At 43.7% G+C, this 288358-nt stretch overlaps 4 protein-coding genes and 2 long non-coding RNA genes across 43 annotated transcripts; 4 read left to right on the top strand and 2 right to left on the bottom strand.

Moving 5' to 3' along the window:
• Positions 1-66149: 66149 nt before the first annotated feature.
• Positions 66150-90581, bottom strand: LOC130682687 (uncharacterized). The gene is made up of 5 exons (XR_008995977.1): positions 90097-90581; positions 87992-88685; positions 70159-70466; positions 67199-68028; positions 66150-66784 (listed from the first exon to the last, which is right to left on the bottom strand). It is a non-coding gene; the product is annotated as an uncharacterized LOC130682687 (long non-coding RNA).
• VIPR1 (vasoactive intestinal peptide receptor 1) lies at positions 67994-122649 on the top strand. 14 transcript variants are annotated; one of them, XM_057497493.1, is made up of 13 exons: positions 67994-68013; positions 101261-101369; positions 106143-106250; positions 111880-111986; positions 113364-113467; positions 113872-114010; positions 116293-116446; positions 116933-116993; positions 117192-117258; positions 117620-117711; positions 120152-120281; positions 120521-120562; positions 121232-122649. In XM_057497493.1, exons 2-13 carry the CDS (start codon positions 101309-101311, stop codon positions 121421-121423), a joined length of 1257 nt encoding a protein of 418 aa, XP_057353476.1. In that variant the 5' UTR covers positions 67994-68013; positions 101261-101308; the 3' UTR covers positions 121424-122649. The 14 variants fall into 14 exon arrangements, with proteins under 14 accessions (XP_057353476.1, XP_036753066.2, XP_036753056.2 ...); XM_036897171.2 differs by lacking the exon at positions 67994-68013 and adding an exon at positions 90011-90140; XM_036897161.2 differs by lacking the exon at positions 67994-68013 and adding an exon at positions 90115-90230.
• Positions 122650-135632: 12983 nt separating this feature from the next.
• On the bottom strand, positions 135633-208051 carry SEC22C (SEC22 homolog C, vesicle trafficking protein). 7 transcript variants are annotated; one of them, XM_057497510.1, is made up of 7 exons: positions 207921-208046; positions 169995-170203; positions 150705-150868; positions 148617-148796; positions 146420-146580; positions 145102-145167; positions 135633-137667 (listed from the first exon to the last, which is right to left on the bottom strand). In XM_057497510.1, the coding sequence occupies exons 2-7, from the start codon at positions 170174-170176 to the stop codon at positions 137467-137469; spliced, it is 954 nt and encodes a 317-aa protein (XP_057353493.1). In that variant the 5' UTR covers positions 170177-170203; positions 207921-208046; the 3' UTR covers positions 135633-137466. The 7 variants fall into 7 exon arrangements, with proteins under 7 accessions (XP_057353493.1, XP_057353500.1, XP_057353512.1 ...); XM_057497517.1 differs by lacking the exon at positions 207921-208046 and adding an exon at positions 207613-207697 and having other exon boundaries at positions 146420-146538; XM_057497529.1 differs by lacking the exon at positions 207921-208046 and adding an exon at positions 207613-207697 and having other exon boundaries at positions 135633-137040; positions 146420-146538.
• SS18L2 (SS18 like 2) lies at positions 207892-216421 on the top strand. 5 transcript variants are annotated; one of them, XM_057497535.1, is made up of 4 exons: positions 207892-208031; positions 213162-213685; positions 213946-214022; positions 216239-216421. In XM_057497535.1, the coding sequence occupies exons 2-4, from the start codon at positions 213230-213232 to the stop codon at positions 216411-216413; spliced, it is 708 nt and encodes a 235-aa protein (XP_057353518.1). In that variant the 5' UTR covers positions 207892-208031; positions 213162-213229; the 3' UTR covers positions 216414-216421. The 5 variants fall into 5 exon arrangements, 3 of the variants coding, with proteins under 3 accessions (XP_057353518.1, XP_057353529.1, XP_057353521.1); XM_057497546.1 differs by having other exon boundaries at positions 216225-216421; XR_008995974.1 differs by lacking the exon at positions 207892-208031 and adding an exon at positions 215858-216077 and having other exon boundaries at positions 213422-213685.
• An 8376-nt stretch (positions 216422-224797) lies between these two features.
• On the top strand, positions 224798-232821 carry LOC130682683 (uncharacterized). 2 transcript variants are annotated; one of them, XR_008995976.1, is made up of 3 exons: positions 225328-225759; positions 230741-232457; positions 232787-232821. It is a non-coding gene; the product is annotated as an uncharacterized LOC130682683 (long non-coding RNA). The 2 variants fall into 2 exon arrangements; XR_008995975.1 differs by lacking the exon at positions 232787-232821 and having other exon boundaries at positions 224798-225759; positions 230741-231959.
• Positions 232822-232920: 99 nt separating this feature from the next.
• On the top strand, positions 232921-283291 carry NKTR (natural killer cell triggering receptor). Of its 14 annotated transcripts, XM_057497444.1 has the most exons (18): positions 233003-233220; positions 233375-233455; positions 242803-242877; positions 243619-243726; positions 244583-244627; positions 246357-246444; positions 254985-255014; positions 255532-255677; positions 256631-256853; positions 257295-257450; positions 267396-267483; positions 267981-268126; positions 269361-271408; positions 271496-272264; positions 274599-274694; positions 275425-275481; positions 275991-276095; positions 283131-283291. In XM_057497444.1, exons 2-18 carry the CDS (start codon positions 233398-233400, stop codon positions 283216-283218), a joined length of 4326 nt encoding a protein of 1441 aa, XP_057353427.1. In that variant the 5' UTR covers positions 233003-233220; positions 233375-233397; the 3' UTR covers positions 283219-283291. The 14 variants fall into 14 exon arrangements, with proteins under 14 accessions (XP_057353445.1, XP_057353449.1, XP_057353443.1 ...); XM_057497435.1 differs by having other exon boundaries at positions 233004-233237; positions 269361-272264; XM_036897189.2 differs by having other exon boundaries at positions 233005-233220; positions 269361-272264.
• The last annotated feature ends 5067 nt before the right edge of the window (positions 283292-288358 follow it).

Raw genomic sequence — 288358 nt, 5'->3', positions numbered from 1 at the left:
TAGTGGAGGTCCAAGCCACAGGAATCAGACAACACAAAGAAATAAAAGGCATCCAGATTGGCAAGGAAGGAGTTAAACTGTTCCTGTTTACAGATGACATGATATTGTACATTAAAAAACCCTAAAGAATCCACTCCAAAACTGCTAGATCTAATATCTGAATTCAGCAAAGTTGCAGGATACAAAATTAATACACAGCAATCTGCTGCATTCCTATACACTAACAATGAACTAGCAGAAAGAGATATCAGGAAAATAATTCCATTCACAATTTCATCAAAAAGAATAAAATATGTAGGAATAAATCTAACCAAGGAAGTGAAAGATCTATACTCTGAAAACTACAAGACACTCATGAGAGAAATTAAAGAAGATACCAATAAATGAAAACACATGTCATGCTCATGCATAGGAAGAATTAATATTGTCAAAATGGCCATCCTGCCTAAAACAATCTATAGATTCAATGCAATCCCTATCAAAATACCAATAGCATTCTTCAACAAACTAGAGCAAATAGTTCTAAAATTCATATAGAACCACAAAAGACCTCACATAGCAAAAGCAATCCTGAGAAGGAAGAGTCAAACTGGGGGGGTTTATGCTCCCCAACTTCAAGCTCTAATACGAAGCCACAGTAATCAAGACAATTTGGTACTGGCACAACAACAGACCCAGAGAGCAATGGAACAGACTGGAGAGCCCTGATGTAAACACAACCATTTATGGTCAATTAATATATGATAAAGGAGCCTCTTTCTCATACATACAATGGGAAAATGACAGCCTCTTCAATGACTGGTGTTGGTAAAACTGGACAGCTACATGCAAGAGAATGAAACTGGATTTTTGTTTAACCCCATACACAAAAGTAAACTCGAAATGGATCAAAGACCTGAATGTAAGTCATGAAACCATAAAACTCTTAGAAGATAACATAGGCAAAAATCTACTGAATATAAGCATGAGCAACTTCTTCCTGAACCCATCTCCTCGAGCAAGGGAAACAAAAGCAAAAATGAACTCATGGGACTACACATCAAACTAAAAAGTTTCTGTCCTACAAAGGACACCATCAACAGAATGAAAAGGCATCCCACAGTATTGGAGAACATATTTGTAAATGGCATATCCGACAAGGGGTTAACATCCAAAATATATAAAGAACTCACATGCCTCAACACCCAAAAAGCAAATAACCTGATCAAAAAATGGGCAGAGGATATGAAGAGACAATTCTCCAAAAAGAAATTCAGATGGCCAACAGACACAAGAAAAGATGCTCCACATCACTAATTATCAGGAAAATGCAAATTAAACCACAATGAAATATCACCTCACACCAGTAAGGATGGCCAGCATCGAAAAGACTAAGAACAACAAATCCTGGCAAGGATGTGTCGAAAGGGGAATTCTCCTACACTGCTGGTGGGAATGTAAGCTAGTTCAAGCTTTATGGAAAGCAATATGGAGGTCCCTCAAAAAACTAAAAATTGAAATACCATTTGACCTGGGAATCCCACTCCTTGGAATTTACCCAAAGAATACAACTTCTCAGGTTCAAAAAGACATATGCACCCCTGTGTTTATCACAGCACTATTTACAATAGCCAAGATAAGGAAGCAATCTAAGTGTCCATCAATAGATGAATGGATAAAGTAGATGTGGTACATATACACAATGGAATACTATTCGTCCATAAGAAAGAAACAAATCCTACCATCTGCAACAACATGGATGGAGCTGGAGGGTATTATGCTCAGTGAAATAAGCCAGGCGGAGAAAGACAAGTGCCAAATGATTTCCCTCATTTGTGGAGTATGACAATGAAGCAAAACTGAAGGAACAAAATAGCAGCAGACTCACAGACTCCAAGAAGGAACTAATGGTTACCAAAGTGGAGGGGTGAGGGAGGGTGGGTGGGGAGGGAGGGAGAAGGGGATAGAGGGGTGTTATGTTTAGGACACATGGTGTGGGGGATCACGGGGAAAACTGTGTAGCACAAAGAAGGCACATAGTGAATCTGTGGTAACTTGCTGCACTGATGGACAGTGACTGCATTGGGGTATGGATGGGGACTTGATAATATGAGTAAATGTAGTAACCACATTGTTTTTTCATGTGAAACTTTCGTAAGAGTGTATATCAATAATACCTTGATAAAAAAAAAAAAAAAAAGAACGCTGTGGAAGAGACGCAGGGCCAGTGCGGAACCCAGGCCTCAAGAGCCTTACAGCTTCTGCTCACTGCAAACCCTGCCACACCTACAAACACCTGGCTTCGTCTTCTGACAGATGTAGGGCACCAGACACCCCTGATGTCCCAGTGGACAGCCAGTTAACTGCCAGGTCACCCTAGACAGGCCACTCCCAGCTGACTGTAGATACTTGAAAAATCAACCAAGTCCTGTAAAGTCCTGGACAGCAGAACTGTCCAGCTGACCCGTAGACCAGTAAGCAATAATAAATGATTCTTGTTTTAAGCCACTAAACTTGTGGTAGGGGTGGAGAGACTACACAGTAACAGATAACTGATACATCCCCTCAACTCTGTGCTTTTGCCCTAGTTCAAGTCTCTAGGCAGCTATCTCTCTGGGCCATCTGCTCTGGCTGCCTGTTGTCAAGCCATCCTATTGACAGTTTGGGCCAAACTGGCTGGTCAAACTGATACTGTAATCACACAGTCTCCAGAAAAGCTGTAACTCCCAAAGAGAAGAGAATTTCTTCCAGAACACCCTTGTGTTTTATACATTTACAAAGCATTGCGTGTCCACAATCTCTTTGGGTCCTTGAAACAGAGGAACCAGAGAAAAACATACAGATGCCTTAGAGTCCTCTTTGACAGACAAGGAAACTTGACCCAAGCAGAGGTCCCAGGGCCTGGAGCCTCCCAGTCCCAGGCCCTGCACCTCGCTGTTGTGGAATCCAGCTCATCTGTTACGGGTCCCATCACCTTTGTATTCCCCTTGCTCCCACTGCACACACACACTCCTCATGGACTGGGGCCTAGGCTCCAGGTCATCAGGTATCTGTGCCAACACTGTCCACAGCAGGGATGATTTCGGGGCAGGCATCTTCCTGAGGCTCACATCAAGCCACATAGGCAACTGTCTTTATTTATACTCCTTCTCTGGGGAGGGACACAAAGAAGACAGGGATGAGGCTCCAAGATGATGAGTCCAGCTCCCAAGTGGGAGGTGAGGCAGGTCCAGCCAGTCAGTGACAGACATGTCAGTGAGGGTCAGCCTGTTGGCTGGAACCATCACAGAGAGAGCTATCTCTTTCTGGCATGGCTAACTATACAGGTTTGTGAGCCTGGAGGTGTGGCCACTTCTTTTCCATCGTGGAGAAAGGGACTGCCTGTGAATGAAGCCAATAGAAAGGAAAGCAGAGTGAGATGGAGGAAAGGAAAAACAGCAAAACTGTCAAGAAAACTGGACAGAGCATCATGTCATCAACCTGGTAGCATAACGTTGAACCTTTGGATCCAGCAAACAAAAGCAAGAAAACTCTCGGACTTGCCAGTTATGTGAGACAATAATTTCCTACTGTGTGTTTAAGCCATCTTGAATGGTTTTCTGTCACTTACAACCAAAAACTCCTGGCTGATACAGTTTTCTTCCCTCACTAGCCTCTATTAATTACAAAATGGGAAATGTGCTTTATGTGGAGAAATCTGGAGCACACCTATCTAACCAAGGTGTCAGGCTTGTGGTGTACAGGAGTGGAACAGCCTGCCGTCGTGTGCCCTTGATGCCATCCAGGGGAAGCCACCCAAAGTCACCTTGGAGGGAGGATTCTCACCAGAAATATTTAACCTGAATAATCATGAAGAAACTCAAGAACATGATGTTCTGAAGACTAATGGTCCTGAAATTTCCAAAGGATTCAGGGTCACAAAGAACAGAGAGAAGTGGGGAATTGCCCTTCATTGGGAAAGACTGAGGGGTCATAAGGGCCAAAAGCAGTTTATAAACCATTGAGTGGCTTCTGGATTGAAAAAAAAATTGTATAAATGACATTCGTGGGACCACTGAGGCCATTTGACCATAGACTGTGTGTTGGATGGTGTGACTGAAATATGGTTGATTTTCTTAGTTGATAATGATACTAAGGTCAGGAAGGCAACTGCACTTGTTCGTGGGAGACTCGAACTGAACTATTAGGAATAAAATGTCATGTTGTCTACAGTCAACTTCCAGGCAGTTTGGCAAAAGAAAGAGGTTTTATATTTTGAGAGAGACATGGAGCGGAAGCAGCAGGAAGTTCATAGCAAGAAAAACTGGTGAGGGGCATAGAGGTTTTCACTAAAACACCCTTTCAACTTGAAAAATAGGCTAATCCCTAAGAGGCTAAAAAAAGAACTGGGGATCTAAAGTAAGACAGTCCTGGCTCTATGACTTTTTAGCTGCATGGCTTTGAACACATTATTTTCTTTTGCTTCAATTCTTCACTTGTAAAACAGGAATAAGAACAAAATGTACCTCACAGGCTTGTTGAGAGAATTGAATGAGTAAATATATGTAAAATGCCCAACACAGTGCCTGGCACAGAGTAGAGGCTCAATAAATAATCCTTTCAACATTAAAATAAGGAGGAGGAGAAAAAAGGAGATGAGGAGAAATCACTTCCTTGCCATCCTCCAGCTAGTGGTCGTCCAGCACAGCAATCCACAGGACACAGTTTGATCAGGAAGGAACAAAAGGGCAGGAGTATGCCGCCAGGAAGGGCAGGCAGAATTTCCCCTAGGCATGACCATCCGGGTTTGGGGAAAGATTTTGTCTTATCGTTCTCTGGATAAGTTGACTAAAACCCTAAGTTGTAAAGGCAAAGCATTTAATAAGGCCTTAAGGAATGCTGCTTGATGACCACATGGATGCCCCAACTCCAAGCATCCCTGGGAAATAGCAGAAGGCACACTAGTGTTGACTGTGTGGCTGCTCATCTTCCACTCTCCAGGTCTGGTGGCCCAGGGAAGGCACCACTCATTAAACAAGTCATTAGACTTGGCCCCAAGTCTAGAGCAAGCAGCTGGGTCCCTCCTCCCGCAAGCAGCAAGCGGAGAACACGTGATATGCCTGAGGGCCACCTTTAGATCCCAAACACAGAGATGTGTGGGTAAGTGGCACCCTGCTAGGGACTCCAGGACAGATCTGTTTTTTTAAAGGATTGTTTGTCAACTGTAACACAACAGTGAGAATGCTTTGGCTGATTAAGTCCCAGTTCCTTTTCAGGAACTAGGAGCCCAGAATTGTGGCCTGGCTCAGCCACTTCTAACTCAGGGATGGAGAGCCAGCCCTGACCCCGGAATTTCAGTTGCTTTCACGGGGCTAAGGCCCCTCAGTTTGCCCTTGCTCCTAGCTGGACTTCTCCTGAGCTCTCCCCAACAGATGGGTCTCCATCTGCTCTGTAGATATCACCAGATAACAATCTATAATTACATTTGTAGCTGTGTCAATATCTGCATCTATATTTGTACAGTGTCTGCAAAAAAATGCCTGGAGACAAGAAAAAATGCTGGCAAGTCAAGCTTGCAGATACTTGGAAGCATCTGATATAGAAGCTCCTTTTGAAATTATCCAGATACCTGTTTCACAATTGTTTTTTGCCATGGGACCACCGATGAAAGGCAACCTCATGAAGAAATCCTCACTTCTCACTCACCTCCCTTCCTTCGCAGGTATGGAGGCCTGAGGGAGGTGCACCCAGCTCATCACATTATTCATGCCTGAGCAGGACAGAAACTAAACCAGCCTCAGAGCTCAGGGCTTCAGAGTCCTGCATCCAAAACCATCACTCCCCATAAGAACCCCAATAGTGTTGTGCCATTCGACAGAGAGCCTGAACTGCAAAGAAGGTGCTCCTGGCCTACGGGTGGCATATGACCTAGTTCTGGCCATAGGATATATGGGGATATGTGCTGCGGAGAGGGGGCTCTGGGCAAGAGAGAGGCAAGGAAGGACAGAGCGCCTCTTCTAGTCCACCCTCTTCCTCTCTGAATTCAGCTGCCCAAGACATGATGTTTACATGTCTTGGGCATTTAAATGTCGCTGCTGACATTTTTTGATGTGAGGGGACTCAGCAATGGCACTGACACCAAATCCGAGCTTGACGTCACTGATCCCTGAGTCGCTGTCAGCAACTGCCCACCTCCAGACTTCTTCCTATGCAAGAAAAATTAAACTCTATTGCATGAGCCCCCTTTAGTCACGCACTGTGCTTGCTTCTAGAAGTCTCTAGCTCTTCAAGGGATTTGTGTAGATCTGCCACACATTTATTTTCAAATCTAAGAAATTTTAGCTGTGGTGTTGCTTGCCTAGTTTAAAAATATTCAACTTCATCTAAAATGGCATCAGAAAGAAAACAACCCCAATTTTGTGTACCCACTGAATGCTTGTCTGAGGCAAAGCGGGTTAGCAGCCTTGAGAAAGGGGGAGGGAAATGGAGGTGTGTTCTTTTATGAACACTTTTCTGGTTACCTGTGTCAGGACAAAGACTCCCCACAACACCCCAAAATAGAAAGAGAAAGAGGTCAGGCTGTGCCCAGAGACGTGCTGAGCCGGGAGTCATCAGGAAGCTCACCCAGCAGGTCCAGGTGCGTGGGAGGCAGGGACACCACCCGGGACCCTCCCTGGGGCCTGCAGGCCCACATCACAAAGGGATGCTAAAAACCAGCAGGCACCACCTCACACCGGAGGATGGCTGCAGGTCACAGAGCCGCAGAATTGTGCAAGGCAAGGACATACCTCCAGACCTGTGTGGTTGTCCCCATGTGCCTGGGATGGAGAGGTGTCCAGGGATGTGGGACTGTCAATGTTAAAACCGGGGGAGTCCTGGGTGAGGAGCCCCAAGGAAGTACTTACCTGAGTATGTGAGATGCGCATGAGATGAAGCTCCCACCTCCTCAACCCACCCAGCCCACCACGGTGGAAGTAGGCAGCAGAGCCAGCCTGGCCTACGGTTTGGAGGATTCAGCTGAGCTGTCTTTGTCACTCCAGAAGATCTGAGTGAACAGAAGGCAGTGAATGAATGAATGAACGAATGAATGAATGAATGACTCTGACAGGGTAACTACTTGTATTTATATAACAGTTATGTTTCCAACATGATTATTTTCCACTGACTAACATTAATTCCATCAGTTGACCACTCACTGTGAATCCACTAGCTCCCACTTCCAGGTCCCAGGGGCAAATGAAACCCATTTGAGGCCGTGAATCACATCACATGCACACACATTTCACACTTGTACCTTTCTACATTGAAGGAACATGCTTTCCACTGAAGAGCTGATGTGACACAGAAAAGATGGGTTTTAATCCATAAGCCTGTGCCCAGTGCCAAAGAAGAGGGGCCCACAGGAAGCGCTGTGGGGATACGGTGTTGAAATGGCCTTAACCCTTCCTGTGGCCCAGGCTTTGGTGTCATCTCCTGTGTGCCCCTGGTAGCCCTGAGAGGTAGGCACTCTTATCACCCCCATTTTACAGAGAGGGACCCACATGCTTGCAGAATCCAGGTAACCTGCCCAAGGTCACACCAATAGTAAGTGGCGGACCCATGTCTGGCTGACCCTGGAGGCCATCCTCTTAAACCCACTCTGCTCCACAGACAGAGGGCCTGGCTGGGTCCTGACACTGCTGCTTAAAAACTACCCTAGTACAAGACACGTCACTCTTCAAACTTCAGTTTCTCTGCAGAATGAGGATAGAAGTAGTGCTGGCCACATCAGGCTGTGCAGAAGGTTCTCATTCACAACAAGCTCTCATGAAGGACAAGGACAAGGAGAGGACCTCCCAGGAGTGCAGGACAGAGGTGGTGTGAGCAGGCCAGGCTGGCAGTGGGGAGTGGCTAGCAAGTGGAGGCTGAAGGATGAGTGGGTCAGCCCAGCAGTTCCCAACCCTGGCTGCATGTCAGAATCACCTGAGGAGTCACACCCCAAACCAGGTAAATCTGAACATCTGAGAACAGGACCCAGGCATGAATATTTCTGCAACTCCCCAGGTATCTCCAATGTACAGTCAGTCAAGGTTAAAAGCCGCTGGCCAAGCCTTTGCTTTTAGAGGTATGACCTTGGAGGAGCATTGGCATCACTGGGAGCTTGTTAGAAATGCAGACTCTAGGGCCCCTCCACAGGGGAATCTGCATTTGAACAAGATCCCTGGATGGTTTGCATGCATGTTAAAGCCTAAGCAGCCCTGGGCTAGCCTGCGGGTCATACAGAAAATAAGCAAAATGCCAGGCAGGCTTCGAACCTGATTAAAATCCAAAGTGCAAGTTGAAGGGGGAAATGAGGAGTGGTTATTTACAATTGCTCACAGATAACCTCATCTCCTGGCAAACTCAAAGGGTAAGGGCAGTAGGTCTCTGTGTGTTTAAACGTCAATGAATCTGCAACTGTGGACACTCAGGAAGTCGGGGATTTTGACATCCGCCCAATGTTTGCTCATCCACCGGTGTATCAGCCAGAGGACTAACATTATCTGGTGTCAACAATGCACAAGCTGGGCTCTAGCCTGGGATTAGCAGAAAAAGAACCGTTTGCGTGAGGCCTTGGAGTCATTACAGGGAATGATTCCCAAAGGACCTTTCCTCACCCAGAATGAGCAGCTCTCCAACCCTGGGCAATCGGGCTGCTGAGGCAGGCTCTGAGGACAGCAGGTGGCTGCGGGATCCCTAGCAGGGCCGTGAAGAGACTGGGGCGACCTCTGCTGTAGCCCAAGACATGCAGCTTTCTTGGGAGGGAAAAGGGGGGTCTATAACATCTAGAACCTGAAGAAATGATATAAACTAAATTCTGGCTCACCATCATTTGGTAAAAGGCAGCTGAAAAACAGTTTCCGCAAGTTATATCAATAGCATTCAAGAAGACACTACAGATATGAAATCTCAATTTTTAAAAAAGCAGTTCAGTCTGCTTCCATATCCACCTTTACCTCAGAATAACCAACTCTTGGGGTTGGCCTTTGCTAATCTATTCAAAGCTGTGGACTCTCTCCTTGAAAAATAGACATGAACACAAACTTGTACCTAATAACTTTAGATAATCCACAAGTCTCTAAATCACTTCCTTGGACCCATCCTAGAGTTGCCTTGAGAAGCCTGAAGTGGAGTTCTGCTGGTTCTGCCTTCCATCATTTATTCACACTTCTGACAATGCCATATCTATTTCTTCGGGCTCTACCCACTTTCAGCCCCTGTGTTCAAGGTTGGAATATGTGGCCTGGGGCTGAGCCAAGCAGTGTGTCTCACTCTCTCAGCTATAGTGATTGGTTCAGGGACAGACACAAGGACCCATTCAGAACCAATAAGACTCAATGAGAAATTAAAGAAGGCCCTTTCCTCTTTCCTACCAATGTCAAACGGGCCTTGGAGTCATTACAGGGTGAAGCCATGGCAGCGAGCAGCTGGCAGTTGCCATCTTGGGCACACAGAAGAGAGTGTTCAGGGGAATGGACTCAGCACAAAGTAAGCAGAGCCCAGACATGAAGAGAGAAACCAGGTCCTGAACACAGCATTTGAACCCTGAAGTCCTGTCAAATCTATCCCTGGACCATTTAGTGAGTAAACCCTGTAAACCAGTTTAAACCAGTTTGAGCCACATACAACAGAAAGCACTGTGATGGATAATCTTCATTAATTCATTGGCTATTTTGATGGTTCTTCATGCTGCTGTTAATTAAACAAATAGCATCAACTATACAAACGTTCTTTATGACCTAATGTTGACCTTCAGTTTTAGTAAATCTCCTCATTCCTATAGCTAATCTTCAGCTTCTCCCCGACTCCTGTATAAATAAACTGCTTCTGATATGAGGTTCCTTCACTGACATGTACAAATGATGTTTATCAGGTACTGCAACATTGCAAATCGTGATATCATAGCATATCATATTGCAGTAAGTGAATTAGATAAATCTGATCAAAGCAACCTAGCCTGGATTCAACTTTTGGGAAATTACCTAACAACACAAGTGTTGTGTAATCAATTCAATACTACAATTGTGATTAAATACAATTTTAAATAAGATTATTCTTAGATCTCAAGGATACACATATCATTTTTTCAGACTACAGATTGTTGATTTCTTGGCAAGCCAGAGTGAAAGGAGGCTTTGACCAGCCAGACCCCAGGTTTAGGTGAATTCTTTCCAGCCCTATGAAGAGGGTTGCACCATGCAGTAAAGAGTTCAGTCTCTGTATCCAGGCAGACTTGAGATAAAATCCTGGCTCCTCCACTTACTAACCTGTGCCACTTCTGAGTCTCCAGTTCCCCATCTATAAAAATGGGTGTACTAATATCTCTCCTGCAAAGCTTCTAAGAGAATTTGAGGGTTCCACCCTCCCCCTGCAGAAGTCAGGCTTAATTCTTTGTCACTCACAAAGGTAATTCCCTAAGTACTAGAGCACCTACTTATTGTTTGGAGAATTAATCAAAGGAAAGAATCAAGTATACATCATACTTCTCCTGTACACACCGTAACTCAGGGGAAGCAAACAATTGAGAGGGAATTTCCCTTTATAGAATAATTTTATCTAATAAATGAAGAAGGGTTGATAGAATGAGAACATCACCGGTGTGCAACTTCTGATGAACCAATGGATTTGGGTGTTGAGGGCCCATGACTGCTCACATCTGAAGGACAGAGAGCGCCATACAGTGTGTGTCCCCTGAAAGGAAAGAGGCCACCTGTGAAGTGGCCTTGCCAAAAACTTCGAACCAAGATCAGACTTCCACCAAACCACCAACTTTAAAAAAATACAGGGAACAGAGGAGCTTATTATATGTCACCATGGAGAAGCAATCAACAAAATGTAGGCCATGAGCAATTCTACATGTGAATAACCTAGTTTCTTCAACATCTAAATTGCAAGAAACAAAAGAGAGATTGAAGTGGAACCTACTAATTAAAAGATATACATCAACCAGTTGGCATGCATGAACCTTATTTTGATCTTGATTGAAATGAACCATCTCAAAAATAAAAAATAAATTGAGACAATCTGAGAAATCTGAATGCTGACTGTAGATAATAAATTCATATTTATTATTTAATTTAAGATTAATTAATTAGGATTTACTTGATTAGATTCAAGATGCAGCAATGGCACTGTGCTAATGTTTTTAAACTGAAACTTTTCCCTTTTTTCAATGAACACTGAAATGTTTATGGGTAAAAAAATCTAAATTTCTGAGATCTGCTCCAAAACAGCCTGGGAGCAGGGTCTGGGATATGGATATTGGCCGTTTTGAACATAGTCAACATGCGGTATATGTGGGTTCATAATATTTTTCCAGTTTTGTATATATTTGAAATACTCTATAAGTAAAGTTGAAAAAATCTCCCAAGCTTTGGTGAGTAATGTAGATTTTATTGTGGATTAGGAACAGGATGGAGAGTTGGACTGTGGCAGCAAAGTCTACTGAAATGTTCATACTATATAACCCTCCCTCACTTGAGTCTTCTTCCCCTCCTTTGCCATGTCTGTGCCCCCTCTGCCCCCTCCCTTTGAAACCCCAGGTACTCCACCCCTGTTTTTGGCTTCTCCACCCAACTCATCAAAGCCAGAGCCTTCCCTGCAACCCAGTGACAGCCCCCTAAGTTTCCTCCCAGCTGCTCTCGGGGCACCATTCATTCTGCCACCATATCAAAGGGCTGGCCCGCAGCGGATGTTCAGTGAGTGGTGGCTGTTCTTCCTGTGGCCTGGGCCAGCCGCTGCAGAATCATCTGGGAGCTTTCTGAAAATGAAGGTCCCCCTCCACAGGCTCTCCCTCTGATCCTACCCTCCACCAACTCCAGTCCTCTTCCCCCATCTGGAAACACACACACACACACACACACACACAAGCACACCAACTGCTGGACTCAGAGGGGTGCAGTGCTGAACGCCCCACTGCTCTGGAAAGCGAGAGGGCAGGGCACTGCACCTGCTATCTTGCCTTATATGTCAAGGATCAGTACAGACAATAAAGGGTGTTTCTCTTTACCAAACATTTTTAATCCACTTAAAATTAAGAACAGACTCTACCTCTGACTCTGTAGCAAGACAGCTCTCCAAAATCGCCCAATATTTAATTTAAAGCATTTAATGGACAGTTTTCAGAGAATTCATTGATGTTTAGCTTTTCCTCACCTGTAAAATGGTGAAAATAATAGTAACTACTTCTTAGACTTCCGTCACTCCCCCTTCCTCAGTCTGTCTTTATTCCCACCTCTGCCTTTCTCCGTAGCATTCACCACTATCAGCAGAGTGTGTGGTTTTCTTACACTGGTTATGATCTCCGCCAAAGCCCCCACTAGAATGTGGTCTCCAGCAGGGCAATGAAGTCTCTGTGTTGCTCACTGTGGCATCCACAACACTTGGTACAGTGCCTGATACTTGGTAGAAATTCATAATTCCTGAGCCATCGAGTGCCTCTCAGCTTGGTTTGCTGTTGGAATGAAATGAGTTAACAGGATGCTCAGAAAAGTGCTTGGCACAGGAGACACATTCCATAAAGATTTGCTGTTATTAATATTATTTTGACCAATTCACTTTCAGAAACTGGTCCGATTTCCAGGGACTTGACTTGCAGCCCCCCTCACACACTTTTCCCTGAAATGAACACCCCCTGGTCCCTAGTGAAGGTCTGAACAGTTCTCCATGGATGGAGATGTGTCCTAACTCCATAGCCAACCGGGCACTTTGTCCCCCGAAACCCACTCACGCCATATTGGGGTCGAAGCCTCACTTCCTAGGCCCCCTAGGTTTCCCATCAAGATACTCCTAAGGCCCTTTGGGTCCCTATATGGACCTCCCCTGCTGAGTAAGTTGCCTTTCCCCATCCGTTCCCATCATCTGATTCCTTTATTCCCTTCTTGAGCCCCTTCACTCCTCCATTCTGTTCTATCAGTCCTCCTTACAGAAATATTTGGTTCCATGACCCCATCCCCCCAGCTCTGAGCCCAAAACCACACACACCGACTCCAGAATGGAGTGCTCTGGCTTCTTCTCAGTCTTCAGACTCAGGCCAGGGGCAGGGTTCACCCCGCTTCTCCTGTCTTCCTGTGAAAACAACAGCAACCTATGCCCCCACCAGAGGGCTTCCACACTTCTGCTTGGCACTCCCCAACCCCAGGAGATGCTGTGATTGTTCTTAAGCTTCTGGGCCCCAGACTGTGGTTCGGCCCTCTTTGTGGCCCCCAGTAGGAGCTCATGGACTGCACTTGCTTGCTGAACTGACGGGATGCGCTTAATGTCTTATCCCAAGCCCACATTGTGCTGTGCACTTTGGACTGCTGCACTGGCGCAGTGATCTCTCCTCTCTGAGCTCCAAGCTTGGGCAACAAAGGCTTTGCTGTTTTGCTAATGAAGGGATCCTGGAGAAGTGAGACATGCTCATGAGCTTCTCTTCACAAATACATGGTGGCCTCACAGAGAACACAAGGGCACAATGCTGCTGAGCATTTTGGAGAAGTGTTATTGCCTCAGATTCAGTGGCCCTTACAGATCAATAACAGGAACCTGGGGAAGGTAAAAAGGACTGCTGCGTGAAGAGAGAAGCCACCACAGAGCCCCAAGGTGAGACCAGGAGTGAGAGAGGCTTGTGGAAGAAGACAGACATCAAAGCTAGTGGAGAGGGGAGTGGGGACAGAAATCACAGTAACTTTGTTTTCTCAAAAAATTGATGTAGCAATTAAAACAAGTAGGGATGGTTTGAAATAACATCTTTGACAGCCAGAACTATGGTAGAAATACAGTGTGGAAAAAAGAGATGAAATTCTCTGAGACCCAAAAGATGAAATAAAACATATTTGATCCAAAAGATATTTTGCAATCATTTTGCTGCGTTTGGCAAGATGTGGGTGGTTTTCAGGCTGTGCAGCCATCTGAACTACCCCTGGGCTGAGCAGAGCCTGCTGTCATGCAGAGCAAGCAGGACAGGTCTTCTGATAGATTCCCGCTATCCCCCTGGACGCTGTCAGCAAGATCTGCAGAGGGGGCTGTTCCCATCCCCGCCCCTTCTCAGAACACTCTGCCCCCCCCACAACCACCCTGTTGGGAAACGGGCCTGTGGCTTACCCAGTTCTTTCACTCAGAAGCCTCGGATCTTGCCATGTTTATAACTCTCATCTGTATTGAATCATAGGCTGACAGAGTGGGAGGTTGGGGCCAGGTGGGGGCTGGAGCGTCCTTTGAAATTCCTCTTCAGCAGAGACACAAATCCTCTGGAGAATCTTGACCAAGAGCAAATTCTGGATGGTAAGTCTGAAGTGGGAGCTGAAGAGTTCATCCTTTCTCAAGCTGGTGCTGTTTGCTCCCAGCCACGCTTCCGGAACAAGACTTTGGATTTGACTGTCCAATTCAGCAGCCACTATTCAAATCAAAGACAATTCAAATTTCACTTTCTCAGCTGCACATCAAGTGTCCAATAACCACCATATTGCACAGAGCAGAACAGAACATTCTCATCATCACAGAAACCTCTGCAGAGCAGCATGATAACAACCTTCTCAGGAAGAAATTCTTTCTCTGCCTGGCTGGTCAGAGGTCCCAGAGTTTTTGCCCCACAGATTTGGGAGTTTTCAGTTCCACAGTATGTCACTAGCTGAGAACAGCTGGTCTGACCTCCATGCCCCACGCACTTTCTGTCCTGGCTACACACAGCCAGTGTTCTCCCTTTTGAAGAGGTAAAGGGGTCCAAGACACAGCATATAATTTAATTCTGAATAGCCACTAGCATAAGGGAAGCCTCTCACTTGTCAGTGACAGCATGGCAAAGGGCACATTTACTGCCCAAGGTTATCCAAGGCTTCACACTTGCCCTATTTGATTCACAGCTCTTGAAAAATCAAGACATGAGAAGTTCTTGTCTTAAGCCCTCTTTCTGAAAGACACATGGAAGTCTATCAGTCTTATCATACCAGAGTAATACTTTGTATGGCCTTTGTTCCTGAAATCATGGAATTCACTTCTCTGCTCCCACGCCATGCTGGGCTTGAGGGACTCTATCTAAAGCCCCTCCTTTATGTTCACACCACACAGCCATCTCTTCTAAGGGTCTTACTATTGCCCCAATTAAACCCCAAAAGTGGTATCAATCTGTTCTCAGATCCTACAAACCTATTAAGGGGTTCCTGTATCCTTCCTCCCCACAGCTGCTTGCCCTGGGGAGGGGATCAGGGCATAGAGCCCTTCTGCGGCAGGTTACACCTAGCTAAAAATTCTTTTACATTCTTCCCTTGAAGGGTAAGATTTATGTCCCCCTCTCTTAAGTGTGGGGCTGCAGCCTGACTGCTTTCAACTATATATTAGTAAAGTAGCACTGTGACTTTTTGATCTATTGCTGGGATCAGGCCTTAAGAATCTGGCAGTTTCCCACCTCTTGAAACACTCTTTCTGGAAGCCACTACCCTGAGTCCTCCACTAGAGAGGCCACAAGGAGACACACTAGTTGAACCCAGCCTGTCAGCCACAGCACCATGAGGGCAAAGTCTTCTAGGACCCTCCAGCCAGCCATCCACCAGCTGAATACTGCAGAGTGACCCAGTTAATACTGCATGGAACACAAGAGTGACCTAGCTGAGCCCTGCGTGAATTCCTAGTCCACAAAATTGAGATGCAGTAAAATGGTTGTTTTAAGCTTCTCTGCCCTTACTCAGCAACATCACTGACTCCTTTCTTCCCCTCCATCTCTCTTCATATCCTATTCAGTGAATCTTTTCTGTTTGAAGGGCAATGCTATACAGAGCAGGGAACTAGAAGCTTTACATCTACTCACTATGAGGTCCTTCAAATCCCTCGGGCCTAAGTTCCACCCTCTCTGTGCCAAAGATCTGGCTTTTGAACCTGAAAGACAGGAGTCATCTTACCTACTTTCTTCTACGACTTCCCTTCCCTGAGATAATAAGCAGTGATGAAGGGCCTTGCTGGCCACGCTGGCAGGGAATGGGAGATAATGAAAGGAAATAGAGAGAAAACATCAGCGAACATCTAAATATTATGCTACCACACACAGTACTCCATTGATTTTAGAGATCAAGGTCCTAACCATTTCTATTGCAGGCAAATTGTAATGATGAGATCGGCACAGCATGTAGGGCTGGTGGCAGGGCTAGAACGTCAGACCCAAGAATTCTGGCTTCTAGTCCAATGGTCATTTGAACAAGCCTTCCAAAAATGTGACTATCCGGGCATACTTATTTGAAGTTAAATTATTCATCTTAAAAATATAACTCATTTTGCAGATGACATGATATTGTATACAAAAAGCCCTAAAGAATCCACTACAAAACTACTAGATCTAATATTTGAATTCAGCAAAGTTGCAGGATACAAAATTAATACACAGAAATCTGCAGCATTCCTATACACTAATAATGAACTAGTAGAAAGAGAAATCAGGAAAACAATTCCATGCACAATTGCATCAAAAAGAACAAAATACCTAGGAATAAACCTAACCAAGGAAGTGAAAGACCTATACCCTGAAAACTACAAGACACTCATGAGAGAAATTAAAAAAGATACCAATAAATGGAAACACATCCCATGCTCATGGATAGGAAGAATTAATATTGTCAAAATGACCATCCTGCCTAAAGCAATCTACAGATTCAATGCAATTCCTATCAATATACCAACAGCATTCTTCAATGAACTAGAGCAAATAGGTCTAAAATTCATATAGAACCACAAATGACCCTGAATAGCCCAAGCAATCCTGAGAAGGAAGAAAAAAGTGGGGAGAATTATGCTCCCTGACTTCAAGCTCTACTACAAAGCCACTGTAATCAAAACAATTTGGTACTGGCGCAAGAACAGACACATAGACCAATGGAACAGACTAGAGAGCCCAGATATAAACTCAAGCATATATGGTAAATTAATACACAATAAAGAAGCCATGGACATACAACAGGGAAATGACAGTCTCTTCAACAGCTGGTGTTGGCAAAACTGGACAGCTACATGTATGACAATGAAACTGGATTATTTTCTAACCACATACACAAAGGTAAACTCAAAATGGATCACAGACCTGAATGTAAGTCATGAAACCAAACAACTCTATGAAAAAAACATGGGCAAAAATCTCTTGGACATAAACATGAGCAACTTCTTCATGAACATATCTCCCCAGGCAAGGGAAACAAAAGCAAAAATGAACAACTGGGACTATATCAAGCTAAAAAACTTCTGTACAGCAAAGGACACCATCAGTAGAACAAAAAGACATCCTACAGTATGGGAGAATATATTCATAACTGACATATCTGATAAAGAGTTGACATCCAAATTATATGAAGAGCTCATGCACCTCAACAAACAAAAAGCAAATAAGACAATTAAAAAATGGGCAGAGGAGCTGAACACACACTTCTCCAAAGAAGAAATTCAGATGGCCAACAGACACATGAAAAGATGCTCCACATCGCTAATCATCAGAGAAATGCAAATTAAACCCACAATGAGATATCACCTCACACCACTTAGGATGGCCACGATGCAAAAGACAAACAACAACAAATGCTGGTGAGGATGTGGAGAAAGGGGAACCCTCCTACACTGTTGGTGGGAATGTAAACTCGTTCAACCATTGTGGAAAGTAGTATGGAGGTTTCTCAAAAAACTAAAAATAGAAATACCATTTGATCCAGGAATTCCACTCCTAGGAATTTACCCTAAGAATACAGCAGCCCAGTTTGAAAAAGACATATGCACCCCTATGTTTATCGCAGCACTATTTACAATAGCCAAGAAATGGAAGCAACCTAAGTGTCCATTAGTAGATGAATGGATAAAGAAGATGTGGTACATATACACAATGGACTATTATTCACCCATAAGAAGAAAACAAATCCTACCATTTGCAACAACATGGATGGAGCTGGAGGGTATTATGCTTAGTGAAATAAGCCAGGTGGAGAAAGACAAGTATCAACTGATTTCACTCATCTGTGGAGTATAAGAACAAAGCAAAAACTGAAGGAACAAAATAGCAGCAGACTCACAAAAACCAAGAATGGACTAAGAGTTACCAAAGGGAAAGGTATTTGAGAGGATGAGTGGGAAGGGAGGGATAAGGGAGAAAAAGGGGCATTACGATTAGTACACATAATGTGGGGGGGACACAAGGAAGGCAGTATAACACAGAGAAGACAAGTAGTGACTCTATAGCATCTTACATGCTGATAGACAGTGACTGTAATGGGGTATGTGGTGGGGACTTGATAATAGGGGGAGTCAAGTAACCATAATGTTGTTCATGTAATTGTACCTTAATGATAGCAAAATTTAAAAAATACATGCATATATATACATATATATATATGTAGATATATTATTCATTCTCATACATTGCTGCATTAAACTGGTGTAATGACTCTGGACTGCCACTCCGCAACTAGGCACATACCTAAGAGACATGAGTTCATGTCCAAAATAATTGTACAAAAATGTCCATAGTAAAATAATTGTACAAAAATGTCCATAGTAAATTTATTCATGATAACCAAAAACTGGAAACAACCCAAAATCCATCAATGTGAGAATGGATAACCAGACTATAGAACAGTCACACAATGGAATATGACACAGCAATAAAAAAGAACAAACCACTGTGTATGCAATAAGATAAGTGAACCTCACAAACATTGTGTTGAGCCAAAGAAACAAGACACAAAAGAGCACATAGTCTATGATTGTATTTATATGAAGTTCAAGGACTGGCAAAAGTAATCTATGGTGATAGAAATCAGAATAGCAATTACCTGCGGACTCAGAGGATTGGATGGAAAGGGGCAGGAGGGGACATTCTCATGTGACAGAAATGTTCTGTGTCTTGGTGTGTGCATATGTAAGAATTCATAAAGCTTAAGATTTTAAACTTGTACTATGTATACTTATATATCTATTAAAAAAACAAACTCATGAATGTATGCATACATACATATATATGCACATACCATATACATACCATATATACACACATATATACTATATCTGTGTGCATTTTATATGTATATAATATATATGTATGTCTGTATGTATTCTGTAAGTATATATCACATACACATTACCATTTCCAAATCGAATTCAGGAAATTATTCTTTTGGCTACTTTCCTTTTACCTCCTAGCACAGTTCTGATTTTTGTTTTCCTCAAGATCAAAATCGTTTTCTTCTCTTTAAATTTTAACTTTATTAATGTGATTCTATTAAGGGCAAAAGAGCATTTTAAGCTTTTAATATTTTCTAAATAGCTGACTTAACAGGGGTCATATAGTTCCACTCTCAAAAAATGCAGAGGGGGACGGAAGATTGCGGCATGAGTAGAGCAGCGGAAATCTCCTCCCAAAAGAACATATATCTATGAAAATATAACAAAGACAACCCTTCCTACAATAAAGACCAGAGGACACAGGACAATATCCAGACCACATCCGCACCTGAGAGAACCCAGCAACTCGAGAAGGGGGTAAGATACAAGCCCCTCCCCCCAGCGCCCAGCGGGAGAAGAAGACGCAGAGCGGGAGGGAGACGGAGCCCAGGAATGCCGAACACCCAACCCCAGCCATCCGGGCCAGAGTGCAGACACAGTATGTGCCCAGGGGGCCCTGGATGCTAGGGAAACAGGGCAGCAAAAACAGTGAGCGGGCACTGGAGGCCGGGTGCCGGAGGACATAAGAAAAGAGTGCAACCATTTTTTTTTTTTTTTGCTTTTTTCCTGTTTTGTTTTGGCGAGCGCCTTTTGGAAGTCTTAAAGGGATAGGGACCCCAATACTAGGAAAACAGGGCAGCAAGAACAGTGAGCGGGCACTGGTAGCCTGGTGCAGGAGAACACCAGAAAAGTGAGCGCCCATTTTTTTTTTTCTGTTTTGTTTTGGCAAGCGCTTTTTGGTAGTCTTAAAGGGATAGGAACCCCAGTACTAGGGAAACAGGGCAGCAAGACCGGTGAGTACAGGCCTGAGGCTGGCGCCGGAGAAAAAAGAAAAACGAGCGATCACCTTTTTTTTTTAATTAAAAAAAATTTTCTTTTTTTTTTTTTTTTTGGTGGCCGTTGTTTTGTTTTGGCGGGTGCTTTTTGGAAGTCTTAAAGGGACAGGGCAGGACACTTAATCCAGAGGTAGGGAATCCGGGGATCTCTGGGCACCCTAACCCCTGGGCTGCAGGGAGCAGGGAGGCCCCTTACAGAGATAAATAGCCTCCCAGCCGCTCCTGCTCCAACGCGACTCCACCACTTTGGAGTAGCTGCCGGAGCCAGGCCACGCCCACAGCAACAGCAGAGATTAACTCCATAGCAGCCGGGCAGGAAGCAGAAACCCTGTCTGCGCGCAGCTGCGCAGCACAAGCCACTAGAGTTCTCTGTTATCCCAGGAGAGGAGGGCCACAAACCAACAAGAAGGGAAGTTCTTCCAGTCGTCACTCATCCCAGCTCTGCAAACTATTCCTATCACCATGAAAAGGCAAAGCTACAGGCAGACAAAGATCACAGAGACAACACCAGAGAAGGAGACAGACCTAACCAGTCTTAATGAAAAAGAATTCAAAATAAGAATCATAAACATGCTGAAAGAGATGCAGAGAAATATGCAAGAGAAATAGGATGAAGTCCAGAGGGAGATCACAGATGCCAGAAAGGAGATCGCAGAAATGAAATAAAATCTGGAAGGGTTTATAAGTAGAATGGATAGGATGCAAGAGGCCATTGATGGAACTGAAATCAGAGAACAGGAACGCATAGAAGCTGACATAGAGAGAGATAAAAGGATCTCCAGGAGTGAAACAATATTAAGAGAACTGTGTGACCAATCCAAAAGGAACAATATCCGTATTATAGGCGTCCCAGAAGAAGAAGAGAGAGGAAAAGAGATGGAAAGTATCTTAGAAGAAATAATTGCTGAAAACTTCCCCAAACTGGGGGAGGAAATAATCGAACAGACCACGGAAATACACACAACCCCCAACAGAAAGGATCCAAGGAGGACAACACCAAGACACATAATAATTAAAATGGCAAAGATCAAGGACAAGGAAAGAGTTTTAAAGGCAGCTAGAGAGAAAAAGGTCACCTATAAAGGGAAACCCAACAGGCTAACATCAGATTTGTCAACAGAAACCCTACAGGCCAGAAGAGAATGGCATGATATATTTAATACAATGAAACAAAAGGTCCTTGAACCAAGGATACTGTATCTAGCACGAATATCATTCAAATATGATGGTGGGATTAAACAATTCCAAGATAAACAAAAGCTGAGGGAATTTGCTTCCCACAAACCACCTCTACAGAACATCTTACAGGGACTGCTCTAGATGGGAGCACTCCTAGAAAGAGCACAGCACAAAACACCCAACCTATGAAGAATCGAGGAGGAGGAACAAGAAGGGAGAGAAGAAAAGAATCTCCAGACAGTGTATATAACAGTTCAATAAGCGAGCTAAGTTAGGCAGTAAGGTACAAAAGAGGCTAACCTTGAACCTTTGGTAACCACGAATTTAAAGCCTGCAATGGCAATAAGTACATATCTTTCAATAGTCACCCTCAATGTTAATGGGTTGAATGCACAAATCAAAAGACACAGAGAAACAGAATGGATAAAAAAGCAAGACCCATCTATATGCTGCTTACAAGAAACTCACTTCAAACCCAAAGACATGTACAGACTAAAAGTCAAGGTATGGAAAAACATATTTCAAGCAAACAACAGTGAGAAGAAACCAGGGGTTGCAGTACTAATATCAGACAAAATAGATTTCAAAACAAAGAAAATAACAAGAGATAAAGAAGGACACTACATAATGATAAAGGGCTCAGTCCAACAGAGGATATAACCATTCTAAATATATATGCACCCAACACAGGAGCACCAGCATATGTGAAACAAATACTAACAGAACTAAAGGGGGAAATAGACTGCAATGTATTCATTCTAGGAGACATCAACACACCACTCACATCAAAGGATAGATCCACCGGGCAGAAAATAAGTAAGGACACGGAAGCACTGAACAACACAGTAGAGCAGATGGACCTAATAGACATCTACAGAACTCTACATCCAAAAGCAACAGGATATACATTCTTCTCAAGTGCACATGGAACATTCTCCAGAATAGACCACATACTAGGCCACAAAAAGAGCCTCAGAAAATTCCAAAAGTTTGAAATCATACCAACCACTTTTCAGACCACAAAGGCATAAAACTAGAAATAAACTGTACAAAGAAAGCAAAGAGGCTCACAAACACATGGAGGCTAAACAACACGCTCCTAAATAATCAATGGATCAATGACCAAATCAAAATGGAGATCCAGCAATATATGGAAACAAATGACAACAACAACACTAAGCCACAACTTCTGTGGGACACAGCAAAAGCAGTCTTAAGAGGAAAGTATATAGAAATCCAAGCATATTTAAAAAAGGAAGAGCAATCCCAAATGAATGGTCTAATGTCACAATTATCGAAATTGGAAAAAGAAGAACAGATGAGGCCTAAGGTCAGCAGAAGGAGGGACATAATAAAGATCAGAGAAGAAATAAATAAAATTGAGAACAATAAAACAATAGCAAAAATCAATGAAGCCAAGAGCTGGTGCTTCGAGAAAATAAACAAAATAGATAAGCCTCTAGCCAGACCTATTAAGAAGAAAAGAGAGTCAACACAAATCAACAGTATCAGAAACGAGAAAGGAAAAATCATGACAGACCCCACAGAAATACAAAGAATTATTAGAGAATACTATGAAAACCTATATGCTAACAAGCTGGGAAACCTAGGAGAAATGGACAACTTCCTAGAAAAATACAACCTTCCAAGACTGACCCAGAAAGAAACAGAAAATCTAAACAGACCAATTACCAGCAACAAAATTGAAGTGGTAATCAAAAAACTACCAAAGAACAAAACCCCCGGGCCAGATGGATTTACCTCGAATTTTATCAGACATACAGGGAAGACATAATACCCATTCTCCTTAAAGTTTTCCAAAAAATAGAGGAGGAGGGGATACTCCCAAACTCATTCTATGAAGCTAACATCACCCTAATACCAAAACCAGGCAAAGACCCCACCAAAAAAGAAAACTACAGACAATTATCCCTGATGAACGTAGATGCAAAAATACTCAACAAAATATTAGCAAACCAAATTCAAAAACACATCAAAAGGATCATACACCATGACCAAGTGGGATTCATCCCAGGGATGCAAGGATGGTACAACATTCGAAAGTCCATCAACATCATCCACCACATCAACAAAAAGAAAGACAAAAACCACATGATCATCTCCATAGATGCTGAAAAAGCATTTGACAAAGTTCAACATCCATTCATGATAAAAACTCTCAGCAAAATGGGAATAGAGGGCAAGTACCTCAACATAATAAAGGCCATCTATGATAAAACCACAGATAACAGTATACTGAACAGCGAGAAGGTGAAAGCATTTCCTCTGAGATTGGGAACTAGACAGGGATGCCCACTCTCTCCACTGTTATTTAACATAGTACTGGAGGTCCTAGCCATGGCAATCAGACAAAACAAAGAAAGACAAGGAATCCAGATTGGTAAAGAAGAAGTTAAACTGTCACTATTTGCCGATGACGTGATACTGTACATAAAAAACCCTAAAGACTCCACCCCAAAACTACTAGAACTGATATCGGAATACAGCAAAGTTGCAGGATACAAAATCAACACACAGAAATCTGTGGCTTTCCTATATACTAACAATGAACCAACAGAAAGAGAAATCAGGAAAACAACTCCATTCACAATTGCATCAAAAAAAATAAAATACCTAGGAATAAACCTAACCAAAGAAGTGAAAGACTTATACTCTGAAAACTACAAGTCACTCTTAAGAGAAATTAAAGGGGACACTAACAGATGGAAACTCATCCCATGCTCGTGGCTAGGAAGAATTAATATCGTCAACATGGCCATCCTGCCCAAAGCAATATACAGATTTGATGCAATCCCTATGAAACTACCAGCAACATTCTTCAATGAGCTGGAACAAATAATTCAAAAATTCATATGGAAACACCAAAGACCCCGAATAGCCAAAACAATCCTGAGAAAGAAGAATAAAGTAGGGGGGATCTCACTCCCCAACTTCAAGCTCTACTATAAAGCCATAGTAATCAAGAAAATTTGGTACTGGCACAAGAACAGAGCCACAGACCAGTGGAACAGATGAGAGACTCCAGACATTAACCCAAACATATATGGTCAATTAATATTTGATAAAGGAGCCATGGATATACAATGGGGAAATGATGGTCTCTTCAACAGATGGTGCTGGCAAAACTGGACAGCTACATGTAGGAGAATGAAACTGGACCATTGTCGAACCCCATACACAAAAGTAAATTCAAAATGGATCAAAGACCTGAATGTAAGTCATGAAACCATAAAACTCTTAGAAAAAAACATAGGCAAAAACCTCTTAGACATAAACATGAGTGACCTCTTCTTGAACATATCTCCCCCGGCAAGGAAAACAACAGCAGAAATGAGTAAGTGGGACTATATTAAGCTGAAAAGCTTCTGTACAGCAAAAGACACCATCAATAGAACAAGAAGGATCCCTACAGTATGGGAGAAGGTATTTGAAAATGACACATCTGATAAAGGCTTGACGTCCAGAATATATAAAGAGCTCACATGCCTCAACAAACAAAAAACAAATAACCCAATTAAAAAACGGGCAGAGAAACTGAACAGACAGTTCTCCAAAAAAGAAATACAAATTGGCAACAGACACATGAAAAGATGCTCCACATCGCTAATTATCAGAGAAATGCAAATTAAAACTACAATGAGGTATCACCTCACACCAGTAAGGATGGCTGCCATCCAAAAGACAAACAACAACAAATGTTGGCGAGGCTGTGGAGAAAGGGGAACCCTCCTACACTGCTGGTGGGAATGTAAGTTAGTTCAACCATTGTGGAAAGCAGTATGGAGGTACATCAAAATGCTCAAAACAGACTTACCATTTGACCCAGGAATTCCACTCCTAGGAATTTACCCTAAGAATGCAGCAATCAAGTTTGAGAAAGACAGATGCACCCCTATGTTTATTGCAGCACTATTTACAATAGCCAAGAATTGGAAGCAACCTAAATGTCCATCAATAGATGAATGGATAAAGAAGATGTGGTACATATACACAATGGAATACTACTCAGCTATAAGAAAAGGGCAAATCCAATCATTTGCAGCAACATGGATGGAGCTGGAGGGTATTATGCTCAGTGAAACAAGCCAAGCGGAGAAAGAGAAATACCAAATGATTTCACTTATCTGTGGAATATAAGAACAAAGGAAAAACTGAAGGAACAAAACAGCAGCAGAATCACAGAACTCAAGAATGGACTAACAGGTACCAAAGGGAAAGGGACTGGGGAGGATGGGTGGGTAGGGAGGGATAAGGGGGGGAGAAGTAGGGGGGTATTAAGATTAACATGCATGGGGGGGTAGGAGAAAAGGGAGGGCTGTACAACACAGAGAAGGCAAGTAGTGATTCTACAACATTTTGCTATGCTGATGGACAGTGACTGTAAAGGGGTTTATAGGGGAGACCTGGTATAGGGGAGAGCCTAGTAAACATAATATTCGTCAGGTAAGTGTAGATTAGTGATAGCAAAAAAAAAAAAAAGGGCAGTTCCTGTGTGGTAACCTCCAACGAGTTCTACACAAGGGTATAAAGGGCATATAAAAGTGTAGGCAAAGGGTCTGTTTGTGTTTATACAGAGGATCAAAGCCTAATTGGGCTACCCCGAAAATGAACTAAGATACGATATGAAAAAGAACTTCCAACATCTGCACCCTCTGGAAGACTCATGCCAGAAGATGATCATCAAAAAACCCCAACAAAGATCCACGCACTGCTACAGCTGTAGATGCACTCATCCCACCAGTTCCTGGACTTGCCATGGGAATGAGGAAGGAGATATCTAAGCTGGCCTGTGCATACAGTAAAACAACAAATTTGACTGGATCTATACTGTTGGAACTCAACCAAGAATTTGGAGAAGTGCAAATTGTAGCGCTCCAAAATCTTACAACTACAGACTATTTACTGTTAAAAGAACATATGGCATGTGAACAGTGCCCAGGAATGGGTTGTTTTAATTTGTCTGATTTTTCTCAAACTATTCAAATTCAGTTAGATAATAACCATCATATCATTGATAAGTTTTCACAAATGCCTAGGGTGCCTAACTGGTTTTCTTGGTTTCACTGGAGATGGCTGGTAATTACAGATATGCTTTGGTTATGTAACTATACTCCTATTATGTTAATGTGTGTGCGCAATTTAAGTAGTAGCTTAAAATCTATACATGCTGAAGTTACTCTACAAGAAGATATGTCAAAGAAATAATCAATCCTCCCATGTTTTCTCCCGCCTGCTACTTCTATAGCTTTTCTTCTTCCTTCCTAATTACAACGAAATCTTAAATAGAATTCGTGCCTCATATCAAATTTACCGAGTATCATAACTCCTCCAAGTGGTAAAGATACCTCAAGACAAATGCTGGGCATAGAAGCCACAGGGCATAAATATGCAAAGAAATAAAAAGCTAACCATTTCAAACAATAAGGCTTCTCTCTCACTTACCAACTTAACATTTCCCTGTATGGCCCCAGAAGATGACTGGTTAGCCAGAGACGGGTAAGATTCCTCAAGGGAGGAACAACCTAAGACAGGCACAGTCGCAGGGGGGTCATCAGGTGAGAAATTGGGGATCAACAGAGGTGAGGCTTAGAACCTCACCCCCCCTGTTCTGAGAGAAATCTTCTGCATACGTGGATGTTTTATTGCCCTTGTCTAGCTTGGATTAACACATAGTCTACAGGCACACACCTGATCATCTACATTTGCTCTCTTACAACACTAAACTATGTTTTCTACCTTTATGTTGTATCTACCTACCACTTCAGCATCTTATTAAAAATAATAAAGAGAGAAATGTGGTATCCACATATAAATCAAGTATAAAAATCAAATGTGTATTCATATTTGAACTGTTTATAGTTCACAATGCATGAGCAAAACCAAAAGTTTCTGTGATGACTGCCCTTGTACTGTTCACCATGTAACTTATTCACTATGTAAGAATTTGTTCTCCATGTAAGAACTTGTTCGTTATGCTTCAGAAGACTGGAGACTGACGAAAATTAGGCTTGGGGTGGATTAATGATTGTGCATTGAGCATTGACTCCCCTATACAGAATTTTATTGTTGTTAACAACCATTTGATCAATAAATATGAGAGATGCCCTAACAACAACAACCAAGAAAAAGTACACACTTCCAATTGTAAAATAAATAAGTAACCGGGATGTAATGTATAGCATAAGGAATATAGTCAAAATATTGTAACAACTTGGTATGGTGATAGCTGGTACTTAGAATTATCATGTATATAAATGTTGAATCACTGTGTTGTACACCTGAAACTAATGTAATGTAATACTGTGTGTCAACTACCCTTCAATAAAAAATAATTATCTAAAAAAAAAAAAAAAAGAATGGACTAACAGGTACCAAAGGGAAAGGGACTGGGGAGGATGGGTGGGTAGGGAGGGATAAGGGGAGGGAGAAGTAGGGGGATATTAAGATTAGCATGCATGGGGGTGTGGGAGAAAAGGGAGGGCTGTACAACACAGAGAAGGCAAGTAGTGATTCTACAACATTTTGCTATGCTGATGGACAGTGACTGTAAAGGGGTTTATAGGGGGGACCTGGTATAGGGGAGAGCCTAGTAAACATAATATTCATCATGTAAGTGTAGATTAGTGATACCAAAAAAATAAAAGGGCAGTTCCTGTGTGGTAAACTCCAATGAGTTCTACACAAGGGTATAAAGGGCATATAAAAGTGTAGGCAAAGGGTCTGTTTGTGTTTATACAGAGGATCAAAGCCTAATTTGGCTACCCCGAAAATGAACTAAGAAACGATATGAAAGAGAACTTCCAACATCAGCACTCTCGGGAAGACTCATGCCAGAAGATGATCATCAAAAAACCCCAACAAAGATCCACGCACTGCTACAGCTGTAGATGCACTCATCCCACCAGCTCCTGGACTTGCCATGGGAATGAAGGAGATATCTAAGCTGGCCTGTGCATACAGTAAAACAACAAATTTGACTGGATCTATACTGTTGGAACTCAACCAAGAATTAGGAGAAGTGCAAATTGTAGTGCTCCAAACTCTTATAACTACAGACTATTTACTGTTAAAAGAACATATGGCATGTGAACAGTCCCCAGGAATGGGTTGTTTTAATTTGTCTGATTTCTCTCAGACTGTTCAAGTTCAGTTGGACAATATCCACCATATCATAGATAAGTTTTCACAAATGCCTAAGGTGCCTTAATGGTTTTCTTGGTTTCACTGGAGATGGCTGGTAATTACAGGTATGCTTTGGTTATGTAACTATACTCCTATTATGTTAATGTGTGTGCGCAATTTAAGTAGTAGCTTAAAACCTATATATGCTGAAGTTACTCTACAAGAAGATATGTCAAAGAAATAATCAATCTTCCCATGTTTTCTCCCGCCTGCTACTTCTATAGCTTTTCTTCTTCCTTCCTAATTACAACCCTTAAATAGAATTCGTGCCTCATATCAAATTTACCGAGTATCATAACTCCTCCAAGTGGTAAAGATACCTCAAGACAAATGCTGGGCATAGAAGCCACAGGGCATAAATATGCAAAGAAGTAAAAAGCTAACCTTTTCAAACAATAAGGCTTCTCTCTCACTTACCAACTCTACATTTCCCTGTATGGCCCCGGAAGATGACTGGTTAGCCAGAGACGGGTAAGATTCCTCAAGGGAGGAACAACCTAAGACAGGCACAGTCGCAGGGGGGTCATCAGGTTAGAAATTGGGGATCAACAGAGGTGAGGCTTAGAACCTCACCCCCCCTGTTCTGAGAGAAATCTTCTGCATACGTGGATGTTTTATTGCCCTGGTCTAGCTTGGATTAACACATAGTCTACAGGCACACACCTGATCATCTACATGTGCTCTCTTACAACACTAAACTATGTTTTCTACCTTTATCTTGTATCTACCTACCACTTCAGCATTTTATTTAAAATAATAATAATAAAGAGAGAGATGTGGTATCCACATATAAATCAAGTATAAAAACCAAATGAGTATTCATCTTTGAACTGACTGTTTATAGTTCATAATGCATGAGCAAAACCAAAAGTTTCTGTGATGACTGCTCTTGTACTGTTCACTATGTAACTTATTCATTATGTAAGAATTTGTTCTCCATGTAAGAACTTGTTTGTTATGGCTCAGAAGATTGGAGACTGATGAAAATTAGGCTTGGGGTGGATTAATGATTGTGCATTGAGCATTGACTCCCCTATACAGAATTTTATTGTCGTTAACAACCATTTGATCAATAAATATGAGAGATGTCTCACAAAAAAAAAAAAAAAAAGAAGGACAGACTTCCAATGGTAAAATAAATAAGTAACCGGGATGTAATGTATAGCATAAGCAATATAGTCAAGATATTGTAACAGCTTGGTAGGGTGATAGCTGGATCCTAGAATTATGTATATAAATGTTTTATCACTGTGTTGTACACTTGAAACTAATGTAATGTAATACTGTGCGTCAACTACCTTTCAATAAAAAATAATTATCTTAAAAAAAAAAAAAATAGAAAAGAAATCCAGAGAACAAGCCCATCTGCCTAGACACATCCTGCATAGCTCTCCTTCTGAGACCTTACTGCTTCCCCAGGATCGACCAGAAGTAGGAAAGATCTTTTTGCTCTCAGACTTCCATGCTGGTTCAAACCTACAGGGCTTCACATATGTCCCTATGCTTGGAAAACGCCTCCATCTTTCTTTATCTGTCTAATTTCTACACATCCTTCAAAACCCAGACATCCTTGGTATCCTCCCCTTATCCTTCATCTACTATTCATGGCCACTTTTTCAGCATTCTTCCCACAGAACCCTAATTATCTGTTTACACCTCTGTAAATTCCTCCAGCTCATGTCCAGGAACATATCTGCATGGGCTTTGCATTGCCTTCCCAGCACAGTTTCTAGCAAACATCAGGGACACAATTTGTTAGATGACTCCAAAATGCATGAAAAAATCCCTAAGTTCACAGCTGCATCAGAGGGTTTTCACAAATAAAAAATCTCCAACACTGCAAAAATCAATCCAGAAATTGAGGAAATGAAATGTTCACAAAAATAAAGATGCTGTGAATGCAACTGTATAAATGGGAAGCCTCTTCTTTCTAAGGAGACTAATTGCCCCCAGTGGGCTGACAGCAAATAATGAGTAATGAAGGATGCCAGAATTATTTATAAAGCTTTGGCTCCAGTAGCTTTGATAAATTTATCGTGAAATGCTCCACAGAACCTCAACTCCAGTGGAAGCTTATTGCTTCTGTGATCACAACTTGAGATGTGTTTAAGTTTCTGCCTCAGGCTGGGTGTCAGAAACACAAAAAACGTCTTTTTGTGTATGTGTGGGTAAGAAAAGTCATCAAAGATTTGGAAAACTAGAGAGCTGACTGTTTGGAAACATATCTTATCAGGGACTTTAAATCTTTGAAACATCTACTACAAATCTCCACTCAGTTTTCCTCCCCACAACTCCTGTGTATAAAGACAAGACACACATGGAGAATTGCTTTTGTGAATTTAAATACAGGCTTCCAACCTAGAAATTAGCTAGACATTAGGGATTCCTGGGCATAAACTCATAAAATCTCTGAGTGGAAACCTGAGCTCCACCCAAGATGCATTATCCCAGAGATCTCTCTGATCCATCTGCCCTCCCCCACCTTGCTACCACCCCCTGCCTTCCAGGGCTTTCCTTAAATGTATGAAGTGTCTTTAGTCAGTAAGTTGAGGGAAGAGGGTGAAGGAAGCCAGGTGGAGGTCATGGTCATCTGAGCAGCTCTGACCCCTCTCCGGGCAGCTCTGGGCAGACCTAAGTGTCAACAGACCTGAAAGTAACATCTCTCCATAAATTCATGGAAAACAGCATCTTGCTAATTTGTGATTCTCTTCTACTCTTAAAAATATGGAACTTGGCTCTATGAATCATGAAGCTTCCAGTATACAGGCAAGAGGGAAAAAGGAAAGGAAATCTGAGCAGTTTTATGCTCTGGATGCCTGTTTGGTAGAATGTTAGCCCAGGACTCCACCGGCCTCTATTTCAGAGGATGCTTCACTGTGCTGACCATCAGGCTGCCAGGAAATCTGAGACCCAGTCTCTCCATTCTCAGACTTTACCAAGGAAGTGAGGACCCTCTGCTAGATCAAGAGTATAGAAAGAGATAGGAATTGAGGAGGAAGCCTTGCTAAAACACTGTGCTGGACCCTCAGGGGTTGGGTGGAGTTTCTGGTCTGGAGACAGTGGGCTTCCATGGGAACATCCAGGGACTTCTTTTGGGTTCTCTGCAGCTACAGGAGCAACATGGCCCAGAGTCATACTCCCACCCAGGAAACCAAGGACGTGCACGTGTCTCCTGTGGACGAGACATGGGCCATGCTAAGTCCTGCTCAAGGACAAACCCCCCCCCAAGGAGAGAGCAATGGGAAGTGGCACCCTGACGGTGGCACTCCAGGCCAACTTCTACTATCCTGCCTCCATCCGCTTAACCATGGGGTTGGGGGGTCTCAACGTGGCTTGCAAGTCGGGGGAGACAAGTGGGGCAAAAGCAGAAGGTGCCTCCCTCCTGCCTCAAGGGAGACAGCTGCCAACTACAGACCTTAGCATGGAAAGAAGTCTTACCTTTGAGGGATGTATTAATCATGGCTTTTTACTTTGTACGTTTAGTGCTTTGGCATTTTCGGGCTTTGCTGGCCCTGGAGGAACTGCACCTCCCAGGGTTAGTTAATTCTTACAGATGTCTGATCGTATGCAAATCAACCAATCCTGAGCCCCTATGTCAACCACCTTCTATAGCGGTCTCTCATACGGCCACTACGCAGCAGACCTGATCACCCCAGGACTGGGTACCAGGCCACCAGGCACAGTCCCGGAGCCCGCTGAAATGATTCAGACTAGCTTGACCCAAACCTGCTTGTGCAGCCTCAAGGAAACTGCACTAATGGCTTTTGCCCACATTTCCCTCCCTCCCTTTTCCTGACCCCTGTGCTTCCCTGTGTGGCTCCCCGTGGCCTGGTGTGTCCCCTTCCCTTGGGATCCATGAGTATAAAAAAATATCTTTCAAATGGTAGTCATGTCCCCCACTATCTGTTGACCTCACCATATCTGAATAATAATAAAACCTATATTTTAAAACCAGTGGAGAGAAAAGCACTGATTAATACCCTCAACTGGATTGTGTTCTCACTATTAACTAAATATGACCATAAGACTGTCTATTGTTTAACACTGAGTAGGAAACAAATTATTCACATTTCTGCTCAAAGGCTGGGGAAAGTTACTCCCCAAAAAGTGTTGAAAGGATCATCTGAGACAAAAAAATAAGGTTGCACTTTGATTATATGAGCTGCACTTCATTTATTCAATATACCAGCTTCAACTGTATCTTAAATCATTATTATTATTCACAGCCTGGCATGTTAGTGCACACTAAAGGAGAAAGCAGTACAGATGAGACCTCTCCACAGGCTTCGGAGTAAGGGACTTTGCAAACCATAATCACCCATGTGACATTCTTGTTATTCTGTGCTCACTTGAATGTGCACATGTGGTAGAAAATGAAAGTGAGTCTTGGGTATGAGGAAAGGGGTCAGGCCTGTTCAACCTGAATACTCTGAGAAAAATAAAAGCAGTCAGATCCAAGAGCAGACATTGATTTGTCACTGGAAATGTGGAAAAGGACTCCAGAGAGATGGAAATCTGACAGAGGCATCCTGGTGAGGGGCAGCGAGAGCTTGGGTTATGGGAACTGTTTGAAATAACGTGAGAAATGTAAAACCAGGCAACCTTACAAGGTGCCAATCAGAGGTCAGAAATGTGGAGCAATGTTTACAACAACCATGCAGAGGAAACCAAACTGAACGAGGCCCCAGGGTGGACTTGCAAACAACCTGTTCCAAAAGTACTGACCTCCTGACAAGAACACCAGGAGATGGGAATTTACATGGGCTCCTCAGTCCCCACCGCTGGAAACATAAGGCCAGAAGCAGAACAGACTGTGTGTGACAAGACAGAGCTCCTGGGGTCCCTTCAGTGTTTCTCAAACTTTAGGAGCATGAGAATCAGGTGGGTAGCTTTTTGCTGTGCTGATTCCAAGGTTCCACTCCAAGAGATACTGATCCAGCAGGTCTGGGATGAGGTCCAGGAACCAGCATTTATTAAGCACCTACATGCCCCAAATACACTTTAAGAAACACTCCTTCAGCTAGTATGATAGACTGGTACCCACACATTGACTGTCCCTGAGAAGCTTCTGATTTTACTCCACACCAACCCTAATGCCTGAGCAGCACTGCCTCACAGCCCCCTCCCCATCACTACACACACACCCCACAAAGAAAAGTCCTTTGTGAGCAGTAAAGATTTACTTAAGATATCATGGAAGTTTTCAAAGGGAGGTTACACTGTAGGACATGTAGCATTTCACAGCAAACTTCCTTTGGAGATCTCACCCCAAACTCTGCCTCTCTTCTTGAGCACCAGCCATGCTCTGTCTCTCTTCTGATCTTTCTCCAAAGCTATAAATTTCTCCTGGTCTCCTCTCTACCTCAGATGATGCAAGTCTTTGCCAAATTTAATTCTGCCCCCACTCAACTAACTTTGAAAGCTCATATTTGGCAAACAAAATGACCTCCAGCCACTAGGATCCACACCCTACCCTTTTGAAGACAGGTTATAAGTAATAGTCCTTTTGTAGTAACCACAGCAAGGACAGGGTCCCTCTGTGATGAGGCGTCAACAAGAAAGGAGGCAGGAAGAACTGGCAGCCAGCCATGCCAGGAGATGCAAAGATCTGGAAATTATATGGGTATGAGAAGGCCAGTGGGCCATCCGGAAAGTGCAAATCAAAACCACAATGAGATACCACTTCAGACCCACTGGGATGACTAGAATCAAAAAGTCAGATACTAACAACTGTTGACAAAAGCGTGGAGAAAATAAAACTCTCATATACTGCTACTGGTAAGAATGTAAAATGGTACAACTTTGGAAATTTGCCTGGCTGTTCTTCCAAAAGCTAAACAGAGTTATTACATGACCCAGCAATTCCACACCTAAGTATATACCCAAGAGAAAGAAAACACGCATTCATATGAAATCTTGTGTGTGAATATTCACAGCAGCATCACTCACAGGGAAAAGTGAAAGAAAGTCTGATGTCCATCGGCTGATGAGTGGATGAACAAGATGCGGGCAGATCCACACACAGCAGATGGCATTCAGTGTGATATCATTCAGCAATATAAGGGAATGAGTCGTTGATAGATGCTACCTTAAAAACCTTAAAAACAGTGCACCAAGTGAACAAAGCCAGTCACAAAAGACCTCATATGATTCCATATATGTGAAATGTCCAGATAGGCAAATGTTTGAGTGATTGCCTAGGTTGCCTAGGGTTCAGAGAACCCGGGGGAAATGAGGACTGACTGCTAAAGGATTCAGGAGTGCAGAGAATGTCTTAAAACCAATTACGGTGGTGGGTACATAACTCTGTGACTATGAAAAAACTATCGGGGAGAGGAGATCGGAAGATGGCGGCATGAGTAGAGCAGCGGAAATCTCCTCCCAAAACCACATATATCTATGAAAATATAACAAAGACAACTCTTCCTAGAATAAAGACCAGAGGACACAGGACAATATCAAGACCACATCCGCACCTGAGAGAACCCAGCACCTCACGAAGGGGGTAAGATACAAGCCCCAGCCCAGTGGGAGCCGAGCGCCCATCCCCCCAACTCCAGGAGGGAGAAGAATAGGCAGAGCGGGAGGGAGACGGAGCCAGGACTGCCAAACACCCAGACCCAGCCATCCGGGCCAGAGTGCAGACACAGTGCATGCGCAGGGGACCCTGGATACTAAGGAAACAGGGCAGCAAGAACAGTGAGCGGGCACCGGAGGCCGGGCGCCGGAGGACATAAGAAAAGCTAACAACCAATTTTTTTTTGCTGTTTTGTTTTGGCAAGTGCTTTTTGGAAGTCTTAAAGGGATAGGGACCCAAATACTAGGGAAACAGGGCAGCAAGAACAGTGAGCGGGCACCGGAGGCCTGGCGCCGGATGACACCACAAAAGCGAGTGACCATTTTTTTTTTTTTTTTTTTGCTCTTTTGTTTTGGCGAGCGCTTTTTGGAAATCTTAAAGGGATAGGGACCCCAATACTAGGGAAACAGGGCAGCAAGACCGGTGAGCAGATGCCTGAGGCCGGCACCGGAGAATAAAGAAAAACGAGCAGCCACCTTTTTTTTTTTTTTAATAAAAAAATTTTTTTTTTGTGGTTGATGTTTTGTTTTGGCGAGTGCTTTTTGGAAGTCTTAAAGGGGCAGGGCGGGACACTTAATCCAGAGGTAGGGAATCTGGGGATCTCTGGGCACCCTAACCCCTGGGCTGCAGGGAGCAGGGAGGCCCCTTATGGAGATAAATAGCCTCCCAGCAGCTCCTGCTCCAACGCGACTCCACCACTTTGGAGCAGCTGCCCGAGCCAGGCCACGCCCACAGCAACAGCAGAGATTAACTCCATAGCAGCTGGGCAGGAAGCAGAAAACCTGTCTGTGCGCAGCTGCCCAGCACAAGCCACTAGAGGTCGCTGTTCTCCCAGGAGAGGAGGGCCACAAACCAACAAGAAAGGAAGTCCTTCCAGCCGTCACTCGTCCCAGTTCTGCAGACTATTCCTATCACCATGAAAAGGCAAAGCTACAAGCAGACAAAGATCACAGAGACAACACCAGAGAAGGAGACAGACCTAACCAGTCTTCCTGAAAAAGAATTCAAAATAAGAATCATAAACATGCTGAAAGAGATGCAGAGAGATACACAAAGAAATGGGATGAAGTCCAGAGGGAGATCACAGATGCCAGAAAGGAGATCGCAGAAATGAAACAAACTCTGGAAGGTTTTATAAGCAGAATGGATAGGATGCAAGAGGCCATTGATGGAATTGAAATCAGAGAACAGGAACGCATAGAAGCTGACATAGAGAGAGATAAAAGGATCTCCAGGAGTGAAACAATATTAAGAGAACTGTGTGACCAATCCAAAAGGAACAATATCCGTATTATAGGCGTCCCAGAAGAAGAAGAGAGAGGAAAAGAGATGGAAAGTATCTTAGAAGAAATAATTGCTGAAAACTTCCCCAAACTGGGGGAGGAAATAATCGAACAGGCCATGGAAATACACAGAACCCCCAACAGAAAGGATCCAAGGAGGACAACACCAAGACACATAATAATTAAAATGGCAAAGATCAAGGACAAGGAAAGAGTTTTAAAGGCAGCTAGAGAGAAAAAGGTCACCTATAAAGAGAAACCCATCAGGCTAACAACAGACCTCTCAACAGAAACCCTACAGGCCAGAAGAGAATGGCATGATACATTTAATAAAATGAAACAGAAGGGCCATGAACCAAGGATACTGTATCTAGCACGACTATCATTCAAATATGATGGTGGGATTAAACAATTCCAAGATAAACAAAAGCTGAGGGAATTTGCTTCCCACAAACCACCTCTACAGAACATCTTACAGGGACTGCTCTAGATGGGAGCACTCCTAGAAAGAGTACAGCACAAACACCCAACATATGAAGAATCGAGGAGGAGGAACAAGAAGGGAGAGAAGAAAAGAATCTCCAGACAGTGTATATAACAGTTCAATAAGCGAGCTAAGTTAGGCAGTAAGGTACAAAAGAGGCTAACCTTGAACCTTTGGTAACCACGAATTTAAAGCCTGCAATGGCAATAAGTACATATCTTTCAATAGTCACCCTCAATGTTAATGGGTTGAATGCACAAATCAAAAGACACAGAGAAACAGAATGGATAAAAAAGCAAGACCCATCTATATGCTGCTTACAAGAAACTCACTTCAAACCCAAAGACATGTACAGACTAAAAGTCAAGGTATGGAAAAACATATTTCAAGCAAACAACAGCGAGAAGAAAGCAGGGGTTGCAGTACTAATATCAGACAAAATAGATTTCAAAACAAAGAAAATAACAAGAGATAAAGAAGGACACTACATAATGATAAAGGGCTCAGTCCAACAGAGGATATAACCATTCTAAATATATATGCACTCAACACAGGAGCACCAGCATATGTGAAACAAATACTAACAGAACTAAAGGGGGAAATAGACTGCAATGTATTCATTCTAGGAGACATCAACACACCACTCACATCAAAGGATAGATCCACCGGGCAGAAAATAAGTAAGGACACGGAAGCACTGAACAACACAGTAGAGCAGATGGACCTAATAGACATTTATAGAAATCTACATCCAAAAGCAACAGGATATACATTCTTCTCAAGTGCACATGGAACATTCTCCAGAATAGACCACATACTAGGCCACAAAAAGAGCCTCAGAAAATTCCAAAAGTTTGAAATCATACCAACCAACTTTTCAGACCACAAAGGCATAAAACTAGAAATAAACTGTACAAAGAAAGCAAAGAGGCTCACAAACACATGGAGGCTTAACAACACGCTCCTAAATAATCAATGGATCAATGACCAAATCAAAATGGAGATCCAGCAATATATGGAAACAAATGACAACAACAACACTAAGCCACAACTTCTGTGGGACACAGCAAAAGCAGTCTTAAGAGGAAAGTATATAGCAATCCAAGCATATTTTAAAAAGGAAGAACAATCCCAAATGAATGGTTTAATGTCACAATTATCAAAATTGGAAAAAGAAGAACAGATGAGGCCTAAGGTCAGCAGAAGGAGGGACATAATAAAGATCAGAGAAGAAATAAATAAAATTGAGAACAATAAAACAATAGCAACAATCAATGAAACCAAGAGCTGGTTCTTCGAGAAAATAAACAAAATAGATAAACCTCTAGCCAGACTTATTAAGAAGAAAAGAGAGTCAACACAAATCAACAGTATCAGAAACGAGAAAGGAAAAATCACAACAGGCCCCACAGAAATACAAAGAATTATTAGAGAATACTATGAAAACCTATATGCTAACAAGCTGGGAAACCTAGGAGAAATGGACAACTTCCTAGAAAAATACAACCTTCCAAGACTGACCCAGAAAGAAACAGAAAATCTAAACAGACCAATTACCAGCAACAAAATTGAAGCGGTAATCAAAAAACTACCAAAGAACAAAACCCCCGGGCCAGATGGATTTACCTCGAATTTTATCAGACATACAGGGAAGACATAATACCCATTCTCCTTAAAGTTTTCCAAAAAATAGAGGAGGAGGGGATACTCCCAAACTCATTCTATGAAGCTAACATCACCCTAATACCAAAACCAGGCAAAGACCCCACCAAAAAAGAAAACTAAAGACCAATATCCCTGATGAACATAGATGCAAAAATACTCAACAAAATATTAGCAAACCGAATTCAAAAACACATCAAAAGGATCATACACCATGACCAAGTGGGATTCATCCCAGGGATGCAAGGATGGTACAACATTCGAATCATGATAAAAACTCTCAGCAAAATGGGAATAGAGGGCAAGTACCTCAACATAATAAAGGCCATCTATGATAAAACCACAGCCAACATTATATTGAACAGTGAGAAGTTGAAAGCATTTCCTCTGAGATCGGGAACTAAACAGGGATGCCCACTCTCTCCACTGTTATTTAACATAGTACTGGAGGTCCTAGCCACGGCAATCAGACAAAACAAAAAAATACAAGGAATCCAGATTGGTAAAGAAGAAGTTAAACTGTCACTATTTGCAGATGACATAACACTGTACATAAAAAACCCTAAAGACTCCACCCCAAAACTACTAGAACTGATATCGGAATACAGCAAAGTTGCAGGATACAAAATCAACACACAGAAATCTGTGGCTTTCCTATATACTAACAATGAACCAACAGAAAGAGAAATCAAGAAAACAACTCCATTCACAATTGCATCAAAAAAAAAAATACCTAGGAATAAAACTAAGCAAAGAAGTGAAAGACTTATACTCTGAAAACTACAAGTCACTCTTAAGAGAAATTAAAGGGGACACTAACAGATGGAAACTCATCCCATGCTCGTGGCTAGGAAGAATTAATATCGTCAACATGGCCATCCTGCCCAAAGCAATATATAGATTTGATGTAATGCCTATGAAACTACAAGCAACATTCTTCAATGAACTGGAACAAATAATTCCAAAATTCATATGGAAACACCAAAGACCCCGAATAGCCAAAGCAATCCTGAGAAAGAAGAATAAAGTAGGGGGGATCTCAGTCCCCAACTTCAAGCTCTACTATAAAGCTATAGTAATCAAGACAATTTGGTACTGGCACAAGAACAGAGCCACAGACCAATGGAACAGACTAGAGAATCCAGACATTAACCAAGACATATATGGCCAATTAATATTTGATAAAGGAGCCATGGACATACAATGGCGAAATGACAGTCTCTTCAACAGATGGTGCTGGCAAAACTGGACAGCTACATGTAGGAGAATGAAACTGGACCATTGTCTAACCCCATATACAAAAGTAAACTCAAAATGGATCAAAGACCTGAATGTAAGTCATGAAACCATTAAACTCTTGGAAGAAAACATAGGCAAAAACCTCTTAGACATAAACATGAGTGACCTCTTCTTGAACATATCTCCCCGGGCAAGGAAAACAACAGCAAAAATGAGTAAGTGGGACTATATTAAGCTGAAAAGCTTCTGTACAGCAAAAGACACCATCAATAGAACAAAAAGGATCCCTACAGTATGGGAGAATATATTTGAAAATGACACATCTGATAAAGGCTTGACGTCCAGAATATATAAAGAGCTCACACACATCAACAAACAAAAAACAAATAACCCAATTAAAAAATGGGCAGAGGAACTGAGCAGACAGTTCTCCAAAAAAGAAATACAGATGGCCAACAGACACATGAAAAGATGCTCCACATCGCTAATTATCAGAGAAATGCAAATTAAAACTACAATGAGGTATCACCTCACACCAGTAAGGATGGCTGCCATCCAAAAGACAAACAACAACAAATGTTGGTGAGGCTGTAGAGAAAGGGGAACCCTCCTACACTGCTGGTGGGAATGTAAGTAAGTTCAACCATTGTGGAAAGCAGTATGGAGGTACATCAAAATGCTCAAAACAGACTTACCATTTGATCCAGGAATTGCACTCCTAGGAATTTACCCTAAGAATGCAGCAATCAAGTTTGAGAAAGATCAGTGCACCCCTATGCTTATCGCAGCACTATTTACAATAGCCAAGAATTGGAAGCAACCTAAATGTCCATCGATAGATGAATGGATAAAGAAGATGTGGTACATATACACAATGGAATACTACTCAGCCATAAGAAAAGGACAAATCCTACCATTTGTAGCAACATGGATGGAGCTGGAGGGTATTATGCTCAGTGAAACAAGCCAAGTGGAGAAAGAGAAATACCAAATGATTTCACTTATCTGTGGAATATAAGAACAAAGGAAAAACTGAAGGAACAAAACAGCAGCAGAATCACAGAACTCAAGAATGGACTAACAGGTACCAAAGGGAAAGGGACTGGGAAGGATGGGTGGGCAGGGAGGGATAAGCGGGGGGAGAAGTACGGGGGTATTAAGATTAGCATGCATGGGGGGGTGGGAGAAAAGGGAGGGCTGTACAACACAGAGAAGGCAAGTAGTGATTCTACAACATTTTGCTATGCTGATGGACAGTGACTGTAAAGGGGTTTATAGGGGGGACCTGGTATAGGGGAGAGCCTAGTAAACATAATATTCGTCATGTAAGTGTAGATTAGTGATACCAAAAAAAAAAAAAAGGGCAGTTCCTGTGTGGTAATGTCCAATGAGTTCTACACAAGGGTACAAAGGGCATATAAAAGTGTAGGCAAAGGGTCTGTTTGTGTTTATACAGAGGATCAAAGCCTAATTGGGCTACCCCGAAAATGAACTAAGATACAATATGAAAAAGAACTTCCAACATCAGCACTCTCTGGAAGACTCATGCCAGAAGATGATCATCAAAAAACCCCAACAAAGATCCACACACTGCTACAGCTGTAGATGCACTCATCCCACCAGTTCCTGGACTTGCCATGGGAATGAGGAAGGAGATATCTAAGCTGGCCTGTGCATACAGTAAAACAACAAATTTGACTGGATCTATACTGTTGGAACTCAACCAAGAATTAGGAGAAGTGCAAATTGTAGCGCTCCAAAATCTTACAACTACAGACTATTTACTGTTAAAAGAACATAAGGGATGTGAACATTCCCCAGGAATGGGTTGTTTTAATTTGTCTGATTTCTCTCAGACTGTTCAAGTTCAGTTGGACAATATCCACCATATCATAGATAAGTTTTCACAAATGCCTAAGGTGCCTAACTGGTTTTCTTGGTTTCACTGGAGATGGCTGGTAATTACAGGTATGCTTTGGTTATGTAACCATACTCCTATTATGTTAATGTATGTGTGCAATTTAAGTAGTAGCTTAAAACCTATATATGCTGAAGTTACTCTACAAGAAGATATGTCAAAGAAATAATCAATCTTCCCATGTTTTCTTCCGCCTGCTACTTCTATAGCTTTTCTTCTTCCTTCCTAATTACAACCCTTAAATAGAATTCGTGCCTCATATCAAATTTACCGAGTATCATAATTCTTTCAAGTGGTAAAGATTCCTCAAGACAAATGCTGGGCATAGAAGCTACAGGTCATAAATATGCAAAGACATGAAAAGCTAACCTTTTCAAACAATAAGGCTTCTCTCTCACTTACCAACTTTACATTTCCCTGTATGGCCCCAGAAGATGACTGGTTAGCCAGAGACGGGTAAGATTCCTCAAGGGAGGAACAACCTAAGACAGGCACAGTCGCAGGGGGGTCATCAGGTGAGAAATTGGGGATCAACAGAGATGAGGCTTAGAACCTCACCCCCCCTGTTCTGAGAGAAATCTTCTTCTACATACGTGGATGTTTTATTGCCCTTGTCTAGCTTGGATTAACACATAGTCTATAGGCACACACCTGATCATCTACATTTGCTCTCTTACAACACTAAACTATGTTTTGTACCTTTATCTTGTATCTACCTACCACTTCAGCATTTTTTTAAAAATAATAATAAAGAGAGAAATGTGGTATCCACATATAAATCAAGTATAAAAATCAAATGAGTATTCATATTTGAACTGACTGTTTATAGTTCCTAATGCATGAGCAAAACTGAAAGTTTCTGTGATGACTGCCCTTGTACTGTTCACTATGTAACTTATTCATTATGTAAGAATTTGTTCTCCATGTAAGAACTTGTTTGTTATGGCTCAGAAGATTAGAGACTGATGAAAATTAGGCTTGGGGTGGATTAATGATTGTGCATTGAGCATTGACCCCCCTATACAGAATTTTACTGTTGTTACCAACCATTTGATCAATAAATATGAGAGATGCCCTCACAAACAAACAAACAAACAAAAAAGTACACACTTCCAATTGTAAAATAAATAAGTATCCGGGATGTAATGTATAGCATAAGGAATATAGTCAAAATATTGTAACAGCTTGGTATGGTGATAGCTGGTACCTAGAATTATCATGTATATAAATGTTGAATCACTGTGTTGTACACCTGAAACTAATGTAATGTAATACTGTGTGTCAACTACCCTTCAATAAAAAATAATTATCTACAAAAAAAAAAAAAACTATCGATTATGTATTTTAAATAATACGTTCCTAACACATTGTGAATAATGCATGGCATATGAATTAAATCTCATAAAAATAAAAGTATTATTATTTAAAAATAGAGAAAAAGAGGGAGAAAGAAGGCCAGCAGGGCACTTCAGTCTTGGGGCCCCAAGCAGTCCTGGGTTGAGCACCCGCTCCACCATTCAACCAGCGTATGGCTGTGGGTAAATTACTTAACCTCTTGAAGCCTCCATTTCCTTATCTATAAAATAAGGACATAAATCCATACCATATGGGCTTATTTTGAGGACTGAATAAGATCATATGTATGAGCTGCTTAATACACTATTAGAACACAGCAGGTGGGTGCTTATGGTAGTATCAATGACAGCTATGAATGCCATAACTTGCATGGCCTTGGAGATCAGTGTGTTCATTCATTCCATCAGTGAATACACAACGGAGGCTACTCTGCGTCTGACACAGTTCAAGGCACTGGGGATACAGCAGTGAACAGGTTAGAAAGAATCCTGCTTCTCTGGGGCTCACATTCCAGTAGGGGGAGAAATAATAACAGACAAACAGATGTGGCAAATATCAGAGAGGGACAGATGGGCCTCTAGGCCTTCTGAGAGCAGCTCACTTTCAGGTTTTGCATGTTGGCCTTTAAATGAGGTTGTATTTGAACGTACAATCTTCATGTGGGCACAACTTTCTGCCCACTTTATTCCCAAGACTTCTGAGCTCCACCTTGGCATGAATATAGCATTTCAGGCATCAACATTCTTAACAAATTTGATCCTGACATGACTTAAAACAGACCCTTTTCACAAGCCTTGTGAAATTGAATTTCCCAACACTTTCAGTGAAAGCTATGCTTCTTAGCAAACACAGTTCCAACTAGTCATCAAGATTTATGCTGCTAATAGGGCCTCATGTCTTTCTGATTCAGTTTGGATCTTTCAAAAATGCCTTGATTATATTTGGCTCTTCTGAAAATGTCAGTGGCTTTGATTCGGGAAGTGTGAATTCGCAGCAAATTTGCCAAGTGTAGGATGCTTCTCTTTGTCACACATTCACTTTCTTCAGTGACTAAGGCTTATGTCTTACACAAATGGGTACATTTTTAGCCTGGTGGATGAGGAAAAACACTTGCCAGAATTAAATTTCCATTTCCCTTTGTCTTGCAGGTTCTCTGTGCGGTGAAGGTGACATCATGCCCCGTCTCCTGGACGTGCCTGCAGAGGCCCAGCTGCACACCACAAGCTTGCTCAGTAGTCATGCTCAGTCAGCACACAGGGCCATCCCAGCAGCACCTGCCAGAAGGTGTGCTTGGCTGCAGTAAAGCACTTCGCAGCTTTCACAAGTCTCTGCAGCCTCCTCTGCCTTCTCATCTCCATCCTGAGCTCAGGGCAGAAGATGTGTTGGGATTCTCTCATGCGATGCATTTGGTACCGGCTCACAAGACAGATGCGATGACAGTGCCCTCTGGGAATCAGCACAGAGAGCCAACTGCTGTATTTTCTGACAGATGACGGGGAGAAGGATGTGAATGGATCGGATACACCTGTCCTTTAATAGCCTGACAACTGTAACAATGACCACCCCAGGGGCCACAGAAACAAAGAACAGGGTTGGGACAGAAATAATGATGAGACTGTGGGAAGATTTCAGTAAGACGTTCCGTGTTTCTGGGGAGTACTAAGAAATATTATCTGCATTTCCTCAGGTGTCCTGCTTCTTTCCCAGCCCTAACAGCTAAGACATCCCACAGGGACAGGATAGAGAGAACAAGGAAGAACTGAGGGGAACAGAGGGTCTAGGACAGCCTCATGAGCATTGTCACCCCTCGGCCAGTGGTGGCAGAAGGAAAATGCTTGCTCTGCATCCAAGAGAGGCCCCGAGCTAGCCTCTGGGTAAGGTTTCAAAAGTCAAGTGAGGAGGTCACAGCTGCCACCTGCAGAGAGCATTCTCCTCAGATAGCACCAGTATGGATCCATGGTGTCAGCCAGACCAGATTTCTCACACACACACACGCACACACACACATTGTGTGCCTCTGTGCAAAAATAATAAAAGCCCATGCTTATGGAGCACTTGCTATATACTAGGGGCTATTTACATAATTTTATTCTTAATACTTTTTAAATGCATTATACTTTCCTTTGTCAGCTCCTCTAATCCTTGCAACCATCCACAAGGTAGATATTTTTATCTCCATTTTCCTGGTGTGGGAACAAAGAAGTTAGGTGAGCATCCCAGTCACCTAGATGACAAATAGCAGAGCTCAGGTGTGAGGCCAGCTGTTTGGGTCCAGAACCTGCACTCTTAACCTGCATCCTCTACATCCCGTATCACTGGGGGGGTGGGGTGGGGGGGGTAAGAGGTGTAACAAGTTACAGAAATTCTCAATTAGCAGTAGCTAAAACACACAGAATTTTATTTATTTATTAATTTTTAAGTACGACAGCTCCCAGAGCTCCACCCACACTTCCCTTTGCTCTCACTAAATGGCTTCCAAATATGTGACCCAACAGGGCTGCTGGGGCCTCAGTCATTATTACATCTGTGCTCCAAACAGGAGGAAAGAGGAAGGCAGGGGTGAGAAGGGGGGGCTCCCTTCCTTCCCAATTCTTCCAGTAAGTCACTTATACTACCTCCTGGTTATGTGGCCTCATCATGCTGCAAGAGAAGCTGGAGCAGTAATCTCTCAGCTGGTTGGCAACATGCCCAGCCCCAATTCATGTAAAGTAAGAGAAACCTCACTGACATGGCAGTGGGAGGCCAGCAGGGCGAGCTCCTGGGCCCCACGGCTCCTTGTCAATTGCAGACCCAGCCAGAAGAGAGGGACTTTGCAAGGCAATACTGCTTTAGCTACTACCTACCACCCAGCAGGAGGAAGGAAAGTTTCCTCCTCCCCCAGCAACAGCCCAGCCAATGAGAAACTGCCACTACTCAGCCAACGAGAAGCCACTTTACTTGAAGCCCAGCTTCCTCCACTAGACTTCTTGTTTTAAGAGCCCCTCCCAAATCCATCCATTCCTCTGTTAAAAGAGCATACTTTCCTTTTGTTCTCTGGACTTGCCTGTGGTTTTGTGGTAGCTTGCATATTCTGAATTGCCATTCTCTCCTATTACCAAATAAACCCATTTTTGCTCATAAAATAACTGAGACTTTTATTTTTAAGGTTAACATCAGGAATAAAAGGAGAAAGTGACTAGTAAGAAGCAATAGCAGTCTCTGCTATACTATCTCTGATATTTTAAAGTCCCTGGAACTATAGACCTCTGGTAGATTTCCCTGATGCCCAGGTCCCTCCGTGCAGCTCCATCATAGACAGAGCCCCGGTAGGTCAGCGCCACTTCTCAAGACACTTGTGAAGAGTCCATACGGCTGGAGCTTAGGGATAGAAAGGCTCCCGGGTGCTCTCTCCCCACCCCACCCCCATCTTTGCCTCCACTTTGAAGCAACCACTGCTCTGATTCTTATCACCATAGTTTAGTTTTGCATTTTATAGAACTTCATATGACCAGACTCATAGAGCACGAATCTTCTGTGTCTAGGTCATTTCACGTAGCATTATGTCCGTGAGATTCGCCCTTGTCATGTGTACCAGTAGTTCATTTCTTTAGATGCTCTGTGAGTACATCACGGTTTGTTTATCCATTCACCTGATGAGGGACATTGATCTCTCACCAGTTTTGAGCTATTATAAATAAGGCTCTTATGAGTATTTTTGCACAAGGCTTTTTGTAGACATTGCTTTTCACTGCTCTTGGTTAAATAGGTTAAATACCTTGGAGTAGAACTATAAGTAGACCTCAGTAGAAAACAGATAGACTTTTAACTTTTTATGTAAATGCCAAACAATCTGCCCAAGTAGTCGCAGCATTCAGCACTCTCCAGGCAGCAGGTGCATGTTCCAGCTGTTCCACCAGGTGACTTCTAGGAGAAGCCCCAGCGGGGGCACACTGTCCTCACCTGGACCCTGGGGGCCTGGCAAGATTACCATGAGGCTCTGCCTGAGAAGCTGTGACCAGGATCTTCTGCAGAATAACCGCAGGGAGGCTTGGGCTGAAGAATTCAGAGCAGGGGCCCCCTGCAGCAGGCCCTGTGATGTGAGGGCAGCAAGGGTGAAGATATTCCCAGGACTGTAGAGATGATGACCCCTGCACAGAAGATGCTCAGGAGTCTTCTGCCATCCTTCGTGTCAGCACTGGCCTGCCGGGAATGCGTGGATATACCAGGATATATGAAGGAATGAGTTTTTGACACTCAGGATGGGCCCCAAAGGGGAATAATGGCCCCAAAAGAGCCAGCAATGTCTCCCTCAAAAACACCCACATACTCAAGAAGCCAGGAGGCAGGGACCCCTCTGATCTGAAGTAGAAGGAATTTGCAGGGATAATGGGAGACCTTAATGTGGAAAACACCCCCAACAGAGTCTGAGGTCCACAGGTCATGAACTCTGGATGGTTGGGTGACCTGGTTAAGAAGCACCTGTGGCTCTTTGCATTCCTTCTGATTATACTGTCTTCCCAACACTTGGTCTGTGGCACAGCCTGAGGCTAGTGACTAACCTGGTAGTATACTGTAAAACACCCTTGTGTTAGCCTAGCAGTTAAGCCAGAGGGGCTCTGAGCCAGCCCTTTATTTTTAAGGTTAACATCAGAAATAAAAGGAGAAAGTGAATAGTAAGAAGCTGGGAATCAAATCCCAGCTGTGCTGTGTGATACCGGACAAGTTACTGAACCTCTCTGTGCCTCAGTTTCCTCAGCTATAGAATGAGGATGACAATAGCGTGTGCTTCACAGGCTTTCCTGAGGAGCAAATAGTTGACTTAAGTAAAGGTCTTAGAGCAGGCCTGAAACTTAACACGCCCTTAATAAATTGTGATTTTGGGAGATAGGGGCTTTTCTTAAAAGCTGTTGCAGTGACAGAATTAGTTCTGATTCTGAGGGAGGAAACAGACACAGATCTAGCCCCTCCCCCAAGGCCTGGAGCCACAAAGGGACAGGACGGTAATTACCATTTTATCCGGGGACTCCAAAGGCGGGGCTGCATTCCTTGCCCCCTAGCCCACCCCTTTCATTCACATCACTCAATCCGCCTGGGCGGAGCGGCATCCTGAGGTCTGAGGAACATGGTGTCACTGCCACCTGGTGGTGATGCAGCCACATGGCCCGTGGCTGGGGCGCCCACTAAAGACACCTGGACAGCAGCGAAGATGTCCTCAGAACGGAGGCCACCCTGGGGCAGCCTGGGCAAGACCAGGCAAGCTTCCCAAAGCCTCTCTGGAAACCTTGCTCCCAGAGGGATGGGATCAGAGGGATGGGACTCTCATGATTAGAACCTCCTGAAGTACTTTGAGATAAATATTTGCCAAGATTTCTAAGTGTCATTAACACATCAGTGTGTTCGTTGTGCAAGAGACAGAAGGGTCAAGGAGATGGGACACCGAACAGGTAAGTTTTGATGGTGAAGATGCAATTCAGTAGTTGGACTTGATGCATGGCCCTCCCCCCAGAGGTCAGACTTGGGTGGGGATGCTGAAGTGAGAACCCCTTTATAATTCTGTCCCCATTTGGCCTTTCTTTGCCAACTCCCCCGCTTGAGGGGAAGAAGGAGGTGAAAACCATTAATGAGGAGCACAAGGCCCTGTGTGCCCTGGACATGGTGGCACATGCAGCCTCGTGCCCCCTGCCGCACCTCACACCCCCAGGCAGCCCCATGTTTCTGGTGGATCGTCATCCCCTGGGCTGCTCCCTGCAAACCCACTTTCTAGGGAATACCCTTCATTCCTGTAGGGGAGAAAAAATCTTTTTCCTTCTACTCTTTGAGGTTCTTGGCTGGGCTCTGTAACAAATGACAGATTAACAAGAGAAAAAAACAAACACAAGTTTATCAACATGTTTGTCATGCATATACCACATGGGAGCACCTAGAGATGAGTAGAGTCATCCACCCTTATCTGAGGGGGACACACTCCTGACACTCAGTGGATGCCTGAATCAGCAGGTAGCACTAGACCCTATATATACTACATTTTTTCCTATACATACATACCTATGGGAGAGTTTAATTTATAAATTAGTTTTACTTTGTAAATGAATTTATAAATTATAAACCTAATTAAAATCATCATTTAACTTAATCTAGTTTGGAAGTTAGATTAGTTATTATTGTAACTAATATACAGTTAATAATAACTATATATAATAACAATAATAACATGGAACAATGTAACAATAAGCTGTAATAAGCTATGTGTATGTGGTCTCTCTCTTTCTCTCAGAATATCTCACTGTACCACACTTGCCCTTCTTGTGATGATGCAAGCTGATGAAGTGCCTATGTGACGAGGTGAATCGAGGCGAATGACACAGATATTGTGATGTGGCATTCGGCTGCTACTGACCTCATGATTTTTTCGAAGAAAGATCATCTGCTTCCAGACTGCAGTTGACCCTGGGCGACTGAAACTGCAGAAAGTGGAACCAAGAGTAGGAGGGACTGCTGTGATCCCACTGGGTTTCTACACCATGATTGGCAAAAGGCAAAGGAATGTGGAGCCTTTGGGTAGGGGAGGGAAGTTATAGGAAGGTGACCAGAAATAGGGTAAAAAAGGGTTGTTTTGCAAGGTTTGTTATGCAGATTTCAGTCGTACCTTGGTACAGGAGAGAGAGACTTCTCTACAAATAGAAATTTCCTTTATAGTAATGCAAATTTCCAGTGCGAAGGAAAACTTGTGCCCTGTTACTAGAGCTTGTCCTGAGTCTGCTAGTTCTCAATGGTCTTTAGCTCCAAATAATCCATGCACAAAAGAGGCACATTTTGGGGTGGTGTCCTGGTACCTCTCAGCCCCTCACTTGGCATCCCCTGGTGTGTGTGTCTCCATCATATCCAGAGCTCCTTAAACACTGCATGCACTTTTTGGTTTACAATTACAGAAGTACTCTGAGTTTACACAGGAAAGCTACTTGGCCAATAGAACTGAAAAATTTTGTGCTTCAGTGGAAAATTATATTATTTAGAGCATACTGGTTCAAGTTAACTCATGCTGATTTTATGGGAGCTAATTTGCAAATCTGTCCATTGTAGATAATTGCTAGCAATGTAAAATCATTCTTGCCTAGACACATGTTCAGGGAAGGGATGGCCTTCCCCTCTATGGCAAAATCAGTTTTGCATCCATTTGTACATCCATTTCAGTATCCCTAATCTATCTATATATAGTCTGTGTATCTATAAACGTATCTGTTCCTTGAATTCTCCTTTGATCTAGCTGTGAAATTTTTACCTGTTTTCTCATTAATGAGCTAAATAAAATCTTTAGCATGTGTTATTTTTGTATCTGCATGAGAGTCATGATTTTACCAGTTTTTAAAAATTATCCTTTAACAGAACATCAGGGTTTGGAATTTCAATCCTCATACTCCAGCTGCTGTGAACGGGATGCTATGTGATGGATCTCACTTTGTCTCTTTTACAGTGGAGATGTCATCAGTTTTGTTCAGTACTATATTCCTTGGTCCTGAGAACAGTCCCTGGCATATAGCAAGTGCTCAAAAATGATTTATAACTAAATCAATGAATCTTCTAAACATGTAAAAGGCAAAGCTGCTATTGTCATCCCCATTTTAAAGATGAGTCTGCTGAGGTGGGCAGCTGGTAGATGATAGAGTGAGAATTTGAATGGTTTAGGTCCTCACACAAAACTGAGTCCAAAAATTCCATTAAATTTGCTTTTATAGAAGTATGGAAATTGTTCCAAGAGGAACTCCCAACAGACTTCTTGTTTTTCACGCAAACTTTGTCACATGTTCTTTTGTGGGCCAGCCACCAATGCAATGAGAGAGCAGACCATCAGGCCATGCCTGGGGCCAAGGATGGGGTCGGATGCATGGGGAAAGGCACCACCAAGACTGTCCACTTCAGGAAGTTTTGCAGTTGCCTCTGCCAGACCCCACTAAGCAGAATCCTTTTTGTGTTTTTTTTTTTGCCCTTGCTGAAGTAATTTCTTATTTTGTCATAATTTTTTATAAACATACCATTTTACATTGAAGAAATGCATCCATTTTAAATATGTAATTCGTTAAGTTTTATCCCATGTATATGCCCATGTAACCACCATCCCAATTGAGACATGAAGCACTTACATCACTCAGACAGTGCTTCTATGCCACTGGCAGGTCAGTCCCCTCACTCCTACCAAGAGACAGTCACTGTTCAGAGTCGTATCTCTAGAGACTGGGTTTGCCTGTTCTAGAGTGTCATAGAAATGAAATCATATAGTATGTATTTTTTAATGTCTGGCTTCTTTCATTTAATATAGTATTTGGGGGAATTCATCCTTTTTTTTAGTTCATCCATAGTTTATTCTTTTTTATCACTGGATAGAGTCCCATTCAAACAATGGGAATATATACCACAAATTGTTTATCCATTTTCTTCTTATGAATGTTTGGATTGTTTCCAGTTTGGCAAAGATCAGACTAAGAATAGAGCTCTCCCTAGCCCTCTTCACAGGGAGAATGACAGTGAGCGTGATGGGGCCCAGCATGGGGGAAGAAAGAAGGAGATATGGAGAGTCTGAAAACCGGACCTTCAGATGAACTGTATTTATGGTTACAGAGACAGAACTGACAGGGATCAGACAACAAATCTACTCAGTGTTTGAAGTGCCAAAGAAATGATCCTAGACTGAAAGAATTCTGTGACTCCTCAAGATTTACACTGACCCCACGTCCCTTCCACTTTCCTTGGTTTAGCAAGAAGTGGGCTAAGAAATCTATGCAGTCCCCAAGGAGAATACATTCCCAGGCCCCATCTCCCATCCAAGTACTAACCAGGCCCTACCCTGCTTAGCTTCCAAGATCAGACGAGATCGCGTGCGTTCAGGGTGGTATGGCCATAGACTCCAGGCCCTATCTCAGAAGAGCCAAAGATAATGGAGAAGAAAGACCCTCTTACTGAGCAGAACCATGGCATAATCAAGAATTCCTCAGCCACACAGTGGGGCCCTCACAAGATCTACCCAGTGGAGTCTCAGAATTGCTTTTGAGGCCCATTTGGAGATCATGGAAGAGCCTGGGCTGGAGATACAAATCTGGGAGTCCTAATCATACAGAGGAAGTATTCGAAGCTGTAAATGTGTAGATTAACAAGAGTGAGTGTAGATAGAGAAGGGAAGTGATCCAAGTACTGAGACCAGGAATACAACAATGTTTAGAAGTCAGTAAGATGGGAGGGAACTAACAAAGGAGCCTGAGAAAGATGATCCAAAGAAGTACATGGAAACCGAAAGATCACAGAAGCTTAAAAGCCAAATGAATAAAATGTGCCAAACAGTAATTTAGAGACATTTAGTTTGTGCACAGCTGAAAATGTATTCATATACCAGACAGCACAACCATCTATACATGGTGTGCTATAATGAGTTATAAAAAATACATACTTGGTCATTCTTATGACCAAATATATATTTTCCAGCTATATTTGGTCTTCATCCCCAGTTCCTGAAAACACTGCAGTCTTAAACGTGAAACAGGTGTTTTGTCATGTTAATGAGGACTGTGGACCGCACCCCACCCCTTCCCCCACCCAAGTGCAGGGACTGGAGGCTTATTCAGCCAATGGCCAATAGTTTAGTCAATCATGACCATGCAATGAAGCTCTCACAAACCCCTGAGAAGAGCCATCTCTCTGCTCAGCTCCGTTGGACCCTGCTTCTTGGTTGGAGAGAGCTTCTGTGCCTGGGGAACCAGACGCCCCCACGGGCCCCCGAGCCCGGCCCTAGCTCCACAAGGACAGAAGCCCCTGTATTTAGGTCCTTGCCCTGTGTCTCTCTTCATCTGGCTGCTAACTTGTATCCTGTATGGTATCTTTTATTACACTGGTAAACATAAGTGTTTTCCTGAGTTCTGGGAGTCGCTCTAGCAAATTAAATGAACCCAAGGGGGAGGTCGTGGGAACCTCCAATCTGTAGCTGGTAGATCAGAAGCACAGGGAGCTGCCTGGGGCCTGCGACCGGCATCTGGAGTGGGGGGATGGAGGGCGGTCTTGTAGGACGGAGCCTTTAGCCTGGGAATCTGGTGCTGTCTCCAGGCACACACCATCAGAGCTGAGTTGAGTTCTCAGACACCCTGTTGGTGTTGGAGAATTGCATGGTGCAAGTACGTCTGGGAAGATTCCCCCCCCCCACCCCCCACATACTTACAGACACTGGAATCAGGTCCGGGTACCAGAATGGGATTACACAACTATTACTGCTGTGTGTAACATTTGTACTGTTATCCATATATGTAGGGAAGAAATACACCATTGCATTTAGTGGCAGAGATATAACAGATGGTCATTCTAAACAAAGGCAAACCTCACTTAGAGCCTGTGGCATGGAGATGGGAATGCCATCCTTGGGTAGGCTGGTTGCTATAAATGCTCAGGGAGGGCAGCATGCCTTGAAGAAGTGGCAGTTAGGGAAGGAAGCTCTGTTCTTTGCAGGGCATCTGAGAAGCCCTGAGAGCTCCACTGAGCTGTGGGGAGGCACAGCCCCTCCACCGTGGCAGCCAGTGTCCTGCTAGTGTGACCACCACAGGTAACAACTGTTTCCCACACCCCTCATTATGGCTTCTCGTTCTCCCGTTATGTCAACTTGAATGCACTGAGTAGCTGAAAAGGCCTATAGAGCCATGCTTTATTTATTTTTTTGCTATCATTAATGAACAAATACATGAGCAACATTATGCTTACTAGACTCCCCCTATTATGAACTCCCCCCAACATACCCCATTACAGTCACTGTCCATCAGCATAGTTAGTAAGATGCTGTAGAATCACTTGTCTTCTCTGTGTTGCACAGCACTCCCGTGACCCCCCACATTATACATGTTAATCATAATGCCCCCTTTCTTTTTCCCCACCCTTATCCCTCCCTTCCCACCCATCCTCCCCAGTCCCTTTCCCTTTGGTAACTGTTAGTCCATTCTTGGGTTCTGTGAGTCTGCTGCTGTTTTGTTCCTTCAGCTTTTTTCTTTGTTCTTATACTCCACAGATGAGTGAAATCATTTGGTACTTGTCTTTCTCCACCTGGCTTACTTCACTGAGCATAATACCCTCTAGCTCCATCCATGTTGTTGCAAATGGAAGGATTTATTTTCTTCTTATGGCCGAATAATATTCCATTGTGCATATGTACCACATCCTCTTTATCCATTCATCTACTGATGGACATTTAGGTTGCCTCCATTTCTTGGCTATTGTAAATAGTGCTGAGATAAACATAGGGGAGCATATGTCTTTTTCAAACTGGGCTGCTGTATTCTTAGGGTAAATTCCTAGAAGTGGAATTCCTGGGTCAAATGGTATTTCTATTTTGAGCTTTTTGAGGAACCTCCATATTGTTTTCCACAATGGTTGAACAAATTTACATTCCCACCAGCAGTGTAGGAGGGTTCCCCTTTCTCCACAACCTCGCCAACATTTGTTGTTGTTTGTCTTTTGGATGGTGGCCATCCTTACTGGTGTGAGGTGATATCTCATTGTGGTTTTGATTTGCATTTCTCTGATGACTAGTGATATGGAGCATCATTCCATGTGTCTGTTGGCCATCTGAATTTCTTCTTTAGAGAACTGTCTATTCAGTTCCTCTGCCCATTTTTAATTCGATTATTTGCTTTTTGTTTGTTGAGGTTTGTGAGCTCTTTATATATTTTGGTTGTCAACCCTTTATCGGATCTGCCATTTATGAATATATTCTCCCATAGTGTAGGATACCTTTTTGTTCTATTGATGGTGTCCTTTGCTGTACAGAAGCTTTTCGGCTTGATATAGTCCCACTTGTTCATTTTTGCTTTTGTTTCCCTTGCCTGGGAAGATATGTTCATGAAGAAGTCACTCATGTTTATGCCCAATAGACTTTTGCCTATGTTTTTTTCTAAGAGTTTTATGGTTTCATGACTTACATTCAGGTCTTTGATACATTTTGAATCTACTTTTATGTATGGGGTTAGACAATGGTCCAGTTTCATTCTCTTACATGTAGCTGTCCAGTTTTGCCAGCACCAACTGTTGAAGAGACTGTCATTTCCCCATTGTATGTCCATGGCTCCTTTATCGTATATTAATTGGCCATATATAGTTGGGTTAATGTCTGGAGTCTCTATTCTGTTCCACTGGTCTGTGCCTCTGTTCTTGTGCCAGTACAAAACTGTCTTGATTACTATGGCTTTGTAGCAGAGCTTGAAGTTGGGGAGTGAGATTCCGCCCCCCCCCCGCCACTTTATCTTCCTTCTCAGGATTGCTTCAGCTATTCAGGTTCTTTGGTGTTTCCATACCAATTTTTTATCTATTTGTTCCAGTTTATTGAAGAATGCTCTTGGTAATTTGATAGGGATTGCATCAAATCTGTATATTGCTTTGGGCAGGATGGCCATTTTGATGATATTAATTCTTCCTAGCCAAGAACATGGGATGAGTTTCCATTTGTTAGTGTCCTCTTTAATTTCTCTTAAGGGTGTCTTACAGTTTTCAGGGTATAGATCTTTCACTTCCTTGATTAGGTTTATTCCTAGGTATTTTATTCTTTTTGATGCTATTATGAATGGAATTGTTGTCCTGATTTGTCTTTCTATTAGTTCATTGTTAGTGTATAGGAATGCCACAGATTTCTGTGTATTAATTTTGTATCCTGCAACTTTGCTGAATTCCGATATTAGTTCTAGTAGTTTTGGAGTGGAGTCTTTAGGGTATTTTATGTACAATATCATGTCATCTGCAAATAGTGACTGTTTAACTTCTTCTTTACCAATCTGGATTCCTTGTATTTCTTTGATTTGTCTGATTGCCATGGCTAGGACCTCCAGAACTAAGTTGAATAAAACTGAAGATAGTGGGCATCCCTGTCTTGCTCCGGATCTTAGGGGAAAAGCTTTCAGCTTCTCACTGTTAAGTATAATCTTGGCTGTGGGTTTGTCATACACGACCTTTTTATGTTGAGGTACTTGCCCTCTATACCCATTTTGTTGAGAGTTTTTATCATGAATGGATGTTGAATTTTGTCGAATACTTTTTCAGCATTTATGGAGATGATCGTGTGGTTTTCGTCCTTCTTTTTGTTGATGCGGTGGATGATGTTGATGGATTTTCAAATATTCTACCATCCTTGCATCCCTGAGATGAATCCCACTTGGTCGTGATATATGATCCTTTTGATGTAGTTTTTAATTCGGTTTGCTAATATTTTGTTGAGTATTTTTGCATCTATGTTCATCAGGGATATTGGTCTGTAATTTTCTTTTTTGGTGGGGTCTTTGCCTGGTTTTGGTATTAAGGTGATGTTGACTTCGTAGAATGAGTTTGGGAGTATTCCCTCCTCTTCTATTTTTTGGAAAACTTTAAGGAGAATGGGTATTATGTCTTCTCTGTATGTCTGATAAAATTCCGAGGTAAATCCATCTGGCCCAGGGGTTTTGTTCTTGGGTAGTTTTTTGATTACTGATTCAATTTCGTTGCTGATAATTGGTTTGTTTAGATTTTCTGTTTCTTCCTTGGTCAGTCTTGAAAGGTTGCATTTTTCTAGGAAGTTTTACATTTCCTCTAGGTTTCCCAGCTTGTTAGCATATAGGTTTTCATAGTATTCTCTAATAATTCTTTGTATTTCTGTGGGGCCCATCGTGATTTTTCCTTTCTCGTTTCTGATTCTGTTGATGTGTGTTGATTCTCTTTTTCTCTTAATAGGTCTGGCTAGAGGCTTATCTATTTTGTTTATTTTCTCAAAGAACCAACTCTTGGTTTCATTTATTTTTTTCTATTGTTTTATTCTTCTCAATTTTATTTATTTCTTCTCTGATCTTTATTATGTCCTTCCTTCTGCTGACTTTTGGCATCATTTATTCTTCTTTTTCCAATTTTGATAAATGGGACTTTAGACTATTCATTTGGGATTGTTCTTCCTTCTTTAAATAGGCCTGGATTGCTATATACTTTCCTCTTAAGACTGCTTTCACTGGGTCCCACAGAAGTTGGTGCTTTGTGTTTTTGTTGTTATTTGTTTCCATATATTCCTTGCTCTCTATTTTAATTTGGTCATTAATCCATTGATTACTTAGGAGCATGTTGTTAAGCCTCCATGTGTTTATGAGCCTTTTTGCTTTCTTTGTACATTTTATTTCTAGTTTTATACCTTTGTGGTCTCAAAATTTGGTTGGTAGGATTTCAATCTTTTGGAATTTACTGAGGCTCTTTTTGTGGGCTAGTATATGATCTATTCTGGAGAATGTTCCATGTGCACTTGAGAGCAATATATATCCTGTTGCTTTTGGGTGTAGAGTTCTGTAGATTTCTATTAGGTCCATCTGTTCTAGTGTGTTGTTCAGTGTCTCTGTGTCCTTACTTATTTTCTGTCTGGTGGATCTATCCTGTGGAGTGAGTGGTGTGTTGAAATCTCCTAAATTGAATGCATTGCATTCTATTTCCTCCTTTAATTCTGTTAGTATTTGTTTCACATATGCTGATGCTCCTGTATTGGGTGCATATATATTTATAATGGTTATATCCTCTTGTTGGACTGACCCCTTTATCATTATGTAATGTCCTTCTTTACCTTGTTATTTTCTTTGTTTTGAAGTCTATTTTGTCTGATACTAGTGCTGCAACACTTGCTTTTTTCTCCCTGTTGTTTGCATGAAATATCTTTTTCCATCCCTTGACTTTTAGCCTATGCATGTCTTTGAGTTTGAGGTGAGTCTCTTGTAAGCAGCATATAGATGGGTCTTGCTTTTTTTATCCATTATATTACTCTGTGTCTTTTGATTGTGCATTCAGTCCATTTACATTTAGGGTGATTATTGAAAGGTATGTACATTGCCATTGCAGGCTTTAGATTCAGGGTTACCAAAGGTTCAAGGTTAGATTCTTTACTACCTTACTGTCTAACTTAACTCACTTATTGAGCTATTATAAACACTGTCTGATGATTCTTTATTTCTCTCCCTTCTTAGTCCTCCTCCTCCATTCTTTATATATTGGGTGTTTTACTCTGTGCTCTTTTGTGTTTCCTTAGACTGCTTTTGGGGGTAGTTGATTTTATTTTTTGCCTTTAGTTAGTATTTGGTTGGTCTGCTTTCTTTGCTGTGATTTTATTTTCTCTGGTGACTTCTGTTTAGCCTTAGGAGTGCTCCCATCTAGAGCATTCCCTCTAAAATACCCTGTAGAGATGGTCTGTGGGAGGCAAATTCCCTCAACTTTTGCTTCTCTGGGAATTGTTTAATCCCTCCTTCATATTTAAATGATAATCGTGCTGGATACAGTATTCTTGGTTCGAGGCCCTTCTGTTTCCTTGCATTAAATATATCATGCCATTCTCTTCTGGCCTGTAAGGTTTCTGTTGAGAAGTCTGATGATAGCCTGATGGGTTTTCCTTTGTAGGTGACCTTTTTCCGCTCTCTAGCTGCCTTTAAAACTCTGTCCTTGTCCTTGATCTTTGCCATTTTAATTATTACGTGACTTGGTGGTGTCCTCCTTGGGTCCCTTCTGTTGGGAGTTCTGTGTGCTTCCGTAGTCTGAGAGACTATTTCCTCCCCCAGTTTGGGGAAGTTTTCAGCAATTATTTCTTCAAACACACTTTCTATCACTTTTGCTCTCTCTTCTTCTTCTAATACCCCTATAATGCGGATATTGTTCTGTTTGGTTTGGTCACACAGTTCTCTTAATATTGTCTCATTTCTGGAGATTCTTTTATCTCTCTCTGCGTCAGCTTCTCTGTGTTCCTGTTCTCTGGTTTCTATTCCATTAATGGCCTCTTGCATCTCATCCATTCTGTTTTTAAGTCCTTCCAGAGATTGTTTTATCTCTGTAGTCTCTGTCCCTACTTTGTCTGTTAGCTCTTGCATTTTTCTCTGCAGCCCCATCAGCATGGTTATGACCTTTATTTTTAATTCTTTCTTCAGGGAGATTGGTTAGGTCTATCTCCCCAGGCTCCTTCTCAGGGGTTGTCTCTGTTAGTCTGGTCTGGATCAAATTCTTCTGCCTTTTCATGGTGATAGAGGTAGTTGTGCGGAGTTGGCGCATGTGTCAGTTGGGAGAACATCCCTCCTTACTAGTTTGTGGCCTTCCTCTCCTGTGAGAATGGCGACCCCTAGCGGTTTGTGCTGGGCAGCTACACCCAGATGGGGTCTCTGATTCTTGCCCGGGCTGCTGTGGAGGAAACTCTGTGTGGCTGCCATGGGCGTGGCTGGCCTCAGGCTGCTGCTCCACACTGGCAGGGCCGCGCCAGAGGGGGAATGGACAGGAGGCTGTTTATCACTGTGTGGGGCCTCAGAGCTGTGCTGCCACTCAGGGGTTTAGGGTGCCTGGAATTCCCTGGGATTCCCAGCTGCTGGGCTGAGTGACACTCCCATCCAGCTGTGAGGCTCCTGTCCCTTTAAGACTTTCAAAGGGCACTCGCTTTTCTTTGTCCCTGGGGGCTGGCTGTGGGGGCCCACTCACAGATTTTACTGTCCCATTCACCTAGTATCCAGCACACCACACACTGTGTGTCTGCGCTCCCAGTGCAGATGACTAGTGCTGGGTATTTGGCAGTCCTGGCCTCCCTCTCCCTCCCCACTCTGACGCCTCTCCTCCCACCAAGGAGCTGGGGTCAGGGGAATGCTCGGGTCCCGCCGGGCCATGGCTTTTATCTTACCCCCTTTGTGAGACCCTGGGTTCTCACAGGTGTAGATGTAGCCTGGCTGTTGTCCTGAATCTTCTGGTCTCTCTTTTAGGAATAGTTGTATTTGTTGTATTTTCAAAGATATATATGGTTTTGGGAGGAGATTTCTGCTGCTCTACTCATGCCACCATCTTGACTCCTCCCTTGGGGAGTCTTACTTTTAAAACACAAGTCAAAAGCAGTTACTGACACCAGTCAGCCAGTTACTCTACCTGCCTCATGGGAGCTTCTATAGATCTTCATACCCAACAGTGGTACCACAGCCAAGGACAAATTCCAGGCCTCCAGGCTCTCAACTGGAAAATGGATAGCCATCTGGGCCTGTCAGGATCTCATCCAGGAGACAGCCTTCAATGCCTGCACCTGAGTGTTTCAGACTCTCACTCTCTACGTGCGATCCTCACCAGCCTTCCTCTAGCACACAGGCACAACCTACAGGACCAAGATGATTCCACTTCTGTGATTTGAAAAACAAAGACATCTAATTGTATCTAACAAGTAAATGTCCAAGAGATCTGAAAACAGTCGTCTGCTCTGAAAATGAGACTAGGTCTCAGCATTAACTCACTAGTAAGTTAAGCAGCTTCTCAAAGGAAAGTCAGGAAGACACCAAAGATATCAAAGGTGCATTTGCTGTGGTATTTCTTGATAGGGGGCTATTTGCCATCTCCGGATGTTTGCTTTGCACAAGATTCTATTTGCACAAATTCTATTTGTTAGTGATTTGAGCTCTTACTGCTGCATAGACAAGCAAATAACACAGAAATAAAGGATAAGCCTGGCCCAAAGAAGGGTTTGGCCCTTTGCCTCTGTCTCCTAAAAGGTGACCTCTGAGCCTTTGAAATGGCCTGTCTGATAAGAGAGAAAGTGTCTTGTTTACCTAGAGGCAGATCGTTTGTGCTAACAATGTGACTTGTGGTGGGAGCCTTGGGCTCCATGCCCTCCGCTAGACCTCTGGAGGGGCTGGAGACTGAGGTCATCAACCCACAAAATCAGCCATACCTTTGTGACCAACCCCTGATAGAAACTCTGGACACCAAGGCTCAGGTGAGCCTCCCTGGTTAGCAGTACTTAGTCCATCTTATCATACATTGCTGCTGGGAGAAATAAGCACTGTCCACATGACTCCAATTGGGAGAGCTTCATGCCTGGTTTCTCTGGTACTTTGCCCTATGTGCCTTTTCCCATGGCTTATTTTAGTCTGTGTTCTTTCACTGTAACAAACCATAACCATGACTATAACAGCTTTGCTGAGTTCTGCAGGTCCCTATAGGGAATTATTGAACCTGAGCATGGTCTTGGAGAGCGCTAAACTGCAACAGACAAAAAGATAAATAGTCTATGACATGCAAGTATATGAGTGACTTCTTAACACCATGGTTGAAACCACTTAACAATCTGATTAAATCAAAGTTTTGTGACCCAGTGATAGAAAAACGCCCTCAATACAGAAGATATCATAATTCTCAGGACTAAGGGTCAAAAAATACAACAAATCATTTTGTTGCCACTACCAAAGGGAACAGAATGGCCTTGTGCAATAAAAGAATCAGAGTAGAACTAAACATGACCAAGAGCCATATTCCATGTTCGAGAGCCAAAGAGTTCAATTACCAGACTCAGCAGAGAAGCTGAAGAAGGGTAAGCCAGGCTTGAGGGGCTAAACGGGTATATGTTCAGGTTCATAATTTGCTCAGCTCTGAGAGAGAGTAGTATCTTAGTGTTATCTCCAAAACTGTCAAAGCATAATTCATAGATGGTTAGTTGGGGCACGGCTAAATATTTACTTGTAATCAAAGGAGATCAATTGTGTATACAAAGGCAAGGAAAGGGTTTATAAAAGCAAATATTATAGTCTTTGGAATACAGAGTCTTGTTTTTTGTCCTTGGATTGGCTAAGTGAATACAATTGAGCTGAAAAGGCAATTTGCTCTTTAAGAGATCTCAGAGAGACAGTTTTAGGTTTTTGCAGATTTTCTCTTTGGGATATTAGCTGTGGAATGTACTTGGACCTGACCTTATACCTCATCCTGAGTCATGGGCTTGATCCTTGGGGACTGAATTTGTCCAGACCTTAGACATGATCTTGGTACTGGACTTGGTGGTGGACATAGACCTTGGATCTAGACTTTGGACCAGGACCTAGGTATAGTTCTAAACCTTGGAATGGAAATGTGAACCTTGGCCCCAGTCTTCAGATGTGGACTTGGACCTTTGTGCTTAGAACTGGGCCTGGGAACAAGATTTGGTAAGAGCCTTGGACCTGGTCCCTGGACATCCGTCTAGACCCAGATCTTAGTCTTGGGATGGACTCTGAAACTTGGATCTCTACCTCGGTTGTAGGCTATGAATTTCACACCTGGACTTCAGATTGAAACTTTGAACCTGAAAAATCTTGAGTCCAGGAATAAAATTCAGACTTTGACCTGGAAATTAGACTATGATCTTGGACCTGGATCTAGACCAAACCTGACCTGATTTATGCTTATATATAGACCTGGGATCTGGATTTGGACCAGATTTGGGACCTGGATCTCAGATCTAAACATGGAGCCATACTTGAACCTTGAAATGAAATTATGAAACCATGACAAGACCTTGCCCCTGGATTTTGAATCGCAGACCCAGCCCTTAGACATAGGCCTTGGACCTGTATTTCCTAAACTATGGACCTTTGACCTAGAAATTGACTATGACATCAGACCTGGACTTTGAACGTAGTCATAGATATGACTTTAGGACTAGATCTAAGATCTCTAACACCATGAAACTTGACCTGGACCAGGTTCAGGATGCTGGTCCAAGACCAAGGTCTAGGTGAGGAGTAGGTCTCTGGTTTAAGTACAAAGGTTAGGTCCCAGTCTCATTACTAATCCAAAGTCAGAATCCATTACAGAGGCCCAAAGTCTAGATCTGACATCATGTCTATTCACAGTCCCTGTCAAAGTTTAGAGGTCCTAGCCAAAGTTCCACTGTCTAAGTCCTGGTTCACATCTAAGATACAAGTCCTACGACCAACACCAAGGTACATAGTTTATATCTGAGGATCAGGCCCACATTTGAGGCCTAGGTCTGAGGAATAGGCCCAGATCTGAGGTCCAGGGACAAAGTCAGAATTCTATTACCAAAGTCCAGGAGCAAGGTCCAAAGTCTAGGTCCAAGGTTGATGTTCAAGTCAGAAGTCCTTGTCCAACATCCATATCCCTAGTCATGTCTAGGCTCAGGTCTGAGGTCCAGCTACAAGTTTAGATGTGAAAGTCCAAGGTCCAGTTCAAAGCCCATGCTCAGGTCCAAGGAAGAGGACCAAAGTCCATATCAAGTGCAGATCAAGGTCCAGATCAGAAATTTTGGTCTAAGGTTTACTTCCTGGATTAAAAATATTGATCCAAGGTCCAAGTCCATGAAAAAGGAAAGGTCTAAATCCATGTCCATGGTCTGTAATAATCAGGATTATGCCAAAGGTACAGGTAGAGTTCTAAGGTCCAGGTTCAATATTCAGATACCAAAACCTGTGTAGAATCATCTTAATTTGGACTTGTTTGCACAATACTGGTTGGGTTTGTTTTACTCCACCCTAATTTACAATAGGAACTTTTAAGAACACTGTGTGTCTTGGATCTAGTTTTCACAAATACTGCACTGATTTGTCTTGTTTGCTCTAACTCAAAATAAGAGGTTCCTTTTTAGAATAATATGTGATTCTGAGTTGTTTTCACATATACTGCTAAAATGTATCAGTGTAGTTGAAAGGAATGTGTGTTTTTCAGGTTTTGCTTGGGTAATGCTGATGTTCCTTCACAGATTATTTTACCAAGCAACAAGAAGTTGCTTTGGAGAAGGGTGTCTGGGACTGAGATTGTTTGCACTAATACTGCCTTATTTCAAAACAACTATGTAGTTTTCCAGTTTCATCAAGATGGAGGTGTCCCATTCCACTTGGTCCTCCCTCTCACAACTAAAACTCCCTGGCCATATTACAGTAAACAGGCATAAGAAGATTCTGAAAGGTGAGGAAAATGCAGAATGCCTAGAAACCTCTGGATTTGAGTGACACCACGATGAGTCCCCTGGGTTTACCCCTTGCCTCCCACATACCATGGACAGGGTATTGCAGAAGCTCCCAATCTAGAACTAGGAACAGGCATAGAGTTAAAAGCTCTAAGAAAAGCCTTTTCTCTCTAACCAAAGGACCACCAAAGGGTGGTCTAACAACAGAAAACTATCAATCCTTGCCCTCCTCTAATCAGATACCAAGGGGAAAACCACACCCTGCCCCTGTCAGTTTGAGCAGAGCCACATGGGGTGGGTGGGGGAAACTGATCTTCCACCCACTCCCTCATTCCAGGGCTTAAGAGGCACACTCTTGATTTTTCTGCCAGAAGTGTTGATGAGTCTGGCAGAGGCAGACAGTGCTCTGATTTCAACAAAAATTGGTGTCAGCCAAGTCTAGCAGTGAGCTGAGCCTCCACCCTTACCTGGCATCAGTGAAACCCAACAGGGTACTGAAAGTTGCGTCCAGCAGCAATGGGACTGAGTGAAGCAATGCAAAGCAGGACTTGTTAGCACTCAGCATCACCTTCCCAAAGCCATCAGGAACCAGGAGAGGGCTGAGATCCCACACCCACCCTGTGGCAATGAAGTGGTGTGAGGCAGCTCACTTCTCCCCCTTCCTCTGTAGCAGTAGGCCCACTGGGGAGCTGGATTTAAACCCCTCACTCAGAGGCAAAAGGCAGTGTGAGTTGGTGCCCCACTTTTTCTGGAAAGGTGTCAGTGGGGATTAAGGCGTACTGAACTTCTGCCCCATCTATCTGCAACAAGGCAGTGCCCACTTTTTCCAGGGTGATATTGCCCAGGCCCACAGGCAGAAGATAACACTCACCCAGGCTGTGTGCTACACATAAACAGAGGGGCTGCCTGCTAACAAAAAGATTAAGCAGAATCCAGAGCCTCATGATAAAATATCCAAAACATCCAGGATACAGCTGGAAATCAATCATCATCTAAGAACCACGAAAATCACAGCCTGAATGAGGAAACACAATACACAGATGCCCACTTGGAGACAGATCAGATATTAGAGTTATCTGACAAGGATTTTAAAGTAGCCACCATAAAAAAGGTTTCACATAGAATTGTGCATTCCTTTGAAATAAAAGGAAAAGAAATAATTTCAACAAAGAAATCAAAGTTAATAAAAGTAAAGAGAATTATACAACTGAAAAATATAATAACTGGAAAATATTTGCTAAAGGGACTCAAGAGTGGAGTGGGCATGAAAGTAAATAGAATCAGTGAAATTGAGAACAGTTCAGTAGAATTTATCCAATCTTAGCAGCAGAGGGAATAAATTGAGGGTGGAAAGCTTCCTATGGGACAATATCAAAAGACATGACATCATACTACTAGAGTCCCAGGAGAGGAGGAAGAGGCAGGGACAGAAAAAGTACTTGAATAAATAATAGCTGAAAACTTCCCAAATTTAGTAAAAGACATGAACCAACAGATTCAACACGCTCCAACTCAGATAAATCCAAATCAACCTACAGACACAGCATGATGAAACTGCTAAAAGCTAAAGACAAACAAAAGAATCTTAAAACTAGCCAGAGAAACATTCATTACTTATGAAGGAACACCAGTTCAGATTACAGCAGGTTTCTCATTTGAACTGCACATACAAGGAGGAAGTGGCAAAATATTCTTCAAGTGCCGACAGGAGATTATACCTAGAGGAAGCATTAACTATACAAAGCAATATCCTCAAAACCACTATGAATAAATCAAATGGAAGCCCCCCAAAATGTTCAAATAACCAAAGAAAAGCTAAGAAAAGAAAAATAAGGAATGAGAAATAGAAAAAAACATGTAATAAAATAGTAAATCACCAACTGATGTAGATACACCAATAAAAAGGGAGAGGTAAGGTAAAAAGTGGGTACAATAATATACTATCCACAAGAAACTCATTTTAAACACAAAGACATAGGTAGATTGAAAGTATAAGAGTGGAGAAAGACATGCAATGCAAACATTGATCTAAAAACAAAATCGGAAGTGGCTACATTAAGATCAGATAAGGTAGACTTCAAGTCAAAGAAAATTACTCAATTTAAAGAGTGATATTACATAATGATGAAAGGATCAGTCATAGTGATCTTACATGGACACATACCAAATAACAGGGCCTCTTCTCACCTCTTTCCCTTAAATGCCCTCATGCCACAGGTGAGGACACTAAGGTCCAGAAGGGGCAGAGGCTGAGCCAATGGCATTTCCAAGATAACCACAGACTCAGGACTCAACCTACCTTTCCAGTTACAGGTGAGTCCTGCACTGGGGTAGGAGGCAGGAACCTCAGCTGAGGATACACCTGCCCTGGCTTTCGACTGGCTTCTCACACCAGCTTGGAGAAGTGCTGCTGTGGCCACCAGGACTTCAGTCCACACAGCAGCAGGCTGCACCCCAGGGAGGGCTATGGGGTATGGCTGTGGTTCCCTGCAGCCAGCAGTGTGCCTCTCTGTGCCCAGGGGGGAAGAGCTCACAGAAGCTGGAAGCCCTTCTTTTTAAGGCTCTCAACTCCCCTACTCCAGGATAAATCCACCCTCTCCATACTGGCCAGACCCTCCTAGGGCTGGGAAGTTCCTTTGTCAGCCCCCTACAGCCTGCCAATGCAGCCATAAATCACTCCAAGACATATGAGTGGTGGCAATTTCATAATTATTTTTTTAATTCACACTTAATAGTTTTCTGACTCAAACTCAACTGCTAAGATGGGTGAGAAGTTTCGTATCGGTCAGAGTTGGGCCAGAGTCCCTTGAAGCCGAGCCTGAGATGGGATCCGCTGAGGGAGGGACTCAGGAGAAGACAACCAGTGGCCACAAGAGGGGCCAGAAGGATGGTCACACAGGTGGACAGGTCAGCCGGAGGGAGCTCAGCCTGACCCCATGGCAGCTCTGGAGGAGGAATTCTACCACAGTCCGCCCCGCTTCGCAGCAAGGATGCCTTAATGCCAGCGTCTTTTGGCCTTTGGCCCTGAACAGCCCCAGGGGTGGGAGATGTAACCCCATGAGTGATGTGGCCCCCATTGGTGGAAGGCAATTCTCCAGAGAAGGAGGAAGCTGAGAACCCTCAGGACCGCATTTACAGCAGCTGAGGCGGGTATCCCGCCTGGGCACGGGGTCTGGTGGGTGTCCTCCGCTGCAGTTGATTTCCGGAGCCCACGCCCCTGGGACCTCCAGGTCCTGTGGATGAAGAAGAAGTGTGAGCCTGCAGGTGATCACTCCTGACCTTCACATACACCCACTGGCCGTGCCCCCTACAGCCAAATCTCTGCCTCAACCTCTCCTTCCCAGACCCCAGGACATCAACGCTTCCCTGGGGCCTGGCTGCCAACCTCACCTGCGCCCTCAAAGCAAAGTCTCTGCCCTCCTGTTCCTGGACAATCCAGGTTCATCCAGTTTCCTCTGAGAGCTCTGGCTGGAGGTCTGAAAGGCAGCCCAGCCCAACCCGGCAGCCTCCCCCTCTGGAACACAAAGAGGCCGCTGACTCCGCCCCAGCAGTGAGAAGCGCAGACCTTAAAACTAGGCTGCTGGGAGTGCGGGTTTGACTCTCATCCCTTCCGGATGAGTCTTTGGCAGCAAAGCACAACACCTCACCTTGTGGCACACCTAAATGGCTCTGCTGCTGCCAGCCAGTTCCCTCTGGCTCCCAGGAAAGACAGTTATGCAACTTCAGGCTTTGTGTGGGTGGAAAGTGGGTGGTGCTGGCCAGCACACCCACCGAGAGGGAATGTGTGCCCTTTGTCTGGGGCAGATGCTCTGGGCCTCAGCCAACAGCCAGGAGAGGACGCGAGCTGGTGACACTCCCACCTGTCGCCACACTGCGACACAGCACCAGGGCAGGAGACGGACTGTTTCAGGGGCTGAGGGGCCTAGCCACCTCGTAGCAAGGGCTCGGCCATCCTCCAGGGCAGCGAGGCTCTGTGACAGCTCCCATTACTCAGAACTTCAACAGCCAGCAGGGAGAGCCTGCCAGTGGGAGTCAGGGGCTTGTGGGTATGCCTGGGCCCCTGGGCCTCCAGAGAGGCCACAGAGTGGGAGGAGAGCCCACGTTCCAGCCCAGCCCCGCCCTGTACTGTGACCGGGGACCTGTGCTGTCCTCTCTGAGCTTCAGCCTCCCTGGACGTGGGCAGCCCTTGGGGCTGTCCTTCCAGACTGCCTCTTGGCTTAAACAAGTCTGCCATCTGTCGGCTCCCCAAGCATCCCCCACAGCTCTGTCCCCTGCCTCCACAGAATGGGAGCTGAGGGGCTAAGCCTGCCCGAAACCCCCTGGTGGCTTCCTGGGGCCTGAAAGCCCCTGGCCATCCCCCAAGTGTGGATACCTTGCAACTTCCAGAAAGTAACTGCTCTTCAGTCCTGGGGCTGCCTGGATCTCTCAGCTATAGCTCCGCTTCCTGAGACGGTACCGAAAGGTGAGGTACCTGAGTCTAAGGACAGTGACATCACTTCGTAGAAGTGAGGGTAGGGGCTGTGGGAACACTCAGCCCTAGTTCTCTGGGTGGCCTTCCCCAGGACCCTTCCCCTCTCCTGGCCTCAATGTCCTTATCAATATCATGAGCACACAAATGATCACACCGAGCCCAGAGCCTGGCCCAAACTCCCCTCAACTCCCATTCAGCTCTGCTCTCTGCCCACATTCTACTTATTCTCATGCCACAAGGGAAACTGAAACAGCTGCCCCCTGCTCTTGGGGAATTCCTGGAATGCCATCTTAAGGGGTGATGATAGAGCCCAGACCCAGGCCTCACCTATGAAGGCCTGGCCCAGCTGTAAGCAGTCACTTCTTTTTCTGAGCCAAAAGGGAGAGAGGGATTGAGTAGCCCTTGGATACCTTGGAATTCCCCTAGATAAACAGAGAGGCTTGGCTGAGTATGAAAAATAAATCCGAATACCAGCTGTTTCCTCCAGGCCCCAATGCAGCTAGCAGCCAAGTTATTTCATAGACAGAACTCAGAGTCTCAATAGCTTTGGACTCACAACTGCTTCTGAAAAGATTATGCTAGTTTCTATAAACAAATCGATCCTTTGTCATGGATTGACTCCAAAAAAAAACCAAAAAAGCTCAGCCCTTTTCTAGCATGTCCTCAGAGCTCTATTCTCAAGCCTGGTCTGAGACCAAGCCCCAACCCTGACCCAGACTCAGCCCTGACCTTGTAAAGGCCAGGACCCCCAAAGAAGTCTGAACCATCAAGACAGAAGTGTTTACACAATAATGTGTGATTGTAACATTGCCCTTGACAATGGAACAAGTGTCATATTAAACATGTGAGCTGAGAATTCCAGGCAGTGAGGGAGAGCTTCTTGGAAGGGAAACCTCAGTGCACTGGACTTAGCCATTTTGGTGAACCCAGAAGCCAGCCCAGAGGCTGGCTTGGAATAGGGCTCAGGAAACAATGGGAGGGAGCCGACGTCAAGGTGGGCCTTGAATCACGAAAAGAGAGTCTATCAGACAGAAGAGCAGGACAAGCAACGATAGAGAGTGGACAGGTGGCCTCTGAGATTCCTGCCCCCTGCTCATGACACCTATGTGGTCCCCTCCCCTTTAGTGTGGGCCAGACCTGTGACTTGCTTCTAGCCAGTAGACTACAGAAAAGAGGGTGGATGTCTGTGATGAGACTGTGGTGCCCATCTTGCCATTGTCTCTCTCCCTGGCTCTGAGGGAGCAAGCAGCCATGTTGGGGACCCCCCACAGGAAGAACCCAGGCAGCCCCTAGGAGCTGAGGACAGCCTCTCACTAGAAGCCTACGACGGCCCCCAGCAGCAAACAGGACAACAAGGCCCTTAATCCTATAGTGACAAGGAACTTAACTCCCTCAACAACTACGTGAGCTTGGAAGGAAGTCCTTCCCCAGCTGAGCCTCAGATAAGATCACAGCCTTGCCTGACACGTCGATGGCAGCTTCATGAGACCCTAAAGTAGAGGACCCAGCAGAGCCATGCTCAGACTCCCAACTCACAGAAACTGAGATAATGAATGCTCATTGTTTTAAGCTGTCAAGTTGGTGGTCATTTCATTCATGTGGTCATATAAATAGATAACTAATAGAGAGCTATACTGGGAAGTTTTGACAGAACTTTGGGTCATTGGGATGGTTGAGGACAGCTGTCAGGTGACTAATTACCAGATGGCAGTGGGAGTGGGGGGAGGGTTGTGCAAAGCACTAGATAACGGCTGCCTTTTCAGAGCTTGTACTGCGTGCCCAGCACCATGCTCAGTGCTTTACTGTAGGCAGGTTCTGCCTCCTGCCAGGGTGTGGTAAGGCTGAGGGAGGCTGAACCTCCAGTCAGAGCCCCCAGCCAGTCCCTCGGCATGCTCTCCCACCTCCTCCAAGAGCTCTGAAAAGTGCATTTGAGGTGTTACTGCCTGCACACAGGACAGGCAGGCATAGCCAGAGCTACCAGGGCACAGAACAACCCCACCATCACCAGCCCATCCTTTGAGGTTCAGGTTTACCCTCCACCCCACTGAGCTGTTCCTGCAGCCTACAGAAACACACACACACACACACACACACACACACACACACATCAATTTTTTAATCTGGCGACTTACAAACCTCTAAGACATCTGGGCCACCAAACCTCAGAGCAGGTGACCCCAATCCAGCTAAAGAGAGCAGTGGCTTCCAGCCAGAGTGCCTGACAGCTGGCACTCCTGCATCAGGCTGAAGTTTCACATTTCCTTCCACTGTGAAAGCAGGCAAGAAAACGCAGTGAGTGGTATCAGCAGGAGTTCTGACTTTGTCACCAACAGAAATCCCAGATATTTTCATCTTCCACTCCCATTGGTGGAGCCTCAAAATGTCATTTATTCTCATCACTGCTTTAAAGCCACCATAGATTTTCAGCCTGCCACTAGATCTTTCTATGTGAGACATAAATTAAGAAATATATGTATCACTATGAGATTAATTTGTTTTTAATATTCTAATAGCTGTATTTCAATTGATTACTTTGTAGATAAACAGAGAGGCTTTGCTGAGTATGAAAAATAAACCCTAATATCAGCTGTTATCTCCAGGCCCCAATGCAGTTAGCAACCAAGTTATTTCATAGACATTATGTTTTGCTTTAGACACTTAAAGACATCATCCTAACCAGAGTCCACAGCCTTCACCAGAAGGTCCATGGCAGCCAAAAGGTTGAAACCACTGCCATGGAGAGAGCCCCCCACAGGAGAGGGAAAAGGTGACCTCCAGTCAGGGGGATCCTCATTCAACCTTTGCAGAGGTGGCCCAGGAAGTCCTCGTAACGAGCATTCTGGGGCAGGAGCTGGGCACCAGGCTAGCAAATGTCTTTATTCTATTTCTTCTTCTTTCTACTTATGTTGTTAAACTTGTATTTATGGCCTCAACTTCTGAACACTGCCATTGCAGCTAGCATGGAGCTTGGTAGAAGGGGGCTCCTGGCAGGACGGAGTGGGAGGTGAGGGCCTGAGCAACATGGTCTGCAAGCCCCTAGATTGGGGTGCTAGGCCAGCCAGTACCCCACAGGGCAGCCCTCAGTTTCCCAGTTGGGGGTCTGGAAGTAATAGCACCCCCATTCCTGGGGTTCCTAGAGATGGCCCATGTTGGCTGTACTCAGGGCTGATGAGTCAGGCCAAGAAGTGAGCCCCAGGACAGGAGCTAGAGGGACCCCACATCGCCTGCCCTCAGGAGCCAGTGGCTCATGGAAGCCTTCAAACATTGCAGCCCAGATTCCTGTCCTCAGGCACTTTGGGTAGAAGGCAGGCAAAACTGGCATTCTGTGTCAGAGATTCTGGGGTGGTTTACCAATCTGTTTTTTGCTGTGTTCTTTCTATAGTGTAGCACATGCTTTGGGGGATTCTGTCCTCTGATTCCAGCCACAGCCATGGCACACAGTGCTGTGCAGGCTCTCAGTGTCCTACTGCAAGAGCACATGGGTCTCTCCCTTTGCCAGTCTCAGGGTTATCTCTGAAGCCATGGAGCCAGGGACAGGCAGGGGGTGGGCAGCACAACCAGGAAGTGCAAAATAGTTTATTTCCCAGGTTGGTACCCATAGATAAATGCCCCCAGCTTCCTGGTCCCAACATGGACCTCTCTGGGAGTCTTCTGAGGTCCTGGCTGAGTTGATCTCCCAGCGCCTAAAGCAGAGATGATAGCACACTCCCGGTCCACATCCTCCAGCCCCCACACCTGGTGGTGTGACCTCTTTATACTATCTGGATAACGTCTCCAACTATCTTCACCTAAGTTCCTACCTGTGATATTGTGATTTATAACAAAAAATATATCTTTGGGTTTTATTCCCAGTCTCTGGTACGGAGCTCCTAAAGCCCTTGTAGTTTCTCAAGTGATAAGAGCACTAGGAGCATCTCTTATTCTAATGAGGCAACTCTGATGGACACCTGCATGGCTTCTGGATGGAGACCAGTCACCAGAAAGCCCAACTGATGATCAGAAGCTTGGAATTTTTAACCCTACCCCCCATTCTCTAGAGAAGGGAGAAGGGCTGAAAATGGTGTTAATAATTGATCATACCTACAAGATGAAGCCACTATAAAAATCCCAAAAATGTAGGGTTCATATGACTTTCAGGTTGGTGAACACAACCACATACCGAGGTGACACATCCCAACTCCACAGGGGCAGATGCTCCTGTACTGGGGACCCTCCCAGTCCTTGCCCTAGCAACTAATCAAACCCAAGAAGAGGCTCATGGGACTCTGACTTACAGCTGATCAGTCAGAAGCACCAGTGACAACTTGGATGTGGTGATTGGCATCTGAAGTGGGTGGGAGCAGTTTGGTGGGACTGAGCCCTTACCATGTGGGATCTGACACCTCCAGGTAGACAGTGTCAGGATTGAATTAAATTGACTTAAATTGTAAGACCCCCAGCTAGTTTTGCAAAATGGTTTGATGGGATTTGGTGACCAAAAGTGTGATGAGTGATATGTTCTGTGTAAGCAGTAAAAGACTCTCACAGGAGGTGGAGAACTGGGTTTTTCCCTACTCAGGAGGGAAAGACTAGCTTTTGCTATTCACTGTTCCAGGTCCTTGCTTGCACAGAGACCCAAACTAAGACATGTAGTGGTAGAACTTTTTTATCTGGGCACATGATTGCTCCTGGTAAAGACTACATTTCCCAGTTGCATATTTTAGTTGTGTGTGGCCATGTGACTAGGTTTTGACAAGTGAGATATAAAAAGAGATGACTGTGCAACCTCCAGGTCATTCGGTTACTAGGAAGGAGTGCCTCCCGGAAAGCAGAGGTGGTGGTGAGCCAATGTGGGCCATGTGGACAAGGATCTTCACCCTCCTGTATTCATGTCACTATGTAGCCTCCTCTCACACTGACTCAGGAGTGGCCTGTATGACCAATAGAATATAGCAAAAGTGACAGTGTGACTTCTAAGCCTAGTCATGGGAGACATTGTAGTTTCGTTTTGATCTTTTGGATTCCTCTCTGGGGAAAGCCAGCCACCGTGCCAAGGTGGACCTTTGCACTCTGCTCTCCTTGAATGACCTGGGGATTGGGGAGAATGGAGAGGGGGTTACAGTATTAGAACTCTTTCTGTTTCATGTAACTTAAGAAGGGATTTATATCTCAGAAACTGAAAAGTCCATGGGTAGACTCATGTTAGGTACAGCTGGATCCAGGGACTCAAAAAATGCCATTAGAACTCTATCTATCACCATCTCCTGGATCTGCTTTCCTGTGTACTGGCTCAAATCTCAGGAAGGTAAATATGACCACAGCAGCAACAGGCTTATATTTCCCTGGCATAATAGCAGAAAAGCCTGTTTCTTTCCCATTGTTCTGGCAAGAGTTCCAAGGACAATGCTCATTGGCTCAACTTGAGGCATGTGACCATAAGCATGGCTCTTATTGGCCAGGCCTGGGCATGTGACCATCAACATGGCCCTCATTGGCCAGGCCTGGGGCAAGTACCTAGTCGGGAGCCAGAGTGGAGGATGAATCCCACCCAGCCACAGAACTAGGGAGGCCTAGCCTGCAACCCCAACTCACACTTTAACTTAAGGTTTCTTGTTTCCCCAACCACCCTGGGGGCTCCCAGGGCAGGGGCTGGGCTTCCTTCTTGCTTCATCCCTCCTGCCAGCTCCTGCTTTAAGGCCGAAGACAGACGTCTACATACCCCAAGGGAGGTAAATAATCTCATTTTGGAAGCCACCAGGAGGCAAGAGAGTCAACAGCCAATCCAGGTGGCTTCCCAGAGCCCCAGCAGGGGTCAGGGCTCACTTGGCTGCAGCACAGTTGCTGAAGCTGTCCAGTCCCCTGCCTCCATCTTTCTGGGCCCTGTGCATCCCAGCAAGAAGAGGCCTAGAGGCAGGAACAGCTGGCAAGTAACTTGGGCCTGGGCAGGATCCAGGATAGGGAGGAAGTGAGAGAGGCTTGCATAGCTGAGGCTATTTTTACCCAGACCTGTGCAAACAGAGGCGTGGTCTGGTCCAGCCAGTTCTTTGCCTCCTCTGGTGCCTGGCCTCAAAGTCTTTTCCCAGGTTGGCAGCACCCACTGGGTTGGGAGCCAGAGGAGAGGGGTGGGTAGAGGAGCAGATGTGAGAACTGCCCCCAGGTGCCCAGAGACTCCCAGCCTTGATGGCCTGGCCCTCTAAGGACTGTGGACTCAGAGCCTAGGGGCTTTTTGCCAGGAGCCAGCCACATACTCTCAGTCCCCATGGCAGCCAGTGTGGACTGGGGCTGGAATCAGGGCCAGAGGTCAGCCTGGGGTCGCAAGTCAGGTTGGTCTAGGCCTGTGACCAGTTAGCTATCATCCTGGGGTCATGGGTCACTCTGGGCTGAGGCCCATGATCAGGATCAAAGGTTAGTCTGGAAGACCCATGATAAGGGCAAGGGGTAAGTTGGGGTCAGGGATTAGTCTAAGGTCATGGGTAAATCCTGGGGAGGCCTGGGATCGTGGTTAGGGATCAGCCTGCAGTCAAGGATCCAGTTTAACCTAGAGTCAGGGATAGGTCTAAGCACGGAAGTCCCCCTGCAGGAGCTCCATTTCTCTTGCTTATCCAGCCTTCACTGATACCCTCTCTGGGCCTATCATCCCAGTGGAGGTCCCCAAAAGTCTTCTCAGAGCAGGTGACTGGCACAGATTCAAGGCCTGAGGTATAACAAAGTCCACCCTGATCACTGTGAGGAAGAAGGCATTCCTGGCAGAAAGAAGAGCCCAGGCAAAGGACGGAGGCACAAAAGAGCATGGTGCTCTGCAAGGCCAAGGCCAGCTTGGGTGAGGCAGGGACAGCCTCCAAGGCCAGGCTAAGGAGAGAGAGAAGGGCCCCCCCCTCTCGAAGCCCACAGTGAGGAGCACTGGAAACCGGGGCACAGGGAGGGCAGCATCAGCTATGGGTTTTAAGAAGCATCATTCATTCATTTGTTCATTCCATAAATATGAATAGAGGACTTGACCATGTGGCAAGTACCACTAGGGACCGGAGACATGTTGGGAACAAAACACCTGAAAATCCCTACCCTCATGGGTCTTCTATTCTAGCAGGGGAAAATGAATAATAAATGTGAAAAGTAAATCACAAGTAATTATATGACATGGTACCTTAGAAGGTATTAAGTGCAATGGGGGAGCAGGGGCTTGAGACTGCAGACAGGGTGAGGGGGCTCAGGGGTTGGAGGGGAGGGACCAGTTTGCAGTATGAAGCAGGGGAGTCAGCATGAGGAGAGTGGTCAGGAGCCATGGGGATACCTGGGGGAAAAGCAGCCCAAGCAGAGAGAACAGCCAGAGCAAAGACCTAAAATCAAGAGTGGTCTAGGGATGAGTTCTTGGAGCAGCAGGGAGGCTGGTGTGACTGGAGGGCAGAGTGGGCAGAAGATGACAGGAGAGGTCAAGGGGAGGTGATGGGGACTCACTCAGGGCCTGCAGGCACTTTGAACTAAGAAGTAATGGAATCTTACTTGTGTTTTAAAATGTGCTTTAAAATAATCAGTCTCAGATTGGTTAAATAACACCACAGGAATGCAAACTCCAACTGTGTGAAACTAGTGGACACGATCAACCCAGTTTTCTTAAAAGAGGACTTGCAAGGAAAACAGGCATAGACAGAGAAGTGGGGGGTCTCTCTATTGAATTATAAGGTGTGACCCTAATTTCAACAAACAACTGGTTAAAAAAAAAGCATTTATAAAGCTATTTACAATAGCATTTAATGCTATTAAGGAATTTGGGAAGTTTTTAGGTGTAAAATGCTATTGTGTGATAATGGCTCTGGGATCTTTTTTTTTTTTTGAGTCCTTATCCTTTAGAGATACATAATGAGATATTTGCAAATAAAATAATAAATCTGTAATTTGTTTCAAAAGGAGCACAGTTGGAATGGGGACACAGAAGAAAAGCAGTGAATGGAGATATACATGAGGGTTCATTATATTCTTTTATCAACTTTGTAAATTTTGAAGCTTTCCTTAATAAATTAAACATATAATAATAATACTCAACTTGGCTGAGATTGGAGTTGGAGGCCAGGAAGAAGCCCTTTGCTTTCTATGTCTGATTCATTGCTCCAGTTTGATTCCTCTGGTCACTGGACCGCAGCCTCCTGGGCCTTCTCTCTCCATGCTGAGGGCTATCCTCTCCATGTTCCCTCCAGAGGAGGAGAAAGGGTGTTACAGGGGCTACACTCCCTCTTCAGAGTATGTTGCTTCAGCCTAGGGCAGTTCCGGCCCAGCTTGGGAGGAGTGGGCATGCACCTGGCTTGGCAATGAGAGCATGAATGGTCCTTGCTCTTTTTCTCTCTGGAAACGATTCCTCTCTTGGGCAGGTGACCTCTCCCCCACAGAGGAAGATTGAAGTCAAGGAGAAGCAGAAGTGGCCCCAAGACATTTCCTATCCAGGCCTTTGTTTTCAAGGGTCAAGCCTGGGTCTTGACACTGAAGGGGGAAAAGGGGTGGCACTTCCTTGGGATTCCCTGAGTCTGCTTTTTTAAGCAGCACTAGACTCCCTGCCTGCAAGCATCTGCTCTCCACCTCACGAAGCAGACTACAAGGGAGCTGGGTCCAGGACATGAAGCCCCCAGTCCTACCAAGATCTCAGGTCCCAAATGCTCAGCACCATGAAGGTTGAGCTAATGGGGTCTTGGCACCAACCAATAAGGCCCAATGACCAAGGGGAAGATAGAAGGAACGGGTATCTTAATACTGTTCATGACAAACCACCCAGGAGCCGAAGGAAGACTGAAGTTGTATTCTTCTGTCAGCCTAGTGTAATAAGCGTGTACATCCAATATTAATTTTCATTCTAGAAAACAAGGGAAAGCCATATTTTTTGGACCTGAGAGTTTCTGAACTGAGATTCCCACCCAAGTGAAAGGGAAGACTGGGAGGGGAACAGAGAGCTTCTGGCTCTGGTGAGGCCTGAGTCTGACCCCGCCAGACCAAGGATCGCAGAGCAAGGTCCCTCCCTGCCCAGTGGCAAGAGCATCAACCCACTTCGCAGCATATGGGCTGCCATCAGGGTCTGGCCAACTCTCATGAGGGCCTCAGAGCCCTGACACAGCCTGTGTGCCCATGGAGGACAGACACACACTCCCAGAGAGATAAGAGGGTGGAGACAGGGTCCTCTAGTGCAGTCTCATCTCCCAAATAGCAGGCAAAACCTGACTGCAGACACACCTCCTGGGATCAAGTGCTCTCACCTCATAGGCAATGACTTGACTGGCAGTGGCACATCCAGGCACATCAGCTGACATGTGACTGCCCCAACCTTTCTTCACCACAGCAGCAGCTATGGTTTGTCTCCCTTGTCACAAATTTTTGCTTCTATGTTTATGTATGAACATTAATTGATCATAAAACACTGAATTAAATTATGTATTAAATTAATTCATGATTACTTATTTATTAAGATCCATTAAACTATAAAATGGAATTCTAGGAACCCACTTAGGATGGTGGCATGAGTAGGGAAGTGGAACTCTCCTCCCAAAACCATATATACTTTCAAAATACAGCAAATACAACTATTACTAAAAGAGAGACCAGAAGATACAGTACAACAGCCAGGCTACATATACATCTGTGAAAATTCAGCATCTCACGAAAAGGGTAAGATACAAAGCAGTGACCCAGCAGGAACTGAGCACTCTCCCCACCCCAGAGTGGGGAGAGAGTGGAAGCACAGGACTGCTAAATAACCAGCCCTAGTAATTTGCACTGGGAGCACATACACACATTGCATGGAGTAAGGGAAATTAGAGAAACAGAAAAGTAAAATCCAAGACTAAGACTGTGAACAGGTTCCCACAGCAGGCTCCCCTGGGAAAAAAGAAAAGCGGACAACTTTAAAAGTCTTAAAGGGACAAGGGTTTAACAGGTGGACAAAATCGTCCTGGCACACTCAGCCCAGGAGGCTGGGAATCTTAAGGAACTTCAGGCACCCTAACACCCTGGGTGGCAATGCAGCTCCGAAGCCCCGCAAGGCAATAAGCAGCCTGCCATTCACATCCCTGCCCCCATGCCGGCACTGCAAGGAAACCGGCTGACATGTCATTGCTGCAGACCAGCCAGGGAGCAGTCCCCCGACCCCAACAGCAACCACACAGAGTTTTCTCCCAGCGCGCAGTTAAGCAGGCCAAACCCATAGGCTGCCCCCGGCACACAGCTACCTGGCACAGGCAGAGGAAGACAACACAAAGTCCAGAAGGCATGAAGAGGTGCTGTTCTCCCAGGAGAACACATGCCACTCAACTGCAATCCCTGACAGTGCCCTAGGCTATCCCAAAGGCTGTCCCACCCACGGAAGCTCAGGGGATTAACCCAGAGACTGCTCCTGGTGTGCAGTTAACTGGCACAGGCAGTGGAGAAGGGCAAGGTGACCAACAAGCAGGAAGGAACTTTATTCTCCCAGCTGACACACATGACACTCCCGGGTGATCATTTCTATTGCCATGAAAAGGCAGAAGAAACTGGTCCGGTCCAAAATCAATCAAACAACACCAGAGAGACGGCCTGCTGAGATCATTTTAACCAATCTTCATGAAAAAGAATTCAAAATAAAAGTCATAACCATGCTGATGGAGCTGCAGAGAAATATGCAAGAGCTAAGGGATGAAGTCTAGAGGGAGATAACAGAAATGAAACAATCAATAGAAGAATTTAAGAGAAGACTGGATGAGGTGCAAGAGACTGCTCATGGAATAGAAATCAGAGAACAGGAATACAGAGAAGCTGAGGCAGAGAGAGATAAAAGGATCTCTAGGAATGAAAGAATATTAAGAGAACTGTGTGACCAATCCAAATGGAACAATACTTGCATGATAGGGGTACCATAAAAAGAAGAGGGAGAAAAAGGGATAGAAAGTGTCTTTGAAGACATAATTGCTGAAAACTTTCTGAAGCTGGGGAAGGAAATAGTTTCTCAGACCATGGAAGCCCACAGATCTTCCAGGAAGATAACACCAAGACATATAACAATTAAAATGGCAAAGATCGAAGACAAGGACATGTACTAAAGGCAGCCAGAGAGAGAAAAAAGATCAACTACAAAGGAAAACCCATCAGGTTCTCATCAGACTTCTCAACAGAAACCTTACAGGCCAGAAGAGAATGGCATGATATATTTAATGCAATGACACAGAAGGGCTTTGAACAAAGAATACTGTCTCCAGTAAGATTATCATTTAAATTTGAAGGAGGGATAAAACAATTTCCTGATAAGCAAAAGCTGAGGGAATGTGCCTTCCATAAGCCACCTTTACAGGGTATGCCAAAGGGACTGCTCTAGATGGAAACACTCCTAAGGCTAAATAGATGTCACCAGAGAAAATAAAATCACAGAAAGAAAGCAGACCAGCCAAATACTAACTAAAGGCAAAAAATAAAATCATCTATCCACAAAAGCAGTCAAGGGAAACACAAAAGAGGACATAATAAAACACCTAACATATAAAGAGTGGAGGAGAAAGAATAAGTGAGAGAAATAAAGAATCATCAGACTGTGTTTATAATACTGGAATAAGTGAGTTAACTTTAGATGGTTAGATAATAAAGATGCTACCCTTGAACCTTTGGTAATGATGAATACAAAGCCTGCAATGGCAGTAAGTACATATCTTTCAATAATCACCCTAAATATAAATGGAATGAATGCACCAATCAAAAGACACAGAGTAATAGAATGGATTAAAAAAAGCACGACCCATCTATAGGCTGCTTACAAGAGACTCACCACAAACCCAAAGACATACACAGGCTAAAAGTGAAGGGATGGAAAAAGATATTTCATGCAACTAATAGAGAGAAAAAAGCAGGTGTTGCAGTACTTGTATCAGACAAAATAGACTTCAAAACAAAGAAAGTAACAGGAGATAAAGAAGGACATTACATAATGATAAAGGGGTCAGTCCAACAAGAGGATATAACCATTATAAATATATATGCACCCAACAGAGGAGCACCTACATATGTGAAACAAATACTAACAGAATTAAAGGAGGAAATAGAATGCAATGAATTCAATTTAGGAGACTTCAACACACCACTCACTCCAAAGGACAGATCAACCAGACAGAAAATAAGTAAGGACACAGAGGCACTGAACAACACACTAGAACAGATGGACCTAACAGACATCTACAGAACTCTACAACCAAAAGCAGCAGGATACACATTCTTCTCAAGTGTGCATGGACTACTTTCTAGAATACACCACATACTAGGCCACAAAAACAGCCTAAGTAAATTCCAAAAGATTGAAATTCTACCAACCAACTTCTCAGATTACAAAGGTATAAAACCATAAATAAATTGTACAAAGAAAACAAAAAGACTCACAAACACATGGAGGTTTACCAGCATGCTCCTAAATAATCAATGGACCAATGACCAAATTAAAACAGAGATCAAGCAATATATGGAGACAAATGAAAACAACAGCACAAAGTCCCAACTTCTGTGGGACACAGAGAAGGCAGTTCTAAGAGGAAAGTATATAGCAATCCAGGCCTAATTAAAGAAGGAAGAACAATACCAAATGAATAGTCTAAAGCCACAATTATTGAAACTGGTAAAAGAAGAACAAATGAGGCCTAAAGTCAGCAAAAGGAGGGACATAATAAAGGTCAGAGAAGAAATAAAATTGAGAAGAACAAAACAATAGATAGAATCAATGAAACCAAGAGCTGGTTCTTTGAGAAAATAAACAAAATAGATAACCCCCTAGCCAGACTTATAAAGAGAAAAAGATAATCTATATACATAAGCACAATCAGAAATGAGAAAGGAAAAATCACGACGGACCCTACAGAAACATGAAGAATTCTGAGAGAATACTATGAAAATCTATATTCTAACAAGCTGAATAACATAGAAGAAATGGACAACTTTCTAGCAAAATACAACCTTCCAAGACTGACCAAGTAAGAAACAGAAATTCTAAACATACCAATTACCAGCAATGAAATTGAAGCAATAATCAAAAAACTACCCAAGAACAAAACTCCCAGTCCTGGTGGATTCACTGCTGAATTTTATCAGACATACAGAGAAGACATAATACTCATTCTCCTTAAAGTTTTCCAAAACATAGAAGAGGAGAGACTACTTCCACACTCATTCTATGAGGCCAGCATCACTCTAATACCAAAACCAGGCACAGAAACCACAATAAAAGAAAATTACAGACCAATATCTCTGATGAACATACACACAAAAATACTCAACAAAATATTAGCAAACCAAATTCAAAAATACATTAAAAAGATCATCCATCATGATCAAGTGGGACTCATCTCAGGGATATAAGGATGGTACAACATTCGAAATCCATCAACATCATCCACCACATCAACAAAAAGAAGGACAAAAACCACATGATCATCTCCAGAGATGCTGAAAAGCATTCGACAAAATTCAACATCCATTCATGACAAAAACTCTCAACAAAATGGGAATAGAGGGCAAGTACCTCAACATAATAAAGGCCATATATGACAGACCCACAGCCAACACCATACTTAACAGTGAGAAGCTGCAATCTTTTCCCCTAAGATTGGGAACAAGACAGGGATGCCCACTCTCCCCACTGTTATTCAACATAGTACTGGAGGTCCTAGCCATGGCAATCAGACAACAGAAAGAAACACAAGGCATCCAGATTGGTAAGGAAGGAGTCAAAGTGTCACTATTTGCAGATGATATGATATTGTACATTAAAAAACCCTAAAGAACCCACTCTAAAACTACTAAATCTAATATATGAATTCAGCAAAGTTGCAGGATTCAAAATTAATACACAGAAATCTGTGGCATTCCTATACACTAATGATGAACTAGCAGAAAGAGAAATCATGAAAACAATTCCATTCACAATTGCATCAAAAAGAATAAAATACCTAGGAGTAAACCTAACCAAGGAAGTGAAAGACCTATACCCTAAAAACTACAAGACACTCTTAAGAGAAATTAAAGAGGACACTATTAAATGGAAATTCATCCCATGCTCTTGGGTAGGAAGAATTAATATTGTCAAAATGGCCATCCTGCCTAAAGCAATCTACAGATTCAATGCAATCCCTATCAAAATACCAACAGCATTCTTCAATGAACTGGTATAGTTCTAAAATTCATATGGAACCACAAAAGACCCCAAATAGCCAAAGCAATCCTGAGAAGGAAGAATAAATCAGGGGGAATTATGCTCCCTAACTTCAAGCTCTACTACAAAGCCACAGTAATCAAGGCAATTTGGTACTGGCACAAGAACAGACCCATAGACCAGTGGAATAGAATAGAGTCCAGATATTAACCCAAACATATATGGTCAATTAATATATGATAAAGGAGCCAGCGATATAGAATGGGAAAATGATAGCCTCTTCAGCAGCTGGTGTTGGTAAAACTGGACAGCTACATGGAAGAGAACGAAACTGGATCATTGTCTAACCCCATACACAAAAGTAAACTTGAAATGGATAAAAGACCTGAATGTAAGACATGATACCATACAACTCTTAGAAAAAAACATAGGCAAAAATCTCTTGGACATAAACATGAGGAACTTCTTCATGAACATATGGCCCCAGGCAAGGGAAACAAAAGCAAAAATGAACAAGTGGGACTATATCAAGCTGAAAAGCTTCTGTACAGCAAAGGACACCATCAGTAGAACAAAAAGACATCCTACAGTATGGGAGAATATATTCATAAATGACATATCTGATAAAGGCTTGACATCCAAAATATATAAAGAGCTTATGCACCTCAACAAACAAAAAGCAAATAAGCCAATTAAAAACTGGGCAGAGGAGCTGAACACACACTTCTCCAAAGAAGAAATTCAGATGGTCAACAGGCACATGAAAAGGTGCTCCACATCGCTAATCATCAGAGAAATGCAAATTAAAACCACAGTGAGATTTCACCTCACACCAGTTAGGATGGTCATTATCCAAAAGACAAACAACAACAAATGTTGGCAAGGATGTGGAGAAAGGGGAACCCTCCTACACAGCTGGTGGGAATATAAATTAGTTCAACCATTGTGGAAAGCAGTATGGAGGTTCCTCAAAAAACTCAAAACAGAAATACCGTTTGACCCAGGAATTCCACTCCTAGGAATTTACCCTAAGAATGCAGCACTCCAGTTTGAAAAAGACATAAGCACCCCTATGTTTATCGCAGCACTATTTACAATAGCCAAGAAATGGAAGCAACCTAAGTGTCCATCAGTAGGTAAAAGGATAAAGAAGATGTGGTACATATACACAATGGAATATTATTCAGCCATAAGAAGAAAACAAATCCTACCATTTGCAACAACATGGATGGAGCTAGAGGGTATTATGCTCAGTGAAATAAGCCAGGCAGAGAAAGACAAGTATCAAATGATTTCACTCATCTGTGGAGTATAAGAACAAAGAAAAAACTATAGGAACAGAACAGCAGCAGACTCACAGAACCCAAGAATGCACCAACAGTTACCAAAGGGAAAGGGACTGGGGAGGATGGGTGGGAAGGGGGAGACAAGGGGGGAAAAGGGGCATTGCAATTAGCACACATAATATAGGGGGCAGGGGGCACGGGGAAGGCAGTACAACCCAGAGAAGACAAGTAGTGATTCTATAGCATCTTACTACGATGATGGACAATGACTGTAATGGGGTAGTGGTGGGGACTTGATGATGGGGGGAGTCTAGTAACCGTAATGTCGCTCATGTAACTGTAGATTAGTGATACCAAAGAAATAAAAAATTTTTTAAAAAGAACAAAGAAAAAACTGAAGGAACAAAACAGCAGCAGACTCACAGAAACCAAGAATGGACTAACAGTTACCAAAGGGAAAGGGACTGGGGAGGATGGATGGGAAGGGAGGGATAAGGGGCAAAAAGGGGCATTATGATTAGCAGACATAATGTAGGGGGGGACATGGGGAGAGCTGTACAACACAGAGAAGACAAGTAGTGATTGTATAGCATCTTACTACACTGATGGACAGTGACTGTAATGGGGTATGTGGTGGGGACTTGATAATAGGGGGAGTGTAGTAATCATAATGTTGCTCATGTTATTGTACATTAATGATACCAAAAAAAATGGAATTACAGTTTACTTGTGCTATCCTTATCTTGTTTTAATATTAGCATTGTTTTAATGTTAGCATTAATATCATAGAATATCTCAGAAACATTCTATCTTCTTTGCTGCTCTTGAGTAGTTTGATTACGTAGGAATCATCTGTTCTTTAAAGATTATAGAATTCTCCCAAAAACTTGGCCTGGTATCTGTTTTAAGGGGTAAATACAGTAATTTATATTTCTCTAGAAAATCATTCATTTCACCTAGATCTTAAATTTATTGGCGTAAATATAGTGTTTTCTTATATTCTTAATAGTCTCTATTTCTTGAACTATGTCCCTTATATGTTTCACTTTTATTCTTGATCAGGCTTGCTAAATCTTTGTCTATTTACTGCTCAAGGGGGAAGTTTATTTTATTCATTAATTCAGTATTTTATTTCTGTTTCATTACTTTCTGTTCTTATCTATCCTAATTCATTCCTTCTTTCTTTAGATGTATTTTGCTGTTTCTTTTCTAGTATAACTGTAAATTTATTTCACTGACTTTCTTGTTCAAAATATATATAATTAAGACTACAAATTTTCATCTAATTACTATAATGTCCATATCTCTCAGGTTTAATATTTATTGTTATTCATTTCTAAGTAATTTATAATTTCAGTTGTTATGTTTTTAATACAAGAGTCACTTAAAAGGGTAATTTTTAGTGGTTTTTTAAATTAATCATGTATATATATATATATATATGAAATATTTCCAAACACATAGGAGAAAAGAATTTAAAAAATCAAAGCCAACATATCTATCACTTAGTTTAATTAGAGCTTAACATGCCATATTTGCTGTAGACATTTTTTAAAGAAATAGAAATATTCAGTGCAACTGAGGACCCCCTGTGTATCCCTCCAGTGGTTGGCAGAATTCTGAAATGGCACCAAAGAGTCCTGCTTCCTGTTGAGCATGCGCTGTATAGCCCCTCGCCTTGAGTATGAGGAGGCCTGACCTAACCAAGTGAGCTCTTTTTAAGGAGGGTCTGTAGTTCAGAGACACAAGAAGTCAGAGAAGTTTGAGGCTGCAGCAGACATTCTTTTGCTGGCCTGACAGTAAAAGCAGACATCTGTGCTGTGAACTGCCTGTGGAGAGGGTCATGTGGTTAGGACTTAAGTACAGCTTCTAGGAACTGAAAATGACACCCTCTGCCAGCCACCAGCGAAAAAAAAGGCAAGGGGTTGGGCAGCCTCAGTCCTAAGCTGCCAACAATTTGAATGAACTTAAAAGAGACCACAGCCCCAGCCAACAGTCTGATTTCAGCAGAGGACCCAGCTATCCCATATCTGGACTGCTGAGCTACAGAAAAGGTGAGATAATAAATAGGTGTTGTTTTAAACCACTGAGTTTGTGGTAATTTGTCACACAGCAGCAGAAAGTAAATATACTCCCATTAATCAATTCCCCTCCTTCTGTCTACAGAGGTAAAACGTGACTGGGATATTTATCCCTCCTGGACATTTTTAGAAATTTGCTACACATTTCTGCAACCATAAAAACTATATGGTATTGTTGGGACTTTAAACTCATTATATAAGTTAACACTGTACCACATATATCATTCTGCAGTTGGTTTTGGTTGTTCTATACTATGTTTAAGATATATATCCCTGTGGGGAGATGTGTTTCTATTTCATTTATTTTGATGACTGAATAGAATTTCTATTCAGAGAGATGGATGTTCAAGTCTTCCACTGTGACTGCAGATTTGACAATTCCTACTTTTTAAAATATATCTTGAAGCTATATCATTAGATGCATATATATTTGGGATTATTACATGTTATTGATAGAGTGAGTATTCTAATAGTATGAACAATTTCTCTTAAATTTTCCATCTTAAATTCCCCTTCAATCACACTGGCTATGTTGATTAACATTTGCAGTTATTCTTGATATCTGATTGTATGTTTCTATTTAACAAGTATTCTTATCTCTAATGCCTCCATACATAGAATTTTTTATTGACTAGATGGCATTTTCTTTGTTTTACTTTTCCTTTTTCTAGCTCTTTAGGAGTTACTTCCATTTTTTTTTCAATTGATACCCTTAAATTTTTAACACACACATGAATCTCTCACAGCATTGATTATGTTACGTAGACCCCATGTCTGTTTTGTCCTACCCTCATTATCTTCATTTTCCAGAATCTCTGCCCAACTTAGCTACACACTGACTCCCAGGAACACAGGGCTGGGAGGGGGCACAGTGAACACTGGACCTTAGATCTCCCAGGTGGGGAGCCCACTACCCCAGGAATGAGCCCTGAGAGACGGCCTGGTGCTGTGGTCCCGGGCACCGTCTCTGAGACTCACTCCCTCTCTGCCCCAGGTCACCCAGAACCTTGAATCGGGACTCCTTCTCTCCAGGGTCTCCCGGGGTCCCTGCCCCATAACTCCATGCCAGTGACTCCAAGGTACACAAGTCACACTACTGAGCCCTGGGACTGAACTGAGCCCTGGGATTTTGAAGAAAAGAGTTCCTTCTCAAGTCATCCCTCTCTGTGCCCAGACTAGGTGCTCCCCAGGGGTAGGACCCAACTCCTCTTCCTCTGTCTCCTGGAGCAGTAGCTGTGCCACTCTCTTCATTGTCCATTCCTCAGTTTACCTCTATGGCTAGAGGGGACACGCATCCCTTGGAGAGCCCCTTAGGAAAGAACTTGCTGAACAATAGATCAGCTAGGAGGACAGCAGTGAGCGGACAGCCTCCAGCGGCAGCGCGTTCAGGACCCAGCACAGTCCTGGAGCTGTGGCCCTGCTCCTCCCAGGCAGCCCCCAGCTGCTGACCGAGCACAGCAGGGCCGCTAGGGCACCTGAGCCTCTTGGCTCTGGGGCTCACTGTCAGGTTGGCAGAGGTTCTGTCTGAGCTGCCGGATCCTGCTCTCTCTCTGCCCCTCATCTCTCACAGGGTCCCCCTGCCATCCAGTACACGTCCTCAATCCTAACTCCATCTTAGCATCTGTTCACTGCAGGACCTGAACTGGCACACCTCAAGTGCGCCCCATTCCCCCTTCCCCTCCTCCCCGCCCGAGCCCCAGAGCCCTGGCTTCCAGGACCAAGGGACGCGCAGGCCATTTCAGAACTGGTCCCTGGGCTTCATTTCCCCATCTGTCAGGCCAGGACAATTCTCCCTTTGTCACCTGCATGCCCATGGACTCTTATTTTCTTCCCAGGTATAGCTGTAACATGACCACAAGATCCCTCCAGTGCCCCACTCAAGCAGGGCTAGGTTCCCCTTGAGGGGCAGTCCATGTCTAAGTCCTGTGGCATCCCCACTCATCACAGGGCCAGGCCAGTGTAGGCAGTGACACATGAGGGATCAAGACATGCTATTTGCTGCATGCTGTTATGGAAAGGATGGAGGGAACATTGCTTTTTTAAATACCTGCCTGGGCCTCTCCTGCCCTCCACCAAACCACAGCTTGGAGTTAAGATGCATCTTCTTACAGGAAGAAGTAGCCCCAAAGAAGGGACAGCCTGGGGAGGTGGTGACCATTTCATACCCCCAGAGCTGCCAGCCCTACTAGGATAAAGACCTGAGCTGTAGGACCATTAACTCAGAAACCCAAAGAGGGCCAAGCTGGGCTGCATTCACACAGCAATGCGGATGGCTCTGGATGAGGAATCGTGGAAGAGTGACTCCCTGGCCAGGTTCCTGCCTGGCCCCCACCATGCTGGCCAAGACCACACTGTGGTCCCCAGGCACTCCTCCCACTGCACCAGAGAACCTCACCACCATTGGGCTCCTGAGCTAGGAGCCCTGAAGCAGTGCGTGCACGACTCAAGGAGGTGGCTGATGGCCCGGGGGAGGCACGGGTGGCACCTACCGCAGGGATGAGGCAGACAGCCAGGATGCCAGGCAGGCTCCACATGAGTAATGGCAGAGTCTTTCCTTCCGTGCCTCTTGTCACGGGGGCTGGCAAGTGCTTCTGCCTCTCTCTCTTCTGCACTCCTGTAATTCCTGACATCCGGAAGGGTGGGGGGACTCAGGTCAGACACTGGGGACAGGGCCCAGGGATCCAAGAGGGGAGACGTCAGAGCAGAGTACACCGGGGAGGAATGCATGGAGGAGGACACGGGGAAACAGGGAGCAGGGGGTAGCTGTGGCCCCCTCTTCAAGCCTGCACTGGTGAGACCAAGGCCAACTCCAGAGGGGCTCTGGTTTCTGGCAGGATGGGAAATGGGAAAGAGAGATCCAGGTCGCTGCTTTCTACCCCCTCAGGCAGCCTGCCCCCGCCCCCCACTTCCGGCTTCTGATAGCCCTCCTCCCCCACAAAGCCTGCCCTGGTCAGCAGACAGGCGAAACGATGGCTTCCTCATCAGATCCCAGAACACTCCCAGGACACGAACACGGAGCTGGACAGGCAGGAATAATTAGTCCAAACAAGGTCACAGCCGTGGTTGAATTTTTAGGTGTTTTTGTGTTTGTTATTTTCTTTTTTCTGCTCCTCCTTCAACTTCTGAATTTGTTTTGTGCCTCTTGGTAGGCAAGGGTGGAAATTGTCTCCTAGGGGAACAATTCTGAAAGAACAAAGAAGTAATTTTCTTGCAAAGAATCTGCAGGAAAACTAGTTTCCCTTAAGACACCTGCTTCCTTCCGGGAGCCTTGGGACTGCAAGAGCATCTGGAGGCCCTAGCGTCACTCTCACTGCCTCCAGCCTGCCCATGCGGCCCTCAGCTAAGAAGGCGGTTTCTCGAGGACTAGCCTCCAGAGCAAGGGAAAGGCAGCTCATTCCCCAGGTAGGAGCCTTAAGATTCCCTCTCCTCCTCCTCCCCTCCCATGAGCCACCTGCTGGGCCGGACCCCAGTGTCACATGGGGTCTGGCTCCCTCCTCTTCCCCACTTCTCACCTCCCTGCCTCAATGTACTGTCAAGTACCCAAGATCCCAGTTCTCTGAGAGAGCAGCACAACTGACTAGGTGGGGTGTGTGTGCAGTGTGGGCAAGAGTTTATGAAAGCTAAAGCCCATGGATTTGCCATTCACATCTAGGACGCCTATGGCACTGTGCCAGCAGAGATGATTCCCCAGAATGAGAACAGCGTTCCACTGCTGGAGAACCGAGGCCTGAAAAGGGCTACTGTCAGGATCACAGGGAAGGCAAGGACCTCTGGCTCCTGAGCCTGAACTGGTGCCCAGAATGGGGACAGCTGAGGAGAAGGCTGGTGTTTCTTCAAACACTTGCACCACCAAGGGAGTGAGTCTAAACCCCAGAATGGACAGTGCAGAGGCATCTCCACAGTTCCCCTGTCTGGGGGAGGGTCTGTGTCCAGCCTCAGTGACTATGTCTGGAAGGAGGTGGAAATTGTGGACAATACAACAGCCCTCCAGGCCCTCTTCCTAAAGAGGTGCCGCTGTCTTATCCACCTTTGTGCCCAGCACAGAGCCTGGCACACGCAAACTGTTAATAAATGTGCGAGGAAAGAAGAAGCCAGAGAAGGAAGGGACTAATAAAGAAAAGGAGAGAGGGAAAGAAGAGGAGGGAGGCACGGGACAAAAGAGACGATCCAGAAGGGAAGAAAGGGGAGAGGGGAGAGGGAGTATAAAGCAAATTCTTGCACTCCCAAATAAGCCGAAATGGAGGACAGGTTAGGCGCTCAGCACTTGCTGGCTTTTTCCTGACTCCCCATAACATCATCCCACCCCGGAAGTTCAGCGGCCCAAGTTTCCCTGTAGGCCCTGCAGGGACAGAGGCTCAGTGGGTCCGCAGGAACCCTGACGCACCTGCTGGTCCGCCAGCGCCTGGAGTTGGACCTGCTTCAAGCAGGCGCGCAGCCTGCTAGGCGCCCGGGGAGGCGCCCGCCCTCTCCGCCTCTACGAAATACCACCTCCCCCTCCTCCCATCACACTCACCCACTACCCATCTATCCGCCCCGTCACCTCCAGCCTCGACTGCACCGTCTCGAGCCCTCGGAGAGCGGCCAAAGCAGCCACCTGCCCTTGGTCCACAGGAAGACGCACTCCCGAGAGACACGCAGGTGAACCCGTGGTTCATTCATCAACGGAGCCCTGAGGAGGTAGACGGCTGGCCCGATGTCACCCCGCGGCCGACCCGCTGAGCCTTGGAAGTGAGACCCCAGAGGCAGGCGGCCAGGATCGGGCCTTTCTCTGGACCTGGTTCCCAGGCTGTGAAGTAGGGAAGGCAGGAGGAGGAGGTTTCTGGATCGTTTTAATTCGGCGGCGCAGTCTGTGTCCGCGGGCAGTGAACAGACCTTCCATCCCTCCCCGCGTGGGGTCGCTGGAACTTCGACCCAGCCTCCCTCGGGAGATGCCTAGGCCGAGATGTCTGAGGGCGGGATGGTTCATCCTCTGAAGCACAGCCCCACCCGAGCCTGGCCGCGCAGGGCCCGGGAGCCCAGCCTGTGCCGAGGGGGCCTTCCAGGTCTCCTGGGTTAAGGGGAGGCACCGACGGACCCAGAGTCAGGACTCACGTTTCCTCTCGCCTTCTGGCGCTAGGGTTGAATTGGGGCGATTGAAAATGGGTCAAAGCACCCACCCCAATTCCGTGTCGCTTGCAGCCCAGGACCCTACGCAGACCGCAGGCCACAGCTTGGGGCATAAGACGCGCCATGTCCTGTCTCGGACCCGCTCGCCCGCCCCAGCCCTCCAAGGGAAATAGGAGGCTGGCAGGAAGACCTTCTGGAGGACGTGGCTCTGAAGGTGGACTAGAAGAGCGCCCTGGGTGGGGCTGAGGGGGCTTGAGTGAGTGGGAGACCGCTGCCAGGCGCTTGGAAACGGCGTGAGCCACGCACGAAAGGGTGGGGCGTCTTGGGATCTCGAGACTCCGGGGATGCGGTCCGAGAGGGTAAGGCAGGTCAGTGCCTGGCACCCGAGGACTGAAGTGTAGGATTGTCTGAATGGGCTGAATGGGCTCAAGGCCTCCCCTTCTCGCAGGGGCGCCCCCAGCCCCGCCCCACACCTGCGCGGCGGCCCCGCCTCTGCGACCTATTGGCTAAACACGCCGCCCGTCAGACGAGCCCCTGGGGCCCGCCCCCAGCCCCGAGCGGCGCCACTTAGTGCTGGGGCCACCGCGGCAGCGCCACTCCGCCAGGCTGCTCGCGGGGTACCGCGCGCTGCGCAGCCCGCCCGCGCATGGCCGGCGCGGGGCCTCCTGCCGCGGGCTCGGGGCGCACCATGCGCCTGCCCCGCCCGCCGCCGGCCAGCTGGCTCTGCGCGCTGGCCGGCGCCCTCGCCTGCTCCCTCGGCCCCGCGGTGAGTGTCCAGCAGCCGGGTGCAGGGGGGCGGCGGGGACCCGGGCGTCTGTGCGCGCGCCTGGGTAAGGGGAGTGAGGGGCACGGGGCGCCCCCTTTCACCTCGCCGCTCCGCCTCGAACCGGATCTAGACCCGACGGGGGACGGGGGGTCTCTGTCGCGCCTAGTCCCTCCCAGAGCAGCCCGGAGCCGGCTCCGCGGGGCAGTCTGTGACGCCCGTGGAGGGGCGGCGGGAGTGGCCGGGCTGCAAACTTGCCTTACCTGTAGTAGGCGCAAGGTCAGAGGCTGTGTTCTATGGAAATGGAAGGATGGTGGACAGCGGGTGGGAGGGAAGCTGTGAGGGTCGTTGTATGCCGTGCCCATCTAGAGGTGTCTGTGGGCGCTGCGTGTTAGTGTAGGAGTAACATGTTGGCAACAGACCCAGTGCTGAGCACCCCGCGATCTGCGAAGGGCCTTTGGGGATCAGGTGTCTGACAGGCAGCCCCTTAATGTACCCTTCCACTGAGCAGAGCTGAAAGGTATGGAGCCCAAGGTGGAAGGTGGTCAGCACGAGGGGTTTGGGGGTGCTGTTTATCAAAAAGGACCAGACGTGTATGGGGAAAGCTGAACCGAGAGCAGCCAAGAAGCAGTGGCCTCCCTCTTCTCACTTCTGCCGCCTCCCCACATGGGTATGTGTATGCCTCTGACACATATGTGCCAATGTGCCCCATGTGTGGGTGTGTCTGTGGCTGGCTCACCTAAGCTGCAAGACAGACCCTGGCTGAAGCAGGAGATGCATGGATCATCTTCCTCTGAGATCAGGGAAGACCTCAAGACTCACTGAATTTACCCAAGCCCATTTTACAGATGGGCAAGGGGAAGCCCAAAGACCAGAGCCACATCTGTCCCCGACCGGACCTGTGGTTGATTTTTTTCTCTAACCCTGTTCCAGAACTTGAGGAATCAGGGGTTGCTGCTTGGGCCTAAAACTCAAGTGGCTTCAGGTAATGTCAGGTTCGAGATAACGTCTTGTATACTCTAGGCACACCCTAAATGGGGAGTTCATGGCCTTTCCTGGGAGCAGACCGTATGACATTTGTAGGAGCCTCCCGTCCCCCCACTTCTGAGCACTCCAAGCCTCACCAAGCTCTGGCCCTAAAGCCACGGCTCTGGCGCCTCTCACAGCCCCTCCGTGTCATGGAGCTGCCAGGCCTCACCATTCACCTTCTAGCTCCCCCATCCCTGGTCTCTGACCACTCACATTCTTCTTGGATGAGCCAGGGATCTTGGGACCACCACCGGCTCCCCACTGCCTGTCCCAGGAGACTTAGCCTAGGGGCAGACTGGTTTCAACAGGGCCTCCTCTCATGTGAGGGCACATCTGACCCCTGCCTCCTGCAACAGTCCAAGCCTGGCTCCTCCAAAGCCTACCCTTCCTGACTTTCCACATCTTATTTAATACCTAACTCCATCTCCTCCTCCAGACAGTCTTCCCTGGTTGCTCCAGCCCACTCAGCTCCCCACCTCTGATCCCGCCCTTCAGCCCCACTCACCTCCCAGCCTGGGCTTTTCTGACCATCCCACGGGATCAAGGGCTGAGGCCTCTCGCCCACCCATGTCCCCTACACAGTGCAGGGCTGGGCCCACAGCGGGAGAAGGGTCTCATCCAGGACTGGGTGAGGGCAAGCTCTCTACTTCTCTCTCCTCTGCACCAGTCACCACTTGCTCCCACACTGAATGGCCAACAGGCAATCCTGCTCCGACCGGCCTCCAGGGTAAGGGGGCTGACCTTATCAGAGTCATAAAATGTCAGCAGCAAAGTTCAGTTTGAAGGCCCAGGGCCTTATCACTCCTATTTATTGTGTCCTGGCCTCAGCCTGGGAAGGGGAAATCTCAGAACAGGGAAGTGAAAAAAAAAAAAATAGAAAGAAAACCTCCAGTGTCTCAGAAAAGGAAGTCTGCCCCAAGGCTACCCATCAGCCTTCCACTGCACCTACCCAGCTCCCAGCAGCAGGCACAGGGGCTACTCCCTTGAAGCAAAATGGCTCAGGGCAGTGTCCAGCCCAGGGGCAGGTCAGAGAGGAGCAGATCCAGGCCCTGCCTTGGGAAGATTCTCTGGATGGTGGGAGAAGCAGAGCCAGTGACCCCAAAGGAAGAGCAGTGGTGGGTGTGGGGTGCAGTATCCCACAACTGGGCCAAGGGTCGCTAAGAGTAGTCCAGGGAGGCTCCCTGGAGGAGGCAGCATGATGTCCTGAGAGGTTTGGCCAAATGGGCCAACCTTCCACTCAAGACCATAAAACAGTTTCTGTTGGCAGGACCAATGGGCCTGAACACTGAAGGAGGAGGAAGTTCCCAGCTTCCTCCAGAGGTTGGGATAGCCCAGGATTTGGGGGAGACTTGGCCTCTCTAACTCCTCTCTGAGGTGGGTTTCTGGCAACCTGATCCTGAAGACCTCACCTTGCCATATGCATCCTTCCCTGGCCATCTGCTTCTGAACTCTTCAGCACATTATTCTGCCCCTTCCAGGGAGCCTTCCCTGACTGCTTCTCTCAGAAACACTTGCTGAGTAAGTGGTATTGTCAGCTCAGGCTGGGTTGCCATTGAAGCTGTCCACCATATGAGGAGGCCCATCACCTTCCACCCAGCCCTCCCTGAGAGGACCCATCACCTACCTGGGCCTTACCTCTCAACTGCCAGGCCACCTCATGAGGATACCCTACCCCCATGCCCAGGATTCCTGCCTGAACTGGGAACCCCTGCACAGGTGGGGGCAAGGGAGGGCTGAATAGGGGTCCACAGAGCTCTTGAGCTGGGGATCATGAATGGCCTGTCACCCAGTTTGCAAGCCTGCCACTTACCTCTGCCCCTCACTGTGGCTCCTCTGGCCACAGATGCAGGAGTGGCGCCAGGGGACTAGACAAAGCCCTGTCCCTTTCTCCCTGCCCCTTCTGCTCAGCTTCCCAGACTCCATCCTCCCCTGTTTGACTTCCCAACACAAAGCAGTTCTCACTGCACACAGGAAAATGTACAGTATGTGAAAACTGTCTCACATACCTTAGATGTATTTCAGAAGAAAAAGAAACAGTTTAATCTCTGCACCACATTATGAGGTTTTTCTTTAACTTTTATTGTGAAAAACTTAAAATATATTTTTTAAAAAGTCAAGAGAATAGTATAACAAACATGGAAATACCCATTCCTTGGAATGGTGCCATCAAAATGTCAGTAAAGGGATTTCCAGCACTCATCCGTTCCCAGTTTCTGGGTTTGACAATTACTGACCTTTAACAATATTTGCACAATTTGCTTCTTTTGGCTGAAATATTTTTAAGTGAGTTATAGACATCATGACATTTATCACAAATCACTTTAAGATGCATCTCTAAAACCAAAGGACATTTTCCCATATAACTGATACCATCACCACACCTAACAAAATTAACAGGGATTCCTTAATATCTAATACCCAAATATCTCTAAGCAGCGTTTCATCAAGCATAAGAAGAGTGGTATTATCAGCAGTTTGGGTCTAATTGCAAGGAGCTTTCCAACCTGTGTCGTGATGGGACTGTGCAGTGAGCTGGCAGGGTAGGCAGGGGGAAGGGCAGGGGTCCTTCAGCAGCGTGGGTGGCATCAGCCGGGCTTCTCTGGATGGGGCCCTGGCTCTCTATGCGCCCCCCTCCACCCCCGTGATGCTCATGATGTAAAGTTTCCTATCTCTCAGGAAGTGCCTCTTGCTGTCATAAAAAGTTTCTGCACAATGGGTCATTAGGAGGGAAGTGTTCACCAGCCCACCCTATGTCTCGAGGACTTGCAGCCTCTTGGCAACCTGTGCTGGCGCCCAGCCCTCTGCGTATGGCCCCAAAACCAACATCACCCACAGACACCGTGTTCATAAATGAAGTCCTCTTTCCCTGGAGGTGCCCAAGGTGACTCTCAAGGCACAAAGGATTTAAACCTGAGTCCTGCTTCCCCTCCTTCACTGGCCATCCCACAATGATCCTCTGCAAAGAAACAGTGAAAGGCTTCATGCCCCTAAGTTAACCTTCGAAGAAGAGCCCTTATATGGGACCAGGCTTAACCCAGGTTGAACAGTTTTGCTTGTAATTCTAATGATGAGAGCCCTTGTCCAGGGACAACCCTGAGTTGTGGAAAGTCCTTTCCTGCCCCGAGCCTCACCTGCCCCCTCCTGTCTTCCTCTTCCTTATCCCTCCCCACACACCAGTTCTCACCCCATCCTCCCACCACCCAGAGTCCAACCTTTCCTAGGAGGAAGTGTGGTCGGCAAAATTGGGATTTGCAGAGAGGGGAGACTTGGGACTGTTGGCAAAAGGATGTAAAAATACAGGGAGACGAAGAGAAATGAGACTGCAGTGGGGGCTGAGGGGAATGCTGGACTGGAGACCTCTCCCAGGGCGGGCACAGCTGCCACTTGTCAGTGCACAGGACATTCAGACTGCCTGGGGCTGTACAGGGCATCTGGCAGGGCTGGGGACTGGGTGCAGGTGGTAAGGCTACCTGGCATGAGGGGCTGGGCTGGGGCTTTGGCATAACGGTGTCCCTTACATGTGACCCTAGACACAACCCTGGAAGTAGATGGTGCTCTTATTGTCCCCATTTTACAGATAAGTTGGGGTAACTGGCCCAAGGTCACCCAGCCAGGAAGTGGCAGACCGACTGATTCCAGAATCTGTGGACTTAACCAGGCTCTGCCAGCTCACTGGGAAGATCTGCTTCTTCCAGAGTGGCTACGGCATGCCACATGCTGCCCTGCGACTTCAGAGAAATTTTTTAATTAGTGAAGTGCACAGGTCTGAAGTGACAGCTCAGGGAATTGTCACACATGTATATACCCGTGTAGCCACTAACCAGATCAAGCTATGACACATCCCCAGCAGGCTTCTTTGTGCCCCTTCCTATAAGATGAGGCCGCATTTCAGCCTCTTTTAGTGCCCTCTGCAAAGCTAGGAGCATGTTTCTCCTTTTTCTGGTGACTTCTGGGGTCCACAACTTACCTTTCCTTACCAGCCACCACCCCGACACCACCACCCTTTTCTCCTCTCATTCCTTCTCACCTCACCCTCTGCCTCCTCCTCTACTACAAGATCTCCAGCTCCTCACCAGTTCAAACATAAAAGCCAGAGTGAGGAGGCAGCCTCGGAAGTGGGCTGTAGGCCTGTGGGCCTTTGGTCACCCCGCCTTCCCCTGGGTCCTCAGTTTCCCCATGACTCTTTATTGCCTTGATTTTCAGTGGGGGTGTGGGAGCTTAAATAAATGATGGGCTACGAGATGGTGATGGAGGAATGGTAAACAGGACACTCCTACAGCTCCCTGGTCTGCACTCCCCATTCCCTGGCCTCCCCCAACCATCCCTGGCAGGATAGGAGAGCCCTTCTTGGACCTTCCTCAGAAGCATGAACCATCCGTGGTGGTTCCTAGTGCAGGCAGGAAGTTCTTTCCCCAGGCGCCCCTAATCCAGCCTCCTGCATTCTAAGCCCCTCTCAGAGACCAGCTGCTCCTCAGAGGGACTCACACGCCCTCGAATGCTGCTTCTGTCCCCCACAGATTCTCCTGCCATAGTTCTCTGGTCCCGAATGAGGCTGAGACTTCTGACTTGAGGCCAGTAGCTGAGATTCCAAGCTTCCCGTGAGGGGACTGGGTACACCTGAGCTAGGCCCTCCTTGTCTTCCAGAGCCCCCAGCATCTACTGGCTATGACTCTGACTCTGAGCATCTTCACCCTCCCCACGGTGAGGATAGAAAGGGGGCCCTAATTAGTAAGTGGGATTAACAGACTTGGTTAATCCCTGCCCCTAAACAGAGACTCAGGATTCAACTTCCAACTCCAGTCACCTACCCCATCCAGCCAACACTATGGCAAGGGACACAGAGGACCAGGATTGAAGAGATACTACAAACCCTTGCTTTTACCTGGGTCCCTCCTTCTGGGCTCAGGAACTCCTGTCACAGAGAAGTGTTGGGGGCCCAGTCTGGCCAGAAACTCTCACCTCAACCCAAAGTGAGGCCAGGTGACTTCCAGCTCACTTGGGGCTCAGCCCTGAACAGGGATTGGTGAGGGCTTGGGAGAAAGCCCTGCTTTCTCCTCTCCACATGGGGCATCAGGAGACAAGTTGGGCGATACAAGCAGTGGTGGGATTAGGAAGAGCTTGAATGCCTGTTTTGGAGTGTGAGTTTTGACTCTTAGGCCGTAGGGACCATCAGAGATTTGATGCAGGAGAATGAAGCTGGGGATTCTCTTTAACAAAGATCCCTCAGGTTGCAGGTGGTGGTGCTAAAAGCTACTGCACCAGTCCAGGCATGAACTAAGGCCTGGTCCCCACCTCCATCGCCCAGCGCGTCTCCTGATGGCTCGAGGGCCCCTTGCTGCAATCACACCAGGCTTCTTGGGACCTGAATGTATTAGGCATTTTCATGCCTCCGTGCTTCTGCATACACTGCTCTTACTTTCTGGAATGCTCTTACTCCACTTCTAATTGTCAAACTCTTGCACATCCTCAAAGGCCCACCTCTACAACCCATTTTCTATGAAGCCCACACCCCAACTATATCCTAGCCTTCCCTGGGATCAGTAGGCTTGGCTGTATCCAACTGGGAATTTTCCAACTTTGTCTGTCTGGAATCCAGAAGGGTAATGAGGATGTTTAGAATAGGGAAATAAGTGGAAGAGGAAGTCCAAAGTCTGCCTAAATCCCTTAGTGATAACAGCTACAGGGAGCTGCCCTGGCCCTGTCCCCAGAAAGGGCAATGGTAGATTAGATGGCCCAAGGCAAGACTGGAGAAGGATGCTGTCCAGACTAGTGGCCAGAGACCTAGGTCCCCTCTGGGAGTGTGCATGTGCAAGATGACTTCAGGTCTCTCTCTGGGACTCTGTTACTTTTACCCTTCTCTGGGTGGGACCCAGCACTCAACTAAATTGTGTCAAAGAGCCCATTTCCAAAGTACCCCCCACTTTACTCAGAGACACCCAAGTCTCCCAGGTTACCCCAGGAACTCCTGCCCCTCCTCTGCAAACTGCCTCTGGAAAGGCTCTATGCCTGTGCTGCTGGGGGAGCAGAGTTGGCTGGTTAACCCAACACCCTCCACCCTCAGAGAGCAGCTCACAGAAGCTGCCAGGAACACTACGCTACCCTTAGTAGGAAAAGAAATATCTCTTGGCAAACAGCATGGCCACAGCCCTGGCTTAAGAGGGCCTAGCAAGTGAGGGCATCCCTTGTCCTGTCCTCAGAGGACAAGTCTGGACTCTTTTGTTACAGGGACAGAAAACTCAGCTGGCTCAAGCCATAAAGAAAGGTATTGACTTCTGCTGCTGGAAGCAGGGCTGGTTTCAGGTATGGCTGCATTCAGGAGCTCAGACAATGTCAGAAGGACTCAGTTTTTCTCCATCTCTTTATTCTGCTGTTAGCTCTGTGGCCATCATCATTGTGTTCCACTTGGCAACAAGGTGGGAGCAGTAGTTCCAGCCCCTGCATCCAATCTAGTGGGAAAGAACAAATCCACTTGCCTAATTACTTAATGCAAAGTCCAAGGAATGAGCTTCCTGGATCTGAGTAGCCTCACTTGGGCCATGTACTGGGCACTATGGCCAAGAATGCTCTGACTGGCTCAAGTGTGGTCAGATGTTGAGCCCCTAAGTAGAGGGCTCATCAGAACCTGTGAACTAGGAGTGGGGAAGGAGGTGGTTCCCCAGATAGAAGTGAGGATGTGGCAGCAAGGGGAGCATAAAGGATGGTAGAGGGCTACAACAACAGATGTTTACTACCATCCATCCTGCTTTCCCATCATGGGCTGAGGGGAAGTAAGAATGAGCAGGAGAAGCAGGCAAGGCTGGAAAGGGGCCAGAAGGCACAGCCAAAGGACAACGGGGCTGGAAAAGTGCCTTGGGGAGAAGCACACTCCATGCAAGCAAGATACAGCAGTGGTGGGACCCAAGCAGTGGTGGCCGTCCCCGGGCTCCTCTCCCAGAGGCCACCTCTGGGACCCTTCTGGCCACCCACCCCTCTTCATGCCTGATCAGGATGAGCCAGGCACAGATCCCTTAAAACAGAGCATCTTGAGTGTTTCAGCTGAAAAAACTTTTTGGGCAAGCGGGGAAGCATGTGATCCCAGAGAGACCACAGCACATTTCCTCTATGTCTCATCCCTTTTCTTTTATTATATGAATCATTGTATTCTGCTCCATTATAGATCCATATTACTTGCACTATGCCAAGTTTTAAGAGACTTACCAGCTAGTGTATTTACTCCAGTTGGCTGGTAAGGCTAATAGTCCGATATAGAACCCAGGGTTACGGCGTGCCTTCCAGGCCCCCGGCACATGGGAAGCGAGGTCTGGGTGCTGGGGATTCTAAAGGGCATCCTGGACAAGGAAGACTTCCTTGGACCTGGGCTGGGTCGGCCATGGTGCTTGGCTGCATATGGGAACGTTAGACAACAAGGACCTCTGTGGCACTGAGGCCCCGCCAAAGCCTTCAGCAAGGCTGAGAGAGCTGTTGAGAGCAGAGGGCCTCAGCTGGGTGGCCTCCTGGGCACTGGGTTGCCAACTTCAGCTTCCACCCCTCTTCCTCTGCGGCAATGGATCGCTTGCTAGCACCTGGAATGCTTAGCCCTCAGTGGGATTGATGTACTTAGAGCTGTGGTCAAAGTCACATCCTCAGTGTCTACAGGCCAGATGGGACTTCCTTAAAGGAAAGAAGTGAGGAAACCACCTCCACAGGGACTCGCTCTACAGCCCTGCTGCAAGAAGCCTTTCCGCCAGCAGCGGAGGTGGTGGGGGCCTGTTGGGCCTACAGGGAAACTGAGGCCCTGGGAGGTGAGGACCTTGTCCCAGAGCATGAGGGACAAGCTGAAAGGAACGCCCAGAATCCCTGTTTCTGGAGGAGACTTGCTGGACCACCCCACAGTTCTGTTGGGGACTGTGACATTCTCTCCCCCTGGACAGAGATAAGGACACTGATGTGGGGTTGCCAGGGGCAGCAGCCACTTCCCTAAAGCTAAAGAGACAGAAAGAAGCTGTCACCAGCTCTGTGGTTCATCCATGGAAGCTACATTTTACACAGATCCCTCAGATTGCAGGTGATGGTACTGAAATCTCCCTACCCCAAATCTCCCTGGCACATAGGTCCGGCCCCAGCCCTGATTCCAGGCCAGGGTGCAGGGGAAGAGAGGGAAGAGGAGAAGCCTGGTCTTTCCCATCCCTTGTTCTCACTTCCCAGAGGCAGAGCAGGCCTGGTGGGATCACCGCCATCATAGAGGGGCCTTTCTTACTTCCTGAAACCTCCCTGCCCTCATTAGATCTGATAGAACTTGAATTATTCAGAAACTAAGAAGGAGGCAGGGCAAACAGGTCTGGTCTGGGCAAGGAGCGCTTGTGACCCCCCGGAAGGCTTGGTGACGAAGGGGACTGAGAACGAGGAGATGCTGGATGATGCAGCCAGACTCCTAGTTGCATCACAGGCCTGGCCCCAGGAACCAGAAGCCAGAGTTCAACTCTTCGTGCGGCCCCTGCGGGACCAAAGGCTCCCAGCCCAAGTTGGGGGGTGGTAGAGTCCAGTGGGCTGTTCTGGGCTCTGAGGAGAGGCCCTCTAACTTTTGTCCGTAGTCATGCCAAGCACAAGGAGAAAAAACTTGTTACAGCCGCGGCACTATAGGAGCCACTGGGAAGCCACGACCGGGTCTTTAAGCAGACCTAGCTTTGGGCATAACGGAAAAGAGTTTGGGGTCAGGTCCAGGTCAGGGTCAGTCTTCAGTCTGGGATCAAATTCAGTCAGAGACTGGGATTGGGGTTCCTTCTGGAACTTGGATCAGTCCAGGGATGGGGCCTCATTTGGCCCTTGCCCCTGGTGTCTGGGGATGAGGCTGACAGGTCCCCTCTCTATCTCTGTCCCCCAGGACGGCTGGGCAGTCCCGCTGCAGTGGGAAGAGTGTGACTACCTGCAGATGATTGAGGTGCAGCACAAGCAGTGTGTGGAGGAGGCCCAGCTGGAGAACAAGACGGCAGGTGAGGTCCGAAGGGGAAGAGGCACTGCAGACCCGAGGAACCCCGCTTCTCCCGCCATGAGCCCAGATCAGGTTGTCCCACGTCCATTCCATGCACGTCAGGTGGGGGTGGCACCGAGTTGCTGCAGGGTGTGAGCACAGGATGCAGGAAGAACTCAGGGAGCCAGACAGAAGAAGGTATAACCAATGAGTGGCTGTTCCCATCACCCCACCTAGGCCTGGGGAGCTCGTGGCTGTGAGCTGAGGAGAACATACTAAACTGGGGTTCTGGAAAGTATGTGAAGCCACCTCTGCCTTTGTGGATTCCCATCTTCTCCAGGTTAAGTAGAGATGATGTCCACAGTTGCCAGCAACCTAGGGTGGGAGGCCCGGGTGCTGTCATGGTGGGGCACCCCTGGCCCAGCCCAGAGAATGGCTGGGTAGTTCACTGCCGCCACGGAGGGAGCACTCCTGGGTCAGGCTTCTCAGCCCCTGGCTTCAGAGCTGAGATGGAGGGAACTAGCCCCAGAACAGCACACTTCAGGATCAGGCAAATGTACTGGGTTTAACATCCCGGAGGGAGAGAGGAGGACATTTTGTGACAGTATGTGGCCACCACAGGGACCACACAGAAGCCCGAAGCCATCTTGGCAGTCTAGAGCGATGGGGCACCGGGCCAGTCTGCACACATGTAGCACACTCACCACCAGGGGGAACGGAAGCCCAGCTCCTTCCCCACCCCCACCCCAGGCTCTGCCAGCCAGCAGAACCCCCAGAGGAGACACCACCCACATGGGCCACTAGTTACACACACTGATCTCCTATTCCAGCCCACCCTCTGCAGGCCAGATGCACCCACAGCCCCGTATCCTGCTGGCTCAACAAGCTGTGGTCAGACTCAGAAGCTGAGCACATGGGGGCCCGGCTCAGAACGCCTGGGAGAGCTGCAGCCTGGCAGTGTGAAGGGTGGTGCCGGGGTGCCTTCAGGCTAAGGCCGCCCAGCTGCCCAGCTCCAACAGGGCCATCAGAGCAGATGGCAGCATCCTCTACCCACTCCACCCCAGCCTCGTGGCCCGCACTTGGCTCAGCAGCCCAGGTGGAGGAATGGGAGTAATTAGAGAGGGCTTCCTTTGAAAGGTGCCCCCTGGGCCAGGCTCTGAGCAGTTGGCAGGATCTGTAGAAGCAGGGAGGCTGGGAAGGCAGGAGGCACTGAGGCTTGCTGCCTATGGGGAGTTGGGGGCATGTGGGGCTCCACGCTCACTGGGAGAGAGCGCGGCTGGAGCAGTTAGGTGGGTGGATCTGCTCTGGGCCTCCCTGCCAGGTTCCCTCCCTGAGGGTTAACTGACAGTTACGCAACAGCCTTGCTCAGGACCAGGAAGCATCTTTGTGTCTCCCTGGCTCTCCAGGCCCCGCCACCTCTCCAAGGTTGTTGGTTAAGTAACTCCTTCCTCCTCTTTGGCCTGGTGTCCTGGCTCTCTGCCTCCTGCAACCTAAGTGAATGTGTGGCCTTCACCTCCCCCAACTCCCACAGGAGGGGTGGCCCCATCTCCTGGGGTCCTTGGGCTGGAACCTGGACTGAGGGGTGGCCGACCTGCCCACTGCCTCTGTCCCACCCCACCCCACCAGGGCTGGGAGGGCAGACAGGCCTTGGCAGTCCCCCAGCGGTGGGACCTGGGATCACGGGCAGCCCAGAGAGACCAGATCCCAGACTCCAGGCCCCACTACAGCACCTCCCAGGTCCTGAGGGCAAGCCATCCTCATGATCCTAATGAGGTCATTGCTGGCACAGGGTGCCTGCTAGGTGCCAACAACCTGTCACCAGGCAGTCAGCCTGGCATACAGAAGAGGGTAGGTATGGTTCTGTGGGCAGTGAATTTGCCAGTGAGCTGTGTGAGGTTCTGCACATGTTTGTGCACATCTAGGTGTGTGTTCCTGGCCCATGTCTCTCTGGGGCCATCTGTGCCTCTGGGGTGTGGAGCTCTCTGTGTCTATCTCTGAGTATCTGTGTGTGTCAGGGGCATGTGTCTGCATAAGTTAGGACACGCCTGATTGTGTCTGCCTGAGGTGCTGTGTCGCTGTGTGTTGTTTGTGTATGTGTGTACCTGTGAATGTGAATATCTAGGGCATATCCAGTCATGTCTGCACACGTGTGTCTGGAGCAATATGCATCTCTCTGTGCCTGTGTTTACTTGCATCTGGTCTTTCTGCATCCAGATAAGTGTACATGTATGTATATTTGCATGTGTGTGTGTCTCTGTGCATACACATTTACAAAATGACACAGCAGAGACCCCCACCCTGCCTTGCTGTCCCCCACCCCAGCCTTCAGGTTGGGCTTTCTTTCCTATTGAGGAGGCAGTCCCAGCCTGGGCCCTTGTCTGTGGGGTTGCCAACATTTGTGGTGAGACCTGGGTGGCCTCCCTGGGGCAGGTGCACAGAAGATACTCCCAGCACCCAGCCCAAGACAAGAGGTCCCCAAGGTGCCAGGATTTTCTTAGCAGTCACCCCCTTCTCAGCTTCCCGACCCTGCTGCCTCCTGCAGGAAGCATCCCTGACCACATCCCCCTGCTGGCCTCTCTTCCCTGGCTGCCTTGCCCTGCCCACTGGCATGTGCCCAGCATGGTTCACAGCCCAGCTCTGGTGGTGCCAAGATTCCTTGAGGCCAAGAGTGGCCTCCCCAAGGGCAGGGCCTGTCTCCTCTGTGCACCCCTAGTGAAGCTAAGCTCAGGGTGGGGGATCCAGCTCTGAATCCACTCCCTGACCTGTGCTGCAACTGGGAATCCAGAGAGCTCGAAATCTGGCAAGAACCCAGGCACCACAGCCGGCCTACAACACAGGGCATGCCCAGCATTGTCAGAGAGGGCTAAGCAAAGTCCAGCAGAGCCAAATTCCCAGAGAAATGGCTCCAAGCCCCTCAGAACAGGAAGATTGCAAGAGCTTTGCTGGAGAGGAAGCATGTGAACAGGCTGCACCACTCACCAGCTGCATGACCTTGGGCTAGTCCCCTAATTATTCTGTGCCTCAGCTACTTGTCTGTAAAATGGGAGGGTTAAAAAAAGTCACTCATTTACAGAGGGCACAACAGTGCCTCCTACATGCCAAGGCTACAAAGTGTTTGTTGACATTATTAACAGGGTCTTGAACCACAAGTAGGATTTGAGCGCCCTGAAAGCCCCTTACGTGGTCTCCGGAGAGGAGGGCACAGGAGTGGAAGGGGCACTAGGAGCCAAGTGAGGCCACAGAAGCCTCTAGACAGTGTGGGCAGAAGGCACTGTGGCTCCAGAGGCCCGGGAGCTGTGCTCTTCAGCCAGGCCCTGCAGATTCAGGGGTTCTCAGCCTTCTGCTGCAGGTGCCATGTGGCTGCAGCACCCCCTAAGGTTGCCCTCATCCTGCCAGCCCACCCGGGCACTCAGAGACCTGAGGCTCCTCCCCAAGCAGGGATGCCCTTCCACCTCCTCTTCCCAGGCCCCCATCCTGGGAACTCATGAACCTTCGGACCTGGGCCAGGCTAGGCTGGCTTGGCCCGGCTGTCATCGACTTTGACCCAGGGGTTGGGTTTCCTGGGAAAACTTGTGGGACTGTCTGACTGGCAGGGTTGCAAATAGACAATTAAACCTCCATCAGGGAAGGGGATGCAGAGGAGCCCTAGTCTCTCAGGGGTACCCAGACCCTGCATGGAAAAAACCATGGCATTTGTGTCTGCCTATCACAGCAGATGCCAAGACACCCCGCTGTGCACCTTCACAGCCAGGCCCTCAGAGCTAATTCGTACATGGCAGAGAACACAGCTGCGATTCCAGCTTTTCTCTAAACCCACTTCCTGACCACCACCCCCATCACAATTCACAGTGCATCTGAGTTTTAGAAAGACTCCTCAAGAACTAGATGAACCTCATTATACCCATCTCCCCATCATACCCAACACCTCCTTTTATTACAAATACTTTCTAATGCTTCCTTTACTGTAGTAAAATGAAATTCAGGACACATGCGTTCATTTTTTACAAATGATGTTCTCATTGTGACATAAAAGGAAAGTAATTTATAATAAAATACTATGAACATATTTAAAAGGGATCACAGTAAAAGATAAGACGCAGTCTGAAGGTTGTACCTATAAATATAAATCACAGGACTGTGGGAGCTATAAACGTAGACCGACCATGTGGTGATTGCGTCACTGATTGAGGTTCATGGGTAGCATCACTGTAGGTAATGTGATTTTCCAAAACATTGAACAATTCTTAGTGAAGTTCAAAACAAAACAAAGCAGTTTTCTCTCCCTTTACTCAGTAGTTGCATTCCTGAGAAATTCTGTGTATGTTAAACCCATGCACTAAGCACTCATGTTCACTGTGAAAACAGAGCGAGCATCTAGGCTCTGGTCACTACAAAAGGCTTTGGCCGGCACAAGCGCCCAGTGGCTCATCTGAAAGCCTTGCAGAACCCCGCGCAAAGCATCTTCATGCAGGACGTCTGCTTGGCATCCTGTGCCTGCCCATCAGGTGCAGGTTGAGGCCCCCAGTCTCTGCAACAGACACCCCACCAGCACTGTGAGGGGGTGCTCCGTCCCTTGCTGAGGACCATGGAGGGGAGTCACGCCTCCTTCTCCCCACCCCCTGTTGGGACAGGCTGTGTATTGCCTGGATGGATCAATGCCTGTCCTCTCAGACTGGAGGCTCCTCAAGGTGGAAGCTTGGAGAAGGGAAAGAGTGGGTGCCTGTGGGCTCAACCCCCAGGCTGGAAATGCCTGATGGCCATGCCGACCCAGGTATCCTCTGCCTTCACACCCTAGGCTGCAGCAAGATGTGGGACAACCTCACCTGCTGGCCAGCCACCCTTCCAGGCCAGGTGGTCGTCTTGAGCTGCCCCCTCATTTTCAAGCTCTTCTCTCCCATTCAAGGTAAGAACCTCAGGCTGAAGGGAGGGGGCTGGAGTTGCATGAGTGGAACTGGCTGGAGTGTGGACTTCAGGAAGTGAGAAGGCAAGGGAAGGTGGTCAAAGAGGCTAGAGCAATCAGGGGGGCTTCCTGGAAGAGGATGGGCTGGCATTAGGTCTGATGGATTCATGGGATTTGATTAGCTCCTCACATAAAGATAAGCATGTGGGAAGGGCTCACTAAATATTTACTCAGCAATTGATAACTGATTGACTGACAGACTCATGATTAAATTATGGCTTCCATGTTCCCGTTGCCTTGGGCTGGCCATAATACAGTATTTCACTGCCCACAGCCAATCACATTTTGGGCTCTGTGAGAGCATTGCACAGCTTTTTGTCTACACATCCTGTCAGGTTCTCCCTAAGGGAACGTTCACATAAAAGGCAGAAAACAAAAGAAGGAGCCTTTCTAGGAACTGGGCTTTCTTGCTATTGAGCAATTAAAGAGGCTTGCAGCCTGTATTCAGTCCTTTCACTCAGTGAATGTTTATTAAACACCTAGTATGACAGAGAATGGGCTGGACAAACGTGGTGTGGGGGAGCATTAAAACAGCTCTGCCATCTGCCTGCAGTGGGCTAATGCTCTAGATGGAGAGACACTTAGCAAGAAAATGAGCACACATCTCATAAATGGTAAGAAGGGCTGGGAGGGAGTAGAAAGGGGTGGGGTGCACCATAAGGCAGGTGTCCATGGACAGGCTCTCTGAGGGGGGTGCTCCAGCTGTGTCCGGAGACATTGCGGGTGTAAGAGCCGACACGCCAAGATCGCGGGTCACTGAGAGGGGCAACAGCTGTGGGATGAGCTTCAGGGAGACTGTGGAGGCCAGGGTGGCTGGAGCAAAGAGAGCCCAGCGGAGGGAGGAGAGGGAGAGATGGGTGGGCAGAGGTCAGACCATGCAGGCCTGGGACTGGACCGTGACTTGGGCTTCCTTCTGAGTTCCCTGAGAAGCCCCTGGGGGCTTTAAGCAGGAGACTGACCGTCCATTTCAGGTTTTTAACTGATAACCCTGGTTTCTGTGAGAAGAAAAGATTCTAGGAGTGAGAATGGGGAGACCCAGTCCCAAGGCAGGTGAGCAATGGTGGTCTGGACTGGGTAGAGGATGCAGCAGGGGGAAGAGGTGCCTATGGGGAGCACTGGGGCTGTGTGAGGGCGAGGGAGGTCTGGGTTTGATGAGCCGGAGGAGGAAAGAGCTGGCCTGCGGTGGGAGGACCAAGGGAGGGGCAGGTGGGACAGGGAGGACTGGTGAGGGGTAGGTCTGGAGTGGGAAGGACCAAAGAGGAGCAGGACCTAAATAATAATTTGGAAGAGACTCTTGGGCATCTCTTCCTCCAGCTGGCCTCCCCTCTCTGGACCCCAGTTGCCCTGCTATTAAAGTGGGAACAGGAGGTGGACCAAACGGACTCTTCAGGGCAGGCCGGTCCTGTCATCCGGTCACCAGTGCTGCAGCCTCAGCAGTGCGGGAGGAAGGCTGATGCCCTCCCTGAGGAGTGTGAGAGCGGTCACGGGCATGGGTGTCCCAGGCTGGCTCCCACCTTGCCCGGCCCTCCTCCAGGGGTGCCCAGCGCCCGGGCAGGTCGGCAATGAGCTCTGACAGCATTCGTGATATATCCCATCAGCAGAGCCTGGCGACCAGCCTTCTCTCAGATCCCTGGAAACACGTGCGACCCGCAATCCGTCCTGACGGCTCTTCCTTCTGTCCCTTTTGGAATTGTCAAGGCAGCTCCTTCCTTTGAGAACCTGGACTCCAGCCCACCATCTGGCTAATCCTGAGGCTGCCAGCATCAGTGGGGCCCACATGGTGCCTTCGTGTAGATTAGAAAAGGCAGCCCTTGTTCAGGCAGAAACAACCCATCACCAGAACCCATGTAGTACCAAGCTGAACATGCAGTAGATTTTAGCGCCCCTCACCCATCAGCCAGGAGCCCTTGTGCAGTGAACAACCTGCACAGCTCTATTTGGCAGCCTTAGCCTCAGAAACTAATAGAGAAATAGGAGACTGGGTTAGGGGCTGAAAAGGGAAAGAGGGTGTGTTTTCCTGGGCACCTAGATGAAGAAAGTGTGAGCAGTTGACCTTAAATTGCAAAGAGGGAAGTTTGCAAGAAAGGAAAGTGTGGGGAAGGGATGATGCCAACCCTTGTCCCCTTGGGACAGAGGGCTGGGGAAGGAGTATCCTTCTTGGAAAGGTTGGAAGGGACCTGGTTTTACAGGAAAAGCTGAAGAAACCACATGGAAGATAAAGATTGCATAGAGTTAGAATGAAGTCATCCTCCTAGGCTGGGTCAGGAACCTCAGGGAGGGGATCGGCCAGCAAGGGATTGCTCATTGTGGCACCAAAATGTCCATGGGGGCCTAGTGCTTTAATTTGTGGTCTGCATGTCCTTCATCTGTGATGGCTTTACCTTTAAGTATACGAAGAGGCTTTTTTTTTTTAAGTTAAAAGTAGGATAGCTATTTTGGTTGACAAAACTCAACACAGGCTATGTTAACTACGTGTGGGGGGGTCTATGGACCACCTCCTCCCCTTGACCCACCACCTGCATCATGAAGCCATAGATAAGAAGGTCTTGATGCCAACCAATACCATTCACTCTGGCCAGCTGGGCTGGGGTACCAGGATTTCATCAGAGGAGGGCCATGACAGGTCTAGGTTTTGGAATAATCCCTCCAGCTACCTCGGTAGAAGCGGGTTGGAGGGGGCAGGGAAGCAGGGAGGGCCGTCAGGAGTACCCCACCTAATTCAGGGGTGATGAGAGGGTGTAGTGGTGGATGGAGGCTGGGACGGGACTGATGGCTGATGAGGATGTGGGGAGTGGGGAGTGGGGAGAAGATGCTTTCCCAGTTTCTATCTCTAGTCCCTGAGGGGTGCTTCTCACGTGGAGAACTGGGGAGTGGGGGGCGGGGGCGGCCATGACTTTTTGAGACTATGAGCAGGAGACTAGGAGACTGTGGGGTGTCCCTTGCAGCGCAGTCCCTTGCCTCCACCTCCACAGTCCCCTTCACATGCACAAGGTCTGCCAGTTCCCAGCCCAGATGGGGAGACTGTCGGCTGCTCTTTGGGGTCCCTTTGAGAGCGCCTCAGGAGCAGTTCCCTCTGGTGCCTGGACCACTGTCCCAAGGCTCTTCAGAGAGGCTGCCAGCCCTGAAGATGACCCACTATCCCCTCACTTCCCCCATCAAGCAGGGCAGCCAGGGCTCCAGAGCACAAGGCGCCCCCTCAACCACCACTCAAGGCCCGGGGAAATGCAGAGTCAGGCCAACCTAGGCCTGCATCCCCAGCCCTCTGCCTCCATTCTCTGTGGCCGCTGGTGAGTCACCCGATGTCTCTCAGCCTTGGCATTCCCATTTTTCAGGGGACTAATGATAACTCCTGATCACTAGCCTTAACACATTAATGCTGGCTCCCTGCCACCCCCATAGAAGGCCCGTGAGCTGCTTTGTAGATGCTAATGGGTCACCCGGGCTCCCTAGCTTCATTCATGATGGTACCCATGCCAGCTATGTCATGGGCCTGACCTTGTTGGGCGCTGGTCCTGGCAGTGGGGAGCCCGAAGCCTGAGACATTAGTGTTCCCCTTTCCTCCTTGTCCCAGCCTGACGGGGGCAGTCCCCCCAGGAATCAGATCCTGGGAAGGGGCATGGCCTCAGGCCACCGTGAGCTCCTTGGGTCTGGGGCTGAGGTGGGCCTGCAGCTCAGCTGGGGCCTGGTTGAAGCCTCTGGGCCAGCCCACCCCTGCTGCAGTGGGGAAGGCTGAGGGGACGAGGAGGAACGGCGTGAAAGCTTTTCCCTTGTCCTGGGAGTCTCTTGCAGCAGAGGCCTGTGCAGAAAAGAACTGCTAATACTTAGGCAGGACACCAGCCCAGCCCAACATCCCCTTCTTGGCAGAGTCCTTCCTGCCTCCCTGGAACCTCACAGTGGAAAGGCCTAGACCCAGCGTGGCTGCTCCTTTCTGGCTGACCCTCCTGGCCCCTGGCTGTCAGTTCCTCAGCCATAAAGCAGGGTGATAAAAACCTCTTTCAATTGGTGGCCGGGAGAATTTACAGAAACCGTGAACAGAGGGTCCCCTGTTATATTCCGTGGCAAAGATTAAAAATATCAAAAGCATGTGCCCAGGGACCCTCCCTGACCTCACAGGACAGCTTGACCCCTCCTATGGCTCTGCACCTGGACACCCGAACAAGTCCTCAGGTCACCTCCGTGTAGGTGATGGCCAACGTCACCCAGGAAGACTCTGGAGACCACACCTGCTCCCTGTCCTCTCTGTGTGGCCTCGGGCAGGTGACCAACCTCTTGGCCCTCACTTCTCACGTATGGAATGGGACTCCCTTCCTCACTGGAGGGTTGAGGGATTCACTAAGATACTGTCGGGCGTGCTCTGTATAGCACTGGCTCGTGGGAAGTTCTCAGCACCCATTCTTGTGATGAGGCAGAGGATGGTGCCGGTGCCAGTGGGAAATGGGCAAGAGTGAGAGGGTGTCAGGACCCACCTTCCTTCTCAGCAGTTTCTCACCTCCTCACCTCATCTTTCCCTACCTTTCTCTGCCTCCCCTCCTTCTTCCTCCATCCTTTACCTTCTGTGCCACCTCCCCTCCCTCCTTCTCCCCTCCCCCTCTTTCCCTCGCCTTCCCCCCCATCCCCTGTCTCCCTCCCTCCCACCCCTGCTGACCTGGCCGCCAGCTTTCTCCTGGGAGGAGTCCTGGGGGAAGGAGCAGGGCTCTCCACCAGCTCGCCTGGGAAGGGGACACCTCCCCAGGCTGGAGAATGGGGAGCCTCGTGGTACCCCTCACCTCACATGCCCCTCATCCCTGCCCCTGTGCTGTGACCTTGGGCCTCCAAGGACCATGGAGAGTGCAGCTGCCCTGGAGCCCCAGCCTCAGCACGGTTCTGCCCAGGATCCCGCAACACTGGGCTGCCTGACGCCTCTCGCACAGCCCTTGGTCTGGGCAGATCCCCTTGCCAGGAGCTCCCTGCTTCTCCATTTATGAGGATTCCAGATCTGTGCCCTTATCAGGTGTCCTTCATGCCCCACCCACTTCCTGCCTCACCTTTGTCCCTCTCCAGCCCCACATCTGAGGCCAGCAGGTGGGAGGAGCCCAGGCCCAGGCCCAGGCAGCCTGACAGAGGAGCACAGGGTGGGCCTGGGCCCCTTGCCCCAGCCTGAGGACTGCCATCTGCCCTGCAGGGCAAGGAAGCCATCCGCCTCACCAGCCCCTATGGCCCTGCAGCAAGGCTCAGCATTCAGCACATGGCAAGGGTCAGGGTCATTCTGTGCGCAGGGTCCAAGGCTGTCTGTGACAGGGCAGAGTTCATACGGTACCTGGGGGCAGGGTCATGACAAGGGCAGGCCTGAGCCCAGGCATATCTGCTCTGATTCTCACCTGTGTCAGAGGGTCCCCTGGCAGCCCTGGAGGGGCTTCTCTCTGCCCCAGGTTTCCCCATGGCGCTCTGGGAATCTAGGTGAGGGCAGCTAGAGCCTGACACAGCAGGACTTGGTGGGAGTACAGCTGAGAGCAACAGCCAGGTGCGTGCCTGTGCCACAGACCCACCCTGCTCGGCTCAACCTTTCTCCTCTCTACCCTTGCCCTCCCACCAGGCCTCAACGTGAGCCGCAGCTGCACGGATGAGGGCTGGACACACCTGGAGCCTGGCCCGTACCCCACTGCCTGTGGCTTGGATGACACAGGCCTCGGTTTGTATGAGGTGGGCCTCAGTACCCCTGCCCAGCCCCTCGGAGTGCCGGTCCTGTAGGCTCCTCCCGCTCTCCCCCAGCAAGGGCAAGGTTGCTGACTGTGTGGCAGCCAGAGCTTCCAGGCCTTCACTCCCCAAGCCTCCTCCCTCTCCAGGCCCGCATTTCCAGGTGCTCATCCAGACTCCCCCTGGCAGGGCACAGGGAGGGGCTCACACGGGGAGGACACACAGTAGCAAAAGCTGATGCAGCACCGCAGCTGGGCCACCCACTTCCTTGTAGGAGCCTTGCTCCAGCCTGGGGGCGGGCAGAGCAGACAGGTGTCATCCTTCCTGTCTACTGCAGAGGGGAGGCCGAGGGCAGACCCCGGAAGGAACCAGCCTCAGATATCCACCAGCCAGTCAGGCCCAGGGACAGGAACAGGCCCACTGTCCTCAGTCCCGGGGATGGGGTCTGCCCTGGAGCAGGTGAAGCCTGGGTGGTCACTACAAGGGTGTGGGAGTCATCAGCTAGAGGCCCCTCATCCTGTGGGTGTGTGAACACAGGTGTGTGTGTCTGTCTGTGATGACATCTGTCCCACTGCCAGACACGCTTCTCAGATAGGGCCTCCTCTCCTCCCAGGAAGCAGCAATCCCCTCAGAGGCCTTCACAGCCCACAGGATCCTCAGGCAGCATCTAATTCCCCTAAACCCTGCTAACCCTTGTCTATCCCCTGGCAGGATGGGGAAGGGGAGGAGGGGCTTGCCCAGGGACCGCGGTCTGCTTGGGTGTCCAGAGGGAGGGGGCCAGGAGGACCAGGAGGGGGCCAGGACGGGACCAGCAAGAAGCCCTTGGGCTCCAGCTTTGCCCTGCCTCCCCAGAAAGGCCAGTTTGCCCTCATCCTGCCCACCCCTGACTCCAAGATCCCCCAACAGGAAATTACCCCATAATGTCTTCTTTAGCATTCTCCATTCCCTGTGTGGCTGTCTGGCCACGTGGCAAGAGGGCCTCACGTGAGGATCTCAGGGGCAAGCAGTGTCAGTCCCCAAGGTGCCCAACCGAGAACCAGCACAAGAAGGGGTGCTGGACACACGACTGAAGAGTAAATGAGCGGACAGATGGGCCGCGTGAGGTCTTCCCTCTGCCCCTCACCAACATTTCCCTCATGAGAGAGCAGAGAGAGGGGGCTGAAGGCAGTCTCTGCCTCCACCCTGGGAAGCAGTCCTGTCCAGTCTCTGGGATTGGGGCATAGAGAGGCGGCTAGGGCTCAGGGGCCTGAAGCGGGCAGCTCAGCTGCTCTGGGGGGCCCTGGGCCTCAGCCTCCTCCTCCGCCAGAGGCACAGCTGGGAGGCCGGGTGTGCAGGGCATCCCGCCCAGCGCCCAAGCCAGGTTGCCCCACCTCCCTCTGGCAGCAGCAGACAGCCTTCTACAGCTCCGTGAAGACCGGCTACACCATTGGCCACAGCCTGTCCCTCGCCGCCCTTCTGGTCGCCATGGTCATCTTGAGCCTGTTCAGGTGAGGTCCAGCCCCAGCCACAGGCGGCGCAGCCAGCCTAGCCTGCCAGGCTCGCTCTGCTCCCACACACATGCACTGTTGCCCCCACCAGGCAGCACACAGTCCCTGCTCCAGGCCCGCTGCCACGCCAGCCTCCTCTGGGGACAGACGGCTGTTCAGTCCCCGTCACTGCCAAGTCCCCCACAGGGTGGCCCCGCACCTGGGGTAGAGCACAGAGTGGGACCTGAGCTAAGAATGAGACACCCAGAGGCCAAGCTGCACACGGGGTGGGGCGCCTGGGGGCAGGGCGCCCCCAGCAGGCCACGTGCTCCTCCTGCCCTAGCCTTGCTCTGAGCCATGGATGGTGCTGGTTGGGGTGGGGGTCTGAGACCCCTTCACCTCCCAGACCTGCTCGCCTCATGCAGGAAGCTCCACTGCACGAGGAACTACATCCACATGCACCTCTTCATATCCTTCATCTTGAGGGGGACGGCTGTCTTCATCAAAGACATGGCCCTCTTCCGCAGCGACAGCGGGGAGTCGGACTCCTGCTCCACCAGCTCGGTGAGACCCTCCCCAGGGGTCCGCACCTGACTCTCCCCTTCTCCTTCTCCTCCCCTCTCTTCTCCTTCCCCCTTTCCTCCCCTCTCCCCTCTCTCTCCACGGGTGGCCATACCGCCCCCAACCCCACTCAGCAGCTCCTCGAAGCCCACTCCTCCTCCAGCAACAGGACAGAACCCAGCTATCTGGGAGACCCACTCTGCTAAGGAAAAATGCCTCTCCTTGCTGGGAAATGGGGCACTTCATGCCAGAGCCCACAGCCCCCGTCCCTCCTCTATCACTAACTTCCCGTGCCATCTAGGGAACTCCCTGACTCAGCTTCCCATCCGTACGGAGTTCCCAGCTTCCTTCCAGCTCTACCCTCCAGCTCTGCCCACCAGGCAGCCTCCCCACCCCTCCCCCTTGCCGTCTGGAGTCTGTCCAAACACACACAGTCCTTCTCTGCCACTGCCCCCTCCCATCAGGCCAGGTTGGGACCTTCCTCCGAAAGGGAAGTTAAGGGAGCTCCTAAAGAATTCGTGGCCAGTCACTAAGGGGTCCATCTCCAAGTGACTCTGAGCTCAGGGCCTCCTCCCTGAGTGTCCCCAAGCCAGGACAGAGGCCCACAGCAGCCCTGGCTCCCACCCATGCCCCACGCTCAGTGACTCATTGCATCACGAGTGACTTCAGAGGCAGTGCATTATTTCAGAGGTCAGCAGTACGTTCTCCCCAAAGAATGAACCTACAGTGGTGCAGTCCCAGGCAAGGGGAAGGGAAAACTCAGGGGAGCTACCCTGGCCATTACCAGAGCTCCTCAGAGGATCCCGCCAGTCGGGGCCCACTCAGACACCAGACACGGGCAATGTGACAGTCTGGGGAGCAGTGTGAAGCCTTCGGGGACTTGCTAAGGATAATTGTTAAGACTGGCTTTGCCATTCATTAGCAGCTCTCTGAAGGTTTTGTAAGGCAAGGAAAAGATAATTGGACTGTTAAAAAGCTGAGTAATTCTTGTTGTCAGGCAAGTTGGGGGTGGGGGGAGCAGGAGAAACAGGCTCACCTGCAGCAGGAAGGACTGAAGTGCAACCTGAGGAAGGACCTCCCAGCCATAGGGTGAGGGGTAGGCTGCTTTCTGAGGATGTCTCAAAGCCAAGGACCCAGGAATGAAGGGTGGGAACCCATGTTCTGGGTACAGGGAGGCATGGAGGCTAGAGGGTTTCCTGGAGGAGGATGGCTTCAAGCTCCGGTTCACAAGGGTCTGGGCTTGATCTAAAATGGGAGACCATTTTGGGGAGAGAACAGAGGGCCCAGAAGACCTTCTGTGGCTGCCCCACTTAGGGTCCCCCAACTCCTCCATTGTTCTCACCTGCCTGGAGAACCCACTCTTCCATTAGCCCCTCTGACCTCCAGGAGGAATGACCATTGTTCCCCCCTTTTTCCTCATTTCTATTCCCCTACCCCTTCCCATTCTCAGTCCCCATGTCTCCTCAACACTTCCACCTGAGCCCCCTCCACAAGCCGCAGCCCACATCCCCACACATTCAGGGGACTCTTGCAAACTCAAGCAAGAATTTCCCTTCAGACCGCTGCCAGCTGCCTTCAATCCTAATTGGAATGAGATGGTTGAGTAAGTGGGGGAGGGAGTTAAATGGATAGGTAAGTAGATGGATGGCTGAATATATAGGTGCATGGATGGCTGTGTAGGTAGAAAGATAGATGAGCAAAGTAAGAAAAATTAGGCAGGTAGTGGGTAGACGGGTGGGTTAGTAGATAGGTGGATGCGTGCATGAGCAGAATGATGGATGGGTGGATGAATGGATGCATGGTTAGGAGTATGGGTTGGTAGTGGTTACCTTGTACAGGGATAGGCAGATGAAGGAAGAGAGTACGTGGGTGGATTGACAGATGTGACAATGAATAAATGATCAGTGGATGCACAGATAGTAGATGGGTAGATGGGTGAGTTGGTCGTGTATGTCTAGCGGGTGGGTGGGTACATGAATGGATAGGTGGGTAGGTGGATGGTTGGACGGGTATGTAGGTGGATAGATATACAGAAGGAAAATGAATAGATGATAAATTGATGGGTGGATAATTAAAACCACAAGCTTATCCCAAAATATCAGATGCTTTGAAATCCAGGCTACTGGGAAAACCAATGGGTCCATTTTTTAGGGTAGAACACAAAAACGACAAAGATTGAGTTGGCTGCACTGCATCTCTGTTTGTTGCCCCAGACAGAGGTGTGGGAGGGCAGGGCCCCCTGCTAGCCCCAGTAAGTCCCCTCTTTGCTCCCCGCTCCCCTGCAGGTGGGCTGTAAGGCAGCTGTGGTCTTACTCCAGTACTGTGTCATGGCCAACTTCTTCTGGCTGCTGGTGGAAGGCCTCTACCTGCACACACTGCTTGTCGTCTCCTTTTTCTCAGAGCGGAAGTACTTCTGGGGGTACATACTCATCGGCTGGGGTATGGTACCAGGGAGGGCCAGGGGGGCACAGAGGGGGTAATGCCTGGGGAGCTCACTAGGGGGGGCCAGCCAACCCTGCCTGCACTCAGTCTCCCTGGGCTCAAGGCCAAGGGTTGATGGAAGTCCCCCAAATGTGTGACCCCAGGGCAGGTACCCTCAGGCTGCAGCTGCACCTGGGGCTCTTCTGTGGGACAGACAGGTTCTGCGAACATGCCCTTGAAACACAAAGGGGCTAGTCTGTAAAGTGCTTCTGTCAGACTTAGAAAAAGATTCTTCCTTTTGGTGGACACAGCCCCACAGGCATAGAGTTCTCCGCTCTGTGGAGCATGTGTGCACAGTGAACAACCTAGACAACCATAGGGGCAGCCTTGGAAACCCAGCCTTTTCTCTCTCCCTCTCTCTGGTTTTCTCCTAAACTCTCTCGCCCACTGTCCCTGCCTCCTGTGCCCTCTCCTCTCTCTCTCTTCCCCCTTGGGCCCTGACAGGAGTGCCTGGGACATTCACCATGGTGTGGACCATCATCAGGATCTATTTCGAGGATAATGGGTGAGTTGTCACCCCAGCCCACCCCCTGGCTGTCATCCCTGGGGGCAGATCCCCTGGGGAGGATGAGGGGGACCTGGGAGCAACAGACTCTGGGCCCATAGTCTCTAGGGGCTCAGGGGCAGAGTGGGGGCAGCCAAGGGGCGGCCAGACCTGCCGCTGAGGACAGCCTCTCCCACTTTCCCCCACTGCCCTGCCCAGATGCTGGGACACCATCAGCTCCCCACTGTGGTGGATCATAAAGGCGCCCATCCTCACCTCCATCTTGGTAAGGCCTCCCCCCACTTGGAGGTGGGGGGGAACCGAGGCCCACACTGGGTGGTCGCCTCACCCCAGGTCGCAGAGGAAGTTGGGTCCAGGTCAGAGCCGAGACTGGGTCTCCTGGAGCCGGCGCAGGCTCCTCCCACTCCTTCCCCCTCAGGCCTTCCTTGGGGATACTGAGGGGGCGCAGGGCCCGTCCGCAGGGATGTGAGGCGGGGTTCCCGGGTGACCAGCCCAAAACACTCAGAGCTAGGGGAGTGGTAAACCGGAGGGGCAGCAGGGCCCTGCGGCAGAAGACAGGCCACGGGCAGGTGGCTGGGTGCCCACTCTCCCCTCTCTGCCCACGGACTTTGGCCCCCACCCACCAGGTGAACTTCATTCTGTTTATTCGCATTATTCGAATCCTGGTTCAGAAACTTCGGTCCCCAGATGTTGGCAAGAGTGACAGCAGCCCTTACTCGTGAGTGTGAGCCCGGTGCTCTGGTGCCCTGGAGCCCCCGCCCCCGGTCCCGAAACCCTCTCCTGTGTCCTTGAAGTCCCCCCGCTCTGAACCTCCAGAGTCATCAGAAAGCCCCCGTGCTCTTGCCCACTCCTACCCTCATGGCCTGGCTCTGCCCACATGTGCCCCTGCCCCGGCACGCTCACCAGGCTTATGCCTGCAGTCATTTACCTAGCAGGCGATCTGACCCAGGTATGTATCTGGCGCTGGAGATGACAGAAGGTAACCTGGGTGTTGTTCACACCATGTGCCTAGTTCCTGGCATGTGCGTGGCACAGAAAAGGGGCATAGAAAATGCACAGTAGATGAATGCCCTGGGGGACCCACCAGCCTAAGAGTGAGACAGCTATATTCAGGACCCAGTCCTCCCCAGTAATAATAATAACATCTGCAATTTGCATGCCAGGCATGTGCTGAGGCACCATCTCATTCATCCACACAGTCCCCTATAAATTGTCTCCATTTTACACAGGTGAGGAAACTGGCCCACTGTCCCTCCTCTCCAAGGGAGAGGAGCATCGCCCAGCAGCATGTCCACAGGACAGTGGTCACGCTCCTTGCTTGGAAGGGTGTGAAGGCTGTTGCGGGTGCTTGGGAGGACTGGAGAAGCAGGCAGGTTTTCATGAGAACAAGGCTTGAAGCAGAACTAAAGAACCACAAGAAGAGTGCTAGGGGAACCTAGGAGAGGTCTGCACCCCCACGATGGGAACAGGAGGCAGACAGACCACTGTCAGTGCTACATGGGCGAGACAAGCCAGGGGCCTTCCAGGCCTGGGACCCTAGGGTGTTACCTTGGCCTGACTTCTCTTTGGGGAGTCTGTGCCGTGGTTCTTAGATTCTTGGCTAGAATGTCATGAGCTGCTGAATTTAGGATGATTTAGGATTCTATTCTGGAATCCTGCAATTCTCTCTGAGACTAAGACTCACATTCTGGGGTGACAGCATTCTCTCCCACTCCGTGTACAGGCGGAGCTTTCCTTCCTGCTTGAGAAGCGGAGGCCCTGGGGGGCCCGCGCTCCACCAAAGCATGGCCCATCAGACCTGTACACCCTCATCCTCTATGTGGCCTGCAGGGCCTAGTTTTCCCCAATGTATAACCACTGAGAAGGGCTTGACTCTGAGGCAAAGAGAGCTGGCCACCACCATGTCCATGTGGGTGAAGTGGAAACCCAACAGCTGTCAGCAGGCAGAATGGGAAGAGGAATAGGAGATGGAGCTCCCGCAGCCATGGGGGGCTGTCAGCTCCCACTTTCCACCTCCCCACAAGCCTTCAATTTAAAGAAAGCCTCCATCTGTCAGCCCTGGGTGTGTGGGACACATGTGCAGCCAAGGAGGGGTAGGCAGTGCCCAGCATCTTGGCATGGCCAGTAACCAGGTCTAGGAAGGAGCAGGGGGCCATGCCAGCTTCTCTGCCCTGTTTGCTGTGGCACCTCAGCACAAGGTCCAGGGCTAGGCTTCCCTGGACTATCTGCCAAGGCAGGACAGACAAAGGCAGAGGCACAGTCCCACCCCCTGCCCTTCCAACCTCTTCCAGCCAGGCAACCATGGGCTCACACTGCCTGGACCAGCTATGACCAGGTGGGCGGGAGCCCTGAGCCAGGCTGCCCCCTGCTCTGTAGGAGACAGGCAAGCCATGTAGAGTGAACGTGGACCCCACTGAGCACACAAAGCTGGGGAAGGAGGGGCTGGTCCTGCAGAGCAGGCTGGAGTGTGTATATTGGTATGGTGAGGTGGGGAGAAGGATGCAATCCCAGAAAAGGTGGCAACTCCTGGAGAAGTGGACACAGCTAAGAAGCCAGAGGGCTGTATTAGTTGACCCTGGGTCATCTCTGGTGACCAGGCACAACTTGAACACACACCATCCTCCCAAGTGATCTTGGGCCTCTGTGGTCAGGACCTCATTACAAAGACTTCCTCTCTAGATGTCTTCATGCCCAGTGGAAAATGAGTCTCTCATTGATAAGCTGTACTTTACAGCACCCAAAGTACTTCTGAGTTTACAGTGGGCCCTGTTTCTGTAATTTGATCATTCATCTCACTGTACAAAATGGGGAGACGGAGACCAGGAGAGGGGGAACCGGGATCTACTGTTTCCTGTGACCGTCTCCCCATCAGCCTGAAGCATCACTGTCACGCATCTGCCTCAGGGCTCAGCACTGGCCCTCCTTAACCCTCAGAAGGGAGTGAATAGAGGGTCTCCCCCCCACCTTCCTTCCCTCCAGGCTAGGAGGGCCAGAGGGAACGGGGCACAGGCACTGCCGACGTCGGAGAGGGACAGATGTGGACGTGATGTTCATGGGAGCCCACATCCTGGTTGTTGTCTCCATCTTCTGCGCCCATGCTGGGCCTCGCGTCCATGCGTGTGGACACACACACCCACTGCTCGTCCCTCCATCCCCAGGCGGCTGGCCAAGTCCACCCTTCTGCTGATCCCTTTGTTTGGAGTTCACTACATCATGTTCGCCTTTTTCCCAAGCAACTTTAAGGCTGAAGTGAAAATAGTCTTTGAGCTGGTTGTGGGGTCCTTCCAGGTATGAACTGTTGACTGAAGGCTGCATTCTTCTCTGGGCTTTAAGGGAATTCAACCTGGGGCCCCGGCCCCTTGACACTGGATTCCAGTCTTTTCATTGTATTAAGCATTGATTAAGGACCTACTGTGTGCTTAGCCTTTTGCTTACCCAGGGGAATACTGGGGCCAGGGCCAGGGGTGGAGCAGGGCTGGGCTCCTGAGGTCTGCCCCCCTCACCTCTCCTGTCACCTCCCTCCCCAGGGTTTTGTGGTGGCCATCCTCTACTGCTTCCTCAATGGTGAGGTGAGTCCCCCCCAGACCTTGGGGGCCAGGGGCCAGAGCCTGGATAGACCCAGGGTCCAGAAGCACTGATGAGATATGAGGGGCAGAGCAAAACCCGTTAGAGCCTCAGTGTTCCTCAGGATAGTATGTTGGTGGTGGCACCCAGGACCTTGTTAGAAAATGCTGATTTCAGGCCCACCCCAGACCTGCTGATTTAGAATCTACATTTTTAAGAAAACCTCCCAGGGGATCCATGTGCACATCAGTTTGAGAAGCGCCTATGTTAAATGGTTGGGTGCGGAGTGGAGATGGATGCGGGCAGCGGCAGAAGGCTGTCACTCTGGGGCCCTGGCTCCGGGCTATGAAATCCACCTTGTCGAGTTCCCGTGAGGAGAGCAGGGATCAGAAGAATGGAGGTAGAGCCGACCCCAGGCGGCGTGCCCCTCCCGCCCAAACGGCCTCCTCAGAGCCTCCTGCTCCCGCCTCCTCCCCCACCCCCCCCACCTGGGTCTTAATTTTACTTTGGTCCCTAAGCGGTCCCAACTGTGCACCACCCAAGGCGGCAGGTCTCTCACTTCAGACTGCCCCAGAGGATATGAGTCGCTGGCTCAGCACCACAGATGGAGGGCAGCCTCAGCAGCAGCAGAGGAAGCCCCGCGGGGCACGCCTGACCACCCTTCCTTCTCCCAGGTGCAGGCGGAGCTGCGGCGGAAGTGGCGGCGCTGGCACCTGCAGGGCGGCCTGGACTCGGATCCCAAATACCAGCACCCGTCAGGAGGCAGCAACGGGGCCACCTGCAGCACACAGGTCTCCATGCTGACCCGCGTCAGCCCGGGCGCACGCCGCTCCTCCAGCTTCCAAGCCGAAGTCTCCCTGGTCTGACCACCGGGGACCCAGGGCGGCTGCGCCCGCCCGCACCCCAACCCCTACCCCGGCGGCACCGGGGACAGAGGCCTGCTCGGACGAGGCCGGCCCCAGCCCTGGGCTCGGAGGCTGCCCCGGCCCCCAGGTATCACGGGCACGGGCTTCTTTGGAGAACTGTGCCCTTGCGCCTGCATGGAGCGAGGAGGGGCATAGATCCGGAAACCATCTGCAACCTGGGGCGCTGGGGGCTCCCACCCAGCAGACGTGGGATGGAGCTCAGTCATCAAACCCCTCCTCAAAAGCTCCCTCCGCCAGTAAAGGCGAGAAATCCGCATCTTTTCACCTAACTCCGCCAGATAGCTCTCAAGTTTAGAGGAAGGCAACCGCTCATCCCCAAACAGTCTGAGGGGAAACGTGGTGTGATCCAAGGCGATCAAGCTCTTGTCCCTAGAGGTCACCCCGCCGCCACCTCGACAGTGCCTGAAGTTCCGCCCTTGCCGTCAAGTTCCTCTGGGTTAAGCGTTGCCACTGAGGTGCCGCTCTGAATATGCAATCCCGCCCACCCCTCTTGGCTGCCAGCCCCTTGAGGTGGATGAGTTTCTCTGTCTCAGGCAGATCGTCTGTGATGAGGGGCTTTAGTTTGGGGAGCTCAACTGTCTTCCCAGTCCCCGCTGAAACGAAGTGTCCCAGGGTGGCTGCAACAACTCAAGGGGACTGTCACCAGCCCTACACACCCCTACGGGCTGTGGGAGCTACCCGCCGCCGCCCTCCCACCTGCGTGCCAACCACCAGAGCCAGGCTCAGTGAGGCGCCTCAGGGGCATCTTGATGCTCACACTGACCCAGCAAATGCTCCTATCCACAGATCAGGAAACCGAGCTCACAGAGAGCAGGTGCCTCACCTTGTCATGCAGACAGGATTTGAACTCAGATCTGCCTGATGGGACAGTGAAATCACTGACTCCTAACTGCTGCCTTTTATATATAACAAACTGGTCCTCATGGCTATTTGTATCACCGCTATTATTACCACCATCCCTATAACCCCATTCCACCCGACCCTCCCTGCAGTGTGGCTGAGGAGTCCTCCAGCCGTGTATCATCCGGACAAGAGCCTGGTGGTCACAGCATCTTGTGGGTGCCCTGCACCCCTGTGGCCACATGGCTTCCTGCCCATGCCCCAGCCAGCAGATCCACTCAGGACTGCACACAGGCTTGTGCGACAATAAATGGAGGTTGAATCGGCTTATTCTCCCTGGTGGTGGTGGTTCCCATCTGGCCTAAAATGGGGACCTCCTTCCAGCTTGCAGCCATCTCCCCCCATTCAGAGAAGTGGGGGTCGAAATCATCACTGAAACCAGACACCACCGCCCCTCTGGCTTGGATGGGAGCCCTGCATTTCCATGTGAGGAGTGCACAGCTCTGAGGGCCTTTTCCTTGTATCTCACTGAGTGGTATCCTCTCTCTTCTGAGTGTGAGGAACATATACCTGGTCCTCTTTGTGTCCCCCAACCCTAGACTCAGCCAAGAGGAGACAGTTTTATTGAGAATCAAAATGAAGCAGCAGATAGAGCTGCCAGTGGTCCCGGGAACAGTTAAGGAGGAGCATTTCACAGGCTTCGGCCATTCCTGCAGACAAGGAGCACAGGGGGTATGACTGAGCGTGTTCCCATGGCTCGGAGTCCCACCAAGAGGAGGGGGGAGCAGACAGAACAAACATCATCAGAGCCGGTGACTGAGCAGAGACAATACAACTAAGAGAAAAGTTCAGACACAGGGGCAGTAGGGTAAGGTAGATGACGTCAGCCAGCAAGTGATGTACCCCAAGCTTTGCCTGAGCTGACCTCCTTGGCTTCCGCTTCTTGAAAACTTGCAAGGAGTTTGTCTTACTGCAGGAGCAGTAAAGGGATGCCAAGCTGGTAAAAAGGAGGTCAGAATGGGCTGGCAAAGGCTCAGATCTGCCTATAAGTCTCCTTCAAACTCAACACCATCCCAGGACCCAACACCAAGTGACAACCCCAACCCCGCATACTGCAGAGTCTGGGGTGATCAAGCCAGGACAAAATTGACTGTGATCTAGGGCAGGGGTAACCCCTGGCCAATACCTTTGGCCAGTGGGCCAGCATAACCAAGAGTGGCACTGTCTCATCCACATTCACACCCCATGCCCTCCCACAGCACGGCACGGTAGGCTGTGGTGGGAGGAGGCCATGCCCCTAGCTTTGACCTGAGGCACTCTCCAGCCTGCAGAGAGAGCATTCTCAGTGCTGTACCTCCTGTGGCTCTGCCCAGGCCAGTGGTGGGGACCAATGAAGGGCCGGGGCTGGAGAGCTGGTCTGGGCACCTGGAGTGCCTGGGGCTTCTCCGTTCCTCCCTGAGAGTCTCACATCCCTTCTACCCCAAGGCCTGATGAGAGATGGGCACAGGCAACATGGCCATGCTCCTCTCGCCTGGCTGGGCAGGTCACTCGTCACCTCCCGTTTCCTGCCTCCCCTTCTCTACTCAATGCCTCCCTGAACTGGTTCCAGTGGCTTTGTCCACAGGTAGAGTTTAGAAGACCCAGCCCTCATCTTTTAGTCCTGATTCTACTCAGACTTTCTTGAAGATCATGAGCGGGTCCCTGTCTCTCTCTGGGCCTGTTTTCCACCTGCACAGTGGCCGGAGGAGGGATGCTGGATGACTTAGCCTAGCTCCTGGTGTGAGTGGCTGGTGAGGAGTAGCTGTGAAGAGCCCTCTGCCGCCCTCTCTGTCCTCTGTGCCTGGGGCAAGGCAGCCCCCAGAGACGCAGTCCCAAGCCGTCTGGGGACTGAGGAACACCCGCGACGGAGGCTGTGCCAAGAACAGGCTTAGGGAATTGAAGGATGAGCTCGGTCTGGTGGAGAGGGAGAGGGAGAGGAGCAGCAGAATGGGGGGAGGGGGGACGACTGAGCCTAGAAGCAAGGTGTTTGCAAAGGAAAAGGCAGCACCCTACCTTCTAGAGCAGGGACCCCAGACCAAGCTGGACCTGGCCCATCCTCCACAGTGCCTGAAATGCCGCCATTCGTGAGTCAGGACCTCAGGGTGAAGGGAGAGCCCTGGGGAGACGAAGAGGGTTATTAGCAAGGAGGGTGGGAAGTCAAAGAAACAGAGAGAGGCTCAAGTCATGGATACCAAAAGGGAGCACAGGGAGCCGTACCCTGAGAGCTGGCAGCGGCTGGAAAGCCCAGTGCTGGGCACTCAGCAATGGGGAGAAGCCAGAATACTGGCTCAAGCCAGCAAGGGCCGTGGGCAGACATCCCAGTCTGCCAGTGGAGTGGGGGTGACCACAGTGTAATTTCTCCTGTAACCCCCCTTCCCTCCAGCTCCTTGGTCTCTCTTTTACCTTGCGTGACACAGATCAGGCCAGACCAGCTCATCTCTACCGCCATCTAGTGGGTACCTCCAGGACTTTGCCAAGATTGACCTTGGTGCCAAACCCTGGGCACAGGCCCCTTCCCCAGAGGCCAGGCGATACAGAGAGCAGGCGTCCCTCAGTTTCCGTTCAGAGTGAGATACAAGGGGGAGGGGCTGGTCAGGCCACAGGACTGACGACCCCAAGGACATGCTGGGACTAAGGAGACCAAGGACCTGGCCCTCAGACGACCTGACCTCTGTGACACACAGCAATCCTGCCTCAAACCCACCTGAGACCCCAGACAGAGCTGGGCCTCTGGCTGACCAGTGCTGGCCATTGCCCAAGCCCTGACTCCAGTCCCTGAAGGAAAATCCCCATTAACTCAGGTGGGCACCCCCTGGAAAGACAAGAGCGAGGAGCCTGCCCCATCCTAATGCAGAGGGCCACCACTGAGGCAGAGGCAGAGGGCACCATGCAGTTCCTACCACTCCAGGGCACGGGCTGCCCAAGAAAGGAGGATACAGCGAGCAGCTTCCCAGGTGAAGAGACATCAGGGTGGTCTCTGAAGACCAGGTAGAGGTCTCAGCGTCCCAAGGCAGCACAGCGGGTACCGGGGACAGCTGAATCCATACAAGCAGGTGCCAGGAGCCCTTTGCAGCAGGAACCCAGGGAAGGCTTCTCAAATGAAACCAAAGGCAAGAGGACAGGCTTGGAGCAAGTGCCCCTGGCTGCTGAGAAGGGCCCCAGGGGCAGACCAAGGGAAAACTGCCAGTCCACCATCCAGGTGAGGGAGAAGTAGGGGGTGGGTGGGGAGATGACGACTCAGTTTGGGACATGCTAAATGTAATGTCTGTGGGGCATCTGAGGAAAGCCCCAGGGCTACTGAAATCAGGGTCTGAATTGACAAGGTCCAGGCAGGGAGTGGGGAGACCTGGGCAGCCCCCACAGGGGAGCCCCCAGGAACCTCCAGCTGGTGTGCTAGGCTGGGTGTGATGAGGAGTGAGTGTCAGCCCTTCCATTCCCACCACTTGCCCAGGGCCTGTTTTAACGAGCAGTGACCCTGCCTTCCCCAACCTCCCCCCATGTGGGAACAGGAACTGCTCTTATCTCTCCAGGGGGAGGGGGCTGGAGCCACAGCTGGCAGTCATTAAACACCCCAATCAGGCCGGGATGGTCAAGATATTAATAGCTAGGAGTCAGTGACCCTGGAGACACAGCCTCCCAGGAAGAGGGACAATAACCTCCGCACGTCATGGGGATGAAGACAGGTCAGGAGGCCATCCTGGCAATGCCCCAGCCTTCACACAAGACAGACCGGGTAATCAAAGTCCAGAGAAGGGAAGGAACTTGCTTGGATCACCAGCAAGTCATCAGTGGAGCTTGGTCTTGAACAAACCCCGCTCTAAGAATCCCAGAGCCCTGCCCCATCACTCTCACTGTCAGAGGTGAGAGCCACTGGGCATGCCATATGGGGAGATAGCTACCGGGCAACACCTAATCTTTAGTCTTGATATTTCTTTGTTGTGTAATTTTTGCATTAGTTTTTATTTTTTAATATTACATTAAAATATTATTTATCCTGATTACTGAGGTTTTTGCCACCTTGAATTTTGCACTCAAGGCAAGTGCCCACTTTGCCTCACCCTAGTCCCAGGCCAACTCCCAGAGGTACCAGCATCCCAGAGTCCCAGCATGTCTTCATGGAAAAAATTTTGAAGAGCTCTGAGCCATCCTTTGTGTGGTTCATGGGGGAAGGGTCCTGCCAGGGTGATGCCTGCTAGAAGTAGGCAGCTCCCAGGTTAATTCAGTGACTCAACAATGTCATTGCAGACACAGGTGTTTTCTGTCTGTTCACTCTGTCATCCTGAGTATGTTGACTTTCATCCACAGACTTATCACCTCATGACTGCAAGATGGCTGCTGCTACCCCAAGTATCATGTTCTCACAGAACCCCATCCACTGGCAGGAAGATGAATGTTTCCTGTGTGTTTCCTTTTATCATGGAAGAGAAGCCATGCCAAAACCCACCTTCTGCACACTCTCCTGAGGCTACTCGGACAGAATTAGGTCACACACCCAAACTCTAACTGCACCTTAAAGAAGGGAAGTTATGTGATAAGGAAGAAGGGGGGATGGCTGTTGAGTAGGCAACCAACAAGTCTTACTCACAGTCACTTTTTGGATGTCTTTGGGTAAATGCATAGTGTTAAAGATTCCTTCCACCTATACTACATGTGGAGGTATTTTGTGCAGAAGAGATTTAATGTAGGAAATTTAATGTAAAAAGGCTTGGAGGAATGGAAGTTAGGGCATGCTTCTACTCTTCATGATCATACCACCCCAGCTGCCAGCCTGCAGGAAATTTTTGCCAACATCCTAATTGCACATCCATTAGGCTGGTGACAAGAAAGTGGAAGGAAGTGTCCGGCTGCTGCAGCAACTCATGTCTGTCAGATCCCACCGAGCCAGCACCTCGGGGCAGGAAGAATGGCCTCGCCTCCCTTCTGCCTTCCAACTCTCCCAAAGCGCTTCCCTCTGGCAGAGCTGAAGTTGCACCCAGATCCCTAGCAGCAAGAGGGGCTGAGAAGGGTAGCCCCCAAAACACAGGGGACTATGGGAGGGGCCAGACAGGCATGCCAGGTGCCAACAGATCATTTCTAGCACAGAGCAGTGGTCTTGCAGCCTGAGTCTCCAGAAAGTAGGGCCTGGGACAAGAGCCGGTGACCAGGAAGCAGGAGTGCGAACAGAGGAGTCTAAAACAGGGCAATGAGCAGAGCCCAGATTAAGGCTGCTCACTGAGCTGGTCGCTGTTGTGGCAGCAGGAGCTCATTTCTCCTGGGACCCTCTGAGGAGCCCACAGAACACGCCTCAGACCCAGCCTCCTGAGGGACAGGCCAGCATTGACTGGGGCTCCCACCATCTATTGCTCAGGGGCTGCCCATGCTGAGGCCCTCATACCTCTCGGCTTGGCACGTGTGAGTGTCCCACACCACAGCTCGGAGGCACTCTGGGGCAGAAGGGGACAGCTCTGGGGGACAGATGAGGTGCTGACTGGCCGGTACTCCTGGAGGAGCTTGCAGAGGCAGGCCAATCAGACACAAGGCTGAGAGACTGATTCTGGCAGCACAGAGAAAGAACCCCACAGAGGTCCTGGTGCTGCTCCCCGTGACCAGGGCTCTCATGGACGCTTGCTGTGGCGGGAGCCCTGAGCCTGCCCTGGCCAGCCCAGCCCCACACTGGATCACTCGGGCCCCTCACACCCCTCCAGTCTCAGCCATGGCTCTGTCCTGCCTTGGGGGTGAGCTGCCCTCACTCACCATTGGCTATGGCAGTGCCATGACAGGCCCAGCAGTTCCAGCTCAGCAACCAACCTCTGCCCTGTGGCTTGCCTGGCAGGGCCACCTAAAGCAGGCTGGGACCCATACCCTCTTCATGTTCAGGTTTCAGTTGTTCTCCCATCAAGATTCCCTTGCAGAGGATGACCAGGACACGTGTCTGAGGGCCCTTCCCCTCCCCCGTCTCACCACCCACTCGCTGAGAGTGGGCTCTTCTCCCCCGCTCCCGCCTTCCTTCTAAGACAGCATCCACCTGCCCCAGGCCTTCCCTGGGTCATCACGGTGGAGTGGCTTCAAGGAATAGTTTCAGGGCTTAGGGGGTGAGAATGATGTTGGCTTAATATTTTTAGAATAGGAATGCCATTATATTCAAAGAGCAAACAGTCAGTGAACACTTCCTATGTGCACACGTGAATGCCCTGAGAACACAGCAAGGGCCCTGCCCCCCTGGCTGATGCTCTAATGGAGGAGTCGGGCAGTAAATGAGGAAAACGAGAGAAGAGAGAAGGCGAAACGCAGAGCTAGAGTAATGGTCAGAGGAGGTCTCCCCAAGGAGCGGCACTGGGGCAAGAGCAGGTCATTCCCTTTCCTGGTCATCACGACTGAAACCATACTTATCACAGCTGGGGCCCAGAGACCTCGAAGTCCAAGTCAAAACATGCAGTCCCCTGCCTCTGCAGCAGCAGCCCAGACAGGATGTGAGGGGAACATACAGGGGCTTGGGGCCTTGGCGCCATGAAAATCTCCCCAAGGTGGGGGCTCTAGGGCTTACCCTTGCCCAGCGAGTGGGAGATGCCCCCAGATGCGGGAGGCCCATTTCTTGGGCCCTCTGTTGCAGAAGTGACCCAGCACACATATTCCCTCTGGGCGTGTGGACCAAAAGGTTTCCTTCCCACCCCTTTCAGTGTCCTCAGTGCCAAGTGACAGAGAACAGGCAGCTCTTGAAAAGACTAATATTTACTCTTCAAATGGGAGCTGGCACAGGCTGTTTCCTGTGACTGGAGTCTGGCTTGCCCCGTGGGATGGACACAACAGGAGGCACTCCAGAAGACAGGCACATGTCCCCTTGGACACCAGCATCCAGGCCGAGACCATGTCTTCGAGATGGAGACAGCATGCCCCAAGGTCCCATCCCACACACTCTCCGAGTGCACACCGTCACTGTGGGATGCTGTCCGCCCGGGCCCTATTGGACAGCCCTATGAGAAAGTTCATCTTCATGCTGGCCCTGTGTTCCTTGCTCTGGCCCTTGCTCTCATCCCTGGGGCCTCAGGAAATTGGTCCGGAACAACCCCTTAGAGTAGCGGTGGTCCTGGTCTCCTTCAGATGCCCCAGCCCCAGCCCCGCCAGCTTCTCTTCCCCAGGCTCGCACTGTCGGCTCTGTGACCAGAACAAGCTATGTCAGGGGTGGAAGGCCTTGCTGTGGGGGCACCTCTGTCTCCTGCAGCTGTGTCCTTGTCCCCATGAGAGGCCTGCAGCTGAGTGCCTCATGTGGGAGTCTCCGCCAGGAAACTGCTAGCCAGACACACTGGGTCTGGGAAGGAAGGTCCCCAGCGGCCAGAGCCGGCTGTCATCTCTGAGTCTCCACCCTCGTGGGTTCCCAAGGCCCTTCTGACTATTACAGGCACTGGCCTCGGCTTTGGTCTCCCCGCCTTGTGCCCACTGGACAAGCCCTGGAGGCTTAAACACACTCTGGCAGCATGTGGGGCTTTGCAAGGAGCCCCCCAGAGGCGGCCTCCTCAGCTTCCTCAAGTCCAGTCAGGGCTGCAAGATCTCCAAGGGCCTTGCAGGTCCCCAGATTCTCCCAGGGCTCTGACCTAACTTATGACTCTGGCAAGCCCTCTTTTTTCTTTTTTTAATTCCTTATTATAGATCCCTAACACCCATGCTCCTGGCCCCTTGGAGGTAACCATTCAGATTTAATTAACATGGATCTCTTAAAATACATTCTTAAAAAATATTTTATCATTTTGTGTGCATATATTTCTAATCATATAACTGTTATTTTTCACTCAGTTCTACATTTTGAAAATCCATTCATGCTATGCTACATTTAAATCTGGTACTTCTGCCGGCTGTATGGTGCTCGGTGATGAGCCTGCACACTTTATCTGTCCATGATAGACACACAGATTGCTTTATGCCAACACAAATAATACTTCAGTAAAATTTATCTTCATACATGTCCCATTAAGGATCTGTGTAAGGATGTCCCAGGGACATATAACCAGGAGTGACATGTCTACATCATGAGATGTATGGACACTAAATTTGGATAGGTAGCTATATTAATTTGCTAGGGCTGCCATAATGAAGTACCAGTATCTGAGTAGACTGAAGAACAGAAGTTTATTTTCTTGCTGATTTCTGAAGGCAAGAAGCCAGAGGGCAAGATGTCAGCAGGGTTGGTGTCTTGAAGCCTCTCTCCTTGGCTTGAAGATGGCCGCCTTCTCACTGTGCTTTGCCATGGTCTGCTCTCTGTGTCTGTACTTACTGGACACCAGTCATACTGGATTTGGGCCCACCCATATGACCTCATTTTACCTTAATTACCTCCTTAATGGCCTTATCTCCAAAGACAGCCACATTCTGAGGTCCTGGGGTTAGGACTCCACTATATGAATTTGAGGAGAATACAATTCAGCCCTAAACAGTAGCATTGCTCTTCATACTGGCTGTACACCAAGCCCATTATATCCCCACACTCCCTCCAACACTCAGTGCCATGCAGCTTTCTAAGTTTTGCCAAATAGGCATAAGGTGATACCTTACTATTGTTTTAATATGCATTTCTTTGGATTTCTAGTGATTTTTACCATTTTCATTCACTTGCTAGCTTTTTTAGTTTTCTGCAAATTGCTCATTTTTCTGTTGGGATTGCTGTCTTTCTTGCTGATTTACAGTAATTGCTTATATATTAATTCCTTATTCATTACAGACATTGTAAATATCTTCTTCCATTCTTTTAAATTTACCCCTGAAATTCTTATTTGTGTGTAATCAAATTCATTAGTCAGTTTGCCTTTGGGGTTGTCTGTGCCTGTGACATTTTTGTTTAAGAAGCACTTTTCCAACCCAGGTAACAGATACTCTCCTTCATATTCTCCAGTGAACTTTACAGTTTTTGCCTTGCACACCTGGGCCAGTGGTGCCTGCAAGCTGACTCAGCAGGCAGGGAGCACCTCCCTGCCAGGGGAACCCAGATAGGCCCCTTCTCTCTGAGCCTCACACATCCCCACCCCACACACAGTTTGGCAGCTTCCAGGCAGCCCTTCTGCTACCTGCCCCCCACATATGGGTAGAGCCTGAGAAAAAGGAAGGCAATTCATCAGCCTGAAGGGAACCCAGCTCCCCACCCCCTAGCACAGAAAGGGCACCCTTCATGCACCAAGATCCCCTTTTATTCCTTGTGGGTGCTGCCAATAGCAGAAAGCACCTTGCACCCAGCCCAGGGGACAGAGCTCCAGGCAAAGCTGTCACTGGCTCCCTAGGACAGACCTCAACTTCCCCACCTGAGCAAGGTGGTTGAACGAGACGGTATCTAAAGGCTTTGCTGACTCCCAAATCCCAGAACCCAGTAACTCAGATGTCTGTTTTGGACGTCTCTACCCTCCTCCAAAAGATGTGCATTCAGGACAGATGGTGGAGAGAAGCTTGGAGTATGCATTCCCCAATGTGTTTACAGCATGGTCAGGAGAGGTTAGTGCAGTTCTTTCCTTTCTGGGAATTTTATCAGCTGCTACAGAAATGTTCTCTGCAAAAGGGCACACTCCCCGGGGCTGGGAACCCGACGGTGTGGCTGGCAGCCGCGCCCCCTGGTGGCCATTTTGTGCTGGGGCTCATCCTAGGGAATGAAAGCTCCCTCACTCTCAAGAGCACAGACAGGAGCCCAGAGCCAGGAAAGTGCCTGCCCAGGGCACATGGCCAGGCGGGGGCAGAGCCGGCATAGGAGGCAGGCCTCCCAGTCCCCAAGGCAGTGCCATGACTGTGATTTTGGTTTTTTCAAGGTCTTCCCTGGATCCGTGATTGCATTCCATAGTCTGGGGATTAGTGTTGAAGACTATTTTGAGCCCTTGCACCTGTCTAGACTTCACTGAGCAAGAGGACCTGAAGTCCACTTCTCTCGACACTTCCCTCTCATTATGCCAGGACCATGGCACACTGCCTAGGAAAATGGACCCACAATTCACAATTTTCCACACAAACACACAGATTAATAAGCACCTTAGGTTTATTCTCCTCCCACTTCTGAAGCCACCTTATTTAATTTATATATACATTGTATATAAAGAGCTAAACAACATTCTTTACATACATAACACAAGTTTAGGCTTTACTACTGTGAGAAAGTTTGTTAAAACATACCTATCATTTACTCAAAATAGATCTTTGTTACTACATGAAAACAGTTAAGAAGCTTGTGTCACGGCAAGCATTCAAAATGAGCATGTGAAGTAAATGGTTTGGCCCTGGCTAAATTAGCCTCAATCTTTTATGCTCTTAGTATAAAAGTCCATTAAACAAAACAGAATCCTGGGGGGTCAAGTCATATGAATAATTCATTAAGTACTTCTGAAGCAACCCTGGAATCATATATAAGTTGAAGTACATATTTATCAAGCCCAGGTTAGAGGAACAAAATGGATTTGATAATTTTACACTAACTAAGAGACTGTGGGCAGTAGCTCTGCCGTCAGTACACACAGACAGATGTTTCCATATCCGGCCATTCCCAGATTTCACTGGCAAGCCCGTTCCACAGGTTCCCTGCCAATGATGTTTCCCCAGCAACAGAAGTCTGACATCACTGCTCCAGATGTGAGAATCAGAGCTCTTCTCATTTGGGTCAGGGATAAACCTGAGGTTTGGTGGAACCAGAACTGGCTTCCCTGGCCCTGGAGGACTCAACAGCAGTGGTATCAAGGGCTCTGTGCCTGGATAGGCAGAAGCCAGGTCCAAGAGGAGGAAGAGAGGCTGCTACCTTTCTGGAGTGAAGGAATGAGGCCATGTACCTTGCAGCATCACAAAAGGCCCTTTTTGTAACAGCCAGAAGACATGGCTGCACCCTGCTGCCTGAAGCATGCAGAACGTCTGTATCAGGTAAACTCAAAACCTTTCTCTTTCTGCACAAGAACCAGGGATTCACCCAGTGTTCTCCTCCACTAGGCTTTTGTCCTCATGACCACATGCCAGGAGAGCAAGTTGACCTTATCCTATTTCCCAGATGAGGACATTGGGCCACTGGGCCATGACTCGCCCACTGTGGTCAGGACCCAATGGAAGGGCCAAGCTGATCTCCAGGCCTCCCGGCCAGCTGACCAAAGTATTCCTTCCCCCTCGTCTGCTCTCTTTTCCTCCACCATTATGAACAGCCACAGTCCACATGTGGAGTGTTCCTGAACCTGGGCAGGATTCTGTGTAGAAACATTTGGAATGTGAGCAATGCAGAGCAGGGGTGCACATGTGGTCACCATAACCACTCCCATCCTTGCAGCTCCTCACCTGTGCTGCACTGTGCAAGCAGCAGGTTCTCTGAGGGCCACCTGTCTGCATTTTACAATGAGTGACCAATCCTTTCAAGGAACAGCAAATGGCAGCCCTGGATGAAGGTACAGCAGGTGGCCCTGAAATGCCAAGGGGCGGCTGCTGTCTTACAGCAGATAGAGAGTCCCCAGCTCTGCTCCCCAACTATCCCCCACTTCCTGGGCTCCAAACAGCAGGCCTTGCTGGCTGTCACCTTTGGCTGTGAGCAGTGCTGACCACTGAAGTGCTACTCTCCTCTGAGACCCAACTCCTAGGTGTGTGCAGAGCTCATAGGGTGCGCAGGACAAGGGGTGGGGCCTCAGCGCCATCTGCTCCTTGAAGATCCTGTACCCACCCCAGCGATTACAGTTAAAGGTGGCCTTCCTGTCCCTCCAGAAACTCCAGTTTCAGCGGTGTCCCCAGGGATGGAGGGTGTGGGACATAGGTGGAAAGAGGCAGGAAAGACCTGGAGAATGGGGCACCTAGAAGATGAACAGGGAGCTCAAGGTGAGGCTGGTAGAAATGATGAGTAAGTGTTTTCATTTCAGCCTTCCTTTTAACACCCTTTTTCCCACCCCTTAAGTAACTTTAAAATGTTGGGCCTTGATTCAGAGTGCCTATCAACAGAGTTCAGGGATCACAAGGGCACAAGACTGCAAAACCAACCCGGGAGCCCGGGAGCACATTCCCTCTCCTGCAGGCAGCAGAGCCTCCAGTGTCCCAAACAGGCCCTGACTTATCTCCCCCCAGGAAACAGAAACCAGGAATGGTCCCTGTCACAGGCCAGCCCAGAGAAAAGAAAACCAGAGTGCACAGGCTCCTTCACTAGTGTCCTTGGGGAAAGGGAACCCCTGCCCAGGAGCCCTGGAGTCACATCCCTGCCCTGATAGAGATGAGATCACACACCCTGCTAGTCAAGACCATGCAGCATCTGATACCAAAAGGCACTTTGAAGGTTTTGTTTCCAACACTATTTCATCTACTTCCAGACCTAGCCTTGTGAAGCCAGGTGGGAAGGCAGCATTTAACCACTGGGAAGACAAAGGTCACTGAGCAGCAGGGAGTCCGTGGTGGAATAAGAACGACCCTTGTGATGCAGAGCCAGATCCTGGCATCACAGGTGACACAGGGGCCCACAGAACTCCAGGCCTGAACCAAGGCCACACTGAGCCCAGGAATTCCTTCAGATGAAATCTCCATGACTTCTTTCCTGTCATTCGTGTCTTCCTTTGTGCAGTGAGGAGGTTTCTTCAGGCTGGATTTCAGTCAGTGTCCAGTGGTCATTATTTTGTAGCTTGTCCAGTGCATCCTTTTCCTTTTGCTTGTAAATCTCAGACCCATGAAGACGTTAACTAAGACCACATTCAACCAAGTATGGCTAACACCTCCACCAATGCAAGAAGCATTCACAGGAGGACTCCTCTTCAAGGACTGTTCTTTCCTATTTGCTGAGTGTGGATCACAGGCTCAGACCCAGAGCGTCTGGGGTACAGGGCACACAGCAACACAAAGAGCACATGGGCTCAAAAAGAAACAATTCACTTGTAAGCTCTTCTTACCAACTTTTAAAGCTTGCATGTGTGTGCACTTCTAATATAAAAGGATGTGTCTCCCCTCCTTGGCTTTCCATTCTATTTTACTACCTTCAGAATTATCTCCTAGAAAGACTGAAAATTCACCTCCTAGATATGCAGAAAATCATGAGGATGCAAAATCCACAGAGAGAAAGCTCTGAAGTTTATATGTGAGGATGTGGACAATCTAACTTTCATATCCATATTTTATGTTTGATTAAAAATAGAAAATTCTATGATAAGAAAATAAAATTACTGTGGCAACATTTTCTCAACAGCTCCCAGTCACAAAAACTTGTTTTTCTTGAAGTGATATCAAGGTAGCTCAACAAAAATACACCACCAGTAACAACCAAGTACAACTGAATTCCCTGAAATAAGTTCTTGCTTTCCCCACAATACTCAATAACTTCTTGCAATGGTTCTCAACTTTTAAAAACTAGTAAAATAGGATTTTTTAATTTATCAAGACATCATAATTCAACCGAAAGTATTCCATGCAATTGTGGTTGAGCTGCTCAGACTTCAGACTTCTACCAAGAACAGTGCAGGGGGCACACTCCTGAAATGGCCTCCTGAATGGTCCTGGATGGCCCAGGATGAAATTTTTGGAGACCTAAGGGAGCTTACTGAGATTCACATTTTGGAAAACTATGATCAATCGATATTTTGACAATAAGAGAAAGAAAAGTAACTTTTTAGAACATAGGGTTAATCATATCTTTATAAAGCTTTAAAGAAAGGTAAAACCTACTTAATTCTTGTTCACAAAAAATTAGGCCCTTGGACTAACTGAGGTAATAGAGAAAGGTGTAGAGGAGTAATTAGTTCGGGAAGTCTTCCGAAGCAGGTCCACAGGGTCAAATACTCATCAGCATTAGAATGACAGGCACTCAGCTGCATGTACAAGGCTAATGACAAAAGCCACTCCCACCTGCATCTGTAAAGTGACATTGCGTGAATTTGTGTGATACGCTTACGCCAGTTTGTGGCCCACTGCAAGGAATCCTGAAATTCTCATTTCTACTCATGCTTATAAGCTTTTGATCCAGTAGCACTGGTTACTCAATTAATTTAAATATTCATATAAACCCTGCAAATAAATACAAAACATTTCTGTACCCACACAGCCCCACCACCATAAAAAGCTTTTTATAAATTAAATAAACTCAACTTTTTAAACTACTTTCTCAGCTTAAGTCTGCCCTTTTCCTAAATGAAGATATGCTCAATTTATATCTAAAATACATTTAAACATTCTAAAGGTATTGTATCAGACCTAAGTTATCAAAAAACGTAAACAAAATTTACCTAGCTTATATTTATGAACCATATTTTTAAGTTTTTAATTCACCCTGTCCTGACCCTCTGAAAAAAAAAAAAAACTACCTGAGTCACATTTGGACTGAAAGTTGATACAGGTTTTTAAAGTGATTCCTCTAGATAACTGCCAATTACTAAAACTAGTGTTACTGAATCTAGTGGTTTATTGAATCATCCAATATAAAAGACCAAAATAATTCCATTCTGATCTTCAAATAATGCTACTTCTGAATGAGCCCCCAGTTTCTGCTGTCATAAGTAAATGTGAACTGGAGATTCTGCAGTAATGTTCAGCACAATACGAGGACCAGGTATTAAGCGGCCTCATGCCTTCAACTGCACCTGGTAAACATCCTCAATTCTTGGTATCAGTCCAGTGTGGTCAAAAGAACTTCAAGGATGGAAACTTGAGGTAAAGTCGGCCTTTGTTGGAATTGGCGAGAATTGCTGAGTCAGAGGTAGTCCTGTTCCCTCTGTCCGGATTCTTTCTCACTAGCTGAGATTCAACTGTGTGAAATATGAGCGGGAATATGAAATCAAGATCCAAATTTAGAGGAAAAGGACATGATCAAGAGTCTGCCCAGCTGGATGGACCAGTGGTTGACCAGAAGACCAATGGTGAGCTGCCTCAACAAGAGGAGCCACCCGCTGAGAGCCAGGCTATTACACCTGATCAGGGCAAAGAAGATGATGAAGCACCTGTGGTTCAAGGCGAAGGGCAACCATGGGGTTAAACAGAGTCGAGCTGAAACCATGCAGACTGTTCTTATGCTGGATATTTAACTGTTAAAATTCTCTCAATAAAGTTTTACATCATTCTTCAAAAAAAAAAGAAAGAAAAAATAAACTTGAGGTAAAGTTGACAATAAAAAGGGAAACACAGACAGCCTTCAGAGGAAAACCAAAGGATCCACTCATCATGCGACGCCATCCTCACACTCCACAACCAGACTGCTTCTCCTGACGCTGCCTTGTCAGTATCTGATATGAAGACAGAAAAGCCACTCCTGTGTGGAAGAGGATTTGCCAGAGGTTCCTCAGCCCATGCAGGTACACGTTGCCCAGGCAAATAAAGAGGAGCATCAGCACCACCTTCAGAGTCCTGGCTGGACTGTAGAACAGGTACAAGTAACACTGAAATGACACCAGAAGAGGAAGGGCAATCAGAGATAGTAACATGGCCCCAGGGTCAGATCCCAGATTTACTTCTTGCATCAGCCACAGTGTCATTTCATGCACATTAGCACATCAAATTGGATTCATTTATCCAGCCTGGACTCGCTGGGCACATTGCTGTTAATCACTGGAAGAAAGTGCAGATTTAGAAGACAGAAGGTGAAACAGATGTCATGGAGAAATTAGAACACTGTACTATTGCAAGTAGTTTAAGGGATTCAAGAGGGCGGCATGGGAAGTGAGACAGAGAACTCCTCCCAAAACCACAAATAGTACGAAAATATACTTAATTAATACAACTAACCCAAAAACAGCAACAGGAAAGAAGGCTGAACCAGACTGCATACAGACCTCACAAACAGAGCAGACCTCATGAACAGAGCAGACCTCACAAAACAGGGTAACATACCAGAGCCTTGATCCAGCGGGACCCAAGCCCTTCTCCCACCCCAGCTCACTGGCGGGAGGAAGAGAAACGGAGCAGGGGAAGGGGTGGAGGCCTGGGACTGCTGAACACCAAGACCTTGGCCCACTGGCTCTGACACTGGAGACAGGCACCACAGACGGGAATCAGGAAACAGCTCTTTCCTCCCCCCAGGCACCAGCGCTGCTCCCCAACAACCCCAACCTCACTCTGGGGGCTGAGCAGCTCCAGAGACTGGAGCTTCTGGACACTAGAGGGCAACACATAAAAATATGAAACATCAAAAGAACCTGGTTCAGACAAAAATTCCACAAACCCTAGAAAAAGGACCAAAGAAACTGAACTCACCAATCTTTCTGCAAAAGAGCTCAAAATAAAAATCGTAAAAATGCTTACGGAGGTACAGAAAAATATTCAAGAACTCAGGAACAAATTTAAGACGGAGACTCAATCATTAAGAAATTCCATACCTGAAATGAAACGTATAACGGAGGGATTTAAAAGCAGATTAGATGTAGTAGAAGTGATAGTAAATGGAATAGAAATTACAGAAGAGGAATACAAAGAAGCTGAGGCACAGAGAGAAAAAAGAATCTCTAAGAATGAAAGAATATTGAGAGAACTGTGTGACCAATCCAAGTGGAACAATATTCGCATTATAGGGGTACCAGAAGAAGAGAGAGAGAAAGGGATAGAAAGTGTCTTTGAGGAGGTAATTGCTGAAAATTTCCCTAAACTGGGGAAGGAGATAGTCTGTCAGGCCATGGACACTGACAGATCTCCCAACACAAAGGACCCAAGGAAGACAACACCAAGACATATAGTAATTAAAACAGCAAAGATCAAGGATAAGGACAGACTTCTAAAAGCAGCCAGAGAGAGAAATAAGATCACATACAAAGGAAAGCCAATCAGGCTAACATCAGACTTCTCAGCAGAAACCTTATAGGCCAGAAGGGAGTGGCATGATGTATTTAATGCAATAAAGCAGAAGGGCCTGGAACCAAGATTACTTTATGTGGCAAGATTATCATTTAAATTTGAAAGAGGGATTAAACAATGTTCAGATAAGCAAAACCTGAGAGAATTTACCTCCCACAAACCATCTCTACAGTCTATTTTGGAGGCACTGCTATAGATGGAAGTGTTCCTAAGGTTTAATAGCTGTCACCAGAGGTATTAAAACCACAGTAAAGAAAGTAGAACAGCTAAGTACTAAGCAAATGCAAAATTAAATTAACTATCTCCAAAGTCAACCAACGGATAGACAGACAGTACATAATATGATATCTAATATATAAAGAATGGAGGAGGAAGAAAAAGGAGGAGAAAAAGAAAAGAACCTTTAGATTGCATTTGTAATAGCATATTAAGTGAGTTAAGTTAGACTCTTAGATAGTAAGGAAGTTAACCTTGAACCTTTGGTAACCACTAATTTAAAGCATGCAATGGCAATAAGTACATACCTATCAATAATCACCCTAAATGTAAATGGACTGAATGCACCAATCAAAAGACATAGAGTCACAGAATGGATAAAAAAAACAAGACCCATCTATATGCTGCCTACAAAAGACTCTTTAAACCCAAAGACATACACAGACTAAAAGTGAAGGGATGGATAAAGATATTACATGCAACTAAGAGAGAGAAAAAAGCAGGAATTGCAGTACTTGTATCAGAAAAAATAGACTTCAAAACAAAGAAAGTCACAAGAGACAAAGAACAACATTACATAATGATAAAGGGGTCAATCCAACAAGATATAACCGTTATAAATATCTATGCTCCCAACAGAGGAGCACCTACATATGTGAAACAAATACTAACTGAATTAAAAGGGGAAATAGAATGCAATGCATTCATTCTAGGACACTTCAACACTCCACTCATGCTGAAGGGCAGATCAACCAGACAGAAAATAAGTAAGGACACAGAGGCACTGAACAACATATTAGGACAGATGGACCTAACAGACATCTATAGAACTCTACACCCAAAAGCAGCAGAATACACATTCTTCTCAAGTGCACATGGAACATTTTCAAGAAGAGATCACATACTAGGCCACAAAAAGAGCCTCAGTAAATTCTAAAAGATTGAAATTGTACCAACCAGTTTCTCAGACCACAAAAGGTATGAAACTAGAAATAAATTACTCAAAGAAAATGAAAAATCCCACAAACAAATGGAGGCTTCACAACATGCTCCTAAATAACCAATAGATCAATGACTAAATAAAAACAGTGATCAAACAGTATATGGAGACAAATGAAAACAATAATTCAACACCACAAAAATCTGTAGGATGCAGCCAAGGCTGTGCTAAGAGGAAAGTATATTGCAATACAGGCCTATCTCAGGAAAGAAGAACAATCCCATATAAGCAGTCTAAACTCACAATTAATGAAACTAGAAAAAGAAGAACAAATGAGGCCCAAAGTCAGTAGAAGAAGGGACATAATAAAGATTAGAGCAGAATTAAATAAAATCGAGAAGAATAAAACAACAGAAAGAATCAATGAAAGCAACAGCTGGTTCTTTGAGAAAATAAACAAAATAGATAAACCCCTAGCCAGACTTATCAAGAAAAAAAGAAGGTCTACTCACATAAACAGAATCACAAATGGGAAAGGAAATATCACTATGGACACCACAGAAATACAGAGAATTATGAGAGAATACTATGAAAAATGATATGCCAACAAACTGGATAACCTAGAAGAAATGGACAACTTTCTAGAAAATACAACCTTCCAAGGCTGACCAAGGAAGAAACAGAAAATCTGAACAGACCAATCACCAGCAATGAAATTCAACTGGTAATCAAAAAACTACCTAAGAACAAAACTCCTGGACCCGATGGCTTCACCACTGAATTTTATCAAACATTTAGTGAAGGCCTAACATCCATCCTCCTTAAAGTTTTTCAAAGAGTAGAAGAAGAGGGAATATGTCCAAACTCATTCTATGAGGCCAGCATCATTCTAATACCAAAACCAGGCAAAGACACCACAAAAAAAAGAAAATTACAGACCAATATCCCTCATGAACATACATGCAAAAATACTCAACAAAATATTAGCAAACCCAATTCAAAAATAAATCAGAAAGATCATCCATCATGATCAATTAGGATTTATTACAGGGATGCATGGGTGGTACAACATTCGAAAATCCATCAATATCATCCAAAACATCAACAAAAAGAAGGACAAAAACCACATGATCATCTCCATAGATGCTGAAAAAGCATTTGACAAAATTCAACATCCATTCATGATAAAAACTCCCAACAAAATGAGAATAGAAGACAAGTACCTCAACATAATAAAGGCCAGATATGACAAACCCACAGCCAACATCACACTTAACAGCAAGAAGCTGAAAGACTTTCCTTTAAGATCGGGAACAAGACAAGGATGCCCACTTTCCCCACTTCTATTCAATATAGTACTGGAGGTCCAAGCCACGGCAATCAGACAAGACAAAGAAATAAAAGGCATCCAGATTGGCAAGGAAGAAGTCAAACTGTTCCTCTTTGTTGATGACATGATATTGTATATAAAAAACCCTAAAGAATCCACTCCACAACTACTAGATCTAATATCTGAATTCAGCAAAGTTGCAGGATACAAAATTAATACACAGAAAACTGTAGCATTCCTATACACTAACAATGAACTAGCAGAGAGAGAAATCAGGAAAACTATTCCATTCACAATTGCAGCAAAAAGAATAAAATACCTAGGAATAAACCTAACCAAGGAAGTGAAAGACTTATACTCTGAAAACCACAAGACACTCATGAGAGAAATTAAAGAAGATACCAATAAATGGAAACACATCCCGTGCTCATGAACAGGAAGAATTAATATTGTCAAAATAGCCATCCTGCCTAAAGCAATCTACAGATTCAATGCAATCCCTATGAAAATACCAGCAGCATTCTTCAACAAACTGGAACAAATAGTTCTAAAATTCATATGGAACCACAAAAGACCCCAAATAGCCAAAGCAATCCTGAGAAGGAAGAATAAAGTAAGGGGGATCTCGCTTCCCAACTTTAAGCTGTACTACAAAGCCACAGTAATCAAGACAATTTGGAAGTGGCACAAGAACAGACCCACAGACCATTGAAACAGCATAGAGAGTCCAGATATTAACCCAAACATATATGGTCAATTAATATGTGATAAAGGAACCATGGATATACAATAGGGAAATGACAGCCTCTTCAACAGCTGGTGTTGGCAAAACTGGACAGCTACATGCAAGAGAATGAAACTGGATCATTGTCTAACCTCATACACAAAAATAAATTTGAAATAGATCAAAGACCTGATTGTCAGTCATGAAACCCTAAAACTCTTAGAAAAAAACACAGGCAGAAATCTCTTGGACATAAACATGAGCAACTTCTTCATGAACGTATCTCCCCAGGCAATGGAAACAAAAGGAAAAATGAACAAGTGGGACTATATCAAGCTGAAAATCTTCTGTACAGCAAAGGACACCATCAACAGAACAAGAAGACATCCTACAGTATGGGAGAATATATTTATAAATGACATATCTGATAAAGGGTTGACATCCAAAATATATAAAGAGCTCACGCACCTCAGTAAACAAAAAGCAAATAAGCCAATTAAAAAATGGGCAGAGGATCTGAACAGACACTTCTGCAAAGAAGAAATTCAGATGGCCAACAGGCACATGAAAAGATGCTCCATATCACTAATCATCAGAGAAATGTAAATTAAAACCACAATGAGATTATCACCTCACACCAGTTAGGATGGCCAACATCCAAAAGACAAACAACAAATGTTGGCGATGATGTGGAGAAAGTGGAACCGTCCTACATTGCTGGTAGGAATGTAAAATAGTTAAACCATTGTGAAAAGTACTATGGAAGTTTCTCAAAAAACTAAAAATAGAAATACCATTTGATCCAGGAATTCCACTCCTAGGAATTTACCCTAAGAATGCAGCAACCCAGTTTGAAAAAGACATATGCACCCCTATGTTTATCACAGCATTATTTACAATAGCCAAGAAATGGAAGCAATCTAAGTGTCCATCAGTAGATGAATGGATAAAGAAGATGTGGTACATATACACAATGGAATATTATTCAGCCATAAGAAGAAAACAAATCCTACCATTTGCAACAACATGGATGGACCTAAGGGGTATTATGCTCAGTGAAATAAGAAAGTGGAGAAAGACAAGTATCAAATGATTCCACTCATCTGTGGAGTATAAGAACAAAGAAAAAACTGAAGGAACGAAGCAGCAGCAGACTCACAGAACCCAAGAATGGACCAAGAGTTACCAAAGGGAAAGGGACTGGGGAGAATGGGTGGGAAGGGAGGAATGAGGGGGATAAAGGGGCATTATGATTAGCACACATAATGTAGTGGGGGACACGGGGAAGGCAGTATAGCTCAGAGAAGACAAGTAGTGACTCTGTAGCATCTTACTAAGCTGATAGACAGTGACTGTAATGGAGGATGTGGTGGCAACTTGATGATGGGGGGAGTCTAGCAACCACAGTGTTGTTCATATAATTGTCTATAAATGATAGCAAAATAAAAAAATTAAAATAAAAAAGAAATATGGACAGAAATGCCCAGGCTGTAGGCTGGAGAGAGAGAAGGGATGCTGGTAACGGGCCAAAAGCCAGGCCAGGATGCCCCAACAAGACTGGCCCACTTCTAAATAAATTTTTTCTCCAGAGAAGTCATAACAGGTGAGAAGCTGTGCTTGTACCAGTGCAGCTCTTTGTGAGCTGTCGCCACCTAAGGGACCACTGTTCTCTAGGCATCTTCCTTATCATGTCTTCAAAGCATCTCCGAGACAGGGAAACATCTCACAGCAGGGAGAGAGACTGCTATTTTGTGTAGGGGTATCACACAGCAAAGAGGCAATTCTTTGTTCTGCAAAGGTGTGAACAGCTTTTTGGTTCAATGTTTTAAAAAAAAAGCACATTCTCAAAACACAGGACAATCTGACAAAGACTCAAGCTACAGTAGAAAAGAGAGAGCTCCCCAGTGAAAGAACTTTCCAGGCAAGAGTGCAGTGGAGGGGCCTGGGTGGCACAGTAAGGTCCCCACAGCCCTAAAATGCAGCCTCTAGGAAACTCCCACTGGCAACGCCCAAGGTTTTGGAGACTGGTTTTATAGAAAATGAGTGCATACCATCTTCAGTTGAAAATGTCTTTTTGCACACTCATGTAATCCTTAAGAACAGACCATTCTAGGATGTATGTGGAAGAGAGGAAGAGCCCTGAGAACAGAAAGTTTAACTAAAAAAAAGCTTAAACATGCAGAGAAAGACTAAAATCTTATGGAAGAGATTGAGTCAAGTTTTTACTAGAATTAACTCTGCCTACAGGGGATTCAAAAGCTCCTTTTTACTCTACCCCTTAGGTACACAAGCTTATTGAAAATAACTAATCAAAACCCTCTAGTTAATGTTACAATTTTTGTTTCATATTTGACATATTTGAGTCAGATGGTAGTACTATTAAAAACAATTTCTTAACCTAGTCCTCTGTTTAAATAAGCACATACACATAGATGCTCCTTCTGCAGAAGGACATTTCTGTATCTGGACTGCCCTAACAATAAGCACGAGGCACCTCATCAGGCCCACCCAGTCCCCACAGCAGTCTTGTCTCTCCCTTCTTGGGAGTCAAATCCCAGATTTGCTCTGTTCTGCTGCTATCAAGGCCCTGTGGCTGAGGGAAAGTGGCTTTCTCTCTCTCTCCCAAAGAGCTATCTCTATACAATGAGAAGATTGGGCAGGACGGGCCTGGGGTCCTTCTACCAAAGGGCTGGTATTGTCTATGACCTGAACCAAGGCCTTGGTGGAACAAAAACATTATCTAGAAATTTCTGGTTCCAACAGAACAAAAGGCTATAGGTTTAACCCACTCAACAAAATAACAATGCTTCACCCACCTGGAAAATGCAGGCTACAAAAGGAATAAGAAAAGCCAGAATATTTCCAATTTCCTCATGGGCAACCTAAAAAAAATATGAGGAACACAAGAAAAGGGGTATTCAGATGAGACGACACACTGTGACATGAAGTACCTTACTCCACATTCAGTCTGGTATGGCTGATGACACAAAACCCTGGCTCGGTAAGACTCAATTCCTGTGTATACACCACAACAGGGGTCAGCATGCCACTGTTTCAATGGCCTGGACACACCATGCACCCTACTGGTAGTATAGAGAACAGAGTGCATCTGTGTTGAGCCCTCAACCTGGAATGTTCCCCATAACCCACCACCTCTCAAAACCCTACTCAGCTGTCAATACTAAGCTTTTCCTAATTCTGCTCAGTCCCAGACACTGCCACTTTCTTGGTGATTATTACCATACTCTGCTTCATACCCACAAGGTAGCGTCTACATCTTAGCCATCTTGTTGGCCAGGCACCTGTTCTAGTGCGCAAGACACTTGGTAAGTATCTGGGTATGGGTATTCATAAGCAGTAATTGTGGGAAACACTCTGCACATGGGCCAAAGACACAGCGGGTTGGCAACAGGCAGGCACCACTCTTACAGCCCAGGCCTGCCACCATTCTCCAAACAGCTCAGCCCACGTCAGCCCCCTGAGATTCAACATGAGCTGTGCTTCAGACTTTGGCCATCACATTCATGGGGATGAGCAGTAAGACTATCTTTTAAGACAAATATCTATCTGTTTATGTTTATAATGGTTCTGTACTTAAAAGTGGTTGAAATACTTCAACATCAAAAAACAATACTTAAAAAGCACTGCAATAGACAGTTGATTTGAGATGAGCAGACTGGCAAATCAACTTCATAGTGACACAGTTCTTTGACAAAGAAACCAGGGAAGGTGGTATCTGTACAACAGAAATCAGACTATGAGACAACTTTTCCCAGAGGAAAAAAAGCCTGAAACCTTAAAGTCTGAGAATCAAACTTTTACCCTGAGTGTACCATCTAGACCCTGGGGTGACTTGTGGGTCCCAAGGACCACAGAGTGGTCTGATGCCCTTTAGCAAGTTGCCCATTTCTCACTAATATTCAGCATGCCCCTTTGGCTTCTTAGGACAACAGATACAAAGAGAGAGTTTCACATTTGTTCAATTTACTACAAAGAATATAACTTAAAATAATTTTTTATTTGAATTTCTAGTATTATAAAGCCTTTGTGCATAACAGCCTTGCAAATAAAGTGTACCCCCATCAGTTTCTTACACCATTTGTCCTTCAATTTAAACTATACAGAAAAGGTTACCTGTAAAGAATGTTCTGCAAGGTGAATTCCACGGATGAGATTCAGAGCAGCACACATGATGTTGAGAATAAGGGAGAGGATACCCAGGGCTGTCACTGGTTCCATTCGGAAACTAGGAGCTTCACAATTAAAAAAAAATAAGTGTCTAGTAAAAATAATTTCTATGTGAAAGAAAAATAAAGAAATTAACTAGACCTCCACTAATGACCTCCATAACACTCATTATGTTACACACAGAATTACAAACAGATTACTTTAAAAAGCAGCTGCACTTAGAAAGAAAAAAGAAAGGCAAGAAATGAAGGAATGGATCGGGGGATGTGAGGTGAATTTCTTCAGAAAGAGGCCCTTCTCTGAGCAAGCACAGGTTTTCAAGTGCCTGTTTTCCTTTCTACTTAAAGCAGTGGTTCTCAGCCAGGGCTGATTTGGCCCCTTAGCACACATTTGGCAACATCAGAGACATTGCGGGTGTCACAGCTGCAGACAGGCATTACTGGCATCCAGTGGGTAGAGGCCATGAATACTTTTAAACTTCCTACAAGGCACAAGACAGCCTCCACCACAAAGAATTACCCAATTCAAAATGTCAACAGGGCTTAGGTTGAGAAATCCTGATTAAAAGCAATTTATGGCTTTATTTGTAAATAGATTGTCAAATTCTGAAAGCATTTCTATTATCCACCTTAATTCTCAGCTTGTAAAATGTTCCACTCTTTCTGACAAGGACAACATTCAGTCTCATGTGTGCTTCTAGAACAATTCACAGCAAATGCAATTTTTTTTAAATTGTAAAATAATTGGGAAGAGGAGGGAAACACTGATTAAGCTACAAGCTGTTTCTGGAACTCTAATTAGAACAGATGATCATTCCCTCTTTAAAGAGAACTGCTGGAATTGACTCTGGTTCACACAGTTACGTGGTGTCCCACCCATTCTCTTTCTATGCTCTTTTTAAATCATCCTTTCTTGTCCTCACATTTCCCATGTACACATACACACCCACATACATGCACACATGCAAATATCTAAAGCCACAATCCAACTGATGACTATTGTTAGTGTGTTAGAATTTCCACTGAGCAAATCAAAGTTCCTGTTAGAACAGAACATGCTTGCTACCTGGAAAGATTCTAGTCTCAGGACAATAAGGTGAGTCAAACCATAGTAAAATGTCCTAGAAAGATAGGCAAGCTGACACTTTCTGGATTTGCTCCTCTTGTCTACATGTCTAAAGCAAAATATATTTAACAAAGTTACCCGTCTTCAAATAGTAAAAAGGAGAAACTTGGGGTTCAATTACCCTGTCTTCCTTCTACAAAAGTTAAGTTCACTCCCAATATAAATTACAACAACTTATTGATTGGCATCACAGCCAATCTAGGAATTCATTGGTTGAAACAGATTATATCAAAAGACAAAGTTAAGCTAAAAACATGAACATTTTTAATACACCACCTGTAAAATTCAAGCAATGATTTTAGTATAAAAACAGTCAAAACAGAATAATTAGACTGTTACAGTACAGACAGCTCTGTCAGAAAAGTATCCAGCTCTTATACCATTACAGAATTCTTAGAATGTAAATATTCACTTCAATAAAAAAGTAATTGTATGTAATTGTAAACAAGGAATGCAAAAACATCATGCTCCATTATGTCCTAGGCACTGAGTAGTTGATGGTGTTAATGCCAGACTAAGGCATGGAATGCCGAGGCACTGTGGTCGCAGGGATAGAGGAATGTCCTCAGATCTCCAAAGAACCAGACAGTGAGAACACTACAAGTGCTGGCTTCGCCCCTGCCCACTCTCACCCTATCACCCCCAAGCCAGGAAAGCAGGGCTTTCTCAGTGGAGACTTAACAATGTTTCACTAAGTGATGAGGTAAAAATTCATTGTCAAAGAAAAATATATATAGAGAGAGAGAGAAAATGTATAAATATGTTCAGTTCAACAAATGACTTCCAGCAAAAGCGAATTTCATCAGAAGAGTTGTCTTACTTCAGATCAACTCATAATAGTCAAATTTTACAACAGCCACCTGGAAACATGATCAGTTCATATTTTTCCCCACATATTTTATACACCATGTCCCCCCAACCAAAAAACACTTACCTAGTTAAAGAAAAAAAAATCTCCATTAGAAACACATAATATCACCTTATCTTCACCAACATCAGAGAACAGCAGGCCACTTACCGGGTTCCAAGTGCATCTGTGTGTGACCGTTCATCATTCCATTTGCCACATCTGCGTCTTGCAGAGTGAGAACCACTGGAGGCTGGAACTCAAGCTCTTCCTGAATTTTTTCTAAACTGCTCTCTATCTGAGTGGAACTTACATAGTTAAAATGCCACTTCACTTTCTGAATGACGCTGTCTGCAAAGAGAGAACCCAAGTCATCCATTTTTATGAGAATGGATGTTCTACACTATGTACAAAGTGAAGTTTCCTAAGAAAGGTAGGCAATAAGTCAGATTCTGAAGAGTATCAAGCTATACCTAAAGGTCAAGTGATCACTACATATCATGACTAGTCTCATCAATCTCTTCAGAGCAGAATACTTAAAATGTGATTGTCCACAGAGAAAGCAATGTCTTCCAGAACCTCAGTGATGAGGGAGTCAGGAGATTGGGGCTTGGTCTTAGCCATTAATGATAGTACAATACTGGGGAATTCACAGAGTATTTCTAGGCTTCAAAATTGGGGACTGTTACTCTTGAACTGATTATCACAAAAAAGTCATGTGAATAAAAACTACAGGTGAATGTGAATATATTGTGCAAACCAGGATTACATATTTAAAAGGTATTGTCTTTATTTTACTTATGTTAGTATTAATCCATTGCCAAGTTTTAATAAGCATTTGAAGTGAAGTTTCATACATACTGGCAAAGCAAAATTATGTCTAATTCTAACATCTAATATCTAATATCATGCAACTTGCATTCAATAATGGGCAAACATGATGCTGGGGAAGGGTCTCCTGTCAGATCAAGCACACTGCTTTAGAAGGCAAGCACATGCAATGGCGAGGGGAGAGAAGAACACAGGTCTACCAGCTGCAAATCAACAGACAGCCCAGGGATGCCGCAGCTGTGACCTATTTGGGAACAGCATGCCCTCTTCACAGGAAGAAGTAGGGCTGAGAGCAGCAGCCTGACTAGGGCCCCACAGGGAGACTTGGGCCAGAACTCTCCACCTATGTCACAGGTCTCCCAGGCTGGGACCTGCATCCCAGGGAGCTCCCCAGCACCTTCGGGTGACAATGAAAGAGGGTGCTGGCCCCATCCCTGATAAGCCAGCCAGTAGAGCACATGGTGAAATGTGAGGGCTATGGCAGCGGATGCCAGGAAACATAAGTGGCAACCCTTCCAGGTACCTGGCCCTGCACCTGATGCTTGGTACCAAACGCTGCCAGCCCCTCGTTCAAGAGCATCAGAGACAGCAGCCGTTTACACAGACACCACAGAATGTCCAATTCCCATTCTGCCAAAAGCTCAAAATGACCTGATTCACAGCTGAGAGCATATACTATAATTATGCTGTGTTCCAAAGCCCCTGAGCCCCTACAAGGCCTTTCAGGCAGTGCCTGGAAAGGAGGGATCCTCTTCCAGAGCAGGGCTTCTCAAAGTCTGAATGAAGGAGCACTTTTTCCTTACTTCCAAACTGCCACGGACAAATACTTTGATAAAATACAATAAAAAATATTGCAGGAATGTCAAATCACCACAACAATTTCTAATTCTTCTTCCTTTCTGTACTGACGTCATGAGGGAAGAACAAGTCTACATACCACCCTTGGAGCACTCCTGCTCTAGAGCAGCAGTTGGCACGATTTGCCTCAAGAGCCAGGTAGTAAACATCTTGGGCTTTTAGCCCCATGTCCTCTGTCAACTACTCAGCTCTCCAGTGACGGGCAAACGCAGCCACAGACAGCACTGGAAGGATGAGCATGGCTGCTCCACTTCACTCTCAACAACAGGCAGCTGGCCCTTGGGCAGGTTTTCTGGCCCCTGCTGTAGGGCACTGTGGTGAATGACCTGTACAGGCCCCACCCTTCCTCCCCCCTGCTCCCAGGCTCCAGAGAGATGAAAAGCTAGTGCTAAGCCTGGCAGCTTTCCAGGCCATGTCAATGGCTGTGAAATCTCACAGCAAAAGGCTGCCCTCCAGTGATATGTTACAGCACTTCCAGTGGTCTGCCTGGGTCAAACCCAAATCTGAACTGTAAATTCTACACATTCAATGCCATAAGGAGAACAATCAGTAAGGAAGAGGATTACAAACCAAACTCGAGAAAGGCATAGGGCCTGGAGGCTAGGCCAATGCAGGTGGTGTCATAGGATGCTGTGAATTCCCACCACAAGGTCTCCAGGAAGCAGAAGGCCATGGCTGCTGGACACTGGTGGGAGCAGATGGTCATGCAAGCCACATCCCCTGAAGAAGAAAAGCTGAAACCGAAAGGGCGACATCTACATTACCAGGGAACTGATCTTTATATTCCCACCCACACCCAGACACAACCGCGCTTTGATGCCGGACTTGCTTTTGGCCTTGAACAGTCTATAGCTGTTTGTTGCATATATTGTCTCTTCAGCTACACCCACCCAGGATTGTGCCTTTCCTGTACTTTCTCTAAAATGTAGGGCAGTATTTGCCACTGACAATGTGTGTTCATTCTTGTTCACTCATGCATGATGGATGAATTCTCCACTGGTGGGAAGCAGCCTTAGACTTCTCTTATCCGTTAAGGAAAATGCTTCTCTTCGTTATCAACTCTGATAGATCTCCTAATGTTAAATCAAACTGGCACCCTGAAATAAAACCTTCTTGGTTGTGGGTTTCTACATATTATATACATACAACTGCTAGATTTAGGTAGCTAATGTTGTATTTAGGACTTTTGTGTCTATGCATTTAGTAAGATTGGCCTATAATGTCCCTTTCTTGCACTACCTTCGTCTGGCTGTGGCACTAAGGTTCTTCTGCTCTCATAAAACAGTGCAGGGGTTTCCATCCTCTGCTCCTTTAAGGACTGTCTCACTGTTGCTTCGAGGCCTGGGGACTCCAGTTCTCCTATCTGTGGCATCTGCTCACTCCCACTCATGGAATATCTCCTCTAGCGCTTTGTCAATTTTTGCTGTGCACGCATCACTGTGGAGCTCATTTCCGTAAGAATTCCTCAAGCCTGAGTCGTCACACACTTCTTCCAGAGTGGTTCTGGCTTCGCTTTGGTCAGTCGCTCTGGAGTGTCACCACTCTGGAGCCAGTACTGCTATCCACACCATGGCCCTGGAATTTCTAGGCCATGGGAAATATAAATACAATCCTAAATGAAGCACAGGAGCAGGGTTTCAACTGAGGGGAGATTTTATTTTTCCTTCCCATCCAAAACCAAGCAGAGATGAGTTACACCTATACTGGTGAACAGACTATTTTTTACCTATTGTCATTCCACTAGGGCTGCAACCTGAGAAGAACAGGTTCCTCTACATGTGTTCAGACATCTCGTCCTACATAAGCCCAAGGCCTTCCTTCACAGGTCCTGAACTCCAGTACCAAGCTTACAAAGACTATCCATGAGCCTCAGCATCAGTTCACACACCTCCTTGATACTCTGTTCCCTCTTTATTCCTAGCACCTTGGCATTTCTTTCTCTCCAGCTCAGCTACACATTAAAAATAATTTATATATATTTGCCCACATTTCTGGGTGTTTCTGGCAGGACGGGTTTTAGGTTATATTGATCTACCAACTTTTTTGTAATTGGAAGTCTCTATATAAAGAGACTTTTTACAATTAAAAAAAAAAGATGACATCCTCCTTATATAAGGACTTTTCCTGAAAGGCCTAAGTCTCTCTAGGATGGAGGTCTATCTATTTGAAAGAGAACCCCTATATATTTGCTGAATTGTGTCCCCTAAAAGATATTTTGAAGTCCTACCTCCCAGTGAATGTGACCTTATTTGGAATAGTCTTTGCAGCTATAATCCAGATAAAATGAGGTCATAATAGATTAGGGTGGCTTTCAATGACTGGTGTGAAACTTAGTCATAGAGACAGAGGGAAGAGGGCCACGTAGCCAAGGAGGCAGACACTGGTGTAGCAGTGCTTCTACAAGCAACTGCTGAGGACTGTGGGCAACCACAGGGACGTAGCAGGAAGGCAAGGGGAGGACACTTCCTTAACGCCTCAGAGAGAGCACGGCACTGCCAGCACCTTGCTTTCAGACCTCTGGCATCCAGAACAGTGAGAAAATAAATTTCTGTTGTTTTAAGGTAGTTTGTGGTGATTTGTTATGGTAAATTACATAGGAAAATAACTGAACTCCTTAACTATTAAATAACCTTTGATACTGCTCATTTGTAAAGAAAAAAAGCCTTAGTTTCCTCTGTGAAAAGAGTGAATTCAAAATACAAATAATTAGAACATTTTATATTCCACTTTTCAAAAAACTACTTAAGTATCCAGAAATTCATTTGAAGTCATAAGACCTTTTTTTTCCTTAAAAGAGAAAAGGTTTCCTAATTGAAGTTGCAATATGAGTCATAAGAAATACACATTTGCCCATTCAGTTGACCAAATATATGTTCCCCAGGTACATTTGGTCTCCATTCACAGTTCGGGAAACACTGCAAAGCCTGAAAGGGGAAAAGGGTCTCTTGTCATGTTAGCGAGACTTTGGCCCCACCCAAGCGTGAAGGCTGCAGGCTGAGGTGGCCAGTGGCCAATGACTTAGTCAGCCAGGACTATGCACTGAAGCCCTCACAAGAACCTAGGAGAGCAAATCTGTCTTTTGCATCCTGCTGTTCTGCAGGAGAGAGCTTCCATGGGCCACTGAGCCAGGCCCCAGGCTCCACAAGGATAGAAGCTCCTTTATCTGGGACATTGTCCTATATATTTCTCTTTTTTTTATTTTCTCTCTTTAGTAAATTATTATTTTTTCATTTTGGTATTATTAATCTACAATACATGAGCAACATTACGGATACTAGACTCCTCCCATCATCAAGGTCCCCGGACATACCCCATTACAGTCACTGTCCATCAGCCTAGCAAGATCCTACAGAGTCACTACTTGTCTTCTCTGTGTCATACTCCCTTCCCTGTGCTCCCCCCTACATTATATATGCTAATCGTACTGCCCCTTTTTCCCCCTTATCCCTCCCTTCCCACCCACCACCCCCAGTCCCCTTCCCTTTGGTAACTGTTAGTCCATTCTTCGGTTCTATGAGTCTCCTGCTGTTTTGTTTCTTCAGTTTTTGCTTTGTTCTTATGCTCCACAGATGAGTGAAATCATTTGGTAATTGTCTTTTTCCGCCTGGCTTATTTCACTGAGCATAATACCCTCTAGCTCTATCCATGTTGTTGCAAATGGTAGGATTTGTTTTCTACTTATAGGTGAGTAATATTCCATTGTGTATATGTGCCACATCTTCTTTATCCATTCATCTACTGATGGACACAAGCTGCTTCCATTTCTTGGCTATTGTAAATAGTGCTGTGATAAACATAGGGGTGCATATGTCTTTTTCAAACTGGGCAGATGAATTCTTAGGGTAAATTCCCAGAAGTGGAATTTCTGGGTCAAATGGTATTTCTATTTTTAGTTTTTTGAGGAACCTCCATACTGCTTTCCACAATGGTTGAACTAATTTACATTCCCACCAGCAGTGTAGGAGGGTTCCCCTTTCTCCATATCATCGTCAATATTTGTTGTGCTTGTCTTTTGGATGGTGGCCATCCTTACAGGTGTGAGGTGATATCTCATTTTGGTTTTAATTTGCATTTCTCTGATGATTAGCGATGTGGAGCATCTTTTCATGTGCCTGTTGGCCATGTGTTCTTCTTTGGAGAAGTAGCTCTTCAGATCCTCTGCCCATTTTTTAATTGGATTACTTGCTTTTTGTTTGTTGAGGTGCGTGAGATCTTTACATATTTTGGATGTCAACCCTTTATCGGATATGTCATTTATGAATATATTCTCCCATACTGTAGGATGCCTTCTTGTTCTATTGATGTGGTCCTTTGCTGTACAGAAGATTTTCAGCTTGATATAGTCCCACTTGTTCATTTTTCCTTTTGTTTCCCTTGCCTGGGGACATATGTTCAAGTAGAAGTTGCTCATGTTTATGTCCAAGAGATTTCTGCCTATGTTTTTTTCTAAGAGTTTTAGGGTTTCATGACTGACAATCAGGTCTTTGATCTATTTCAAATTTACTTTTGTGTATGGGGTTAGACAATGATCCAGTTTCATTCTCTTGCATGTAGCTGTCCAGTTTTGCCAACACCAGCTGTTGAAGAGGCTGTCATTTCCCTATTGTATATCCATGGTTCCTTTATCACATATTAATTGACCATATATGTTTGGGTTAATATCTGGACTCTCTATGCTGTTTCAATGGTCTGTGGGTCTGTTCTTGTGCCACTTCCAAATTGTCTTGATTACTGTGGCTTTGTAGTACAGCTTAAAGTTGGGAAGCAAGATCCCCCTTACTTTATTCTTCCTTCTCAGGATTGCTTTGGCTATTTGGGGTCTTTTGTGGTTCAATATGAATTTTAGAACTATTTGTTCCAGTTTGTTGAAGAATGCTGCTGGTATTTTCATAGGGATTGCATTGAATCTCTAGATTGCTTTAGGCAGGATGGCCATTGTGACAATATTAATTCTCCCTAGCCAAGAGCTTGGGATGAATTTCCATTTGTTAGTGTCCCCTTTAATTTCTCTTAAGAGTGTCTTGTAGTTTTTAGGGTATAGGTCTTTCACTTTCTTAGTTAGGTTTATTCCTAGGTATTTTATTCTTTTTGCTGCAATTGTGAATGGAATTGTTTTCCTGATTCCTCTTTCTGCTAGTTCATCATTAGTGTATAGGAATGCAATAGATTTCTATGTATTAATTTTGTACCCTGCAACTTTGCTGAATTCAGATATTAGTTCTAGTAGTTTTGGAGTGGAGTCTTTAAGGTTTTTTATGTACAATATCATATCATCTGAAAATAGTGACAGTTTGACTTCCTCTTTACCAATCTGGATGCCTTTTATTTCTTTGTGTTGTCTGATTGCCGAGGCTAGGACATCCAGTCTATATTGGGTAACAGTGGGGAGAGTAGGCATCCCTACCTTATTACCGATCTTAGGTGAAAAGCTTTCACCTTCTTGCTGTTAAGTATGATGTTGACTGTGGGTTTGTAATATATGGCCTTTATTATGTTGAGGTACCTGCCCTCTTTACCCATTTTCTTGAGAGTTTTTATCATGAATGTATGTTGAATCTTGTCAAATGCTTTTTTGGCGTCTATGGAGATGATCATGTGTTTTTTGTCCCTCTTTTTGTTGATGTGGTGGATGATGAATTCTCAAATGTTGTACCACCCTTGCATCCCTGAGATGAATCCTACTTGATCATGGTGTATGATCCTCTTGATGTATTTGTGAATTCGGTTTGCTAATATTTTGTTGAGTATTTTTGCATCTATGTTCATCAGGGATATTGGTCTGTAATTTCCTTTTTTTTATAGTGTCTTTGCCTGGTTTTAGTATTAGAGTGATTCTGGCCTTGTAGAATTAGTTTGGAAGTATCCCCTCCTCTTCTACTTTTTGAAAAACATTAAGGAGGATGGGTATTCAGTCTTCTCTAAATGTTTGATAAAATTCAGCAGTGAAGCTATTTGGTCGAGGAGTTTTGTTCTTAGTTACTTTTTTGACTACCAATTTAGTTTAGTGCTGGTAATTGATGTGTTCAGATTTTCTATTTCTTTCTGTGTGGGCCTTCAAAAGGTTGTATTTCTCCAGAAAGTTGTCCATTTCTTCTATGTTATCCAGCTTGTTAGCATATAGATTTTCATAGTATTCTCTCATAATTCCTTGTATTTCTGTAGGGTCCACCGTGATTTTTCCTTTTTCATTTCTGATTCTGTTTATGTGTGTAGACAGTCTTTTTCTCTTTATAAGTCTGGCTAGGGGTTTATCTATTTTGTTTATTTTCGCAAAGAACCAGCTCTTGGTTTCATTGATTCTTTCTATTGTTTTATTCTTCTCAATTTTATTTATTTCTTCTCTGACCTTTATTATGTCCCTCCTTTTGGTGACTTTGGGCCTCATTTGTTCTTCTTTTTCCAGTTTTAATAATTGTGGCTTTAGACTATTCATTTGGGATTGTTCTTCCTTCTTTAATTAGGCCTGGATAGCTATATACTTTCCTCTTGGAGCTGCCTTCACTGCATCCCACAGAAGTTGGGGCATTGTGCTGTTGTTGTCATTTGTCTCCATACATTGCTTGGTCTCTGTTTTAATTTGGTCATTGATCCATTGGTTATTTAGGAGCATGTTGTTAAGCCTCCATGTGTTTGTGAGCCTTTTTGTTTTCTTTGTACAATTTATTTCTAGTTTTATACCTTTGCGATCTGAGAAGTTGGTTGGTACAATTTCAATGTTTTTGAATTTACTGAGGCTCTTTTTGTGGCCTAGTATGTGATCTATTCTAGAAAATGTTCTGTATGCACTTTAGAAGAATGTGTATCCTGCTGCTTTTGGGTGTAGAGTTCTGTAGATGTCCGTTAGGTACATCTGTTCTAGTGTGTTGTTCAGTGCCTCTGTATCCTTACTTATTTTCTGTCCAGTTGATCTGTCCTTTGGAGTGAGTGGTGTGTTGAAGCCTCCTAAAATGAATGCATTGCATTCTTCTCCTCCTTTCATTCTCTTAGTACTTGTTTCACATATGTTGGTGTTCCCATGTTGGGTGCACAGATATTTATAGTGGTTATATCCTCTTGTTGGACTGACCCCTTTATCATTATGTAATGTCCTTCTTAACTCCTGTTACTTTCTTTGTTTTGAAGTCTATTTTGTCTGATACAAGTACTGCAACGCCTGCTTTTTTCTCCCTATTGTTTGCATGAAATATCTTTTTCCATCCCTTCACTTTTAGTCTGTGTATGTCTTTGGGTTTGAGGTGAGTCTCTTGTAAGCAGCATATAGATGGGTCTTGCTTTTTTTTTTTTTTTTTTTTTTTTTAAACAGTTTTGAAAGACAATGTTTTTTTATTGATACTTCCACTGTAGGCCTATTTCTTTTATTCATTCATTCATTTTGTTATCGTTAATCTACAATTACATGAAGAACATTATGTTTACTAGACTTCCCCCCCTTCACCAAGTCCCCCCCACAAACCCCATTACAGTCACTGTCCATCAGCGTAGTAAGATGCTGTAGGCTCACTACTTGTCTTCTCTGTGTTGCACAGCCCTCCCTATGCACCCCCACACATTATACATGCCACTGTAGGCCTATTTCTAGATTGGAAAATAGATTACTTATATTCTTTTTTTTTTTTTTTTTTTTTAATAATTATTTTTTATTGAAGGGTAGTTGACACACACTATTACATTACATGAGTTTCAAGTGGTACAACACAGTGGTAGAACATTTATATACATAATTCTAGGTTCCAGCTATCACCCTACCAGGCTGTTACAATATCTTGACTATATTCCTTATGCTTTACCTTACATCCCGGTTACTAATTTATTTTACCATTGGAAGTCTGTCCTTTTTTTTTTTTTTGTGAGGGCATCTCTCATATTTATTGATCAAATGGTTGTTAACGACAATAAAATTCTGTATAGGGGAGTCAATGCTCAATGCACAATCATTATTCCACCCCAAGCCTAATTTTTGTCAGTCTCCAATCTTCTGAGGCATAACAAACAAGTTTTTACATGTAGAACAAATTCTTACATAATGAATAAGTTACATAGTGAACAGTACAAGGGCAGTCATCACAGAAACTTTCGGTTTTGCTCATGCATTATGAACTATAAACAGTCAGTTCAAATATGAATACTCATTTGGTTTTTATACTTGATTTATATGTGGATACCACATTTCTCTCTTTATTATTATTATTTTTAATAAAATGCTGAAGTGGTAGGTAGATACAAGATAAAGGTAGAAAACATAGTTTAGTGTTGTAAGAGAGCACATGTAGATGATCAGGTGTGTGCCTGTAGACTATGTGTTAATCCAAGCTAGACAAGGGCAATAAAACATCCACGTATGCAGAAGATTTCTCTCAGAACGGGGGGGTGAGGTTCTAAGCCTCACCTCTGTTGATCCCCAATTTCTCACCTGATGGCCCCCCTGCGACTGTGCCTGTCTTAGGTTGTTCCTCCCTTGAGGAATCTTACCCGTCTCTGGCTAACCAGTCATCTTCCGGGGCCATACAGGGAAATGTGAAGTTGGTAAGTGAGAGAGAAGCCTTATTGTTTGAAAAAGTTAACTTTTTACTTCTTTGCATATTTATGCCCTGTGGCGTCTATGCCCAGCATTTGTCTTGAGGTATCTTTACCACTTGGAAGAATTATGATACTCGGTAAATTTGATATGAGGCACGAATTCTATTTAAGGGTTGTAATTAGGAAGGAAGAAGAAAAGCTATAGAAGTAGCAGGCGGAAGAAAACATGGGAAGATTGATTATTTCTTTGATATATCTTCTTGTAGAGTAACTTCAGCATGTATAGGTTTTAAGCTACTCCTTAAATTGCACACACACATTAACATTATAAGAGTATAGTTACATAACCAAAGCATATCTGTAATTACCAGCCATCTGCAGTGAAACCAAGAAAACCAGTTAGGCACCTTAGGCATTTGTGAAAACTTATCTATGATATGGTGGATATTGTCCAAATGAACTTGAACAGTCTGAGAGAAATCAGACAAATTAAAACAACCCATTCCTGGGGACTGTTCACATGCCATATGTTCTTTTAACAATAAATAGTTTGTAGTTGTAAGACTTTGGAGCGCTACAATTTGCACTTCTCCAAATTCTTGGTTGAGTTCCAACAGTATAGATCCAGTCCAATTTTGTTGTTTTACTGTATGCACAGGCCAGCTTAGATATCTCCTTCCTCATTCCCATGGCAGGTCCAGGAACTGGTGGGATGAGTGCATCTACAGCTGTAGCAGTGCGTGGATCTTTGTTGGGGTTTTTTGATGATCATCTTCTGGCATGAGTCTTCCAGAGGGTGCAGATGTTGGAAGTTCTTTTTCATATCGTATCTTAGTTCATTTTCGGGGTAGCCCAATTAGGCTTTGAACCTCTGTATAAACACAAACAGACCCTTTGCCTACACTTTTATATGCCCTTTATACCCTTGTGTAGAACTCGTTGGAGGTTACCACACAGGAACTGCCCTTTTTTTTTTTTTTTTTTTTTTTTTTTTTTTGCTATCACTAATCTACACTTACATGAGGAATATTATGTTTACTAGGCTCTCCCCTATACCAGGTCTCCCCTATAAACCCCTTTACAGTCACTGTCCATCAGCATAGCAAAATGTTGTAGAATCACTACTTGCCTTCTCTGTGTTGTACAGCCCTCCCTTTTCTCCTACCCCCCCATGCATGTTAATCTTAATACCCCCCTACTTCTCCCCCCCTTATCCCTCCCTACCCACCCATCCTCCCCAGTCCCTTTCCCTTTGGTACCTGTTAGTCCATTCTTGAGTTCTGTGATTCTGCTGCTGTTTTGTTCCTTCAGTTTTTCCTTTGTTCTTATATTCCACAGATAAGTGAAATCATTTGGTATTTCTCTTTCTCCGCTTGGCTTGTTTCACTGAGCATAATACCCTCCAGCTCCATCCATGTTGCTGCAAATGATTGGATTTGCCCTTTTCTTATAGCTGAGTAGTATTCCATTGTGTATATGTACCACATCTTCTTTATCCATTCATCTATTGATGGACATTTAGGTTGCTTCCAATTCTTGGCTATTGTAAATAGTGCTGCAATAAACATAGGGGTGCATCTGTCTTTCTCAAACTTGATTGCTGCATTCTTAGGGTAAATTCCTAGGAGTGCAATTCCTGGGTCAAATGGTAAGTCTGTTTTGAGCATTTTGATGTACCTCCATACTGCTTTCCACAATGGTTGAACTAACTTACATTCCCACCAGCAGTGTAGGAGGGTTCCCCTTTCTCCACAGCCTCGCCAACATTTGTTGTTGTTTGTCTTTTGGATGGCAGCCATCCTCACTGGTGTGAGGTGATACCTCATTGTAGTTTTAATTTGCATTTCTCTGATAATTAGCGATGTGGAGCATCTTTTCATGTGTCTGTTGGCCATCTGTATTTCTTTTTTGGAGAACTGTCTGTTCAGTTCCTCTGCCCATTTTTTAATTGGGTTATTTGTTTTTTGTTTGTTGAGGCGTGAGAGCTCCTTATATATTCTGGACGTTAAGCCTTTATCGGATGTGTCATTTTCAAATATATTCTCCCATACTGTAGGGATCCTTCTTGTTCTATTGATGGTGTCTTTTGCTGTACAGAAGCTTTTCAGCTTAATATAGTCCCACTTACTCATTTTTGCTGTTGTTTTCCTTGCCCGGGGAGATATGTTCAAGAAGAGGTCACTCATGTTTATGTCTAAGAGGTTTTTGCCTATGTTTTCTTCCAAGAGTTTAATGGTTTCATGGCTTACATTCAGGTCTTTGATCCATTTTGAGTTTACTTTTGTATATGGGGTTAGACAATGGTCCAGTTTCATTCTCCTACATGTAGCTGTCCAGTTTTGCCAGCACCATGTGTTGAAGAGACTGTCATTTCGCCATTGTATGTCCATGGCTCCTTTATCAAATATTAATTGACCATATATGTCTGGGTTAATGTCTGGATTCTCTAGTCTGTTCCATTGGTCTGTGGCTCTGCTCTTGTGCCAGTACCAAATTGTCTTGATTACTATGGCTTTATAGTAGAGCTTGAAGTTGGGGAGTGAGATCCCCCCTACTTTATTCTTCTTTCTCAGGATTGCTTTGGCTATTCGGGGTCTTTGGTGTTTCCATATGAATTTTTGAATTATTTGTTCCAGTTCATTGAAGAATGTTGCTGGTAGTTTCATAGGGATTGCATCAAATCTGTATATTGCTTTGGGCAGGATGGCCATTTTAACGATATTAATTCTTCCTAGCCACGAGCATGGGATGAGTTTCCATCTGTTAGTGTCCCCTTTAATTTCTCTTAAGAGTGACTTGTAGTTTTCAGAGTATAAGTCTTTCACTTCTTTGGTTAGGTTTATTCCTAGGTATTTTATTTTTTTTGATGCAATTGTGAATGGAGTTGTTTTCCTGATTTCTCTCTCTGTTGGTTCATTGTTAGTATATAGGAAAGCCACAGATTTCTGTGTGTTGATTTTGTATCCTGCAACTTTGCTGTATTCCGATATCAGTTCTAGTAGTTTTGGGGTGGAGTCTTTAGGGTTTTTTATGTACAGTATCATGTCATCTGCAAATAGTGACAGTTTAACTTCTTCTTTACCAATCTGGATTCCTTGTATTTCTTTATTTTGTCTGATTGCCGTGGCTAGGACCTCCAGTACTATGTTAAATAACAGTGGAGAGAGTGGGCATCCCTGTCTAGTTCCCGATCTCAGAGGAAATGCTTTCAGCTTCTCGCTGTTCAATATAATGTTGGCTGTGGGTTTATCATAGATGGCCTTTATTATGTTGAGGTACTTGCCCTCTATTCCCATTTTGCTGAGAGTTTTTAACATGAATGGATGTTGAACTTTGTCAAATGCTTTTTCAGCATCTATGGAGATGATCATGTGGTTTTTGTCTTTCTTTTTGTTGATGTGGTGGATGATGTTGATGGACTTTCGAATGTTGTACCATCCTTGCATCCCTGGAATGAATCCCACTTGGTCATGGTGTATGATCCTTTTGATGTATTTTTGAATTTGGTTTGCTAATATTTTGTTGAGTATTTTTGCATCTACGTTCATCAGGGATATTGGTCTGTAGTTTTCTTTTTTGGTGGGGTCTTTGCCTGGTTTTGGTATTAGGGTGATGTTAGCTTCATAGAATGAGTTTGGGAGTATCCCCTCCTCCTCTATTTCTTGGAAAACTTTAAGGAGAATGGGTATTATGTCTTCCCTGTATGTCTGATAAAATTCCGAGGTAAATCCATCTGGCCTGGGGGTTTTGTTCTTTGGTAGTTTTTTGATTACCTCTTCAATTTCGTTGCTGGTAATTGGTCTGTTTAGATTTTCTGTTTCTTCCTGGGTCAATCTTGGAAGGTTATATTTTTCTAGGAAGTTGTCCATTTCTCCTAGGTTTCCCAGCTTGTTAGCATATAGGTTTTCATAGTATTCTCCAATAATTCTTTGCATTTCCGTGGGGTCCGTCGTGATTTTTCCTTTCTCGTTTCTGATACTGTTGATTTGTGTTGACTCTCTTTTCTTCTTAATAAGTCTGGCTAGAGGCTTATCTATTTTGTTTATTTTCTCGAAGAACCAGCTCTTGGTTTCATTGATTTTTGCTATTGTTTTATTCTTCTCAATTTTATTTATTTCTTCTCTGATCTTTATTATGTCCCTCCTTCTGCTGACCTTAGGCCTCATCTGTTCTTCTTTTTCCAATTTCGATAATTGTGACATTAGACCATTCATTTGGGATTGCTCTTCCTTTTTTAAATATGCTTGGATTGCTATATACTTTCCTCTTAAGACTGCTTTTGCTGCGTCCCACAAAAGTTGGGGCTTAGTGTTGTTGTTGTCACTTGTTTCCATATATTGCTGGATCTCCATTTTGATTTGGTCATTGATCCATTGATTATTTAGGAGCGTGTTGTTAAGCCTCCATGTGTTCGTGAGCCTCTTTGCTTTCTTTGTACAGTTTATTTCTAGTTTTATGCCTTTGTGGTCTGAAAAGTTGGTTGGTAGGATTTCAATCTTTTGGAATTTTCTGAGGCTCTTTTTGTGGCCTAGTATGTGGTCTATTCTGGAGAATGTTCCATGTGCACTTGAGAAGAATGTATATCCCGCTGCTTTTGGATGTAGAGTTCTATAGATGTCTATTAGGTCCATCTGCTCTACTGTGTTGTTCAGTGCTTCCGTGTCCTTACTTATTTTCTGCCCAGTGGATCTATCCTTTGGGGTGAGTGGTGTGTTGAAGTCTCCTAGAATGAATGCATTGCAGTCTATATCCCCCTTTAGTTCTGTTAGTATTTGTTTCACATATGCTGGTGCTCCTGTGTTGGGTGCATATATATTTAGAATGGTTATATCCTCTTGTTTGACTGAGCCCTTTATCATTATGTAGTGTCCTTCTTTATCTCTTGTTACTTTCTTTGTTTTGAAGTCTATTTTGTCTGATATTAGTACTGCAACCCCTGCTTTCTTCTCACTGTTGTTTGCTTGAAATATGTTTTTCCATCCCTTGACTTTTAGTCTGTACATGTCTTTGGGTTTGAGGTGAGTTTCTTGTAAGCAGCATATAGATGGGTCTTGCTTTTTTATCCATTCTGTTACTCTGTGTCTTTTGATTGGTGCATTCAACCCATTAACATTTAGGGTGACTATTGAAAGATATGTACTTATTGCCATTGCAGGCTTTAAATTCGTGGTTACCAAAGGTTCAAGGTTAGCCTCTTTAGTATCTTACTGCCTAACTTAGCTCGCTTATTGAGCTGTTATATACACTGTCTGGAGATTCTTTTCTTCTCTCCCTTCTTGTTCCTCCTCCTCGATTCTTCATATGTTGGGTGTTTTGTGCTGTGCTCTTTCTAGGAGTGCTCCCATCTAGAGCAGTCCCTGTAAGATGTTCTGTAGAGGTGGTTTGTGGAAAGCAAATTCCCTCAGCTTTTGTTTGTCTGGGAATTGTTTAATCCCACCGTCATATTTGAATGATAGTCGTGCTGGATACAGTATCCTTGGTTCAAGGCCCTTCTGTTTCATTGTATTAAATATATCATGCCATTCTCTTCTGGCCTGTAGGGTTTCTGTTGAGAAATCTGACGTTAGCCTGATGGGTTTCCCTTTATAGGTGACCTTTTTCTCTCTAGCTGCCTTTAACACTCTTTCCTTGTCCTTGATCTTTGCCATTTTAATTATTATGTGTCTTGGTGTTGCCCTTCTTGGATCCTTTCTGTTGGGGGTTCTGTGTATTTCCGTGGTCTGTTTGATTACTTCCTCCCCCAGTGTGGGGAAGTTTTCAGCAATTATTTCTTCTAAGATACTTTCCATCTCTTTTCCTCTCTCTTCTTCTTCTGGGACCCCTATAATACGGATATTGCTCCTTTTAGATTCGTCACACAGTTCTCTTAATATTGTTTCATTCCTGGAGATCCTTTTGTCTCTCTCTATGTCAGCTTCTATGCGTTCCTGTTCTCTGATTTCAATTCCATCAATGGCCTCTTGCATTCTATCCATTCTGCTTATAAACCCTTCCAGAGTTTGTTTCATTTCTGCGATCTCCTTTCTGGCATCTGTGATCTCTTTCCGGACTTCATCCCATTTTTCTTGCGTATTTCTCTGCATCTCTGTCAGCATGTTTATGATTCTTATTTTGAATTCTTTGTCAGGAAGACTGGTTAGGTCTGTCTCCTTCTCTGGTGTTGTCTCTGTGATCTTTGTCTGCCTGTAGCTTTGCCTTTTCATGGTGATAGGAATAGTCTGCAGAACTGGGACGAGTGACGGCTGGAAGGACTTCCTTTCTTGTTGGTTTGTGGCCCTCCTCTCCTGGGAGAACAGCGGCCTCTAGTGGCTTGTGCTGCGCAGCTGCGCGCAGACAGGGTTTCTGCTTCCTGCCCGGCTGCTATGGAGTTAATCTCCGCTGTTGCTGTGGGCGTGGCCTGGCTCGGGCAGCTACTCCAAAATGGTGGAGTCGCGTTGGAGCAGGAGCTGCTGGGAGGCTATTTATCTCCGTAAGGGGCCTCCCTGCTCCCTGCAGCCCAGGGGTTAGGGTGCCCAGAGATCCCGGATTCCCTACCTCTGGATTAAGTGGCCCGCCCTGCCCCTTTAAGACTTCCAAAAAGCACCCGCCAAAACAAAACAACGACCACAAAAAAAACAAGAAAAAAAATTTTTTTAATTAAAAAAAAAAAAATTTTTTTAATTAAAAAAAAAAGGGTGGTCGTTCGTTTTTCTTTATTCTCCGGTGCCAGCCTCAGGCCTCTGCTCACCGGTCTTTCTGCCCTGTTTCCCTAATATTGGGGTCCCTGTCCCTTTAAGACTTCCAAAAAGCGCTCGCCAAAACAAAGCAGCAAAAAAGCAAAAAAAAAAAATGGTCGCGCGCTTTTCTTATGTCCTCTGTCGCCCAGCCTCCAGTGCCTGCTCACTGTTCTTGCTGCCCTGTTTTCCCAGTATCGAGGGCCCTGCACTCTGGCCCGGATGGCTGGGGCTGGGTGTTCGGCAGCCCTGGGCTCCGTCTCCCTCCCGCTCTGCCTGCTCTTCTCCCGCCGGGAGCTGGGGGGAGGGGCGCTCGGCTCCCGCGGGGTCGGGGCTTGTATCTTACCCCCTTCGCGAGGCGCTGGGTTCTCTCAGGTGCGGATGTGGTCTGGATATTGTCCTGTGTCCTCTGGTCTTTATTCTAGGAAGGGTTGTCTTTGTTATATTTTCATAGATATATGTGGTTTGGGGAGGAGATTTCCGCTGCTCTACTCACGCCGCCATCTTCCGCCCCCGGGTCTTGCTTTTTTATCCATTCTATTACTCTGTGTCTTTTGATTGTGCATTCAGTCCATTTACATTTATGGTGATTATTGATAGATATGTACTTATTGCCATTGCAGGCTTTGGATTCGTGGTTACCAAATATTCAAAGGTAGCTTCTTTACTATCTAACCATCTAACTTAACTCTCTTATTATGCTATTATAGACACAGTCTGATGATTCTTTATTTCTCTCCCTTCTTATTCTTCCTCCTCCACTCTTTATATGTTAGGTGTTTTATTTTGTACTCTTTTATGTTTCCTTTGACTGCTTTTGTGGATACTTGGTTTTATTTTTTGCCTTTAGTTAGTATTTGGTTGGTCTGCTTTCTTTGCTGTCATTTTATTTTCTCTGGTGACATCTATTTAGCCTTACAAGTGCTTCCTTCTAGAACAGTCACTTAAAATTATCCTGTAGAGGTGGTTTGTGGGAGACAAATTCCCACAACTTTTGCTTGTTTGGAAATTGTTTAATCCCTCCTTCAAATTTAAGTGATATCCATGCTGCATACAGTATTCTTGGTTCAAGGCCTTTCTGTTTCATTGCATTAAATACATCATGTCCTTCTCTTCTGGCCTGTAGGGTTTCTGTCAAGAAGTCTGATGATAGCCTGATGGGTTTTCCTTTGTAGGTGATCTTTTTTTCTATGTCTGGCTGCCTTTAATACTCTGTCCTTGTCTTTGATCTTTGCCATTTTAATTATTATTGTCTTGGTGTTATCCTCCTTGAGTCCCTTGTGTTGGGAGATAATGTGGGCTTCCATAGTTTGAGAGACTACTTCCTTTCCCAGCTTCGGGAAGTGTTCAACAATTATTTCTTCAAAGACACTTTCTATCCCTTTTTCTCTCTTCTTCTTCTTCTTATGGTAGCCCTGTAATGCGAGCATTGTTCCGTTTGGATTGGTCACACGGTTCTCTTAATATTCTTTCATTCCTGGAGATCCTTTTCTCTCTATGCCTCAGCTTCTCTGTATTCCTGTTCTCTGATTTCTATTCCATTAACAGTCTCTTGCACCTCATCCAGTCTTCTCTTAAGACCTTCTATTGATGGTTTCATTTCTGTTATCTTTTTCTGGACTTCATCCCTTAGCTCTTGCATATTTCTCTGCAGGTCCATCAGCATGGTTATGACTTCTGTTTTAAATTATTTTTCAGGAAGACTGGTATGTCTGTATCACCGGGCCCTCTCTCTGGGGTTGTCTGAGTGATTTTTGATTGGACCAGATTCTTCTGCCTTTTCATTGTGATAGAAGTCATCGCACGCAGGTGGTGTGTGTGTCAGCTGGGAGAACAAAGTCCCTTCCTGCTTGCTGGTTGCCTTGCCCTTCTCTGCTGCCTATGTCAGTTCCCTGCACACCAGGAGCAGTCTTAGGGATAATCTCCTGAGCTGCCATGTGCAGGGTGGCCCTTGGGATAGCCTAAGGCACTGCGTGGGGTCCCACACACGCCGGGTGTGTTCTCCTGTGAGAAGGGCGCCCTTCGTGCCTTCTGGACCTTGTTCCTGCTTCTGCTGCCTGTGCCAGTTACCTGCACACCGGAAGTAGTCTCTAGAATAATCTCCTCAGTTGCTGTGGGTAGGGCAGCCCCCAGGATAGCCTAGGGCACTGCAGGGAATGGCAGATGCACCGGGTATGTTCTCCTGTGAGAACAGCACTCCTTCATGCCTTCTGGACATTGCTCTGGCTTCCTCTGCCTGTCCCAGTTAGCTGCATGCTGGGAGGAGACTGTGTGGTTGCTGTGGGCCAGGCTGTTCTCTGGCTGCTCTGCAGCTGTGGTGGGTCAGCTGGTTTGCTTGCAGCAACGGCCAGGGGGGAATGAATGGCAGGCTGCTTATCGCCATGAGGGGCCTTGGGGCTGCATTACCCCCCAGGGGGTTAGGTCGCCTGAAGTTCCTTAAGATTCCCAGCCTGCTGGGCTGAGTATGCCAGAATGATTTTGTCCAGCTGTTAAGCCTGTGTCCCTTTAAGACTTTTAAAAAGCACCCACTTTTCTTCTGTCCCAGGGAACCCAGCTGTGGGGACCCACTTGCAGTCTTCATCTTGGATGTTACTTTGCAAGTATACCATGCAATGTGTGTCTGTGCTTCCAGTGCAGATTACTAGGGTTGGTTATTTAGCAGTTCTGTGCTTCCACTCCCTCCCAACTCTGATTCTTTTCCTCCCACCAGTGATCTGGTGTGGGGGGAGTGCTCAGGTCCTGCTGGGTCATGGCTTTGTATCTTACCACCCTTTTCATGAGATTCTGAGTTCTTGCAGATGTAGATGTAGCCTGGCTGTTGTACTGTATCTTCTGGTCTCTCTTTTCAGAATAGTTGTATTTGTTGTATTTTTAAAAATATGTATGGTTTTGGGAGGGGATTTCCACCACCCTACTCACACTGCCTTCTTGAGCTCTCTGGTCGTATGTATTCCTTTATCCAGCTGTTAACTTGTATCCTTTATTAAACTGGTAAATGTTAAGTGTTTTCCCCAGTAATATGAGCTACTCTTGCAAATTAATTGAACTTAACAGGGAGGTCACTGGAACAGAACCTCCAATATGTAGTGGTTAGATCAGCACAGGTTAACTGCCTAGGGCTTGCAATTGGCATCTGGATTGGGGGGTGGCAGGCAGTCTTATAGAATGGACCCCTTAACTTGGGGAATCTGGTGCTGCCTCCAAGGGCAGATGGTATCAGAATTGAGTTGAGTTCCTGGACGCCCTGCTGATGTCGAGAATTGCTTGGTGTCATACGTGGGAAGACCCCCTCTTATACATACATACACACACACACAAACATGCATGTGCACACAAATTGCACTGGGTCTGAGAACCCAAAAGAAGTTTTTGAGGGAACTCAGAAGTACAGCACAAAGGTCCCAGGGAGCATTAGCTAGGCACAGCATAATGAAGAAGGGACCATTAAGAATGGTGGTTTCAGGCACCCACAAAAAAGAGTCCCAAACATGGGAAGATGCAGCTCAGTTTTTGCTCCCCCACTGCATGCGCCTGCCATCTGGCACCTCCCTTGGGCCCCATTCCTTCTCACCTGACACCACCACAAGCCTAGTTTCATGCATGTACTTTTCTCTTTTTGTGATTCTGAGATTGAAATCCCCTAAAAGAACCCCACCTTACCAAGTCAACTAAAAACTTACTATTCAAGGGGCAAAAAAGGGTCTTAGTAAGTGAAAGCCTAAATACTAGAAAACATTGATATAAAATGTGTACCAAGCCATTTTGATATTTCAAAACGTGCCTTGCTCCAGATCCCCACGTAGAATGGCTTCTGCTCTAAGCTACATACAGTAAGATATTATGTAACACGGGGAGCAGACCTTGGTGCCTGGTTGCCTACATTCAAATCTGGCCCTACCCATTACTAACAGGATAACCTTAGGTAGCCGCTTCACCTTACTTTTTTCTCCTGTAAAACAGCTATAATACAATTACCTACTTCATAAGCTACATGAAGCACTTGGAATAGTGCCTGGCTTATACAAAACACTCAATATTTTTAGCTTTTATTACTATGATTATTGTAACGATCTGATTTCTACTTCCATTGCAGCCATTTCCCCACTGCATTCAGTCAGCTATTTCTCATTCCCTCATTAAACTTTAAGCTCCTTGAGAAGAGGAACCTACCTGTGCTCATTTTTCACTTCCCTGCTCTTAAAAAAGTAAATTTAGTTTAAAATTTAAAACAGAAGTGAAAAAACTAAGAACTGTAAGTCATGTCTTTTTTCTTATTTTCTTGGCTTTTTCACTCTCATTCTTTTCCTTCCCTAACATTTTAACTTATTATCTCCTCCCTGTCACCGTTTCTCCACCCCTGCATCTAATACAGAAAATACTGCCACAGCACAGGCATGGGAGCTGGCTGAACCTGGGCCCCCCGATGCTCACAGGCCCCCCCCACTAACAGCAGAGTAGGAGCTCTGACAGCAGTACTTATGGACCCCTGGAGTCTAGCGTCAATACGCACCATCTCAGACTGCTTCTCATGTCAGACCTGCTTTCAACACACCATAATGTCATCTCAACACAGGGTTAAAAGTAACCCACAGTTTGCTGAGGTTCTGGAAAAGTGAACCTGCTTGCTTACTGTATCCTGAAGTCCTGTCCTTCTGTGGAACCTCGACCTGGATACTGGGCCAGTTGCAAGGCTAAAGTCTTGAGCCGTCTCTTGCATTCCAGAAAATCCTGGGTGTGGTAAAAGTCAGTGGAGGCTGAGAGGGGCAGTCCATCCCTCACCCTTATCACACAGGCAAAAAGGATCATGGACATGGTCCGCAAAAGAAGTCATGAGGACACCTAAGGAAAGCAAGGTCACCTTGTTACTGAGGCCCAGTGATGGCACCAGAGCCCGTCTGCCCTCCGGACGTCCACTCTGGTTATCTCACCCTCACCCCCAATATAAGTGCAAATGTCACTTTTATTATTTCCCTCCTCCTCCCAATTTTCCTCCCTTCTTTATCTTGTCTCTTTTCACTTGTAATCCTGCCTTTCCTTCTCTCTAATGAATCTCTCCTTTCCTAGAATTTAACTGGGATGAAGGAGAAGAGAGAAACAAGAAAGTGGGGCAAGAAGGGCTCAGGAGCAGTAGCAATGACAGTGAGGAGCAGGACACAGGTAGTAAGATGGCCCCAGGGGACAGGAAGCACCTGGCACTGGAAGCAGCAGGGATGGGGAATACTTAGCCATGGAGGCAGGTGACGAGCAGTGTGGTTGCCATCTCCTCACCTGCAGGACAGGGATTCTGAACCTCTAACTTAAAGCTGGAGGCAAGGAGAGCAGAAGGAAAGATTGGAACTGAGAGAATATAGTATGTTCTCTGGAATTTCTGCAAATGTTTGCTACAAGGACAGTCTTCAAAATGATGACTGAGTTCCTACAGATGACTAGAGGAAGTCATTTAGCAAATCATATTACAGTAAGGTACTAAATATTTGGCTATGATATGTGAGCACCATTAGGAAACAAAAGGGAATAGATTCTGATGCCTTCATCAAATTGCAACACGGTGCTGTTCAGGGTAGAAACAGCTCTGGACCAGTTCTGCTGGCAGAGACTGGCTGGGTTTTAGCCGCATTCTGCTGTCTCTGGCAGCTTGTACAGGTCATAACCCACACACACCTGCATGTGGCAGCCCTGCAAGCAGGCTCTAGTGAGGTGGCTGCTACAGCTCTTAGGGGCTTTCCATGTGCCCACACCACTCACAGGTCCTCTACCTGCTAGGATCTCAATAAGCAAGTACAGTGGTGGGCTTTTCTTCCGAAGAACTCTAGAAATGTAACCATGTTTGTGTCTCAATTCCTGTGAGCAGCAGGAACAGGGAGCCCCAGGATGCACACTCCTCTCTTTACCTCTGTGCCTCTGTGTATTCTTTGCCTATGTCAGCCACTCCTCTGATCTCCCCATATCCAAATCCACATCAAGAACTGCCTTAATCCACCCTTTCCATGAAACCTCCCCAGACTTGCCCAGCTGGAACTATTTCTACCTCCTCTAAATTTGCAGAGAATCTACCTCTGTTTTTTATTTTACTGACTTACCATTTTCACTACCTGTAAGTTATAAGAATAAAGACCATTATCTGGAATGGATAAGTAAATAATTAATTTTACACATAAAGAAACTGCAGTGGCGGGGGCTGGTGGCGCCAGGAGCAGTAAATGAGCTGCACTGCAAAGAAGATCTCATACACACATACATATACACACACCCTGGGTCTCCAGGTGGCAACTGTGGCCGCATCCCCGGCAGCTGCTCCAGGCAAAGTGACAGGAAAAGACGGTTTCTCTATGATACAGAATCCTGAAATGTAATATATCTTAAAAAGAAGTAGTACCTGCTAGATGGAATAAAATGATGTAGGTTGATAAGAAGTAGAGATTTTATTCAATTCTACCCTCTCTCTTCAATCTCACTTTCCAACCTAGAAGTACCCATCAATAGCAATTTGGTGTGTCTCCTGATAACAATTCTGCTTTCAGACCAGTGAGAACACTGTGAACCACTTTTGCTGTCTTCTGGAGCAATTGCCAGTTTTGCTCTAATAAAAACAAAACAATAGGGGAGACAAGAAAAGATGGCGGCATGAGAAATGAGGCTGAAACCTCCTCCCAAAACCACATATAATACGAAAATACAGCAAATGCAACTAATCCAAAAAGAGAGATTGGAAAGAAGGCTGCAACAGATGGACTACACCTGGGGAAAAGAGAAGACACCCACAGAAAATGATGAAGTAGAAAAGCTGCAAACTGGCAGGACCCAAGCCCACCTCCCACCCCAGCTCACCAGCAGGAGGAAGAGAAATGGAGCAAGGAGGGAGTAGAAGCCCAGGACTGCTAAACACCCACCCCTGGAAATCTGCTCCGGGAGCATGAACCCACATTACATGGTGCTCTGGAGATAAGTGGAGTTGGAAAGCAAAGACAGGCAGAATACTCAGAAAGACTGAGATTCCAGCAGTTTGTGGAAAATAGGTACCCACAACTGGCCACTCCGGGACAAAAGAAAGGTGGGCACTTTTAAAGACTTCCTGATAGTGAGAGGGGTGCTAAAGGAGCAAGTCTTACACAGAGCTTGAAGATCAAAAGAAAGGACAGGTGGGCAAAATCGTCCCTGCCCACTCAGCCCAGCAAGTTGGGAACGTTCAGGAGCTTCAGGTGCTCCATCCCACTGGCTGGAAAAGCAGTCCTGAGGCCCCCTACTGCAATATGCAGCCTGCCACCAGTTCATCCTGGCCAGCATCAGTTCATAAACCTGCTGCCTCCACCATCGTGCCAGGCCAGCCAGAGGGTGGATCCACCTACATTAGCTACACAGGCATAACGCAGAGGCTCCTCCCTATGCACATGGCCTACTGGCCCGGGCACTGGAGTCAGGCACTGCATCCGGGAACCAGGAAAGAGCTCTTTCCACCCAGCAGGCACTGGCACCACTTGCCTGCGACCCCTACCATTGCTCCAGGTGCTGGGAAACTCCAGAGAATAGAATTTCTGTGCACTAGAGGGCATCATCTACAAAAACCTATTATTCCATAGTAATCATTAGAAATATGAAAAGGCAAAAGTATCTTGTAAAAACCAAATCCCTCAAACACCAGAAAGTGAAACTGAAATCACCTACCTATCTTCTTGATAAAGATCTCAAAATAAAAATCATAAACATGCTCACAGAGCTACAGAAAATTATTCAAGAGCTCAGGGAGGGCTTAAAGAAAGAAATAGAAACTTTGAAAAATACAGTACCAGAAGTGAAACATACAACGAAGGAATTTAAAAGCAGAATAGATGACATAGAGGAGATGGTAAATGAAATAGAAATTAGAGAACAAGAATACAAAGAAGCTGAGGCACAGAGAGAAAAAGGATCTCTAGGAATTAAAAAATAGTAAGACAACTAACTGTGTGAACAATCCAAATGGAACAATATTCATATTATAGGGTTCCAGAAGAAGAAGAGAGAAAAAGGGATAGAAAGTCCCTTTGAGGAATTAATTGCTGAAAAGTTACACAATCTGCAGAAGGAAATCATCTCTCAGGCCATGGAAGTGGACAGTTCTCCCAACACAAGGGACCCTAGGAAGACAACACCAAGACATGTAATAATTAAAATGGCAAAAATCAAGGATGAGACAGAGTATTACAAGCAGCCAAAGAGAGAAAAAAGATCACCTAGAAAGGAAAACCCATCATGCTATTGTCAGACTTCTCAGCAGAAACCTTACAGGCCAGAAGGGAGTGGCATGATATATTTAATGCAATGAAACAGAAGGGCCACAAACTAAGAATACTATACGTGGAAAGATTATCATTACATTTGAAGGAAGGATTAATCAATTTTCAGATAAGCAAAAGTTGAGGGAATTTACCTCCCCCAAACTGTCTCTACACTGTATTTTAAAGAAACTGCTATAGATGGAAATGCTCCTAAGGCTAAATAGCTGTCACCAGAGAAACTAAAACCAAAGCAAAGTAAGTAAACCAAAGCAAAGTAAGTAAACCAATTAATTACTAAGAAAATGCAAAAGTAAATCAAATACCTACAAAGTCAGTCAAGCGATACATAAAGAGTATAGAATATGATACCTAATATATGAATAGTGGAGGAGGAAGAAAAAAGAAAAAAAACCCTTTAGATTGTGTTTGAAATAGCATAATAAGTGAGTTAAGTTAGAATGTCAGATAGTAAAAAAGCTACCATTAAACCTTAGATGGAAAGCACACATCTAAAGTCTGCAACAGCAAAAAGTAAATATCTATTGATAATTACCCTAAATGTAAATGTACTGCATGTACCAATCAAAAGACACAGGGTTATAGAATGGATAAAAAAACAAGACCCATCTATATGCTGCCTACAAGAGACTCACTTCAAACCCAAAGACATACACAGACTGAAAGTAAAGGGATGGAAAAAGATATTTCATGCAAATAATAGGGAGAAGAAAGCAGGAGTTGCAAAACTTGTATCAGACAAAACAGACTTCAAAACAAAGAAAGTAACAAGAAACAAAGAAGGACATTATAAAATGATACAAGGATCAGTCCAACAAGAAGATATAACCATTATAAATATCTATGCATCCAACACAGGAGCACCCAAATATGTGAAACAAGCACTAACAGAATTAAAGGGGGTAATAGAATCAATACACTCATTTTAGGAGACTTTAACACACCACTCACTCCAAAGGAAGATCAACCAGACAGAAAATAAGTAAGGACACAGAGGCACTGAACAACACATTCGAATGGATGGAACTAACAGACATCTACAGAACACTCTACCCAAAAGCAGCAGGATACACATTCTTCTCAAGGACACATGGAACATTTTCCAGAATATATCACATACAAGGCCACAAAAAGAGCCTCAGTAAATTCAGAAGGATTGAAATTGCACCACTCAGCTTCTCAGACCACAAAGGTATGAAACTAGAAATAAATTATGCAAAGAAAACAAAAAAGCCCACAAACACATGGAGGCTTAAAAATATGTTCCTAAATAATCAATGGATCAGTGACTAAACTAAAATGGAAATCAAGCAATACATGGAGACAAATGAAAACAAAAATACAACAGTCCAATATTTGTGGGATGCCACTCTAAGAGGGAAGTACATAGCAATACATGCCTACCTCAAGAAACAAAAACAATCCCAAATAAACAGCCTAAACTCACAATTAAAGAATGTAGAAAAAGAACAAATGAAATCTGAAGTCAGTAAGGAGGGACATACTAAAGATCAGAGCAAAAATAAACAAAATAGAGAAAAGCAAAGGCAATAGAAAAAAATGAAACTAAGAGTGGGTTCTTTTACAAAATAAATAAAACAGATAAACCCCTAGGCAGAGGACATATCAAGAAAAAAGAGAGAGTTCACAAATAAACAAAATCAGAAACAAAGAAGGAATAGTCACAACAGATAGCACAGAAATACAAAGAATTATTAGAGAATACTATGAAAAATTATATGTCAACAAACTGGATAATTTAGAAGAATGGACAAATTCCTAGAAAGGTACAACCTTCCAAGACTGACCCAGGAAGAAACAGAAAATCTGAACAGACTAATCACCACCAATGAAATTGAACTGGTAATCAAAAAACTATCAAAAAACAAAATGCCAGGACCAGATGGCTTCATAACTGAATTCTACCAAACATTTAAAGAGCTAATGCCCATCCTTCTTAAAGTATTCCTAAAAGTGAAAGAAGAGGGAATACTTCCAAATCCACTCTAATACCAAAACCAGACAAAGATATCACAAAAAGGAAATTAAAGACTAGTACCCCAGATGAACATAGATGCAAAAATCCTCAACAAAATATTAGCAAACCAAGTTCAAAAATACACCAAAAGGATGATCCCTCACGACCAAGAGGGATTTATTCCAGGGATGCAAGGATGATATGATATTTGTAAATCAACAAATATCATACATCATATTAACAAAAGGATAAAAACCATATGATCATCTCAACAGAAGCTGAAAATGCATTTGACAAAATTCAACATCCATTCATGATAAAAACCCTTTAACAAAACAGGTATAGAAGGTATGTACCTCAACATAATAAAGGTCATATATGACAAACCCACAGCTAACATCATACTTAATGGTGAAAAGCTGAAAGCTTTTCCTCTAAAATCAGGAACAAGGATGTGCACTCTCACCACTTTTATTCAACACAGTACTGGCAGTCCTAGCAACAGCAATCAGACAACACAAAGAGATATAAGGCATCCAAATTCATAAGGGAGAGGTTATACTATCATTATTTGCAGATGACATGATATTTATTATACATAAAATCCCTAAAGAATCACCAAAAAACTACTAGAACTAATAACTGAATTCAGAAAGTTGTAGGACACAAAATTAGTACACAGAAACCTGTTGCATTCCTATATACTAACAATGAACTAGCAGAAAGAAAAAGCAGGAAAACAATTCCATTTACAATTGCATCAAAAAGAATAAAATACCTAGGAATAAACCTAACCAAGGAAGTGAAAGACCTATACCCTGATAAGTAAGACACTCATAAGAGAAATTAAAAACACAAATAAGTGGAAATATATCCTGTGCTGACAGATAGGAAGGACTAATATTGTCAAAATGACCATCCAGCCCCAAGCAATTTACAGATTTAATGCAACCCCTATCAAAATACCAACATTCTTCAATGAACTAGAACAAATAGTTCTAACATTTGGAATATGGAACCACAAGAGACCCTGAATAGCCAAAGCAATCCTGAGAAAGAAGAACAAAGACAGGGGGACTATGCTCCCTGACTTCAAGCTATACTACAAAGCTACAGTAATCAAAACATATGGTACTAGCACAAGAACAGACCCATAGATCAATGGATAGAATAGGGATTCCAGATATAAACCCAATGCATATATGGGTAATTATTATATGATAAAGGAGTCATGAATATATAATGGGGAAAAGATAGCCTCTTCAGTAACTGGTGTTTGCAAAACTGGACAGTTACACATAAGAGAATGAAACTAGATTACTATCTAACTCCACACACAAAAGTAAATTCAAACTGTATCAAAGACCTGAAAATAAGACATGAAACCATAAAACTCTTAGCAGAAAACATAGGCAAAAATCTCTTGAACATAAATATAAGCAATTTTTTCCTGGACATAGCTCCTCAGGAAAGGAAACAAAAGCAAAAATTAACGTGGGACTACATCAAATCATAAAGCTTCTGTACAGCAAAGGACACCATCAGCAGAACATAAAGGCATCCTACAGTATAGGAAAATAAACGATTTATCCAATAAGGGGTTAACACTCAAAATATATAAAGAGTTCATATGCCTCAACACCAGAAAAACACACAAATAACCCAATTAAAATATGGGCAGAGGACCTGACAGATACTTCTCCAAGGAAGAAATACAAATGGTCAACAGGCACATGAAAAGATGTTCCACATCACTAATCATCACAGAATTGTAAATCAAAATCCCAAAGATATCACCTCACACCAGTCAAACAGTCACTATCCAAAAGACAAGAAATAACAAGTGCTGGCGAGAATATGGAGAAAGGGAAACACTCCTACACTGTTGGTGGGAATGTCAATTGGTGCAGCCACTGTGGAAAACAGTATGGAGATGCCTCAAAAAACTAAAAATAGAATTATGATTCAACCCAGTAATTTCCACTTCTAGAAATATACCAAAAGAAAACAAAATCCCTGATCCAAAAACATATATACACCTCTGTGTTAATTGCTGCATTATTTACAATAGCCAAGATATGGACACAACTTATGTGTCCGTTGATAGATTAATGGATAAAGAAGAAGTGGTACATATGCACAATGGAATATTATTCAGCCATAAAAAGAAAAGAAATTCTGCCATTTGCAACAACATGGATGGATCTAGAGGGTATTATGCTCAAGTGAAATAAGTCAGGTGGAGAAAAACAAATACCATACAATTTCACTTATTTGTGGAATATAAATAATAAAAACAGAATGAACAAGACAGCAACAGACTCATAGATACTGAGAAGGGACTGTTGTTTACCATTAGGAAGGGGTTGCAGTGGGTGAGTGGGAAGGGTAAGTGGGTTAAAGGGGCACAAAATTTCTTAATCATAATGTAGGTCAGTCATGGGGATAGCAGTATGGCACAGAGAATATAGCCAATGATTCTGTAATACCTTCTTATGTAGACAGTAGCTGTACTAGTGGGGGTGAGGATTTAATAATATGGGTAACTGCTTAACCACTGTGTTATATAATTGAAACTAATATAAGATTGAATCACTAAAAACATAATAACAATGAAGAGATAATCAACTGTTGTAATACCAACAGAACAGAGATGATAGAATATCTAATAGCCCTTAAAATAGCCATCATATAAAAGCTTCACTTAGTAATTATAAACACTTAGAAAAATTGAAAAAGTCTCAGCAAAGAAATAGAAGATATGAAAAATCAAATAGAAGTCTTACAATTTAAGAAATACAATAAACAATAAGTAAAGTAAAAAAATTGATGAGCTCAACAGCAAAATGAAGGGGACAGAATGATGAATCAGCAAACATAAAGAGAGAACATAGAAATTACAAATTTGAACAACCTGACAGAAACCAGACCGAAAAATATTGAATAGAGCCTCAGGGACTATGGGACTGTAACTAGTCCTGGAGGAGAGGAGAAGGACAGAAGGACAGACCTGGAGGGAAGGACTGAAAAAGTAGATAAAGAAATAATTTCTGAATATGTCCCAAATTTGGTAAAAAACATAAGCCAACAGTTTCAAAACACAATAAATCCCAGAAATGATACATCCAGAATTGCAACACCTGCTTTCTTCTCTCTGTTGTTTGCATGAAATATCTTTTTCCATCCCTTGACTTTAAGTCTGTGCATGTCTTTGGGTTTGAGATGAGTCTCTTGTAAGCAGCATATGGATGGATCTTGCTTTTTTATCCATTCTATTACTCTGTGTCTTTTGATTGGTGCATTCAGTCCATTTACATTTAGGGTGATTATTGAAAGGTATGAATTTATTGCCATTGCAGGCTTTAAGTTTGTGGTTACCAAAGGTTCAGGGTTAGCTTCTTTACTATCTTACTGTCTAACTTAACTCGCTTGTTGAGCTATTATAAACACGGTCTGATGATTCTTTATTTCTCTCCCTTCTTATTCCTCCTCCTCCCTTCTTCATATGTTGGGTGCTCTTTTTAGGAGTGCTCCCATCTAGAGCACTCCCTGTAGAATGCCCTGAAGAGGTGGTTTGTGGGAGGCAAATTCCCTCAACTTTTGCTTGTCTGGGAATTGTTTAATCCCTCCTTCATATTTAAATGATATTCGTGCTGGATACAGTAGTCTTGGTTCAAGGTCCTTCTGTTTCATTGCATTAAGTATATCATGCCATTCTCTTCTGGCCTGTAGGGTTTCTGTTGAGAAGTCTGATGATAGCCTGATGGGTTTTCCTTTGTAGGTAACCTTTTCTTTCTCTCTGGCTGCCTTTAATACTTTGTCCTTGTCTTTGATCTTTGCCATTTTAATTATTATGTGTCTTGGTGTTGCCCTCCTTGGATCCCTTGTCATGGGAGTTCTGTGTACCTCTGTGGTCTGAGAGGCCATTTCTTCCCCTAGTTTGGGGAAGTTTTTGGCAATTATTTCTTCAAAGACACTTTCTATCCCTTTTTCTGTCTCTTCTCCTTCTGGTATTCCTATAATGCGTATATTATTCCTTTTTGATTGGTCACTCAGCTCTCTTAAAATTCTTTCATTCCTGGAGATCCTTTTATCTCTCTCTGCATCAGCTTCTCTGCGTTCCTGTTCTCTGTTTTCTAGTCCATTAATGGTCTCTTGCATCTCGTCCATTCTGTTTTGAAGTCCTTCCAGAGCTTGTTTTATTTCTGTATTCTCCTTCCTTAGTTCTTGCATATTTCTCTGCAAGTCCATCAGCATGGTTATGACTTTTGTTTTGAATTCTTTTTCAGGAAGACTGGCTAAATCTATCTCCCCAGATTCCTTCTCAGGGGAAGATGTAGCAGATGCCGAAGCTGTCTGGGTTAGTCTTGTCTGGATCATATTTTTTTGCCTTTTCATGTTGACAGGTGCTATTGACTGTCAGCTGGGAGGGCCAAAATTTTCACTTGCTACTGGCCTTTCTTTACTGGGAAAACTGCGACCCCTAGTGGCTTGTGTTGGGTAATTGCATGTAGACTGGGTCTTTGTGTCTTGCCTGGCCGGAATGGAGGAATTTCCCTTTCTGTGGCCGTTTTGCCTTAGGCTGCTTCTCTGCTTTCGCAGCGCCCGGAGGGGTAATGGACAGGGGTGCTATTTGGCTGTTTACCTCCGTGAGGGGTCTCAGAGCTGTTGCTCAGGGGGTTAGTGCGCCCGGTTTTCCCTGTAATTTCCAGCTGCTGGACTGTGACCTGTGTTGTTTCCGTCTAGCTGTTAAGTCCCTGTCCCTTTAAGACTTTCAAAAAGCCCCCGCTTTTCTTTGTCACAGGGGCATCAGCTTCAGCACCCGCTCAGAGGTCTTGCTGCCCTGTTTCCCTAGTATCCAGGGCCCCCCGCGCACGCACTGTGTCTGTGCTCTGGTGCGGGTGGCTGGGGCTGGGTGTTCAGCAGTCCTGGGCTCCGTCTCCCTCCCGCTCTGCCTATTCTTCTCCCGCCGGGAGCTGGGGGGAGGGGCGCTCAGGTCCCACCGGGCCAGGGCTTGTATCTTACCCCTTTCACCAGGCGCTGGGTTCTCGCTGGTTTAGTTGTAGTCTGGCTGTTGTCCTGTGTCTTCTGGTCTCTCTTGTAGGATTAGTTGCATTTGTTGTATTTTCAAAAATATATATGTTTTTGGGAGGAGATTCCCACTGTCCTACTCATGCCGCCATGTTGGCTCCGCCCCTGATACATCCAAAGAAATACATGCCAACACCCATAATAGTCAAACTTAAGAAACATAAAGACAGAAAAAATACTGAAAGCAGCAAGTAACAATACCTTAACTATATTGAGAAAATAATTCAAATGACAGCAAATTTTTCATAGAAACTCTGGAGGCCAAAAAGAAGCACATTTTTCAAGTGCTAAAAGAAAAGAGTTGCCAACCCAGGATAATGTATTTTCAGCAAAAATATACTTCAAGAGTGGAGGGAAAATTAAACCATACTCAGATGAAAGAATTTGTTGGTGGCACACCTACTCTAAGAGAATGGCTACATGAAGTTCTACAAACAAGTACGAAATGATAAAAGAAGAAATATTGGACAGACTATCAGGAAGAGAAACAACAAAGTAAAAACAGTGAGAAAATCAATGAAACAAAGTGTTACTCCTTTGAAAAGATCAATAAAATTGACAAACTTTTACCAAAACTGACAAAGAAAAAATGAGATGAGACATATTACCAGTATCAAGAATCAAACAAGTAACAGTACTAGAGATATTACAGACATAAAAACAATGAGAGTACAACTCTACACACATAAATCTGACAATGTAGATGAAATAGATCAATTCCTCAAAAAAGCACACAAACTATTAAAATTTACCCAATATGAAATAGGTAATTTAAACAATCCTATAATTAAATTTCCTATTAAGAATTTTTCATTTATAATTTTAAAACTTCTAAAAATGAAATCTCCACACCCAGATGGCTTCATTAGAGAATTCTACCCAACGTTTATAAAAGAGCATCAATGCTGCATTCTCTTCCAAAAAACATAAGAGAAGGGAACAATTCCAAATTCACTTTATGAAGCTATTATCACCCTGATATCAAAGCCAGACAAAGATGGGAGAAAAAGAGAAAACTATAGACCAATAATCCTCATGAACTTACATGCAAAAATCCTTAACAAAATATTACCAACTAGAATTCAATAATATGATAAGCAGAATTATACACCACAACCAAGTGGGATTTATTCCAGGATGCAAGTCTGGCTTAATATTCTAAAATCAATCAACAGATTTTTGTGTGTCGTATTAACAGGCTGAAAAATAAAACTCACACAATGATATCAATTAATACAGAAAGGGCATTTGACAATATTCAACATCCATTCATAATAAAATTCTTAGAAAAACAAGAATAGAAGGGAACTTTTCAACTTGATAAAGAGCATCTACAAAAAGCCTATAGCTAATGTCATACTTAATGGTGAAAGACTGAGGATTTTCCCTCTAAAATCAGGAACAAGGATGTGTGCTCTCACCACTACTATAACATGAGGTACTGGAAGTTCTTCTCGATGCAATAATGCGAGAAACAGATAATAAAAGGTATATGTATAGGAAAGGAAGAAACAAAACTACTATTTTCAGGATGGTAACTGTCTACATAGAAAATCCTAAGAAGCCTACAAAAATCCTCTCAGAACTAGCAAGTTCAAAAGGTTGCAAAAGATTCAAGATGGCGGCATGAGAGGTAAGACGGAGAACTCCTCCCAAAACCACAAATAGGATGAAAATATAGTTAATACAACAAACCCTAAAACAGTAACAAGAAGGCAGAACCAGACTGCATACAGACCTCACAAACAGAGCAGACCTCACAAAACAGGGTAACGTATGAAAGCCTTAATCCAGCAGGACCCAAGCCCTTGCCCCACCCCAGCTCACCAGTGGGAGGAAGAGAAACGGGATGGGGGAGGGGGTGGAAGCCTGGGACTGCTGAACACCCAGCCCTGGAGGTCTGCTTTGTAAGCAGAAACCTACACTGTGTGGTGCTCTGGAGGATGGGGAGCTCGGACAGGAGGAGTGCTTGAGAGACTGACATTCTGGCCGTTTGTGGAGGATGGGATCCACATCAGTTGTTCTGTGTCAGAGGAAAGGCAGGCAGTCTGAGAGGCTTCCTGACAGCGAGAGGGCTGCTGAAGGGGCGGGTTTGCATGGAGCTTGCTGTGCGGGAGAAGGTAGAGCTGGAGACAAGGTTGTCTGGGCACACTCTGCCCATTGGGTTCGGAACCCTGAGGGGAGATTCAGGCGTTCCATCCCCGTGGCTGCCCACTCACCTCAGAGGCTCTCCACTGTGACATGCAGCCTGTCCAGCCTTACCCCTGGCCTGATGGCACTGGTTAACAAACCGCCATCACTGTGCTGGCATCAGGGCAGCCGGAGGGAGGCCCCACATACAACAGCTAGAGATGCACAGCACAGAGGCTTACACCTGTGTGCTCAGCCCACTGGCTCTGACACTGGAGACAGGCACCACAGCCGGGAATCAGGAAACAGCTCTTTCCTCCCCCCAGGCACCAGCTCTGCTCCCCTACAACCTCCAACATCACTCTAGGGGATGAGCAGCTTCAGAGACTGGAGCTTCTGGGCACTAGTGGGCACCACACAGAAATATGAAACATCAAAAGAACATGGTTCAGACCAAAATCTCCCAAACTCCAGAAAAAGGGCCAAATGAAGCTGAACTCACCAATCTTCCTGAGAGTTCAAAATAAAAATTATTAACATGCTAATGGAGGTAAAGAAAAATATTCAAGAACTCAGAAATGAATTTAAGATGGAGATTCAATCACTAAGAAATTCCATATATGAAAGAAAACATATAATGGCGGGATTTAAAAGCAGATTAGATGCAGTAGAAGATACGGTAAATGGAACAGAAATTAGAGAAGAGGAATACAAAGAAGCTGAGGCACAGAGAGAAAAGAGAATCTCTAAGAATGAAAGAATACTGAGAGAACTGTGTGACCAATCCAAGTGGAACAATATTCGCATTACAGGGGTACCAGAAGAAGAAGAAGAGAGAGAAAGGGATAGAAAGTGTCATTGAGAAGCTAATTTTGAAAACTTCCCCAATCCGGGGAAGGAGATAGTCTCTCAAGCCATGGAAGTACACAGATCTCCCAACACAAGGAACCCAAGGAAGATAACACCAAGACATATAATAATTAAAATGGCAAAGATCAAGGATAAAGACAGACTTTTAAAAGCAGCTAGAGAGAGAAAAAAGATCACATACAAAGGATAACCCATCAGGCTATCATTAGACTTCTCAACAGAAACCTAACAGGCCAGAAGGGAGTGGCATGATGTATTTAATGCATTGAAGCAGAAGGGCCTTAAATGAAGAATACTCTACTTGGCAAGGTTATCATTTAAATTTGAAGGAGGGATTAAACAATTTCCAGATAAGCAAAAGCTGAGAAAATTTACCTCCCACAAACCATCTCTACAGTACATTTTGGAGGGACTCCTATGGATGGAAGTATTCCTAAGGCTAAATAGATGTCACCCAAGGGATAGACAAAGAGTACAGAATATGATTTATAGCATTCAAAGAAGGAGGAGGAAGAAAAAGGAGGAAAAAAGAAAAGAACCTTAAGGTTGTGTTTGTAATGGCATATGAAATGAGGTAATGAGACTGTTAGATAGTGAGGGAATTACCCTTGAACTTCTGGTAACCACAAATCTAAAGCCTGCAATGGCAATAGGTACATACCTATTAATAATCATCTAAATGTAAAAGGTCCAAATGCACCAATCAAAAGACAAAAAGTCACTGAATGGATAAAAAAACAAGACTCATCTATATGTTACCCACAAGAGACTCACTTCAAACCCAAAGACATACACATACTAAAGTGAAGGGATGGAAAAAGATATTTCATGCAACTAATAGGGAGAAAAAAGAAGGAGTTGCAGTACTTGTATCAGACAAAATAGACTTCAAAACAAAGAAAGTAAAAAGAGAAAAAGGACATTACATAAAGATAAAAGGGTCAGGCCAACAAGAGGATATAACTATTATAAATATCTATGCACCTAACACAGGATCACCTACATATGTGAAACAAAAACTAACAGAATTAAAGAGGGAAATAGAATGCAATGCATTCGTGTTAGGAGACTTCAACACTCCACTCACACCAAAGGACAGAACAACCAGACAGAAAATAAGTAAAGAGACAGAGGCACTGAACAACACATTAGAACAGATGTACTTAACAGACATCTACAAAACACTTCATCCAAAAGCAACAGGATACACATTCGTCTCAAGTGGACATGGAATGTTTTCAAGAATATATCATATACTAGGCCACAAAAAAAAAACCTCAGTAAATTAAAAAAGATTTAAATTATACCAATGAGCTTCTCAGATCACAAAGGAATGAAACTAGAAATAATTTACAAAAATAAAACGAAAAAGCCCACAAACACACAGAGGCTTAATAACATGCACCTAATTAATTAATGGATCAATGACCAAATAAAAACAGACATCAAGCAATATATAAAGACAAATGACAACAATAATTCAGCAACACAAAATCTGTGGGACACAGCCAAGGCTGTGCTAACAGGGAAATATATTGCAATACAAGCCTACCTCAGGAAAGAACAATCCCAAATAAACTGTGTAAACTTACAATTAAAGAAATGAGAAAAGGAAGAACAAATGAGGCTCAAAGTCAGTAGAAAAAGGAACATAATACAGGTTAAAGTAGAAATAAATAAAATTGAGAAGAAGAAAACAATAGAAAGAATCAATGGAAACAGGAGCTGATTCTTTGAGAAAATAAACAAAATAGATAAACCCTTAGCAGACTTATCAAGAAAAAAAGAGAGTCTACACACATAAACAATCAGAACTGAAAAAGGAATAATCAATAAGGACACCACATAAATACAAAGAATTATGAGAGAATACTATGAAAAATTATATGCTAACAAACTGGATAACCTAGAAGAAATGGACAACTTTCTAGAAAAATAAAACCTGCCAAGGTGACACAGGAAGAAACAGAAAATCTGAATAGACCAATTACCAGTGAAGAAATTGAATTGGTAATCAAAATGTACCTAAGAAAAAAATACCTGTACAGACGGCTTGACCGCTGAATTTTATCAAACATTTAGGGAAGACCTAATACCCATACCCCTTAAAGTTTTCCAAAAACTACAAGAGAAGGGAATACTCCCAAACTCATTCTACAAGGCCAGCATCACTCTAATACCAAAGCCAGGCAGAAACACCACAATAAAAGAAAATTACAGACCAATATCCCTAATGAACATACATGAAAAAATACTCAACAAAATATTAGCAAACCGAATTCAAAAATACATCAAAAAGATCATCCATCATGATCAAGTAGGATTTATTCCAGGGATGCAAGGATGGTACAACATTTGAAAATCCATCAATAACGGGAGGGGCGGAAGATGGTGGCGTGAGTAGAGCAGCGGAAATCTCCTCCCAAAACCACATATATCTATGAAAATATAACAAAGACAACCCTTCCTAGAATAAAGACCAGAGGACACAGGACAATATCCAGACCACATCCGCACCTGAGAGAACCCAGCGCCTCGCGAAGGGGGGTAAGATACAAGCCGCGGCCCGGCGGGAGCCGAGCGCCCCTCACCCCAGCTCCCGGCGGGAGAAGAGCAGGCAGAGCGGGAGGGAGACGGAGCACAGGACTGCCAAACACCCAGCCCCCGCCATCTGGGCCAGAGTGCAGGGCCCTGGGTACTAGGAAAACAGGGCAGCAAGAACAGTGAGCGGGCACCGGAGGCCAGGCGCTGGAGGACACCAGAAAAGCAAGCGACCATTTTTTTTTCTTTTTTTGCTGTTTTGTTTCGGCGAGCGCTTTTTGGAAGTCTTAAAGGGATAGGGCCCCCAAAACTAGGGAAACAGGTCAGCAAGAACAGTGAGCGGGCACCGGTGGCCAGGCACCGGAGGACACCAGAAAAGTGAGCAACCATTTTATTTTTCTTTTTTGCTGTTTCGGTTTGGCGAGCGCTTTTTGGAAGTCTTAAAGGGATAGGGACCCCAAAACTAGGGAAACAGGGCAGCAAGAACGGTGAGCAGATGCCTGAGGCTGGCGCCGAAGAATAAAGAAAAACGAGCGGCCACCTTTTTTTTTTTTTTTTAATTTAAAAAAATTTATTCATTTATTTATTTTCTTTTTTTGTGGTCGTTGTTTTGTTTTGGCGGGTGCTTTTTGGAAGTCTTAAAGGGACAGGGCGGGACACTTAATCCAGAGGTAGGGAATCCGGGGATCTCTGGGCACCCTAACCCCTGGGCTGCAGGGAGCAGGGAGGCCCCTTACGGAGATAAATAGCCTCCAGGCCGCTCCCCCTCCAACGCAACTCCACCACTTTGGAGCAGAGGTCCGAACCAGGCCACGCCCACAGCAACAGCGGAGATAAACTCCATAGCGGACAGGAAGCACAAACCCTGTCTGTGCGCAGCTACCCAGCACAAGCCACTAGAGGTCGCTGTTCTCCCAGGAGAGGAGGGCCACAAACCAACAAGAAGGGAAGTTCTTCCAGCCGTCACTCGTCCCAGCTCTGCAAACTATTCCTATCACCATGAAAAGGCAAAGCTACAGGCAGACAAAGATCACAGAGACAACACCAGAGAAGGAGACAGACCTAACCAGTCTTCCTGACAAAGAATTCGAAATAAGAATCATAAACATGCTGACAGAGATGCAGAGAAATACGCAAGAGAAATGGGATGAAGTCCGGAAAGAGATCACAGATGCCAGAAAGGAGATCGCAGAAATGAAACAAACTCTGGAAGGGTTTATAAGCAGAATGGATAGGATGCAAGAGGCCACTGATGGAATTGAAACCAGAGAACAGGAACGCTATGAAGCTGACATAGAGAGAGAAAAAAGGATCTCCAGGCATGAAACAATGTTAAGAGAACTGTGTGACCAATCCAAAAGGAACAATATCCGTATTAAAGGGGTTTAAGAAGAAGAAGAGAGAGGAAAAGAGATGGAAAGTATCTTAGAAGAAATAATTGCTGAAAACTTCCCCAAACTGGGGGAGGAAATAATCGAAAAGACCACGGAAATACACAGAAAGGATCCAAGAAGGACAACACCAAGACACATAATAATTAAAATGGCAAAGATCAAGGGCAAAGAAAGAGTTTTAAAGGCAGCTAGAGATAAAAAGGTCACCTATAAAGGAAAACCCATCAGGCTAACATCAGACTTCTCGACAGAAACCCTACAGGCCAGAAGAGAATGGCATGATATATTTAATACAATGAAACAGAAGGGCCTTGAACCAAGAATACTGTATCGAGCACGACTATCATTCAAATATGACGGTGGGATTAAACAATTCCCAGACAAACAAAAGCTGAGGGAATTTGCTTCCCACAAACCACCTCTACAGAACATCTTACAGGGACTGCTCTAGATGGGAGCACTCCTAGAAAGAGCACAGCACAAAACACCCAACATATAAAGAATCGAGGAGGAGGAATAAGAAGGGAGAGAAGAAAAGAATCTCCAGACAGTGTATATAACAGCTCAATAAGCGAGCTAAGTTAGGCAGTAAGATACTAAAGAGGCTAACCTTGAACCTTTGGCAACCACGAATTTAAAGCCTGCAATGGCAATAAGTACATATCTTTCAATAGTCACCCTAAATGTTAATGGGCTGAATGCACCAATCAAAAGACACAGAGTAATAGAATGGATAAAAAAGCAAGACCCATCTATATGCTGCTTACAAGAAACTCACCTCAAACCCAAAGACATGTACAGACTAAAAGTCAAGGGATGGAAAAACATATTTCAGGCAAACAACAGCGAGAAGAAAGCAGGGGTTGCAGTACTAATATCAGACAAAATAGACTTCAAAACAAAGAAAGTAACAAGAGATAAAGAAGGACACTACTTAATGATAAAGGGCTCAGTCCAACAAGAGGATATAACCATTCTAAATATATATGCACCCAACACAGGAGCACCAGCATATGTGAAACAAATACTAACAGAACTAAAGGGGGATATAGACTGCAATGCATTCATTCTAGGAGACTTCAACACACCACTCACCCCAAAGGATAGATCCACTGGGCAGAAAATAAGTAAGGACACGGAAGCACTGAACAACACAGTAGAGCAGATGGACCAAACAGACATCTATAGAACTCTACATCCAAAAGCAACAGGATATACATTCTTCTCAAGTGGACATGGAACATTCTCCAGAATAGACCACATACAAGGCCACAAAAAGAGCCTCAGAAAATTCCAAAAGATTGAAATCCTACCAACCAACTTTTCAGACCACAAAGGCATAAAACTAGAAATAAACCGTACAAAGAAAGCAAAGAGGCTCACAAACACATGGAGGCTTAACAACACGCTCCTAAATAATCAGTGGATCAATGACCAAATCAAAATGGAGATCCAGCAATATATGGAAACAAATGACAACAACAACACTAAGCCCCAACTTCTATGGGACACAGCAAAAGCAGTCTTAAGAGGAAAGTATATAGCAATCCAAGCATATTTAAAAAAGGAAGAACAATCCCAAATGAATGGTCTTATGTCACAATTATCGAAATTGGAAAAAGAAGAACAAATGAGTCCTAAGGTCAGCAGAAGGAGGGACATAATAAAGATCAGAGAAGAAATAAATAAAATTGAGACGAATAAAACAATAGCAAAAATCAACGAAACCAAGAGCTGGTTATGCGAGAAAATAAACAAAATAGATAAGCCTCTAGCCAGACTTCTTAAGAAGAAAAGAGAGTCAACACAAATCAACAGTATCAGAAATGAGAAAGGAAAAATCATGACGGACCCCACAGAAATACAAAGAATTATTAGAGAATACTATGAAAACCTATATGCTAACGAGCTGGGAAACCTAGGAGAAATGGACAACTTCCTAGTAAAATACAACCTTCCAAGACTGACCCAGAAAGAAACAGAAAATCTAAACAGACCAATTACCAGCAACGAAATTGAAGCGGTAATCAAAAAACTACCAAAGAACAAAACCCCCGGGCCAGATGGATTTACCTCGGAATTTTATCAGACATACAGGGAAGACATAATACCCATTCTCCTTAAAGTTTTCCAAAAAATAGAGGAGGAGGGGATACTCGCAAACTCATTCTATGAAGCTAACATCACCCTAATACCAAAACCAGGCAAAGACACCACCAAAAAAGAAAACTACAGACCAATATCCCTGATGAACGTAGATGCAAAAATACTCAACAAAATATTAGCAAACCAAATTCAAAAATACATCAAAAGGATCATACACCATGACCAAGTGGGATTCATCCCAGGAATGCAAGGATGGTACAACATTCGAAAGTCCATCAACATCATCCACCACATCAACAAAAAGAAAGACAAAAACCACATGATCATCTCCACAGATGCTGAAAAAGCATTTGACAAAGTTCAACATCCATTCATGATAAAAACTCTCAGCAAAATGGGAATAGAGGGCAATTACCTCAACATAATAAAGGCCATCTATGATAAACCCACAGCCAACATTATATTGAACAGCGAGAAGCTGAAAGCATTTCCTCTGAGATCGGGAACTAGACAGGGATGCCCACTCTCTCCACTGTTATTTAACATAGTACTGGAGGTCCTAGCCACAGCAATCAGAAAAAACAAAGAAATACAAGGAATCCAGATTGGTAAAGAAGAAGTTAAACTGTCACTATTTGCAGAGGACGTGATACTGTACATAAAAAAACCCTAAAGACTCCACCCCAAAACTACTAGAACTGATATTGGAATACAGCAAAGTTGCAGGATACAAAATCAATGCACAGAAATCTGTGGCTTTCCTGTATACTAACAATGAACCAACAGAAAGAGAAATCAGGAAAACAACTCCATTCACAATTGCATCAAAAAAAATAAGATACCTAGGAATAAACCTAACCAAGGAAGTGAAAGACTTATACTCTGAAAACTACAAGTCACTCTTAAGAGAAATTAAAGGGGACACTAACAGATGGAAACTCATCCCATGCTCGTGGCTAGGAAGAATTAATATCGTCAAAATGGCCATCCTGCCCAAAGCAATATACAGATTTGATGCAATCCCTATGAAACTACCAGCAACATTCTTCAATGAACTGGAACAAATAATTCAAAAATTCATATGGAAACACCAAAGACCCCGAATAGCCAAAGCAATCCTGAGAAAGAAGAATAAAGTAGGGGGGATCTCAGTCCCCAACTTCAAGCTCTACTATAAAGCCATAGTAATCAAGACAATTTGGTACTGGCACAAGAGCAGAGCCACAGACCAATGGAACAGACTAGAGAATCCAGACATTAACCCAGACATATATGGTCAATTAATATACAATAAAGGAGCCATGGACATACAATGGCGAAATGACAGTCTCTTCAACACATGGTGCTGGCAAAACTGGACAGCTACATGTAGGAGAATGAAACTGGACCATTGTCTAACCCCATATACAAAAGTAAACTCAAAATGGATCAAAGACCTGAAGGTAAGTCATGAAACCATTAAACTCTTGGAAGAAAACAAAGGCAAAAACCTCTTAGACATAAACATGAGTGACCTCTTCTTGAACATATCTCCCCAGGCAAGGAAAACAACAGCAAAAATGAATAAGTGGGACTATATTAAGCTGAAAAGCTTCTGTACAGCAAAATACACCATCAATAGAACAAAAAGGAACCCTACAGTGTGGGAGAATATATTTGAAAATGACACATCTGATAAAGGCTTGACGTCCAGAATATATAAAGAGCTCACATGCCTCAACAAACAAAAAACAAATAACCCAATTAAAAAATGGGCAGAGGAACTGAACAGACAGTTCTCCAAAAAAGAAATACAGATGGCCAACAGACACATGAAAAGATGCTCCACATCGCTAATTATCAGAGAAATGCAAATTAAAACTACAGTGAGGTATCACCTCACACCAGTAAGGATGGCTGCCATCCAAAAGACAAACAACAACAAATGTTGGCGAGGCTGTGGAGAAAGGGGAACCCTCCTACACTGCTGGTGGGAATGTAAGTTAGTTCAACCATTGTGGAAAGCAGTGTGGAGGTACATCAAAATGCTCAAAACAGACTTACCATTTGACCCAGGAATTGCACTCCTAGGAATTTACCCTAAGAATGCAGCAATCAAGTATGAGAAAGATCAGTGCACCCCTATGTTTATCGCAGCACTATTTACAATAGCCAAGAATTGGAAGCAACCTAAATGTCCATCGATAGATGAATGGATAAAGAAGATGTGGTACATATACACAATGGAATACTACTCAGCCATAAGAAAAGGGCAAATCCAACCATTTGCAGCAACATGGATGGAGCTGGAGGGTATTATGCTCAGTGAAACAAGCCAAGCGGAGAAAGAGAAATACCAAATGATTTCACTTATTTGTGGAATATAAGAACAAAGGAAAAACTGAGGGAACAAAACAGCAGCAGAATCACAGAACTCAAGAATGGACTAACAGGTACCAAAGGGAAAGGGACTGGGGAGGATGGGTGGCTGGGAAGGATAAGAGGGGTAAAGAAAAAGGGGGGTATTAAGATCATCATGCATAGGGGGAGGTGGGAGAAAGGGGAGGGCTGTACAACACAGAGAGGACAAGTAGTGATTCTAAAACATTTTGCTATGCTGATGGACAGTGACTGTAAAGGGGTTTATAGGGGGGACCTGGTATAGGGGAGAGCCTAGTAAACATAATATTCGTCATGTAAGTGTTGATTAGTGATACCAAAAAAAAAAAATGGGCAGTTCCTGTGTGGTAACCTCCAATGAGTTCTACACAAGAGTATGAAGGGCATATAAAAGGGTAGGCAAAGGGTCTGTTTGTGTTTATACAGAGGATCAAAGCCTAATTGGGATACCCCGAAAATGAACTAAGATACGATATGAAAAAGAACTTCCAACATCAGCACTCTCAGGAAGACTCATACCAGAAGATGATCATCAAAAAACCCCAATAAAGATCCACGCACTGCTACAGCTGTAGATGCACTCATCCCACCAGTTCCTGGACTTGCCATGGGAATGAGGAAGGAGATATCTAAGCTGGCCTGTGCATACAGTAAAACAACAAATTTGACTGGATCTATACTGTTGGAACTCAATCAAGAATTAGGAGAAGTGAAATTATAGCACTCCAAAATCTTACAACTACAGACTATTTACTGTTAAAAGAACATAAGGGATGTGAACATTCCCCAGGAATGGGTTGTTTTAATTTGTCTGATTTCTCTCAGACTGTTCAAGTTCAGTTGGACAATATCCACCATATCATAGATAAGTTTTCACAAATGCCTAAGGTGCCTAACTGGTTTTCTTGGTTTCACTGGAGATGGCTGGTAATTACAGGTATGCTTTGGTTATGTAACTATACTCCTATTATGTTAATCTGTGTGCGCAATTTAAGTAGTAGCTTAAAACCTGTACATGCTGAAGTTACTCTACAAGAAGATATGTCAAAGAAATAATCAATCTTCCCATGTTTTCTTCTGCCTGCTACTTCTATAGCTTTTCTTCTTCCTTCCTAATTACAACCCTTAAATAGAATTCGTGCCTCATATCAAATTTACCGAGTATCATAATTCTTCCAAGTGGTAAAGATACCTCAAGACAAATGCTGGGCATAGAAGTTACAGGGCATAAATATGCAAAGAAATAAAAAGCTAACCATTTCAAACAGTAAGGCTTCTCTCTCATTTACCAACTTTACATTTCCCTGTATGGCCCCGGAAGATGACTGGTTAGCCAGAGACGGGTAAGATTCCTCAAGGGAGGAACAACCTAAGACAGGCACAGTTGCAGGGGGGCCATCAGGTGAGAAATTGGGGATCAACAGAGGTGAGGCTTAGAACCTCACCCCCCCTGTTCTGAGAGAAATCTTCTGCATATGTGGATGTTTTATTGCCCTTGTCCTGCTTGGATTAACACATAGTCTACAGGCACACACCTGATCATCTACATTTGCTCTCTTACAACACTAAACTATGTTTTCTACCTTTATCTTGTATCTACCTACCACTTCAGCATTTTATTAAAAATAATAATAATAAAGAGAGAAATGTGGTATCCACATATAAATCAAGTATAAAAACCAAATCAGTATTCATATTTGAACTGACTGTTTATAGTTCATAATGTATGAGCAAAACCGAAAGTTTCTGTGATGACTGCCCTTGTACTGTTCACTATGTAACTTATTCATTATGTAAGAATTTGTTCTACATGTAAAAACTTGTTTGTTATGCCTCAGAAGATTGGAGACTGACAAAAATTAGGCTTGGGGTGGAATAATGATTGTGCATTGAGCATTGACTCCCCTATACAGAATTTTATTGTCGTTAACAACCATTTGATCAATAAATATGAGAGATGCCCTCACAAAAAAAAAAAAAAAAAAAAAAAAGGACAGACTTCCAATGGTAAAATAAATTAGTAACCGGGATGTAATGTATAGCATAAGGAATATAGTCAAGATATTGTAACAGCCTGGTAGGGTGATAGCTGGAACCTAGAATTATGTATATAAATGTTCTACCACTGTGTTGTACACTTGAAACTCATGTAATGTAATAGTGTGTGTCAACTACCCTTCAATAAAAAATAATTATTAAAAAAAAAAAAAAAAATCAAATGAGTATTCATATTTGAACTGACTGTTTATAATTCATAATGCATGAGCAAAACCGAAGGTTTCTGTGATGACTTCCCTTGTACTGTTCACCATGTAAGAACTTATTCACTATGTAAGAATTTGTTCTCCATGTAAGAACTTGTTTGTTATGCCTTAGAAGATTGGAGACTGACGAAAATTAGGCTTGGGGTGGATTAATGATTGTGCATTGAGCATTGACTCCCCTATACAGAATTTTATTGTTGTTAACAACCATTTGATCAATAAATATGAGTGATGCCCTCACAAAAAAAAAAAAAGAAAAAAAAACCAACAATATCATCCACCACATCAATAAAAAGATAGACAAAAACCACGATTATCTCCATAGATGCTGAAAAAGCATTCGACAAAATTCAACTTCCATTCATGATAAAAAATCTCAACAAAATGGATACAGAGGGAAAGTACCTCAACATAGTAAAGGCCATATATGACAAACCCACAGCCAACATTACACTGAACACTGAGAAGCTAAAGGCTTTTTCTTTAAGATCGGGAACAAGGCAAGGATGCCCACTCTCCCCACTTTTATTCAACAGTTCTGGAGGGCCTAGCCACAGCAATCAGACTACACATAGAAATAAACGGCATCCAGATTGGTAAGGAAGAAGTTAAACTGTCCCTGTTTGTAGATGACATGATATTGTACAAAAAAAGAACCCTAAAGAATTCACTCCAAAACTACTAGATCTAGTACCTGAATTCGGCAAAGTTGCAGGATACAAAATTAATACACAGAAATCTGTTGCATTCTTATACACTAACGATAAACTAGTAGAAAGAGAAATCAGGAAATTTCTATTCCACTCACAGTTGCATCAAAAAGAATAAAATACCTAGGAATAAACCTAACCAAGGAAGTGTAAGACCTATACCCTAAAAACTACAAGACACTCATAAGAGAAATAAAGGAAGATACCAATAAATGGAAACACAACTCGTGCTCATGGATAGGAAGAATTAATATTATCAAAATGGCCATCCTGCCTAAAGCAATCTCCAGATTCAATGCAATCCCTATCAAAATACCAGGAGCAATCTTCAACAAACTAGAGCAAATAGTTCTAAAATTCATATGGAAGCACAAAAGGCCCCAAATAGCCAAACCAATCCTGAGAAGGAAATATAGCTGGGGGGATTGCATTTCCTGACTTCAAGCTCTACTACAAAACCAAAGTAATCAAGACAATTTGGTATTGGCACAAGAACAAACCTATAGACCAATGGAACAGACTAGAGAGCCCAGATATGAACCCAACCATATATGGTCAATTAGTATACAATAAAGGAGCCATTGATATACAATGGGGAAATGACAGCCTCTTCAACAGCTGTTGCTGGCAAAACTGGACAGCTACATGAAAGAGAATGAAACTGGATTATTGTCTAACCCCATACACAAAAGTAAACTCAAAATGGATCAAGGACCTGAATGTAAGCCATGAAACCATAGAACTCTTAGAAGACAACATAGGCAAAAATCTTCTGAATATAAACATGAGCAACTTTTTCCTGAACACATCCCTTTGGGCATTGGAAACAAAAGCAAAAATGAACACATGGGACTACATGATGCTGAAAAGATTCTGTACAGCAAAAGACACCATCAGCAGAACAAAAAGGCATCCTAAAGTATGGGAGACTATATTTGTAAATGATGTATCTGACAAGAGGGTTAACATCCAAAATATATAAACAACTCACATGCCTCAAAACCCAAAAAGCAAATAACCATATTAAAAAATGGGCAGAGGATATGAACAGACACTTCTCCAAAGAAGAAATTCAGATAGCCAACAGACACATGAAAGAATCCTCCACAGCACTAATTATCAGGGAAATGCAAATTAAAACCACAATGAGATATCACTTCATACCAGTTAGGATGGCTAACATAGAAAGGACTAGGAACAACAAATGCTGGCGAGGATGCGGAGAAAGGGGAACCCTCCTACACAGCTGGTGGGAATGTAAACACATTCAACCATTGTGGAAAGCAGAACTGAGGTTCCTCAAAAAACTAAAAATAGAAACACCATTTGACCCAGGAATTCCATTCCTAGGAATTTACCCTAAGAATGCAGGAACCCAGTTTGAAAAAGACATATGCACCCCTATGGACATCGCAGCAGTATTTACAATACCCAAGAAATGGAAGCAATCTAAGGGTCCATCAGTAGATGAATGGATAAAGAAGAGGTGATACATATACACAATGGAATATTATTCAGCCATAAGAAGAAAACAAATCCTACCATTTGCAACAACATGGATGGAGCTAGAGGGTATTATGCTCAGTGAAATAAGCCAGGCAGAGAAAGACAAGTACCAAATGATTTCACTCATATGTGGAGTATAAGAACAAAGAAAAGACTAAAGGAACAAAACAGCAGCAGACTCACAGAACTAACAGTTACCAAAGGGAAAGGGACTGGGGAGGGTGGGTGGGAAGGCTGGGATAAGAGGAAAAAGGAGCATTACAATTAACAGACATAATGAAGGGGAGCACAGGGAAGGCAGCACAGCACAAAGACAACAAGTAGTGATTGTATACCATCTTACTAAACAGACAGTGACTGTAATGGGGTATGTGGTGGCACTTGATAATGGAGGGAATCTAGTAACCACAAGTAGCCCATGTGATTGTATATTAATGACACCACAAAAAAAAATACCAAATGTATCACAAATTTAAATATTAAAAAGAACTATAAAAGTGGAATATATAAAGGAAAGTCTTCAGGACATAGGGAAACGTTCTTAGACATAACACCAAAAGCATAACATATAAAAGAAAAATCAGTAAATTGGGTTTCACCAAAATTTAAAACTTTTGTTTTACAAAGCCTATGTGAAGAGGATGAAAGGACAAGCTAGACATTGGGAGAAAATATCTGTAAACCACATATCTGATTATGGGCTGTAGACGTGTAAAATTTATAAAGAACTCTCAAAACTGAATGGTAAAAAAATCCAGTTAGAAAATGGGCAGAGACCATGAACAGACATATCACCAAATAGGATATAGAGATAGCAAATAAGCACATGAAATGATGTTCTGCATCACTAGCTATTAAGGGCAATGCAATTGAAATCACAATGAAATTATACTACATACTTATCAGTACAGCTAAAATTGTTTAAAATGACAATATCAAGTGCTAGGAAGCATGCAGAAGAACTCGATCTCTCATTCATTACTGATAGGACTGAAAAAATTGTACAATTAATTTGGAAAATGGTTTGGCAGTTTCTTTTAAAACTAAACATGCAGAGGATTAAAGATGGCAGCGTGAGAAGTGAGACAGAGGCTTCCACCTAAAACCAAATTTAACAGGAAAATATAATTAATACAACTAATCATGAAAGAGCAACAGGCAAGAGGATTGTGGGAATCTCCATATACCTGGAGAAAAGAATGAACCTCACAGAACAGGGTAATGTACTAAAGCTATGGTCCAGTGGCACCCAAGCCCTTCTCACACCCCAGCTCACCGGCGGGAGGAAGAGAAACGGAGCAGGGAAGTGGGTGGAGGCCTGGGACTGCTGAATACCTAACTCCGGAGATCTGCTCTGGGAGCACAAACCTACATTTCATGGTGCTTCCATGGTACACTTGTGATTAGGGGTTTGGAAAGCTAAGACAGGCAGAATTCCTGGAGAGACTGAGATTCCAGCCGCTTGTGGAAAGCAGGGATCCATATCTAGCTGCTCTGGGACAAAAGAAAGGCGGGTAGTCTGAGAGACTACCTAACAGCAAGAGGGTTGCTAAAGGGGCAAAGATTGCACAGAGTTTACTGCTCAGGAGAAAAGATAAGTAGACAAAATTATCTGGGTGCACTCTGCCCAGCAGGTTGGGAGCTTTCACGATCTCCAGGTGCCCCAGCTCCCTGCCTGACTACACAGTACCAAGGACCCCCTCCGTGATACGCAGCCTACTGTGTCCTTCTCCCGGCCAGCCCCACCTGGCTCACAAACTGGCAAACACTACACCGGCACTAGGCCAGCCAGAGGGAAGATCTGTCTACAGCAACTGCAAACGTAAAGCATAGGAGCTTATACCTGTGTGCTCAGCCCACTGGTTCAGGCAGTGGAGACAAGCATAGCGGCCAGGAAGCAGGAAACACCTCTTTCCTCCCCCCAGGCACCAATACGACTCACCTGCAATGCCCGACATTCCTTCAGGGGCTGAGCAGCTCCAGCGAGTACAGTGTCTGGGCACTAGAGGGTGCCATATACAAACATGAAACGCCAAAGAAACCTGGTTCAAAGGAAAATTACGAATACAACTGCTGAGAAAGATTCAAATGACATAGATCTCATGAATCTTCCTGAAAGGGATTTCAAAATATAAATCATTAACATGCTCATGGAGGTACAGAAAAATATTCAAGAACTCAGGAATGAATTGCAGTTGGAGATCCAATCATTACAGAACACAGTATCAGAAATAAAACATATAATGGAAACTTTTAAAAGCACGTTACAGTGGAGGAAATGATGAATGAACCAGAAATTAGAGATGAAGAATACAAAGAAGCTGAGGCACAGAGAGAAAAAAGGATCTCTAAGAATGTAAGAATATTGAGAGAACTGTGTGACCAATCCAAATGGAACAATATGTACATTATAGGGGTACCAGAAGACGAAGAGAGAGAAAAATGGGTTAAAAGTGTCTTTCAGGAGGTAATTGCTGAAAACTTCCCCAGTCTGGGGAAGGAGATAGTCTCTCAAGCCATGGAGGTGTACAGATCTCCCAACACAAGGAATCCAAGGAAGACAACACCAAGACATATAGTAATTAAAATGGCAAAGATCAATGATAAGGACAGACTATTAAAAGCAGCCAGAGAGAGAAATAAGATCACATACAAAGGAAAGCCCATCAGGCTACCATCAGACTTCTCAACAAAAACCTTACAGGCCAAAAGAAAGTGGCATGATATATTTAATGCAATGAAGCAGAACGGCCTTGAACCAAGAATACTTTATCTGGCAAGATTATCATTTAAATTTGAAGTAGGGATTAAACAATTTCCAGATAAGCAAAAGCTGATAGAATTTACCTCCCACAAACCATCGCTACAGTATTTTGAAGGGACTGCTATAGATGGAAATGTTCTTAAGGGTTAATAGCTGTCACCAGAGATAATAAAACCACAGTTAAGAAAGTAGAAGTTAATTACTAAGCAAACGCAAAAATAAACCAAGTATACCCAAAGTCAATCAAGGAAAAGACAAATAGTACAAAAGATGATACCTAATACATAAAGAATAGAGGAGGAAGAAAAAGGGGTAGAAAAAAAGAACCTTTAGATTGTGTTTGTCGTAGCATACTAAGTGACTTAAGTTAAGACTCTGATAGTAAGGAAGCTAACCTTGAACCTTTGGTAACCACTAATCCAAAGCTTGCAATGGCACTAAGTACATACCTATGGATAATCACCCTAAATGTAAATGGTCTGAATGCACCAATCAAGACATAGAGTCACTGAATGGATTAAAAACAAGACCCATCTATATGCTGCCTACAAGAGACTCACTTCAAACCCAAAGACATACACAGACTAAAGTGAAGGGATGGAAAAAGATATTTCATGCAACTAATAGGGAGAAAAAAGCAGGAGTTGCAGTACTTGTATCAGAAAAAATAGACTTCAAAACAAAGGAAGTCACAAGAGACAAAGAACAACATTACATAATGATAAAGGGGTCAACCCAACAAGAAGATATAACCATTATAAATGTCTATGCTCCCAAGAGGAGCACCTACATATGTGAAACAAATACTAACAGAATTAAAAGGGGAAACAGAATGCAATGCATTCATTCTAGGAGACCTCAACACTGCACTCACTATGAAGGACAGATCAACCAGACAGAAAATAAGTAAGGACACAGTGGCACTGAACAACACATTAGAACAGATGGATGTAACAGACGTCTACAGAACTCTACACCCAAAAGCAGCAGAATACACATTCTTCTAAAGTGCACATGGAACATTGTCAAGAATAGATCACATACTAGGCCACAAAAACAGCCTCAAATTAAAAAAGATTGAAATTGCACCAACCAGCTTCTCAAACCACAAAGGTATGAAACTAGAAATAAATTACACAAATAAAGTGAAAAATCCCACAAACACATGGAGGCTTCACAACATGCTCCTAAATAACCAACGGATCAATGACCAAATAAAAACAGAGATCAAGCAATATATGGAGACAAATGACAACAATAATTCAACACCGCAAGATGTGTGGGACACAGCCAAGGCCGTGCTAAGGGGAAAGTATATTGCAATTCAGGCCTACCTCAGGAAAGAAGAACAATCCCATATAAGCAGTCTAAACTCACAATTAATGAAACTAGAAAAAGAACAACAAATGAGGCCCAAAGTCAGTAGAAGGAGGGACATAATAAAGATGAGAGGAAAAATAAAGAAAAGAGCTTTTTCTTCTAGAAAACAAACAAAATAGATAAATTCTTAGCCAGACTTATCAAGAAAAAAAGAGGGTCTACTCACATAAACAGAATCAGAAATGAGAAAGGGAAAATCACAACAGGTACCACAGAAATACAGAGAATTATGAGAGAATACTATGAAAAATTATATGCCAACAAACTGGATAACCTAGAAGAAATGGACAATTTTCTAGAAAAATACAACACTCCAAGGCTGACCCAGGAAGAAACAGAAAATCTGAATAGACCAATTACCAGAGAAGAAATTGAATTGGTAATCAAAAAACTACCTAAGAACAAAACTCCAGGATCACATGGCTTCACCGCTGAATTTTATCAAACATTTAGGGAAGACCTAATACCCATACTCCTTAAAGTTTTCCAAAGAGTAGAAGAAGAGGGAAAACTTCCAAACTTGTTCTATGAGGCCAGCATCACTCTAATACCAAAACCAGGCAGAGACACAACAATAAAAGAAAATTACAGACCAATGTCCCTGATGAACATATATGCAAAAATACTCAACAAAATATTAGCAAACCAAATTCAGAAATACATTAAGAAGATCATCCATCATGATCAAGTAGGATTTATTCCAAGGATGCAAGGATGGTACAACATTCGTAAATCCATCAATATCATCCACCACATCAACAACAAGAAGGAGAAAAACCACATGATCATCTCCATAGATGCTGAAAAAGCATTTGACAAAATTCAACATCCATTCAGGATAAAAACTCTCTACAAAATGGGTATGGAGGGCAAGTACCTCAACATAATAAAGGCCATCCACATATGACAAACCCATAGCCAACATTATACTTAACTGCAAGAAGCTGAAAGCTTTTTGTCTAAAATCGAGAACAAGACAAGGATGTCCAATCTCCCCACTTCTATTCAACATAGTACTGGAGGTCCAGGCCACGGCAATCAGACAACACAAAGAAAAAAATGGCATCCAGATTGGCAAGGAAAAAGTTAAGCTGTCCCTGTATGCAGATCACATGATACTGTACATAAAAAACCCTAAAGAATCCACTCCAAAACTACTAGATCTAATATCGGAATTCAGCAAAGTTGCAGGATACAAAGTTAATATGCAGAAATCTGTGGCATTCCTATATACTAACAATGAACTAGCAGAAGGAGAAATCAGGAGAACAAGTCCATTCACAGTTGCATCAGAAAGAATAAAATACCTAGGAATAAACCTAACCAAGGAAGTGAAAGACCTATACCCTGAAAACTACAAGACACTCATGAGAGAAATTAAAGAAGATACCAATAAATGGAAACACATCCCATGCTCATGGATAGGAAGAATTAATACTGTCAAAATGGCCATCCTGCCTAAAGCAATCTACAGATTCAATGCAATTCCTATCAAAATACCAACAGCATTCTTCAATGGACTAGAGAAAATAGTTCTAAAATTCATATGGAACCACAAAAGGCCCCGAAGAGCCAAAGCAATCCTGAGAAGGAAGAATAAAGCGGGAGAGATCTCGCTCCCTAACTTCAAGCTCTACTACAAAGCCACAGTAATCAAGACAATTTGGTACTGGCACAAGAACAGACGAATAGATCTATGGAACAGACTAGTGAGCCCTGATATAAACCAAACCATATATGGTCAATTAATGTTTGATAAAGCAGTCATGAACATACAATGGGGAAATGAAAGCCTCTTCAACACCTGGTGGTGGCAAAACTGGGCAGCTACATGCAAGAGAATGAAACTGGATTATTGTTTAACCCCATACACAAAAGTAAACTCAATCAAAGACCTGAATGTAAGTCATGAAACCATAAAACTCTTAGAAGACAACATAAGCAAAAATCTCCTGAATATAAGCATGAGCAACTTCTTCCTGAATGCATCTTCTGGAACAAGGAAAACAAAGGCACAAGTGAACACATGGGACTACATCAAACTTAAAAGTTTCTTTACAGCAAATGACACCATCAACAGAACAAAAAGGCATCCTATAGAATGGGAGAATATATTTGTAAATGACATATCTGACAAGGGGTTAACATCCAAAATATATAAAGAACTCACATGACTCAACATCCAAAAAGCAAATAACCTGATTAAAAAATGGGCAGAGGATATGAAGAGACAGTTCTCCAAAGAAGAAATTCAGATAGCCAACAGACACATGAAAAGATGCTACACATCACTAATCATGAGGGAAATGCAAATTAAAACCACAATGAGGTATCACCTCACACCAGTAAGGATGTCCAGCATTGAAAAGACTAAGAACAACAAATGCTGGCGAAGATGCGGAGAAAGGGGAACCCTCCTACACTGATGGTGGGAATGTGGGCTAGTTCAACCATTGTGGAAAGCAATATGGAGGTTCCTCAAAAAACTCAAAATAGAAATACCATTTGACCCGGGAATCCCACTCCTTGGAATTTACCCAAATAATACAACTTCTCAGATTCAAAAAGACATATGCACCCCTACGTTTATTGCAACACTTTTTACAATAGCCAAGATATGGAATCAACCTAAGTGTCCATCAGTAGATGAATGGATAAAGATGATGTGGTACATATACAGAAACAAATCCTACCATTTGCAACAACATGGATGGAGCTAGAGGATATTATGCTTGGTAAAATAAGCCAGGCGGAGAAAGATAAGTGCCAAATGATTTCCCTCATTTGTGGAGTATAACAACAAAGTAAAACTGAAGGAACAAAATAGTAGCAGACTCAGAGACTCCAAGAAGGGATTAGTGGTTACCAAAGGGGAGGGGTGGGGAAGGGGTTGGGGAGGGAGAAGGGGAATGAGGGGTGTTATGTTTAGTATATATGGTGTGGGTGATCACCAGGAAAACAGTGTAAAAGAGAAGGCAAATAGTGAATCTGTGGCATCTTACTATACTGATGGACAGTGACTGCATTGGGGAATTGGGTGGGGACTTGATAATATGGGTAAATGTAGTAACCACATCATTTTTTCACGTGAAACCTTCATAAGAGTGTATATCAATAATACCTTAATAAAAAATTTTTTTAAAAAACTAAGCATGCAATTACCATATGATCTATTAATCACACTCCTAGGCATTTATTCCAGAGAAATAAAAATTTATGTCCATACAAAAACCTGTGTACAATTGTTCATAACAGGTTTATTTTTAACAGCCTAAAACTAGAAACAACCAAAATGTTCTACAAATAGTGAATGATTAAACAAAACAGCACATTCATACTGTGAATTGCTACTCAGCCATAAAAAGGAACAAACTATTAAAACACAGAGAACACAGAACAAGTTACACGGATCTCAAGAATACTGTGTTGACAGAGAAGACAAGTGGTGATTCTACAGCATCTTACTATGCTGATGGACAGTGATCTGTAGTAGGGTATTTGGTGGGGACTTGACAATGGGGGGAGTCTAGTAATCATAATGTTGCTCATGTAATTGTGCATTAATGATACCAAAATAAAAGATAAATAAATAAAAAGAATATTGTGTTGAGTGAAAAAAGCCAATCTCAAAAGGTCACCATACTATGTGAATTCTTTATGTACCATTCTCAAAATGACAATATTATAGCAATGGAGAACTGATCAGTGGTTGCCAAGGGTTAGGGATGATGGGGAGGAGAGGAATGAGTGTGACGATAAAGGAAGAGCAAGAGGAAGATCTTTGCAGTGATGGATAATATATTGACTTGTTGGGGTGGTTACATGTGTGACACATGTAATCTACACATATGATAAAATGACATAGAACTATTCACATTATATTGATGCTCATTTCCTGGATTTGATGTTGCATTACAGTTATATAATATGTAACCAATGGAGAAAACTAGGTAAATGGTATATGAAACCTCTCTGGATTATCTTTGCAACTTCCTGTGATGATAATTATTTCAAAACAAAAGTTGAAAAAAGAAGTATTAACATAAGGTCTTCATACCACTTAATTAACTTATGCTCATACTTGCTTTTTATCTTTAAATGTCATTTTAAAATATCTCTACTAGTAGAGCAATAATCTTTTCTGCTAATTAGCTATAGTTCTGATGATTTATGCAAAAGTGTTGAAGAACATAATTTATAATGAGCAGCTCCATAACTACATGACATTTTCAAACTGGAAAGTACTATAATCTCAGGATTCATTAAAATAAAAGCTGTTTGCAGATAACCGGTATTCAGATTACAACAGGAAAGCAGTGGTATGAATCTGGAAAATCATGTCACAATTATTGAAAAAATATTATCAATTACACAAGGACAAAGGCAGTCTAAGAGTGCTCACATGGTGACACTGGTCTGTCTTCCAGGTCTTACCAGCTCCTTCTACAGGCCAGTGGACCTTGTAAGGTGTCACCATGCCTGGCAGATTTTAGGAAGCCCTCAGTAAAAAAACTGAGAAATAAAAACTGCTATGCAAATAAATGAATGTCCTAAAGGCTGCCATGTATTTGCTGACTGAAACAAGAAATGTGGATTTACAGATTTTGCCATGTTCTGATCTACATTTTGAATGATTTTCAGTATCTCCAGTTGGGGAGAAAAAATGAAAGAGGTTTATATAGATGGAATTTTTTTTAAGTAGAAATTGAAGTACTAATCAAATACACAACATCCCTGATCTACATTTTGAATGATTTTCAGTATCTCCAGTTGGGGAGAAAAAATGAAAGAGGTTTATATAGATGGAATTTTTTTTAAGTAGAAATTGAAGTACTAATCAAATACACAACATCCAAAGTACTGCTAGGTTTTATAAAATTATATTTTAGAGGGATGTGGGAGGGTAGATGGGGAGGGAGGGAGAAGGGGACTGAGGGGTGTTATGTTTAGTACACATGGTATGGGGGATCATGGGGAGAACAGTGTAGCACAGAGAAGGCACATAGTGAATCTGTGGCATCTTGCTGCACTGATGGACAGTGACTGCATTGGGGTATGGGTGGGGACTTGATAATATGGTGAATGTAGTAACCACATTGTTTTTTCATGTGAAACCTTCAGAAGAGTGTATATCAATCATACGTTAATAAAAATTTTTTAATTATATTTTAATCTGCCTCTCTCATCTCCTAATCCTCTTTTCATTATCTATTTATAAACTGCTCATGTCATAGATTATCCCTATTCTACCAGCAAAGACTTTGCATCTAGCTGGAAGCCACCCTTGCTCCCACTGGCTTTTTTTTCTCCCCTTTACCCTTAACCCTCTCCCAAATCCCTACCACATACCTCCCCTCCACCCAACTCCTTTTCCCTCCAAAAGGGCAACAGAAGGAAAGGGAGAGAGAGAAAAACATTTAATTATTGGGTCTTGCAAAACAAGTTTCATTTGGCACACAAATATTCAAACACAAGTGTTCACCATAGCCATATTACCCACTCCTCCAATACACAATACATAAGACAAAATTATCACCTTCAGCCATAGGACTTCTGAACTGGTTACCTAATGTGTAGATCATGCAGGCTCCTTTGTTTCTCGTTGCTTGGGGATGGGCTGGAGAGGAGGGTAGTCAACTCTGTCATTTGCCACACATTTTACTAGGAACTTTCACACTGATAACGTTATTTAATGCTTACTACTATGAGGCAGGCATAATATATATTGGACAGGTGGGAAAATTAGCTTCACAATTCAACCCAAACTTCCTTACTTGAAATAGTCAAAAGCCTATGATCTTTTCACTACATTTCACTTCTTTAAATCCAATCTTTGGAATTATAGCTACTGTATTAAAAAGTCTTTCTTCTAAAGGACTAATACTAAAAACTAATCAGATCCCGTTAATAGAAGGAGCCCAGGCCTACGGCTACACTTGCTATAAGTGCCCCTTACTCACTGTATTACTTTGAATAAGTCGGTTTTCCTCTCTGACGATCAATCATCTTTTGGATGCAGTTGAGTTCTAAGGCTCCTTCTGAGAATAAAAACCTCTGCAACCCCAAGATATCCTTTGAGTTGTAACACAAACAGAGCTATGCCTAAAATGTATTTTCCAGAGCAAACTCTATTACTGTCAAGTTTAATTATATTCAGCAATACTAAACTACTTTCAATCATTTACATTTTCATTTTACTAAAATTAAGGATTTTCCTCTCTGTGTAAAATTTGATGACGATTTATCCTGTCCATCGGTCTGAGCTTTATTTTTTTCTGACCATGTCACAGATTTCATCAGTTACTTTCAGCAACAGGAACATTGCTTTGTGGCTTTGATTTCTACAAACCTAGTTTTTCCCGAAGTGCTTTATCCTTCTGGCTCTAGAGATACAGGTGTAAGCCTATAATGGTTGCAAACGTACATCACCTCCTACACTGATATTCAGAAAAACTGGTCCAGCGCACCCAGTATTTGGTAAACTAAGTCTCACAAATTCGCACTCTAAGGGAAGTTTGCTCTTCAACAGTACTCTGACGTGAGCTTCGTGGATAATTAAGCAAACAATCGTCCCTCGTCTTAAGAACACACCCCTTCTCCTCCCACTGGGGGCAGCGTTCGACACGCACTAGTGAACTGAGGGTTCCTGCAAGCAAGCGTGCCTCGGGCAGCCCCTGGGGCCGGAGGGCAGCCGGCAGAAGGCGGACGGACGGCCCCACCAAGCCCCGTGGGGACAGTCCAGGCTTGAGGGCGGGGCGAGCTAGGGCCGCCTTCTCCTGCAGCCCCGCCCTGCGCCACAGCCAACCCCACCCGCTCTCGGCTAACGGGCCGTGCCTCCCCGCCTTCGCCCGCCGGCTCTCACCTTGCCCAGACCGAGAGTCGGCACCCGCCCGCCGCGCCGCCCGCCGCGCAGCCCGTTGCCTCACCCACTGGGACCCGGCCTCGGGTTACGGGCTGCCAAGGCAGGTAGCGACTGTGCGCATGCGCCAGTCTTGAACCTCCATTCGCTGCTGCTAAGCGACACCCCAAAGCGTCCAATCCTGGTGCATCTCCACCCCGTCCCGGCGGAGAATTGAAAGAGGTGGTTCTTAAAGGGCTACCACCCAAATGTGGAATGGGCGTGGCTGGGGCGCGCGCCTCCCAACTTTCTTCCTGTCTCCCAGCTCTCACCCGCGTGGATTTGAGGTCCAAGCCGGCAATTTCCACGTCCGGAGGTGCCAGGAGGCTTCGCGGTCTAAGCTTGCTGCCTCCCACGGCAGCGGACAGGACTGACCCGAGGAGGTAGGGAGGTTCAGCGTGACGGCGTGACGCGCCCAGGGCGTGGGTTCCGCAGTCGCGTGGCAGGGCTGGAGGCCCGAGATAAACAAACCAAAGAGCACAGCCTCCTGCCAGCCTGGATGAGGCGCCAAAGTCCGACCCAGGAGGGACACACCTCAGTCTGGAGGCAAAGGCTCTCAGACGGATGGATGGCTACAGAGAGATTGGGAAGTAGAGTTCGTCCACTTATTCATTAAACAAATTTTGAACAGCTGCTGTGTGCCAGGAACTATGCTAGGACTGGGGACACAGGGAGAAACTCCTGACACTAGAGGAGGGAAGAGTGAGAGCACCCATCAGCCATTACACAACACGCCTATAAATACAGACTGAGATACATGCTCTTCTGAAAGGAGCAAAGTGTTAAAGAGATTTACAGGAGCTTCTGGCCGGGACTTGGGAGTCCGAGAAGGTTTGCCTGAGAATTTGACACTGGCTGAGTAATAGCTAACTAGGCAAAGGGTAGGAGAGTGTTTCAGACGGAATAGTATGTATCAAGAACTCCATATGAGAGGCAGCAGGGCTAATTTGAGGGATGAAGGAGAACCCAGAGAAGGGAGGGTTTAAGGCACAGAATTTAAGTTGGGAAAGTTGAAAAAGTAAGTCCTGGAAATGGATGGTGGTGATGGTTGTACAAGAATGTAAATGCACTAAGTGTCACAGAATTGTACATTTAAAAATGGTCAAAATGATAAATTTGATGTTATGTACATTTTGCCAAAGAAAAATGAAAGGAAAGAAAACTTAAGAGTCTAGAGAGTAAAGGAGTAGAGAACCACTTGAGAGAATAACAGAAGTAAGACCATGTAGGACCTTATAGGCCATGGTAGAAAGTTTAATAAGACAGTGAAAAACTGATCAAATTTAGATTCTGTAATAATCACTTTGGCACTGAAGTTAAGATCAAAATGAAGAAGGCTTATGGAAGCTGTGGTAGGACCAGCTGGGAAGCCAGTGGAGTCATTTGGGCAAGGAAAGATGAAGCTGGAAGAGAACTGGAAAGTTTGCAGAGAAATAAATACAGGACCAAAATCAACAAGACCCATTGATGGATTGGATGTGAAAAGGTGAAAAAGTAGCTTCAAGGATGATGCCACTGTTCAGCCTTGAGTTAGTAGATGGATGGTGGAGGGATTCATAGATATGGAGAACTCTGTTGCCATGATTTTGGAGAGAAAATGTATTCCCTAGTTGCATCTTAGACAAGGAGAATTTGAAGCCCTTTTGAGATTTCTGGTTGGGATGTCAGTGTAGGCAGTTGAATCAGGTTGCATTTCAAAATAGAGGTCTGGGCTGGACATAGACTTTTGAAAGTCATCACCACATAGGTAGAAAGTGAAGCAGGGCTTACTTATATAGCCAGAGAAAGATTACAAAATGGAAACAGAATAGAAGTACTGTAGAGTCCAAGATGACCTCCAGGGATTCCTGCTTCATGGTATTCACACCTGGGTAGTCCCCTTCCACACTGAGTAAGGGTTGATCTGTGTGACAAGTGATCATGAGACTAGTTCACAAAAGGCACAAAGAAAAACCAGATTTGGTAGGTAAAGGAGATTCAAAACCCTGCAATGTATGTTCCAGGAAAGGGGCTAGGATTCCCTCCCAATGTACATTCACACAGGCAAATGAAGACCTGTTCTTCCCACCACAGGTCATCAAATACAAGGCTCTGGCTTAAATGGGAAGGGAAAAACTGGGGTTAGACCCACAAAAACCCAGAGCTTTCAAATGTGAAATACAGGTTCTTGAAATCTGAAAACCTACAATGTGATTGCTTTACAATAGGACCTTGTACCCTCAAGCTGGTATTGTTGGTGTGGCTCAGGCAGCAGCACAGTGAGTTGGGCAACAGGCGTGAGATGTGGTACCTGAAGTCCTAGCCGTCCTCTCCAGTCATTGTTCATTTTGGCTCCAGGCTTCAGAGGCTTTCTCTTCCAGGCTTCTTCATCCCACCCCTGCTGGGACATTGCATCGCCACAGAAAAGCTCCACCTTCTGAAGCTGTAAGTGCAGACATCTGGTTCCTGACATGCCCCTCAACTGTTCTTTGGCCTGAAGAGGCCTCCAGTCCATTTATCCTTCTACATCATTCTATTTATCATCTTCCTTTAGTCTTCATTTTCTTCCCTATCAGCTCAAAGTCCAGGGTCCTTCACTTCTATCACATCCCTCCTAATGTGCTTACCTCCATTGTGCAGTTATTTTTCCATCACTTCTTCCTGGAAGCACCCTGGATAAATCCAGCCTTCTGCCTGTTCTGAATCTGCTCCTTGGCTGTAAGTGCTTCTGGGCAAAATCTCAGAACCACACAGATCATAGCGGTGTGTACAATGCCAGCCTCAACCTCAGCACTGCCCAGCAGTCCTGTGTTTGAAGGTCAGCCCCCTCTCCAGTTCTCTCCAACCCCACCTTCAAAAACTCCTGGATGGTCCCCAGATCTTCCACTCTTCAACCTGCCTTGCTCTTCCAGGTGCGTCCTTCACTGAGGGAAGAGCAACCATTAGAGTGATATCCCTCAGGTCCCACCAGCTTCTGTCCCTCCAACTACCACCTTTTTCTTATTTCCCCTATATAGCCAAACTTCTTGGGAAAAGTGGCTTATGTTTAAAGACACCATTGCTTTATCTCTCCCCTAATTTCTTAGTCCCCTGCAATTCTGACTTCTGCCTCACCACATAACTGAAATTTCCCTCATTAAGGACATCAAAGATCTAGTCTTTATCTTGCTTGACTTTTCAACAGCATTTGTTATTGCTGTCCCAACTCACCTTCTCAGTCACTTAGTTATATGACCCCACACTATCCTGGATTTCCTTATGTCTCTTTTTCCCCTCATTCTCCTTTGTATCAGCTTTTCCTCTGCCATGAGAGACACCAACTCACTCTCCTTAGACAGTCTCATTTACTTCATGGTTCCACTTTCCACAAGTGATTCTTCTCAAAGCTTATATTGCCAGCCCAGCCCTTGGCCCTGAGTTCCAGACTTGCATAGCCAGCCACACACTTCATCTCCATTTGACATCACCTCAAATTGCATGTCCACAGCTGAATTTATCACTCTTACTTCCTGTCAGGTTTCTTCTCCGCTGTTACAGTGTTCTAACTCAGTTGGGTTTTGATTTATAAATATTATAGACCTTCTCTTCAGAATCTTCCTCTGAGACTGGAAAATATAAGTATACAAAGCTTCTTTCAGGTCCACAAAAATAATGAATAAGTGCCTCATAAGTGATAGTACAATTTAACTATCAAAGTTTTATAATTCATTATAAGAAAACTGTTCTAATGTTTCCACTTCCACAAATAACATCCCCTGGGTGGGGTAAATGTAAGGTTTTAACCAGAATTTCCCACTTGGCCTTGATAGTGATACATATATAAGGGCCTGTTTGCATATCAACATGTGCAAAGACTTCCTCTCTGGTGCAAGGAGTGGAAAATAGCAGCCATTCTCTCCTCCCCTCCTGTTCCTAGTATATAATCGGTCAGGTGGTGGCCAGTCACCAGGGCTCCACCCATGGAGTTCCTCCCAGAGGAAAGGGAGGGGGAAAGCAGGGTATGCACTGGGCCAGGGGGCCAGGGGGATGGAGCTGCGGAGCAGAGCGAAATGAGAAGGGGAGGAAGAACATGCAGAGAGGTGGGGGGGGGAGACTAAGCTGTAAGCACTAAAAAAACTCCCCAACCTCTCACCCTTGTCTTCCTTCAGCCTCAGCAGATTCACAGCCAACTTGCCCTGGGCAGGGAATCCCCTTCCTCCCGGAGCCACACCCTGTCTCTCAGTTGCCCTAGCCAAAACCTGGGAAGTCATCCCTAATTCCTCCTTTTCCCTCCCTCTGCCATTAGGTCACAGCCTATTAAGTCTACCTCTAATGTCTTTTAGTTGCACACATTTCTTTTTTTCCTTGCTCCCACCATTTCTGCCCTGCACACCTGGAGCAGCCTTCCCACTGTTCATTTTGCTTCTCATCTGGCTGCCCTTCCTGCCTTTCACCATATTACAGCCAAGAAAATTCTAAAATGCATCCCCAACTTCACCTGTGTTCTGCTCAAAATCATCTATGGTTCCCATTGCTCCAGTATCCAGAATCTGGATACTGTCATCTGTGTAGTAACTTCTACTTCCTCTTCATCCTGAGACATCTATTCTCCTGGAGGGCTTTCTCTTTCCAGCGTTCATGCTGGACCTGGCTGTCCCCTGCACTTGCTCCACCTTAACACCGTTGCATGTTATTGCCATTCCTCATTTGTCTAAACAGGACTAGGGTGAGAAGGACTAAGCGAGGCTTGCAGCCTGATGACTCCTTCTCTGCTCACTCCATTTGCTGTGGAACCTCTGGGAATTTTTCCCTGGGAGGGAACTTAGTTTGGAGTTAACAGTACAAGCTTGGGAACCAGGAAGCCCTGGGTCCTGGGCCACCTCGGACATGTTGCCCCCTTCTCTCACTGGGTTTTATCCCTCTGTAAAATGGAATGAAAGCTGTCTTCTTACAGGGTATAATAAGGGGTTTGTGGAGGGAAAGCTCAGCAAAGTAAGTGAGGCTGCTTTGGGTCAGGGCCACTACTCAGGAAAATGAAGAATTGCCCAGGCCCCACTTGAGAAGTAAAGGCTTACAAGATCTCCCTCCCAAATGATGTGGCTGCTGCTCAATCTGTGCTGCAGGGAAAACCAAACTTGTTCCCTTGTCCAGCATGGATGGGCTAGACAAGAGAGGAGACAACTACTTCAGAGTTTTAGTGGTTGCCATCAGTAACTATGTGGCCCAGGACGGTAGGCCCAGCTTCCTCTCTGTATCTTGCAGCAAACTGCTTCTGCAAAACGGGACACAGATAGTGTAGGGTAGTGGTTATGAGCATGGATTCTAAAGCCAGACTGCCTGTGTTCACATCCTGGCTTTGTCTTTAGCAACTATGAGACCATGGGCAGGTTATTTAACCTCAGTTTTCTCATCTGTAAAATGGAGGAAATTATTGTGCTTTTTAGGGTTGCAAACCTATTAACCATTATTATTGCCCAAAGGAAAAAAATCATATATGCAAACTTCTCCCTCAGCAAAGAGTAAAGCTGATACCAGTATTTTCCTTGGCCCTTCAGAGTTTGGCTTGGCAGAAGGAAATGACCAGGGTTCATGCTCCAGATACAGGCCTGGAAGCACCAGAGTGATGTCTAAAAAGAAGTGGATTTGGAGCCAGACATCAGGGTTCCAGCCACGACTTAGCCCTAGGCTACGGGCTAGGAAAGGCCCACTGTACCCGGGGCACAAAAGGCGCAGAGCTGACGCCGAGCCCCGCCCGAGACCAGCTTTCCATACTGCGCAAACGCGAAGGATCCGCCCAGGGGCGGGGCTGAGCGACCCTCTTGCGTGCCCAATCACTAGTCACGTTCCGCCAGTTCACGTCAGCGGCAGGACCCAATCAACGCCTAGAGCGGAGGTCTCCCACCTATCCCGAGTGCCTGCTGCTAGCCTAGAGCGTGTGGAGCTGCTGCTTGGCTCTCGGTACGCTGCGGCCCGCCGGTCCTGCGGCAAGCTTCCAGCCTGCTCTCCCGGGATGTCGGTGGCCTTTGTACCGGACTGGCTGAGAGGCAAGGCGGAAGTCAATCAGGAGACGATCCAGCGGGTGAGCAATAACGCAGGCCAAGAAAAGCGGTTCCTTGGTCGAGATCCGTAAGAGGGGCTGCGGGTGCGAAAAGCTTTCTGGAATCGCATCCCAGCGGAGACTTGACGTGTACATAGGGTGTTGACCTGCAGGCGTATGGAGTGAGATGGGAACCAGGTCGGAAAGGTCGCCCGGCAGGGGGCGGGGATTGGGGGATGCGGGGGCAGGTCTCCCCGACTTCCTGATGTCGCGCGGCACTGACCCTTTTTCTGAACTTTCAGCTCCTGGAGGAGAATGACCAGCTGATCCGCTGTATCCTGGAGCACCAGAACAAAGGCCGGGCGAATGAGTGCGTCCAGTAAGTGCCCTGCCCCTCCTCTGACGTTTGCGTGGAGGGGAAGCCAGTGAGCTGATACAGCAGCTGTCCTGAACTAGGAGTCTTGGATGATTGATCGCAGATGGGCTCAGAGAGGTTCCTTACCTGACCAGACCAGGACCATACGGACAGTACATTGTGAAACCTGGAGTCAGACGTGGCACCTTCTTAAAAATTTGAATTATGCTCATTGCAAAACCTTCCTTACCTGAAGCCTCGTCAGCTGATGACAGCAGAGATGGGGAGGGGAGCATATGGAAAATAATTCTCAGGAGATGAGAGCGGTGGCCGCTTTCTCATCATGGATACCTAGCTTATCCTTTTTTATTTTAAGTGAGTGGGTAAGACCATTTGACTGCTAAGTTTTCTCCTACTTCTAACTTGCAAACTGTAACACACACAAAAACCAGTAAGAGATTTCCAAGGTAAGTCAAAGGCAAATTCTGCACAGCAATTTAATGTGCTCTCTTGCCATATATCAAAATGAGACTAAATAGCCTCTTTTCTAAATTCGGGCCAGGAATTATGCCCAATTAATTATAGAAAAATATATTATTTCATTGTTACTGAAGACTTACTTAAGAAAGCCATCTTTTCCCACCCCTTGAAAATATTATCTGTACTCCCTCACTAAACAGGTCAATGGTAAAGATATCCATTTTTGGATAAGTCTTTACATTTGATTCTGGCATTTGACAATGTGCTTTTTTACAGTTTATAGTAATGCTTTTTCATTTCTCTATATGGAAAATAGTTGCAAAATACTCAGTTGAGTTACAAAATTCTCAACCTATGCTATGGGTAAGAAGGTTATCAAAATTTCCTCTTGGGCTTTTTTGCATTGCACAGACCATGCTTCCTGTCCCCTGGTCTGATTTGCAGCTCTGTTCCCTGACTGAACATCACTGCTATAGTAAGCTCATATTGGTCACGAAGGTGCCTCCTCCCTTCCTTAAGCTTGTTCAGCAGATACTTTGTATGTATTACTGAGTACTAGGCACTGTTTCAGCTACTAGGGAGTCACTAGTACCAAAACAAGTACCGGCTCTGTGCTCATGGAGCTTACAATCTAGACTCTAGAATCTAGGGAGGAAGTCATGTAATTAGGCACATACTAATACATGCTTCAAATAAGAATAAAGCAGGGAAAGTGGGGGAAGAGGAGCTATTTTATAAGGAGTATCTCTGATGTGACCCTTGAATAGACACTTGAGTGAGGGAGTCAGCTATGCAGATATGTGAGGCAGAAAAACTTCAGGTGAAAAAGCCCCCAGGCTGGAGCATCTGCGTATATCCAAGTTGCAGCAAAGGAAGCCACTGTGGCCAGAACTCAGTGAGCCAAAGGCAAAGTGGTAGGAGTTGAGATCAGAGAGAGGACTAGAGACCCCAATCATGTGAGGCCTGTTGGCCATGGGATGGGTTCAGCTCTGCACAGCATGAGGTTGGAGCCTTTGGAGGGTTTTAAGCAAAGGGATGACACGATGTTGACTTAAATTATACAATGATCACTCAGGCTGCTATGTAGAGAATAGAGTAGGTAGAGCAGAGAGACCAGTTAGGACACTGGTCCAGTAGGAGTCTAGGCAAGAAGCGATAGTGGCTTGGCCTAGAGAGGTAGCTGTGGAAGTGATGAGTGAGAACAAGTAAGATTCAACAAGGATCTGCTGTCCTTGAATGTGCTGAACAGGAAGGTCGGTAACACTGAACCATCTGGTCAGTGGATGAGCCTTTCAGTGCTGTGGGTAAATTCTTTTCTACTTTTTTGTCCATTTTCAGTAAAAACAAGCCTGTAATTTTTGCCTGGTTTTCACTCATAGGTACCAGCATGTGTTACATAGAAATCTCATTTATTTGGCTACCATCGCAGATGCCAACCCAACCAGTGCTTCAAAGGCAATGGAATAATCTTCCAGTTGGCTGTTGGGAGGAGTACTTGAATGTGATCCATTTCCTACGAAATGAAGACAGGATCTTTACCAACTCAGTGTCTTAAAACATGAATGAAAACCCCTGTGGCTCTTTTAAGAATGTGAAAATGTGAGGAAAGCTACTAAATTAACTGTACTCTTAGTGTATTTATTTATTTTAATAATTAAGCAAATTCCCTCAATTATGTTGTCTTCAGGTGTCCTCTTCCCTGAAATAGGCATGTTTGGATAACAAGGGTAACATGGGCATCTTCAGGTTTGTCTTTTCAGTTTCAACCTGAAGAGGAAATGGAGCAAGTCTTGGCAACAACAGGAATTGGTGAGACTGCCGACTGGACCCTGCCAATGGACATGCAGCTCTGTGTACCCTCCTGCCAGGTGGTACTTCCAGGCCTCCTGCCTGCTCTTTTCAGGTTACTTTGAAATAAAGCTTGCCTCTCCATGAAAGGCTGATATTGAGGTATAGACGTTTTCATATAATAAGTGTTCCACTTGATTTTCCAGAAAAAACTCTTAAGGACTTAAAAATATTTATCACAACACCATTATCTTTGCTAACAACATTAATAGTAATTCTTACTAACAGATGATGTTTTAGGGGAGAAAAAATCTTTTCCTTCTCTCTTTTTAAGGTTTTCAGCTGGGGCTTTATACCAAGAGGTAGACTAACAAAAGGAAATCATACAGATTTATTTAATACATGTTTTGATAGGACATGGGGGCCTTCAGAAGGACCCAAAGAAACAGTTAAACCTTAGTGTTTTTATACTAGGTGTGACGAACTGTGAAAAGTCATGGGAAAATGTGACAGGACAGAATGGTATGAGCTAAGTAAACTGGGAGAAACTTAGCCAGGCCTTTGTTCAAATTCTCAGTGTCCCTCCATCTTTAGAGAGAAGGATTCTCCTTTCTTCTGGAGGGTAGGGAGAGCACCTCTCATATGAGTGTCTTATGACCTGCTTCCTGGGAGAAGGTCAAGAGTCCTTCTAGCACCTGCCATTTTTCCAGTTCCCTCAGCTTAAAGTATTTAATATGCCAAGCTCTCATATTTTGGAGTAGCATGTCCTGAACCCCATCAATGTTCAATTTTCTTCAATCATCACAAAATGTTTCTTTGTTGATTTGTCTGAATCAAGATTCAAACAAGATTCACACACTGCATTTTGCTGATGTCCCTTAAGTCTCTTTAAAAACAAAAATACTTAACAATTCCCCTTCATTTACCCTAAAATTTCTCACATTCTAGACTCGCCTAATTGTATTCCTGTGGTGTCATTAAATATGACCCACTATCACCAATTTTCCTGTAAACCGGTATATCTCAAGGCTCATTCAGACTCAGGTTCTAATATTTTTGGCAAGAACACATAGTTGGAGGTGATAGGTACCTGCTTTTGCATCACATCAGGAAGTGACCTGATTTATTTATTATCAGGTTTCCAATAGCCTTTCACTTAAATTATGATCTAACCAGCTTTGATCTATTATTTCATTAGGGTTTGCACACTGGTGGCTTTCTATTTTATCACTCCTGTCTTTATTAGATTTGTTTTATAAAGAATTTTTTATCTTTTGAGATTTATTTGTAAAGTGAGGCAAAGAGATTCTTGTAAGGGAACCAAAAAGTAGAACTTCACACTCCTGGCTTTTTGTTAGAGTCAAGGATTGCAGTCCAGGGAGACTATAATGTGTAAATAGTGAGGAGAGACCTTGATTTGAATTTCATCTATCACAGTCTCTAAAAACTCATTTCCTCATGTCTAAAATGGGGATGATGAACATAGTATCTGTTTGCGGAGATGGTGAGACTGAAATAATGCAGTTGAGAGCAGAGTACGTGGTAAACACTTCTGTTCACTGTGGTGTGTTATCAAGGCCTTCCCAAGTCTGGGAGGTGAACTTTTCTATGCTCCCTGACCCATTCTGCCATCCTTAGGGTTCTAGCCCGTTAATGGTCTTCTCCCACTGTTCATGTGGTTGGTGCATATACTCTGCTGAATGGGCTGCTCATACACCTAATCTGGTCAGCAGATATGGTGAGTGCTGTGCAGTGTTTTTAGTTTTGAATTAGTTGCTGACATATAAAGATGGGAGAATTTCCCATTAAAGCCTGGATTTCTAGCAGTGCTGAGCTTACAGATCCACAGATCAAACATGAGCTGGAGTGGGATGGCAGCTGCGCTCCTTTCCAGGCCAACTAGGCTTGTTTACATAGGGTCTAACTTTGGAGTGTGAGCGCCTGCTCATGTTTCAGTTTGGCCTGCCCCTGTGCACAGCCTGACACAAGGCTTTGGGCACGGGTAGTTATTTGGGAGGTGATCTCAGGAAGCAGGAGTAAGGCAGTGGGCAGAGTGAAACAGAGGAGGGAAAGCCACCTAAAGGGTGTGTTACCAAGGCTACTGCTATAGAACTAGGGTCTTAATTCTGGGGGGAGCCACTGAGAAGCATGTGGAATGTCCCAGAAGTGTCCATCAGAGAGACACTAGTTGGGGTGGCCTGCAGGGGAATTAGCTCTCCTACACTAACAAGAAGCCTATGTTGCCAAGTGGGCCCCAGATGTCAGAGGAGTCAGAAGAAAGTAGAAAGCTCAGGGCAGCCTCTGAGGTGGGCTTCTGCCAGCAGGTGAACCGTCCGCTGCTGGTGAGGCAGGTGAGGGGCTGTGACGGCATCAGAGCCTCCAGTGGGGGTGGAGGGTAGGGTCTCTGAGCAAGTCAGTGTGACCTTCAACACTTAAGTGTAGCTTCCTGGGTAGCAGTGGGAATAGCCTTGAAAACAAAGCCCAGCTTCTCCCTCTGAGGGAAGGAGCTTGTGACCTGCAGTGTTATTCTTCCTTTGCCTCTTGGGCAGATATGTCAGTCCACCTGCCGAGGACTGCATCTGGGCCGACCAGGAGCCTCTGAGAACAGCCAAGGCTGCTTTAGCCACAGTTTACCCTACATTCCAGTGGGCCCCTTTCTGGAGAGAGACTCTGGAGAAGCAGATGCTAGCCTACTAGCTGTCATTGAATGTGCCACAGTCCAAATCTACCTATTTGCCTCAGTGACAGCCTGAAGATCCTGCCATTCCTCTTTAAAGACCCAGAACTCAATATAATGAAAGAGGAATTTAAAAAGGCAAAGAACTAGACCAGACTCTCTAAACTATGCTTCAAGAGTTAAACCTCCACTCAGCCTGTCAGCCCTTTTTCAACTCTCAGGGTCAAGCTGATGCCCCAATAGCCTATACAAGGTCTGAATCTGTTCATTTGAGTTTCTGAGCCTGCTTCCCAGGATTTGCAACTGTGGTGACCCCTCTAAGTATCACATTCTCCTGGGATGAGAATATGGTGCTAAAACAAAGACAGCAAATAATTTGAGGTCAAATTTATTCCACAAAATTTAAGCTATTTTCTACTTCTTCATGAGGCTTCTGGACATCCCAGTCTGACCTTTGGCGACTCCAAGTAATGATATGGCTAGGAAGGGAATGATCACTGCTATCTCATGTAGCCCTGAACCTTTGCAATAAACCTTCATTACTGAAGATGATCTAAGTATATTTCTTAAGCTGGGTACTTAGTATCTTTGTTACTCTACATCACACATATATTGTTTGATTCAATTCCATTTTAATAAAAGCAGTTTTAAGAAGTTAACGTCACTTCTGTTCCCAATGAAAATCCTACAGATAGCTCTCATAGTAGATGTTCTCTTCAGTCTCTAGGACCTTTCCTTCCTTCCTAAATCTTAATAGCTGACAATCCAAGGGGAGGTTGTTTCCATTTCTGTTTATGATAAATTCATTCAGTCCAGAAATACTGATCAACTAGTATGTGCTGCATGTACTACAGTGAGGAAGCCACACAATGTCCCTACTATCATGGAACCTTTATTCTTGTATAAATATAAAAGATAATATGGTATAAGTAATCTATTTATGAGGGAGACAGATAATAAAGTATAAATAATCAAGAAAAGCTGCACATGGTAATAAGTGCTCTGCAGAGAATTACAACGGTAATGTGCCAGAGTGTTGGGGTGGCTACTTTATGAAGTCAGGGGTGACCCAAAGAGGTAGTAGCATTGCAGCTGAAATATGAGTAACAGTAGACAGACATGCAACTATCAAGGGAACTGGAAGTGATGGCAGAAGGAGCTATACACAGACCCTTCATTCTACCTGTTTTTAACTCGAGTCCATTTACAGAGGACTATGTGGTCACCATTCAATTGTAATGTGAACAGGCTTTGTGCTGGGCTCTGCAGTGAGGAAGTTAGAGGGTGAGGGCCCTATTTTCAGGAAGCTCCCAATAAATCTACCAAGATAAAAAAGACCCCCACCAAGCAGTGGACCAGAGCACCATGCAGGATCACAGATACCTGAGAAATTGTCCAGATGTTGAGGCTGCAGGGAGTCCTTATGGAAATTATCAAGTGCTTCTCACATACCATACCAAAACTCTAATTCCTGAGCATTCTTGTCCACAAACAAAAAATTGCCAGTTGTTGCAGAAGTGCCAGCATCCCACTTTCATTCCTTAAACTTTACTCCAATTTCACTGAACTTTATTCCTTTGGGCTCCAACTGACTCCCAGCAGTCAATATCTGTATCTCTATTCCTGAAGATCTTTTCTTAAAACTGAAAGATGCTTTGTCGAGGTGTAGCAGGTCAGAAGAACCTGGGGATTATCATCACCCCTGGGGGCAACTCTCCACTAAGGATTCTCAGGAGGAGTATTTTTTTTCTCATTGAAGACATTTAAAATTTTTTTATATTGAGAAAATGCACAAATCTTGTGTACATCCTGATGAATTTTAACATATATATGCACTTACATAACCATCTCTAAGATGAAGATATCAAACATTCTAATTATTTTTCCCCTTCACCTATTTCATCCATCCCTTAACCCCCAGATTATAAGGATGTATGCTTGAGGCTGCCATGGCTATGTCTCCTGGCCCACATGGAGAAAGCCCACCTGATCTTGATTTAATATCATCAGAATGTTATTCCATCAAAATACACTTTTTTCTGTACCCCATGAAATTGTCCACTCCTTGTTTTCCACAAAATAAGAAATCTAGGATTTTAAAAACTATGTTTTCATATTTTCGATATGTGTAGATTTTGTTACCAAATTCTGGTGTCATGGGTCGCAAGATTACCTCTAGGTCTGATGGTTGGCTAGGAGGACTCACTGGACTCAGCAACCAGTTGTACTCATAGCTATGATTTATTATAGCAAAAGAATACAAAGTAAAATCAGCAAAGGAAAAAAGTACATGGAGGATGCCTAGAGGAACCCAGGTTCAAGCTTCCTTTTTCCCCCCAGTGGAGTCACACAATACCAGCTCAATTCCTCCAGAGACGAATTGTGACAACATGTGAGAAATGTTGTTTACCAGGTAAATTCCTTAGAGACTCAGTACCCAAAGTTTATACTGGGGGTTGTTCACCTACACAGCCTCTGTCTAGCACATACCAAAATTCCAGATTCCTAGAAGGAAAGCAGGTATTCAGCATAAACCATATAATTTACACAAATATTCTTGGCTTAGTTAGGCACTCTCATTTTATGAATGTTTCTATAAATGTAGGAAACTGATTACCAGTTTCATTCCCATATTTCACCCAAGGGTCAACCCTGTAAGTAGGACTTTCTAAAGAGAGCAATCTCAGGCCTATTGCATGGTTTTCTGCACAATTTCTCATTTAAGATCTAGGATACCTTTTTATTAAAAAATATAAAGTAAGATAGGATTGTATATGTATCTTCTCATTGGGTTCCTTTTCTCTCCTTTTGTTTACCTCTTTTCTTCCTTTTCTAAGTTATAAAAATGTAAAAGCTACTTTTGGGGGGAGGTGCAGCAGGGATCCCTGCCTGAGGCTGAACTGTATTGGTTTAGAACTTTCTTGGCCTGTCTTTGGTCTTGGTATCACAAGATAAGTTAGGTTTTTTTTTTTTGTCTATTTTCTGAAATACTTTGAGAAAAGGATTACTGATCTTTCAAGGGTCTGGTAAGACTTCCCAATGAAACAATCTGGATGTTGTATTTTGGGGGAAAGAAAAACATGTTTGTTTTTAATGGTTTTATTATGAATAGTTTCAAAGGTATATAAAAGTAGAGAATGCAGCTCAAAGATTCCTATATACATCACCTAGATGAAACAATTGCCATGATTTTGTCACATCTGTTTCACTTACCTATTTAAAAATCTATTTTCTTTTTTCTTTAATGAAGTATCTTAAAGCAAATCACAGACAGACATCATGTGTTTCCATCCGTACATACTCACTATGCATCTCTAAAAAACCAAACCCATTTTCTTACATAAACAAAATTTAATTATCACATCTAACAAAATGAAATATATTTCTTTGGTTTCATCTAATATCTAGACCATAATCAAATTTTCCATTTGACTGTGTCCAAATGTCTTTGACAATTGTTTGGAGGGAGATTAGGGATTGCTAATTCAATTTCTTCAATGGTTACTGGTTTATTCAGGCCTTCTATTTCTTTTGAGTCAATTTTGATAATTTCTATTTTCTAGAAAATTACTTATTTCATCTAAGTTTCCTTGCTAACTAGCACTCCTATCAGTTTTGCTGCAGTCCTATCCACTGAAATTCCACCTGCTTGGTGTAGCCCCACTCTAAAAGGCTAACCACGAGCATCACTACCTGAGAATTCCTACCACCAGGGGTTCTCCTTCATGGTAACCACAGCCAAATTAAGCCTGAGTTTATAAACTCCTCAGATACCAATTTTCTACCACTGTTGAGGGTGAGGGAGGATTATTGGACCTTTGGGTGGATACTAGCCCTAGGGCTGCCTTGTGCCAGCAGTTTTTTCATCTTAGCTATAGACCAAATAACATACCTTATTTTTAAATCATCTGAAATATAATTTCAACTCATAGGACAGAATAAAAGAATTTTGAGCAAGGAGGGAACTTAGGTAGTAGGTATTATTTTATATTCTGCTTATTTTGCAGGTGAAGAAAGTAAATTCCAAGAGACCAAAGTGATTTGTCCCAGATCACAAAATATGTGGCAGGAAGGAGACTTACTGGAGTACCAAGATAAGAATGAATACCAGGAAATTTAAAGCATTTTAAGTGTACCCCAAATTAAGTATTTCATTCCTAATCTCTAAAGCCTACTTAGATTGAAGCCGGCTGCCCCAAAGCACAGTAATTTCAAAGCTGGGCAGTGCTCCTCATCCTTTCCTTTCACAAATCTTTGTATGAAAGTTAGCTCCACCAACCCATTCCATCTGCAAATAGGCATGTATACACATTTCAAACCTGTAAATGGTTAGTTGTAACACTGTAAGAAAAATCAGATCCAAGACCACTAACTTCTCAATTCGGCTTAGGTTACAAATGTAAAACCCAGGAGATTGTTGCTCTGATAGAGATACTGTACTCTTAGCAACCTGACAGGGATAGCACTTCCAGGATGGAGTGTAAGTGCCAAAGGTCTGACTGCACTTTACACAGGTGGCACCGTTGCAGAAATAGGTTAGAAACTATGTAGTCTGAGTGACCCTCATTTTGAAATATACTATAAAGTTATAGTAGTCAAGAAGTGTGCCACTGCACATCCGTTAGGATGGTGATTATCAAAAAATCAGAAAATAACAAGTGTTGGACAGGGTGTGGAGAAATTGGAATCCTTGTGCACTGCTGGTGGGAATGTAAAATATTGAAGTTGCTACAGAAAATAGTATGGCAGTTCCTCAAAATATTAAAAATAGAATTAGCTTATGACCCAGTAACCCCACTTCTAGGTATATACCCAAAGGTAGGATCTTGAAGATATTTGTACACCCATCTTCACAGCAGCATTATTAACAATAGCTAAAAATGATGAACGGATAAACAAAATGTGGTATATACATACAATGGAATATTTTCAGCCTTAGAAAAGGAAATCCTGCAAGATGTGACAATACAGATAAACCTTGAGAACATAATGCTAAGTGAAATAAGCTGGTAACAGATACACACTGCATGATTGCACTTATATGAGATATGTACAACATTGTGTCTATAGATAACACCACATTATACACTTAAAATCTGTTAGGATGGTAGTTCTCATGTGAATTGTTCTTAACACAATAGAGTTAAAAAAAAAAAAGTAGGGAGTGGTTGCCAGAAGCTAGGTAGAGGAGAGACTGAGTTACTGTTTAATGTGTACAGCGGTTCAGTTTTGCAAGATGAAAATGTTCTGTAGATAGATGGTGGTGATGGTTGTGACTATGTCTAATGTCTCTGAATGTACATGTAAAAAATGATTTCATGTAATGTAACTTTACAATTTAAAGTTGTTAAACTTTACAAAAAAAAATAAAAAACAGAGAAACAGTATTGTCCTGGCATAAAAATAGATACATAGATCAATGTAACAAAAGAGTGTCCAGAAATAAAACCACACATATGTGGTCACAAAGCCAAGGTCATTTAATGGATAAAGGGTAGTCTTTTTGAGACAGGAACTGTGGTGTAGTCAGAGTAGGGTGAGGGCCTCTGGAAAAAGACCCCTACCAAAACTCTGTATTAAACCATTAAGCAAAGTCAGAGTCACATTTCTCTAAAGTAAAATACCAAACTAGGAATATAAGCATTTTTCAGTGAGATTAGTTAAAACTAAAAAGCCAGGAGTAACTTTGAATATTCCCAGACAAGAAAATGAGATCAGCATAGCTCATATCTTCATTGTGTCAATTAAATCGTGCTTTTTAAAAATTTACTTTGGCCTGCTAAAAGGCCCAGCTTATTTTCTTTAACTTTACCCAGATGCTGTTTCTTTCCTCCTCCAGCCCCTGATCAAGTAATTTACAACCTGGGCAATTAATATGGCAAGGGAGCCCAGTCACCAATATAGTAAAAACAGGAAAGACTCCATCTTAAAGATAAGATTGCATTTTAAAACCCAAGAAGTCAAAAAATAGATTTCCTACCATAACAGACAATAACACAGCCCACCTTGGGAGCAGAGCAGGCAGTCTTGATTGATATGCTCCCAGACCAAGAAGCTGCTATCCTGGGAAAGAATCTGCTCCAGACCAAGCTGCTATTTGTAGGGGCCGGCCTACGGCCGAGGCTGAGTCCCACTATGGCTGAACACCGCCCTTCCACTGTAGCTGACCAACGCCCTAAGATGGCGCCCACTTCCTGGGCGCCACCCTTCCTGGTTTGGTGGCATTAGCATAAGGAAGTTGCTCCTATAGGCTTGCCCCATGCTTCCGCGCTCGTGCTCAACTCATGCAGAAGGCATGCTACCAATCAGCTTAAAGGTCACGCATAATCTTGATCACCATAGGCCAGCTTCCTTTATATAAGGCATAAGCAGGAAAGAAAAGCTTTCTCTCTCTCTCTCTCTCCTCTCACTCTTCCTCTCACTCTTCCTCTCACTCTTCCTCTCACTCTTCCTCTCACTCTTCCTCTCACTCTTCCTCTCACTCTTCCTCTCACTCTTCCTCTCACTCTTCCTCTCACTCTTCCTCTCACTCTTCCTCTCACTCGCTCCCTCCGGCTGTTGCTTCTTCTCACTCCCCTTCTCCTGACCTTCCGAGCAACAATAAAGAACTGAAGTGAACCAGGTCTGTGTATGTTTCGCTGTCATCACCGCCACAAGGAGCGAACGCGATATCTGGAGCCGAAACCTGGGAATTTTTCTCCAACCACCCAGAGGAGAAACTGGTGGACGCGGACGCCATAGAGCTTCTTACCCTGAAGCAGTACCTGTGGACCCCATTCAGAAGGATCACTTGGGAAGGCACCTCAGAGGAGAAGTGTGAGTGAACCAACGAGCAAAGCGAAAGTAGAAGTAGGAAAGGAGATAGCAAGCGGCTGTGGTGGGGATTTCTGTTTTGTCTGTCCGTCATAGTGTTCTTTGTTGTACTGTTTTGTTTTGTCAAAAATGTTATGAAAAGTTAAGGCGCCAGTGAAAGTTCGCAGGATAGCGACGAAGCAAGGAAAGTTCGCGGTATAGCGACAAATGTAAATTAGTGATAAGCCATAAGGGAAGGAGAGGAGATTCTTGAAAGAAGAAAGAGCCTCTGACACAGGGGGGGTCCTCTGATGAGGAAGAGGACCAAGAATTATCAGGAGAAGAGTTAGAGGCTAGGGCTGCTCAGAGAGGACATCGGCCCACATTGTACCCCTCACTGAGCCAACTGAGAATAAGCAGAGAGGAAGGAGAGACTAGTTCGGCCCCTCTCCCCAATAAGAGCAGTAAGGTAGAAGAGATTGTGCCAACCACCCCAAATCATCCATTTTGCTCTCCAACCTATAGAGCAGAGCCACCCCTTTACCAGAGTTACTCATGTTGCAGTGGCCAGGGGTGCCAAGAACAATTGGGCAAGAATAGATGGAGGGAATGGCTAACCATGGAGGGGAATGCAGCCTTCCCAGTAATAGAAGATCCAAACACCCAGCAAAGATACCATCAAGCCCTAGATTTTAAGCTTGTAAAAGGCCCAAAGGAAGCTGCCACCACCTATGGAGTGCAAGCAGCGTTCACTATGGCCATAGTGGAGTCATTAGCCACTCAGAATCTAACACCAGATGATTGGGCTAATGTAGCCAGAGCATGCCTTACTGGAGGTCAGTACCTGCTATTCAAAACTGTGTAGGCAGAGCTTTCACAAGACACTGCCCGGTCTCGCCGCAGGGAACAATCAGTGGAACCTAGAGATGCTAATGAGCACAGGACCTTACTTAGGACAGCATAATCAGATAAATTACCCGCCTGCAGTGTATATGCAAATAGCTACAGCAGCTGTCAAGGCCTGGAAGACACTCCAGGGCACTGGTGATTTACAGGGTCAATTATCTAAAGTACTCCAAGGACCAAATGAGCCTTATGCAGACTTCTTGGCGAGACTGATGCAAACCGCAGGCCGTATATTTGGAGATGCTGACACAGCCATGCCCCCAGTAAAACAGTTGGCCTATGAGCAAGCAAATAAATGGTGTAAAGAAGCTATCAGGCCTTGGAAAAATAAAGATTTAAATGTGTACCTCAAAGTTTGCAGAGACATCAATGATAGTGTAGTGCAAGGAAAAGTGATAGCCACAGCCATAACTCAGGGACTGCAACAGGCACATAGCAGGGGTACCCCTCCCAGGGCATGCTTCCATTGCAAGCAGATGGGTCATTTAAAGCGAGATTGCCCGAAATTAGGCGGAGGAGGAGCAAGTGTGACCAACATCCAACCACAACCGAGATTATGTCCCAGATGTAGAAAAGGAAACCATTGGGCAAGAGAGTGCAGATCAGTAGTAGATGTGGAGGGACGCCCACTACCCCCGCAGCAGGCAAAAAACGGGAGGCCGGGCCCCCCACCTCAGGGCCCTCAAATGTATGGGGTGATCCAACAAATTCCCAGAACACATTTTCATCTGACAGATCAAGGATCCAGCTTGGAGTTGAAGAACCAAGGAGAGCCACCGCAGGGAGCACAGGAGTGGACATCCGTGCCACCACCAGACTCATATTGACACCCGAGATGGGGGTCCAGTTAGTAGAGTCAGATTTTAAAGGTCCATTACCTAAGGATACAGTGGGACTCCTATTGGGCGGAGTTCCACAACCAAAGCAGGATTGATAGTACACCCAGGAGTTATTGACCCAGATTATGAGGGAGTAGTAAAGATTATGGTCTCCTCCCCAAGAGGCGTTACAGCCATCAATTCTGGAGACCGCATTGCTCAAATTCTTATGCTTCCTAGTAAGCATAGACAATATGGACATAAAAACATGAAAAGAGGTCAATCAGGATTTGGATCATCTGGGGCCCCTCCGACCTGTTTCACAATGGAGCTGGGAGACAGGCCTATGCTTGTCCTGAAGATTAGAGATAGGAACTTCTTAGGACTATTAGACACAGGAGCAGATCGCAGCATTATAAGGGAAGCTGAGTGGCCTAAAGATTGGCCTCTAAACCGAGCTGCTCAGACTTTAAGAGGGCTGGGCATAGCTCAAGCCCCATTATGTAGTGCTGGCACACTCCCCTGGAAAGATCCGGAAGGGCATGAGGGAGTAGTTCAACCTTATGTGCTGAGCATACCGGTGTCTCTCTGGGGAAGAGACATACTGACCCAGATGAATCTTAAACTAACAACAGAAACCTTCTATAGTAATCAGGCAAAGTCCATTATGAGGAAGCAGGGCCATACAGGGACCGGAGGCATAGGAAAAAACTTGACTGGCAGAGAGACACCCATCCCGCTCTCAGGAGTGGTACCCAGTAGGATTGGAGGCCCAGGACTGGGTTTTTCCTCGGGGCCATTGAGGACAGACAAGAACTAAAAATACAATGGCGATCAGAGGAGCCCGTGTGGGTTCCTCAGTGGCCCCTTAACAGAGAGAAAAAAGAAGCAGTCCACACATTAGTGCAAGAGCAAATTGCCGCAGGGCATCTTCAAAGTTCTACTTCCCCATGGAATACGCCCATATTTGTCATAAGAAAGAAATCAGGAAAATGGAGATTGCTGCATGATCTAAGAGCTGTAAATAAACAGATGATTCTCATGGGATCAGTACAATTAGGTTTACCATTGCCTATGGCCCTGCCAAAAGATTGGAAGACCATTGTAATAGATATCAAAGATTGTTTCTTTTCCATCCCTCTTCATCCTGAGGATTGTAAAAGGTTCGCCTTCACGGTACCAGCCATCAATCATGGTCACCCAGATGAGCAGTATGAATGGAAGGTGTTGCCACAAGGCATGGCAAATAGCCCTACTATGTGCCAATTGTTTGTACATAAGGCCCTGGCAGAAGTTAGAAAAAGGTTCCCTGAAGTGATTATCTATCATTATATGGATGATATTCTCTTATGTCATGAAAGGAACAGTGTAGTAGAAGAAGGCCTCTGCTTCTTGCAAGAACATTTTAAACAATGGGGCTTAGAACTAGCACCAGAAAAGGTACAGGTAACTTGTACCAAACAGTATTTAGGAATAAAATTGGAAGATACTATTGTTAGACCATTAAAAGTGACCATAAGAACAGATAATCTAAGCACCCTCAATGATTTTCAAAAACTCCTTGGAGATATAAATTGGGTAAGGCCATTCCTAAAGCTTACAGATGAAGAGCTCAGTCCATTATATGAGACACTGAAGGGCGATTCTGATTTATCATCTCCGCGCTCTCTCAGTAAGCAAGCCAAGGAAGCCTTGAGCCTAGTCCAATCCCGCTTGCAGCTTGCCCAGGTAGATAGAATAGACTATGGCAAATTGCTATTCCTTATAGTGATACCCAGTAATAATAGCCCAACAGGGGTACTTTGGCAGGAAGGGCCAATTCTCTGGGTATATCTGGCCCACTCTCCAGGAAAAACATTAAGATGGTATCCTCAGAGTATAGCTGATTTGATCATCAAGGGAATCAGGACAGCTATAAAAACATTTGGGATTCCCCCAAACATAATAAAAACACCTTATACTGCTGAGCAGATTGAATGTCTTACTGCATGCTGTGATGCATGGGCTGTTGCTTACACCATCACCAATGCTTCCTTTGACAACCACTACCCAAAACATCCTTGGCTACAGTTCTGCCTCTCTAATCCCATCATCTTTCCTAAAAACACAAGATGTAATCCCATACCCAAGGCTAAGGTGGTGTTCACTGATGGGTCAAAGAATGGCATCGGGACTGTGGTCACTGGTGACCAATCTTGGACATTCAGTTTTCCAACCACTTCAGCCCAACAAACAGAGCTGTTGGCTGTAGCACAAGCCTTTACACTTTTCTCACAGGAACCTTTTAACCTTTTAGCAGATAGTCAGTATGTAGTGAATGCTGTGTCCATCTTAGAGAATGTAAGTCATATTAGCCAGTCTTCCCCCGTTGCCAGTATTTTCAGAAAGCTACAAAAACTGATCTGGGATCAATCAACACCTTTCTTTATTGGACATGTAAGAGCCCACACTTCCCTCCCAGGACCCATTGCTGAGGCAAACAGACGTGCCGATGCCCTGACCCGTGAGTCTAACATCTCAGTGATACTTGACCCTGTAGAACAAGCCACACAATTTCACAAACAATTTCATGTAAATTCAAACACCCTTCACTTAAAATATAATATTACTAGAGACCAAGCTAGAGCCATAGTAGTAAGTTGTAAATGGTGTGTTACACTCTTACCCACCGTTTCAGAGGGAGTCAATCCAAAGGGACTACTACCCAATCACATTTGGCAAATGGATGTCACTCATATTCCAGAGTTTGGCAAGATGAAATATATTCATGTGTCTGTTGACACCTGCTCAGGCATCATTTTCGCCTCTTGCCATACAGGGGAAAAAACTAGAGATGTCATAATTCACTGCCTTCAGGCGTTTTCGGCCTGGGGAAAGCCCAAGCATGTAAAAACTGATAATGGACCAGCATATACATCCCAATCCTTTCTTAGATTTTTAAGGGTAATGGATATCACCCATACCACAGGTATTCCCTACAACCCTCAAGGGCAAGGCGTGGTAGAGCGCACCAACCTGACCCTTAAAAATGCTCTCTATAAACAAAAAGGGGGAATAGGGGCAGACTTCAGATCCCCCAGAGACAAACTTAACATCATATTATTCATTTTAAATTTTTTGACATTGGACAAAGATGGCCACAGTGCAGCAGAGTGGCATAATCGCCGTTCCAGGCCTAAAGACATGCCCACAGTTATGTGAAGGATGTATTGGAAGGATCATGGAAAGGCCCGGATCCAGTGTTAATCTGGAACAGAGGCTCTGTTTGTGTTTTCCCACAGGACCGAAACAATCCCATCTGGGTGCCTGAACGCCTGACACGGAGAGTGGCAAGACCAGAACTGGAAGTGCAAGATGCCGACCCCACTGATGCTGATCCTGCTACTGATCCTTCAGCAGGCAATAGCGGAACCCAGAGAACTATGGGGTCTGGTGAAGGCTTGGCCTCTACCACTCCCAGTGACTGAAACTGCACATACCTTTCCCGCCTTTTTCTCTACCAATAGTACACTTAATCTCCCATATCTGCCCTTTGACAGCTCTATGTGTTACTGGCATTCCTTTTCATAACCTCTCTAAAGCTGCCAATATGTCCAGGGAATTAGGCAAGATGTTATCCACCAATTGGTCCAGTGAGTTTGACGTGCTCACCACTCAGCTACGGCTAGAAATATTGAATGTTAGTTCCCAAAAGGTAGAGGCACTGTCTGTAGCTCAGTTTGCTGAAGCCGTGCTAAATGCCACCAAAGCCTGGTCAGGCATGGGTGTTATGGGTGTATTACTCCTTGTAGGTCTTCTCCTACTTGGGAGAAAAGTCTGTTCCATGCAACGGCAACATCGGGAAGTGCGGATGGCTCTGGTGCAGGCCATGGCAGCTATAGAGGAAGGCATCTCCCCCAGGGTGTGGCTCAATATGTTGGACCAGTAGTCAAAGACGGGTAAGATCAGGAGGTACGCATACCAACCTAAGACAGGGCGCAGACCTTAGCTGTCTGTTGCCCTATGACGGGTAAGGATGCTGCGCCTCCCTGACAACCTAAGACAGGCATGGTCCCCGAGCCTCATTGTGTTAAAAAACAAAAAAGGGGGAGATGTAGGGGCCGGCCTACAGCTGAGGCTGAGTCCCACTATGGCTGAACACCGCCCTTCCACTGTAGCTGACCAACGCCCTAAGATGGCGCCCGCTTCCTGGGCGCCACCCTTCCTGGTTTGGTGGCATTAGCATAAGGAAGTTGCTCCTATAGGCTTGCCCCATGCTTCCGCGCTCGTGCTCAACTCATGCAGAAGGCATGCTACCAATCAGCTTAAAGGTCACGCATGATCTTGATCACCATAGGCCAGCTTCCTTTATATAAGGCATAAGTTGAAAGAGAAGCCCTCTCTCTCTCTCTCTGTCTCTCTCCTCTCATTCTTCCTCTCACTTGCTCCCTCCGGCTGTTGCTTCTTCTCACTCACCTTCTCCCGACCTTCTGAGCAACAATAAAGAACTGAAGTGAACCAGGTCTGTGTACGTATTGCTGTCGTCACCGCCACAAGGAGCGAACGTGATATCTATTCTGGGAGAGAATCAAAGGAGTAAATTTCTTGTATTAAGTTCACTCTGCAGAATAATCTGAAAGACTGGTAAGAAACTCAGTGCCTCTTCAAAGATGAGCATTTGGGGACCATTTAGCGGGTCTGAATCCCTAGCCCTCTGTCTCTCAACAGACTATAAATCCCCTAGACAGCGCACCACCCCGGGGCACTCTTGTCCCCTTCTGGCCTGAGCCAGGAGCTCTGTCCTCTCGCTTTATCTCTAAATAAAAGCCTCTCACTTGTTCTCCTACTTTGAGTGTTTGCGAAGTTCATTCTTCGACTCCGTGAACAAGAACCCCGGCATCATTCTCAACAAATGGTGGTGGAACTACTGTATATCCCTATAGGGAAAAAAATGAACTTCAACCTCTACCTGACATCTTAATGAAACGTTCTAATAGATTATTGGCTTGCATGGAAAAGGTAAGATTATAAATATAAAACTTCAAGAAGAATGCATAAGAGAAAATCTTCAGGATCTTAGGGTAAGCAGAGATTTCTAAGCACAGAAAAGTACAAGCTGTGAAAGAAAAAAACTGATCGAATGACTCACCAAATTAAAAACTGCTTTGCACAAGCTGCCATCAATACAATGAAAAAACAAGACACAAATTAGGAGACATTATTTCCAATTATATATATATATATATATATATATATATATACATATATGTACAACAAAAGATCTGAATTTGGAACATAAGTCAAAAGATCTGTCGGTTTACTAAACTTCAATGACTTAATCTTCACAGTTCGTTCGCAGCTGATAACAAAAGAGAAACCTGACGATACCGGGAAACTTGCAGAAGCTCATTCTCCGGGAAGAATGAGAGGAAACAGAAAACGCAAGCGCAGTCAGGGCTCCCCGACTGTGCGACTGTCTCCAATGGTAACAGGGAAAAGAGGCGGGGCAGAAAAGGATCAGTTCAGGTATAGGAGCGCCAGCTGCTGGAAGCTGCTCAAGAGCGCCCAGACACGCCCACGTGTTCGTGTCCGGGTCCGTTAACAACCCGCTGAAACTGTTCTCTCGCGGTATTTGTTCCGACTCTCGCGGGGTTTAGCGTGGCACTGCGAGGCCCGGCCCCGGCAAGGGGGTGGTGGTCGGTTAGTGGCGTTGGGCTCCGGCCGCGGTGGCAGCGCTTTCTCCCCTGCTCACCGGGAGCTGCTCGGGCTGGAGACCAGCCAGGTGAAGAGCTCACCTTTGTGGGTGTGCGCGGTACTTGGGAGGCGGGAGGGAACCGGCTCGGCCTGCCGTGCTGTCGCGACAGGCCGGCGCTAGTCGACAGTGGCGCGGGCTCCGCCCCAGCTCCCGCCCTGACCGCTTTCCTCCACTCTCCCAGCTCTTGCCACTGCCTCGGGCGCGATGGGGGCGCAGGACCGGCCGCAGTGTCACTTCGATATCGAGATCAACCGGGAGCCGGGTGAGCCGGAGGCTGGGGAGCCGTGCTGGGGCCTGTATTTGCCTTGGGGAAGGGGAGGGGTCTGCCCTCATCAGCTCTACCCCTAGCCCCTAGGGAACCGGTAGGAGCAGTCAGCACTCCCTTTTTTTTTTTGAGCAAAATGCTTTAGAGAGGAGGGTGGCCCGCGTACGCCTCTCCCTCATTTGCACGGAGGCCCGGCCTTGCGCTCCCAAACCGCATGCCCCCTGCACCTCGGACTGAGTGTTGATACCGTGCTTGGCTGCAAGGAAAGGGGTGCAGTCCATCTCGGACTTTCTCGCTCGGTGTTTCTTGGGGGCAAACACTCTCCAGTTCCGATGCTCTGTACTGTGAGGCTTTGATTAATATATTGTGCATTTCCTAATTTTCGTATATCATTAATAGGTTAACTCCGCTTTTATTTTTCCTTAACGTATATTAGGCAGAATTTCTTGGTTCGTGTGGAAATGATTTAGCCAAAGTTTTGTGTGATAAACCGAAGCATTCAGTACCCACAGACTTGCAGCATGCGTGCAGTTAGAATTAATGTTTTGTCTTTAGGGAGTCCACTCGTTCGTTAATATATTTTATTGACATATTTTCTTCTAAAGGGTAGTTGTTTCATTCTAAGTAGCACAACGTGTATGATTCCAAACAAAACTATTTTCTTAGTCTTTTTTAGTATCTGTGGCAGAAGTTTTAATTGGAAGCATATATAGTCTTTTTGCAACATCTTGTGTAGCAGATTCTTACTGAGAGCCTGCTATGCTATTCAAGACTGGGGTCATAGCAATAAATAGCAAAGGCCTCTTCCTTGTAGTTTATATTCTACTGGGGAAAGACAGACAATAAACCAGGAAAAAAATGTACAGTGGCTTTTAGTAGAGATACTTTTAATAGGTTGGTCAGAAAAGACTATTCTGAGAAGATTACATTTAAGCAAACATCTGAAGGAGATGAGGAGGTGAGCCATGTGGATGGATATCTTTGAGAAGAGCATTCCTAGCAGCGGGAACAGCTTTCTTTAATCAAAGGCCCTTGGGAAGAAGTATATTTGCATGCTTGAGGAACAGCAAGACTCAGGGTTGCTGGGATAGAGGGAAGAGAGTAGTAGGTAATAACTATAGGTCATTCATAGTAAGAACTTTGAAACTGCAAGATAGGAAGGTACTGAAGGGTTTTGAGCAATGAATGACGTGATCTTAGAAATTTTGTTGCAGTGTCTTCAATATTTTGAGCCTTCGTGGATCTTAATGTTTATTCTATAGTGAATCCATGCTTCAGATAACAGGGCTTATGTTTTTTTGAGAATTAAAAATAAGACTCCTGAAAAGTAGAAGTAAAACAAAGATTCTGTAGCCAGGTAAAGTACTTTCCTAGTATATGTTCATATCCTAGATTTGCAAATAACCTTTGTTGTAAAAAATCTCCAGAGTATATTTGGCAAATATTAAATGAACTTCAGTCCCCAACATCCAAGGTAATTCATTATAATATTCTGGTAGGAGTAACTAGCACTCTTGAAAACACTGACTTTTCTTTTTTTTTTTAAATTGACAATGATAAATGTTTAATTACTAGCTATTTAGTTCTGATTTTATAATTTGGTGAAAGAAGACATATACCTACAGTTATAGTTTTTTTCTCTTTTTAATACAGAAATATAGCACTCTAATTCTGCTCATTTTATATATTGTACCAAAAGCAGAAAGAATGCAGGTTTGCAAGTGATCAGTACAGCTAACCACTGAAAAAAAGATTTTAAGATTAAATGTAGAAGGACAAATCAGGAGAGCATCTATCCCTTATAGAAAAAATTAGTCCTGAGAATGCACTTGTATGATTTTTTCCCCTTTTTTTTATTAAGGTACTGATGATATACACTCTTATGAAGGTTTCACAAGAAAAACAATGTGGTTATTACAGTCACCCTTATTATCGAGTCCCTCCCCATACCCTGTCACTGTCCATCAGAGAACACTGAATCTTATACATAAAACAAGGAGTGCTTATGTTATTCTGGGTTAAACCAGTTGATAATTGGCAGTTTCATATGATTCAACTCATATATAATAGACTTCTCTAGCACTTCTCAGCATTATAAAAATCAGATACTTGATTTTTACACAACTTTTAAGGATTACTTCAGTTACTTGAAGTGGGGTGTCCTGCTTTGTATAATTTAATCATTAGTCTGTATGTCATTGAATAGTTATTCAACTAGTAGTTTGATCTTGTATAGTCAATCATTTACTTGGTATAAATACAAAGTATCTTTTATTTACTTTGATAAGCACAGATCCTTTAAGAGAGGCCATACTGTCCACATTAATGAGAGATCAAGAAGTAGTGATAAAGTTTGAATACAGCACAGTATGTATTTTCTATTCCTATCAATGGATATCTGTCTATTTTATAGCAAACAAATTAGACTTTTGAATTATAAAGCCACTGAATGAATGCAAGTATACCTTAAAAGAGGAAAACTCTCTAAGTTGTTTGTGAGTTTTTCCTCAATGAATTCAATAAAATAGTTCCTATTGAAATAACTCCAGGATTATTCCTTAGAAAAAATTTTCAGGTTTCTAAGTAAGGTTTTCATTTTTTTAATAGTTAGAGAACTGTTCATATTATTTTTCTCGAGTGAGTTTATATGCATACAGTTATTGGACATAGTCCCTTAATATCTGTGGGAGCTATAGTGATAACTCCTCCTTCATTCCTGATATTGGTAATGTGTACCTTTTGTCTTTTTTCCTTTGTCAGTTTGGCTAGAGGTTGATCGGTTTTATTATCATTTCAAAGAACTAGATTTTGGCTTCATTAATTTTTTTCCCATTTTTTTCCTACTTCAATTTCATTGATTTCTGTTATTTCCTTTCTAAAGTTTGCCTTTGTTTTGCTTCTTTCTAGTTTCTTAAAGTGGAAATTTGAATTGTTGACTTGAGACCTTTCTTTTCTTATATAAGCACTTATTAATGCTATATTTCCCTCCATACCAAGGACTCCACAAAGTGCACCCCACAAATTCTGATATTATTGTTCATTTTCCTTCAGTTTAAAATATTTTACAATTTCTCTTGAGTCTTAGTCTTTGATTTATGACTTACTTAGAAGTGTTTTAATTTCCAAGTACTTGCATATTTTGCAGTTGTCTGTCTGTTAATGATTTCTAATTCAATTCATTACTACCAGAGAACATAGTTTGTATAATCTCAGTTCTTTTAAATTTATTAAGGTTGGTATGTTCTTTTTTTTGGAGAATTTCCCATGTATACTTGGAAAAGAATGTATATTCTGCTGTTGTGTAAATGTCAGTTCTGTAAATGTCAGTTAAATCCAGTAAGCTAATAGTTCTGCATTTCTTCAATATTCTGGCTGATTTTCTGACCACTTGTTCTGTTGATTACCAGTAAAGGAGTATTGACATCTTCAACTATATTTGTGGATTTACTTCTCCTTTAAGTTATTTTTTGCTTCATTTACTTTGAGACTCTTTCATTAGGTGGATGCTTACACATTTAGGATTGTTATGTTGTTTTAGTGAATTGACCCTTTTATTGTTATATAGTGACCCTTTTATTTCTGGTAATTTTCCTTGCTTTAAAGTCCACTTTGATACGAATACTGCTACTCCAGTTTTCTCTTAACTAGTGTGTACATACTATGTCATTCCTATCCTTTTACTTTTAACCTCCTTACATCATTGTTTTTATTTCAGTATTTAAAAGAAAGTTTTTTTATCATCAAATGTACATCACAGTGATTCAGCAGTGCCCCTACTCCCCACCCACTCCCATCCCCCTTGGTACCCATTAGCCACTTCTCAGTATCTATGAGTGTAATGCTGTTTTGTTCTTTCTGTTCTGCTTTGTTTTCATATTTCACAAACAAGTGAAATCAAGGTATTTGCTTTCTTCGCCTGGCTTATTTCACTTAGCGTAATACCCTGTAGATCTGCCCATGTTGTTGCAAATGGCAGGATTTATTTTCTTTTTATGGCTGAATAATATTCCATTGTTTATATGTACCACATCTTCTTCATCCATTCATGGACACTTAGGTTGCTTCCATTTCTTGGCTATTGTAAATAGTGCTGCAGTAAACAGGGGTGCATATGTCTTTTTCAAAATGGGCTCCTGCATTCTTAGGGTAAATTCCTAGGTCAAATGGTATTTCTATTTTGAGTTTTTTGAGGAACCTCCATACTGCATTCCACAATGGTCGAACCAATTTACATTCCCATCAGCAGTGTAGGAGGGTTCTCCTTTCTCCACATCTTGCCAACATTTATTGTTGTTTGTCTTTTGCATGTTGGCCATCCTAACTTATGTGAAGTGATATCTATCTATCTCATTGTGGTTTTAATTTGCATTTCCCTGATAATTAGTGATGTGGAGCATCTTTTCATGTGCCTGTTGGCCATCTGAAATTTCTTCTTTGGAGAAGTGTCTATTAATATCCTCCACCCATTTTTTAATAGGGTTATTTGCTTTTTGGGTATTGAGGCATGTGAGTTCTTTATATGTTTTGGATGTTAACCCTTTGTCAGATATATCATTTACAAATATATTATCCCATACTGTAGAATGCCTTTTTGTTCTGCTGATGGTGTCCTTTGATGTACAGAGGCTTTTTAGCATGATGTAGTCCCATGAGTTCATATTTGATTTTGCTTCCCTTGCCCGAGGAGATGCATTCAGGAAAAAGTTGCTCATGTTTATATTTAAGAAATTTTTGCCTATGTTATCTTATAAGAGTTTTATGGTTTCATGACTTACATTTAGGTCTTTGATCCAGTTTGAGTTTACACCCATTTTGTTGAGAGTTTTTATCATGAATGGATGTTGAATTTTGTTGAATGCTTTTTCTGCATCTATGGAGATGATCATGTGCTTTTTGTCCTTCTATTTGTTGATGTTGTGTGAGGTTGATAGATTTTCTAATATTGCACCACCCTTACATCCCTACTTGATCATAATGGATGATCTTTTAAATTTTTTTTTGTATTCTGTTGCCTGATATTTTGTTGAGTATTTTTGCATCTATGTTCATTAGAGATATTGGTTCGTAATTTTCGTTTTTGTGGTGTGTTTGCCTGGTTTTGGTATTAGAGTGATGCTGACCTCATAGAATGAATTTGGAAGTATACCTTCCTCTTCTACTTTTTGGACAACTTTAAGGAGGGTGGGTATATTAGCTCTTCTTTAAGTGTTTGATAGAATTCAGCCATGAAGCCATCTGGCCAAGGAGTTTTGTTCTTAAGTACTTATTTGATTATTAGTACAATTTCATTGATGGTAATTGGTCTATTCAGATTTTCTGTTTCTTCCTGGGTTAGTCTTGGAAGGTTGTGTTTTTCTAGAAAATTGTCCATTTCTTCTAGGTTATCCAGTTTTTTAGCATATAATTTTTCATAGTATTCTCTCATAATTTTTGTATTTCTGCGGTGTCCATAGTGAGTTTAGCTTTCTCATTTCTGTTTCTGTTTATGTGTGTAAACTCTTTTTTTCTTGATAAGTCTTGCCTGGGTTTTATCTATTTTGTTTGTTTTCTTGAAGAAGCAGCACCTGGTGTCGTTGATTCTTTCTATTGTTTTATTCTTCTCGATTTTATTTATTTCTGCTCTAATCTTTATTATGTCCCTCCTTCTACTGACTTTTGGTCTCATTTGTTCTTCTTTTTCTAGTTTCATTAATTGTGAATTTGGACTGTTCATTTGTGATTGTTCTTGAGATAAGCCTGTATTGCACTATGCTTCCCTCTTAGAACAGCTTTCTCTGTGTCCCACTGATTTTGGGGTGTTGAGTTGTTGTTTTCATTTGTCTCCATATATTGCTTCATTTCTGTTTTTACTTCGTCGTTGTTAAGCCTCCATGTGTTTGTGGATTTTTTTGTTTTCTCTTCATAATTTATTTCTAATTTCATACCTTTGTGGTCTGAGAAGCTGGTTGGTGCAATTTCAGTCTTTTCAAATTTACTAAGGCTCTTTTTGTGGTCTAGTGTATGATCTGTTCTTGGAAATGTTCCATGTGCACTTGAGAAGAATGTGAATCCTGCTGCTTTTGGTTGGAGTGTGCTGTAGATGTCTGTTATGTCCAGTTGTTCTAATGTATTGTTCAGTACCTCTGTCTCTTTAAGTATTTTCTCTCTGGTTGATCTGTCCTTTGGAATGACTTGTTTGTTGAAGTCTCCTAAAATGGTGCGTTGCATCGTTTCCCCCTTTAATTCTATTAGTATTTATATCACATATGTAGGGGCTCCTGTGTTAGGTGCATGCATATTTATAATGGTTATAGTCTCTTGTTGTGCTGGCCCCCATATCATTATATAATGTCTTTCTTTGTCTCCAGTTACTTTGTTCTGAAGTCTATTTTGTCTCATACAAATACTGTAACTCCTGCTTTTTTCTTCTTATTATTTGCATGAAATATCTTTTTCCATCCCTTTACTTTTAGTCTCTGTATGTCTTTGGGTTTGAAGTGAGTCTCTTGTAGGCAGCGTATAGATGAGTCTTGTTGATCCATTTTGTAACTCTATCTCTTACGATTGGTGCATGCAATCCATTTAAATTTATGGTGATTATTGATAAATATGTACTTTTTGCCATTTCAGGCTTTAGATTTGTGGTTGCCAAAGTTTTAAGAGTAGCTTTGTTTTACTACCTCACTGTCTAACTTAACTCAAACTCATTTTATACTGTGTCAAACACAATCTACAGGTTTATTTTTTTCCCCAATCTTGTTCTTCCTCCTCTACTGTTCATATATTAGGTGTCATACTCTGTACTCTTTGTGTATCCCTTGACTGACTGTGTAAATAGATGATTTAATTTTGCATTTTCTTAATAATTAATTTAGCTACTTCCTTTACTGTGGTTTTATTTTTCTGGTGACAGCTATTTAGCTTTAGAAGCACTTCCATATATAGCAATCCCTTAAAATACCCTGTAGAGATGGTTTGAGGGAGGTAAATTTCCTCACCTTTGGCTTATCTGGAAATTGTTGAATCCCTGCTTCCAATTTAAATGATAATCTTTCCGGGTAGAGTATTCTTGGTTAGAGGCCCTTCTGTTTCATTGCGTTAAATATATCATGCCACTCCTTTCTGGCCTGTAGAGTTTCTGTTGAGAAGTTCACTTTAGCCTAATGGGATTTACTTCATAATCTCTTTTTTTTTCTTTTTCTTTTTGATATCGTTAATGTACAATTACTTGAACAACATTATGGTTACTAGACTCCCCTTATTATCAAGTCCCCCTGACATATCCCTTTACAGTCACTGTCCATCAGTGTACTAAGATGCTATGGGACCATTACTTATCTTTTCTATATATACTGCCTTTCCTGTGTACACCCCTGCTACATTATCTGTGCTAATCGTAATGCCCCCTTTGTCCCCCTTATCCCTCCCTTCCCACCCATCCTCCCCAGTCCCTTTCCCTTTGGTAACTGTTAGTCCATTCTTGGGTTCTGTGAGTCTGCTGCTGTTTTGTTCCCTCAGTTTTTTTCTTTGTTCTTATACTCCACATATGAGTGAAATCATTTGATACTTGTCTTTCTCCACCTGGCTTATTGTGCTGAGCATAATGCCCTCTAGCTCCATCCATGTTGTTGCAAATGGTAGGATTTTTCTTCTTCTTATGGCTGAATAATATTCCATTGTGTATATGTACCACGTCTTCTTTATCCATTCATCTACTGACACTTAGGTTGCTTCCATTTCTTGGCTATTGTGAATAGTGCTGTGATAAACATAGGGTTGCATATGTCTTTTTCAAACCGGACTCCTGCATTCTTAGGGTAAATTCCTAGGAGTGGAATTCCTGGGTGAAATGGTATTTCTATTTTGAGTTTTTTGAGGAACCTCCATAGTGCTTTCCACAATGGTTAGAGTTTACATTCCCACCAGCAGTGTAGGAGGGTTCCCCTTTCTCCACATCCTCACCAACATTTGTTGTTGTTTGTCTTTTGGATGGTGGCCATCCTAACTGGTGTGAGGTGATATCTCATTGTGGTTTTAATTTGCATTTCTCTTATGATTAGCGATGTGGAGCATCTTTTCATGTGCCTTTCTAGCAAGGTGAGCTAGAAGCCTTTGAAATTTCTTTAAATTTGACTCTGTTAAAGCTATTGGCAGAGTGTTGACACAGGAAATCTTATGTGATGCCTTTATCCCACTTTTTTGTCCCTGAAGGATGCAGTGGCTTTGTTTTGTCCTCTCAAAGGAACTACTGACTAGCATGACCAGAAGTAAACTAAAACCTTAGTGATACAGAGTAAATCAAGTCATTTTGTGTCTGTACTAAAAATGACTGACACTTAGTCCACAGTTAATTTTGATTTATTTCATAAGTCCCTTTGAGTAAAAAAAAATGTTCATAATGGAAAAGATTTTGTAGAACAAGGGGAATGGGGACTCAAGAAAGTGATTGTAAATGAAAATCCTTTTTCTTCTTTTACTGAGACTCTTTCAGATCTGCAAAGTCAAAACTATTTTTATAATAGTACTTGCCTTTTGCACTCTGCGCACAAGTGTTCCAGAGATTACATAATAGGTAATGATGTCACCACTCTTGTTAGCTAATGGAACCTGTGCTTATATATTCTTGTGTTTTAAAATTTTCTAAGTTTTATAATGCAGTAGACAGCAGTAAATGTGATTCACATTCTAAAAGCCAAATAATTTTTATGGTTTACTGGAAACCTGAGACCAAAAAGTTTGTGAAGCAGTTCTCTACACTGTAGTTAAATGGCATGTGCGGACTTGCTGCTTCTCCTTTCCTGTTTGTTGTAGGGATTTTTAGTTTCTTTTTAGGAACCATGGCCTACTCGCTTTCTGCTCGTTCAGGGAATAGAATGTGAGTTTTAGCTGTGGGTCACAGTTTAGGAAGTTTACTCTAAACAGTTCTTGCATAAAGGTAGAAGGCAGATGACAGACGACAGAAGAACTTTGTTTTCAGACAGTACTAGCCAGAATGACTGTTTTACAATATGATATGCTATTATCATTGGAGGGGTTCAAGTCTAGATTGGACAACTGAATGAGAGTGATTTTAAAGATTAATAGTGCTGGTCAGGACTGTACTAAAAGAGATCTAATAAGACCCCTTTAAAAGACACTTAAAATCCTAGTTTTAGGCTGAAACCACTTTGATTGCATGTGAATTCCAACAAACAGATAGTTGGTATTGCCCAGTTAAATTCTTTCCTGTTAAATCTTTTAAAAAAATAAATTACAAAAATGGACCTTTTGATCTATTAATTCTGTTTATCCATTTTATTTCTCCTATATGAAATATTTATATTTAATCAACTTGCTCACTTTATTTTTAATGTGTTTTATTTCAGTTGGTCGCATTATGTTTCAGCTCTTCTCAGACATTTGTCCAAAAACATGCAAAAACTTCCTTTGCCTATGCTCAGGTAAATGAATTATTAAATTATTTTCAATGAGAAGTCATGGCTAAAGTTTTACTGTGCTGTTAAGATATGTTCCTTAAAAAGTAATGGACTATGAAATTAATTGAGCAAATAAAAAATACTATTTTCACTGATATGAAATCAGGAAAACATTTCTCAAAGGGAAGAGAGGAGATAAATGGCTTCAGAAACAAAAAAGTGCAGCTATATGAAATGAAATCATCTCTATACATTGTAGTTTATAAAATAATAACATATTTCAAACTGATTTGGTAGAGTTTTACAAATTTCAGTACTTTGAACAAATTTAGTATTCTAAATTTTGCAAGAAATTTAGGATTAGTAGAGAAGCAGAACATAAGGAAGTTCTTTATATAATTGGATTTATATTTTTAAAAAGTAGAAAAAATGGGGAGGAAAAATAACTATAATGTTACTTTTAAAATAGAAATAGCGAATTTTTTAAATACACTTAAATACATATACAGTCTTTGCACCAACTTGTTGATTGCATTCTTTTATTGGAGGTATAACCATTTCTAATCTTTCTTTTTCCTGTAGCATGGAGTCTCTACCACACAATTTAACATTTATATTGTGTTTGTTAAATTGTTACACTGTCTACTTCTTATATCTCTTACAGTGCCCAACTGCAGAGCAGGGATTTGACAAAGGACTCATTGGATGGTACTTTCCATGAAAGGATATATTTCTAGCTAAACTTAGTTTCTTTTTCTTTTTCAGGGGAGAAAGGCCTTGGGAAAACAACTGGGAAGAAGTTATGTTATAAAGGTTCTACATTCCATCGTGTGGTTAAAAACTTTATGATTCAGGGTGGGGACTTCAGTGAAGGTAGAGCAAAGAGTTACAGTCCTAGTAACTCAATCTATCAGTTTCTAAAATACAGTTGACCCTTGGACAGCATGGGTTCAAACTACACAGGTCCATTTATGTGCAAACTTTTTTCATTAAATATATTGAAACGTTTTTTTGGATATTTATGACAGTTTGAAAAAAATGTCGCTTTCTTTTCTCTATCTTTATTGAAAGACTACAGTATATAATACATGTAACATACAAAATATATGTTAATCAACCATTTATGTTATTGATAGGGCTTTCCAGTCAACATTTGGCTATTAGTAATGAAGATTTGGGGAAGTCAGAAAAGTTATGCATGGATTTTCTGTGAGGCAGATCAGAACCCCAGCTGCTGTGTTGTTGAAGGGTCAGGTGTATCTCATTATTACTTTTAATTGTAAATTTTGTGTCTCTTACAGTATGATGTAAATAGTACATGGTTAGTGAATAGTTGTTGAATGAATGAATGTTGTAAACCAAGAATGCATGAAAAGCAAAGTACTAAGCATTTTATTTTGTTTTTATGCAATTTCAATACTATTATAATTGCTTGTATTCTCTTACAGTAAATGCCAAAGTACTGTCAGTTGTTTTTATTCTTCTAGAATTTTGTTGCTATACTTATTGTTTGAAATAAATGAGTTGAGATAATTTTTTAATAATATTTATTGTAATAGGATTGAATTTATATTAAAGATGGGGTTACTTGAGGATTCTTAGAATTCTGATTATCTGCAGCAGTTGCAAGGTGTTAGCTCTAACAGGTTGAAGCCGTCCATGTAAATAAATTATATGTCTTAGTATTTTAAAATTTTCATCATAATTTAATGCAGCTCATTATTTGCAGGTAATGGAAAAGGTGGAGAATCAATTTATGGTGGATATTTTAAAGGTAAGGCTTAATATTTTATGGTCTTCTGTTTCAGTTCTGATATTAAGCAAATTTGATCATGTACTTTTAATGAGAAGAGGTTTACTTATAGTTCACTTTTTGCATGAAACTAATGCTGCATGAAAATACTTTATTGCATGAACTTGGGGATAAATTATAATATGTAACTTTTAATTGACAAGATTAATTAAGGCTAACTTTATGGTTAAACATGACTTTCAGCATGGAGGTTAGGCAACTATATACATGAAAACTCCTATCTTCCTGCCTAAAACTGTCAACATATTCTTTTGTTTATAGAGAATGTGGTCTTTTGCAAAATGAAAAGGTAAGAGAACAAAGCTCAGTAACACAAACTCCAATTCTGTTCCCTTGCACCCTTCCTAATAAATTTATGGACAGTCTGGGTCAGGTTGTGGCTGGATTTCTTATATTGCTTGAAGACTTGGAAAATTCTGTGAACTGTTTCATACATGCACCTTTATCTTTTTTCTTTTCCCAATGGGTTACTCCACATCAGGGAAAAGAATTTGATTATGTTTTTTTCCCTTAAACCAAGCAATTTCTTTGAATAAAAGTTGGTATTTCCTCCTTTCTCAAAGGTTTGTATGTTTTCTTTTGTATACCACAACAATATGGTTCTGTTTTATTCCTGCAGTAGTAGCATTTGCATAAATCTAACTATTGCACCTGCCCAAAAAAGCCTTAGAAAAGTCAGTTGCAGAGATGTATAATAGGATCCAATATTGCTAGGTTTAAATGCCATGCTAGCTTCAGTGTTATAATAGTCTTTTATATTTCTTTTGGGGGAAAATGGATTACTACTTTTTCAGAGCCTGTTCCCAAGGTAATAATTTTTAAAGTTGTCTGTGTTTCTGTTTGTTCTAAAGAAAGATTTGTTGGATGAATGTTAAAAGGAAATTTAAGTTAACTTCAAAATTTTTCTATTGGAATTAAAAATAATCTCTAAGAGATCTTTATGACAGAGTTTTTCCTTTGAACTAGAAGGAAATAGCTCTAGTGTTTCTGTTAGCTTGTAGCAGTTTGAAACTAATGCTATAGGCCATTTAAATGTGGTTGTTCCCTGTGACAGATACTTATGTATCTTAAAGTTGTATTTTGCCTTTTAAGTTTTTGTTTTTATAGGACTTTGTTCCTTAGATAAGTTTTGATTCTCTTGATTAGAAGGAATACACTTAATTTAGTTTGTCCCTACAACTTAATATATGAACATTTTTTACTCTTGCTTCTACAGTCTGCCTTCAGTTCAGTTGAGTAATAAATTTGCCATAAGAAATTACGCACATAAAAAGGATTATTTAAGTTTTCCCATGTATGGTGCATTAAGCAGGATAATTAGAAATTTGGAGGAAATGAGCTTTACTATAGAAATTTTTCTAAAATTTCTTTACTGATTTTCCCTGAAAGTTAATAATTTGGATATTATTTAGCCAAAGTATGTTACTTTGCTAAAAGTGACTGTTCTAAGGCTGTTTGTATTAAAGTATTAAATACATGTTCTTTTCCTCAAGGCTCTAAGTAGTATTTTTTGGTCTTTTTATGCTTTTGTATTTGATTAGTGAAAAAACTTTTTTTTCTAAATAGTCAAGTATGTATACTGACCAGAAGAGGAATTTCATCCTTTGCATTCTGTTTATTGCTGTGAACATTACACTTTAAAAAGTCACTTATAACTGGAGACTGACGAATTTGTGTTTTCTTCAAACAGATGAAAACTTTATTCTCAAACATGACAGAGCGTTCCTTTTGTCAATGGCAAATCGAGGGAAACATACCAATGGTTCCCAGTTTTTCATGTGAGTAGGCATAATTCAGAGATGAGCTTTTCTTAAACAGAGAAGCGCTGTTCATGAGAAAGATGGTATAGTTAAACCAAGTTTAATGCTCAAATTCTGTCAACTTGTGTTTTATTATTAATTTCTAATTTATAGTAACTGGTAAGCTCTAACAATCTCAACCATCAGCATATATCCTGAATTTGAAGAGAAAGATATAACTTGAAGGTGTACGGTATTTTCAGAATATGTTGTCATCTTAAGAAATTGGCTTTGACTGTAAATTTGGAGGCTCAGTTTGCCAAAGCTAGAATGTACCATAAACTATTGAGAACATTTAAAAATTGTTCATAGACTAGAAAACAGTTGGTTTTCTTGACATGGAAAACAGTTGGTTTAAGTAAACCATTGTATATTGTTGGTTTTTTTCTCTTGCTGTTGCTCTTTAAGCCAGTTTGAGAGAGGCATCATTTTTTTCTGATATTGAGTAGAGATAAGTGATTTGCTGTTGAGCCAGCGTTGTAAAAACCTCAAACCTTATGAGATCTCTACGCATAATTGGATCAACCCAATGTTCCTCTCTTTTCCACCAAAACTTATGAGATTATCAAGAAACCCCAGAATGCTAAATTTGCTTTTTAAAAAGACACTTTTACATGCACATACAACACAATCAGAACTTTGCTAATTTCTTACCTGAAGGACCTTTGACATGCTTTTATATTCTTATCTAAAGCTACACCAAAACCTGTTTTTATTTAAATCCCATCATAGAAAATACGAAAAATAATTGGCTGCCATGAAGTTTAATGCTTTTGATTGGAAGAAACTCTCTACAGATGTGTTACATATGTTGGAGAAAAGCGTTATTCATGGTTTACCACAAAAAGTTTTTGTCATCTTTCTGAATGGATGAGTATGAATGGCGCTTCCCTGTTTTTAAAGGAGTAAATTACTTGTAAAATAAATCTCACATTTTAAGTTTGTCTGGAAAATAAATTTCCAACATGATCTGATAAAGTTCAGATAAGGGGCATTCTTTGCCAAGAATGTCCTAAAAATGGAAAGCTGATCCAAGATTCTAAGTGCTTGGAGTTGTGCAGGAAAACAGGAAGCCGTAAAGCCGTTGTCCAACACCTTGTTTTGATCTGATGGAGTATTAGTATTACACACTAGAGTTCATTTTTCTGCTAATCTTCTTAAGGGCCAAAAAAAAGGATTGGCAAGTATTTTGAAAACTTCTTTTACGGTAATTTAATTAGAAGCTGTTTACTCTTTGAGGTTTACTATTTCCATTTTTAGGCTTGTCTGAACTGTGAACATGATAAACTAATGACTCATGGTCAAGAAGCTACCATCTGAGGGCTCTAAAGTTTCTTTTAGATTTCCTTTGTCAGCACATTTAAAATTTGATTTATTAGGTAGCAGGAATTTCTTCCCATTTTTACATACTGAATAGCTTATTTTCATAAAAAAGTTAAAACGGAGGCACCTACATACATTAATTAAAATTCAATAAATGAAATTCTCCCTTTAGAAGTTTTAGAGTATCTTGTTGCTGTGTTATTTATTACTTCCTTAGTCTTTTCTGAAAATGTTTAGTATTGAAATTAAGGTCATTGTTCTTTTCTGCATAGTTTAGTTTTACATTGGACTGCAATTTTTGGCAAGGAAAATGCCAAATGAAAATTTTAACATCAGTAAATGAGGATTCACATTTTAAAATTTGTTTTCATAATTAACTATAAATAACACTAAAATCACTGTCAACTTGTGATTGAAAGAACATTTTCTGCTTTTGGCTGGAATTTACTTAATGGAAATGATACAGTTAAAAGCAATCTTGGAAATCAGCATTTTTGTATACACACACAAAGTCTGTATGTCTTTTTGTTTTTTTTAAGAAGTTTTTATGCATGCACTTTTTTTATACTGGCTGGAAGTACCAGTTCCTCATGGGAGTAGGATAAAATAAAACCATCATTCACCTTTGTAAACAAAATATTTCTCTGCTTTTATGGAAAGGATAGGTAAAATGGAGATCGTGGCCTACAAAAGAAAAATCTTTGAAAATCTGTGTTGCAAGCCCAAATCTTTTTGGAGTCAAAAATAGTAAAAATGTGTAATGTACTCTTCCAGTTGTGTGTATGATCAAGATAAATTGCTCTAAAAGTTGAGGTTATGAGGTTGATGGTCACAGAGCTAGCTAGCTGATTGCTTCCCAAGGGTGGCTGCTGCATTTTGCCCTCATACCACAGCTCTTCTGTGACCTTTTGAGCAGCAGTTCTGCAGTCTGTAAGAATGGATGGTAAAATGTCAAGAAATGCTTTGATAGTTCTAGTTTTATAGGCTTAGTAAGGAGTTCTAATATATCCTTGCAAAATTGTATTTGTAGTCTGTATTATGAACCTGTTACATTGTAACTCCTAAGGAATAAATTTGGTACTATTAGTGTGGGTATTTGCAAAATGTTCCTCAAGGATTCTTGCACTTTGTGCAATAACTATTGTCACCATTATTTATGAATTTAAAACCTCCCCTTTCTAAGGTATACATCATTTTTATTAAACATAATTTTGCATATTTTGCTTTCTTTGGGTGGAATAATTATGTATATGATGAAAATCATCTTTTCTTCTATAAAGCTATTTGTAGTTTTTGCAATAACACTTATATCTACTATTGTATTAGTCATAATTATTTTGCTTTTGGGGACCCAAATAGAAGAAAACTGATTCATTTTGGAATAGTACTGCTTAAGAATAAATCACTGAGGAAATAATGATTTGTCCACATTGAGGTATTTTTGAAGGAATTCAAAGACCTAGGACCAGAGTAAAACCAAATTAACTTGATACTTAGTCATTTTGTCCTTTTGTATTATTATTTATTTCTTAAACCAAAGACTAGGAAGAAACCACAATAAAAGCTGTAGAATTAAAAAGTCTTAGAATGGTAAAGGATTTAGGCATCATTTAGTCCAATGTTTCATTCTATAGATAACGCTAAATAAGTCAAGAACAACAACCATACAGAGTCCAGGTTATGGAAATTGTATTCATAATCCAGAAGAAATTGACAGCTGGGAAGAGAATGCTGCACACTGTAAACTACGTAATTTTATTGACCACTCTTGGCTGATGAGTTCTGAAGTAGAAGCACCAACCATTGCTGGAAAATAAAATGACATACAGGGAAATATTTTTCCTTTGGCTGTTAGTAATAACAGTCTCTTAATTCTGGCTCTAATTTTCATTGTCTCATAAACATTCATCAAAAAGATAATGAAGTTATTGCATAAAGCAATCATAAAAAAGATTAGTTTATACCTTTGTGTTAACTGACTGTTCTCCTGCATTAGAGCACTAACCTAGCTATCAAGAAGCCTTGGTTCTAGTTTTACTTGCCATGTATCTTGAGTGAGTTTTGTCTTTCCTTTTCTATTTATAAAGTAGCTACCCCACTTTCAAAGATACATTAAACATTTTGGTGTGAAAATTTGGACAAAAAGGAAAAAAGTGTTTTGTAGGTTAGTCCTAAGTTTCTGAATGTGTGGAACAATGGTGAGCAAACACTGTCTTGCCTAAAGGAAATACTTGTAATTGGGTGATTTCCGTAACTCAGAAGGGTGCTACAAAGAAGCTTTGGGCTCATCTTGCCTAAGTCAGGAGCAGCAGCAGTCATCTCATCAGCTGATGTTAGGACATTGGCACAGCAGAAACACCTGCAGAGCTTCAGAGAACAGTGTCTGCCATTGGCCACTGTAATGGTCATAATAATTACAGAAATAAAAGAAAACAAGATAATGTAGAAAAGTCAAACTGAACTTTAGACAACTAGTGTTACATTTTAACAGACATAAATAGAACTATGGGAGGAAAACATAAGTTCTAGGATATATTCTATGTCATTTAAGAATCAGACTTGCAAGTGGCTACTCACCTGAATTGGAGAAAAGTGCTGATCATTTCAGAGTAGCAGAGAAGGGGGAATTGAGAGGTGCTTTGGTTTTAAAGCTGTGCTGATGTTTTGAATAGTAAAAGTAGATTTGGGTAGAAATGCTTTTTTGCTCCACATATTCATGAATTTGTGTGAGAAGAAATGCCACTAAGTGTTAATAACCTGAAAATTTTAGTTTTTTCCTTCTTTTTGGGGGGTAACACCTTCATATGTTAATTTCAAGATTTTTCATGAATGAAGTTCATGAACTTAACCATTAGCCAAGTTCTCTGAATGTTGTGTCATCCTTAACATCCAGTCTTAATATTATTTAATATATGTGTGACCTATGTTTTAGCAGCCTGGAAGAAATCTCGTGTCTAGTGGTGTTTGGTGTGTATTATGTTAACTTTAGTGCTGAGCCTTTGAAAGCTGTTCTGTTTTGGTGATCTTTGAAACACATAGGTAGAGAGCACTGTAATGTGACTTGCTTAGTTTCCATTGCCCTTACACAAGCTTTTCCACTCTGTACAATTTGGTGCATCTTCCATGATGGTGTGATAGCTTCAGGAATTGAAGGAAAAAATTACATGTTTACAGCTACATTAGTCAGAAGTAGCCATTTATTTCCCTGCCCCATAACGCTCTACACTGGAGTCACTTTTTTTTTTTTACAACATTCATTGAAAACATTATTTGAAACATTATATTCTCTTTTGACAGTAATTAATGTGTCAATGCCTTTATAAGAAATTAAAGCTTATTTTTAAATATTTCAAGATTCAGTATGTCCATACCCCTATAAAGAATTTTGTCCACTCTCTATTAATGGTTGTGAGTAGTAATAGATAACGCTTAAAGTTTAATAGGTTTTTTAAATTGGTCAGACACTGCATTTAAGAAAAAAAAATTCATAATGGGGAAAATCAGAGATCAGACAGGAAAAGAAAGTACCATGGCCAAGATTCAACAGCACACTTTTGTACTTTCATCTCTCTTGTCTTTTTCTCTTTTGGGAAGATCCTTAAAATTCTAACTATGCTGTTTTATTATTATTTTCAGTGACTTAAACTACAAAAGTGTATGTAATGGCAATGAGCAGAAACTAGTCCAAACGTCTGCTCGTTATTTCCTGATAGAGGCTTGGTGTGATGTGTGGCTGAAAAAAGGTTTCAAATAAAGAAACATGAAATGTTTTTTAACTATTCAAAGTGAATCAATAAAAAAGTTCCCTGAAAAAAAATTTTTTAATACTCTTAACTCAGTTCTTTCTATTGAAATTTTTGCTTTCCACTGGTGGTAACTGCTCCTTGACATTCAGGTTTTTATGTTTATATACTCAAGATACACTATTCTCTTTTGAGAAAGATGTTAGTTGACTTAGTGTCTAGGATTTGTGAAGCAAAATGTAATGTTTTGTCATAGCTATTCACACTAGTGTTACAATATCAAAGATCTGAGCAGAGTCCCACTTCAACCACAATGTTTTTCTTAAGCATAATTCATCTCTACATACATATTCTATGTGAAAGAAAATTTAGAGCCCTCCATTTTGAAAAGCTTTCTTGCTTTGCATAAAATTTGAAAATATTTAATTTCAAAGTTACATTGATATTAAAACATAGATTCAGTCTTGTCTTAAAAGTGTATTACAATTTATTTCTTGCCATTTTTGTGTAAAATTTACAGAAAGAGTGTTACACCGTGCGCTCCAAAGGTAATGTCTCATTACTCTAAGGTTCTCTTTCTTTCTTTGCCTTTATCTCTTTAATCCTATTGTTATGTGCATTGAACCATTTTAAGAAAAAAAAACCTTTCTGCTTGATTTATAGTGACAATACAAGTAAAACAAGTGTGCTTTATTGTTCATGGTTAATCTTGGGAAGTATATTTTAACTTGTATGGCTTGTCTCTACCACACTTCCGCACCTCTTGGTGAGGGGGTGTTATATTGTATAGAATGCTTTAGATTTCATGTCAGTACAGAACTGTTAATTTCTTTGTAAAGTCAAAAGCTTCTTGGATACTCGTATAAAAACATAGATTATTTTTAAAAATAACAGTGACATTTTTCAATTTCTAGGATTTATGAGGTTTAGATGAGTCCATGTGCATGTATTTTTCAAGTGGATTCAGGGTAAGAGAATCTGGAAAATCAGTGTCTAAGTGACAGGAGAATATGAAAATAATGAAAGATTTTATAATTTAAAATGTCTTTTGTGGTTTTTTTTTTCTCCTTTAGATATGTTTTAATAAGCATGTGTAAACTTCCATATTTGTGATAATCTCTGGCCTTGTTAAGGTCTTAACTTACTGGCTGTATGTCACCACTGCATGGGTCTTTACAGTTGTTCCTAGTTTTAAAAAATCAGTTAAGAGTTTGTGGGTTAAAGATCTCTTTGACAATTTTAGTACAATTGAATAATTGGACTGAGCATATCATTTCCCCTTGCCCTTCCCCATTAGGCAGTGTCCTCTATTTATCCATGTCTAGTATCAGACAGTGCCGATAAGCCTGCTTTATTTTGGGATTTCTACTCCTGGGAATGTAGACTGAGAGGCCCAGAAGGCACTGTTTTGTTAAGATGAGCTCAGTATTCTTAAAATGTAGTCTTAATAAATTACAATATACATTCCTATCTCTGCATCCAAAATTACGGATGCAAGTAGTGGACTTACACCGGTTTAGGTACTGTGGGCAGCTGAAATTTGTCCTTGAAAGAATTGTTCTTGTCTTCATTTGTTATTCTTCAGTGGTGTAATAAAGGACTAAGTTTGTTTGTCTTCAGTTTTCATTTGAATTAACAAAACTTGCTATTCCATTCTCAAGTTGAGTCACAAGTAGTATTTGCCACATCATTGCAGTTAGCTAGAATGTTGTATTCTCACCTTTTGCTCCAAAGATTTGCCATACGGTCATTTTTATAGCACTCCTTTTAGCCAGAGTGAAAAATTGAATTGGGCTGTGTGTGTTTTAGAAAAATCTGTAAGCTTTTCCCCAATACCAGATCTGAGAGTTGTGAGAGAAAGGATCAGGGAAGGAGGAAGAATGTATCTAATTAATAGACCACTCCTTGTTTTCACTGCTACATATTTGAGACTGATCCCTTACATGTAGAACATTTTTACCTTTAAAATATTTTACTTCTTTATGTCTTTCATACAAGGGAATCACTGTCCAGTATCTGTACTAATTTCTTCCTATCTGTAATGTGCTTTGGTAAAGTAACGATATGGAAAGCACATTTATATCTTATTGTCCACAGTATTTCTGGATGCTAGTTTAATAATTTAAGTATTAGTGCCTTACCAGTTTGCTAGCTTTTCTTTTTCTTCTTTCTTCTGCTTGTTTTTATTCATTTTTACTATTATGTTGGTTGAATTACCACTTCTCAATCTTCTAAGGAAAATTTAAGAGTAGTTGTTTTAAAAAAATCAAAGATTCCTTTTAAAATTCTGGAACTTAAATTGACATTTTACTTTTTTTTAATTAAATTCTGTAGTGCTCTTACAGAATTGAATATTCTTAATGTAAGTATAAATATTAAAATCTTATAGAATAAGAATTTTTAGCATTGCTGTGAGGGTTAAAATCATGTTTTGATGGCTTAAATATCTTAGCATTGCCTTAAAATGAATAAAATTGCCTTCCAATACAATTGATTGCTTTAACGTGGCCTGATATCCAGTGACCTTTCTCTCAAATGTCTACTATGTTTGTGGTATGTACTGCTGAGTCTAGTTGTCTGCTTTTGAATTTTTTCCCATTGCAATTCACACAGTATGAAGATCTGTGAAAATGCTGTGGGAAAACTAGCTTTGGTGCAAAATATTTTTTCCAGATGTACCCATAAAGGCTTTCTAAGACTGAGTGACTGCCAGTTTGTGACTGTAGAAGAAGCTGGTTGGGTGTTTTCTGGACCATGGAAATTTAAAATGTCTGTAATATTATACATCATTACTTACTTGGCTGTCAAAAGTGTTGGCAGATTGAAGGTTTGCTCTCTGTTGCGTTTTCAGTTGCTGTGAATTGCAGAACTTCACCTTAGGTGGGAGGGGCAGGAAGTTCTAAATATAGGACTCCTGAGGCTCACCTCCATCTACCTGCCTAAAAGGTGCAGACTGACTCAGTAAGAAAAATAACAAATAAAAGAAGTCATTTATAAGTGTGTGGAGCAAGTGTTTGATTATACTTTTCTTTCCATAGGGCAAGTGATAGGTGTTTCTTTATTCTTTTTAATTATCTTGATAAATTTTTAGTTTGTTTTTGTTTTGATTTTGAGAGTAACTTTAATTTTAATGTGTTTGTGTGTGTATATATATATATATATATGCTGTGTATTTCAAACCTATTTCATATATATGTATACATATATAGTTTTCATATTGAAAAAATAGGTATGATTTTATAATTCATAATCTTGAGGGTTTTTTTTTAATCAGTTAAGGGCTTCTATTGCTGTTTTTAAAGTTTTTGAATTTAGATGTGTATCATGTTTAACTTCCTTATCTTTCTATGTTTACCTTTTTGTTCTCTACATGCTCTGCTTTAAACCCTTCTGGTCTGTTCACCTGAACACCTGATTTTTGCCATCTTCTTTGTGTTGATGTTCGTTGCACAGTACCACAAAACCTGCTCCGCACCTGGATGGGTAAGAGTTGTGTTCTTACTCCTTTGGGAAGGTGTTTAGGTAGCCAGTCCAAGATAGTTTGGACTAGGGGTAAACGCTCTAGGGCTGCTCTTCATTCTGGGTTAATCTCTCCCAGCCAAGCTGTTCCTTAAGGAGCACAGGGTACAGTAGCCTTGAGACTCGCTGGTTCTCATGTCACCCATGTCTTTTCATTGGGTTGACTTCTCAATCATGTTCTCTTGAGTGACTCCGTAAGGATGGTTTCTGAGTATCAAATGCAATCTATCACTAGACTCTTTACCATAAAATAGTTAAGAACCATTTTTTCAAAGGCAGAAAACAGGCTGGGTTTGAGTAATTGCTGGTTTTTCCTTTTATGAAACAGTTTTCAAGTTGTAATTCCCTTCTGGTTGCTCCATACATCAAACACTTTGTTTTTATTTTCAGGTCTGTGGACATGTCACTTGTAACTGTTGGCTTGATTATTGCTCATGGCTTAATTACCATCAAACCAATTCTTGAATTTGTATTGTGACAGGGTGCATGTTGTCTTTGGACTAGTTATTTCCGGTTTTGAAGTAATTGAACAAATTGAAAATCTAAAAACGGATGCTGCAAGCAGACCATACGCAGATGTGCGAGTGATTGACTGTGGGGTGCTTGCCACAAAATCTACAAAAGATGGTAAGAGTTTTTTGCAGGGTAGAGGAAGCTAGGATACAGGTAATGCATGTTGAAGATGATGCCTCCTGGATTTCAGTAGTGGAAAAACTATGGTAGTATAGCAATGGCCCTGAATTCCTCTATATCAGCCCTTATATCCAATCCACAATCAGCATCTCATCAAATCTTACCTCTTCTTTTTACTTGCCCTGCTATCAGCATGGTCCAAACCACCAGTATCTCTCACTTGGATTATTACAGTAGCCTCCTAAGTGTTCACTTTGCCTCTGACCTTACTCCTCTATATACTCTTTTCTCAGCAGCTCCTAACTGGTCTCCTTGCTTATTATACTCTTGACCCTCTACAGTCTGTCGTTAACAGCAACCACAGTGATCTACTCCAAGGCTCCCTTCTCAGTCAGCCAACGCTAAATAAAGTCTTTTCAATGGTCTGTAAGACGCCCTGACTGTCTGCCATTTCTCTGACCTCTTCCCCCTCGTTCATTTTCTTCTTGGCTATGTTGACCTTTACTCAAACATGGCAAATACTCAGGGAATTTGTATTATTGGCTGTTCCCACTTTCTGGAGCACTCTTCATTCATGACCCCCACCCTCACTTCCTTTGATATCTGTTCACATGTTATCTTGAATTACTCCCCAACTCTCCCTGTCCTCCTTTTTCTGTCCTTTTTTTCCCCCTCCTGTTTTAGCACTCACCATTTATCATATTATGCAGTTACTTGCTTATTTTCTTATCTGACACAACAAGAATATAGACTTCCTGAGGGCAAGGGCTTTTTTACCTTAGAATCTCAACAGACTTTATTATCAACTTGAAAAAAGTTGATTTAAATTTTGTTTTTAGTTTGCTATATATAAAGCATGTTTTATGATAGTTAGTAATCAAGTTTTTTACTCTGAAAGGCAGGCACTGAAGTCCAGCCCTAATATTTTTGTTAATATTTCTTAAAAGTTTTTGAGAAAAAAAGGAAGAAACCAGCTCATTCAGAAGACTCGGATTCCTCTTCCAATTCCTCTTCCTCTTCAGAATCTTCTTCAGAAAGTGTAATTGAACATGAGAGAAACAGAAGGAGGAAACATAAGAGGAAGCTAAAAGTTAAACATTCTAAAAAGAGACGAAAGGAAGCAAGCAGTTCAGAAGAGCCAAGGAATAAACATATAATGAGCCCAAAAGTGTAAGTGTGAAACACCAGGGCAGTCTACACCTAAAAAACAAACACCCTGGAGTGGGGAAAGTATGGGCAGTTCTGTAAACTTAGATGTATTCCCTGCTGTAGAAAAAGGTCAGCATTTTTTGGACTTTTAAGTGGAAACCTGGCAAATCCTAGGTGTAGCACAGGACATTGCATATCAAAGATTTATGTGTTTGCAGGTGAAAATAATCCCTGAAACTCTTAAAAGAAAAAAATTAGGATCATTTGACAATTTTTATATCAGAATTTTAGTACTTGGGCTTTTTCACTTGGTTGATATTCTCTTTGTGAAATTGTATAAACCATTTGAGATTTGCAAGGTACCAGTAGTTTTCCTATTATTTTTGTGCTATTATTATTATGTAATATTACTATGAAACGCAAACATTCCACATCTTAATTGGTGACTTCATTTGTTCTAAGTTACTCTGAGAGGAGTGATACCAATGAAAAAAGGTCAGTGGATGCAAATGGTAAAAGGGAAAAGCCTGTGGTCCGCCCAGAAGAGATTCCTCCAGTGCCTGAGAACCGATTTTTATTGAGAAGAGATATGCCTCTTGTCACAGTAGAACCTGAACAGTAAGTAGGATGATTAAGCCTATTGTCAAAGCACTTTGAAAGATAACCATGGGAAATACCTGATTAATGAATAACATATATCCTACCTTTCAGAATTCTAGTAGTTGCACATTCTGCTAGTAGGAAAGGGGTTCTTGTAAGTTGGTCAGTGAAGAAGTTCTTATTGGAGGTCTGAAAGATTTCATTACTAATCATATTTCCTTAGAAATTTCATGTTTCATTAGAAGTGAGATTGTAGTTGTCAGAATAGAGGGTTATTTGAACTCTTTGAGTCCAATCAAGTGATAAAATGTTCCAATTTTTATACTGCAAAATTAATTGCATGGTGATTGGAGATGTAATTTAGTATCAGAACTCTGTTATTGTTAACTTGCTTAGTGATAATTTCTCTACATTGGAAATGCTGTTTTGTGCCTTTAGATCTGTTGTCAAAACTAGTTATTTAGTGTTTTTGTGTATTAGACTCGAGTTTAGAATTATTAAAAGAAAGTCATGTGAAAAGAAATCCCATAATGTGGTTGTCGTAACTGGCAAAATCCCTGTGAAGAGTTGTGTTGAAGGCGAAGATGTTCTGCAGTACACCCTGTTTACAGTCAGGTCTCTGTATAATGTTATCATTTCATTCACTAAATATTTTTAAAGGCTGCTATTGTCTTATTTAATAAAGATAGCATGAAATGGAATTATCTTTGAATTAATAATTTTTTTAATTAAACTATCATTGATAAACAATCTTATGAAGGATTCACATGAGCATTGTGGGATTACAACATTCTACATACAACATTCTACAAAATTACTACACATTGTGATTACAACATTCACCCATATTATCCAGTCACCCCCAACCCCAGCCACCCCATTGCAGTTACTGTCCATCAGTGTAGTAAGATGCTATAGAGTCACTACTTGTCTTCTCTGTGTTATACTGTGTTCCCCATGAGCCACCTACCTTATGTGTGCTGATCATAATGCCCCTTAATCCCCTTCTCCCTCCCCACTCACCCTCTCCCAACCCTCTCCTTTGGTAACTGCTAGTCCCTTCTTGGAGTCTGAGTCTGCTGCTGTTTTGTTCTTTCAGTTTTGCTTTGTTGTTATACTCCAAAAATGAGGGAAATCATTTGGTACTTGTCATTCTTCACCTGGCTTATTTTACTGAGCATAATGCCCACTGGCTCCATCCATGTTGTTGCAAATGGTACGATTTGTTTTCTTATGGCTGAATAATATTCCACTGTATATGTGTCTCACATCTTTATCCATTCATCTACTAATAAACACATATGTTGCTTCCATATCTTGGGCTATTGTAAGTAGTACTGTGATAAAGAGGGGGTGCATATGTCTTTTTAAAGCTGGTATCTTGTTTTCTTTGAGTAAATTCCTAGGAGTGGAATTGCTGGGTCAAATGGTATTTCTATTTTTAGTTTTTTGAGGAACCTCCATATTGCATACCACAATTGTTGAACTAATTTAAATTCCCACCAAAAGTGTAGGAGGGTTCCCTGTTCTCCACATCCTCGCCAACATTTGTTGTTTCTTGTCTGTTGGATGTTGGCCATCCTGACTGGTGTGAGGTGATATCTCATTGTGGTTTTCATTTGCATTTCTCTGCTGATTAGCGATGTGGAGCATCTTTTCATGTGCCTCTGGGCCATCTGAATTTCTTCTTTGGAGAAGTGTCTGTTCAGCTCCTCTGCCCACTTTTTAATTGGATTATTTGCTTTTGCTTTGTTGAGGTGCGTGAGCTCTTAATATATTTTGGATGTTAACCCTTTATCGGATCTGTCATTTATGAATATATTCTCCAATACTATAGGATGCCTTTTTGTTCTACTGATGGTGTCCTTTGCTGTACAGAAGCTTTGATCTAGTCCCACTTGTTCATTTTTGCTTTTGTTTCCCTTGCCTGGGGAGATATGTTCATGAAGAAGTTGCTCATGTTTATGTCCGAGAGATTTTTGCCTATGTTTTTTTCTAAGAGTTTTATGGTTTCATGACTTACATTCAGGTCTTTGATCCATTTTGACTTTACTTTTCCTTTTTTTTTGGTATCATTAATCCCCAGTTACATGAGGAGGAACAGTATGTTTACTAGGTTCCCCCCTTCACCAAGTCCCCCCAACAACCCCCATTATAGTCACTGTCCATCAGCATAGTAAGATGCTGTAGAATCGCTACTTGTCTTCTTTGTGTTGCACAGCCCTCCCCGTGCCTCCCCCCACATTATACATGCTAATTATAATGCCCCCTTTCTTCCCCCCCACCTTATCCCTCCCTTCCCACTCATCCTTCCCAGTCCCTTTCCCTTTGGTAACTGTTAGTCCATTCTTGGGTTCTGTGAGTCTGCTGCTGTTTTGTTCCTTCAGTTTTTCCTTTGTTCTTATACTCCACATATAAGTGAAAACATTTGGTACTTGTCTTTCTCCACCTGGCTTATTTCACTGAGCATAATAGCCTCTAGCTCCATCCATGTTGTTGCAAATGGTAGGATTTGTTTTCTTATGGGTGAGTAATATTCCATTGTGTATATGTACCACATCTTCTTTATCCATTCATCTACTGATGGACACTTTGGTTGCTTCCATTTCTTGGCTATTGTAAATAGTGTTGCGATAAACATAGGGGTGCATATGTCTTTTTCAAACTGGGCTGCTGTATTCTTAGGGTAAATTCCAAGAAGTGGAATTCTAGGGTCAAATGGTATTTCTATTTTGAGCTTTTTGAGGAACCTCCACACTGATTTCCACAATGGTTGAACTAATTTACATTCCCACCAGCAGTGTAGGAGGGTTCCTCTTTCCCCACAACCTCAATAACATGTGTTGTTTGCCTTTTGGATGGTGGCCATCCTAACTGGTGTGAGGTGATATCTCATTGTGGTTTTAATTTGCATTTCTCTGATGACTAGAGCTGTGAAGCATCTTTTCATGTCTGTTGGCCATCCGAATTTCTTCTTTGGAGAACTGTCTGTTCAGCTCCTCTGCCCATTTTTTAATTGGATTATTTGCTTTTTGTTTGTTGAGGTGCGTGAGCTCTTTATATATTTTGGATGTCAACCCTTTATCGGATCTGTCATTTATGACTATATTCTCCAATACTATAGGATGCCTTTTTGTTCTCTTGATGGTGCCCTTTGCTGTACAGAAGCTTTTCAGTTCGATACAGTCCCACTTGTTCATTTTTGCTTTTGTTTCCCTTGCCCAGGGAGATATGTTCATGAAGAAGTCGCTCATGTCTATGTCCAAGAGATTTTTGCCTATGTTTTTTTCTAAGAGTTTTATGGTTTCATGACTTACATTCAGGTCTTTGATCCATTTCTAAATTACTTTTGTGTACAGGGTTAGACAATGATCCAGTTTCATTCTCTTACATGTAGCTGTCCAGTTTTGCCAGCACCAGTTGTGTAAGAGGCTGTCATGTCCCCATTGTATGTCCATGGCTCCTTTATCATATATTAATTGACTATATATGTTTGGGTTAATGTCTGGACTCTCTATTCTGTTCCACTGGTCTGTGGGTCTGTTCTTGTGCCAGTACCAAATTGTCTTGATTACTGTGGCTTTGTAGTAGAGCTTGAAGTTGGGGAGCAAGATTCCCCCCCCCCCCACTTTATTCTTCCTTCTCAGGATTGCCTTGACTATTTGAGGTCTTTGGTGGTTCCATATGAATTTTTGAACTATTTGTTCCAGTTCGTTGAAGAATGTTGTTGGTAATTTGATAGGGATTGCATTGAATCTGTCGATTGCCTTGGGCAGGATGGCCATTTTGATGATAATTAATTCTTCCTAGCCAAGAGCATGGGATGAGTTTCCGTTTGTTAGTGACCTCTTTAATTTCTCTGAAGAGTGTCTTGTAGTTTTCAGGGTATAGGTCTTTCACTTCCTTGGTTAGATTTATTCCTAGGTATTTAATTCTTTTTGATGCAATTGTGAATGGAATTGTTGTCCTGATTTTTCTTTCTGCTAGTTCATTGTTAGTGTGTAGGAATGCAACAGATTTCTGTGTATTAGTTTTGTATCCTGCAACTTTGCTGAATTCAGATATCAGTTCTAGTAGTTTTGGAGTGGAGTCTTTAGGGGTTTTTTTTTGTATAATATCATGTCATCTGAAAATACTGACAGTTTGACTTCTTCCTTACCAATCTGGATGCCTTGTATTTCTTTGTTTAGTCTGATTGCCATGGCTAGGACCTCCAGTACTGTGTTGAATTACAGTGGGGAGAGTGGGCATCCCTGTCTTGTTCCCGATCTTAGGTGAAAAGCTTTCAGCTTCTCACTGTTAAATATGATGTTGGCTGTGGGTTTGTCATATATGGCCTTTATTATGTTGAGGTACTTGCCCTCTATATGCATTTTGTGGAGAGTTTTTATCGTTAATGGATGTTGAATTTTGTTGAATGCTTTTTCTATGGAGATGATCATGTAGTTTTTGTCCTTCTTTTTGTTGATGTGGTAGATGATGTTGATGGATTTTCAAATGTACCATCCTTGCATCCCTGAGATGAATTCCACTTGATCATGGTGTATGATCCTCTTGATGTATTTTTGAATTGGGTTTGCTAATATTTTGTTGAGTATTTTTGCATGTATGTTCATCAGGGATATTCATCTGTAATTTTCTTTTTTTGTGGGGTCTTTGCCTGGTTTTGGTATAAGAGTGATGCTGGCTTCATAGAATTGAGTTTGGAAGTATTCCCTACTCTTCTATTTTTTGGAAAAGTTTAAGGAGAATGGGTATTATGTCTTCTCTATATGTCTGATAAAATTCAGCAGTGAATCCATCAGTGCCGGGGGTTTTGTTCTTGGGTAATTTTTTGATTACCGATTCAATTTTGTTGCTGGTAATTGGTCTGTTTAGATTTTCTGTTTCTTCCTTGGTCAGTCTTGGAAGGTTGTATTTTTATAGGAAGTTGTCCATTTCTTCTAGGTTGTCCAGCTTCTTAGCATATAGATTTCGTAGTATTCTCTAATAATTCTTTGTATTTCTGTGGGGTCCATCGTGATTTTTTCCTTTCTCATTTCTGATTCTGTTTATGTGAGTAGACTTTCTTTTTCTCCTAATAAGTCTGGCTAGGGGTTTATCTGTTTTGTTTATTTTCTCAAAGAACCAACTCTTGGTTTCATTGATTTTTTTTTTGTATTGTTTTATTCTACTCAATTTTTATTTCTTCGCTGACCTTTATCATGCCCCTCCTTCTGCTGACTTTAGGCCTCATTTGTTCTTCTTTTTCCAGTTTCAATAATTGTGACTTTAGACTATTCATTTGGGATTGTTCTTCCTTCTTTAAATAGTCCTGGATTGCTATATACTTTCCTCTCAGAAGAACTGCCTTCGCTGCATCCCGCAGAAGTTGGGACTTTGTGCTGTTGTCTTCATTTGTCTCCATATATTGCTTGATCACTGTTTTAATTTGGTCATCCATTGATTATTTAGAAGCATGTTGTTAAAACTCCATGTGTGTGTGAACTTTTTTGTTTTCTTTGTACAGTTTATTTCTACTTTTATACCTTTGTGATCTGAGAAGTTGGTTGGTACAATTTCAATCTTTTTGAATTTACTGAGGCTCTTTTTGTGGCCTAGTATATGGTCTGTTCTGGAAAATGTTCCATGTGCACTTGAGAAGAATGTGTATCCTGCTGCTTTTGGGTGTAGAGTTCTGTAGATGTCTGTTAGGTCCATCTGTTCTAGTGTGTTGTTCAGTGCCTGTGTATCCTTACTTACTTTCTGTCCGGTTGATCTGTCCATTGGAGTGAGTGTTGTGTTGAAGTCTCCTAAAATGAATGTACTGCATTTTGTTTCCTCCTTTATTTCTGTTAGTATTGGTTTCACATGTGTTGGGTGCATAGATATTTATAATGGTTATATCCTCTTGTTGGACTGACCCCTTTATCATTATGCAATGTCCTTCATCTCTTGTTACTTTCTTTGTTTGGAAGTCTATTTTGTCTAATACTAGTACTGCAACACGTGCTTTTTTCTCCCTATTGTTTGCCTGAAATATCTTTTTCCATCCCTTCACTTTTAGTTTGTGTATGTCTTTGGGTTTGAGGTGAGTCTCTTGTAAGTAGTATAGAGTCTCTTGCTTTTTTATCCATTCTATTACTCTGTGCATTCAGTCCATGTACATTTAGGGTGATTATCGATAGATAGGTACTTACTGCTATTACAGGCTTTGGATTCGTCGTTACCGGAGGTTCAAGGGTAGCTTCTTTACTATCTAACCGTCCAACTTTAACTCACGTATTACACTATTATAAACACAGTCTGATGATTCTTTATTTCTCTCCCTTCTATTTCTTCCTCCTTTATATGTTAGGTGTTTTATTCTGTACTCTTTTGTGTTTCCCTTGACTGCTTTTGTTGATAGCTCATTTTATTTTTTGCCTTAATTAGTATTTGGTTGGTCTGCTTTCTTTGCTGTCATTTTATTTTCTCTGGTGACCTCTGTTTAGCTGTAGGAGTACTTCCATTTAGAGCAGTCCTTTTAACATATCCTGTAGAGGTGGTTTGTGGGAGACAAATCCCCTCAACTTTTGCTTGTCTGGGAATTGTTTAATCCCTCCTTCATATTTAAATGATAATCATGCTGGATACAGTATCCTTGGTTCAAGGCCCTTCTGTTTCATTGCATTAAATATATCATGCCATTCTCTTCTGGCCTGTAAGGTTTCTGTTGAGAAGTCTGATGATAGCCTGATGGGTTTTCCTTTGTAGGTGATCTTTTTTCTCTCTCTGTCTGCCTTTGATACCCTGTCCTTGTCTTTGATCTTTGCCATTTTAATTATTATATGTCTTGGTGTTGTCCTCCTTGGGTCCCTTGTGTTGGGACATCTGTGGGCTTCCATGGTCTGAGAGACTGTTTCCTTCCCCAGCTTGGGAAAGTTTTCAGCAATTATTTCTTCAAAGACACTTTCTATCCCTTTTTCTCTCTTCTTCTTCTTCTGGTACCCTTATTATGAGAATATTGTTTCATTTGGATTGGTCACACAGTTCTCTTAATATTCTTTCATTCCTAGAGATCCTTTTCTCTCTGCCTCAGCTTCTCTGTATTCCTGTTCTCTGATTTCTGTTCTATTAACAGTCTCTTGCACCTCATCCATCCAGTCTGCTTGTAAGTCCTTCCATTGCTTCTTTCATTTCTGTTACGTCTCACCAGATTTCATCCCTTAGCTCTTGCATATTTCTCTGCAGCTCCAGTAGCATGGTTATGACTTTTATTTTGAATTCTTTTTCAGGAAGATTGGTTATATCTGTCTCACCTGGCCCTCTCTCTGATGTTTGAGTGATTTTGGACTGGTCTAGGTTCTTCTGCCTTTTCATGGTGAAAGAAGTTACCACCAGCAAGTGGCGCATGTGTCAGCTGGGAGAACAAAGTCCCTTCCTGCTTGCTGGTCGCCTTGCCCTTCTCTGCTCCCTGTGCCAGTTACTTGCACACTGGGAGCAGTCTCTGGGTTAATCCCCTGAGCTGCTGTGGGTGGGCCAGCCCTCGGGATAGCTTAGGGCACTGGCAGGAGTCACAGGCATGCAGTGTGTGTTCTCCTGTGAGAATGGTGCCCCTTCATGCCTTCCGGAATTTGCGCTGGCTTCCTCTGCCTGTGCCAGGTAGCTGTGCACTGGGAGGAGACTCTGTGGTTGCTGTGGGTGGGGCTGCTCCTTCGGCTGGTCCGCAGCAATGGCCGGTTGGCCAGTTTTCTTGCAGTGTCAGCGTGGGGTAATGAACGGCAGGCTGCTTATTGCCGTGAGGGGCTTAGGAGCTGCGCTGCCACCCAGGGGGTTAGGGCGCCTGAAGTTCCTTAAAATTCCCAGCCTGCTGGGCTGAGTCTGCCAGGACGATTTTGTTCTCTTGTTAAAACCTTTGTCCCTTTAAGACTTTCAAAGCACTGCTTTTCTTTTGTCCCAGGGGACTGGCTGTGGAGACCCGCTCGCAGTCTCCATCTTGGATTTTACTTTTCTGTTTCTCTAATATCCAGCACACCATGCAATGTGTGTCTGTGCTCCCAGTGCAGATTACTAGGGCTGGTTATTTAGCAGTCCTGTGCTTCCACTCCCCCACTCTGATTCTTTTCCTCCCACCGGTGAGCTGGGGTGTGGGGAGTGCTCAGGTCCTGCTGGGTCATGGCTTTGTATCTTACTCTTTTTGTGAGATGCCGAGTTCTCGCAGATGTAGGTGTAGCCTGGCTGTTGTACTGTATCATCTGGTCTCTCTTTTAGGAATAGTTGTATTTGCTGTATTTTCGAAATATATATGGTTTTGGGAGATTTCCGCTGTCCTACTCATGCCACCATCTTGAGAAATCTCAACAAATCAAATTAATATTAAAATGGTTTTAATGGCTAACTTCATGTTATATGTATGTTATACCCAATCAAAAAGATATGTTACAAATGCTTATTAACTCAATGCCTGACAATGCTAAGCACTCAGTAAAAGCTATCCATTGTGTTAATAATAATACAAAGCAAATGGAGGTGTGAGAAGACTACATGCCCGGATGACAGTAGCTGCTACCTAAAGTATACTCTTAGAATCACCCATAAGATAAAGCAGCAGATAAAGAGCACTGAAGGAGGGGCAGCTTATAGTAGAGTGAGGGAAACAAACTTAAAAATACAAAGTTTTTAAAAAGCACAATTAAGCACTGGACTCAGGAATACTTCAGGATTCCCTTGGAATACCTCTGTTTTGACAAGAGACATCTAAAAAAGTATTTTGTTTAAAAAGAATACTGTGTTTGTATTTGTACCCAATTGGGCCACTTACTTCTTTTTTTCAAGTTTATTGTTTAAAGGTGTTAGGGGTTGAGTTTATTCTCCTCAGTTCTTGTCCCTGTTGCAGTAAAGAATTGAAGGACAAAGACACAGTAGTGAAGCAGAGTGAAAGTTTTATTTGAATACACTCCAAGGGAGGAGCAGGCCAGAGTCAAGGTAGGCAAAGGCAAGAAAGAGAAGCTCATTGAACTCCTGCTCAGCATAGGGCAAATTCCTTGCCATCTCCTAAGGCCAGGACCACCTGGCATCCAGTACCTGCTTGAATCTGCAGTGTGGAAACTAAGTCCCTGTCACCCTAGGATTTGGGGGAGCCGCAGAGCACTGGATGGAGTGAGATAATGTTCTAAGAACTTCCCAAAGGCAAAGAAAGATTTTCAGGCAGGCTACTAAAGAGCAAGATTGCACAGCTTCAGTCCTGTCTGGGTCATGTAGGCAGTGAGAACTTGAAGTCGAAAGGGGAGTGCGGGCAACCCCAGAGAGGAGACTCACCTAAGGGTTCAGGGACTGGAGTCAGCTTAAGGCATGATGTATACAGGTGATTCATAGTTCTTTGGAAGTTCTATCTTGAGAATAGGGTTATTTAGGTGACTGTGTTGGTTCAGACTTCAGCATTCTTTGTCCACATAGGTTTATTTACATTTTGGAGGTTTCTTCTGCCCTGGTTACTAAGTTACTTGATTAAGGGACTGGAAGAAGAGGATAAAAACAGCATATAGGTTAAGTTAAAGAATAAGCTGGGCCTTTTTTGCAGACTAAGCAGATTTTACAATGGCATGATCTAATTGGTTCAATGAATACATGGGCTGTGCTCTGATACTTTATCTGGGGAATATCCAGACATTCTAAGTTACTACAGGCCTTTGAAACTTCAACTAGTTAACTCATTAACTCTGTGAGTCCTTTCTGGCGCTCTGGTTTTGTCTGGTTAACTCTTTAAGTGCCATTTAGTGGGCTTTATTGCTTTTATTCTCTCTCCACCCTTTCATGTCTGTCTTTCTGCCTAAAAAAGGATTTGCTTAGAAAATTAGGTTATATGGAGATTGTGCCTCATTCAAGAAAAGTGTTGGTTCTAAATGAAGTGTGCTTTTATTATATGAGCACAAATTCTACAGTTAAACACTGAGAAAACTGCCTAGCATTTGATTATTTTTAATTTGCAATTTTCTTTTCCAGGAAGATTCCTGATGTTACACCTATTATAAGTGATCAGAAACCATCTGTATCAAAGTCTGGACGGAAGATTAAAGGGAGGGGCACAATCGTATGTGTGTTAAGACTTACTTGTCTAAGTGATAAAATGTTCTTACCTATAGGCAAAACCTTAGCTTTAATTTTAGGTTTAATTGAAAATCTATCTGTTCAAGGAGCTGGTTGTATTCTCCATAGCCATGAGAAGGTACTGCTATTAATTAAATCAAGGTTTACTGCTGTGCTTGAATGTGTTTAAGTATGAAATGGACATGTGTAGTATGTTGTGAGCATGTTGAGAAATCTTAGTATGTTGAATAATCTAGGCTAATGAATGTAACTATTAGGATTTGAAAAAGGACATTCTCACGTGATTACAGGTGAATCTCAGCCTTTCCTATTTCTTTTAGTCCCTTATGTTTGACATAACTTCATACCATCCTTTTGGTACTTCAGTCATTGTTTTTGAATGAGGTCTGTGATTTGTTCTTTAACTCTGTCCTCTAGCAGACTGTAACTGAGAGATATTTTAAAAACACCTATCTTGTATTCCTGCCTTTGTTTTTATAGCGCTATCACACGCCTCCAAGATCTAGATCCTGTTCTGAATCAGATAATGATGACAGCAGTGAAACTCCTCCTCACTGGAAGGAGGAGATGCAGAGATTGAGAGCATATAGACCACCCAGTGGAGAGAAATGGAGTAAAGGAGATAAGTAAGAGCTTTGAGTAGAAACACAATCCTGTGTCTACTGTAAGTGTTAAAGGAATAGAGACTTAACTTCTGGACTTTTCATTAAAGATTTACATTTAAAGTTAGAGGGACCAAAGAGAAAATATTTGGGAATACCTAAAGGGACCGACTTTAGGTGGTTTTACATGAAAATTTATTCTTCCTCACAAAACTATAAACCTACTGAATCTCTTGAAGATTTCTTTTTCAATTTTAGGAATAATCAAGATTTTAAAATTATACAGCAGATTCTTTCCCAGCCAGGCCTCTCAGTCACTGATGAATGACTTGGTACATAGGAATCTGTACACAGTGTGGCATTAACTTCTCTCTGGCCCCAGGGACTATTGCTTCTTCAGAAGTCTATCCATCTCTTACTCTCAGTGACAACCCAAGTGGGTATCTATTTCAGAAATGGGTCTGGCCCCCCGGGATAGCCAGTAATTATACACCAATGGAATCCTGTATAATTATTCGTAGTAGAATTCTCTTTGTTCTGTGGCATCTAGCAGAATGGTTTCAAATTGGAAGAGAAGGGAAAGGTGTGCATATGCTGTGTGGAAGTGGTTTAGACACAGTGGTACTAAGAACTGTCAGTTTTCAGCCCTGACATTACCCCTGAAACTGTAAAGTCTGCAAGTATTTTCATGTACTTTTCCCTCAAGTTTTGTAGTAAGTAGTTTAAGTAAAACCTTAGGGGAAAGTTTTGATTACATCTGTGAAGCTGAGGTAAAACAAGTCATGCTAGCTTTGTAAGAAAAAAGATTTCTCTTTAAAGGTCAGGCAGCTATCCTGTATCTGCAAAGAATCAGAATTGTTTGAGAACTTGATCTGACTCCCTCAAAATTTGTTCCTGGAGGCAGGGGGTTATGTGAGTGGATCTCAGCCAGGAACTTGGTATGTCAGCAGTGCTCTTGTGATTAGTTGACTTGGCTTTCAAAACTGTTTTCCTATCAAATTTGAAATTCCTTGTTTAACTTTGAAAAAAATTCCTGTGTAAGTCAGTCTGTTAGTAGTCTTGTCAGTGTGTCTCTCAAATAATGTCAAGACCAGTCTTACAACTCTGAATTACCCTTTCTACATGTGCTTAAAAGTGTCAGTGGAGGCAGTACTTTATTAACTAGGCTTCTGTCAATGCATTTGTATTGACAATAAATGTGTTTTAATTTTAAAGCATAGAAAACATGCTTATAAGTGTGCATATTTGTGTCCTTCAGATTAAGTGACCCCTGTTCAAGCCGATGGGATGAAAGAAGCTTATCCCAGAGATCCAGATCATGGTCATATAATGGATATTATTCAGACTTTAGTACAGTGAGACACTCTGATGGTCACCATAAAAAACGCAGAAAAGAGAAAAAGGTTAAGCATAAAAAGAAAACTAAAAAGCAGAAACATTGCAGAAGGCACAAACAAGAGACTAAGAAGCGAAGGATTATTGTACCATCTGACATAGAAACCTCAAAGTCTTCCACCCAACGAATGAAATCCTCTTGTGATAGACAACAGAGATCTCCTTCTTCCTCCCTCTCATCTCATCACTCATCAAAGAGGGACTGGTCTAAATCTGATAAGGATGACCAGAGCTCTTCAACCCGTTCCAGCAGAGACTCCTACAGATCAAAGTCTCACTCTCAGTCTTATTCTAGAGGAACCTCAAGATCAAAGACTCTGTCAAAATCCTCATCACATTCTCGAAGTAGATCAAAGTCCAGGTCTAGTTCCAAGTCAGGGCAGCAAAGGACAGCATCAAAATCACCACGGAGAATAGCCTCTCAGTCAAGTGACAATAAACCAGTCAAAACAGAACCTCTAAGAGCAACAGTGCCACAAAATGAAAACGTTGTAGTACAACCAGTAGTGGCAGAAAATATTCCTGTCATACCACTGAGTGACAGCCCCCCTCCTTCACGATGGAAGCCTGGGCAGAAGCCCTGGAAGCCCTCTTATGAGCGAATTCAGGAGATGAAAGCTAAAACAACCCATTTGCTACCCATCCAAAGCACTTACAGTTTAACAAATAGTAAAGAGACTGGTAGTTCCTCATCCTACCATAAAAGAGAAAAAAATTCAGGAAGTGATCGGAGTACTTATTCAAAATACAGTAGTAAAAGTTCAGAAAGCTCACGACGGTCAAGGAGCAGATCTTCTAGGAGTAGATCTTATTCCAGATCATACACAAGGTCACAAAGCCTAGCAAGTTCACATTCAAGGTCTAGGTCTCCCTCATTTGGATCTCATTCACGAAGTAAATACAGCTATCATTCACGGTGTAGTAGGTCATCTTCGTGCTCTTCGGTTAGCACTGATGATGGCAGACGGGCCAAGAGAAAATTTAGATCCAATGGGAAAAAAAATAACACTTCAAATAAAAGGCATAGCAGCAGCTCTGAAAAGGCACTTCGCAATAAATATGTCAAAGGCAGAGATAAGTCTTCAAGTCAGAGAAAGTATAGCGAAAGCAGGTCATCTTTAGATTATTCTTCAGACAGTCAACAGTCAAGTGTCCATGTTCCACAGTCAGCCCAGGAAAAAGAGAAGCAAGTCCAAATGGAAATGAATAATAAACAAGAGAAAAACAGAGGTGAAGAGAAATCCAAGTCTGAACAGGAATGCCCCCATTCAAAAAAAAGGTCTTTGAAAGAGAATCTTTCTGATCACATTAAAAATGGCAGTAAGCCCAAAAGGAAGAATTATGCTGGCAGTAAGTGGGACTCTGAATCAAATTCTGAACGAGATATTACTAAAATCAGTAAAAATAATTCCTGGCCATCTTCTGATAAGGAGGAAGGTGAGGCCACATCAGATTCTCAATCAGAGTTGGGTGAAATTCATGTCAAAGTCAAACCCACAGCAAAGTCTTCAGCAAATACTTCACTGCCTGATGGCAATGGTGCTTGGAAATCAAGCATGCAGCGGTCATCAGCCTCTGATTCGGAGGGGTCCTATTCCAATTCAGAAAACGCTAGAGGAAAGCCACAGAACCACAAGCATGGGTCAAAGGAAAATCTTAAAAGGGAACGCACCAAAAAAGTAAAAGAGAAATTGAAAGGGAAAAAAGACAAAAAGCACAAAGCTCCAAAACGAAAACAAGCATTTCACTGGCAGCCTCCACTAGAATTTGGTGAAGAAGAGGAGGAGGAGATTTATGAAAAGCAAGTAATGCAGGAGGCAACAGAGAAAAAAAAAGTTTCTGAAAATAGTGAGACCATTAAAGAAAATACACCCCAAACTGAGAAGTCCTGTGAGAACTGCAACCTTTCAGGTAAACATAATACAGTAACAATTTCATCAGACATCGATCAGCCTACTAAAACTAAAGATGATAGTAAACTCAGCATTTCTCCCACAGCTTTAAATTCTGAGGAAAACACAGCCATTTCTCCCCAGAACATTCAGCATATTGAAGAAGGTATCCCCAGTGGAGTGGAGGATGTGCTTCAAACAGATGACAACATGGAGATTTGTACTCCTGACAGGACTTCCCCAGCAAAGGTAGAGGGGGCTTCCCCTCTAGGAAATACAGTGCTTGCCACCCCAGATACAAGCGTCATTCTAAAGCAGGACAGGCAGCCAGAGCATCTGGAGGCAGAGGTGGTAAAACGGGAAGGCAGCAGCGTGTGGGAAAGCAAGCCTGGGGGAGCCGGGGGGGAACAGGACAGCAGCTCTGCTGCTCCGGCCAGTGCTGCCCAAAGCGCTGTGAAGAGGGAGGGAGCTGAGAAGAGCCAGATGGGCCTTGGGGATAACAAGTGGAAGCCCCTGCAGGGGGTGGGGAACCCTGCAGCGCCAGCTGCTACCACAGCCAGTGCTGTGGAAGCTAAGGCTTTGGCAACTGTGCCTGAAATGAAACCACAAGGATTGAGGATAGAAATTAAAATTAAAAATAAAGTTCGGCCTGGGTCTCTCTTTGATGAAGTAAGAAAGACAGCACGCTTAAACCGGAGGCCAAGAAATCAAGAGAGTTCAAGTGATGAGCAGACACCTAGTCGGGATGGTGATACCCAGTCCAGGAGTCCAAGTAGATCTCGAAGTAAATCTGAAACCAAATCAAGACGCAGAACAAGGTCTGTCTCCTACAGTCACTCAAGAAGTCGATCTCGAAGTTCCACATCATCCTATCGGTGAGCAATATTCTCTGTCCTTTTTTTCTCCCAAGGAGACCCTGTTACTGTTCAGCTTGGAAGAACATCAGAATTAGGGACAAGATCACTATTTCCATTTATTTGGAAGGGAATAAGGAGAAGTCTTGTGCTGTGTGACTCAGAGCAGATTGAGGACAAAGGGAGTGGTGATTTCAGGGTAAGAAATGTGGGCTCAGTATAAAAGAAAAACTTGTCATCGACTAAAGCTTTTTGGCAGTGGACATGAGTTGCCGTGTAAGGTGGTGACTTTGTCTTCAAAGGTGTGAGGCTGCTCTCTTACCTGTCAGTTATGCCTTAGAAAGGGAATCCTCAAGTTACAGAATATACGGGATTTAGACATCATTAGTCTCACCCTTCATTGTACCCAAATGGAAGGTGAGGGCCAGAGAGGCAGAGTTCCCGTCCTAAGACACGCATCTAGTTGATCTTTTACTCAAAGGGAAGGAAATGGTAAAAATGATCATCTTTAGTGGTTTTCTTCTGGTTTTTGTTTTTTTTTTGTATAAGTTGCTTCTAATTTTTGTCATCAGCATAAAACTGGATAGTGCAGAGAATGAGAATTTTTTTAAACTAAAAAATTGGTGATGGTGATAAGAATTTTATGAGTAATTTGTGTTTTTTTCTTATAAATATTTCATGGTTTTACCTTACTGTCATAATTATTCATATCCCTTACTGTGTCGTGCTTCATTTTCATCACTTTAACTTAAAACACAGTAAGAATTTTTGACCATGTTTTTCCATTCAAGTTGTTTATCAGTCTTTCTTCCCTTATTCAACTAGGTTTCTCTAAAAATAGCAACCGACACTTAGATCTATAGTAACTGTAATGATATATTCCTCGGTTGCTTGCAGTCTCTTTTGTGCCTTCCCTCCTGACCTCAGTAAACTGACGAGGATTCCCAGGTACTTGCACAGGCCAGTACCAGAGTGTGTTGTCAGGCCTTCCGCAGGCTTCTTCCAGCTCTCCTTGTCCCTTGGGACCGTTCCGAGCTTATGTTGTGGGTTGCTCATCCTCCTCTATCCTAACTCCCAGCAGGCCCAGAGAGCTGGTGAAAGCGGGCCTTTTCTCTCTAGGGCTGTCCTCCTAGATGAAGGTGCCTGTCAGGCTGCTCCAGCCTCCTCTGAGCTTGATTCCTACCTGCCATTCCCACTCACAGTCAGAGCTGCTGGTGATTGGACACTCTCATTTGCCCTCCTACCACTGCCTTTGGAATGCTGGCTAGGATTTCATTTCATAAAGGAAGACAGTGAGGTATAGAAAGGCTAACGAATTTGCTCTGAGTTATGCAGCTAACAGGTAGTAGACTGCCTCTGTTTTGGTTACCTGCCTGGGCCTGACTCTCCTACGAAGCTGTGAAGTCACTGAAGTCAGAGACCATTCCCTACTAATCTCTCAGTCACCTCACAGAATCTGCTCTATAATTGTTTGTTGATTAACTAACTACAATCTTGTTAGAACATGTTTTCTTGCAGATAACTAGAAAGCAGATTGTATCTTCTGAAACACAAGTACACTTAATAAAACCTTTGAAAACATCACATAGGTAGCCTCTACATAGGAGCATTGTTCCATTCCTGTATGACAGGTGTAGAGTCAGGGGGAGAAGGGTGGGAGCCAGGTAAGTGCAGACGTGCAGAATTGCATTACTTAGGTTTTCTGTTCGTTTTTTTAACTATTAAATAGATATATAAAATATAAAATGGTAAAGGTATAAAAAAGTAACAGAAAATGTCATCTAGCTTAAAAATATAGAACTTGGACATACCTGGTAAAACTCTACCCAGTGCCACCCTACTTTTTTGGGAGTTAAATGTTATTTCAAACTTTTGTCATAATGTTGTTTTTCTTCACAATTTTCCCACAATGTTTCTATCCGTGTACAGTGTTACTGTTAAATGTTTTCACACAAAACCCTTCGGTATGTATGGAGGTGTTCTACATTTGCCTCTTTTTACCCAACATCATGTCCAAAGAGGTAACTCTGTTGATACACATGGTTGTAGTTTGTTCATTTTCCTACTTGAGAATATCTTAGTGTATATCTGTGTATTTTTTTAACACATTCCACTGTTAATGAAGATATGAATTAGTTCCTATTCTGGTATTACAAATAGGGCTCCAGTGAACATACCAGTAGTAGCCTTTGCTGGCTTTTATTCATTTTATTCTGTTCAGTTTAAACCCTCATTAGCTGTCACGATTGTACCACCTGTGAGGAGTTGGTGAAAGGTCCTTCCAGAGGCCTTTTCTCTGGTTGTAATTCACTTTAACAGCATAGTGAGTAAATAGTTCTCCACTCTGAACTGTAGGTCAAGAAGCTACTCTAGAAGTCGGAGCAGAGGATGGTACAGCAGAGGCCGCACAAGAAGCCGGAGCAGTTCCTACCGTAGTTACAAAAGCCACAGGTGAGCTTGTGAATCCCACCCTCCTCTGGGGTCTCCGTCCTGTCTGCTCTCAGGGCCTGCACAGGCATAAAGGAGTAGCCATTGAGAAGAATCCTGTCGCTGCTGAATACTAGACAGGTCTGTTTTCTTATCTAGTCCTTTATTCCAAAGAGCTGTTGGATTCTTACTGACTATTCTCAAGGTGGGATCTTACCAGAGTGAAGAAGGAAAAGTAGTAGAAACATTTAAAAGAGGCCCTGGCCACTCTATCCACCTCCCTGACCCCAGTATGTCTTCTTAACCTAAGTTCAGTCTGCTGTCACCTCTTGATGTGGATCAGGGACTGGAATAGGAGGGTTGTTGAGGAGCTGAAGGAAGAAGTGTGTGGAGGGCTACCCAGGTCTCTAGTCCTCCTGGCACCGCAGACCTCTTTTGCCTCTGAGATAGTTTGCACTCTACAGCTTTATTTTACTTACAAGAGTCCAACCTGTGCAGACCTTTCCCTCTTCCTACCTAGTTGGAGCCTCCATAGTGAATTTGTTATGTGTGTCTCATAGAAGGATTGCATAGAATTTAATCTTTCTTACAAAACCCAACATGCTTAAAACAAAAACAATATACTTTTGATATGAAAACAAAGTGTAGCTGCTGGATTTCACTGTTTTCTCCTTGATGGGCAAATGAATGTCTAGATTTTTGATATGGCTGCCCTGAGCCACAGGATGATGGTCCCTCATGTGATTGATACTAGGACGTCCAGCAGGAGCAGGTCCAGGAGCAGCTCCTATGAGCCCCACAGTCGGTCCAGGTATGGACAGGGATTGGGGAACCATCTGCGGGGGGTAGACTTGAAGGCCATGTTTTATTCCTTAATTCCCTCTTATAAAGTGTCATATATTAATGAAAAACTTTCACACGTGTTTTTCTCACGAAATCACACCCTTTTGAAATGAGATCATTTTGACAGTTTTTATCTGTTAGCCCATTGAACCACAGTGTCAAAAGTGATATTTGGTGTCAGATTCTAATGGCAGGTGTGTATTGAACATAATTTCCTAATAAGATCCACCAGATTCAGTCTTAACTCAGTGTTAATTTTGTGATATTTTTCAGTACAGAAAAGAAATCAACATTTTTCTGTTTAATATAGTAAGTCTCATTTGGAGCAGTTGTTAAATGTGTCCAAGTACTTGGTGAGCAAATGTGTCCTCTCGCTGTCACATAGTGCCCACGTTCCAAGGGAACACTGAAAATCCTAAAAAGAAATGGGACTGTGTGAGCACTGGGCACATTTCAGTGTGTGTGTTGCTGTTGAAGCAGGTCCTACACGTACGACAGCTACTACAGCAGGAGCCGGAGCCGGAGCCGGAGCCAGAGGAGTGACAGTTACCACCGGAGCAGGGGCCGTGGCAGGCGGTCCAGGTGGGTCTTCTCTTCTGGAGCCCCCCAGGCCGCTGTGGGCCCTTGGGGCGCGAGGCAACGCTGCAGGAGGAGGGAGAGCACGTGATCTGAGGAAGTACTGCTTTCTCTAGTATTCCGGCCACCCACAGGGAGCTACAAAAAGGGGCCTTTGCATTAAGAGTTGCTGGGTAATGTTCAAATCTAAAGTGGATTTTTAAATATTCACGTACTCTTGGGCAGACTTTTTTTTGAAAGGAGTAAAGAGGTAGTCACTCCACCATGGCCCACTTTAAATAAGGCTAGTTGCTAGAAATAGCAAAGTTGATTTGTCACTTTTTAAACTGAAGAACATATAATAAAATGATATAATCATGTATTTCAGCAGGATTAAGGTTTCTATCATCATTTAGTAAAAATATGTTCTCTCTATAAATATTTATAAGTATTATGTTTTTTTTTTTTTTTTTTTTTTTTTTTTTTTAAATAATTTTTTTTTATTAAAGGGTAGTTGACACACAGTATTACATTACATGAGTTTCAAGTGTACAACACAGTGGTAGAACATTTATATACATAATTCTAGGTTCCAGCTATCACCCTACCAGGCTGTTACAATATCTTGACTATATTCCTTATGCTATACATTACATCCCGGTTACTAATTTATTTTACCATTGGAAATCTGTCCTTTTTTTTTTTTTTTTTTTTTTGTGAGGGCATCTCTCATATTTATTGATCAAATGGTTGTTAACGACAATAAAATTCTGTATAGGGGAGTCAATGCTCAATGCACAATCATTATTCCACCCCAAGCCTAATTTTTGTCAGTCTCCAATCTTCTGAGGCATAACAAACAAGTTTTTACATGTAGAACAAATTCTTACATAATGAATAAGTTACATAGTGAACAGTACAAGGGCAGTCATCACAGAAACTTTCGGTTTTGCTCATACATTATGAACTATAAACAGTCAGTTCAAATATGAATACTGATTTGGTTTTTATACTTGATTTATATGTGGATACCACATTTCTCTCTTTATTATTATTATTTTTAATAAAATGCTGAAGTGGTAAGTAGATACAAGATAAAGGTAGAAAACATAGTTTAGTGTTGTAAGAGAGCACATGTAGATGATCAGGTGTGTGCCTGTAGATTATGTGTTAATCCAAGCTAGACCAGGGAAATAAAACATCCACGTATGCAGAAGATTTCTCTCAGAACGGGGGGGGGGTGAGGTTCTAAGCCTCACCTCTGTTGATCCCCAATTTCTCACCTGATGGCCCCCCTGCGACTGTGCCTGTCTTAGGTTGTTCCTCCCTTGAGGAATCTTACCCGTCTCTGGCTAACCAGTCATCTTCCGGGGCCATACAGGGAAATGTGAAGTTGGTAAGTGAGAGAGAAGCCTTATTGTTTGAAAAAGTTAGCTTTTTACTTCTTTGCATATTTATGCCCTGTGGCTTCTATGCCCAGCATTTGTCTTGAGGTATCTTTACCACTTGGAAGAATTATGATACTCGGTAAATTTGATATGAGGCACGAATTCTATTTAAGGGTTGTAATTAGGAAGGAAGAAGAAAAGCTATAGAAGTAGCAGGCGGAAGAAAACATGGGAAGATTGATTATTTCTTTGATATATCTTCTTGTAGAGTAACTTCAGCATGTATAGGTTTTAAGCTACTACTTAAATTGCACACACACATTAACATAATAGGAGTATAGTTACATAACCAAAGCATATCTGTAATTACCAGCCATCTGCAGTGAAACCAAGAAAACCAGTTAGGCACCTTAGGCATTTGTGAAAACTTATCTATGATATGGTGGATATTGTCCAAATGAACTTGAACAGTCTGAGAGAAATCAGACAAATTAAAACAACCCATTCCTGGGGACTGTTCACATGCCATATGTTCTTTTAACAATAAATAGTTTGTAGTTGTAAGACTTTGGAGCGCTACAATTTGCACTTCTCCAAATTCTTGGTTGAGTTCCAACAGTATAGATCCAGTCCAATTTTGTTGTTTTACTGTATGCACAGGCCAGCTTAGATATCTCCTTCCTTATTCCCATGGCAGGTCCAGGAACTGGTGGGATGAGTGCATCTACAGCTGTAGCAGTGCGTGGATCTTTGTTGGGGTTTTTTGATGATCATCTTCTGGCATGAGTCTTCCAGAGGGTGCAGATGTTGGAAGTTCTTTTTCATATCATATCTTAGTTCATTTTCGGGGTAGCCCAATTAGGCTTTGATCCTCTGTATAAACACAAACAGACCCTTTGCCTATACTTTTATATGCCCTTTATACCCTTGTGTAGAACTCGTTGGAGGTTACCACACAGGAACTGCCCTTTTTTTTTTTTTTTTTTTTTTTTGCTATCACTAATCTACACTTACATGACGAATATTATGTTTACTAGGCTCTCCCCTATACCAGGTCTCCCCTATAAACCCCTTTACAGTCAGTGTCCATCAGCATAGCAAAATGTTGTAGAATCACTACTTGCCTTCTCTGTGTTGTACAGCCCTCCCTTTTCTCCTACCCCCCCATGCATGTTAATCTTAATACCCCCCTACTTCTCCCCCCCTTATCCCTCCCTACCCACCCATCCTCCCCAGTCCCTTTCCCTTTGGTACCTGTTAGTCCATTCTTGAGTTCTGTGATTCTGCTGCTGTTTTGTTCCTTCTGTTTTTCCTTTGTTCTTATATTCCACAGATAAGTGAAATCATTTGGTATTTCTCTTTCTCCGCTTGGCTTGTTTCACTGAGCATAATACCCTCCAGCTCCATCCATGTTGCTGCAAATGATTGGATTTGCCCTTTTCTTATAGCTGAGTAGTATTCCATTGTGTATATGTACCACATCTTCTTTATCCATTCATCTATTGATGGACATTTAGGTTGCTTCCAATTCTTGGCTATTGTAAATAGTGCTGCAATAAACATAGGGGTGCATCTGTCTTTCTCAAACTTGATTGCTGCATTCTTAGGGTAAATTCCTAGGAGTGCAATTCCTGGGTCAAATGGTAAGTCTGTTTTGAGCATTTTGATGTACCTCCATACTGCTTTCCACAATGGTTGAACTAACTTACATTCCCACCAGCAGTGTAGGAGGGTTCCCCTTTCTCCACAGCCTCGCCAACATTTGTTGTTGTTTGTCTTTTGGATGGCAGCCATCCTTACTGGTGTGAGGTGATACCTCATTGTAGTTTTAATTTGCATTTCTCTGATAATTAGCGATGTGGAGCATCTTTTCATGTGTCTGTTGGCCATCTGTATTTCTTTTTTGGAGAACTGTCTGTTCAGTTCCTCTGCCCATTTTTTAATTGGGTTATTTGTTTTTTGTTTGTTGAGGCGTGAGAGCTCCTTATATATTCTGGACGTCAAGCCTTTATCGGATGTGTCATTTTCAAATATATTCTCCCATACTGTAGGGATCCTTCTTGTTCTATTGATGGTGTCTTTTGCTGTACAGAAGCTTTTCAGCTTAATATAGTCCCACTTACTCATTTTTGCTGTTGTTTTCCTTGCCCGGGGAGATATGTTCAAGAAGAGGTCACTCATGTTTATGTCTAAGAGGTTTTCGCCTATGTTTTCTTCCAGGAGTTTAATGGTTTCATGGCTTACATTCAGGTCTTTGATCCATTTTGAGTTTACTTTTGTATATGGGGTTAGACAATGGTCCAGTTTCATTCTCCTACATGTAGCTGTCCAGTTTTGCCAGCACCACCTGTTGAAGAGACTGTCATTTCGCCATTGTATGTCCATGGCTCCTTTATCAAATATTAATTGACCATATATGTCTGGGTTAATGTCTGGATTCTCTAGTCTGTTCCATTGGTCTGTGGCTCTGCTCTTGTGCCAGTACCAAATTGTCTTGATTACTATGGCTTTATAGTAGAGCTTGAAGTTGGGGAGTGAGATCCCCCCTACTTTATTCTTCTTTCTCAGGATTGCTTTGGCTATTCGGGGTCTTTGGTGTTTCCATATGAATTTTTGAATTATTTGTTCCAGTTCATTGAAGAATGTTGCTGGTAGTTTCATAGGGATTGCATCAAATCTGTATATTGCTTTGGGCAGGATGGCCATTTTAACGATATTAATTCTTCCTAGCCACGAGCATGGGATGAGTTTCCATCTGTTAGTGTCCCCTTTAATTTCTCTTAAGAGTGACTTGTAGTTTTCAGAGTATAAGTCTTTCACTTCTTTGGTTAGGTTTATTCCTAGGTATTTTATTTTTTTTGATGCAATTGTGAATGGAGTTGTTTTCCTGATTTCTCTCTCTGTTGGTTCATTGTTAGTATATAGGAAAGCCACAGATTTCTGTGTGTTGATTTTGTATCCTGCAACTTTGCTGTATTCTGATATCAGTTCTAGTAGTTTTGGGGTGGAGTCTTTAGGGTTTTTTATGTACAGTATCATGTCATCTGCAAATAGTGACAGTTTAACTTCTTCTTTACCAATCTGGATTCCTTGTATTTCTTTATTTTGTCTGATTGCCGTGGCTAGGACCTCCAGTACTATGTTAAATAACAGTGGAGAGAGTGGGCATCCCTGTCTAGTTCCCGATCTCAGAGGAAATGCTTTCAGCTTCTCGCTGTTCAATATAATGTTGGCTGTGGGTTTATCATAGATGGCCTTTATTATGTTGAGGTACTTGCCCTCTATTCCCATTTTGCTGAGAGTTTTTAACATGAATGGATGTTGAACTTTGTCAAATGCTTTTTCAGCATCTATGGAGATGATCATGTGGTTTTTGTCTTTCTTTTTGTTGATGTGGTGGATGATGTTGATGGACTTTCGAATGTTGTACCATCCTTGCATCCCTGGAATGAATCCCACTTGGTCATGGTGTATGATCCTTTTGATGTATTTTTGAATTCGGTTTGCTAATATTTTGTTGAGTATTTTTGCATCTACGTTCATCAGGGATATTGGTCTGTAGTTTTCTTTTTTGGTGGGGTCTTTGCCTGGTTTTGGTATTAGGGTGATGTTAGCTTCATAGAATGAGTTTGGGAGTATCCCCTCCTCCTCTATTTTTTGGAAAACTTTAAGGAGAATGGGTATTATGTCTTCCCTGTATGTCTGATAAAATTCCGAGGTAAATCCATCTGGCCCGGGGGTTTTGTTCTTTGGTAGTTTTTTGATTACCTCTTCAATTTCGTTGCTGGTAATTGGTCTGTTTAGATTTTCTGTTTCTTCCTGGGTCAATCTTGGAAGGTTATATTTTTCTAGGAAGTTGTCCATTTCTCCTAGGTTTCCCAGCTTGTTAGCATATAGGTTTTCATAGTATTCTCCAATAATTCTTTGCATTTCCGTGGGGTCCGTCGTGATTTTTCCTTTCTCGTTTCTGATACTGTTGATTTGTGTTGACTCTCTTTTCTTCTTAATAAGTCTGGCTAGAGGCTTATCTATTTTGTTTATTTTCTCGAAGAACCAGCTCTTGGTTTCATTGATTTTTGCTATTGTTTTATTCTTCTCAATTTTATTTATTTCTTCTCTGATCTTTATTATGTCCCTCCTTCTGCTGACCTTAGGCCTCATCTGTTCTTCTTTTTCCAATTTCGATAATTGTGACATTAGACCATTCATTTGGGATTGCTCTTCCTTTTTTAAATATGCTTGGATTGCTATATACTTTCCTCTTAAGACTGCTTTTGCTGTGTCCCACAGAAGTTGGGGCTTAGTGTTGTTGTTGTCATTTGTTTCCATATATTGCTGGATCTCCATTTTGATTTGGTCATTGATCCATTGATTATTTAGGAGCGTGTTCTTAAGCCTCCATGTGTTCGTGAGCCTCTTTGCTTTCTTTGTACAGTTTATTTCTAGTTTTATGCCTTTGTGGTCTGAAAAGTTGGTTGGTAGGATTTCAATCTTTTGGAATTTTCTGAGGCTCTTTTTGTGGCCTAGTATGTGGTCTATTCTGGAGAATGTTCCATGTGCACTTGAGAAGAATGTATATCCCGCTGCTTTTGGATGTAGAGTTCTATAGATGTCTATTAGGTCCATCTGCTCTTATAAGTATTATGTTTTGCATAACATTTTTAGTAGTGCTGCAAAAATCTTTAGAGTAGCTTTTTGTAAATGTCCCTATCGTGATGACTTTCAGTCTTACCCTTCCCCCATCCACTGCAGTTATAGTCAGTGGTCCTTGTAAAATAACAGTGTGATCTGGACCTGCCCTTGATTGAAACTCTTCAAGGCTCTCCAACTTCCTTCAGGAGCAGGTCCAGGCTCCTTAGCATTACATGTAAGGCCCTTCCACCTACCGATTGCAGCTTGGGCTTTTCTGTTTTCTCTCCTTTTATATGCTAGAACCTTTCCTTCTGCTGGAGACATGCAGCCACTCCACCATCTCCCTTCTTGCCTCTTACTATGGCCAGTTTCCACCTATCTACCTTGCAGGTCTCCACTGCAACCCACTGCCCCAGGAAGCCGTCCCTGACTGCTAACCCTGAGACCTCAGCCACCCTTCCCCACCTCCCCTCATCCCCAGGTGCCTTATTTGTCTTGCCCACTGTTCTGTACTATCCTTGGGCCCCAGGAAACTGCCCTCAATCTGCTTTTGTGTCCACAGCATCTAGCAGTGACTGGCTCTCTGAATATTTTCCAAAATGACTGAATAGTGACCATAACCAGGTCCTCGACTCAACTACCCAATGGTTTTGTCCATGTCCCATCCCCACTCACCCCTCTTTGGGCCCTCATTGTGACTTCCATATGTTTAATGAAACTCTCATCATACACCTTTTTTCCCTTATTTCCTCAGTCTAATTATTGATGTTCATTTTGGGTAACATGGGAAATTATTCTCATTTGCAATAGTGGATTTCAAGTAAATTCCCAAGATGTAACTTTTCTTTATTTTATCTTAACCTTGGTAATATCTATCATTTAAAGTGTCTTTGAAAAGTCGACAGTCGGTACCCCATTTTGTGTGTCCACTGCTATGCCACATCTGTATTGCTGTCAAGCCACTCACATCAAAGAAGAAGCTGTAAGAGGAATTTGGAGGGTAGACAGTTAACAGTGTTCGTATGTTTTTTTTGTTCTGCAGGAGTTGTAGATCTTACGGTTCTGACAGTGAAAGTGATCGAAGTTACTCTCATCACCGGAGCCCCAGTGAAAGCAGCCGATACAGTTGAAAATGTTCCCCTTTTTGATATGAATTATACCTATTTGTAAATATCTGATAACTTAAAAGTTTAAGAAACTTAATGGTGGTCTGTTATTCTGTTTCAATATTTGAGATAATTTCAATATTAGGCACTTCTTAATTGTTATTTGTTCATTTTCATGTGTGCAGAATTTAAAATACAAACACATCTCCTAAAATATTTTTATGCCACATTCTACAGTAGCCAACTATGGAAATGAATTTCATGTTCTTGAATCAAGAAATCATGAACTATAAGTGTAATTTTGGAATATTACTTTTGATAGACCATTTCTCTTCATCTCATATTGTTTAGAGTAGATTCTTTCTGCCCTTTTCAGTTGTTGGCACATGTACTGCCAAGCATAAAAATGTGAAGGAGAACTGTTAAAGGTGGCCAAATATTTATATACCCATTACCCAAAGTCTTACATATGTGTGCTCTTAAAAACAAACTACCCAGGAAGGAGAGAAGGCAGTGACTCTGGGCTTCTTAATTCATTCCTTACAGTGTTGTCTCAGAGAATCAAGAAAGTGGTCATCCTACAGCCCACTGTCTCTGTTTCTTTAGGCTGGTAGGTGAGGTTGAGAAGAATAAATCAGCCTTAGCATATAATACCTGCACTGTCTCTACGGATGTAATGTTTTATGTTCTTTTTAATAAATACTATCAGCAGTTTAAATTGTAAAAACAATTATGTTCCATCATGCTTTGGTGCTAGGTCCCTTTTGGTGCTTCTTTTAAGCATTGTTCTTATTTACTATATATTAATATCTCATAAGAAAGAGAAAAATGTGTACTCCCCAGCCCCCAGCTCCTGGTACCAAACATGGTTCCTTCTGAGCTGTATTGGAAGGCTTCTCTCAAGCACAGGCATGGGCCTGGAGCCCTCCTGGAGCAGGCAGGGTTGGCATAAGGGGTTGTGTGTCTACTCAGGCCTGATGTACATCAGTGACATGTGTGCCTCTGGAAGAGTGGACTTCAAAAGTAACAACAAAATCTAACTGCCACCATCCTGGAGACATTTTGCAGGCCTTTTAACTCTTTCATGTAAGAGATACATCACAACACTGTTGAACTGCTCTGAGCAACAGCATGCTTTTCCTGTTTCTACTCTGACCCACATGGACTGTGAAACCGTGCATGACGTGAGCAAACCCAGGATGACAGGGCAAGTAGGATGTACAGTACTGCATAAATGACACGTTTTCACAGTTTCAGGTTGTTCCTACAGAAGTGATTTGACCTGTGAAAACTGGTGTTATTTTTTCATTTAATGGTTGAGTTTTTCCCCAAGTGTACTTAATCACCTGAGTGCCAGTTTAGTCCAGTTAGGCAGGAGAAATCATACATGATATCTGATACAGAGCTCTTCACCAGCCTACCCCAAGGCCTTACCTGGTGTGCTTGGGAAGTGGGCAAGAGCCCTCAGTTGGAGGGATCTGACAGTACTTGATGGACGGAGAGGTGACAATGGATATATTAAAACCGTCACCCATAAAGATTCATAGCCAGAGTTAAGTGGTCAGTTGTTTACCAAGTTAACAGACAAGAGGACATTAGAAAACAGGACCTAAGTTGGACAAATGTATTTGCCAGTGAACACATAACTTGTGAGTCTTAAAGGGTTTTCAAAAGTTGCCTGCAAAAGAGAATATTGCTTTAATGATACACAGTGGAAAAAAACTGCACTCAGAACCCAAACAGAAACTGGCAAATCTAATTAGGTTAAGAAAAGTTACCCTTGAGCATTGTATTAGTTTGCTACTGCTGTGTAACATATTACCCCAACTTAGCAGCTTAAAAGAACACTCATTTCTTAGCTCACACTTCTGTAGCTCATGAGTCCAGTGAGGTATGGCTGGATTCCTCCACTTAGGGTCACACAAGGGTGAAATCAAGGGTCAGCAGGGCAGCATTCCTTTATGGAGACTCTGGGGAAGAATCTTCCAAGTTCATTCAGGTCGTTGGCAGTATTCAGTTCTTTACTGGCTGTCAGCCAGGGTCTTCTCTCAGCTCCTCAAGGCTGCTTGCTTTCCTTCGCGTGTGCCCCATCTATCTTCAATCCCGCCAAGCCTGTCAAGTCCTCCTCATGCTTCAAATCTCTGCCTTTCTCCTGTTTTAAGGTTCATGTGATTAGATCAAGCCCACTGAAAAAGTTTCCCCATTTTACAGACAACTCTGCTATAGAATATCCTCACAGGACTGATACATTCAAAGGTCCCTGGGGTTGGGGATGGACTGGCGGGAGGGCATTTTAGTATTCTGCCTACCCCAGGGCAGTAACTTTCCCCACTGGGGCTATAGGTGGCATTATATCCTGAAAATGTGGGCCCTAGAAGCCTTGTTTTGTCCACAGAAAAGAACACCCCTCAGCTGCAGCATTCTATTTGTGTGTTTACTGAATGAACTACAGAAAAAGCTTTTCTTCCTAAAGGGGATTGTTCTGTATTTTAAGTTATTTTTTAATAAAAGTGAATTGCATTGTATATTGTGCTTCTTAAAGAAAATACATTATTGGACTGTTTTTGTAACATCCTATTTACTGCAAATGGAACATCATATAGCTGATATTCAAAAACTGTAGAAAATGCTTTTTGTACATACATTGGCAGTATCTAATTTGTATACACTTCACTTAAATTTCCCTAAAACTTGAAAGGGGGACCTTGTAGAAATTAAAATATATACTTAGTCTAAATCTGAGTCTGTGCTTGTTTCATCTGTCTGTACTCATCTGGACTTCACATAGTCTTTTTGAAGTTTAAAAGGAAACACTGAGTCTCTGCTGGCCCACCAGTGAAGAGCTTCATCTCTGCGGCCCATGGCTCATTTTCGTGTTCTAGCTGCCTGGAGGGGTGGGGCGGAAGGGGAGCTAGAAAGGACTTCTGGAGTTCTGGAGTGAGAGGCAGAGATGTCCACCTACCCAGAGAAGCACTAATGGCGTGTGGTCTTTTTTCCCGTGCAAACTCCCGATTTCCTCCAGGCCTTGTTTGTGGTGATGTGCACGCAGAGGTCTTTGCTGAGGAAGGAATATACCCTATCCCTTTTGTGAGCTGCCTAGGTGTGGCAACATTTATCTGCTGTTACCCCCTACAGCCTCCACACTCCCAGCAGCAGTGCAGCAGGCACAGAGCACTCATCCTGGAGAAAACGTGTCGTGGTATTTTTAGCATCCACATAGGAATTTGCAGGGCAACTACAATTAACTTTTTTCTTCCTCAGACCACAAAGGAATGTGTATTTTCTTACACATTCTCACACAGTAAGGCTTCCAGAGATTCAGTTTTCATAACTGAGTGAACCGTAGACCCCCCCCCCCGAGTCAGGAAATCTCTGACAATAGCCAAATAAAGATACACTGCTTTAAAATTTAAAGAAAATTGTAGAGTCTGTTTACTTTAAGCAAATGCCCAAGTGAGGTTTCTTTTTAGTGAGCTCCAGAATCTTTATTCAAATTCTGATAGTGATCATTTTGATCAGCTTGTCAGTTTTGGGGGCAAATTTGTCAAGGGCTTTGGTTTTGACTGTTGTTATCTGGGCATTAAATTGGAGGTTAACAGTTCAAGGAAAATACCCCTCACAATCAGCTGTGACCACTGGCCAGGCGTCAGTGTTTAGAAGGGAAAGGAAGCTCTAGGTGTGGAGAGAGCTGTTTTGCACACTAGTAATGCAAACTAGGGCCCAGATGAGGGACCAGGAAGCAATACCTTACAAGTTGGAAGAGCCTAGGCTCAGATGGCTGGTTTTTAGAAGAGAGAATTGACTGCTCCTGCACATAGTGAGAGGGAAAAGCCTCAAGTCCAAGAGGGATGTGTGATCTAATGAGCTGGGTAAACTGCAAGAGGACTCCTCAGCCCAGAGAAGTTCACTGATGCTGTAAAGGCAGCAGCCTCTCAGGAGTCAGCAGGTCAAAGAGATGGTTTGGGTGCCCTGGAAAAAAATGGCACTTGCTGGCCTCTGGACCGGTTCTGGGCGGCTCCATACAGTGTTTGATGAGTATGAGGCAAGGACAGCCTACTACGACACACGACACACAAGAGCAGGAGGCTTTAATGGTCTGTCTGTCTGAAAGGTTTCAGTAGAGGTAGAAATGGTGTTCCCTTGCCCCTGCCCCTTCTCCCTGAGTCATCAGGCCTCAGGTGGGGTCGTGCCAGGCACCTGCCTATGCACCACTCACCATCTCTAGGCCATCAAGCCCCAGCCCCACAGACTGAGCAGACGTTAATGGTCAGCAGGTCTGGGAAGGGTGTTTCTCTTCAACCCTAGAGTCTTTAGGACATAGGAAAGGAGTGACCTGTGGTCTCAGAACAGATATCTGCATTCTGACCTGCAGAATGCCTGACCCCTGGCTGCTTACTGCTCATCTGTAAGAAGAGGCTAACAGTCCTTGGACTGCCAATCTCTTGGCCCATAAACCCCAAAAGAGGGTATGTAGGTCTGGTACAACCAGACATAAGGACCAGTGGTGCTCATCCCTTCCCAGACCGGCCCAGAGATGAGTAGGCTTCCCAGAAGGCCCACAGGGGATAGGGGTTTGAGCTGGCACTCCCCAGCCCCAAGTCACCCAGTGCCTCCAGCAACTAAAATCTCTCCCACTCAGCCAGATGCCCAGAGAAAGGCTGGGAAGGATGCCTCTGGCCTCAATGCCTCTAGCTTGATTCAATTTGATTTGGGAGCAATAAAGGACTTCTGTGAGCAACTCTTCTATGATACAATCCAGACTGCATGTGCTCAGGTTCAGACCACATACCCACTTCATAGTTGGGTAACAAGGTAAATTGCTTGACCTTTTAAATTTCAGCTCCTCATCTGAAAAACGTCTAGTAAGGGCAACTCCCTCTTTGGAGTGATGAGCATTAAATCCTTAGAACCAAGTGCACATCAGAGTCATTTGGGGTGCTGGCCCCTGGGCTCGCCTCCAGGAGGAGGGTAGGAGTGCCCCAGATTTCATGTGCAGGGCCAGGCTCACTTGGACCAACAGGGTGGGAGGGGATCCCAGAAGTGCTAGGGAGACCTCGAATGCCAAGGCCATGACGTTCATGCTGTGGTAGGGAACTGGGCAACCTGCTGGTTTGAATTAGGCCCCACCACCCGGCAGCTGTGGCATATTAAGTACTGAGCCCAG

The sequence above is a fragment of the Manis pentadactyla genome, chromosome 1, assembly GCF_030020395.1.
Source record: "Manis pentadactyla isolate mManPen7 chromosome 1, mManPen7.hap1, whole genome shotgun sequence".
NCBI lineage: Eukaryota > Metazoa > Chordata > Mammalia > Pholidota > Manidae > Manis > Manis pentadactyla.
The sequence above is the reverse complement of the archived record's forward strand: the minus strand, read 5'-3'. Positions and strand labels throughout refer to the sequence as shown.

Excerpts from the sequence above, each read along its gene's own strand:
- VIPR1 (XM_036897156.2), top strand. The coding sequence starts at position 91,255 with ATGGCCGGCGCGGGGCCTCCTGCCGCGGGCTCGGGGCGCACCATGCGC. Across the intron at positions 101,370-106,142 it reads GCTGGAGAACAAGACGGCAG|GCTGCAGCAAGATGTGGGAC; the intron begins GTGAGGTCCGAA and ends TTCACACCCTAG. Across the intron at positions 120,563-121,231 it reads ACTGCTTCCTCAATGGTGAG|GTGCAGGCGGAGCTGCGGCG; the intron begins GTGAGTCCCCCC and ends TCCTTCTCCCAG.
- SEC22C (XM_057497510.1), bottom strand. The coding sequence starts at position 170,176 with ATGTCCATGATCCTTTTTGCCTGTGTGATAAGGGTGAGGGATGGACTG. Across the intron at positions 150,869-169,994 it reads GGACAGGACTTCAGGATACA|CTTTTCTTCTTCAGGGGATG; the intron begins GTAAGCAAGCAG and ends TTTCGGTTTCAG. Across the intron at positions 146,581-148,616 it reads ACAGATGCACTTGGAACCCG|AAATTATTTTTACTAGACAC; the intron begins GTAAGTGGCCTG and ends TCTTTCACATAG.
- SS18L2 (XM_057497535.1), top strand. The coding sequence starts at position 213,230 with ATGTCTAAAAAGAAGTGGATTTGGAGCCAGACATCAGGGTTCCAGCCA. Across the intron at positions 213,686-213,945 it reads ATCAGGAGACGATCCAGCGG|CTCCTGGAGGAGAATGACCA; the intron begins GTGAGCAATAAC and ends CTGAACTTTCAG. Across the intron at positions 214,023-216,238 it reads CGGGCGAATGAGTGCGTCCA|TTTCAACCTGAAGAGGAAAT; the intron begins GTAAGTGCCCTG and ends TTGTCTTTTCAG.
- NKTR (XM_057497435.1), top strand. The coding sequence starts at position 233,398 with ATGGGGGCGCAGGACCGGCCGCAGTGTCACTTCGATATCGAGATCAAC. Across the intron at positions 257,451-267,395 it reads GTCACAGTAGAACCTGAACA|GAAGATTCCTGATGTTACAC; the intron begins GTAAGTAGGATG and ends TTTCTTTTCCAG. Across the intron at positions 276,096-283,130 it reads GGCCGTGGCAGGCGGTCCAG|GAGTTGTAGATCTTACGGTT; the intron begins GTGGGTCTTCTC and ends TTTGTTCTGCAG.